Raw genomic sequence first — 288358 nt, 5'->3', positions numbered from 1 at the left:
TAAATTTACTTACTTTGAGTCTGTGACTCATAAACATCTTGCTAGAGCTTTTCAGGATGAAGGGAAACAGGTTTGATTCTGCTTAATTAAAAGTAACCAGAACTTGCACGGGAATAAGATAGTCCCAAGTTACTAAATCAAACAGGCATTACAATACTAGCAAAAGAGAAAAAAAAAAGTTATTTTGTCAAGGAAACAGCTAAATTAGCAATAAAAATAGACAAAAATTTACGAACAGGCTTTGTTAAATAGAAAGGATTTCTTTTTAAATTATGGATGCATCACTTTCCAGCAACTTTTCCAAAAGCATTTAAGTAACTTGGGAGCTTAAGATCATTACATGTTTTTGGGAAGCTTCTTATTCTAAATCAGATTTCATAAAAATCTGTGAATGTTTCAAGGTATGGACAGACAGATGTCCAAATTGGTCTCTTTTTTGCATTCCTTGCTTGTAGCTTCTCCCTCTGTTAGCTGCCTTTTTTGCACTCACTTTTTTTAGAAATTAAAAAAAGTGAAAAAAGCAGTACTCATACAGCCTGGTTCAAAGCTCTGGTGGGTAGCAGGGAAATACTTTAGAGATCAGGTGAAATGAATTCAAGATGAGTGAAAATGGTCTTTGGTTCTGCTCTGCTACCTTTTACTGAAGATTCACTGCAGAGACGTGAATCATCTCCATCCACACTGTGCTTTGCTTCTTGCAGGCATTTTTCACAGATCCCTCCTGCTTCTTTTGTCTCCCAGTGTCAGACACGGTGATTTACCCTTGGTCACTGTGGCATTAAGGGTTTACTACCAGTTAGAACAAGTGTGAAGGAAAAGGAACCTGCTGCAAAATAAATAAATAACATAAGGGCAGACGCTTTGTAATAAGGAATAACAATTAGGTAATAAAGGCAGGGAAAAATGGGAAAGCACAGCTTCTGTTCACTTGGCATACAGCAAAGACCAACATTTTTTTTACTTTAGATCAACTAAAATCTCTGCTTAAAGTAAGCAGAGAATAAAATTAGATTCAGGCAACTAGGCTCTTTGTCTTTTTAGAAAGAAATTACCTTCCCAGCCAGAATGAACAATGAAATAGAAATAGGGTAAAAAATATTTCTTTATGAATGCATTAATAATCAAACAGGTGTAATTGTACAAGACACTAATGGAAACCATTGCTCACAGAAGAAGACAAATATCAACATGATAAAATGCTGGTTTTATATGGTATATGAAACTTCAGCTCTCTTCTCGAAGTTATCCCCTCAAAAAATAAATCAAGATCATGTATTGAATATTATAACTGTGATTATATTTAGAAAATTAAAATCACTGTTTTTTAGAGAATTCAAGAAACCTAGGAGTGGTACCGGCAGTCTTAAATTTTATGTCTTCCTTCAGGGTCTGTAAATACATTTTGTTTTATAATAAAAGACATTGCAGAAAAAATTAGGAATATGTAGGAGAAATATGCATATTTTGAAGTTATGTATTTTACCTGAAAAGTTTTGTCTTCTTCATTTATATATAATAGTCCAGAGATGAAATATGTTATTAAATTTTAATGCTAATAGTATGCCAATAAAAGCATGTACCTTTCTATATACACTATAGTACAAAAGAGAATGAAATCACATATAAATATCCCCCTATTTTTCCCCAGTATTTTATACTTATGTTTAAACTCTTAGATGTGTCTCTGAGGTCTTTTAAACTCTCAAAAAAGCCTTCAGCCAAACCCAGACTATACAAGGGCCTGAGCATCGAGTAAAATAAATTTATGCACAATTAAACAAGAAATTTTTATTCAAAAGTAAAAAAAAAAATTAAGAACACAAACATAGCAAATTATTTCTGAGACTTTTTAAAAGAGTGTTGGATAAGGAAATTAAAACTACAGATAATACCATGATCTGTTCCAACAAACATCCTATTAATGGACTTTGTGGCAGTGTTTAAAACATTTTCTGATTTTTCAAAGAAGCATAGAAGTACCAAGAGCCAGTGCTCATTTGTCATTAGTAAGATGGCTGCTATTTTCAGGGCAACTCATTGTGCCTGGGATGGTTTTGGAGAATACTCCACAAAAGATATTCCCCAAACTGTCATTTCAAGTAAAGAAATGTTGGATGTATGAAAGCAGCATTGTTTCCTTGAGCTTTTATCACTCACAGTTTGGACCCAAGGATTTAGCTTATTCTCTCCCTAAATTAGGTGATGTTCTGGGCTGGCACTGGCCCTCTGCCAGGCACCCATGAAAGCCACCCACTCCCCTCTGCAGAGGAGAGAAAATTTAATGAAGAGTTCATGGGTTGAGATAAGGCCCAGGAGAGAGATGGCCAAACACCAAATACTATCACAGGCAAAACAGGATCAACTCAGAGTTATAAAACAAATTTATTACTAACAAAACCAAAGGAGGATAATGACAAGTTAAATAAGTCCTTAAAAACACCTTTCCCCCATCCTTCCAGCTTTACTTCCCCCCTCAGCAGTGCAGGGAGGTGGGAATGGGGACTGTGGTCAGTTCATCACTGGTGGCTTCTCCCACTGCTCAGGGAAAGGAGTCCTTCCCCTGCTGCACTGTGGGGTCCCTCCCACAGGAGACAGATCTCCATGAACTTCTCTTCCCTCTCTCCATGGGTGTCCCATAGGGTCACAGCCTCATCCAGGCATCCACCTGCTCCAGTGTGGGTCTCCTTCATGGGCTGTGGGGGAATATCTGGTGCCTGGAGCACCTCCTGCCCCTCCTTCTGCACTGACTGTGGTGTCTGCAGGGCTGTTCCTCCCACATGTTCTCGCTCAGCTCTTCTCTGGCTGGAATTACACCTGCACAACAACCTTTGTCTTGATTTCCCCTCAACTATGTTATCACAGAGGCATTCTCATTGGCCCAGCCTTGTCCAGCAGCACAGCTGTCTTTGGAGCGATCAGGGATTGGCTCTGCCAGATGCTTTGGAAGCTTCCAGCAACTTCTCACAGAAGCCACCTCTGTGGCTCCCATGCTACCAAAAGCAAGCCACACAAACCCAATACGAGGGAAAGAAATGCCTTTCATTATATAATTCCAAGGGATCTCTGAGAAGAAGTGTTGCCAGTAACTTTCCTTGCTTTTAGACCAATCCTTGGCATAGTCAGGGCACAGGCATGACTCAAGGCACCATCAGCCAGACGGACATTTTTGAGGCAGCCTATCTGTTTCAGAGGATGAGAGACTTCTTCCTTTCTTTTTTTTTTTTTTTTTTTAATCGTCATGGACACAAGCTGCTATATGCAGATGCTCTTATGACTAAAGAACACTCCTGGGACTGTAGTACAACCAGGCCAGAGGTCCCCATACACCACAGCCAAGCCTTTCCTTTGAGACATCCCTTCTGGAGAGATTGTGCTGTTCCTCCCAGTAACTGCTCACTTGTTTTTTCCTGTAGACTACAGGAACTATTGCTGAAGGGCCTATTTCTTGTCCTCAGCAAGCCTCTCCTGTCAAAAAAGCAAGTTGAGTTAATATTCAGGCAATGCAGTCAAACCTCCACTCAACACTCACCACAACTGGCTTAGCAGCAGAGGCAAGAAAGACCCTTTTGCAAGGTTTTATTCCAGCAGAGTAACACAGTAGGTGAAGGAAAACCCGGCTAGAAAGAGGGAGAACCACTTGCAGCAGGCAGCTTATAAAGGGGAAGGGGTGGGGGGCAGAGCTGAGGGCTGGACAGAGGGGCCTGGCCTCCAGGGGAAGGGCGTGGCCGCCAGGGATGCCAATCCACTGAGGAGACAGGAGAAGGAGAAACCTGAGGAAGCTGCGACACAAAAGGTCCATTTGGGAGTCAGTTTTTTCCCCCAGGAGAGCTAACTCTATGGTAAGTGGTTACTGATGTTTCCAGGCATGAGGGCTTGGGGATTGACCAAGAGGAGAGAGTTCATGGGATACTACAGGCTACCACTCCAGGTTCTGCTGTGGAGACGGATCTGAGCCTCTTGTTCAGCCATGGAATATATTGCACTTATTTTAGATAATTTTCAAATTATTTCCTAACAGCAGGAAAAGCAGAGGATGGAGACTGCAACACATGGCACGTGTAAATCCACTTTCGATCCCCAGGACCCCCTTTGCAAATGAGATCTTGTACTTTATAGAGCTTTGTTTTCCCAGTAGTAAACTATTTAAATGGATAACCACATTTAAGCTACTCCTGGGGAAGAGCCAATTTAAGAAAAATCATCCAGGAATTCACTGCAAATGAGATGCTGCCTCTCCAAAGACTCTCTTCCTTGCCATCATGGTGACAGGCTTGGGATCGGCTTCTAACAGAGAATACCAGAAAGTTGGGAACTTGCCCATTAGAACTTAAATTAAGATGGTTGGAACCATACAGGCAAAAAGGGGTCTTCCCCCCAGTTTTCCCCCAGAAAACTCCCTCAAAACAACCTATGTATCTTTCATGGCAAATAAAAAACAGTAACTATGTTATAAATACCAAGCAGGCAAGGTGATTAAAGTGCAATTCTTTAGGGCAGTTAGCTACTGTAAGGGATTCTTACGGATTCTGGATTTCACTTCAGCCACAGAAAGGTGGCTGATGCCCCCAAGCCTGTCAGTATTTCAGAGGCATTTGGACAATGCCCAATGTTTAACTGTCAGTCAGCCCTGATGCCACCAGGCAGTTGGACTGAATGATTTTTGTAGATCCCTTCCAACTGAAATTTCCTACCCTACATCTAGTTTTCTTTTTATAATTTTTATTAGACAGGCTATTGCAATGCTGCTATTATCATTATATATGTGTTTATACCCCAGCTGAAGATGACAGTAAAATGGCTATTGATTCATTATCAGGAATTCTGGGATATTAGCTTCAAGATGTGTTTTGCATCCACAGTTGGATCTATTCACAGATATTCACCAGCACTGAAACTTATAAATCTACTGCACAAAAAAATTAAGTCCAGTGTTCACACAGAATTTTTAAAGGGCACTACTTCATCTGGTCAGGATCAGTATATTTAGCTGCTTGAATTGTTACAGTGTAGAGAAAACTGCTGGTCAACAGAATCAAAAAAAATACTTCCAAGGAGTAAATTGGCATTTTGTCTTGGGAGAACAGATGTAATGCTCATGGAGCAGTACCTAGAAACAATCAGGCTGTACTGATGGACAGAAGAGTTTCTCTCAGTTGTCAAGCACACCCACAATTGCAAAATATGTCTAGCCTGGAACTGATATATAAATATCTCTTAGGAACACACAGAAACCTCTGTGCTACATGATGGGTTCTGTGACCTCAGCTGGGTTGCCCATCCACTCCAGCTTCCTCTTACTCAGTGCACACAGGCATGGATTACCCAAGAAATGAGAGTGCTATGTACTGCAATGGTGAGGTGCCTTAAATTAGCCCAATGGCTTAACTTTCTCTTCTGGTTGTTTTAAATTCAAAAGGCACCCACAATGATCATGTTTATTTTTGATTGATTCAGTACCCATTACTATTGCATTCATCAATTGGAGGCATTTCAAGGGTGCTGAAGTGTATTAATTGAAACAAGTTAAATCAGCAGCCATCTCTGGAATTATTCCTTTTCCCTTTCTTTCTTCAACTAGTTGGTCTTGGTGTCTTTGATTAAATCACCTGAATAGCATTTCATTGGTACTTCTAATTTATGCCACTATTCTGCTAACAGCCATCCATAAATGATCAGGGCTAATTTCCATCTGTGGACATTTGAGAAACACTCCTTTATTCTTTTATTGTTTGCTCTTCAAAGAGTGAAGGTGCTTCTACAATGGTTTGCTAACTCTGGAAGCTTGCCAGCCTTACTACAATTTTCAGCACTGTTCATGTGAAGAGTTGGGTATAGTGCATAAATGTATGCCAAACTGGCTACAGGTCTGTGCAGGAGGTCCACAGAGGTTAAAGAAACTTGTAGGTCAATTGTAAGTAGTTCAAAGAATCCTTCATTTCTGCACTTCTGAGATTTTGCTTACAGCTCCCTTATCTACCAAACTGAAATCCCATTTAGTACAAGCAGAACTTCAAAAAGTAGAGCTCCTATTTGGCTCCTAGAAATAACATCTTTCCTTCTTTGGCAACTACTGACCTGCTGGCCCTAGTGTCAGGAAAAAGTATTAATTATATTGCCATTTTAATCACATCAAGAGAGAGGTCAAATCTTAAATAGCACCATAAACAGCTTTACACAAATCAAAGCCTCCTTCTTTTAGAGCCTGTTAAAAACTTTGAGTAACAAATTCACAAAATCTGTTTTGTTTTATTGTGGTGGGAAATTGGGAATTTTGCTTTTTCCTGCAAGTTATTTTAAAATCAAAAGAACACAATTTACATCGAGAGTAGAGTGCTTGTCTACTGGCATTCTCTGATAGTTAGCTAAGGATTCACCAGGCTGGCCAAAGTCAAGAGCCATCCTTGGAATTTTGAACCTTTTTGAAGTTACCATTTGACTGACCTTTCTTGTCTCCTTAATGTCACACGAGCCAGTGAACTGAAGAGTAAAGTTCAGCTAAATCCAAAACTGTGCTAAGAGCACTACACGCGCACTTCCTTCAATTTGCTTTTCTTCCTGTCGAGCGTGACGAATTAATAAAGTCCTCTGAAGTTTACTAATGCAAAGCACTCAATTGGATTCTCTTCCAAATTCAAATGGCAGTATTCTTCTCTATATCTTGATAACACTTTTAAGAAATTACGAAATTACCACCCTCCTGGTTTCTCTGAAACAAAGGTGAAACCAATTCAGAAATACTCTTCTCAGTTCTCTATGCCAAAGCCATTCAGGCTCTCCTGCCAATCACTGAGAAGAGAGCTTATTTCAAGAGCTCCCACATCACATGTATTATAATCACAGCTTATTCCTTGTCTGATATGGTAATTGCAGGCACAGAACTGCAGATACTGACTGGTGGAAACAACCATTCTATATGTACCAGTCTGGTAGGACTCAAGCCAGCCTGAGTACAGAAACTGCCAGCCTAGTTGTCAGCATCACATTATGCCCAGTAAACCTTGTATTGCTTTTTAGCAATGGTTATATCTTCAGAAGCATCCTTTAGAGGATAAAGCCAATATGATTAAGGCTAGAGAAATTAGATACTCAGCTACTGGTTCATTGGGATGTAACAGCCAGATATTGGACTAAACAACACAAAGCCCTAAAAATTAACTCTCAATCTACAGTACTTTTTGCTGATATTCTTCTGATTCAGACATTTTAGGAGTTCTGCAGTATGAAAACTGGTTTGTTTGTTACTTTTTCCCTTTACAGGCAGACTCACAGAGGTGATACATGGAAAATGTGATCAAACTTACTGACTGTCCCATGGAAATCTGCTCTTTAGACTATTTAGTCCAGGCTGAAGTAGTCACCAAAGCTGCAGAAGGCTTTACTCAAAGCTCATGTTTTTAGAAATGGTCAACACTTAGTACTTCCTTTCATGTTTCTTTCCCTGCAGAAGGCTAAGTCCTAAATGCTACCAGATACACAAGTGTGCTAACCTTTTAATCTTGCAACTCTGCTTTTATTCAAGCTTGTTCAGCTCATGGTCCACCAAGACCCTTAGGTCTCTTGACCAGAGCTGTTCCCCACCCTGTGCTGGAGTTGTTCTTCCTTTCCAGGTACATACAGGCCTTGCTTTTGTCCTGATTGGGCTCCAAAAGGCTCCCATCTATAAGATCAACGAAAGTTCAAAAAAAACCCCAAGTCAGGAACACCAGTACACATTTCCTATATTCCTTGCTTCTGGTTAAGCTCTTGCTAATGGTGCATGCTCTTTCATTTTTCATAATTAATTTAATTTATAAATTATTAATTTGGCTAAATTAAAAAAAAAAAAAACTTTGAAATGAGACTCAAGGACCTATTAGTCAAAAATTGTATTTCAAAACAAAACCATTTCCTTATTTATAAACTTGTCCGCAGCTACAGTGACCTTATGCTAAAATTCCTGCTTAAAGGAGGAAAAGTAAGTATGAGCCAACTACTTGTACACAAAGAAAAGTAATACCAAAAATATTATGGTTCTTATGGGAGATATTTAAATAATTTCATTATAAAGAAAACAAACATTCAGAAACCTTCCCCCTCTATTTCTCAATTTTGTTTCACCGATTTAAACAAGTTAAAACAGTAGACAACCAAATGATCACCAAGAGGTCACATCATAAAATCATGTTTTCACATGTCTGGGGCTTTCATAAAATCATCTGAAGTTTCACTGTTTTATTTCGGCTTCATGCTGCTTTTATCTGTCCATACTTGGGTATTTGGACTTGAAACTGAATTCTTCTATGGTGTTGGAGAAGACAGGGCATGGGGGGATTCGGTCAAGAGCATTGGTCAGATATTTTGTTCCTGTTAAAGAACTTCCATTATACAGGAGTCACAATACAGTATAAATGTCACTACATGAATGTTCTGATTTTTAAGTGAAAGACCCACATGCCACCCTCTCCTGCTCTCAAATTAGTTTAACTCCAACCCATATAAAAATACTCCAAACCAAAAAACCGCACTTATCCATAAAAAAGTAACCATTTTAATGGGAGTTAGTAAAATGTTCCATCTCCAACATTATTTGCTGATATAGCCCCAATACTTCACATATGTTTGCAAATCCTCAGAACGAACAAAAATAGAAACTCACATCTCAGCCTAGGTGGGAATTGTAACCTTTAGTATACTGGATAGAAGAGAAGCAATTATTCTTCCCATTGGAAAGGTGGTATCTGTCACCTTCAGAAGATGTACCCGCTATGTTTTCATAGAGAGAATTCAAGGTTCAGAGTAACAGAAGTCCATATTGTGTTTACGTTTCCCCAGTAACCGAAGTTCTGGGATGGGATCAGACATCTCAAGCACAGGTCATGGAGCAGAGACTTTGTTTCTCTGTCTCCTGCTTGCTGACTCCACCTAACAAGGAGAAACTGTCCAAAGGAAGAACTGTGCAGAAGTTGGTGGATTTAGTAGTATTGTAGTTGACCCAAAAACCACACTGTAGACAATTCAAACTGGATGCTCAGAATCAGTGAACTTCAATGACAACAATTTATCTCTTTATAGAAAGTTAAGAGTACTAACCTCTCTCATGTGAAAAGACATAAATTCTTATTTGAAAGACACATGAAACAACAGTGACAAACACCACTGGAGAGACCCAATGGAATTAATTTGTCTCTCCATAACAAGACTTGGCTAGCCAGCGATAAGTGAGACCTAAGAGCATGAAACAGGAAAAGCTTTCAATAGCAACTTCACACACGTACAGGACTGGGGATGCTCATAGACTGGGTAAAAATGGCCATGCCTGTGTAAATAAAAACCCTTATCAGGATGGACAAACACACAGGAGCCAAGTTAAAACTGTACAGGCAACCTTAATTATGACCTTTCCTGACTTTGAAATTAAAAATGTAGAACTAGATTAAAAGAACATGATGAAGATTGCAATGTCATTTGGCAGTGGTGCCACGAAAAACAGGCACTATGATACAAAGTGAACTTGACCTTAGCAGAAAAGAGAATCATAAGACAACACATTTGGGTCATGTGGGAACTCAGCACATCCCTCCGGATGTCCAGAGTTGCCGAGAACCCCGTCAGGGGGCTTGGAGACCCTGGCATGCTGCCAGAACACCTGGTGGCTTGATTTTGATCCTTCCAGTGAATTGCCAGCTTGGCATGGGGATGTGAAAGCCACACAGGTTTGAATGGTGTAATAACAAGGTGTTCACAGGGTGAAAATGTAGATTTTAGGATTTTTGGTATAAGGGTTATGGGGACAAGATGGAGGAATCAGGGCATGTCTAGTCCTTCTTCTTTCTTCTTCTTGTTCTCCATTTTCTGCCGTGATGTTGCCACTTTGGGATTGGTTTAGAGTAGAAATGCACTGTCTAACATAGGTGATAGGTATTGGGAATTAAAAGTAAATATGATATACATAGTTTGTAGTATATAAAGATGACACTGCCTCAGGGGCGGAGGAGAGCACTTGTGGCTGCTGTGCTGAGTGGACCTCGGCTGGGCAGAAAGAAAATTTTGTAGATAAGAAATAATAAACAACCTGAAGACCGAAAAAGTGAAGAGTCCAGGCTCATTCTTCAGAGCGCGGGCTGCCGCAGAACCATCCCACGCATCTCGGGGCAGAGAACAGACAGCTGACCCAAGAGGGTCACTGTATTTTTTGTAATCATAAATCTAGAGGAAGCAACAGCAAATACCAAAATTTAATAAAAATTGTTAATGATAATAAAGAAACCACCTTGCAAAAACCAGCAACATCTATATATCTGCTTTTTTTGTTAATTATTGATTTCAAACTATGTTTTCATTGCTTATCTATTCCACTTAAATGTTGTGTCTTCTGGTCTCCTAGTTAATCCAGGCTTGTGTCCTGAATTATGTACCTATGTTTCTGGTGAAAGGCAGAGTCAACACACAGATTTTTTTAAAATCTGAATGAAATAAAAATGTACTGTTTGATGCCCCAGATTTATTTCCCAAACCTGACTTAAATTATTCACTAAATTCTACTGCTTATTCACTACAAAATAGTCTTAGTATATGAAAACCCTATACATGTTAGAGAAAACATAAATCTCCCCATGACATTCTGGCCCTGGAAGAGCTAGAAATGGATGGAGGTTGTTTAAACATCCCTAGCCACCCCCAACTCAGCCATCAAGATCACCTGTGAAGGGTCATAACTACACTCTCTCATATTTAAGGCTATCTGAAACAATGGAAAGAAAAAATCTTCCAGTCTAGTTTTGGAAGAATCTGAAGGAGGACATGACCCTGAGCTGATGGCTTCAGGATGATACAGCCATGGCAAGAAGGTCTGAGCAGAAGCTGTCACAATGAAAAGTCTGCAAATAGAAAGCCGGAGACATTCCTCACATTGCAGCAATTGGAGCATAGAAGAAAACATGGAGATTAACAAGGGAGTATCTGAAAAGAGAAGAAAGCACACAAGCAAAGGAGGGTCAGAAAATCAGACTCAGATAGGAAACAATTTGTATTTTTGCAAAGAGGATTGCACAGATAACTGTACATGAGATAAGCCTTAATGAGAACAGGCCAAGGCAATAGTATCATGGCATAATTTCAAATTTATGTAAGAAAATGCTTGAATTTTCAATTCATAACTATTTCCTTGTTCCAGTGTGAATGATATATGTACATGAATATTATGACGGATTGGGAAAACTTATGGACTTCTAGATGGACAAGAGCTTATCTAGGAATATATATAAAAATTAAGGGCATTTTTCTTATCTGGTGCAGCTGTCTGCTACTGCTAGGCCTATAAATAGCTCTAGAGATTAATTTAAATTAGGTCAAAAGCTTGATTTTTAATATTATATTACTCTATAGTGCAATATCATCATAGCAAGAATCCATTCTGAGGAATTATCTGAAGCATACTGACATCATAAGAAATGTTTCCAAAGGATTCACTGATCAAACAGGTATTTTTCTTAGTTTCTGCTGCTAGCATGTCCAGAGAAAAAGTGCAGGACATGTTCAGTATAGCTGTCAGGTAAGAATCCAGTCAAGCTAGAATTTGTCTCAAGATTATACGATTATGGGCAAAACATGCTCTCTGGATGTTCCTGTATCCTCTGAGGAACAGGTTGAAAATATATCTCAAGCTGAACGGCTGACTTTGTAGGGGAATAAATTTTTCAAATTAATTAAACTTTGTATTTTGCTGTTTCCCCTCCTCTGCAAATTAACCAGGAGTCGCTTAAAATTTTTATGTTTTCATTTAAATCACAAATCAGACATATAGTCTGATTCTGAGCAAGTTCAAAAATTCCTTTACTGGGGATTTTTTTCTATTGTCTGAATGGTTAAACCTAGTAGGATAGTTTTACATTTGAAAGAACTCCCCCCTCCCCCAAACTATTTCCACAAATACTTACTTACATGTATTTGACATTTACTGTTTCTATGAAAAATTCTGCCAGCAAAGCTGTGACAAAAGAATGTCCAAAGTAGATGGAGGGACACAAACATGTGTCCCCAAGTAAATATCTGAAAGCATTTTCATGCTGTTCACCCACATTCCCTTATTTGCAAGGGCAGGAGCCATTGTGTCAGCCACTTATGGCAATCAAGAATAATTTGTCACAGATGTCCTGGTAAGTTTTGATACAATATGAAATCAGTCAAGCTTCAAACAGGTCTTGGTCACTGGTTTGTTCTTGGGGACAGGACACTAAGGCAGCCTTTAGAGACCTGCAGTTTTTATTGGCTTCGTATCTCACAAACTAAGTATTTCACCCAGTCTTTTACATCACCTAGCTGTCCTTGCTCATTATCTACCTAGGTGTGTTAACCAGCATTTCTTATGTGAAATAAAAACATGTTATTCTGACACTGCGGTTACTGTCTCCTAGCAACAGAACTTCTTCTTAATAAGGCACTTGTTATTTTCAGGGGTCTATCATGAATACTTTAAATAGCCTTAGTTTTTTGTATAGATTCCCTACCCTGATCAATTATTTTCTTTGTAAGTTTGCTGACCTATGAAAATGTTTTATAATTACTATAATAGCACAATAATGCGATCTTTAAAACACAAATCTCTTTGTAGTAATATTTCATTTCAACACTGCAGTTAAATTGAGTGAAAGAAAGTTATTTCTCACATTACCAGGGATTTCTGTTTAGCTAGTTTTATTCTCATGAGTACAGGTCCTCACAAGCATTTTTGTAAATTATTACAGTAGATCACAAATAAGCATACCCTAAAAAGAGAGGAGAGATTCGTGTTGTACTAGTTCTTTTCAAATAAAAACAGTGATCTTTCTGCCTTTGATCAAGACACAAAAAGTGGATGTTTAAAGGTAAGTGACAGTAGAAAAGAAAGGAAAGCAAAATCTGAGAAAATGATGGGAAAAACCCAACTGAAATTACTTAGACTTGCAATCTGGATATCTGGAGAATTTAAAACAAAATGCTAAGGTAACAGAACACAATATAATTTGTATCTGATGGACTATTTCATTCTTGTAAACTTTTTTTGTTCTTGTCAATCTTATAAAATTATACCTTCCCAGGGTAATTGTTGAATTCATGCAGAAATAAGTGCAATGCAATTTTACTTCTAAAGACAAATCATTCATTTGTGAGAAATGAGTTTGAAAAAACATAATGAAGGTATTCATTACTTCAATAATTTTTAAAATTGGTCAAGGTGATCTAATGTTCATATTTTGGTGACAATGTAGACATCATTGCAATTGCCACCTGCCAAAGACTGGATACACATTTAAAGTTGTGTATTTCACTAATGTACCAAGTTGCAATGTCAGTTTGGTTTATGTTCTCAGGTGGACCTAAGGTACATCAATATGCAGAATGAGTCATCTAGAGAGGAAAAAAGCAGCCAGAAGACACAACTGAGCTCCTGTCCAGCTCCAAATACACTGACCTACCACAAGGTCACGAAAGTTTGCTTGGAAGAGAAGGCTCCAGAGCAGCTGAACAGGCAGGAAATTTCACATTTTTCTTCCTTCCACTACTGAAAAAGATGATAAAGAGGAGTTCTCTGGCAGCAGCTTCCTTTGGTAGCCTCTGACACCTTACTAACCCATGTTCCTCTGATCCTGGAAGACCTCAGGATGTTGGGGGATATCTGGAAAGCTATGTCATAAATGTCCCTTTTTCCTTAAGAACAAGGAATTTGCTAAATGCATAAGGCTAGCTGTGGGTGAGCTAAAATGTCACCAGGGACTTAGAGGGAGGGTTTGAACGAGAAGTACTGAAAAGTCTGCTGTGATAGAATTTCTTGCTTCAGTTGGCCCCATCTTTTTCAAATCTCACCCTCCCAAGTCATCAACTTGACTGGGTAGCCCAAAAGGTTTTCCATTCAATAGAATAACTGGCACAAACACTGTGCTATGTAAGCTAGTCTCATAACAACATAAATCCACTCCACTGAACTTTTTGAAGAACATAAAAAAAAATTGTTCAACAATGTTAGTTGCCTAAGTAACAGGAGACACAAATTGAATATATTCTTATGTAGAGGAAAAAATCCCAAAGTATTTGAAATATAACTGAAACCCAATGGAATGGATTGTAATATTAAGACACTGGAATTCAAGTTTACCAGGGACATGATACATCACTGAGTCTACATCCACCTTTCAGTGATAATGTGGAATTATCACATTTCAGCAATAAAGTGGAATTTAAGAACTACAGCACACAAACCCAAACATGGGATACTGAAGGTCATCCACTCCTTTCAAGCAGCAACTATCACCAGAAAAACAGATAAAATCTTTCTAATGGCTGCCCATGTTGTGGAGGATTGTACAAAAATATTTTATATTGAATAGCATTCTGGTAAACAGTTTACATTTAGATTTTTTAAAAAGCACACAATTTGTTTAGTGAGCATATGCAGCAGCAACAAAGATAGTGCAATACTGAGTTCCACTGACAAAGGAGATAAAAACTGACTTTAAAAGTTAGTGGCTGGTTTGAAAAATAGTTATTATGTTGTGTTTATTTTCTTCAAGCAGCATGTGGTACAGAAAATATAAAGAATACACAAGAACTTGTAAAAGGTAATGTTACAGTCATGATTATGATCATGATATTTAAATAAAATTATTATTGTTATTATTATTATTAAAATTGCTTTGAAAGGACTGATGAAAGCCACAAATATATAAATAATGAGAAAGTAAAGATAATGACAGTAAAATCTACTATTTTAAAGGATACAGGGCTTTCCAAAATGTTGTTATTTATTGATAAATCTCTTAGAAAAATAAGATGATTTGTACATTATTACAAAAACATAAAAATTGATTTCATTGTTAGAAGTCTATAAAAAAGTTTAAAAAAATGGGATGGTGGTGCTGATATGGCTCCTAAGATATCTAAATAGATAATTAAAAAATAGACTATTAAAAAAAAATGATAAAAGATAAAACTATTTCAGTCAACAAGTTCTATGATAACTAGGTCTTCCCGATTGAATCACTAACCTTTTCTAACAGATATGAGTTTAGTAATAACATTTCTGTTGATAAAACACTTAAATTAAAAAAAAAATAAAATTGCTTAGTACTACATGACATCTTGATTTTAAAATCTTACTTTTTAAAATGACAAAATGACAATATACACAAGTACCAACATCTAACATGTACTGAGGGTCTCAAAAACTACTTTACCAGCACATCTGAAATGAAGTGACTGGCAAAACACCAAAGAACTGGACAACTAAACAGTGAGGTTCTTCAAAGATCTTTTTAAGTCTATGTCTCATTAATATTTTTAATCAATGATCTGAGGATATTTTTGATGAATGAGAATAGAAATCTTTGGCAGTTAAGCACATTATTTGACAGAGATTCATGGAGTAGTAAGCAATGAGGGAGCTGCTTACTGCTACAAACAGGCTGAATCACTTCCTTAAGGGGACACAATTCATGGAAATGCTTTAAACAGATCCCAACACACACACACACAAATCCTCTCTACAGAAACAACACAGGTTACAGTTCATGGGCAGGATTTTCTCAGTTCACTCCTTTTACGGAGTGAAGAAGACAGAAAGAATCTGGTTTTACAGGGTGAGGTTTTTTAATTTTAAAAATCAAGCTGCTTGCCAAGGAGATTACATTTAGACAAACAAGGATGAAACTACCCTCAATGACTTAAATCTGAAGGGAGAAGAAGAATAACTTAATAGTCCCTATTCAACAGTGCAGTCTTCTGAGATTCCCATTTTCCCTGAGTCTTGTGATATTCTGGATACCTTTTTTGGGGGGTGAGGGGGGGAAAGGAGGTAAATGGGCATTTTTGTCCTAAAACTTTGGTTACCTATTCCTATGTTTTTGTCAGCCACAGAAGAGCCAGGAGATGCTCAGCTGAGAACACAACTCTGCAGAGACTTTCTGTTCAATGACGCATGCTCCAACCAGCCTGTGCTGAGCCTGAGACAAGTTCAGAATATTTCAAGGTGACTGCACAGGAGCCCACCACCCCCAAAAGGACAGCATCACAACAAGGACAGGATGAGCAATGTGTGCAGGCCCAACAAAAGGCTCAGTTACAGAATCATACAACTGTTTTGGTTTGGAAGGGACATTAAAAACCATACAGGTCTAACCTCCTTGCCATGGGAAGGAATGCTCAATGTCAAAGGTAAAAAAAACCAAAAACCAAAACCCTGCAGTGCACTAGGCCCAGACACCTGAAGTACCAAGTGACTGGGAAACAATATACTTGGAATTTCACTTTACTGTATTGTTTAGTTAATTGCAAAGGCAGAAAATAATCATCTTGTGCATGCTGGCATCAGTACTGCAATTACAAAAACATTTGCAAAACAGAGAGGTTTATGCTGAGAGACTTGAAAACATGGCTTTCTATGTATTTAAAGGAGAAATTCACATTGTAAGTCAGTTTAGAAGGTCCCTAAACTGGGCAAACATAAAAGTAGTAGTATTAACTGCAATAGTATTTGGTAACTTCTGTAAGCTATCAACAGTTTGAAATCTTTAAATGGGTAAGAAATAGACAGAAAGCATACAACATAACTAAGTTCACAAATACAATTATTGGAAGGCATGGCTACAGTATGAGTGGATAGGGCTTAAACATCTAAGCAAGTGCCTGACCAGGCTCATTTATTTACTTTGCACAGCAACACCCGGGTGAACTAACCCTGGTCCAAAAGTGTCAGTGCAGCTCTTCCACTAACAAACCTTCTGTGGCAGAGCTCTGTAGCTCAGGTGCAGAGCCCAATTCCACCCCTCTTTCACTGCCATCCCTGGTACTGTCTCTGACCTTCCCTGGGGTGTCTCTGCACTGCAGGAGATTATTGACTTCATCAAGAGGTGCTGTGACTTGCACTGTTAAGCACTGGCTGTGAAGGAGAAGATGTCGTTCTATTCCCTAACCTAAAGCCTAGACCTGCTTTCCTGTCTTTTTGTGAGTGCTGCAAGAAAAAGCAGAGCTGTGCCACACCCATGTAACTAACATAAGAACAACAGGCAGCAGCTGACAGAACCAGAGGACACAGTCTCAAGCTGCATCAAGGGAGATATAGGTTGGATATTAGGAAAAAGTTTTTTACAGAAAGGGTGATGAAGTACTGGAATGGCCTGCCCAGGGAGGTGGCAGAGTCACCATCCCTGGATGTGTTTAAAAACAGACTGGATGTGGCACTCGGTGCCATGGTTTAGTTGAGGTGTTAGGGCATGGGTTGGACTCCACAATCTTGAAGGTCTCTACCAACCTAGTCATTCTATGAATTCTGAATAAGCCACTGGGAAACAAAATATACACACTGATGGAAGCAGCCATCATTAGCTGCATCTGAAACATTCTTCCTTTTGAATTAAAGACAATATCCAGTTCCATTCCTATGTTTAAGTATTTCTTTATTTGCCTCAAAAAAGCAAACAAAAAATACCCCAATGCTGCAGATCTGAGAAGGTGAAGGCAATGTGGAAAAATCCAGTATTTAGCTCATTAACAAGAACAAAATTTGTCAAATAAGTGTGTTATACTACAAATTTCTCTACTCTGGAGAGTAGAGAATCAGCACAGAAATCAGCAGAGAAATACTCATGTCCTTGAGTCATCAGAAGCTTGCTCCACCAAGAACAGTGGGACCAAGGTTTAATTCAGAATGCCTGTTAATCACATGGACAGAGTAAAATTTATCGCATCTTTCATTTCTCACTTTTTAAGACTTTGGGATTAGTTTTTGGGGAAGACACTCAATTTAGGGGACTGTTACTTAGCAACCATAATCGGTTTTAAAACAAAGCTGTAGCCTGTGCTTTTTTTTCAGCAAGGAAATAATAGATCTCTGTCCTTATGTGCATCTTACCAAATAAATAGCTAAGGAAACACCTAGACTGAACATCAATGGAAGGCTGCAAGCAAGCTGCTGGTCAAAGAGGAATCCTTACATTGTTTGACCCTTTCCTCATTTTTGCAATCATGGCAAAGAAAGTCTCAGTTCTTAAAAAGAACACGAACAAATTTATTTGAAAAAATGTCCTCCAGACACTGGCTGCTGGCTGATACAGAGCAGCTGTGCCCATGGATGTGGGAAATATTATGCTTTTGAAAAAAAATGGGAACAATAGATACCTGGTGGGCTTTGTTCTCTGCAATAAAGATGCAGAAGATAGCAAGAAAAGCCAGAGAATATGTAGTACCTAACTCTCAAAATCAAATATCAGACCAGGACATCTTTCTTTCTCTACCCATCTAAGACTCAAGCAGAGATCCCACAAAACTGCCAAGCATACTGGAGCGAAGCTGGCCCCAGTTGTATACTCTGAAAGATTTTGATGCTCCTAATCATCATACACAACATCCTGAGCTACCCAAAGGCTTCAAGAAAAGGACAAGGCAACAACATATGGCCTAAACAGACTGTTCATGTCTTCTCCTAAACAAGGCACAGCTTCACCTTACACTGACCCTGCAATTACAGACTATGGGGAACAGTTAGGCACATGAAAACAGCACAAGTGGCAGATACAGGGAAAGACTCAGAAATACTGAATGCAGAGAGCCCTCAATAGGTAAGCTGTGAATTCTGGTCGCAGTGTCTGAGACAATCCTGCTCCACTGAGACCACTTGGTATCAGACTCTTAAAATACAGCCTGGAAGCAGAAGAATCCATTACACCACCCCTTCCTTTGCAGATGAAACAATGATAACAGTTCCTCCAGAAATGAGCTTTTAGCAATTTGAGGACATGATTCTGAAAAAAAAAATAACAGCCCTCCCCAAAGTGATAAATTTAAGCAACTGCAAAGTAAGCAAAGTGGGTTAACATCCCAGCTTCCTCCAGCAGCAAGAACAGAATTTGAACAGTTTTTCCAGTGCAATTATTGAGTAGCGAAGGAAAAATTGCAATGCCACCTCAAATAACTCATGTCTATATGACTCAGTTCAGGAATATTAATAAAATCCACACATCCAGAGCCTGAACTGATTAGAGTTTAGGAGATACTGGATTCTGAGCAATAACCTCCCAAATTTACCATAACTATTCTGTACCTAGTGTCATTCATATAGGGCAAAAATAACTTGTCAACTCTTGACAAACCCCTAAATCTTAAAAATATGCTATTTAAAACTGTGAATTTGTTTTGGCTTTCTTAACTAGTCTTGAGCGCAAAAACTTAGGGATTAGAATGTCCTTGTATCACTCCTAGACTAGAAAATGGAGTTGATGTATGATTTCTTTTAAAAGTACAAACATTAACATACATGTATCTGATGTGCAAGAAAAATAAACATAATGATTATTTGCAAATATGCCAAAATCCAAATTGATCTTGTAATTTAGTAGGAAAAAATTATATACACTGACCAAACTACCAATCTACAGGACTACAATTAGCAACAAGTATGACAAGTAATTTGCATTTCTTGCCAGAAAACCAATACCCTTCTTTTACCCTCTCTAAATCAGAACTCACTTTACATCAAGTGCTAGAGCTTAGGAAAGCTAAAATATGTTTTCTTCTGTCTTATCCTTGTGTTTCACTCTGAAGGGGTTATTTCTCCCAGGAACACAGTAACAGCTGCTGGCTCTTTCCTCCATGATTTCACATGACACATTTCTCACTGGAGCTCTCAGCAATTTATTCTTATTGCCTTACTGCTTTAAGGGTTTTTTTTCAACAAGTTCAATGTTATATATATAAAAATTAGATATGAGGAGTGAGGGAAAAATCCCTTTAATTCAACAGATTGCATGAAATGCCTCTGTGACTGAAGGTGCTACAGCCATAGCTGAGTTTTGGGTGCAGGGAGAGCATTTATTTTATTTCATTTTTTTAAAGGTGCAATATATGCTAGACAATGTTTATGTGGAGACTAGTGATTTTAAAACCGCCATTCAGATTCCCACCTCCATCAGACCAGGTCAAGAATCTTGGAGAATTGACCTGAGTGAGGAGGCAGGAAAGAGGCCACCCCACGGGGGAAGGAAAGCCCGTGAGAGAGACTGCTCCACAGCCGCACTGCCATGGCAGAGCACGCTGCTGCCAACAGGGCATCAGCCAGGGGCTGCTCACGTTAGTGTGACTAAAAAACAAGGGGATAAAATACAATCACTGACACAGCACCCTGATTTAACTTTCACAAGTTTCTGACTGTAAAAAACATCGTGTTCACATTTTTACGTTCTAAAATTAACATTGCATCAATTAGTTACTGTTTCAGCTTTGAGGACTCTGAGCTATCACAGCCAAAGACAAGAAAGGAACCCCCAGGAGGCCACTCAACCCTTACTTGTTTATTCAGAACATGAACACTAAATCTCATTGATCTTCTGATCACTACAAATTATTGGTAAGCTCTGCATTAAACCAGGCTGGTGTAAATTGGAGTTGACAGTATTTTCACTGAAAGAAATGCATGAACTATGTGTTTGCCAAAGTGTGACCTCCTGCACAAGGGGTGTAGCACTGCAAGGAGTGAGATTTTTAATCCAGCTACTGCTCTCGTGCAAATTATTTCAATCACATAGTTAACTTTGCCAAATAACATTTTTTCACATTAAACCTGCACTGTGACTTAAAAATTAAATAACCCAAAAGGATATCAGTGCAACATTCCCATCTTCAGATGCAGGTTCACAAGACTCACCTGCATCAGACATTAATGCCCTTCCAGCCAGCCTCCTTGAGTGAGACCATCCTTTACAGACATTCTCACAGTAGCTTGCATACCAGCAGGATAAAAATTTGAAAGAACAAACCCAGAAATTAAATGTGACTGTTAAGACCCGAGAAGAAACCCTATTAACAAAGTGAGTGACAAGAATTTTTATATTACAGGAAGCAAAAAGATTACAGAACATAACTGGCAACTGATTTGGGAAGCTGGCATGATTGCTAGGTTTGCTAACCAACTGTATATGAACATCTTTCTCTGGTTTTGTCATTTTGTTGGGGTTTTTTGTGTACTTGAAGATTACACATATTGTTCCTTAGTCGGGGTGCTGTGTCACCACCTCAATGGTAAAAAATTACTTAAGAAATTCAAGTGAAGAAAGAAAGAAGACAGAAAGAGAGATTTACTTAATCCTTTGAAAGTTTTTTGTTGATATGGACCAAGGGTGACATTCAACATGAGGCAAATTACATGGTTAAAATTATAAATAAGGAAAATTGCCTTGACAAGTAAAGCTTTTATGGAAATGTGGGAACTGGCATACCATGTCTGAAAGGCAGGCATGTGTTGCAGTGTGATGCAATACCCTGTTTCAGCTATCCCAGTTCCTCCCTCAGGTGTGCCAACAACAACTGCTCCCTTCCCCTCCCCTTGCCCCTTGCTAAGTGCTGTCCGTCAATCTTAACATTCCAGCAAGGGCATCGTCTGATTGGCAAAAGTTCAAAAGATGCTTCTCAGCATGGGGACATTGGGCTATCCAGGTGCCACTTATCTCCTGAGACTTCCCCCCTCCTACCTGGTTGGTGGCACACCTACCCCTTCCCTACCCCTCTCCCCGGGCTTAAAAGACACAGAAACCACGCGGTTCTTTGTTCTGTTGGAGTTGTCACAACATTCAGATGTCTGTGTGCTACGAATAAAGCTCTGGATGAAAACCCTCCAGCAGGACCCGACTCCTTTTTCCTTCACCATCGCCCAAGGCCTTTCCACCAGAGGTAAAACTGAGTTCCTGCTTGCCTGGACTTGTCCTAAGTGCCAGCTGCCACATCCAGCCAGCCAAAGGTGTCTCTGGGGTGAAACCACCTCAGCTGCGCCTCTGGTCAAGCAGCAAAGGCCAGACGAGCCCAGGCACGTTCCATCCGGTAATACTGGGACATAACCCCAATAGGGATGTACCTGGGAAGAAACTGAGGACACCTAGATGAGTTCCAATTGTAGAAATTTGCCATTTTTGTACATTACTTTCCTCTTACAACAGCTAATAGGAATGATGTGGTGTATCTACATACAAACACATTCACTTGATTAGTGACATGTTTGTTACATTATCTTACAATCAAAATACTTCATTTGAGTTTGAAAAGCCAGAAGAAATCCCCTTGACAAGCAACCTCAAGATATATCTCCAGATGAAGTGAAGAACTTTGGTTTGTAATTAAGGGATAGAGCCAGTAAGTGCCTTTGGGGCTTGAAAGATTGACACCACAGTCCCAAGTTATTTTAGGCACCCGTGTTACAAAGTAGAATTGGGAACCTCGCTCTGGGCACACCTCCCTCCCTCCTTGAAGGATACCCTGAGCAGAGCCTACCAGTCATCCCAAATGACATCCAGTGGTACTTGTGCAAAAAGTTATTCATCTCTTTGGGCCACAAACAGAGCAGTCAGAAAACAGGGCATGACTCTGCAGGCACAGAGTAGGAGGCAAGGTCTTATCTTCTGGCTCCTGCTGCTTTGGGTTAGAATAAAAATCCACCTGGTTTAATAATCTATTTCCTGCTATGTTCAGTAGGCCATAATTAGAGGAGAATATAAGAAATGGGATGAGAATAAAGTCATCCTTTCTGGTCATATAGTGTTGATTGCCCCAAATTAGAAGGAAAAAGGCTTTCTAAGCCAAAGTTTACAACTGTGACAATTTTAATAGCCAAAGTATTCTTCATAAATTCTTCATTAATTCCATTATTTTCTCAGATCATAATATATGACCAAGTTTCACAATTTCATCAGTGCACAGTAACATTTTTCTAAATTTGGTTCCCTCTCAATTCTTCAAGTGTGAGTAGTGGTGAGTAACCATTTCCTCTCTTTCACAGTTTTTTTGGTAGGACCCTGTTGAGCACAGTAGCAGCTCCTTGACTCTTGATCATCTCTACTACCCTTTTCTAGTTTCTGTAGCATCTCTTTTCAAGCACAGAGACCAAAGCTGAGTCCAGTATTCCAGATATGATACACTGAAGATTTATACCGTGAAATAAAAAGGTTTTCTGTTTTGCTCTTCATTCATAGATGAGTATTTCCTAACATTTGTCTTTTTAAGCTTCTGTCTTTTTAAACTTTTTCTGAGCAGTAAGTTCAGTTCTTGGGGTGAAGGGGAAGACCAAAATTCCCTTTTCTGTACTCTGTCCCACATCTTCCCCCACCTTTATGTTCAGAAAACAGTGCTAGAACAAAAAGAAAACCCCAAAAGGTCAAATACTGTCTTCATCCTCAAATTCAAAAACTCACAACTGAAATAACAGCCCCCACAGGCAGGAAAACAAGTAATTCTGATAATTTCTCTGTGTTGAACTAAGGAGTGATTTATAGTGATAGTCAGATATTACCGGATAGAGCACTTTTCTGTAGTAAAATGAAACTCAACATTTAATTTTTCTGAGAAAAAAAACCCAGGGTGACCCAGCAGCTACTCCATGGCTCATTCAGCAAAAGATCCAAGGACAAGATACAGATTCCATCACATTTCCAGTGACACCAGATCTAAAAACTTCAGAAAAATACCCAGTTTAGATACTTCCCAAACTGATTTTAGAAATAATAGTTTTTTTAAAAACCCTCCTCCCCACTGAAATTTTGCACATCAGTCTTAGTGTTTTGGTTACAAAGACAAGTTTTTAGAAACACCAAGATTACATCAGGCAGCTTGACTGATTCCTTTATGATGCCACAGGGGAAAGTCAAGTCCCAACTAGGCTCACACATCTACAGTCAGGAAGCCATTTGGAGCACAACATCAACAACTTTATTGACTCATTCTGGACAATGCTGCATATAAATATATTCTCCCTTACAGGTCAGTAGATGGCACTCTCTATATTTACTATCTTTGTGTTTTGCACACTTGTCAAAGAAATGCTGCTTCTCCTTAACTGCAGCAGTAGATCATAGGTCCTCAGACAGCTTCCCTTGGAAGGGAGCTCTGTGCTTTACCTACTCCTTAGTGCAGATTTCAGTTTTCCCATGGCAAACTATCTTGTCAAGTTTGTTGATTAGGACCTGTAAACCCATGGAAACATGAATTGCACATATGGCCTGTACTTTATGGTGTTAATGGACAATCCACTCTCCCATATACAGTGTAATGGGCTTCAAAATTGGCCCTTTCTACAGAGGCCAAAAAACGGTTCAGCATTAACAAAGCATCTGCATATGACACCAAAATGAGGGCTATGTTAAAACAGAGCCCTCTTCATTTACCTGGTTGGCTCACTATCCATTTAGAGTCATACTGATTTCATTTAATTGTTTGTCTTTCATATTTGTAAAGCCAGCAGAGCCACGGGAAGGCAGACCTAACGCCTTTTCTGTGCACTTCATGTACCTAAAGATCCTACGAACTGAAACCACTAGATAAAGTTTTATTTACAAAAAGAATAATAAACCAGTTGGAAGTAAAAGCTAACAGTTCCACAAAGCACACTACAATCCAAAAATAGTCCAGAAGAGAAAGTGAATCTAGGGCTGGCTGCTCCCGAGGGCACCTGGGGAAGGCAGGCAGCTCTGGATTCCCTGTGCATCATCTCCCTGCTGTGCAGAGCACTGCTCTCATCTGGTCAGGACTGCAAAGCATCACACCACTGAAGGAGTCTCACATGGGGGCTCTTGGTTTCTATAAAAGCCCACTTCACACAGCAAGCTAAGAGTCATGAATACTGAGCAAGTCTAAACCCTTGTTTATCCTCACAGATCAGATAGGATCAGAAACAAAGACGAGAAGAAAATACACTTTTTTTTTTTTGTTGTGCACTGTTATAGCAAGCGCCACCCCATCAACCCAATGGTATGAACGCATAACACCAACACAGTCCTTTAATACTTCCTTTTTTGAAAATGTTTCTAAAATATAATATATTAAATTTGATAAATACAATTACTACCAGCATTTAATTGATTCTTGATTACAATCAATTATATTTCTGAAACAATCAAGCAACCTACAATTAAAAGTAATTTGTTCATTAGCATGCCCCTACTAGACAATTACACAAATGCATTATTTATGTAATTAGATACAAATACAGTTCATTATTCCACCTTTTATTCTATTGTTGCAAAGCTACACATGTAGAATCTTGCTTTATAGCTCTCCTTGCTTTCTATTGACATGGAGATTGTGCATATTTTATTTACCCAATTTCAACTTAGAAATTGAAACTCAAAAAAGACTCAATCCCTACAAAAACTGTGATTAAAACATTTGTTTGCCATATGGGTGAAAAGTAAAGGTAACAAAATATTTTCTAGGGGAAAACTTCCTATTGAGTTGAAAAAGGCAGCTGTAAATTTTTAGAGGTTTCAGAAATGGAAATTATAATTTCTATGTGCTAAGGCTCTTATATGAGAATTTGAGGGTGAGCATGAAAGAGGAGTTAGTAAAAAATTACTGTGATTAGAGCTGTGTTCAAGACCAAAACCAACTAACAGCACATACTTACTCTATTATGGAATAAAAACTAGTTCAGAATTTGACAGTCATAATCAGGAATTAAGGATCTTATTTTCAGATGCCCTAGTTCTCTATATATTTTACAATTGAAGTTAAGGCAGGCTATGATTGTCCAAGCTTGCTAAGAAAATGTAATAAAATCTACACCAAAACACCACAGCCACATTTGGTCAGACCAAAGCAGAAAGGGCAGATTTGTGAGAACTGGAAGGGGTACCTCTGGCCTTAGAAACAGAGGAAAATAGAAAGGTACACTGGAAGCTCACCATGCAAGGCATGATGGCCTGTCTGCTAACTGATAACAGTACTGCAATAATTCCAGAAAGAAAATAAATGCAAAGACTTATCCCCTGTAGAAGACTTAATTAAAAAAAATCTGCCAGACTCGTTGCCATGGGGGTCTGAAGCAAAGGCTATTAAGACCAAGACCTCCCTTCTGATTCCTCATGTAGGGTGACTGCCACAGAATTTAAATGCCATGATTCCTGAAACAGTGGCCAAATGAAAAACCCAAACAACAAAATTTCTATGCTTAAGCTGCAGCAGCCCTCATTTTTCAACAGCATTACACTTTACATTCACTTATTTCATACAAATGTTTTTAATATTTATCATTACAATGATCATTAATAATTACTTGTCATACACACATTGGCATGAAAGAAAAAAAAAAGAAATATTAGAAGAGTTAGTATCTAATTGTTGCTGGTTTCACTTTTCTTTATGAAAGCTAAAGCTCCCAGGGTTAATGGAGAAAAAGTTGGTTTTTTTTTGGAAAGCTCCCAGGCAAACTCCTTCTCTGATTTTCCATAGCCCTGGTGCATTCTTTAGGAGAGGAACTCACTAAGCTTCCGCTCTGATTTGCTGACAAATGACAGAGCATAGAGATAAGATTTTCAATAATTGCTCATGCTTGCACTCTTTAAAAGTTAGAAACTGGGAATGGCAGGAAATAAGTGATTGTTGCTCCATCCATAGAGACAGTTGAAGATGTAGCAGCCTTGTGGTTACCTCAGATGCCATCACAAATGATTCTTCCTAATTTTAAAGACACACTGATGATGCTAAATCTTCACTCATTCTTTCAAGGCTGGATGAATTACCTAGAACTTTGCTTTTCTGTGTGTTTCTTGTTTTGTTAACAGACCAGTAAACCACAGTCAGAAGCAGACACTTGAAGAAAAAAAGCAGCAGAACACAAGATAAAGAGAATAAATCAATGAGATAAATTAGCATCATGGTTCTTCAGCAGCCTTGGTGCTGAAAGCTATGCCCCTACTTAGTCTGACAGTCAACCATGAAAAGTATCATGGCAAGAGAATCCCACCAGCTGTATTTTTTAATAACAATAACAGATGTCCCCTCAGATCCTATGGAGTGGATAAGCTACTTGAAAACAAATCTTGAAATGAAAAAGAACGGGCCAGCTACAAGCAGCAGGATCTGTCCATATATCACACCTCTATCAGGGACTGCAACTCCAAAGCAACTGAGGTCAGAAAGGCAATCAAGAAAACCCCCAGGCACAACAGAAACTTTCATGGAGAATCAGCTGACTATGTTATAAAGCAATCACTGACCAACTACAAAAACCCCAAACAAATATATTTAAATGATCATACATTCATCCTTGAGCCTTCTGCACTGTATTTGCCTGAAATAGACAGGTGTTGTATCATATGTTTATATGTGTCCAGCTTTTTTGATTGATTCCTCTCCATGCTCTTCCTAAGTTAAAAGCTTGCCTCATTCTTACTTCTCTATGGTTTCTCCATGGTTAGTAAAGCAAAGGAAGAAAACTCTACCTCACTGCAACCTTGATTTAATTCTGATGTTTAGACCGAGCAGGAATTTCTAAGCCTCACTGTGGTTCAGTAACACAGCTCCAATGAAACCAAAATACACTAGCCTAGCCTGCAGTCCAATGCTATTCCTCATTGCATCTGGCCTCACTTACAAAACACTTCAAACTTCATCTGCAAAGAAGCACGGCTGCCTTCAAAGTCATTAAGTCTTAAAAATCAGAGGAAAGTTCTTCCAAGCGTGTTTATTTGATCCAAAACATTAACATGCTGACAGCTGTTGAGCTGCTTCATTTAGCTGTCACAACAGACCATGGAGCACCACAGTGAAATGGACACTTCTGTGTCTGACATCTGCCACTCTTCCATTAACTGCTGCTTCACCACAAACATTTCACCCAATAATTGATTTGGCGAGGTGCATGCAACAGAGTGGGGTTTTTTTATGCATTAAAACATCTGGGGTTTTGCACTGAAAGGTTTTGCTGAAAGCAATAAAGTCCAAATAGAAGATTTTTAAACTGCCAGGTTTTGGCTATGACATGAGAAGGATTCCCACAGAGAGGTAACATGCCTCATCTAGTTAGGAAAGCATACCTTCTGTAACAGAAGTTTAAAAGCTTTGCTAAAAATATTAACACTCTAAGCTTTAATAGAAATGAAAAGTCTTAGGAAAGCTTCATCTTTACAGGGCTGTTCTTAAATCCAAAGTATCTGCAACTCAGTGGGAAATGTAAGTCATATGAAAGCAATTTATAATGTTCCACAGCAGAGGCAGAATAGAGTAGCCTTAATATCCAGGGTAAAAAAATCATCACAGTAGACAACTTTCCAAAATTTAATCCTGGGAAACACAAAGTTCTCAGGGCTTTTAGAAGGGTCTGTAGTGCTTGGGAATCCACAATTCTCAAAAACAGAATGAAAGTCAGGAATTCTCCTACTATCAAAAAACCCAAATGTCTGGGTTTGGAACTGACTGAGGTTAATACAAAAAGCCTCCTTGAACCAAATTTGCCAAAATTGCAAGGTAAGCCATGGAATGCCACTGACATACCCACGAGTAATACCTGTAAACCACAAGACTGCATAGCAAGAAACAGCCTTTGACTTTCACCTGGAGATGACAAAAGAATGATTTTGTGTAGTTTCTCAGCTTTGTAGAAAGCATATTTGCATCCCCAGATGCAACATAGGCTGAAGGAACACATTCAATATATAAGTTCTCTGTTATTCACCATCTGTCTTATGCAATGGACACATATGAAGTATCATTTTTGGCTTTATCCAAATGCCTGCCATTGATCTCCAAAACAACAACCTTCTTTGGAAGAAAACTAAATAGAGAAAACTTGCACTCTGCACATTTATACTTTTTACAGAACTGTCTAAATCCAAAATTAAATTAAAACAATGAAAAGCATTCTTTCACAAGAAAGTAAAACATACTTAGCTGGCAGTGCCTTTGGAGGGCATCCCTCAAACACTGCTCTATGATTCCCCAAGGGTATATAGCACCTGACTAAGCTACGGAATCATATCCTTAGGGAGTTTGCAATCAGCTCAGAGGGTAATTCCAAAATGGGAACTCTGAAGAAGCTGATTTACTGTGGATGAGAAGATAAAAAGATGAGACAATAATTAAGTTTGGGATTGCTGACTTGTACATCCCACACATTACAACTTTTCTGTCTCATTTTAGAGATGTTCTGCATGCCTCTGGACCTAAACAATCTCATCTACCTTTAAAGTCAGATCTGCTCTGGGCAGGTTAAGCTAGATAGTCTCTAGAGCTTCCTTCTGGGGAGTATACAATAGCAGGTACCAAAGACTGAGGCCTCCAAACAGGAAAGTAGTTCTAGTTACAATACTTAAGTCTTATCTAAGTGCTGCTTTGATCTAGAGTCAGGTGCCATTTAAAATAATTTATGAGAAATAGGCACAGCAATACTGGGAGCAATGCATAGAGGCAGGTGGGACTATTCCTTGCTTACTAACAGCTTCCCATTACAGTAAGAATATTTTCATCCCTTTTTAATGGGCTGAGATAATTGCCTAAATTTCCTCTATGAATAAGTACTTTCACAGTGTGTTGTGTTGTATTCTCATAAGTTGGACTGTTCTGTTCCCCCCTGTTTTCTAATGGTTCTGCCCTGGTTCTCCCTCCCCTCCCTGCACTTATCTATTATCCCAACTCCTCCCCATTTCCCATGGTGACCGATGAATCTTTTTGTATCCCTCCCCGGTGTCCCTGCCTGTCACTCTCTGCTCCCACCTTTTTCTCTAGAATCTTCCAGCTGGAGCAGTGGGTGATTGGAGCTGGGGCCCCTCCTTTAAGTTGTCCCCATTGGTGTTTCCCTTATGTCAGTTCTTCGTACCCCGCTCCCCCCTGAATCCCCATTCGCCCGAGGACAGGCTCCTCCCCTGTATCCCTTACCCTTTATAAGTTGTAACAACCACCCCTCGCTCTCTTTGGCTGCTGGTTTCCTCTGGGGCTTGAATAAATCCAGATTTTACCCCATCTGGAGAGTGCCCTTGTTAGTTCCTGCTGGTTGAAGCTTTGACGCGGCCTCATCCTGCACATGGAGGTGCCGCTGCTATAACGCAGGGCATCATCCTTAGGCGCTGCCCCAAAGCGCTGCTATTGGGGTAGCACCCCCGAGCTGCAAGCGGTGCTCGCCAGCTTGCCGGGACGTTTGAGAAGGTCAACCCTTCTCCCTCCTAGCCAGACTGCTTCAACAGGGCAATTCATCAACATCCTGAGGTAAGTGGGATGACTTGCTCTGACCAGCTGGCCCTTCCTCTCTAATGACCACAGAAGGAAGGGAAAACTACTTCAGTCCAGAAGTCTGGCTTCTAAACAGACCAAACTCCATGACAGAAATCCCACAAGTTCCTCACTTGCCAGGGAGGAACCAGTAACTACTCAGTGGAATAAGGGTCTCCATCCCTCTCCTTTACGCAGCTCTGAAGGTGGCAGAGAAACATAAGCCCCACCCAAGAGCTATAATTAGTCATTATTTAGAGATAGAAAGAAGAATCATGGCTGCTGTGGGTTTAACTTGCGAAGTATTAACTGTGAATACATTACAAAGCCAAACTATTCAGAGCTACAACATGCATGTCTTTCTTATCTGCCCTGAAAATAATTTTCAGGGTTAAATTCACCAAAGGGACTAATAGAGGCAACTCCAAGTGCACCTTTAATATCTCCTTGGACTATTAGTTCTTGTTTTACCTAATTTCAGTTTTCCTCAGAAGAGGAGATATGCTAGGTGAATTATGTTTATCAATTCTGTTAGTACTGAACTGTTTTATCTTAACAATTTAATAGAAAACTGAATTCAGAGGCTTAGAATGGACTTCGAAAGTGTTCCTAAGCAAATTACAGGTTGAAGCTTCAGGAGAAAAAAAAATTAGTTTTGTTTCTTAATTTAGTTTTGTTCTTTTAAAAAAACAACAAAGGCAGTGTAGGTGTTGCAGAAATCTCTGCATCTACCAACATAAATGAAGACCCTCTTATTTTGGTGGTGTTACATAATCTGCTTTACTACAGTCATGCTACATGGGTTACTGTCACATAGGGACAGATCTAGCCCCAAGATAAAAGCAGTATGCCGGCTGCCTGATGCTAAAAGGACATTTTTCCTTTCTTAGCCCCTTCCTGCCCACAAGTCCCCAAAGACCCATTTAAATGAAAAAACCCACTATTTCAAGTGCATTCATGAAAACTATTCAACAGTCATCACTGAAATAATTTGAGGTTTATACTGGCACACATCAGAGTAGAAACTCCTCCAGTGTTTTTCAATGATCAGCAGAGCTGGAGTTCTGCATTCACACATTTTAAAAGCTCTTCTTAGAGTGGAGATTTCATCAGCTGCACAGCTCTGCAAGTTGGCATAAGCTCTTGTTACACTGCCATGGGCTAAATTCAAAATTCTAGCTTAGCACTGATGGCAAACTACAATTAGTACTGTTACTACACTGAAAAAAAAAAATCATGAAATCCATCATTTTCATGGCTACATAAAATTTTACCAGGAAAATGTTCAACTTCTCTGACTTCTGTTCACCTCTGCTAATTTCTTTTCAATTTCATATGAACTGCCATATTTTATAAAAGAAAAAGAACAGCCAGAAAAACAAACTTGTGTAAAATTTTACATTGGGACAAAACTTATAATTTCTGATTCCTCTACACATTCATGGAAATATCAAACAAAATATACAGACTGTCATTCCAGACAAAAAATAATGTTCATCTAATTAAATATTTTGTTCTGGACATGACCTAGCATCAGTCATTCAGAGGACAATAGATGAAATCTATACCTTATAAATATATGTTTTAGTTGTTTGTGTCTGGATATAAGAAAAAGAATTTATCCGGTGCAAATGTTCCCAGTATCCTTACAAAAAAGTAGCATACTTCTGACCCATTTCAATATCCTCCTGCAAAATATATTACAATAAATTGAATCACAGCAGTAGAATATTCCATCTTATTTTTCTAAATTTGCTTTAGATTACCTTAAGTACTCTCTAAATTCCTGGTAATTTACCAAATAATATTTATCACAACAGTGAAGCCAAAGCATTTTCAAAAAGAAATGAAATTTATTCTCCAAGATCATACATGAACATATAGAAGATAACAGTCTAATTATACATAATTTTAAGTAAAAGTCTTCTATGTCCTTCCTCATTGATAGAGTCAGATCTTCTTTTCCAAATTCTTCTTGAAAATGCCCACAGGTAGAATTTGGTATACCTCACTATGTGTTTGGTGGAGAAGAAAATGGGATATTCATCAGTTTGCAACTAACACTAACTTATTAATAGCTTCCATAGTGTGATGTGTTTGAGCAACAAATGGAAGCATGCCTAGAGGGGATATAAGGAGAAGTCATTAAATGCTATAATACAGAGGAGCAGACCACTCTAGCCCTCTGTCTGTTCTGTGTTTACCTGCAGCTGTGAGCCATGCTCAGGTAGGAATATCAATATCCTGCCCATAGTTCTAAGCTGAACTTGAAAGAAGAGACATCTACATTTGTGCTCCAGTCAAGGCTGGGAAGGAGATGTTTGATTTGATGATACCTGTTGGTATAAAGCAAGAAGGAGAGCTGAAAAATAAGTCAGAGTTGTATCTGTGATGAGGAGGATGCCAAAGGACACAAAAGTCACTACAAGAAGTCACTTGAACAGCCATACAGAACAGCATCCAGCCATAAAGATTGACCCAACAACTCACAGAGACGAAGCTGGTTGCTACTACTGTGTGAAAGGCAGGCAATGTTACAACCAGAAGCCATGTAAGAGCAAGTACTCTGTCCTACAGAAAGGTGGGACTGAACCATATGGACATATCTGACCTCTCATTCTTGAAATCAGGCATTAATGCCATTCTCAATGCACAGAAAAAAAAAAAAAAAAAAAGTAAAATAGAGTTGACAGCACAAGAGAGAACTAATAACTGAGGACAAAAAAATTCTGCCCATTTCCATGTAAAAGGACAGAAGTGTTGTAAGAGATGAGCCTTGCTAAATAATGACTTCCTCATTGACCTTAAACACAGGAAAGGAGCTCACCAACTAGGTCAGATCACTAAAGAAGAGCATAAAAGAATGGCACAAACAGCTGGAGCACAGGCAAAAGAGGTCAAGACACAGAACATGACTGTAAGAAACAAAGGAACCCTATGATCACAGCTGAGCAGAGATCAGGTCAGGCAAACTTCTGAAGCCAGTCGGCCAATAGCCTGACCTTAAAGTGAGTGCTCCAAAACACCAAAGAACTTGCATTATCTAAACATGAAGTAGAACAGTGTATTTCTTTTTCTCAAGAGGAATGTCTCAGACTGGTCAAATGAGATACATACAAAAAAGCATTGAAAATTAAGTTCCTTTCTCCTTGCCACATCTTTACATTTTTCCTTTTCAGTCTTGTTTGAATCCAGCAGCCACTTTGCCCTTCCTAGGTGTATGAATACTCCAGCCTCCTTCTGACCCCTGTGCCTATCGTCTGCCTGTCTCCTAAGCTTCTCTCTCCTCATTTGACCTGTTTCAAAACCAAGATGCCACAGTCTACCTTCCAGAAACATGTTTCTCCTAAGCATGCTCTTAGGAAAGGACCAAATATCCTTCTCCAGAAATTTCATATAATTCCAAGTTCAAGCAACCACAATAATTATGCAAGCTATTAAACACAAAGTATCTAGGCAGTAAGCTGTGAACAAATAAATCAGGTTCTACAACTAGAAAGACTGCATTAGCCAATGGTTCAGCGAGAATGCAGAGAAGATGCAGAGAGAGCCAGAGAGCTTTTCTTGCATTAGTCTATATGAACAAGATCTATTGGTGTCAAGCTGAATTAACAGCAACAACAGTCAGAGCTCAAATAAAGAACACAGATTATTAATTATATTTTTCAGATTTAATTGGCCTGACAAGTATCAGTGAAGAGATATTAAAAATAGTTGAACTGACATGAGGACTGATAGCAGCTCTGTGATGTGTCATATCTGTGCTTAGAACAGAAGGAAAGAGGAGCTGAGAAACCACAGACAAGTCAAACTGAACCTCAAACTCAAGAACATTTCTGGATAAAGCAATTGTGTGCAGCTATATGATAACACAGATATAAGTGGCAATCAATATGAATTTGTTAAGAATGAACTGACAAAACAATCCAATTTCTTCCTGTGTTGTGGCTAAAAGGCCTTTTTAGAAGAAGAGGAGTGATTGTCATTCATCTTGACTTCCGCAAGTCACAATGAAATCTGAAAACAGAAATTAGATAACTGTACCACAGAGGACCAATGTTTCACTGTCAAATAGAAAGATGCATTGTATGGTGCTTCAGAGGGTCTGTCCAGGGTCTAATCTTTTTTCAGCATTTCTCTTAACAATCTAGATGATAGATAGATAGAAGAAAACATTGCTGACAACAATAGGGATTGCAAGTATGTTGGAGGACTGGTGAAAGATTCAAACAGGTGTTAACAAGCTGAAGAAACAGTGCTTACTCAAGATAAGATAAAAATAAGCTAGTTAGTAATCTGTTACTAACTAAAAGAAGTGGAGGGTGACACCTGGGGGCTATTTCTGATCTCTGAATCACAATAATAACACTGCACAATGATTTTAGATATTTAAGGAAATGAACACACAGGAGATGTTCAACAGAACATCAATAAGAACTATCAGAGGTAGAAAACCTAAGGCACAAAAGAGGAACAAGAAGAAGGAAAGAATCTGTTCTCCATACCAGTGATGGACAGAACAAGTAATAATGGGCTCAAATACCAACCAGAAAGATCCAGCATAGATTTTAGGAAAATCACTCAATTGAAACTAATAATGAAATATTGGAATAGATTGTTAAGGGTAGCTATGGGTTTTCCATCACTGATGATCTACAAAATAGAACTGACAATCTGATTCTGGCTAGGGCACAAGGATGGCTTCTCCAAGTCTCTTTCAAGGCAGATTTCCAAAACAATAAATGGCTATCTCTTTTCTTAAGGACATCCTATCAAATACCTAAATTTCCTTTGTATAAACACAATTTGTCGTACAACAGACACTGATGCAACATTTCTTGCTCTAAATGAGTTTATGGATGTGGTAGTCCCAAATATGAGAAAACATTGGTGGCATCTTTGACAGCAAAAGTAGGGGGAAAAAAACCCACCTTAAAAAATTAACAAACCAGAAGACACATTTTAGTTTTGATCTTTTAGCAGAACTTATCCCCCCTCCATTTTTCCCTTACCAATAATATGTTTTCTAGTAAGGGTTTGGTTCTAACTGCTAATTATGAATCTCCAACATGATTCAAAGTTTCCAGCCATAAAATGGGATCATTATTAGACTTTACCTGAGAATTTTCCCCGATGACCTGTTGCTATAGAAGTCAACCTCCAGAGCAAAACTGGAAGGAAGAAGTATTATATCATTAATCACATCACTAATACAGCTCTAATAAGCTAAGGTTCATAACCTCTGGGTGCTGATAGAATCAGATAAAACTGCTGTGACCAATGTTTTAATCAACTGCAATGTTTGCTGAGGGCCATGGTAGTATAGCTTATAAATATATAGGTGCTTTATTCACTTTACAAGAGAAAACACAAAATAAGAACTGAACAGACTCTATAGAAAAACCGCTAGCTTCAATCCTTGGAATGTTTCAAAGCCAAAAGAATTTGGAGGCAATGATGAGTTGCTCCAGCAAAGCTTCCTTACTTCATTAAAATTGTTGTGAAATAATTCCCAAGTATCAGGATGATACAATACCATTCCTTGTTAAGTTCCAAGACTTCTGTCACATAAATTTGTGGTATATATCCAATTAAATTTGTGGTGTATATCCTGCATATATATATATGTATGTGGAAGTTCAGTACACCATTATGCATTTTGGCACCCATGCTGAGTACATCACAAGCAACCAATACCATGGCAGCTCAAAATAGTGGAAGATAATAATAGAAAGGAAGATGGAAAATTAATTACAGAGAAGACATGACAGGTGAAGTCTCCAGACACAGATTCCAAAAACAATTACACTCAATTATTCACCCACTACCAAAAGCATCTGCTGAAGAGCAGAAGAATCCTAAGGTAAAAGAATTGCTATTGCTTCTAATTGCTCATGTTACTTATAATGTATCAGACTAGAACATGCCCTTTCACAAATACACATTTATTCTTATACTGGTTTTCCCTCCCACAAACGTTCTGAGTAGCAAGCCTCCTTTTGAAAACCATATCATTAGACACCAAAAGTTTTGCCTTAGTTTTGCTGATGACAACTGAATTTTCTCTGGTAATTCTCTATTTTGATTTTAAAAAGAGGACAACTGGATTTTTTTCCCATAGCCTAAGTCACATATAAAATTATTATTATTATAAAATTTCTTGTCAAAGGCAAGGCACTCTCTTATCAAAGTCACAATTATGAAATCGCATATTCAACTTATTTAAATAGAGAAGTGGTTATAACACGCTTTTGGTCACAAAAGGCTTTCCATTCACAGTAATTGTTGGCTTTAGTGAATGTTATGTATTACTGACAATCCCGAAACATATTCAGATAGTTTCACTGTAGGGAGAGTGTCAGGAGGATGGAGCCAGGTGTGGTGTTGAGCCTAGGGCAAGAGACAGAAACTGATGCCCAGGAAGTTTCATCAGAATACAATGAAGAAATTCTTTACTCTGGGTACCTGAGCACTGGAACAGATTGCCCAGAGAGGTTGTGGAGCTCCTCCCTCATTGGAAAAATTCAAGAACTATCTGGTTCCAATCCTATACCATGAGCTCTAGGATGACCTAGCTTGAGCAGGGAGGTTGGACAGATGAACCACTGTGGTCCCTTCCAACGTCACCCATTCTGTGATTAACTTCACCAAATAACCAAACAACTTAAAAACCAAACCAAACCAACCCCCAACCAAACAAACCAAAATCCTTCATACTGCAGATTATCCTTAGACAGGAATCTGGAAATCAGTCTTTGATACAGATGTGTTAGGAATAACATAGACATGTTATAGATTACAGAGTGGCTTATAAACAGTTAATTAATTACCTGCAAACTATTTCTCCTAGTCATTTTTCAGACTAAAATTGACAAATAACTGCTACCAGAAGGGTAATGAAATAATAATATACATTAGAAAAAGTCTAGCTCTTTCCCATAATTATGTAAATCTGGCACGATTGAAAATGGGGGAAAAAAACAACCTGTTGAACTAAAGTGTAAACCAAAAACCACAACAAAGAAGAGGAACAAGTCTACAAATGGTGCTGTATGATGCCCTTTTGATCAAAAGGTGTAGTCCACAGTGTTGAGTAATTCCAAAAATGTAGCTATACAGCATTTACGCATTAACTTTTTTTATTAAGCATGCTTGTTTACAGAACTCAAGATTTTATTTTAAATCCCTATCTCCTACTTGAATCTATTTCTTTTACTTTAATGCTGCTAATTGAAATTCCTAACACTGCACTTAATTGAGGTCTTCTCTGAGCTTCCCTCTCTGGCCAAGGAACAGGTTTCTTTAAGTTGAGTTAGTTTACTGGATTCTAATCACAGGACAGAAGTAGCCTTAGCTCCTCACTCTTTCTATGTCTGGTGAAAAACAGGGCCATGAGGGAAAGCTATTCTTTATCTACACTGGGGTAACAGGAAAGAAGATAGCTCCCAAATTTCCCCATATTTACTCCTGGTTGCATTTAGGGTCAGAAGGAAGAAGCAAACTAAAGATGTCAAGTGATGTAGCTTTAACTCCCAAGCACTCAAGGAGAATTTTATTGGGCTGAATATGCTCTCTCCAGGTCTCACAGCAATATTAAACTAATCTAACAGCAGAAGGAGTCTAACTATTCCACTTATTTTGTATTCAGTCTATGGTCTCTTAATTGTTTCCAATTAATGCACTTCTTTTCCTGGAAACAGATCGTGCTTGCCTGTGCTTGGCACCTATTAACAGTGGCCTCAGCCACTGGAAACACAGTGGCTACATTTCTGTGCATCCATCTGTGGATGCAAGACTTGACTGCATTGAAACCATGCTCAACTTGCCCAAAACTTGCAGTTTCACTCTATCCAATGAAGGAATCTGGCTCATTTTTCCAAAAAATAAAGAATTACCTTCTCTAATTTTCCAAGAGCCTGCTGGAGCTTCTCTCAAAAAGAGGTGGACCTTTTGAGTTTGCTATTCTGGTCTTTAATGTCTAGCCAGGAATTCTTATTTCCACGTGACAGTGACATCTAAGTGCATTTTTCAGATGTTAGTTATTTACACATTCATCATTCCCCTAAAACAGTCATTCCTAATCGGCATATTAAAACTTACCTGTGGAGTAAGCCAAGTAACTTAAACCAACAAAACATCCAAAGAATGTTGGTTCAGTGTTCAAACTACTGTCTGTAACTATACTCAACATCAGAGATGTGATTAGGAGATGTGATATTATACTTATATTGTTTATATCATATTTATGTTGAGTTATAATTTCTTTCCCTTTCTTACCTAGATGCATTTGAATGAGCTTTTGAGTGTATTGTGCTTCTCTGGTTAGTAGAGCAAGTTTGTTTATCAGTTTAGAAGATAACATGAGTGATGCCTGAAAGTGGGTATTAGAGAGACCTGGGATATAAAAAAGTCTCCCTCTCATTTTGTTCATTTTCTCTTGGATAAAATCAGTCTTATTCCAGGCAATGTCTGCTTGGGACTTCTAGAGAAACCTTTACTTTCATGTACGTATATGATTCACTTAGGCTTGTTCTCTTAAATAACACGATTTTTTTTCCAAGCAAAAGATGCCTACATGATTTTAACAACAGATAATGGGTTTATAGAATCACAGAATTATTAAGGCTGGAAGAAGACCTTTAGGATGGCCAAGTTCAGTCTCACAGACCTGTAATTCCCCAGATCCTCCTTCTGTCTTTTTGTAGCTGGGGATCACATTTGCTACCTTCCAGGCACCTGGGACCTGCCCAGCTAGCCAGAGCTGATGATAAATGATGGGAAGTAGCTCAGTGAGCACTTCTGCACCTCCCTCAGTACCCTGGCCTGGATCCCATCCAGCCCCATAGTCTCATGAGTATCAAACTGATGTGGCAGGTCACTGACCATTTCCCCCTACATCATGGGGGCTTCATTCTTCTCCCCAGCGTCTTCTGATGAGTGCTTCAGATACATATCTTCCTATGAAAAGCTGTAGTCTCTAGCAAAATGTACTGCTTGCTAAGAGATCTGACTCCAGTAACCAAGAATTGTGACTAGCAACCAGTGCCTTGCTTTCCTGTTTAACTGATGCTTCAATTAAACAACTCATCTTGGCAACAAGGATTGATTGATGGTGATTTAGAACAGAAGTTAATTTTTTTCATTAATCCCAAGACATTTATAATAATAGTGGTAATAAGAATAATAATGCTGCCTCACCAGTATTCCTGGTTTAACATATCTCAATTGAGTAAGTACTCACTATACAGAAGCCATACAAAATGTCACCTGTAAACCACAAGACCTTTGGCTTCTCCCGCACTGTCAGACATGCCAGGTAGCTTTCACATACACACAGTGCAGCAAGGCTGAAAAATAGATTACAGTGACAGAGTAGCAGAAATCCCCATAGAGAAGCAGAGTGGTCAGAGTAGTTATAAACATGCAATTGCTTTCACTGTAACTGATGGCCAAGACAGGAGAGGTTGGGAAAGAAAAAAGGATAAGTCTCTGTTATCTATCTGAAGACAGTCCTAGCTTCAGTCTTTGCAAAACAAGGAAATGTTATTTTGGTTTGCTTTGCCCAGAACAGCACTTCAGTATATCATTACACCTTCACTAAAGAAACCAAATGAAGCCTGCTTTGACTACTAGCAGCCAGGGAGATCATTCCCAGTTCCTACAGTTTCTAATGTAAATTCAGCCTCCACTCATTTACTACTGAGAATTACCTATTGGCAAACAAGCAAGCAGTGCTCTGAAGCCTGAGTGCTCTTTAAGAGCTGGGGGCTCTGTGCCTCTCAGGAAAGCAGCATGTGCCAACACACCACATGATGTGATGTACCAATGTTATTCTTTCACCATTTCTGGCAAATAAAACAGTTGCACTTTTAACATTAGCAGGAGCCACTTGACACAAACTCAAAACCCAATTGCTCAGTTGATTCCAAACAAACAGCAGCTCCCATTCCACATTCCTACCCAGCAGGAGTTGTCACCTCATAGAGGGGTGAGCTGGAATATTGCATGAGAACGTCTTCCTCCACCTGACACCACATCTCTTCCACAGTGGTTCCATCTTTACCGTGTAACAAGACCACACATATTAACTTTGAGAGGAGTGAAACTTGCAGACAATGAACAGAATATGAAGGACTTATTCCAGTGAGTTTCTGTTTATAATCTTCTATTGAAATGTATGGCTTCTTCCTCATCTGGCCCTAGTTTACAATTAAAACCTCTAGTCATCCTTGGACTGCCACACCTTCTAGGTGGCTCCGGATTCTCCTCAGAATTTTTTCTATACTTTTTACACTCCACCTTCAACATGTGATTATTCATATCCCCAGCAAGATCTCAGAAAGGCAGTTCACTTACATATTTTAGTTTCATACTTCATCTTAGGTATTAAATATTTCTTTGAACACAGTGGTTTTAATTGACCTGGGCTGGCAGTTTAAGTGGGGTAGAGCTTTATTTCCAATGTATGACCAAGGGCTTCTGTATTCCAAAAGATGGTAACATATTCTGTCTTTCCTCTAATAATTATTTTTCTTCTTTTAATTGTTTAGTATATACAAGAATTGTTTAGTACTTAATACTACACTTATTGCATGAGAACTTACCCAGCTGCACAATAATACTGTTACCATAGAATAACTGCTCAGACAATTTCCTATTCCTGAAGTAATGTCATCTCAGGAAAAATATTGAAGAATATGAAAAAACAATGGTAACATTATTTATCTAATCAAAGAAAGAAAGCTTTTATGGCCAAACCATGCAAAAGGGTTTCAACTGATACATGCACATTTTATCACACAGCCTGGATTCCACATCAAACCAACAGTTAAAAATGCATATTTTCTTTAAATATAAAACCACTATCTACAACAAAAGTACTCCCTGCTAATTCTCATGGTCCACAATAACAGACTATTTTGTGCATTTCAAAGAAACAGTAAAACCAATTATAGCCCTGAGACCTGGGAATTATGCAAGGAGAAATCCTAACAAATCAACCCCTTGACATCAGGAATGCATAAAAAAGACATTGTAAGTCCTTATATAAAGGTTGTATTTTTAAAATGGAAAAAAATGCAGAAAAATATAAGACAGATTGTGTTTACATACTGGTATGATACAAATTGACCTGTGTTGTTTTAATAGATCTAGTTTTGAGGTTTGATTTCAACTCTTTCATTCAATTTTGAACATCCTAAATTTTATGTTTTACAGAAAACCTGTGGGGGAAAAAATCAAAATTCTTCTTTCCATTTACTAGAATATTTTAGTTCAGCACAGTATTATGGAAAAACTATGAGAATGATGATATGGAACAGAACTTTGCCACATGCTCTTTTTGCAAAGTAGAGACAATATTGACACAATGTCCAAAAGAAAAAAAAAATCAAGCAGTCCTTTTTAAGTTGAAAACTTCCCTATGCATTGTCTCTAAGCAAATTCACAACTGATGCACAAACCTTTCCTAACAGACCACCAGCTGTTGGCTTGGTATATCCCAGTTTGGCCTGGATGATTTGGGTTTCAATTTCCTTGCTAAGCATTGCAACAATCAAAAATTCATGCCATTAGAATTTCAGGCATGCCAGACTCTTCCTCAGCTGTCATTGAACAACTCATGAAAGAAGCTAACGTGTCCCACGCTAAATGTATTTCCATCCCTAGTGGGATGGAACAGATTGGGAAATGGTGTTCCCTACTATAGACTTGGCTCTGCCTCCACAGGAACTTTCAGATCTGGAGCAGAATCAGCTAGAAAGGGAACAAACTGATACTGCAAATGCAGGGCAGAGAATAACCAGCAAGGAATGAGGTAAACCAGGGATCTGCAGAGTTTCAGCAGTGAGCTGAGTTTTGCCTCCCAGTCCTAAGGTGCTGGTTACTGACAGCTCCTGCTGTGAGGCAAGGACAGGAGAACAAGAGCTAACTGAAAAGAGGACAAAGAACCCTAACATGTCAGGATAAAACCAGAAGCTCTTTCTGCTCTGCTCCCTGCTGGAAGGCCAGTGGCTGTCCTTTGGGTAACATTGGTCTCCCTCCTCTTAGCACTAATGGCCACTCCTCAACTCATTTCTGTTAACAGAGGATATGCAGCAAGTCTGGCAAACATCTGCCCCGGGCTCAGTGTTGTTGCCTCAACACTAGTGCCTAGAGCCAAGCCCTGGCTCAAGGCCACTGGAAGCACTGGAGCTCAGATTTCAGCATGAAAGGATGACACCAAAAGGATTATATCCCTGATAAGTCACCTACAGCCTCTGCAAACTTTTAAAGTTGGAACTGGCAGAGGGGGCCTAACGTGAGCCAGTGTGAATCCTTCATTCCAGCTAGGGTATAATTACATGGTTCTGCTTAACAATGTGACATAGCAGGGGCAATGAAACATCCATTTCACAGTGAGGCCAGAATGACATGGCTACTATGGATGGTTAGGCTACTTAATTTATGTCTCAGAACTCATTTGAATTCATTAAGCATTGTCTACTATATTCAACCTTGCTATAGATAGCTTCTTATAAATTTTATAAGAAATAAACACTTAAGGCATGGGCAATTTGTTTCTTCCTGCAACCAGACTATCTTTTGTGAAATTGTACACTACAGACAAATACTTACAATGTCTAATTTATAGAAAACATGAACACCAAAGACTTCAAACTGTTTCAGAATGGTAGACAGAAGCAAATACATTAGAGGAAGAATAAAAACAAACAAACAAACAGAAAACACTTAAGGTATGGAACAAGGTGCCTTAAACAGTGAAGATTAATGTTTTACAAGAAAACCACTTATCACTTTCTGTGCTTTCTGTATTTGAAAAATAATTAGCCATGGGGTGAAATTTTTAAAGAAGAAAACAAGGCAAACATTTCCTGAATTCTTACAAAGTAAGAAGGTAAATATGTGAAGACTTGACTGGAATGAAATAGAATCCCTCAACTTTGAGTGCATTGTTTCCTGTCCTTTAAAAACAGACTAACCCAGTGTGCACTTCATTAGTATTCTAATTGTCAAGTAGTGCTCAGTGGTTGTCTCAGGCTGTCTGATTAAAAATTAAACAAAATTAATTTTTTTCTATTACCAGATGCACTGAAGGTATTGGGGGGGGGGGGGGGGGGGTAATTTTTTTTCTTTTTTTTTTAATTAAACTCCCTTCCCAACACATAGGATCACATGCTGTCATAGTGGAGCAGTAACTCACTATACTTTGCAAGAGTAGCCCATGAAAACTATTTAATTCTGAATTTCAGTGCAGAGGTGTTATTCTTACAATGCACTGCTGCTGTTCTGTTCAGTTCAGCTGATCTTTGTGTTCTCCAAGGGTGAAAGAAAAACTGATGGGACTGTAACTATAGAACATGGCAAACAGCTCAATGAGCTGCAACTAGCTGTGGTGCACATAACACAGCTTATTTTCATCCCTAAATGGCCACTGTGTTTTGGTAAGGACATTCTTGAGGATGCAATCTTGGCTCCTGAGCAGACTTAGACATTTATAAGTAAGATCTGGACACTAAATGACAAAGTACTCTCTTCCAATTATATACACTTATCTAACAAAAAACTATACCAACAGGTGTTCCCCTTAATCATGAGGGCATTAATAAATATCATCATTAAGTAATTTTTCAATAATCCTAAAAAGGATGACCTAAAAAGTGAATTTCTAGACAGAACCTCAAGACCCTGGCAAAGATTTTCAGGCACATCCAAAGACATCTCTTCAATTTATTCAAATAACTTAAACCATCTTGTGCCTTTGTTTCTTATAATTACAATAGGGATCCTTCTTTCTCTCTTTTAAAGTTAGATACTATGTAAACAAAATTAATTGAGTTGTGTGTACAAACACTGTAGTTGTACAGGATAAAACTGATTCTTTGTTCAGAATACCGAGATTAACAGGACCCAGAGTGTTCCCAAGACACAAGAAAAATATACAGTTATTATTTTAAGCAACAGCCAACTAGAATAACATGCCAATCAGTTTGATCAAGGACAAGAGAGGAGTCATGTTAGACTTGAAGGTTTTTGAAACTTAGACTGACTCATTCTTTCATTCATGTTAAGCATGCTGTCACTGGCATGAACTATAGCATTTATAAAACCATTTTAAAAGACCAGGAAAAGTAGTGAACTTGCTAAAAAGCTGTACTGAACACACTAAGGTTGCATTACAAACACTAAAACCTTCAGAAAAAGTACTGAATGAACCTAGCAAGACAGATTTTCCTTAGTGATCAGGCTCTCTTGTGCTGGGAACAACATACAAAGGCAAATACAGATAATGTGATCAAGTCAGTTCTTTTTTTATTTTGGAACATTGGTGGTTAAAAATTTTTATTGGCCAGAAAACAGAGCTTAAGAATTGCAGAATTCTTCTTGATACAACCCAATTTTTCCTCTCTTTCAGAAATTTTTGAGGGCTGTCAGGTATTGCTATGATATTCAGTGTTCCTGTGGTATTTACATGTGGCTTCTTCAGTGTCTTAAGGACATGCAGGTATGCAGCCACAGACACTAGGACTGGACACAAAATTTTTCAGTAAGGCTCAGCTGAATTCCTCTTTTCCTGTGGAAATGGTGGTCTCACTTGCATGATTACGCATAAATATTAAGGACAAAGACTAGGAAATTAAATTAAATCCCAAATTTGTTCCCTTGCAACAGGGCCATATACATATGAGAAGTAAACATTATTTGCAGTGGTGGACTGGAGCAGGTTAAGAGGAAAACAAGAGAGAGAATTGAAAGAAACAGGGCAACTCATTCAAAATGACTGAGTCTATACAAGTAGACATCAGATAGGGCCATGAAGCTGTATTTTCTTAAAATCAATTTATTATCCTTTTAGAGTTGATCTGAACACTGTCAGACCTTTCGTATTTTATACTTGATTTTCCAAGTCCTTACTCTTTGAACACACAAAGTGTTCAATGCCCAAATGCTTCAACTATAACCCTGTTAATATAGTGTCAAAAGGGATTTTCTTATGGAACTAATAACAGCAATTCACATGGGATATTTAGTGGCACTTAATACAAGTAATCTTACAAAATGTGCTAAGTATGAAAAGCTGTTCTAATGAAAATGTCTTCATGTTTGGAGTCAAACAGGTCTGTGAGTTTTCATGTCCAAATGTAAAATATCTACTATGCCCAAAATTTTGCAGGTTTTAAACTAAAAGGATTCTTTCCTGCAATGAAATAGTCTTGGCACCTTAAAATAAAATTCAGCAGCTTTAAACATCCCCATCACCTACTATGATTTCACATTGTATAATCAACAGCTGAGTTGACTCTTAAACAGAGTCCAAGAATGCCAAAACTTCACCCACCTGTGACTTCATTCCTCAGGCTGTGACTTTGCAAATTCTTTTTTGGGAGGTGAATTAAAGCGAATAGTGCTGGATTTGTAGTAAAGGGCACCTCTCTAACATTACCATTTTTCACCAGAAACACCTACAGCTTCCCATTCCACCTATAAAGGAAACTGCCTACACTGCGGAGGAAGAACCAAGAAATATTGGTCTGCCCTGATGTTAAATCATTATGGCTATGACAGGCATTCCTACACATGATGCATGTGCAGCTGCAAATAAGGTCACTGTGTTTTCTCCTTGGCAGTTAACACTACATGCTGAAAACCTCTGCTTCCATTTTAAATTTACACTAGCTCCACTCCCTTCAAAATTAGACAAAAAATTTGCAAAGTAATTAGATTTCTATGTCTAATTAGAGAAGACTTAATTCACTACTGGTATATTTCACCTTTCTGTCAGCTAGTTTAGCAGTGACTTTCACGTATTCAGAGTTTTCCATACTGCTGAGCTCCAAACTAATTTACAACCTTTGGATATTGTTATGTGCTTTGACAATAAATAACAGAATCCCCAGATTTTGCACTATATTGTAAGGGGAGCTTTACGACAGCCACATTTTCAGATAATAATCAGGGCTGCTGGGCTCAACACAGTCATGGTGTAGGCAAAACCAGCTCCACATCATGTCTGCAGACAGTCCTGTATTTTTAACAGCACACAGGCTTCAACAACCAGGTACAGGTAACATCCTAACCTAAACATTATAATTACTGTAAGAGCACAGAACTGTGGCAGTGTATACATACACACATTTCTGTCACCAGTTAGAGCAGATCAGTGGGGCACTGATAAAAATCAATGGCAATGAGCTTATTTAGAACAGACAGGGGCCTTGTCTTGAAGAACCTACCTTTTTGTCAATTACACAAATTCATTTTAGCAAAGCAGTGCTGCTGTACTTTCTAAAAGAATCTCATTAGGACTGGCTTAGCATTAGCTTGGCTACATTTGGAAAATCAGGATTCAATTCATTTGCTTATTGCAGTAGTATACCCTGGCAAAGACAGGATTCACTAAGAACTGCTGTGGAAAACAGCTTAGTTGAGAGTGTGCTGATGAAAAATATTATTTAAATAATCTCACTACACGACAGCATATCTCATCATGGATGCTGGCCAAGTGCTTCCAATATTTTGTGAGTTAGTGCAGCCAGAGGCAAAAACAAACCCAACAGTCACCAGGAGGATTTGTGGGGCTTCCCCTGGTAGCTTCCCATCCAAGTACGATGCATGCTTTCTGAGATCTGATACCAAATGTGGCAGGGCTGCTGCTAAGAGGGTCACCATGGGATTATTTTAATGTTCACTGAAATGGAAGCAATTTATTACATATTGCAGTAGCATCGCTTCCGTTCAAATTATAAGAGGTTGCAAGCAGCCTTTTAAATCTGCTCTGCCTTTCCCTCCGGTCCCAGCTTACCTTCCAGCTTCTTGGAAGGATGATGCTCTGAGAAGCAGGCTTTGGAGGTTATACTAAGAACAGAGCATTCAGTAAGTACCCTGTTGACCTCCCAGAGCATGCAGGGCAAGAAACATACATCTGCATGCCTAAATTCAGCTTCCCCAATGGCCTAAGAAAGGGATGCATCTGTGGAACAAGTTTTGCACTTACTTGAATATTATCATAAAACATTTACATGATTTAATTAGATTATGTAAATGCTTTACTCCAATTTGAAGCTATGAAAATCATAATGTCATGCTCTAAATTATGCAAATATTGAAAATGCTTTTCACAGCAGCAGAAGCAAAGACACAAGTGAGACAGTCCTGCCACATGCCGTTCTGCTGTTCTCTACTCATGGAAGACCACACAGAATGCATTACTGTAATCTTGACTTTTTCTATTAGAATTTTCTGCACAGGATGTAGTTATTTCGTGCCCTCATTTTATGCTAAGCCCCAAATCCAAATTTGATTTGGAAAATGTTCTGTGGTTTATATCCACATCCTGACTCAGCAGCAGATTTTTCACAATATCCTTCCCCCTCCACTGACACAACATGCACTTCATGGCAAGGAGATCTCAGCAAGGAGATGCAGTAAGAGTTATTCATTGAACCATCTTCCTAAAGTGCTGAGTAGTGGAAAAGGGAAGTAGGTAAAACCTTGGCAAATGTTTTTCTCTTAAGTTAACTTACTTCTGCTGTACTCTTGGATAGAATAGTGCTGCCACAGTACAGCAGCAGTGACTAAGAGATCCAGCACCTCACAGGACATTCTTTAGCCAGAACAGGCCCTTATATGATATATAGAAATAATTTACAACAGGCAGAGATGGTACCAAATTATTTGGAGACAAAGGAACAATCATGTCAGTCAAAAGAACCATCATGAATGAATTGCAGGAATTAAACTGTACACCAGAGTTGGGTAGCTGAATTTTAGCAGGATTTTGTTATTCAAAAAATTGCCTTGTTACTATTTTCCAATACAAACTGAGTGCACCAGCTTCTTCTTCTTCAATACAGCAGTTCACTGTATCTGAAACACTGAAGTCTGATGTTGACTTCGACTGCCCAAACGGACCCTTAAAGCATGGGGTCTCTAGGGTCAATCAGAATACCTCACCTCCAACTCCTACTAGTTCCCCGATATTTGGACACTCCCCTCGCCAAACTGATGATCATGTTTTTGAATTTTAAAAAAATAAAGTTTAAGTTTTTGAAGAATCCTAAAATGTTTAAATTCTAAGGCAAGGGAACTTTGAGAATAACATGTCAGAGAGAGAGAGAGAGAGATATTTCTTCCTGTGGAATTATGGCTTCTTCTCAGCATCCTGTTAAAGGACCTACCCTGCTGCTCTTCAGCCATGGGTGAGCAGAGTAGTTGATGTGTCGGCCAGGTTATTTTGCATGGCCACGTGTGGTTGGTTGGTATATCCATGCCAACACAAACCATCTGGGGTAACACCTATGTCTAGCAGCAGCCTACACTACTGGCTAACCATAGAATAAAGCTGTCCATTTTTATCTTACACAGATTATCACTTAGGAAAGCTGCTCCCTCAGCCGTCTCTGTCACCTCTGATGTGCTGCCTGGCAGTGGTTATGACTTCTGAGAAAGCTGATGGGCTGTTAGAAAGGCAGTGTGAAAGTCTGTGGGGAAAAGCCACGCAAAATAAACATAAAACTGCAGACAAAGGTAGCCCTGTTTTTGGTGGGAAACATTAGCAGCTGAAGAGTTCAATAGGGAAAAGACATCAAAATGCAAAGGTCTAAAATCCTAATGAGACAAACGGAGCTGGAAGATGGCCACTGTACAACTCTGTTCCAAGCAGCAGAGAGGACAATATCTTCTGAGCCAGGAAAATTCACTTCAGGTGTACTCCAGACATGAGACCCAGCCTAATGCTAGACCCAGCAGCCTGTTAGATTTTTGCCTGAGACAGGCACAAGCCACTGCCTTTTCCCACATACCTTGCCCTGCTTGCAGCTCTCAGATTATCATCAATATCTTGTCCATGACAATAACACTTGTCTGCAACACACTTCACCCATTCCCTTGCTCTGCTTGCCCATTCTCTGCTGACCTCAGCCAGTCATCAAAACACTGCTCACCTTCTGGTTTTACAGCACCCTTTATATTCAATACTCTTCCTAGTACAATCCGCCTAAATTGCCATTTTTTTCACTATGCGGGAAACTTACAACAGACAAATACCAAACTAAGGGACAAATTTATTTTTAAAAGTTTCATAGAGCACTTTTCAGGGATGCATGAGTGCTCTCTTTGCTGTAAGGATAAAATTGATGCTCATCACTACTCCAGAAAAAGTGAAAACATTCCATAAAAAGGCAAGTAATTTTTTAAAAACAAGTGGTAAGAACAACACCCTCTCAACTGAATAGTAAAGTGGTTTTCAAACTCTAAGTAGTAAAACTCTCATTGCCCTTTCCAGCAGAAATTATCCCACAATAAATAAATAAACCAGACCTCACTCAGCATCTGTCATGGGCAATACCAGAAGAGCCCTAGGTACTCACTCTTTAGTTCTGACAGGTCTTAAGTTAGGTCATAAGTCTGTCGTACAGGCCTGGTAGCAGAATTAAGTTGCTCTTATTCCAGGTCTTTCCTGTGATAGGAATACTTGAAATGAAACTCCCTATCCAAAACTGCACCCTCCTGTGGTTATCAGACAAAATAAATTGAGCACAGCTGACTGAAATTATTCTGATTCAATTACTTCAACTAACCATATTTATCAGCCTCCTAAACTCATAAATCATAGCAATCTCTGTTGGGAAATTCAAAATTGGTATGGCCCCGCCTGACTCAGAGAAGGCAGTAGGCATCTGACAGCCTTGAGGAGCAGCCTTGTGTGAGTTGATTGAAATTTCCAGCAGTATTAATCTTAATAACCTCAGGTAGCTTCCCCCCACAGCCTATGTCTTTCTGTGCAAGCAGCAAGGGAGGGAGCACTGCAGCAATTACTCCCTAGTTCTCTCCAGCTGACTCTGTTTTCTGATGAATATGAACATGTCAGTCATGCTCAGCCTTCATCCCTTCTCAGCCCTCAACAATGACCAGTCCAAAACCTGCAGAATTTGTAGAACACAGAAATAGAAACCAGAATACCTCTCAATAAAGCAGCATGAAGACTGAAAACCAAAACCTTTTTCCTTTGCTTTACAAGAAGTGCCTGTAAACTGCAATAGAAAAAATGCAAAGCATTTTTCTTAGTCATTCTCAAAATAGATTGAAAATATTCAAATTGTATTAATGCTGGAAATAGATGATTAAAACACAGATCAGAAATATGCATCCATCTAGGAAACTGAGCTCAAGTGACCATCCCTCACAAGTGACAGGATGGTCAGAAGTTGTTGAAGTTCATTGGCGTTTGCTTTGTGATGGATTAAACAGCTTCCATTGTGATGAAGCTTTCATTTGTGCCTTCCCCAGCAGACTTTCCAATATTTATATGCACCAGACTTCTTCCACTTCACCCAAACTGACTTCTAGAAGGGAAAAAAAAAGAAAAAAAAAAAGAAAAAAAAAGGCAGCGTAACATTGAAGCATCTATGGCTCCATCCACCTATCAGCTGCTATTGGCAGACAAGTATCCACCCAAGCCTAACTCTTTCATACTTGAAAATAAATGTGTTATGCAGTTACTCTCATGATGATAAGGACAGATTCTTAAGAAGATGCTTTCCTGTTTGTGCATATCATTATCCTGAGTTGCATAATCCTTTGTTTGGAAGCAGCTTTAGATAGGCAACCTCTCAAAATATTGTATGTGTGTATTAAGACATGGCTGGAAGTCCTTGAGTGCTTTACCCCACAAACTGCATGCTGGAAACCAGTTCATTCCTATTCACAACCTTTGCAAAGTCAAGTTCCAGGCATTCTCCCAACCCACTATTTTCCAGGCAGAGTCAAAACTTGTTCATTACTTGCCTTAGCAGAAACTCTTTCAAATGATGAAAAACTAACACTTGCAGGTTTTTATCCCTTCAAGTGTGTTTGAAGACAAGTTCAATTTACCATTATGTACTATGTTCCACCCATCCTCCTTGGAAAACAAAGTGGTGTAAGGAAAGTCATATAAGCCATTGGGTTAGAATTCTGGCTCTTCTCTGTAACAAAATGCATAATCCCCACTTTGTTGCATGAATGTGATCTCTTAAGTTTTGATATTTGCCAGTATTTTGACTGGTATTTATAAGAAAAACCTCCCCATTAAAAACAAACAAACAAAACATTCATAATTTGGCTAAAATTTCCTCATTTTGAAACACATTTCCTTATCCAACTCTGTGCACTGGTGTTCCACGAAGCTCAAATATCAATACCATTTCTGCTATTTCCCAGTCTTTCTTGTCTTCTCAGGCCTCTGCAAATGTTTAGAAGCTGGCAGTGGCTCAAGTGAGTTTGTCTGCCAAGTCTATTGCCACCCCAGGATTCAGCTTATCTAGACTTGCCATCAGTAAGTATGTGGTATCTTTGGGTTTTCCAAGGTCTTCCACATTCTCCTCGATTCATTCTATTTAGGAGCTTTTCCACAGTCCCTCCTGCCAAAATCCTGAACTTGGCATACCATCAGAATAAATGGACAATTTGTTGAGAAGGTACATTAGAGGGTCTTCCCTGCTCAGCCCAGCTGCCTGGCAGCTGTGCTTTTGTTCCAGGGCAATGGCAACCATTTGCCAGGCATCTTCACACTGGGTGCTTGACTCCTGGATTTAGTAAAAAAAACTCTTTCATCTCCTTCCCCCCAAAGCTATCTTCTGTGCTGGAGCACCAAGACTCCCTTATGAAGTTGGAGCAGCCATAGCACCAAAAACATCAAACAAGTTTTCTCAAGAGTAGCTCAGAATTCCTTTGCTGTAAAGTAAGTTAGTATGGAAAGAAGAGTGGGCCTCAGATACTTAATTAATCACATCTAATATCTTGAGATGTTCTGACTACAACAATCTCTTGAAGTCATAAACAGGGGAATAAAGTGTCTGTCATAAAGAAGTATTTCTGCAGATTTAACTAGTGTGACTCAAGATTAACAGCCACTTGAAATTTTCTTCCTGCCTCTCATGTTACTGGTGGTTTGGGTTAATTACCCCATCTGAAAACTTCACACCAGAAGGGTAAGAATAATAAAAATCCTAAAGCCCTAGAATGTACAGGCTTGAACTAATAACTTACGGATTAATAACCTACATGAACCATCTTCAATACCAGAACTAAGATGCTGCAACATAAATGGCAATTCTCTAATGCTTAAATCAGTTAACATAGGAAGAGTAACATGGTAGAAATTTAAGGAATTTAAATATCATGGCAAAAACAAGCAGATAATATCACTGGATTTTTTTAATCCTTACCCCTGTATCCTTTTCTTCACTTACTGCCAATTTCTTTCATCTTTCCTATTTCTCTTTTCCAAGTGACCCAAATTTCCCTGATCTTGTCCTTTTCAATTCACTTTTCATTCTGTATTTGTCAGTCTTGCTTTTTACTTTTTCTTCTCCTGTGTCTTTTACTCCAGATCTGTTCATGTCATTTTCTTCTCGCTTTGCAAGATTCTCACTGACCAAAGTGGCAGGTGGAATGAGCAGAAGCAATGTGCAAATTGTTCAGGGATCTATCCATGGCTTCACACTTTGCAGCTCCCTTTATGGGAAGGCCAGGCTTCGTGGAAATCTGATTTGCAGTTTTCTCTCACTCACTTCACATGCTATTCCAGAAATCATAGGCTTTCTGCAGCTTCAGAACAGCATTCATATCTAAGGCATCACAAGCCAATTTTTACACTTCCTTCATATCCTCTAGAAAAAGAAAAAAATATCCTGGACATTCTCTGTGAAGCCAAATGGAAGCTCTGTAGCACTACAAACTTATTATCCAAATGCTGATCTTAATGATGGTTACCTATTTTCACTGCTCCAGTTAAATCAAAGGCATATAAGACAACACCATGTGGTGTCTTGCTGTGTCAGACTAGTCAGACACTGCTGAAGTCCATCTTGCGTCACCTGCAGAATTTCAGTTTCAAATACTGCCTGAGGTATCAGGCTGAAAGATTAAGAAATTCTGAATGCAGAGGCCAATCCAGAATTAATGCTTTCTGTTCCCTGTTGGAAAATTCTGTCTTCTGGAAGCTTAATTCTTTACAAAGCACTGTTTTAAACTAATTTAAATGTTGTACATAATCCAGATCATATGGCTTCTTCTTTCCACTCAATTTCAAGGTACAGGCTAAGCACTATGGGCCTAGAGCAAACACCCAGAGTAACTAAACTATCCAATATATGTTCTTCATTCATTCTGATGTTGACAAGCTGCTCATTAACTTCATCAGCTTCAGGATAGATCAAGCTAATGTAGCACTAACACCACAGGAAAAGTCCAGATCAGTACTGAGTACTGTGGTTTGGTGGTGGGTTGGGTTTTTTTCTTAATATTAAATTAGCACCATTTTAGTTCAAGTTAAACAGATTGTTATTTCAAGCTTCTCATTAAATGGCCAAGATTCGTATTGACTTTGATCAGTTTCACTTAGATCATGCTCAAAACCTTTATAAAATATTATAAATTCATTTCTTCTTCAATAATGCACTTTCTGTGGAGTAAAAATACCACATATCAAGCAGTTGTGTAACTCCATACCAGAAACATATTAATATAGAATTGTGAAAAGAAAAAGATTTTCAGCACCAAACCTAGAAAGAAACAAAGTTTTAGACAGCAAGACTGACACTTTTAAGGAATACCCTAACTCGCTTTTTCAAAATCAAGACCTACTGAAGTTTCTTACCGGGACACAATCTGCAAAGAAAGAAAAATAATTTAAGAGGTGTTTGAAAACAGAGTAATTTTGTGCTTACCAATGATGCTGTATGACTGCATAAACAGAATTCTCTGAGACACTGAAAGCAACCCAGAGCTATGAGCTCAGTCAGACCATGATCTGAACTTCCAAAGCAGTGATGGGCTCCTTGCTGTACAGAAATCTTCTTGATTTTGCCATTATTGCCAAGGAGTATTTTGCAACAATATTGTTTCCAAAACACAATACTAGGATTCTGTAAGAAATTCACCTGAGACATGAGAGTTTTCTGAAATCCCCTATAACACAACTCACAATAAAAGTAAATATACCGAAACAAACATGCAAAGAAACACACAGGAGCAATGTGCTGTCTTAGCTCTAGACACAAAACTTTAAAGACTAAGTTATTATTTTTAATTTCCATTTTTGACCTTTTCTGGTAAATAGCAGATGTCCAGGAAGTTAATTTAAGACTGGACAACCACATAGGGATTCTCTGCCAGTACTCTCTGTAGTGTCCACCAACTGATGGTTCAAAAGGATTTTGCTAAGCCAGGGATGCTGACATTACACTTAGCAACCTTTATTGGCTTCATCTTTCCAGTACTGTTTCATTTACTTCCAAGTCATGTAAACTTTAACATTAATGATATTTTTTTCTTTGTGCAAGTATTTTATTTTTTTTTTTTTCTGGGGGAAAGAGTTGTTAAAGGCAAGTGCCATAGCTCACCTTCATGCCTGTGAAGACCACTTTATTTCATATGCTTTGAGCCACCATACATTCAATAACCTCTAGTTCTGGTATCAGGAGAGACAGTGAACAATCACTCCCTATTCATCCTCTCCCTCTGCCACTTTTGATTTTATGGACTTTTATCATTCTGTCTCAACCATCTGCCTTTCAGTCTATTTAGTTATTCTCATACAGGTGTTGCATGCTATTCTTCATTCCTGTCACTCCATCTAAAATCCTTCCATTTTACTACATTGGGCTGAAGATGGAAAAAACCACAGCTACACACAGTATGCACATACACCAAAGATTTATGAATATAAATTATTTGGGAGGATTAACAATGTGTTATTTTCTTTACTTGCTTGCTAGTAATTCCCAACATTTTATTTAAATTAAAATTTTGACCTCTATTAAGCTGATGTTTTAAAGACCTAAAAAACCCCCAAGATTGGTAATCCACAGTACATAAAATAACTTTTTTCTCCCATATTAGTTACTTAACATTTCCTGCACCGAATTTCATCTACCATTTTATCATCCATGAGTTAAGGCCATTTCATAATTCTTTGGCCATCCTTACTGCTCCGAACAGTCAAACTTCGCCATATTTTTCTACAGCCCTTTTTCCAAAAGGTCATGAGCACACTGTGAAGCACATGCCTAAGCACAGATCCTTGTGGACTTCCCTGGTAATTAATTTTTTGCCACAAAATGTGATGATTTATTTCTGCTTCCTATTTCCTTTTAATCAGTTGTTTCACCATCCTAGAACCCTTCCTTTCATCCTACAGCAGCTTGCTTGCTCCAACAGCCTGGGATGAAACCTTGTCAAAAGCCTTCCTTTTCAGAAGGTCACTTCCATATTGCTGCCAGTGCTGTACACATAGCCCAGATCCTGCTTTACAGACAGCTGAAAATGATTAAAAATTGACCCTTCCTACTCTCCTGATTCTACTGTAATGCATTTTCATTCAAATTGGACCTGCTAGACCCTTCCTTCCAGTGTTCATCCACTCTCTTCTTCCCTACTGAGTGATACACACATTTAACAAGACTAAAACAAAAGATTTCTTCATATTATTTGTTTACAGAGCTTTCCAGTTCATATAAGCTTACAGTATTAAAGGGAATACAGCCACATACAAATTAGCCTGAAATCTATCCTGCATTTATTACATGTTAAAAATCAAAGTCAAATCCCACACGATGTTAGGCAATTTCCCCATCACCTTCACACTGCCACCCATACACACTGCCAGACAAAGTTTCATTAGACCTTTATTGCTTATGTGAAGAAAGCTTTAAGGAGTTCTGCTGTATACCAAAGATATACTGCAGAGGTTTTTTCATTTTTTTTTCCAGAGGGGTGGGTGGGGAGGGTGGCACACAGGCAGGACAGACACGATACCCAACAAGATTTTGTGTCTGATGAAAAGCTCCACATAAAAAGCAGCAGCCCAGCCAAGGATTTTGATGTTCAGACAACTGAAGTACTATTGATTTGGAAATGTAGCTCTTCTTACAATATACAGGTGAATAGCTCATGCCTAATTACAGATTGAAATGATTTGAAATAGCACAAGTTTAAAATATAAATGCAGAAAATCAGATAATCAGAATTTCCAATGAAGCATTCATTCTGGAGCAGATAGGTAACATCATTAACACAAATACAAACAATAGTACAGATGATTTAATTGGATTACTTCACTCCTATGAATTTTTCCAAATAAGCTCCTTAAGAAAGCCAGAAATGGAATTCAACTGTCCTCTTTTCTGGATGTTTTGGCCTATAGCAGTCAGTCATGCTCTCCAAACGTGATCTCACTGAAGCAGCTGTGTGGACACAACAAATCACATTTGGACACTTCGATCCAAGAGTGGGTAAGGACAAGCAGAGGTGAGCAGCACGCTGTCCCTCACCACTAACACCAACAGTTGCCATAGCGACAGGAGGGATCACTGGAAGAGTTTGGTATTGATCTTTCCATCACATGTTCATTGCCATTTCTTCAGAGTAGTCTTACACAATGCTACTACAACCAACACTGTCACACATACCCAAGTTCTGATGCTAAAGGGAAATAATAGTGTTGAAAAGGCAGCAGGGAATAATTAATATTACAGTTAGCCTGGGTACACAAAGAGCAAGCAGCAAATCTTCATCTTAGTGCAAGCTCTGCCAGGGGAAGACAGGATGTCAATATGTACAGGAATGTTTCACCATGCCTTCCACCTACGCTTGAAATTTCCTCCCTATTCTCCTACAGTGCAGCATCTGCCTGTTCTCAGCATTTGTAACAACATAGCAGCCAATGTCTAGGTCACCTATAGCAAAAAGTAGGATACAGTAAAGGATATTTTGTGCTTAGCTGCAAGCCTTTTACATTATGCCAGCATACTGGAGATTGGCACAGATCCAGTAGGGTAAGAAAGTCTAAGTAGACAAATATTAAAAGAGATTTTTCAGGTCAACAGTAGCATAGCTCCAGAGTCCCTCACAGCATAACTTACCCTATAAATATGGGATAACACGTTATGTGAGTATATCAGAGATTTTGGTAAAGACTAATATTGTTTCCAGTAACAATACATATCTGAGAATTGCAGAACAATACATATCTGAGAACTGAGAATTAGTTCACAATTTGCAGGATTTGACTTTGTTGCTACTACCAAAAGGCTCAAATGAAAAATATATTTCAAAGGTTTCACTTTCACAAAAAACATTCCTTCTGAAGACATGCAAAAATGGGAGAAAAAGTGTTTAAAGTATTAGATGGTATTAAGAAAGCCTTTTAAGACCACTTCCAACTGTATTTATAGCCAGAACAATTAGTGGAACATGGCCCTAGCTAAAAGCAGAAGGCTGCATGTACAAGAAATGTAGAATATTATTCTTGAAAACAAGTAGATCCATGCTTCTGCTACATGAACCCTACAGTGTCCCAGTTTTGTATCAGCATAATAACATTTCTGTAATACCTCATATTTGCATAAAGCTGATGTAATAAAGCAATAGTATGGAATGTACCCATTATCAGCAGAAACTTTAGAGTTCACAAAGTGATTAACCCCTCAATCATCTAGGTAGCACAGCCTTCAGAAAATGCATCATAGTTTCTCAAGGCAAATATAAAAGACAAAATTACAAGTCTACATCAGTAGAGATATTCCTAACAAAATTGTAACTTTAATACTTAAAAAAAACCAGATCCTGAAAAAACCCTTTAACAATACCTACCAGTTGTGTACATCAAGTTAACAGCTCCAGAATAACTCAAACAAATTATAACAGTATATGATATTTAAGGGCTCTTGGAACCCTGTTAATAACCAGTCTCCCATCATAACTTAAAGATGCAAACAGCCACGGGTCTGCTGAGGACCATTCCACTGCATATACGCTATCTTCATGTTCTTCATAGGTAGCTATTACACTGTCCTGAAGGGGCTCTTTAATCCTAAAATGGAAAACAAACACCAAAAAAATTGGTAAGGATTTGTGGACACACTTGATTTCAAAGGCCATATTAAGTGTCACTAACATCAAGATACATAAAACCCCATTTAAAGTATAAGAATGCAGTAATAGGTTCTAAGGGAATATTTTATACCTTACATTTACATGTACTTATGTTTTACATGACAGCAAAGTCAAGTCAGTGCAAAAGACCCCATTTACAGGGACAAAGTAACTCTTACTCTAAACTTCAGTGCATTTCCTGTTTCTCAGAACCTACACTAAGCATCTCTCACGCTCTAAAGCAAGGTAAGCTACATGGCATGATCTAAATGCACAACTTTGCAAACACATCTTTTCTCTCATCATGTTACATCCCATCTTCTCCCCCTTCATTGTTAAATGAATTCTTAAAATAATACACAGTCTTAGAGATACGTAGATGGGTAAGAAGTTGCAGTCCCTAAACATCCCATGCTCTCCAGAATTATGGAAGTGGATGGAACCACCGCTCTGATTTTTATCTCCCATTGCTAGAGTTACATCAGCACCAGATTCTCATCCACTATTGTATACCCCACCTCTCACTGCAGCAGTAAAGCTCCTGGTCACCTACACCATAGGAGAGACACAGAGTGCCTTCTACATTGTAAATATTCAAGAGATTTAAGAAACTCTCTGAAGTCCAAATCAAGTACTCAAGAGTCATTGATTGTACTCTGCTAACTGAGCACAGCCCCTCCTGCCTCCATTCCCAAGGCCAGTCTCTCCTCTCAAAGCACCACTACAGCACATTATTCTGTAGCTACAGGGTAGGGGAGTTTTCAGAGGATGACCTTAGAGCTCCTTTCAGCCACAGAGAATTGTCTCTGTCTGAAAAGAATCAGTCAGCCCTTCAGAGGCAGCTCTCTGCCTCCTAGAAACAGCCTTGCAGTACAGCTGCAACCCTCCTCATGGAAAGCAAAGCCAAAGAGCCTTGTGAATATCACTCAATCATTTAAACAGATGCTGCTACTACAGAAATGAAGTGTTGTTATTGGCTGCCTGTGCCCTTTCCTGCTGCTCTCTGAAAGCATGCAGTTCTGCAATCATAAAGCCTGGATGGAGCACAGTAGGATCTTCTGCAGGGTATTGCTGCCCCACCTAGCCAGCTGAGAATCTAACACTGCAATTAAAATTCAATTGAGTTTAATGAAGAAACCAAAAGCAGACTCATACTGTAGAATAGCTTCAGATATGTATTTTCAAGGATTTTTACCATTTACTTGTGCTACATTAAAGGTCAACTAACCAAAAAAGGTCACAGCACAACTAACGCCCAGTCCCTGGTTAACTGCAGTTAATTGTTTTGCAGTTCTCCTGAATATGAACTTTGATACAAAGCTACTAACAGCAGAGAGCTGACGAACACATACAGACACTTCATCTCCTGCAACGTGTTTTTCTAACTTCCTGCTAACTGACATGCCTGGTTAAGTGAAAGTTGGTCATGTCCCCAGACAGCAATGTGCTTCGTGCAGTGCTCACCCACTTACCCACAACTCCATTATTCTGAAGGTTTCAGCTGTCTCTCTGGATGAGCAGGGGAGTAATGCACACTGCACATGGCTGTCAGGGGACACGACCGACTTTCAGCTAACCAGGAATCGCAGTTAACCCAAGGCTGGATAAACAAGGACAAATAAGCTTCTAGATTACACTATTTTCTGTATGCACACAGTTGTTTCAGTGTTTCATTTAAATAATACAGCTCATCTAAATTAATTTACAGGAGTCATAAGGGGAATGAGTGTTCAGGAAACAAGCCTGTAGATGAATTTGTGTTTGGCATTTCCATTTATAAGTACAGTTTTTAACTGGGTTTTATTATTGTCTATACACTGAATTTCCTCTTTGGTATAAAAGCAAATTTTGTGCCTTCCCAGAAAAAGAAAGCATACTATTCCAATGTGGTTCTTCAGGCCAATGGCACAGCCTTGAAACAGTTATTGAGAATCAGACAATCCTTATAGAAGTGATCACTTGGTGTAAAAGAGCTAGATACTGTACAAGACAACCAGGATGGAAAAAAATCATCTCAAACCAACATGTGTCTCAGGCACAATACAGAAGATCCAAAAGAAATTGTCCATGAGCATCCTTTACAATCACGATGAATGAAAATAGATTAGCTTTTCAATTATGCAATGGGTAATGAGCCCAGAAGGATTCTGCTAGTGGAATAAAAAGCAGAATTCATTTCATGTATGTGAAAGACTGTTCTAAAAGATTTAAAAAAAACAAACCCAAAAACAATATAAGGAGCTGACTTGTTTGTGATGAGTTTTTTTTCCTCACAACAGGAATCTCTTAGAGGCAGACTTTCTTACCTGATGCTAAGAGATTTCTGAGAAAATACCTCAGATTTCTCTAATTTTGGCTATGTTTGCTTTTCTTTGTAATCCAAGAATAGGCTGAGGACACTATTTTTGTATCTATATTAATCTAGGTACTTAGAATTGTTCTGTTCCTGAGTCACACAACAATTTATGCACCCCAAATAAAATTTTACACATCTTTTACACATATTTATTTAATAAAGAATCATCTTAGATTAACAAGAAGAATAGCTGTGCAAAACCAGATATGAAATAAACTTTCTTCTATGCTACTTTAATATAGGTATAATTCACATGGTTGCCAGAACACAGAGGTATCTGTTTTTGCTTAAAAGCTGCAGGCTATAAAAACAGCTGTATGTAGCTGTATATATAGCATGCATGTGTGTACAGAACAGCTATGTATACATGGACAGCCACACTATATAGCTAGTCCAGTGTGCCACAGATGTAGGTGCTTGGCCTACTGATCCCATGATCGAGAGATGGTGCTGTGCAAGGCCAGCAGTTGGACTCAATGAGCCTTGTGGGTCCCTTCCAACTCAGCTCATTCTGTGATTCTGTGACTGTATTTGATAGCATACTTGGTAATCCCTTGTTACACCTGGCAAACTTAGTAAGCTATTTTCTTCCTTGCCCCAGATCTTCCTGACTCTTAAAATGTTTCTTTAGTTTCTTACTTTCCTATCTGTTTTGAAGATTTTATTCTGACCAGACTAAAATAGCTTTTCTTCTATATGTTCTTGCACTGCATCAACTGACAAAAAAATGCACCACATTCCCTTTGCCACCAAGAAATCGTAGTATGAGATGTGCAGTCTCTACCTACATCATGCATAAATTTCAGACATGTGCCACACAGAGCTGAAAATGGACTGTGTTTTCTCTGTAGTCTTATTCAAACAGCATGACCCCAACCAGCTTCTATGAAAGGAGAGAAGCTTTTATTTTACTAGATAACTTTGAGGTTAATTGTGTTACAGATTCAAGAAAGAAGCTTGTTCAGCCTTGGATAATTGTTTTCATGTAGAAAGCTGTTATTTCCAATTACTTCTCATGGTAACAACCACTTAAGTTTGCAGTGCTTGCAATTCTGTTTTGTCACCACAGTGTTCAATAAAATATGGTTTTCAGTCAGCAAAAATCATTAATTCCTTATCACAGTCAAAATTAAATCCTCTTTAATCTAAAAACCACTATGAAATGGAAAGGAATCAATAGAGCAGCAGCATATGCTGCAGCATCCAAAAATGAATCCTGAAAAGCATAGCACTGGATTCTAGTTTAAGCCCATGGATGCACTTTCCTTTTGACTTCAAGAGAAAATTGTTTCTGGTAAGATTAGACAACACACTACCTGCCTTTTAAAAAGCCTGAGTTCAAGTATACTTATTCTTGAACACATTTTTAATAGATAATAATTGGCCATTCATACTATTCCAAACATCATAATTTTTTTTTATTCAAAAAAAGAGCTTTCTGAATTGCTTCCCCAGTAAAACAGGAAAAGCATATTTTTATGTAACAGGTTTCATAATGTCCTAATATGAAAAATAAGTTAAGGAAGGTATACTTGCTGATGAGGGTTAAAGAAAGAAATACTACAGGAAAACCAGAAGCTTTTAAAGAAAAGAGTCCTGGAACTGAAAAGTGCTGCTGCACTACATTTTGCTCAGCTTCTTACACACCCAACAAAGTAGTCCTGAATCCTGGCATTCCCCAAAAGAGAAACTATTTAACCTGTTTTAATTAATTAGGTCTCTTGGTTGATTCCATAGCATAATCCTGTGGCTTCAGGTTTCTCCAAGACATTAATATCAAAAGCAAAATAGCATCAAATTTAACACTGCTGACAGCTGTGTGAAAATATCCTGAAAGCCTGCCTCAGCACGTTTGGCAAATACTTTTCAAAAGATCAACGCTGACAAATCTCTCTCCTGGAGTCACAGATGCACATACAAAGGTGCTACGTTAGATTGCACAGCTCATATGTAATATTGTGAAACCACATTATTTATTCAAAAATCTCTAAACTCCATTTCTATCATGAAAAGTGGATATCACCAACTTCTTTAGATAGAATTTTGAAGAAAGTCTCTTTCTACAGAGAGGGTGACCACCACCATTTTCTCTCTGGTCCATTCCAATAGCTGAAGATGTTCCCACACATAACATCCCATTAAAAACTTCATGATCTCCAGTGAGATACTCTGTACAGGAAGAACTAATCTTTTACATCTCTCAGCATTAAATATAAAATATTGAGAAGTGCTTTGTTAGATCTTTTGTTTGTATTTAAGGACATTATGGCTAACATCTATGACAAAAAAGATGGAAACATAAGCCTTCAGGAAAAACACTAAAACTGTATTTTCTGCTACAATCTTCAAAGGATAACAAAGATTATCATTATTTTAGAACATATCATCAAAAAATGTAACATAAGTGAGAAGGCAGCATCCTGACCTTAGTAATCAGTTCTGCCAGTGAAAACAGCAAACATCTTAAAGCCTGTAAATCCCATAGAAAACTAAAGGAACTGGTAGCTTAAACTGCAAAATTAAAGTTTTAGGATGGCTTCCTTTACAGGACTGATATATAAACTCAAAATGTTATTGACTATATAAATATTTTCATTGTTATGGAGGATACAGAATAAGTTTTTTCTCTTTAAGAGTAAGTCCTCCATTACCAGTTGAGCCTTGTCACAAAGTTCTGGCTACAGAACTCATGAAGAACAAAAACACTGCTCTAGACACAGCATGTACCTTGCTGCTGGTGCTCCTATGACTCCAAATATTCTTCTCATGCTGTGTATCACCAGCATACCAAACAGAGACCTACACAGTGTATAATTTAAACCTATAAGGCAAACAAACATATTGGAGTAACTGAAGAAAAGGAATCCTGATTGGCAAGTAAAGATGGTCACACTAAACTACAAGAACCTAGTAGCTTTCTTTTATTGTTAGAAAGAGCAATGTAGAGTTTAAATGACTATCAGAATAATTTAATACAGTAACATACAGACTCACTCACTAACATCAGGATTTTGGATGACCAAAGACTAAAGGAAGGATATAAGACAATCACTACCTCCATTAGGAGGAAGACAGTTCCCAATGCTCTCCTAGTATCTAACAGGGAGCTGACAGTAACCTTCAGGAGATTTAGGACTCAAGCTAGCTCAGTGTTGCAGGGAGAAAGTTCTTGCAACAACAGAGTGCAAAGCCACTAAAGGAGGTCAACGAGAAGCCTGACAAGCAATTGCATCCACAGATGTGGAATGATTCCATGTTTTGAAAGTTTTGTTCAAACTTAGGCATTGAAAATCACTCCTCATGTTCTTATCCAGGCATTTGGGGATGAAACCTAAATGAACCCAAGTTGTACTCACCCTCATCTGTGCTATTTTCATTTATTTTGTACACTTTTTTCTACCTTTGGATCAAGGTGCTAGAAACTGAACTAGTACAGCACTTCATTCTCAGTTGTGGGGTTTTTCCCCCCATATTTGAACTGCGCTTTAAATAATCCAGACTGGGGACTTGACCAGAATATAGCATAGCTGTCCTTTGGCCACATGCCTGTAGCTCTTCTCTGTGGACAACTCCAGCCTCTTCTTAGACTACCTATTTTCAACAGTGGTTTTGTGCTTCCCATGCAGAGAGCACTGAAGCCTTTCTTAATTCAGTGAAAGAAAACAAATACAGTTGACAAATTTCACAAAAACCATGCAAGCACAGCTGGCACGTTTTAGAATAAACAAAAACACAGTTAGTGAGAGCAGATAAGAATATGGCTGATAGCAAAGGAAAAGCATACATGGAAGAATCAGAAGTCCCCAAAGATTATTCAGAAGGCAGTAAATGTCCCTGAACTGCAAATAGTCAGGGGCTAGCAACATATCCAGGGGAAGTACATCTCCTTTTCCTTTTTCTATTATTTTTCCTCCTGACTACTATGAGACACATGATACATGCTAGGAAGACCTTTGACATGACACAGGGAAGCTGCCTGCTCTTACCTTTTTTGACTGATGAGAGAAACAACAGCAGCAGTTAAACAGTAGGGAAAAGACAGACTTGACTTAGAGTCTGATCTAAACCAGCAGTTAAGAGGAACCAGTAGTCACTTGATTTCAGCAAGAGATAGATCTTCATGCAACAATCCTAGTTATATTACTCATTCAAGCATGTTCTGGTCTTTAAGATGGGAGCAGACAGGCCCAAGATGTCAACAGACAAACACTGAAGGAAGAACACACTAAGAAGAAATTCTTATGAAGAATCTTCATAAGACAATTCAAACTATCTTTTAGTTTGTCTACTCATTATGAAATGAACTTGAATTCTTTTCTTTTGAAAAAATTTCTCTCCAAATAATTATTTTCAGTTGGGAACCTTAAAACCAGGCAACTACAGCAGTAAATCTGGCAAGAATTATTGAGTGGGTAGACTCATGCATAGCTCTACATGGTTGAACAAGGAAGGGTTAAAGTGACGTACTATTCGTTTTTGTCTCCAACCAAGAAATAAAGTACAAATAAGGAAATTTACTCTAAAAGATATCAAGAATTAACATGGCTTAAAGATCTCAAGAAACAGTTCTAACTGTGCAATGTTTTCAAAATATGGGGACTTTACTAAGTAGAAAAAACAATAAACCTTTGAAAATAAAACTGACACATACTTATCATTTTTATATGTATTCCAAGGACGATTTTCACAAGTGATTCTGTTCAGGAAAATAAAATGCAGAAAGAGTCTTTTTCTTTCTTTCCACTTGATATTTTAACTTTCCGAGAGAGATACAGTACTCAGTCTGAGGGGGACTGGCTAGAGACATAAGTTGTACAAATACAGGCTCTTCCTGGTGTATTTCAAGATACACCTGAAAAAGACATTCTAATTATCAGTATTTGTATGCTGTTTAACAACATATCAGATGTTCTCCAAAACAGGATAAATGAACCTTGTGAGACTATAACACTTTCCAGAAAGTCTAGAATATACCTAAGCAAAAAAATAAAAAAAAACAAAAAACAAAAAACAAAAAAACCCCAAAAACCAAAGAAAAAAAAACCACAAAAAAAAAGCCAAAACAAAAACAAAAACAGAAAACACCAAAACAAATACACCCCTCCCTCAGTAAACCATGGAGTGAAAACCTGTATTTTACAAAAGACAGTACCCATGGAATGGTGTAACAGACTCTTCACAGAGGTCTCCAGGAGGGTATCAGAGCTGAAATATTTGGCACTAGTGGTTGACTAACAAGAAGTATTCCCAACAGCTGTTACGCCCTACTTCATTTGTGCACTCAGAACTAAACAGACATATATTTGGCAACAGTTCAAGGCTGCAGCAGCTTGCAAACATCCTTCTGACTCAACTCATAACAAGGGGGCAGAAGAGGGAGCCTAAAACAAGACTTTCACAGTACCAAGCAAAGGTTACAAAAGCTAATGTGCTTTCCCATGTTTTATAAAAAACAGGTGAGCAGTTGAAAAGCACATATTTAAAAAGCAAATGCAGAATTGATACTCTTGTAGCCTCCAGGAACAGGCAAGGACTCTACATCATTACTATACAAGTCCTTCATGATGTGGTTTACATCCACCCCACAGCCATGGGAAAAGATGCATTATATTTGTTGTATTGCACTGGATGATCTTGGATTAAAAAATTCATATTCTAGAACACTGACTCATGTTTTAATGAGGCAACCTATACAGTCTAAAATCCACAGAAGTTCAGCATTCCATACTGCACAATGTCTGTCAGAATGCTATTTACTTGTGATATTTTTAATGCATTCCCACCACATTAAAAAAATGTGGTCTCTTTCTCATTTCCATTAATGCTATTTGTTTTCCATCCAGAACAGAATAAATTGCAATCTCCAGCCAAAGGTAAGGAACCAAAAGATGTCCCTGACCATGGCAGGGGAGTTGAAACTAGGTGATCTTTAAGATCCCTTCCAACACAAACCATTCTTTGATTTTATATTTAAAACACTGTAACTTGGTTACATTCTAGAAAGAAAGTATATACTGCTGATGTGAGCAAATTTTTAGGTATTTAATTTGATACTCCTTGATTTTTCAGGCACTTACAATACACGGAGAAAATCTTCTAATGAAATGTGGTACATTTAAAATAAACCTTTTCTATATATGGAGTAACTTTCTTACTTAGTATTAAAATATAATCGTTCCCAGGTCCATAGTTTAAATGAAGTCAAAACACCAAAACTATTTGGAGTAAAACTGCATATGTATTAATAAAATTAAGGTTCAAGAGCAACCGTAAAAATGCAACTAGAGAAGTAACCTAAACTTTAAGAAATTTAGCTGAAACATCTACCAAACACAGCTGAATAACTAGGGGACCTTTTTTGTAATTTCCTTATCACATCTGACTATTCTTTATGTTAAAAGATCATTCAGGAGTTAATCTGCCTGTGTCATTGCAGACAGCTTAGTAGAGCTGTCCAGAAGAGGGCAATGGAGCTGGTGAAGGGTCTAATGAGTAAATCATATGAGGAGGGGTTGAGGGAGCTGGGGTTGCTTAGTCTGCAGGAGGCTCAGGGGTGACCTTACTGCCCTCTACAACTGCCTAACAGGATATTGTAGCCAGCTGGGGGTCAGTCTCTTCTTCCATGCAACAAGTGACAGGAGAGGACACAGCCTCGAGCTATACCAGGTGAGGTTTAGGTTGCACATTTAGAGAAATTTCTTCGCAGAAAGGGTGATTAGAAATTGGAATGGGCTGCCCAGAGAGGCAGTGGAATCACCATCCCTGGGGGTGTTTGAGTAAAGACTGAGGGTGGCAGTCATTGCCAGGGTCTACTTGACACAATAATGTTCAGTCAGAGGCTGGACTCTGATCTCAGAGGTCTTTTCCAATCTAATTCATTCTATAATTCTGTGATTCACTTTGTAGGAAGGAGGAGTTTGCTGAAGATCACCATGAAAGCTAGTCACAAAATTAGCCTCGACCCAACCTCAATCTACAGAACTTCCTATATGCACATAGATACAGTTAATTTACTAAAACCCCTAAATCCCTAAATTACTAAATCCCTACAAAATTCACAAGGAAAATATTTGATTCCATACAAACCAAATGGATGGGTTTACCACATTTGCCAATACCATGCACTATTCTCTACCAAGAGTGTTGAAACCAAGCTTCTGGTTTGCTTGATCTAGGTCTGATGAGTTACTGGTTCCAGAGCAGTCAGAGATATTAAGAGCAAAATTAAAAAAAAATAATAATGTGTTTATACTTCATTTCTTCTGCCTATGCAGAAGCTCATCATTAGACTGGTAACATTTCCCAAAGGTCCTAACACATACACAGAAAATACAAAAGCATATTTTCAAATTGCAACTTAACCCAGATTATTCTACATGCTTGACTTGAAACAGAGGTCCCTTAAAGTGAATCTTTTCACCAACCCAGTGGACTTTAGGACTGATCCCCAGCATCACCATTCCCTTCCTACCAGTGAATGTGGAGTGACCATGCCAATCAGATTTAAAGAGTGTATTCCACTCAAGACTGAATAAAGAACAAAGTGGGAATTCTAACTACTTACCTGAAAGGCCTGTACACAAAAATCCTAGTCAGCAAAAAAAAATAGCATGTAAACTATTACAATGAAACAACAAATTATAAGCATCTACATAAAAGTCAGGAAACTTCATACTTCTCTTCTTGATGCTGGTCCTCCTGGTCACTGAGTTCATCATCATCTACCATATGGCCAAAAGGTTCAGAAGAAATTGATACCATATTAGACAGGATAACTCTGCTATCACTGCTTCCTGTAAGGATCAGCTGATCATGAGAATGATTGTATCTGACATTCCAGACCCTAAAAAAGTTAAAATCAGACAGAATGAGAGACTATTCATAGTAGGTAGTGCATCACTGTTAAGCAATTTTTTTAAGAGCAGCACTAAAAATTCATCTTTTCAATGTTTTAAATATGCATACAAGTAACATGCCTCATTCCAAAGACCATTTTTCTTGCCATCTTCATTAGACTTTTAAGCTTCCATGTCACCTCTTTTCTATGAGGCATCTTTAAAATTCAACAATTAAAAAAAAAAAAGAAAACAAAACAAAACCAAATCACACCATTCAATGGTATCATTCCTTGAGGGTACATGCCAATTCATTGTTGAGTAAGCCAGATAAGTACTTAAGTCCTGAATACAAAAATTTCCCTAAAGCAAAATATGTATTAAAAATAGCCTTTTAAACAAAAAACTCACAACATTCTTACAGTGAAGTTTAAAATAGATCCTAAAACAAATGCAGGACTATATTTCTCTTCAATTTTTACATTTTACATATCAAGTTAATACCAAATGTCTTATGATTGTTGTTTTATTCTTTTTCTTTGAATATACTGAAGAAAAAAAGTATAAATAATGTTTCTGTTAATTCCCATCTTCATTTCCCTTGAAGTAGCTTTAAGGACTGGATCTATTTTGCAAGAATAACTCTAACCCAAATTTTATAAAATATGAATAATTCATCTTTTCTTAAGCACTGAAATTATCAGGCAAGATTCTCTCCTTACTCCAGCCACAGGCCAGTGCAGTAGATACTGGCTCTAAATGTTATTTCAGAGAATAAAATTATTCACTTGCATATTCTGACTTAAGGACTGTGAATACATAAAAAAAGTTGAGCTGCATTACTGAACATTTCAACCATGTGACAACAGAAGGATGGATGGCAGCTGCTTTATTACTGCACATCAGGTGCAGCCCATCAGGCTCCATTTGGGAAGGCACACCTGTGTCCCAGCTGAGCCCCACGGGCCAAGTTCTGTGCTGTGCTTCTCAAAGGTGTACCCATCTCCCAACAATACTAACAACAGTTCCTTGCCAATTAGACTAATGTTGTCTAAACTCCTAATTTACAATTGCACAAGGAACACTGACATGCTGAAACTTTTCCTCTGTGCAAAAAAATGATTATGCACAATTGCACAAACATAGTTAAGTTTGCATTGCTCCTAAACGATAAAATAATTAGCTGAATAAATGATATAAGCCATCCACCCACAAAACAGCATGCAGATAATTTGTTCTACCAGTGGGAATGCTCCTCTAGTGTCTTCACTGGTTCTGTGACATTTCTTGTGTCCCAGAATTTCACCTTGCAGTCATCTCCACAGCTAGCCAGGTAGTACTGTTTATTGGGATTGAAGTCCAGGTCTCGTACCAGCTGCCCGTGTGCATTTTCTATACAATATATCTGCCTGTAAAACATTAAAAAAATTAAATGGTCTATAAAAGCTGACTGCACTCCACCTACAGAAATCTGTTTCCCTGGAAACTTGCATAATCCCCTGAGCACCCACAGACCTAGAGTTCCCATTGCTATTGCAGAGTTTAGGGAATTCCCAGTTGTTAACAACAGTGACTTGTATAGATTTCTCAGCTTGCTTTGACTCTTAGTTCCTTCCATGTTTGTTTCTATTAGGATCATCTGAAGTTAAAAGGAAATAGTAGTTCCAGATGATTCTATCACAGCTCTGTAACAAATTTATAAATGTCTGCTACTAAACCACAACAGTTTCAGGTAAGAACTTCTTCACCCCTAAGTAGTTATACTAATTCCCTATTTATGACATCTACTTCAGTAGGAAAAGCTGAGATGCAAAGGCTGCAACAGATATAATAACAGCTTTTTATTACTGCTCTGTACTGAATTTACCTTCTTGAACTCTTGCATTTATCACTAATTTACCTGTGGCCCTTAAACTACCCAGCCAGACACAACCTCATCCATCTGGATCACTTTAGAAAACATCTGTAGTACTGCTAACAACCTAGCATATCTATTCAAAACATCATGTGCCATCAGTTTGTATCCCTACCTTGCCTCTTAAACTTGTGGGTTGTCTGATTTTTCCTGTTTCCACAATGGTATGACCAGTTTTCTCCAGGCCACCAATATATCATCTAAAGTTCTGCTTAGACTTGACCATCTCCTACAATCTTCACTGGAACTTTTCAACACTTGATGAGCTTTTTGTTTTTCTTTAAATGAAAAATGTTTCACTTCAGTAAACATATTGACCAAAACTTCCTATTTCTTGTGAAAACTACATATACTTATGGTCTTCTGTCATGATCAGATAGTCTCTTGCTGTTAATACCTAACTATGAATACAAAGCAAAATTGCCCCAGAAGGAGAGATTGAAAGTTATCAGGCCTGTACTAAGCCCTGTCTTGACAGTTCTGGCTGTCACCAGTGAAATTACAAAGATATCTAGCATCAACACTCTCCTTAGAGTTTGAGAGGCTAAGGATATCATTCAGGTATACTTTCTACTAAGTATTCTAGGAGTGGAATTCAAGCTTCCACTTAGTTTTTTAGAATATGTATATGGCAAAAATACTAAGTCTCAAGCATGCTTGCTGTGGTGAAACACATCTTTCCTTCTTCACTGCACTGTGACGGTGTTCACAGGGGTTCTTCAATAAGGAAAGAGATGAGGATTTGACTCCATGTTTCAGAAGGCTTGATTTATTATTTTATGATATATATTATATTAAAACTATACTAAAAGAATAGAAGAAAGGATTTCATCAGAAGGCTAGCTAAGAATAGAGCAGGAAAGAATGATAACAAAGGCTTGTGACTCAGACTCTCTGTCCAAGCCAGCTGACTGTGATTGGCCATTCATTAGAAACAACCAAGATGGGCCAAATCAAAGATCCACCTGTTGCATTCCACAGCAGCAGACAGCCATTGTTTACATTTTGTTCTTGAGGCCTCTCAGCTTCTCAGGAGGAAAAATCCTAAGGAAAGGATTTTTCATAAAAGATGTCTGTGACATCACTGCACCTTTCACTTTTTTCTTGCATTGCTTAGACCTGTGTGTAAGGGCTTAAAAATACTGTCCATTGTATATTCAGGACTATTCACCATGAAAGACTTTATCCCAACTTAACTATTATTCTGACCATTTGATCCATTTCCTCCCCAAATATGAGTATTCTTTTCATCACTTTTCACCCTACCTACAGCAATAATACATACACAAATTTCCCACTTGCATTATAAGATTAATGCCAGACCACGTGAACATTTTCTCCAGCTATTGGCTCATATTATTCTTCTTACATATTATTTAGAATTTAGACTTGGAGTCTGAATTTTCCTGATAAAGTTCTCTCTCTAAATCCAATCAGCCTAGTGTCTGTCTTCTCTGCTTCACAAGCTCTTCTCTGATTAAGACTGCTTCTTAGTCTGGTCTAGGACTCTTCCTGACAATCATTTTTTTTTCCTCTCCCCTTCTTTGTTTGCCATGTCCAAAAGAATGTGCTTCCTCTATCTTGCAGCTATCATAACCACACTCTACAGGAGCAGCTACTCTAGCAGCCTCTAGTATTTCTCTTCACTTTGCTGGTAGGACAGTTTTCTGCCCTTGATTCCTCCCTCCTCCTTCTTTTTATGCTTCTTATACTGCTACAGTTTATACTGCCCTGGCTTTAAACTCCTACTTCTAGCCCAACTAATCATTACAAAATATTCACATAATAGACATATTACAGCCTAAATGAAGATGAGACTTACTATTGTACATACTTTTGAGTATATTGCAAACAGCTCTTTGGCATAGCCTAGTTATCAAACTGGTTTAAGGACAAATCAGTTTTTAGGACTTTTTTATTCTGAGCTTTACTTAAAGTAAATACAATAGTGGTATTTCCTTCTGTTAACCAAGCTACACCTTTCACTGAGGATCCAGACTACAATATCCAGATAATCTAGCTTTCATAGAAGTTACTCAGAGAATTCCTTTAATGCAAGATAGAGATGCTTCTTCTAATGAGACAGAGCATGAAGCAGACTTTACAATATTTAATATTCTTTCTTCAAAACACAGGCTTTGGTTAAAGATCTGCATGCTAAATGCTAGAAATAGGACTACAAAAAAAAAGCAAATTAATAAAACCCCTTCTCCTTTGTCCTCTCTTTCCACTCTTGTCTTTATAAGGCATCTTAATAAATCTAAGTATACACATTACACAAAATTTTTATGTAATTTTAGATTTTTATATTTAATTCTACAAGGCAAAGAACATGATTTTCAAACACTTCACAGGAAGTGACTTTTAATTATTGTATTTTTAACTTTCCTTCATTAAATAAATCTTTTCAGCAAAACCACAAAGACTAGCAAATAAGGGATTTATTGCTGCAACTCTGAGCTGGCAGGAACCACTGAACTAAATTTAAAGTCATCGCCCTTTAAAGCAACAAAAGTTATTACAAGACATCAGTCTTCTCAGTTTCCTGATAAATTACTATGTGCTAAGGGGATAAAGTGTACTTTTAAAAAAGCTTGAAGAGGCTTTAGTAGTCATGGCAACAGATGTGCACAACATCACTCATTTGCTTATCAAAATCACAACTAAGAAGGGGGGGGAAATGCCTTATTAGGTATATTCAAAGCTTTTATTTGGTTATGATTTTGATTGATTCAGTGATTTCTTACAACCAGTATGCTACAATCATTAGTCTAGTATAGAACACTTTGTTAAAATCAGAAGTGAAGAGTGAACTTGTGAATTGCCTTCAAAGATTAAAGTCACCTTTAAATGCTATGAATATAGTTCATAGCATAGTCAGGACTGTTGTTGAAGCATTTTCAGGTTGAATTACAAAACAGCTTCATTCAGGTAATTCCTATGTATTGAACAAATCCTTGTGAGACTAGTACATGGTTCAATAAAACTCAATATACAAGTTAGAATTGAAGCTGAGGGGGAGTACCAGAGAAAAATCTTTGTTAAATTGTAACTATATCAGCTATGCAAGCCTTTCTATTCCTTTTATAAGCTATAGGATTGCCACTTATCATTTCAAACAAAAAACTTATGCTAGTGGCAATGCAAAAATCTCCCTCCAAAGGAGACTGCTTTTCTAGAGAACAGGACTGCAAGCTGTCCTTACCTCATGCTCCGTGTGTCCCAGCCTCGGACAGCGGTATCGTTGGCCGTGGCAATCTGGGTACAATTGTGGTGTGGACTCCATCTGCCCGAAGTAAATTTTAATTGTCCTTTCCCTTCCAAGGCTGTGGAACTAGACAGCTAAAATAATGAAACAAAGCTGGCAATGTTTCTAAATGTAACACTAAAATGAAATTAGTTGCAATGAAGACAAAGCTGTTCAACAGCCTATTGCTCCAAGTGCAACAGACTACCAAATCTGAAGATTGAAGGAAAAAAAAAGTAAAGAAACAACAAATAAAAGCTAGAGCTAATTTTCTATCACTATTTTTTTAAAAGGCTTATGCAGTGTAACATATGCCAAATTATTACAAGTACTGTACTCTTCTATAAACTTAAAAAGTTTCAGATCATTGTTGAAACAGTAGAGAGACAATATGGGCACACTGCACAGATTTGTAGCTGTCACATACACACACAGACACACGTGCATTTAGCTTCATTAACAGTCTTACAAGATTTTTTTCCATGTCAAAATGCCAAATTTTATCTGTAGTAACAGAATTATGGTGTCAAAGACTCTTTTTGATAAATGTAGCAGCTTTTAAAAATAAAGAAGCCAAGGCCCAGGTGCCCATGTCACCACATACATGCTTGTGAAAATAACAGTAGATACTAGATTACAAATGTACAATCTGTGAGATAAAAAGGTTTCAGTTCCAAAACCAGGCCTGCACATCCTAGAGCAGGCAGCTCTGCATCTCCACAGTTAATGAAAAGAAGGTCCAAAGTAATCAACTTTCTCTTGGAAGTTGTATAGCAAGTTATCCCCCAATTTCATGTGAACATGGGGGAAATCAAAGCTGCCTACACTGCAAATTACTTTTACTTCTGAACACTTACTGAAACTGTTTAATAGCTAAAGAGGAACATCAAAATATTTGCATTTAATCAGATATAAAATTTACACAAATTTCAAGCAGCTACACAAACAGCAGACTTATTTGGTCATCTTTTACACAACTTTCATATTTCAAAATGTTTCATTATGAGGTATTTCACAAAAGCAGATTACGGCACGGGATCCTGTTGGATCCTAATGCAACATAAATATTCTATTTAATGGTAGATTTCTTGGCACAAATATTATGCTTTGATGGATGAAAAAGACTAAAACATACAAAATGTTTACATAAACTTTAACTGATATCAACAGAAAAATATGCTGCCAATACTAAATGGCCTACATCTATTTGTATATTGTATAAATGTTCATGTATGCATTTTGCTAAATTTTATTACTACAACTCCACCAAGAATATCATATTTCTTTAGCATTATGATTAAAAATCAAGGAATTACAATACTAGATTTTTTTTTTAAAGAACATGGAATTCCCAGCATACAAGATCATATACTGCTCATGTGTTAATGAATAACATTAACACTTTGGCCATACCTACTCCTCTAGAACAAATACTGTCTGAAAACCTTTCTACAACTCACATATTATTAATAGAAAGAAAAAGCGCTGCATAGAACACTGGACACTGGATAATAAAATTCATTTTTATTTTTTGACACATACTAGATTCCAGGCTCAACAGAATATTCATAGCTTGTGTAGGTCATTTAAAAAACTAAATAAGTTTCTTTAGAAAGCAGACTTGGCCATTCAAAGCTTAGATTGGGGGGAGGGAAGCCAATGTTATCACTGACAGTAAGACAGAACCAACAAAGGGAGTATATTTCCTCTGGTATTTAAAAATCTGCTCTTGAGATGGAAAGCATCATAATAGTCAAAACATGACTCAGGGCAGAGGGTCTTTGTCAGCAGTAGACTATACTTTCTCCAGCATTCGAGACATATATATAGACACACACACACACATACACAAACATATATATATATATATATATATATATATATAATGTGTCTTCTCATTTTAACTTTTATAATGTAAGCTACTATAAAAAGATCAAATGGGTTGAGGCCAGCACACACATACTGTGATATTTCTTAATAACATATGAAGAAAATCACCTACATGCTAGATAGGCCAATTCATCCTTGCCTTCATAAGCAATTAATAAGTAAATTGAATGACATCTTTCCTTATACATATGTCCAATTATATATAATATACAGACAAGTTCTTAACTGACTCGGCCTTCTTTCCATGTCATCTATGAACCTGAAAGCAACTGCAAGGATTTAAAGGACAATTTGGAGATAAAGAAGAAAAATTTTCATACATAAAAAGGAATTCTTATGTAATAGAAGGAAGTATACGGGTTTCCTTCCTAGACATCCAAGAAATAAAGGAAACAAAATTGGTAGCTCAGAATCACAAATGCAGGTTCAAAAACACCTTAGTTGTAATTTTAATTCATACTGAATATATGGACAGGTAAGTAAGTGCACTTTTTACCTTGAAATCTTTCCTCCACTTCTTTAAATGCAGAAAAGCTAACTACAAAAGGGAAGGAAAACATGACCTACCTGTATTTTAAACATTATTCTTGCATGAAGGTTAAGATCTGTGCTGCCCAAGGGATAAAGACATGCAGGTGTAAGGGCCTCACAGGATACTTTAGGTAAACAATTCATGGTATTATTTTATAAACACAAAATGGGAGTTACATTAAGGAAAAAGGAAAGGAATAGAGTACAACTCAATGTCTACTTTTAGACAACAAAATTATGAATTACTCTTGCAATGCACAAGGATCACACTGATTTCAGAAAAAAAGTCTAGAGAAAATGAAATCTTGAACAGCGTAAAATGGTTACTGTGGTATGGACGGATTTTACATTATTTCTAAATGCTTAGCTGGAACAATGCCTAAATCTGGTGACACAAGAAGAAAAATAGAAGGGCAGCATGATATTATACTGCACTTGCAAGACAGCAACACTTTGAGGTAAGAAAAAATCTTCTAAAAAAATTAAACAATGTAACATGATCAGAATAGAACTGCTTATGTTATTCTCAGTGAAGGAAAGGGTTTTACAAAAATAAAGTACCAAAATACGAAAAAAATCTCTCCTAGGATATCCTAGATCATGGACTGATTTCTGTGCATTCAAATCAAAGTATCAATGACTCCAACTTATTTTTGTCAAAATATGAAGGACTGAGGTTGATTTTCCTGCTTCAAAATTTGATTACAGAAGGTCTGACTTGAAAAGAGGAAAGGACAGGCACTATCCGTCAAAAAAACCCAAAACCCAACATATATTAAGTGTTAAAGGGTACACAAATTATCTAGGAAAACCACAAGCAGCATGGAGACCAACTGTTCATGCTCTCTTCCAAGAAAAGAGCTATGTGACCAAGAACAGAACAGGAAAGTACTTAGAAGAAAGATATATTCAGGGCTACACTAAGTAGACAAACCCAAGCAGACTATTTTGAGATTGACATTAAAAGGTATGAATGTTTTTCTGACTTGTTATTGACAGAACCAGAAAAGTTGATGAGGATGGTAAATTGAGTTCAACTCTGCCAACTGCAGGAAACCATGCCATGGAGTCCTTTCATAACTGTTTTTGACTCCTGAACCATCTTAAAACTATTTACCTTTTCAAATAGCCTCATCAGATTGGCAGCTCAGAGCTATTCTCAGAATAGCTAAGTAACAGAATTCACATATTTTTAAGTGCTGAGTTTTTGCATTACAGTAAGAAAATATTTTTATTCCTAAAACATAAGTTTTCTGCTTTATACTACAAAAATTAAACTAAATAACCAGTTCATCCTCTGAACTGTATTGCTATTCCTATATGCTGATGATGCATTCCAAGCTCTGCCAGCAATAATTTTCATTATTTCACTCCTACTTCTATTCTATCGTTAAGGTGACCATTAAATAAAATTGATTCCAACCCTATGAGCTGGTTCCTATTCTCATTCTGATCAGTAATTTCCCTTTTATGTTTCTTCTGACAGTTTTCTGCCCTCCTATAGTTAATCTATGTTTATTTTAGTTGCAGTAATAATGGGGTACTAAAAAATTCTCCACTGAATTCCACAAGGTATTTCCTGCCTTGAGAAATAGCAGCTATCTTGCCAAGAAAGCATCTCATGCTTATTCCTAACGTTCTCTCTATTTGGATACATCGCTTTTAACCAGATAACCTGTGAAATCTTCCCCAAAATATATTCTGCCTTGCCTGGAATGCCACTGCTTGATATCATCTGTTGTTCTGAACCAAGACCACATGAATGCTGCTAAATAATCCACAAGAAATCTAAAAGGAATATAATTATAATAGTTTGGATTAGAATGATCAAAGCCACACCTCTATTTGTCCCCTTTGTGAAAGCATATGAAAACCAGAAAAATATCTAGATTTTAATATCTCTATTTCATTCTGTTGCACTCATCTGCCATGCCAAACATACTGCATTTATTTGAGGAAGAGTTCTAGCAATTTGTTGACATCTGACCTCAAATCTGTATACAGAAATATTAACTGTCTTCTTCTCAGCAGATTCTATCCACACCTTGTGCATTGTCTGGGCTTCTCTTGGGTCCAGCTAATGATTATAAATGGCAAAGAATAGCTAATTTAATTGCAAAAGGTAATGATGCAGTAAGCATAAGATTAGTTTCACCCCAGAAGGTAATGTCCTCAAAACAATAATAAAGGGAGTGATCAAAAGGACAGGAGAAGCTTGTCTTAATGTAAATACAGGCAAATGGAACACTGTAAGGTGGAAACACGTTAGCAAAAAAAAACACTGAAAGAAAATAAAAAACAAAACCCCAAACCAAAACGAACCCAAACCAACCCACTGAACTGTACAGTAAATTACAGTTAGCAAATGTTTCTTATCCCAAGCTGACTAGATAATTCAGAGAATGAACACACCAATAATTTTATTACCAAGAAGCTCTGAATCTATTGGGAACTGTACAATTCTTCAGGCTAATTTTAATGAAACAATGTGACTTGTAAATCACAGGCAGATACAGAAAAGGAACTAAATAAGACTCTGAAGTTTTGATCACTGTAAAGAAGCAGAAATTTTGGCCGATACAAAATTTTAAAGACACACATATTTTCAGGTTTTCATTTATATTATACCCGAATTTTAGACAAGCTTTCATAAACATCAAAGTTCCATAAAGAGTAGCATTTGGTTTACCTCTTGCCCTTAAAATGGCCTATAATATGTACTTATGCTAAAAAGGGAAGCAATTGAAAGGTGTTGTAAAAACAGGAAGACCAGTGATGCACCAGTGTAATGAATACCCCCTTGCCTCTATTGCCTGATACAGATACAGTGGAACTGATCTTACTTTTAGTTAACAATGATGCTATTATTAAACTTGAACACTATCATGTGTTTTTTACAAAAAGAGAAAACAATTCCAAAACACTGACATTTCTATTATTTTAATCCTAGGCTCTTGATTTAAGTTTTAGTCACAGCATTTTTTACTTATAACAACACATGTACACACACAGAAGTACACTGTTCTAAGTCTATAGCAACATATATATTTTGTAATGATGTTCTCCCCTTAGCAATCCCTGCAGAATATTTAAGTTGACTAGTGTTGAGGAAAACATTCAGTAGAGGTAGCTTGGTGTGCAGCTGCAGTGCCAGCTGCAGACTGAGCTCTGGATGGTGGAGGGAAATGAGGCAAGGGGCTGGGAAGAAGCGCTGACCATTTGCACAACAAAAGGCACAGGGACCTGTGTCACCAGTCAGTTGACTGGACACTCAGAGACACAGCAGGAGCAGAGGATGGAGAAGAAAGACCCCAGATTTTGCTGCATAAACTGGAGGGTATAAAACCTCAGGATTTTCTTTATTCAGGGTCCCTCATGAGAGGCACCAGCCCAGACTGTTGTTTTGCTGTAGCACTGTGATTAAATGACTTAAGGGACGGAGAGGACTGAGAGACTGCTTGGGACCTGGGATGTGTGAGAGTGGGGCATGCAGGGAGTCCTGCAGGGCCCCGTAGCCCACTGGAGGTGCCCAAAGTCTCTGCTCATGGGAGTGTGACTGCCAGAGTGACTCCTGGATGGTCAGACAGGGACATTTCCCCAACACCAGCTACATCCCACTTAGTCACTGCCTGCTTGTTAGGCATGTTAGGTGATAAGACAGCAGGTGGCTAAGAGATCCCAAAAATGGACAACCTTTCATCTTAATGAACAGTAAAGACAACTTTTCTTGTAATTTACATAACCTCCGTGTAACTGCATATAAAGGAAATGTTGTGGGTTTTTTGGCTTTTTGTTGCCTTTTTTTAAAATTTGCCTTAACATGCCTCTTTTTTAATATGGCAAGACCTGATTTCTTGGCTTTAGGCTGTTCTACATCTGTTTTCCAGGCAAAAAAAAGCTCTTATTATTAATATCTCAATGAAGTCTCACTTTACATTCTGATCAAAAAATTAAAATACAAATCATGTGATTTTTAGAATTATGATATATTATGCATGCAACAATCCCTTATAAACAGGATATTCACAAAAAGAAATCACTGTTTCACCAGCAGCTCATTAGCCTACAAACACTCCTTGTCCATGGTGAAAATCAAGTGGAAAATATATTTACTACTTACCTCTACTAATGCTATCTGTTTTATCATCTACTTACTACTACTAATGCTATCTGTTTTATAATCAACCTGTTCACACAGATTTCTCTCACATTCTAAATACTACAGCAGCAAAAATTGGGGTAGAGTGTTGATTTATGGAGGAGGGTTTTACTCTTTTTTTTTAAAGAGAAAGCCAACTGTGTAACAAAATATTGCTTGTTTTTCTTTATTGCTCTTTGTAACTGTCAGCCCTATATATTTTTTGCAAATATAAAATTGCTGCAAAAAAAAGTTATTATTTTTCAGCCATATATACAAGTACACAGGAAGTTGATTTCTTAGTAAGGAGGTAATCTTTGAATATTTGAGAAATGCACCACAGTCACTTCTAGTCCTGAAAAAGCCTATGATACTGGACTTCAGCTTGTCTTAATTTTCATTACTAGAAAGTCTTGCACAAGCCTCTTAAAGAGATGCTTATGCTTTCCTCAGTCTTGTTCAGCTGGACTCCAGCTAGCTCAGGAATCTACAGATATGTGTAAGATAAATTTGTTGCAGACCAAAATTCAACATTCAAAAATTGCAAGAATTCCAGTCATCTCAGAAGTGACTAACTGGGCTCAAGATTTTGATGCATTGAGATATGTTTTCTGATAATCAAGTTTCAGTGAACTTTCTCTATCAGACTTCACTTTAACAGCAGTGTATGACTTGGTATTGAAGTAAGTATCATCTAAGAACAACTCAAAACTGCTGGAGCAGAAGACTGATTATGCTAGACAGTTATTCTCAGGTAAAATTTTAATCACAAATAATTCTTGTTTACAGTGCAATCACATGAGATACTAGATTAGATGGAAATACAGAGGATCAGTCAAATTCAATATCAAGCCTCCTGAGGGCCTGACTGTAAAATCTGAACAACATTCTTAACTTCTGCAAACAAAGGTTTTTAACAAAGATTTTGAAGTGCTCTAATCTGAAGATGTCAGTCAAGGGTTGATACATCTACTTTATTAGGTGAAGTGGTTTCTTTGATACAGAATTTCACATTTGCTTGTATTAGTTTCCTTTCATAAAAATATAAACATATAATGTCACAACTTAAATCCCCTTAATTCCTTTATCACGTTGCCTTCTAGAGGTCTTTTGTGTCATCAACATTTGATGTAGTACAAGAATATTTTACAAGTACCAATTAAAAAATACTCTAATAAGTAATGCTACTTGAAATACTGAAAGGATCTGTAAGCTGATTGCTGCTTTGAGGATAAAAATACTGATTCCCCAAATCATGCTGAAATTACAAAATTTGATAGCATCTATTCCTCTCCAAAATTACACAGATCATAATTCTAGCAATGGAAGGAAAAGAAAATGGAAATCATAGTTATCTGCACAAATATTTGTGTGATAGAGTAGGGGTTTAGTTTTGATAAAAGAATAGTATAAGGAAGACACAATATACAAAATTCTAGTAAATAATTCCCAAGCAATATAAAATGAGGAATAAAAACTCCATAAAATTTGGCATTCGTGACAATATTTCCACAGAGAAACTGATGATACACCAGAGAGCAGCCTAGAGGAAATCATAGACTCATAGAATGGTTTGGGTTTAAAGGGGCCTTAAAGATCATTTAATGCCACTCCCCTGCCATGGGAGGGAGGTTAGGATTAAGAAAAAATCTGAGAGTGTTATGAGAAAGTGGTCGAACACTGAAAATATTCATTAACATTCAAAAGAATTTCAGCAAGTGAGGACAGAACTGCACAAGGAGTGAAAGTAGGAGAAAGGGAAAATGCTAAGTTGCCTAGCAGTCTCAGAGACATGAGGACCCACAGCATGGAAGCAGTACCAACCCCAAAGTTTTTCAGTATTGCAGAAAGGTTTGTGTCTTATGCAGACATTAGGAAAGAAATACTAACTAATGCAGGTGTAATGCAGGAGATACAGACAGACAGCTCAGTCTGTATCAGGAGATACAGACTGACAGACAAGCTCCTGGAGGTAAGCTGTCAGAAACTCTCAACATCAATTTGATAAAAACAAATACTAATTTGAAGCCTTGGAAAGCAACATAACTATTGAAGTTGCAGGTGAGAAAAACCCCTCAAGTTTCTCATCTAGAGAAGGAACCCAAAGGGCTTAATTATAAACACAAAGTATTAAACTATATTATATTACGTTGTCATCTATTTGCATGCAGTCAGGTCGTATAAACAGGGAAGAGTTTATGGACACAGTGTATTGACTAAGTTGAAAAAACTGATTCTGCAGCATCCAGGAAAAGAATTAACCCTGACCTAAGGAGTTAAAGGTGACAACAGATCAATTGAATAGCAATGTCCTTGGCATAACAAGTTTCCATTTATAAGCACAGATGGAATCATTTGAAGTTTTCTATATACATTCTATCATATGGCATAATCAGACAAAAATCTATGCCAATGACACTTATTATATATGTTCCTGAATAAGACATTTTTAACAATAAGTGAAATAATATGAATAAACTGTATATTACTAAATTAAACTAACATTGAAAATTCAAAGCAGTACATAGCAAATAGAGAAACTTATGCTTATACAATCAAGAGTTGTAAATTAAATAAAGGGCTGCATGGTATTAACCAATGTGAGTTATTGCACCTACACCATTATCTGAATTCAGCAACCTTTGGCTTGACTGATCGTTAATTTTTCCACTTCTAGACATTCACCAAATCAGCACTGCTTTATTCTAGATTTCTCACTATAAAAGCAGAAGGACAGTAAGGGGAACTCTAGAACAAAGAAAACATTTACCCGCTATCAACAGGTACTAAAATACTACTCTTAAACACTCTTGAATAAGACAGTGGTAGAATATTCATTTCCCCCACCTCCCTTATAAGCAATGAGATACTTCTGAATGAATAGTTAAAAGATTAGCAAATTCTAGGCTAAGGAATGCTGTTGTTTGGACTATATTAAAGTATAGCATGTTTTGTTAAAAAAAAAATTCTTACCACAGCTTTGGCTGAACTTTCCTGCAAATCCCACAATAATATGTTGTTATCAGCCAGTGAAATAATCTTTTTACCATCTCCCATTGGCTCCCACATAACACTGCAAAACAGAAACAGAAAAACAACTCAATGTTAAAATCCATCCGAATTTGAACTAGAAGGCCATTTTAATTCTGTGGATCTAATCTATACCTAAATATGTTAAACCATATTCCTTCTGGTTTCCTTTAGATTAAATCCATCAGATATTTTAAGTCCAAAATCTGCCATTAACTAGCAACTTGTAGCAGTCATTCTGCATACACAGAAATACAACCAGAGACCTTGATGTACACTAATTTTAGAAGGCTTTAGTTTGAAACCTCAGAGTTGTTCATATGGATTGTTATGCATCCTTTTTGAAGGTGCACCAAAAATCATAAGCCTTAGTTCTGATGCAACTTCTTCCAACTCTTCAGTTGTCATCATGACTTAATCAGCATATACTTTTAACCTGTGATTCACTTCATGCTATACAGGAAGGAATGAAAGAAATCAGTCCTCCTCTCTTATTCTGTCTATGAAAAGCAGCATATTTAAGCCAGTCAGGATGGGCAGCTCCACTAACTAACTAGGCACTCTAACCCTAATAAATTTGCTGGAGGTAACAGTAGGATTGAAAGAATACTTGTCATTTTATGAGAATAGGCTTCTATTTTTGTAATTTTCTAACACTTTTGCAACCAAGCTTTGCAGCCTCCTAATAATTTTAGACCAACAATATACCTGAGGGTAGAGATCATAACTTTAGTATCAACAGGTTAACGGAGAAACTTCTTTCCATTTTAAGACTGAACCCTCAGCTATCTAAAAGCATTTGATATGCTGTTTTCATCTTTTGAGCCTAGTTGAAGACTGACTGCTTGAAGTTTCTCAGAAGTTCATGACTAGACCCAAGCTTTTTAGTTTGTTTTGCTTTTTGCGTGAATCAATTCAGTAACTGGATGGTTGGAGACTGAAATGTTATAATTTATGGCTTAAACATCTCCATGAAAGACTTTTGCCTATTACAGCAAAACTGTATAAAAGCTGCAGAGAAAACCACCCAAACCCTGAATGGAGCCTTGGGCTGCATGTTGATGGAGATAAAGTGACTCAGGCCTGGGCTGTGGAAGAAGAACACATTCCCAGAGGGATCAAGCTGGAGACCACAGCCCAGGGCTGTCAGCTGCCAGGCTTGCACAGACCCTCACACCAAAGGGTGGGGGGAGAGAGCCTTTGGGTGTGTGCTGAAGAAACCTCTGGTGAGAGGCAGTGACCGCCCATCCTCCCTGTGCAGAGCTCAGCTGTAGGGCCCCTTCCCCCCAGGAAAGGTGATGGGGGTCTCATGGTCCCCCAAAACCCTCCCAAACACTGCACTAGAGCAGAAACTGAGTGGCAACTTCACGGTTGCTCTTTAAATAATCTATAAACAGAAGACAAGTAATTATATATGTTGTATTTTACCCTGTTTTGTTATCATCTAACTCAGGATGCTCCAATAAAGCTTGCAGCTAGTAGTTTTTAGTATAAAAAAATAAAATTAAATCCTAAAGAGAACATTACCTTAGCAAAAAATAAGAGTATTTAAAATATTCCCTCAAATGCACACATGAAAGGAACCCACTATCTTCTCCCATGCTGCAAAGATAGTTAACACTTTTATCACCAAACATACTGAACTTTTACAAATGAACAATTCAAAGTCCTCCATTATAGACTAAGGAAGAAAAAAAGCAACATGCAAACACTTTCATTGATATGAACTGCAGTTATGCCACAATGTTGGACAAAGCAAGCATTAACTACTGCTTAACTACAATTACAGAAGTGACAACCGCTTATTTCCATAAATAGAAAAATTTTGCTGGACTGAAAACTCTCATGCACTGAAAAATGGAAAATACACCCTTGCATTTGGTAACTCAGCAGACCATCCTGCAGCTTCCATGCAGCCCACCAGAAAAAATCACATATTAAGAACTCAAATATTGTGCCTGCTTTGCATTACAATGATTCCAATTTAAAGATTACTCTTGCTTATCAGATAATCAGGGCATTAATTCTAGGAGACAGGAGATCAGACCAAATACAACCTGGAGCCCACGATCTCGTTCCCTACCCAAGTGGCTCTACAAAACAGCCACATTTCTGAATGAAATCAGTTCTGGCTATTTTACAGTGCATTGAAGTCTGCTGCAGGGAACACAAGTTACACTTCATCTCAAAATTCTCAAACATTGAGATCTAATTCAGAGTCCAACTGAAGATGTGGTGAAACGAGAACCACAGCTTCCTAAAAAAAACTAGAAGGTAAGGTGAACATTTTAGCTAAAAAGCTGCTGATCAGTGAGAATTAAGAAATGAAGGGTTATTTTGGACAAGAATCCCAAAGACAGCTAGGCTTTATTTTGACTCTTGCATTATTATTTTATTTAGAAAAATTAAACTGCTTTACAAATAAAAAAGCATCCTGACGAGGAGGTGCCACAGAAAAATCACTTATTTCTAAAATTTTTTTTATTAAATTATCATATATATGGCACACTATCCATAGAGCAGCTGCTGCCATAGACACCATTTCTATTCTGTTGCTTGAACAGGGCTTAAAAAACTTGCAAAGTGAATATTATGGATGTTTGACACATCAGGAAAGAAACATATAACTGGCTTGTCTGTAGATCAAGTAAAGTGGTCAGCCTAGGAAAAACATTTTTGTAGTACCAGCCTCTGTCAGGAAAACACACAGGTAAAACTCTTGCCCAGCCTTCTGGAGGCCTCAGGATGACTATATTTTTTTCCACATACTAAGGCAAAAATTAAGGGCTGAAACAAACTTATTTGCAAAAACAATCTATGCAGACTTACCTTAAAGAAAAAACATATCCTACTTTTGAGAGGGATACTTTGAGTGTTTTCATAAGGGATTTTTCAAAGATGGAAATATGGATACAGCACATCCTTACTAATTTATACTGTTTGTAACAAACTGCATGGTTGGCCAGGGGAATAATATCCAACAAAGCAGGATATTCCTCTGAGTATATTTCTCCAGTGATTTAAAACACAAGCCTAAGATGATCTAGGTTGCCTAGATCTGCATTGATAGTTGAAGACAATCACCACTCCTTCTGATCAGAAGAACAGAATGCTAAAGTTTTACACAGACCTAGCACAGATGTACCCTCTAACACCTCTAATCCAGCAACTCTTAATTCCGGGGGGATTTGAGGTGAAGAGACTGCAAGAAGCAGCTGGGACTGTAAATGATGTGGTCTCCCTAATTTACCTCTCCATCACCATTGCTAGAGCCTGAACACTGGGATGGATGGACAGTGGGAGGCTGCAGGGCACCCCTTCAGGTCTCACAGACATTTTACCAAATAGACACACTTGATCACAAATGTACAAGGGTCAATTCTTTCATCCAACAGGCATCCAAAAGACATTTCAAAACCCTGAATTTTTAACTACTATGTAAGCAAGTGTCAGTAGCAACATTGCTACATCTATAGTCATCCCAGAATATTGTGCTGGAAAGAATTCTACCCTAAGGGATAAATATTCTAAATAATAAATTCTTAATGGGGCTTTGGAGAGCAAACTGGAGTCTGATACCAAGAAAACAGGGGCACCTGTTCAGTTAGTTCCTCATGAACATTTAAATTTTTCCTGCATAACTGATTTGTTCACAGTTCTGCAACACTGTTTTTCTTTAACATTTCCCACTAACATTTTAAGCAATTCAGTAAGACTGAACATAAAACTATTAGAATAAATAGAATAGTAGTAGAATAAAGAGAAGTATCTATTTCACCTGCAAAATCAGCTGAGGCAGACTTCAACCCTCACTTTTTTAGTGGTATGAAGAGCTTAAGTGACATTTCAAAGAGGAAGAAGACCCCTTTTAAAAACAGCTAAATTTCCTTTCAGTGGGGAAAAATCCCAACTAATTTAGCAGTAAAACTGGGCAATATGGTAAGAGCAGAAACTAAACTATGTTCAAGTTGGGATGGAGAAGTAAAATAGTACTCTATAACCCCCTTTTTTTTAACTTGCAGAGTAACACAATTTGTGCACTATTTTCTGCATCACGATTTATGAATCCAAACTAAACAAAAACAGCTGCAAAGACGTCATAAAAACTAATTTTCATTCAAGCATATGGAATCTATTTAACTTATTAGAAGTTATAAGTTAACTGAATGCATATAGTAAGTTCAAAAAATGACCAAATAACTACTTTTCCCTTTAGTATTTGCTTCAGTGTCAGATTTTAGCTTAACTAAGTTTCCCTCTTCTTTACATGAGTAGAGTCAAATTCTGATTAAAAGCTAACATAATAAACAGGGCATATAATACAAAGTTCTATTGTTTCAGTATCCAATTAATGAATCACATTTATTCCCTAGAAAAAGTGATTACATTGAAGAGCCTAAAGTTTTAAAATTGCACAATACTAAGCACTCAAAATTTCCACAAACATTCAAGGGAATGAAAATGAGAAAATGAGTGTTCTAAATTACTCTTCTGGACTGAGACATATTTTAGAGGATGACAAAAGTAGAAAAGGAAAGAGAAAATGCAAGAAAGACAACTAATGGTTGAACACTGAACACTTGTATTTAAATATAATAAATTATTTTATTTACAATACAGAAGAATCAAAGATTCAAGAGAGCAAAATCCTGGAAAGAATTCAGGATCACACAGAATTATAAAGAGAGCAGAGACAAATACAGTTTAAATTTTACCAGTTTAGAAGGGATCAAAATATAGAGGCCATTATCAGTACTGATAAGCAGCTGTTAAGATAGATTCCCAGTGAAACTTGTCATGTAGCAAGTCAGGCCAAAAAAATTGTCTCTATACTTACTGTAATATCAGAAGTGGCTGATGGAATATGTGGAATGAACCAAGTGTGGAATAATTATTCTTAAATGCTGCCAATTTCAGATATATAATTTTCTGAAATTCTGTTCATCATGTGAAGATACAATTAATATCTACTGGGCAGCTGTTACAACCCCTCCTCCTCACCCAACAAAATAAGAGTTCAGTTTATACACCAGAATATGCAACTGACAGTCCTGACATTCTCAAAGAAACCTCTATACAAATGTCAGAGGGAGCTCTGTCCTCACAATTATATTTCAGGTAGTGGGACATACGAAGTGTTAAAATAAGATTAAAAAACTTATGATTGCATTTATTACGTCTTTGCTATAAAACATATCTAACAGCTACTGTACCACATATTCAAGACCATATGATCCTTCTAAAATTATTGTTACTTTTGGGTTTATATTCATTAGGTTTGGACTGTTAAATTATTTTAGACTTTCTTTATTTTTGAATGAAACCCTAAGGTAGAACTTTTACACATATATCCTGAAGCCTACAGAGGGGTTCTAGAGAAGAAGTAACATCACCAACATCATGACAGGAAAAGAGAAGTGATACCCGAATAACTCATGCAAGTGTTAGAGCTATTAAAAACACCATTCTCGCTTTTGAGTTTCATATTCTCTCACTTCTTGGCTTTTCTGCTTGAAAATGTTTTGGGATGGCTTGATTTTGTGGGCTTTTGGGTTTTTTAAAATAAAGTGAAAGGCGAAAAAAGTAAGTAAAACACTACTGGATTTCAGTCATCTGTCTTCAGGGCATCAATTATGAATGAGCCTAACTTTGATCAGGTGACTGTGTGCATTAATGGAATGAACATGATGAAGCAATAAAATGTTATGTATGACATTTCTACTCAAGTTGAAAGGACTATAAGAGTGAATTTTGTACTTCTGTAAAAAGCCAACCTTAATGAGGCTGATTTGTACTGTGGATGGCCAAGGAAGAGATGGTACTTCTCTGTACTTATTTGGAGACCTTCAATGAAATGCCAAATAAAATCTAAGTATTTAAACTCTGTGGGAACAGCTCATTTATAATAGCTTTCTCCTTTGTGAATTCAAAGTTCTAATTTAATATTTTAGTGATAAACATCCTGGAGTTCTTGAAACATCTGTGACTCTAAAGAATTTGTAATTTCTCTTCCTCTCTACAGTCTCTTAGATATGGTAATATTTGCATGTTCATATCTAGGATTGATTGAGTGGAATACACAAAAAAAAAAAAAAAAAACAAACAACCTGAGCTAGTAGAGCAGCCTAATGAAGTAATCTATCATTATTACTAACATATTCATCCCTTTCAAACAAATTTTTAGCAGCTCTTGTTTTCTACATAGAACATGAATTCCTCACTCCTCACCTTTCAGGCTTCTCAGAATTGAGTCTCCACTTATATTGCCTCTGTAACCTCCATTAATTTTCCTCCCCTTAAGTTGTATTTCACTGTTCATCTAACACTTTTCCCCTTATTTATTTTCATTTTATTCCACATTTACTCCATAGCTCACAATCCAACTTACTTCACTTGTTCCCCTCTCTTTTGAAGTACATAGCTTAGTACTGAACAGGATTTGCCCTATTTTATATCTGCCACCTTTGGAAAGCAAAAAGTAAGATGCTAAGCATTGAGAGGCAAGCCTGCCTCCAGCAGAATCAAGAGAAACTCCCTGCTGTGTTATGAATTCAAGATCTCACAGATTATACTTTCTCTTATGGTCTGTAGTATCTTCTTTCTCCAAGGACTATCCTGTCAAGTCTACTACCAAAAGAGTCTGCAGCAAAACTGAGAGAGAAGTAGAACAGGAGGCTACTATTCTAAATACTAAAATACAAGTCTTCAGGGGTTTACCTGACAAGAATTCTGGGGATTCCTCCAAGCTGCACTCAGAGGAATAATCAAAATCTCATTAACTGCTGTCCCACTTCCTTGGCCTCTCCTATGCAGACAGAACTGCTTCTTGTAAGATATCCAGTGGCAAGTTCCTTTAGTTGAATCTTACAACATTGCAGAGACCAACATGCTTACTGTTATATGGGTTTAACTCTGTATGAATACATACACTTATCTACAAAAGGAATTTATTGAAGAGACTTTTTTTTCTTTTTAAACACACGAATTTCTGTGTGTATCTGGGGTTTTCCACACTGAAAGTAATTCATCCAGGATTTTTGCACTTGAAATCCTTCCATTTTGGCTTACATGAGGAACAGCAGGCAGAGGATGAAAAAATCTTAGGCTAGAATCAAACAGAACAATTAACAGGCCTATTTGTTGGCCTAATTTAAGCATCTGTTTAATTTTCTGAACTCTCTTTATGCCATACAAGAGTTTGAATAAAAATGCTGATGAGTCCCAAATTCAAAGCTTGGAGTCAGTAAACAATCTCAGATACTAAAAATGAAAGGTTATGCTTAATTTTTAAACACAGTAACTCATGCAATCCAGATAAAATGGAACTGTAGAAAACAAATTTCTTTTTCACTTGACTGTAATGTTTTGGATATTAGATTTTTGCCAAAGGTTTTGTCAAGACTAGAAAATTATTTCAATAGATCTTGAGTGGGAAGGGCACAGTGTTCAGTAACACAACAGCAAAGTTTAAGATTTTAGTCACAATTGATTGAAAACCCTCTTTTGGTCTTGCTTCACAAAAGAGAACTGGTATTAAGTATGTCTCCGCTGGTTTTTAGTAAGAAATTTCAGAGAAATTGGAGCACAGAATTCCATAAAGGAGATGAGAAAGGTAAGAAAGTGCAGAATGAGTTCTTAACATCAGTACAGAGTTGAACAAACCCAATTCCTGACACACCAGACCCAGAAAAAAATCCACCCCTTGTGTTTCTTAGTGCATGATACTAGAAACAAAAATCTGTGAGGTAAATTTCAGCTACCAGGCTCACCTTGAAAAAAGCATGATAAGGAAGGAAGCAGAGCATGAGAAAAACTACAAGCGAATAAAGCCCTGAGGAGGGTGGTAGATGCTAGAATACATAACCAGTTGCATGTTCAAGAAAGTTTTGCTTTTTTTCCCGATTTACAATGAAAACTCAATTACTTATGACCTGCAACCAGATCCATAAATCTAATGAAGCATCTGTGCACTGGATACCAAGACACACAAAAAATATCTTGCTACAAGCTGCTATCTGGAGCCACTGTCACAAAGGTCGACACCAACATTACATGCTCTGTCTCTAAACTGTACTGGCAACTCTGCCCACTCTTCCAGGCCCAGCATAGAAAGATATTATAGAAGCCCAGTTTTTTATGTAATCTTTTTTAGCATGCATTCTGACTAATAATAGTCAAAATTAACTTAAAAAATGAAGCCTGTATCAAATCATTCATGGCTGTGTTCGCACTGCTCCAGCATGCTGTGGTATGGTCACATTAAGCTCGGATCCAGCATTCAGCCTCTGGTTTTCCAGGCAAAACACAAGGGTATGTGTGCTCTAATGGCAAGGCAAATGACAGATCCTTCTTACTGCAAGTATATGGTGTAAGACCACCACTGATCTCATAGTGGTTGTGTACACCAGAACACTGGTCTTACATTGTGCTTTGAAAAGTGTTTATACTTTGCATTGACAAAAATGGCTTTTCTGATTCCTATTTGGTTCCAGCAGCAACCAAACCCTTACTGTCTAAGGGCTTCATGTTTTTCTAAACACTTAAGTAGTGTAATACAAAGAATACAAATTGTATTACAATTTGTAATACAAATACCTTGCTATTTGCAGCCAACACACCACTCAGTGGGGTGTGGCCTTTATGTGACACATTTAGCACAAAAGGCCTAATTTACTCATTTTTGAGTTGTGTCCAATATGCGCGAGACGGGAATAGAAAAATCTGCGCTAAAGCAAGATCCTCTAACTCAGCTGTGCTTTCCTGAGATGATGTGAGGAGTACTAATGCCAAGTATTCTCTTTAAACCTTTTATCTCTCTGTAACACTAAACATTTTCAAATCTCCATGCATATATATACACATGCACACAGGTAAAGGGCATTAAATAGCAGTAGATATTTGTAAGCACTAAGTACTGAACAAAATCAGAGAGCAGATGACTGAAAACTGCTCATGAGCATGTTATCAGCTGTTATTAGAGCAAAAAACAAATTCTGGGCATTCATATAATTCACATCCTGACAAAAAGCAGTGATACGCCTCCTATTCCTCCTTTAGTGATCCGGCTACCATACAAAGTTCTGGCATTCCAGCATCAGATAGAAACTGATTATGGAAAATTAAAAGACAAAAAGCACAAAGCCTAAAAGATTAAAACAAACTACAAAACCTTTCCAATTTAGTAGGGAATGTTAATTATCAGAAAGTGTCCACAATTAAAAGTGAAATTAAATAATAAAATAATTACAAGGAGGAGTACTCATATTAAAATATGTAGCAAAGAATTAAAGGATGCTACTATGAAGAAATTTAACACTCAGAAAACCTGTATCTTAGAAAAAAAATCATCTATAAATTTTGAATGCACTTATATGCCCTATCTTCTCAAGACCTGCCTAATAAATAGCATCTTGAATTTACCCTTTTTCTTTGGTTAAAATTTAACCTGCAAGGCTCAAACTAGACATCTGTGGCTAGAAATGAATGCTTAAAACTTATTATATGTCCTGCATCTGGTCAGGAAGCAGTGGGAACATGTCATATACCCACATCCATAAAGCACCAAACTTGCAATAACATCATGGACAAATTTAACTTCCTCTTAAATAACAGAAAGGGGAACAAACTTCTGTAATAACCTCTTGCTGTATTGTAGCTCTCCTTGTCTTGACTTATACAACAGATAAAGAGTAGTTACACAGGCATCATGTAACATAATGAATTCTTATCCTTATGAAACAATAAATTACTCACACTAAATCAGTCGAGTGAAGACTAAAAAAGAAAAACTTACATGCAACATCAAATTTATATTCCAAAAGATTCAAATTCCAAGTATTATACCTTTGTGCAACAAAGGCTTTAGATGGGGGCAGGTGGGGAAAAACACATTCAAGCAGTACACAGGCTGTTACTCCATATGTGTTTGCAGGACTTTAATATATGTTTTAATCTATGAAACATCTGGGACTAAAAATCCAATTTATACCTTTTTTTAAAGATGGAATACTTTTAAGGTGTATAGCATAGTTTCTTCAATATAAATCTGCACAAAACTAACAGCATGGGTCTATCCTTTAGGCTTTTTCTAGAAGTATAAAATATGCAGAATCCTACCAGGCCATATTGCCATGGGCTGTGTTGTCAAGGTGACAGAGTAGCTCCAGGGTTTGAGTGTTGCTTGATGAATCATCAGGGGATTCATGACTGCCTGATTCCAATTCCTTCGGCATCCTCCAAACAGCAGCACATGTCATGACTTTAGTGTCTGAAGCTAAGCAACAGAGAATAATGTCAACAGATCATTGTATGGGAGATGCATTTTGTACACACTGCACCAACATTTACACAAATCTATAAGCAATGCACATCTGCTGTTTGAAATATTTAAAAATCTTATACCAAGATGAATTAAAAGAATGCAGAATGTGGCTACAGAGGCAGACCTCAAGTTAGCAGACAAGGTGCTGCAGAACTCATAATTAGCATGTATTTGACATATGTCTTCCTGAACAAAAGCAAAATTAGGTGCTTATGAAAACTCTTTGGGACGCATGTTTTCCAAGTTTCATTTCCCATACTGATGTTAATGAATATGACAAGTTACATTGCTTGATTCCTTAACAGTAAAGATACAGACATCATTTAAACACTTCTAACAGCTATCTATCTCCAGTTTAATCCAGAGCATTATCTCATATCCTTTACTACCAGCAACTGTTTATTGCAAAATTAGGTTTCCCAAGTAAGTATATGCCTCTAATCCCAGCAAATAAAAATGGCTTCCAAAAGAAACACTGAACTTTCATGCATATAGCAAAGTATTACACTGTATGAAGAACAAGGCAACTGTAGATTGAGGAGAAAATACCATATGATCTGTGCACATATGGCAGTGCCCATCACCCAATATAGCAATTTGTAGCCGTGCAGAATGGGAGGAGACCAGAGCAGCAGTGCATATGTTCACACTGCTCCAGCCACCGGTCCAGGGTTCAGTGAGGATGAACGGGTGCATGCGATCCACTCCAGTGGGAACAAAGGAACCAGCCACGGCCACGGTGAGCAAAAGCAGGGGGAGCAACTGCTGGCTGCAGGATGAGCTACATGAGGAGTCCAGAGGATAAGCAGCAAGAAATGATACATCTTCTCTTCTGAGGTCATTTTACAGGCCTCTATCTCCAAGTACATTTTAGCTGATTTTAGTCAAGAGCGTCTGATTACAGAGCCGTGAGCAAACGCGACCAACTTCATCAGTGGAAAGGAAAGTGGCAGCAGCTGCATGTAACGAGAGTGTTTTCAAGAGGAAGCAAGGACACTGAAAAGGCCTTCTCAGGCTAAAATGATACTAACAGAGGAAAAAAACATGTATTATAAAGGTCACCAATCTAGATATTCTATATGGAAAAAGAGGCAGCCAAACAACACAGAATAGGACAAAAAGTAACTGATACATAGTAAGTCCTGAATACAAGAATGAAGAAATGTTTAAAATGCAGTCATATGAAATTAAAAAAAAAAAGGTTGTTATGTGAAACCTGGAGGGAAAAAAAGGCCATTTCTGCAACAGGAAACAGGGATAGGAGGAAGACTTTATATGAATTCAAAACACACAATCACTGGATATTTGATAGATTGTGCTGAGCACGAATTGTGTGTATGATGCACATAACTGCTCTACAGTTATTTGGATATACAAGTTGAATACAGTAAAAGGAGACCATACATCTAAAGATGATAGAAAATCCCTTATTTATTAACACTTAATTGAACTTTTTCTAATTGTAGAGCATGCTAACTAAACAGCTATTTCTGAATCATTCCAGGCAAATTGTTTACTCTAGATCCACATGCCACTGAGGAAGAGAAGAAAGCAGCAGTGGATGGCACACACAGCGTGCTATGTACACCACGCAAGTAATAAATAACTTAAAGTCCAATATAGCTAAAGAAGGGGAGACTTATCAAACGTTTCACTTCAATGTGACAGACCAGTAATGAACAGTTTCTGGTAGATTATAACTACAAAAAGGTCTGTACCATGCATATAAAGCATTAGCTTTTCCACTATTATCAAGATCATGGCAGAGAATCACAAAAGCAAGTCATGGAAAACAAACTACATGCTCCTCAAGCCATCTTTCCTCTCCAGCACAGCACTGCAAGTCTTAAGAGAACTTTAAAACGTCACGAAGAAACTTAATATTTAGGAAACAGATTAAAAAAAAAATAGTCTGCACAAAAACCACTTTTCAATACACTGATAGGTTCTATCTTCCCCGAGAATTACCTAATAGATATTATCTTTTTCTTTTTAGTTGAAATTTAACCTACAAGGTTTCAACTAGTAATCAGTGGTGAGCCCAATTCTTAAAATTTATGGTACAATCTAGGACATAATTAAAAATTATGAACTAACTGTCACTTCTGAAGTAGTTTGGGGAGGAGGGGTGTAGTTTGGGTTTGCTTGGTTTGGAGGTTTGGTGGGTTTTTTAATGTTTTGGGGGGTGGTTTTTTGTTGCTGCATTTTAGAAGATAGCTAACAAATAGAAATTTTTATGCAGCCAGATTTTTAAAAAGGATAGAGACTGATTTTAAGTATTGTTCACTTTTGATAAATTTAAAATTACTTCTACTAGAACATATGTAAATATAATGAGATTATGAAGGCCATCTTACACAGCAGGTGTCTGAATACAGAAACCAAAAGGGCCCTTTCCATGGGCCCCTTCCTTTTCTCATGTGTGACATGTACAGCAATATCCAACATTGATGCTTCATTATCCTGGTTCAGTTTCAATTCGGATTTCTCATTTCATTTACAAAAATCTGCTGTTATTCCACTTTTCTTAAAATTCTCTGATAATTGTGAAGCTGCCCGTAAAACTTGCATGATCACCTCCTACACCATATCTTTTCTGAAAAGTTACAACAGACCACATTCTTATGGTTTCAACTTCTCCTGCTAGTAGATGGCTAGGTGGTCCCAAAATTATTTCAAACTGTGGTTGGTAAAACATGGAGCAAATGCATTAACATTTCAATGCCCTGCATCTGTTCAAGAAGCAGTGAGAACACGTCATATACACACACCCATAAAGCACCAAACTTGCAAATATACAATGGACAAATTTAGCTTTCTTCTGAATACCAGAAAAGAAAAGGAAACAAATCCCTGTAATAAACTCTGTAGTACTGAGCTCTCTTTGTTGTAAGCAAGAGAAATGAGTAATTACACAGGCACCATATAATATGAATTCTCATCCTTAACAAACAATAAATTACTTCCACGTAGGCCAAATCAGTTGAGGGAAGACTGAAAATCAAAGACTGAAGGGCAACATCAAATTTATATTCCATAGAAAGACTGAAATTACAAGTATTGCTGCTTTGTGGAGTAAAGGTTTTAGATGGAGGAAGGTGGGGAAAAACATTCTCAAGACATCTTTCCTCTAACCACAGCACCACAATCTTAAAGACAGCCTTGAAATGGTATTTTAGCTGGAGTATTAGCTCCTTGCACAATCAGATTTCCAGACTGGAAACCCTAAAACAACTAAACAAGCATCATTTTGAAGACTGAAGGAGGCCAAAGCATGAGTGTATATGTATGTGTGTATATATATAGAGAGAGAGAGAGAAAAATCCCCCAGAAACTTGAGGTGATCCAGTCTCCTTTAACACTTTGGTGGTTTGAAAACTGAAGTACAAGTTGGTGCAGAATTTCGTGCACTTCCATGCCTGTTTTGCTTTACTGTGACTAGTGTGAAGGATAAATTAAATTGCACATCAGAAAGGGATAACACTAAAAGCCAACAAGCACAAAACTTTGACACTCAGCACAGACATTATCCTCTGTTTTCAGCTGGGTTTGATGATGATCAGGGAAAGTGATACACCACTTTCCAGCTGCTGAATGTCCGTCTATCTTGAACAACTGTATGGGCATTGCAAATATTCTAATTTTAAACTTTGGAGAAATTCTGGAATTAGATGCATGGCTGAAATCTGTAGAACAAAGACCTTATTCAGAGCACTACTAACTTCTCCTTGGAAAGTTCTGACACTTCGTTAATTCCCAGATGTGTGAAACCAAAATGGAATTTCCAGAGCCATCCAGACAATTTTAGATATGGCTAGCCTTAAGGAAGGCTTAATTTACTTTTATATAACGAACATTTTAAAATATACCATTTTCTCTCTTGTAAAAGAGAGGGCAAATCTAAGTGCTGAGTGAAAGTGTCACTTTTCTGATAGATGGAGTTTTTTCTGGGTCACAATTCCTCTTAATAGAATAACCACTAGCTACAAACCTACAAACACAAAATCCACGAACACAAACAGGAATTCTCACTATATTGAAATCTAAGTCCCACAACAAGCTCCCCATGGCCACATGAAAAGCTCACTAACAGTATACAGTAATTGTGGCATTACCCATATAGCCTTATTTCCCAAGTGATCATATGAAAATTTAAAAATCCAGTGTTACTAGGTAATTTCACTACCACCTCTGTAGTGCCACTGCTTATCTAGAATGCCTAAAGGCAAAAAGAAACTCCAGGTTTTCCCATCCTTTACTTTCTTCACATCACATTACTGCACATATACATACAAAATGACAATGTTTTTATCTACCTGCTCTCACATTATCTCTTTAAAATGCTAAAAGACAAGTATGAAACTAATATCTAAATGGAAATACCTGTTATTCTGTAAAAGAAAGACAAACAAGGTAAAAACACGGTGTCTCTATGTCGTGCATCTATGCCTTCCTTTAGTTGAAAACCATTTTTTGCATCCCTGCTTCACATTGAAACAAGAATTTTTATTTATGCCACAGCACCAATGCAGAAGAGAACAGATAAGGTTGTGTTGAAGTTTTATCACTGAGTATATTAAGAAAAATGTTACAAGGTTTACTAAGCACTACTGAACTTTCATAGAGAGTAAGTCAAAGGTTTGAAGAAGGATGTCCCACTGTATTCCTCACGCATTGTTCACATTAAATGATCCAGAAATGAGACAATGAACTATTGAATCTTTGTCATATTTATTCATTCTCATTCAAGAGGGGGAAATATTTGTTCCTTCTCATCCCTTATCAAATTCATCACACATCTTCAGTATATCTTTTGCTAGGTACAGCTAAGGATGGAGCTAAATGTACTTGTTCCAGCTGCAACAACCCTCTGTTATGCGCCATTTCCCCAAGTCCACCAATATTATCTCCTGGACAGAGGATAATATCTGCTAGAGTGACTGCAAATAGTTTCATCTACCTAGTTCTGTTGAAATGATCCAGGCTTACAAACAAGCAAGCCAGAATTTAAGGAATAAACAAGTAATCCCATACTTTGGCAGCACTGAATTAGGAAGCAACTACACATTAAACTGGTAGCAATAGGGGTACAGTAATCAAATGTAAAAAATAAACTTTGCTGAGTTCAAACTTTGTTGAGTTCAGCCAAAGCCTAAGAGATAATCATGGCTCTAGAACATGAGGCCATCCTTGGTGCCTACTTTACAAGTTGAGCAAGTGAGAAAACCCGCTACATGAAGAGTGCAATTTGCAAAGGGTCACAACGTGGTCAGTTAATACCATTTTTCCCTGCAGCACCAAAAGGACTTCTCAATGAGGACTATTTCCATGACAATTTTTAGCTTTATACTACTAGCTGGTTCCAACACAGAAAAAAAGCAAAAGCTGTAGATTGGTGGGACATCCCATTTATCTTCATCCCAACACTGTTCCCCTTGGAGAACTGCTCCAATTTAAATTAAGAGTGAGACATAAGCCTGGGGAAAAAATATCTGCCTGAAATTTAAAAATAACAAGATGTTACTGTCCAGAGTTCAAAAAGAAACACTGTAAGGTTAACTACAGGTAGCTGTTACTCCTTGATAAAGTTCCTTCACACACAACAAATCAATTCATGGCACTGCTGCTGCTGCTGCTGAACACGGTGGCCAGCAGACATCCCTTAAAAACTACACAATTGTTTCTGTACAAGATGCAAAAATAAACATCTGTGGATATAAGAACACTGCTGATTCCAGATGCAATACAGTTGTTCAGGACACTGAAAGTCATTCCTGCTGTTGTAGAAAACTACAATTTTTTAATGAACTGGTAGTTTTTAAAGCTAGAAGGGATGGCCTGTGTACTTCACATCGCTCTTGATTTCGCATCAGAATTCCTACAGTTGAAGACATGCAGAATGAAAGAAGTGAGCTTTGTCACATTTCCAGACTTAGACAGACAAATTTAAAATTTCAAGTAATTCAGAATTCTTATAAAGATTCTTCAGAAAATGCCACAGACTGCAAAACTACAAAGAATGCAACTGAACATCAGATACAATAAAATCTGTTTATACAGTCTTCTTAATTTATTCTCTTTAATAAATAACAGTTTTTAAAAGGACTTAACATGCAACCTCAGTAAACACACTAAGTAAACACACTAAGAAACCAACTTAGTGTGATATCTGGACCACTGATGCAGTACATCAGAAAAGCCAAACAAGAAATACACAGTCTAATTTGTCCCCAGGGCAAACCAAAAAAATCCTCAACAGAACAAAACACAAAAACCTTACCTGAACATACTTTAGAGAGACTTTCATCAAATGTTACTAAAATAAATACAAAATACAAAACATTCAAATAATATATGGAATATAAAAACCAAATCCTCAATGGAAGTGCGGATACTAATCAATATTCTGCAGTTTCAGCAAATGAGGACGGAGTGCATTCAGAAACACACCAAATCTGTTCTCCTTCCTGTTTCAGGTGTGGACAGATGCATATTTAGGACTTGCTAAAAGTCAGTATTATTGTTCACCATGTTCACTCCCTAGAGCTGCTTCTGCAAAAGGGAAGCTATCTTTGGAAGTAAATACAGATATTAGAAAAAGATAAAGAAGAAACTTATTTTAAGAGGAGTAATTAAAAATAATCTTTATTATTTCACAACAAAGTTTAAAACAGTATTTTAAGAAGTTAGCATCCCTCTTAAGCAAAGTGTTAAGTGGATATTACTATAATTTAAAAGAAGTACAAGAAAAGAGTTCAATGGACATTTACAAACACTACCACCTGCCCCTCCCACCCCTCCACTCTTATCCAACATATTCAAGTGGATCTTAATCCCAATTATACAGGTCCACACTGGACAATGTTACAGTTCACTATTGCTCAGTCATCCACCTTTCATGCTTCTGGCATCACTTGCTGAATAAAGCCCACCATGCTGCTCAGTCCTGACCTGTCAGAAGCTTCCAGCAAACCATATATAGGTTCTTCATAGCCATATCATTTCACATACCACTTTAATCTTCATGGTCAAACATTCTTTATGGTCTTTGTTAATGAAAAACATGATCTATCACCCTTGATTGCTCTTCCTTCTCCCGAAATTCAAGCCAATTACTGCTAGCCTCCCCGTCTCTTTTTGAATAATTCTAAAAGATATTTTATATGTACATCGGTAATTTAATATTTTAAAGTTAATTCTTGATCACCAATAGCTATACACACCTGACTGAACTATCTACAGGAACAATGTTTTCATATTACTTTTTGCTGTCACTCTACTTCATTCGCCTGTGTTTAACCTTGAAACCTGAATGACAGTGCTTCCTACATCACTGCCTGCAGACATTCACACTAATGCTGGAGGAGCTGAAGTACCAGTGCCTGACTGGGTTTGCTTTTTGATCAGCTCAGGTGGTGCAAAGCCAGCTGTCTGCAGTGATTCTGTTGCCCAGGGAACAACAACTGAAGTGTGTACTTCCTAAATCTGCACAGGAGGCCCTTCTGCAGCATTGCCACAGCAGCTCGTGCTGTGCAAGGCTGAAGTGGTGAAGCTGCTATAGCTACAGCCCAGCTGGTGCCCATTAGTGCTCTCAGTATGACAGGAACAAGCAGCTAGTGCTCAGAACCCTCCTCCCTTCCACTGACAAACAGTTAGCACTCTTCCTTATCAATCAATGTGAACGTGCTTCTTCAAGTTTAATAGAATTAAGAAATAAAAACAAAATTACTCAGGTATGCATATTTTGTTTTAGAAAAATTATATGCCTTTCAGCATTTTTAATCAATTATTAAAAAAACCCCTGTATTCTGTTTATTCAACATCATGTCCTTCACAAGCAAAAAAAGATGGAAAATAGACCATTTGTTTTCTGGGTTAATAACTTCATCTTTTGTTCTAAAAGCCGGTGTAGTCCTTGATTTTACTTTTTTTTCTGAAATACAGAGGGTGAGATATATGTAGGAATAATGAGCCACAAGGAGTTTAATTTTTCTTTCCATAATTTAAATGCACTTTTTAGCTACCAAAAACCAGACACTGATTTTCAAAAAAACCCACCAAACAAAACAAAAACAAAACAAACCCACAAAACATGGAAGCACAGCAGCTCACTCTTTATCCTAACAGTAATATATGTTTGCATTGTATATACAGATGCTCAAGGAAGTTTTAAAAACCTCACCTGCTGCACACTAACGCAGCTAGAACGATCTAAGAGTGTGCAAAGACACGGGGTATGACATGGAGAGACAGGTAAACCCATCATTTTCTATGGAAGAACAGGAGACAGTGTGCAGAAAGCAGGCAGCCAAACTGGAAAAGGCATAAATTGCACTTTTTAATAGTCTGATACTTCTTATGCTATCCCAAGGTGATTTGAGATAATGTTTCAGCACAGTTCTTTTTTGCTGATATACTCTGCAGACATACACCTGTTTGAGGGAGGTCAAAATTTACTGATTGCACTTTGGGAACTGCCATACAGGGACAGCCCAAGCAAAGAACTGCAGTCATTGCTATACCAGTGAGCTGAACTCTGGTCTTCAGGCAGAATTTGGGTGCAATAATGTAAAAGCTGCAAAAACAGTGAGAACCACACAAGCAAAAAGGCATTGGCTAGCCATAGAAAATAATTTGTGAGATTTAACTCTGTGCTGAGGAAAGCTGCACAGTACACCAATAAAACTTAATGAGGGATATTTACATGTTGGCTTCTATCATCAGAAAGGGGAGCAGAGCTGAACAGCGCTGTCCACGTTGCTACTTTTACACACACAACAGTTGTCTCATGGAGGTACCATGGCAGCTGTCAGTGAGATAAGGTGAAATGAAACCAATACACTTAAATTCCACTTGATATTTCATAAAGTATTAAAAACTGCACTCTTTAACAAGTTGATGGGAAGATCAATCATCCCCCTGCTGAATTGGGACCTTTATAGACAGTGACATATTCAAGAGTACATCTATATAACCTCAAGCATTACCATTTTACTCCTTGGGAGTTCCAAAGACAAATATAACTTTTGCAGCAAGTCTGCCTCAAGCAGGACAAATGCCACTCCATCCAATATCAGCAGTTTGCATGGCTGCCTCAAGCTTGAGGAACCAAGTTCTAACCACTAGCTCAATTGGAAAAGGTAGGTTCACCACCCCTTACATCAGCCTTCCATGGTCTCCACTTGGTACTTCCCCTCAACAGAACTCCAGATGTGTGCCCACAACCAGCAGACACAAAATTTCTCCCAGCAATAACTTGGGATTCAAAGCTTAGATCTTGGAATCATAATCTGCTTGTATCTTTACATTAACCAGACAGTTTGGGAATCTAGCTCACACATCAAGGAAAAGTACTTAATGGAAGAAAATAATTACAAACAACTACTAGCTAGATACATTATTTTGAGATACACTCAGTTTTCTGTTCATTAGGACAGTTACAAGTGCTACAATAAGAAAGGTATTCTTACTAATACAAGAGTAAGTTGTGGTTGGGATTTTTCTTAGTTCAAGGTATCAACAACTAGCACATCCAAAAAGTTTAAATAAAAAGACTAAATATTTCCCTACTCTAGTCAGTAGTTTTCTCAACTTGGGGCATTCAAACAATACCTCATGTTGTTAGTTGGCTGCTAATAACTATGCAGTTCTCATTTGTTTACACCTTAGAAACACTCACAGGAGAGAAACCCCATGGCATTTTTTTATTGAACTCAAGTGGAGAAAGATATATGGCTCCTGCCTAAAAGGTTTATAATCTAAGAAAAGTAATTATGAAAACATAACCAAATAGAAACAAACCCAGAAATACCTTGGTGGTCAAATCTTCAGCTCAGGGATGGGATACAATTCCTTTGACCAAGTACCTCTTGTGTTTATGTCAAATGCAGTCTTACTGGTGTGTACAATCTCGCTGGGATTAGAGGTATGGAACTTTAGGAGGGATGGATCAGGAAGGTGAGAGGGGAGAATCACCCTTTATAAACATCAGGAACTAGAGTGCACGGAGCTCCCAGCTCAAATGAGAGATTATGGTTTAGGATTAGAAGGTACCAAAGTGGCAAAACGCAGTTGGCGTCTGCTAGAAGGATGAAACAAAGGATAACACCATCTTCTGACAATGAGAAGGAGTTTCCTTTGTCCTTGTGTAGGACTTTAATAAGCTCAGTGTCTAGCAGACAGGTCTTTGCTATCCTCAGGATTAAGGGATCCCAGGCTGCCAAGACCAGTGGAAAAGTCAAGTTCAGGAATATTTAAAGAACTTGGATCCTAGTAATGCATCCACAAGAACTGAGGAATGGCCAATATATTTATGAGGCCAGTTTCAATTAACTCTGAAAGGTCATGGTGCTGGAGAGAGGTTCCTAAGGACTTTGAGAAAGTAAATGGCATTCCTATATTTAAAATGAGCAAGAAGGATCTACACTAGTCAGTCTCTCCTTAGTCCCCAGGAAGGTGACAGACCAAGAGAATCTGAAAAACATTTCTAAACATGAGGTGACTGGGACTACTCAGTACAGATTTATGAAGGACATGTCAGACCTCATGTCTGACAAATATGATTGCATTCTGCAGCGAAAATTAAATTAAAAACAGGCTTGGTAAAAATGGGGAAAGCAGTTGATGTTATTTACCTTTAACAAGTCTTTGGCCCACAACATCCTCACAGACAAACTAAAGGATGGGAAGGCTGGGTTCAAAACTGGTTGAACTGTAATTCTCAAAGCGTTGTGGTCAGTGGCATAAAAGTCATCTGGAGCCAGTCACTACTGGTATGTCTCTGGAGCTGGCAGTGTGGCCAGCACTGTTCAGCATCATCATTAATAACCTCAGGGAATATCAGAGGGACAGAAACAGGCTGGAAAAACAAACCAACAGGTACCTCAAAGTTCAACAATGCTCTGCAGAAAGGGCCCTGAAGGTCATGGTGACAGCAATTTGAGCATAAGGAACAGTGGAGAAGTGCTGTTAGTCTACTAGATGGCATGTGCACCCACAGTGGATATCATAAAACTGTGCTGAGCTGCAAAATAGTCTTCACAATATCAAAAAAGACAAAAATATTAACCCCAAATTCTCATACCTCCTGTAGCTGTCACTCAAATTGCTGCAGTAGCAGAAATGTCCTAAGTTTTATGTCTAATGGTCAGAAACATTGATGCTTGCTTGATGACACACACATAAAAAACCTACCCCATACAAACAAAAGAATTAAGGCTGTGAACTATCACCTAGAATCAGGAGAAAAATCTCAAACCAAAATAGTTCTCAAAACATTTTAACATGGCTTCATAAGAGGATATGAAGATAATAGAATATGCTACAGAATTTACATCATAATATAACTACAATAACTCAAGATTTGCTACTTTATAAAAAATGTATCATTTTTATAACTATTTCAGATATTGCTAGCACTTGAATTGTGATGTTGGTAAGTCAGCAAGAGGGGGAAAAAAAGATTAAATAAGAAAAAATCTTTATCACTCTCTTAAGGGTATGAAGCAAGAGATACTCCCTTGGCCTCTCCAGTTTTCCAAGAAGGATGGGATAATGGAAAATGAAAGCAGGCTATCTTTTCATGGTAGAAAGAGCATCTCAAAACATGGAATGCAAAAAAACTGAGGTTACAAAATGTCTTAACATTTACTGGAAGGAACTTGCAGAGTATATTTGGCTTCACTTGCATTATTTGGGAATAACTGTGAAATCTAATACAAAACTAGTCTAATACAGAGAAAAGCAAGCCTTTAACTTTCACTTATGCAACAAAATCATTGCACAAGGATACCTAAACACAAACTCTAGGAATTTACATGTTTCTACAAAATGTTATTTACTGTAACAATAGCATTTACTGGAGATGGGAAAAGAACACATTCTCTTGCAGTCTTCTATATTAGTTAATATCAATATTTGAAAATAAGTTTTAAAACTATTTTGAATTAGAGACAAAAAAACACTTCTTTTGTTCTAAGTGAAAAAATAATTTAAAAAGGGGAAGAGAATTAAACCTTCTAAAAGTGAAAGAGAGAGCAGTCTGATCATTCAAGAGATTATCCCTCAATGACAGCACTAATTCAGAAGCATTTTATCCATTTTCTGCATTTAAAGCATTGTTTTCAATATCATGACCACTCTGTTATACTTGAATTTCTGTCATTTTCTCTCCTCCCTCTTCTGACACTCATTTTCTTTTGCTTCATACAAAAAATGTTGCAATTATCCTGATAATCGCTGTCAAATAAAGATGAGATCCTAAATCAAGGGATAACAAGGATCTGTGCTTCAAGTTAATTATATTATACATGGCCCATGGTCCCCCAGCTCTTACACTTTTCACTGTGCATCTGCTCTTGCACACTGGCTGAGACACTACTGAGCTACCTAGAGCATGTGAGGCTTACATGCAGGTGAGGTTATAGCACAGACTACGAAACGACAGCTACGTAACCTCTCATCTGGACAAAACTCAGTGTACATCTATGCACAGAGGCCTTCAAATTTGAACAGAATTAACATGGAACAGTTTCTCAAGCTGTTCATCACTTGTGGAGCTTTTTTCATCACGTGGATCAGACAGGAAACCATTTCATTTAAAAGCTTACTGCAAACTACTTGTAAAGAAACACTCAAATTACATATAGCAGCTAGAATTCCTAGGAAAAAAAACATTAAAAGAACATTAGGAACGCCAAGGACATTTATTTCTTCATTCAAACTATGGGAATAAATCTTCTGTACATCCTACCACTACTGCTGAGAAGAGGAAATATTTAAAGACACATTCCACTTCTGTGCCCATTTTAATGGCTCTAACGTATCCCATGGCTGTATCAATGATTTCCCCACACAGAGTGCTTTCATTACAGCAAGGCAAAAGTGTCACCTGCTGTCTTCAATACTAAGCAGATGAAGCATCACCAGCAGCATTATTTCCAGTATCCTTGCTGATAAATTTTCTCTGCAGAATTTTTTTTTTTAATACATGAGTTCACTGTGTGTAAGTGTAATGCACCAGACAGCCATAACTCATTGTAGATTTATTGTTTTGAAATAATGGATTTTAAAGGCAAACTATTTTCAACAAAATTAAATACCAGTTTTGTGTTTGTAAGCTCTGAATCCAGAAATGCAAGCTATTTGTATGAAGTTTTCATAACCACTGCACCAGGGCACCTATCTTGTTTGAAAAAATCCAAGTGAAAACCAGGATGTGTGCACACAGATGTCTGCCTGCATGAGGAAATTTGCAGGTAACAGCTTTGTCCAGTCACACTTCCTTTTGCCCTCTGGTGGCCTTGTATGTCCCTACATGAAACAGAAGTGCAGATCCTATTTTTGTAGGAGTTTAAAAATACATTTGAACTGGGACAATAAATGTGTTTCCACATGTGTTTCCATAGATTTGAATAAGAATTTGAATTCTTAGGAGAAGCAGGGGCAAGCACAAATACAAAAGATGACAGCAACATAGAAACTTACTAATTATGCTTTTAAATTTAGATTAGATAAAGAGTCTGCTTTTAAATTTAGTTTTACCTCTTCCTAGTGAAAGGAATTAATCTAGCTTTATCTCATTTAAAACAAAGATATATCTGAAAGGCTGAAGTTAAAACCAGAGGAAGCATTCCACTGTGAGCTCCTGAAACAGCATTATTAGTGTAATAGTGTCAACTACCTCGTCTTGCAGACCTGACAGTTTCAGGTAATTTCATGCAATGGAAAGGGTGAGAATAGGAGGACTCAAAAGATGAGCTTCTCTGTTTACAAAAGTTAGTTAATGCACGTAGAGAAAAACAGTTCAAGCCATCCCAACAGGATGCTGTACTCTAAAGTGGTAGTTACAGTTCAGGAAAAAGCTCTTTATATCAAGACTGACAGTCTTCTGGGCCTTGTGTGCAGCAGTAGATGAGGAAGTCAGCAAACCATCAGCATCCTTACAAAGGGCACTGAGAATAAAAGAGAAGTGATTGTTTCACAGCCCCATGAAAACCTGATAAGCCTTTCTATGAACTCAGAAATCACCAAGGTGGCAAACAACTCCAGCTCATGATCTGATTTGGTACCTGAAAGCAGATAGAAAAGAAGTGCCTTCTTCAGAAGAAAGAACTAGTATGAATTGAGACAATTATCATCGCTAGAAACTTAATTTTTCCTCAATGAATGCGTGCACCTAATACCCAGTAATTAAACATTCTCTTCAAATTGAGCAGCATGAAGGTTTCACTTAAATTCATCAAGATTCTTTAAGAAGAACCTCCACAACAGCTACTAATCCTTATCACAACAAAACCACCCCATAGCACCAGACACTGTAAAAATGCTACACCAAAAAGGATAACTGTTTCAAAATATCCTCTTCTCTAGAAGGCTGAAATTATCTCTAAAACAGTTACTCAATTTTGTGGAATAAGCCACACAACAGGATCAGTGTATTATTGAGATCAGCAGAACAGAAATTCTTGACCAGATCTTCATACCGTAATTTATTTCATATACACCTTTATCACATCTTTCATCTAATTTCTGAAGTACTTGCATGTTTCTCTTCAATACATTCTCCAAAACAGTCTCTGTATTTTATAGAAGTCTGCAGTGGAGAACTATGACAGGTATTTATTTTTTTGACAACTTGCTTAAAATAATGTCAGGTACAGGTCTCCAGCCCTGAGGCCAGAAAGCACAATCAAATGAAATTTTTTGGAGGCTAAGTTAAAAGAAGGAGGCTACACTCCAACTACTCATTAATTTCTTGGACTACATCTGGGCATCATTGTCTGTAACTTGGCCCACACCAAAACTGCTCAGGGAGCACCCTCACAGTTTAACAGTAGGCTCTACTGCAAGTCAGTCCCTAGGTCAATACCATGGCCCTGTTCCAAGTTATTAGAATACATATATTACCTTACAGTAGTCTAATATCCTGAGATTATTTATTTTACTCTACAGGTTACAATTTCCAGCAAAAAATTTCATTATAACAATATTACTGTAAAAAAACAACCAAGCAAATAAAAAAAAAACCCAAAAACCAAACCAACAAACATGCAGCTGATTGATACCAAAACCTGATTATTCACCATTAAAACTTGCACAGCCAGCAGGTTCTATCCCTCACAAACTAGCAGGTAAGGCTTGTTTTCTTAAATTGTTTTCAGTGCTGATACAGCTCACACACACACTTTTCACATCAGCTTCCACCCTACCTGACATCATTAGAGTAAATCATTCCAAACATCAGACTTTAATGCTGTTATTTTTATCACCTATACTGTGACATACTAATTTTCAGGTTTTCAATTCATGTTTTCAACATAAAAGTACTCTTGTGGTCGTGAAAATACCCTTGCAACCCAATTTACAATTGCATAAACAATCAGCATAACCATTCTGTTCAGTTTGCTGGCACAGTTTAAAACAGCTGAAAGAGAAGCTGAAGCCTCTAGACCATTGTTTGTCTTACAGCAACAAAATTAAAAGTTAGATCCAACAGTATGGATCTAACATCTTGGCAAATTATTTCATCAATCCTTTCAGTAAATGCCACAGAAAGGAAGAAAAACAGGAAAATAGCAGAAGTTGCCACAGATAAAGAAGAAACAAAATGCAAAACAAGAAATGCTAATCAAAAACCAAAACATGCAGACATTTAACCACAACAATAGTTTTTTGTATGGACAGACAATCTCTGCTAACACCTAAGGGTGTTATCTCTAACATTTCTCAAGCCTCCCAACTGACTGACTGCCCAAAAGCTATTTTACCATGTCACACTTCTTTGTGTTTTCACATATCCCTTAGTTGTTTTGGGGATCTCCTTATTTCTCCAACTCTACCATTGCCTCAATTTCCTCACTTTGTCTTTCAGCAAGCATTTCCCCTATTAGAGCTGTGAGAGCAACAGTACAATTGTCTACAATTATGTTGTGAGACATGGTCCTTCACTCTTGCCCCTCCAAGCACATCTTTCTCCTGCACCCAGGGTAGCTGCATGCAATCACATCCCAAAAATTCACCTCTGCAATGATGGAGACCACTACCCAGGTCCAACTGGAGATTCAGCAGGCAAACTGTTTTCCACCTACACAGAGCTTTCATTCTGGATCATTTTTCTATTTCCTCCCCTTCATCTCCCCATCATGTCATGCAAACCCACCAGCAGTTTGCCTTAACCCTTGACTTCCCAAACAATTTTACCATTGCTAAGTTTCTGTAGAACGTGTAACAGAACACAGTAACTGCCCAAGTAGCTGGCCATTATGCAGTATCAAAATCCAAACAAACCACTAGTTTCTTTGCTGACATGCTAAATAGATTCATCTGCATCTCAGAGCAATGCACAAATCTAGCTTATACGATATAATGAAAGCTATATTCAGATTTTGCAAATAATGCTGTATAAGCTATAATTATATTTATAAAACATTATTTTAGAATGACAGCTTTCCCAAAATTCATCACCATGATCATTCATTTCAACCTCTTTACTTAGTATTCTGGTCCACAGAGACCAGATCCAAGACTCGCTCGAGAAGGAGCTATCCATTGCTGGCAAACTGGCAAATGGCTGTAGAACTCTTTAAACAGCTTACAGAAAAATCTCCCTGAATTCCCCATTCCTTTAATGATGTAGCTGCAGTTTACTTTAAAGGTCCACAGGAAATAGTCTGCCTCCATTTTAACAATATCCCAAAACAGCAGGTGAGGGACAGGGAGGGATGTATAAACAAGGCAACAGATTAAAAATAAGTTCTGTATTAAACAAAGCAAATTCAAGGCATGACTCCCCCAGCTCCCAAAGCCACATAAAACCTGCACCCACCACTGCACATCTACCTAAATTGGAAATTCTTCAAACACCTCATAACAGTGTATGATAAGCTGGAATGAAAAAAAGGGCATCATCAATATATTTCAAAGTATTACCCAACATCATATTAATCATTGTATCAGCGCAGGGATCCAAATTTTTTTGGCTATTTCTAGAGCTGAGGCTTCCATCACCTACTTTACATACAAAAATTATTAAATACACCCTAGCCCATTGACTGTTGGTATTTCTTGTTGCCTCAGAACATTATTAAAAGTCCATGAAATGGCTTCTGAATTCTCCTCTTATAGCCTGAAACTTGAGCAGTATCTGTATACAGATAATTTTCCAATGGAGTCTAGCACTTTGTCAGGTCTCCACTGTTCTAGTTTCCAAGATACTCCCCTTTAGTGTAAATTACAGGGTTTTGTCATTTCACTTTTTCACAATGAAAGAATTATCCTCGAGTAGGCTAGGATGCTCTTCTGAATAATGAAGCAAGCTCCTTTCAAACTTGCAGTAGGAACACACATGTGAAATGATTTTCCCCTTAGCAGTTGAAGACAGTGCTTGGTTAGTTACCAACTTCTTGAAGACTAATTTATCTTCATTTTTAAACTTATTAAATTTAGTGTACCATCATTCTCCTTGGTTCATATCATTATTTGAAGGGTACATTCTTGACCCTCAAACCCACCCCATAATTCTTCTTTTCTGATATTTAAGTGTGGATTTCTACTAAGAAATGCTATGATCTCCTTAATTACTTTGTCACCTTTCTTATTCACTTTTTAGAAGTTCCACTTCTGTCCAACTTTAATTTAATAAAAGTAATAAAAAAGAGAATAGTCAACTGACTACAACTAGCCAGAACAGTAAAAAATAAGAAAGGTGTAAAGTTCCTAGAATTGTTCTGACAGAGATTTTCCACTAAATGCAGCATCCTCCATTTTAATTCTGGGCTATTGTAAAGCAAATTATATGATTTCTGCTTTGCTGAACATAACTTTAGGATATTAATAAGTATCATAGGCAAATAAGTACATGTAAATTTTCAGAGATTAGGCATTAAACAAATTACAATGCAACTGTAGCACTCTATCTTATAGTCACTTTTATTATCATCATCCAAAACACATCCCTAAATTGCATTGTTCTCTCAAGAATCCAACCTTTTAGTTTTTTTAAGACCTAATCTGTCTCATACTGAACTTTAACAATCTAATTTAACTTCTAAAGCTAGAAGACTACCAAACTAATTTCTCCCCTTGATTTTTACCTACTTTAAAGCTGTCAGTAACAATCTTATCCTCTTCAAGAGGAAAAAAAAACCCAAACCCGTTTAAATTCAGTTGATTTGCTGTAGTAGAAGAGAAAAATGATGCATCAACATGTCACAAAACTAATAGTGTTTGAGTTCTTCTGGATACGTCAGATATTAATTTTACAAAGCCTTCTTCCCCTGCCCCTGAGATATTCAGACGATAATCCTTCTTTTCTCCTCTTATACTTCGCTTCTTTCACATATTTATGCACTTTCTCTCTTCACCTAGGGAATCTGGGATAAAATATAACATTCCTAATTCTCACAACATCAATTAGCTGCCAAACACGTTTGCAAAAAGAGGAGCTACTTCTCAGTGTCTCCTGAAGACACATCCTGTCTCTCAGCAATGTCAGTTTACACCAGGATGGTCTTAATACATTTCTAGCACAAAATATTGGTGAGTGAGTTAAAAATGTGTAGCACAGGCAACTGCTGTGCCATCAGCATAGCAAATTCCTGATCTTTTCTGGGGGTTGGACAAGATTATACATAACTAGCAATCCTAACACTTGAGAATAAAATCATCTTCCTATAATATCAGTCATAACAGTATAAAAGATCAGTGAAGGGGGGAACCACTACAAATGAGGCAGGAACTGAGTCTAATAAGTTCTCCCTTTGTAATTATGTGATTACGTCAGTATTTTTGAAGTGTGTGCATGAGGAGGGGCATGAGGAGAGACACAGTTCCACAATTTTTTCTTTACATTAAGACAAAATGTCCTAGAAAATGGAATTTCTGGTTAATATCCAAAGACACAATTGTTCCAATGCTACTGGAACAATTATGTTAATGTCATAATCGAGTTAATGTCATAGTTATGTTATTGCCATAATTGAGAATGCATCATTAATAAAGCCTCGTATGTTTACAATGTCAAAATTAGACAAAGTTGTAAATACTGATGCTAACAAAAAAAGGCTGTTTCCTTCATTTTGTCTTTAGAGTCAGGAAGGTATTTTCCTTTTTAAAACCTAGTTATACATTGATACTCTAGTAAAATATCTTGAACAAAGAATACAGAGCACCCTTTCATTTAACCTTACTGACTGTTTAGAGAATATAGTTCCCAAATTACATATTCAGCAAGGATTTAAATTTTCCTGCGACTTCTTGTGAACAAGAAGATGAGCCATCTTAGTTTTACTTTTTAGGGGGACATTCTTTTCTTGAAATCATAGAATTTAAAGATATGCAGATCAATGTCAGTAAATATTCTGATGGACTTCATGTAAAAAGGCAGTAAAGCCAAAAATATGAGTAGAGAGTCTGCATCCAGTCATGGAAATGTGCTATACTTGGCACTTTTGACATATTTTGCTGAGAGTTTCTAAAAGCAAAAGTTCATGTCAAAACAATGACTGAATTGTGGTTGCTGCAAGTTTAGTCATTTAGGGGTAAAAAATCTGATTTTATTAAAAGTAAGCACTTAAAGAAAATAATCTCGTGGACAACAAGCAAATTATTTTTTATTGACATAGAAGCATAGCTATTATGACTCATAAGTACATGACTTTGTTCTTCATTAGGTGTAATAAATAATAAATACATTCTAAGTTCTACCTCTTTATGCCTCTTTCACTTACAAGTAAATGACAAGTAAAAGTATTTCACATATCTATGAAGGCAGGAGAAAAAAAAAAAAAAATCATGCTCCCAGAGAGCAACAAGGGTAGAGTGTTCTGAATGAGGTTTCCTACCCAGATGTTTCGGGAGAAAACAACCCATACACATTTACATATCCACACACATGGGAAAAACCTTCAGATCTAAGCATGATGATGTGGGATTTCATAGAAGTAGTTAAAATACTGTCTTTGGAATTAAAAAAACCCAACAAAACCAAATCAAATGTAGGAACTTCCCCATATAAGAGGATTTTTTGAGTTTTGATTAAGACTTCTGGTATATCAATTCAAGGCATCTCTCAACCAGAGTAGTAAAAACAACCAAAGTAGTAAAAGCATCATTACACCATCACTCTTCTCAAAGACACAGAGTTGGCTCAAACTTTCTGTTTGAACCTTGACCCCAGAGACAGCCCATTGTTACCAGCTGAATGCACACACCCATTTCCCATGCAGAATTCTGAGCACTCAGAAGAAATTATCAAAAAAGCTTTGCATGTTGCATGATTTTGCTAAGTTTTATTCCCCCATGAAAAAAGAGAAGCAAACCAGCACCTCATGTGTATTTCAAAACATAGAGCAAGATTGCTGGTGTCATCTGTGACTTTCAGGCAGTAGTATTAACTATCAAGTAGTCAAGTAAAAAATAAACAAGATTCTCAATATCTCAATAACGTAACAGGGAGGATAACAACTGGATACCGTGGAAAGATTTTCACTGCATTTGAAAAAAGAAATTTATATTCCCCAAATTTCCTATATAAAAGGCAAATTCCTCTTAACAAAAATCAAAGATCAGGAAGGACAGCCCTTCTATTTGCACCTACAACATCTTTTTTTAATACATCAGTTACGATAACTCTGCAAATATGCAAGAGTAAAAGAAAACTCAGTATCTTTCCCAATACAGAAGAGGAAATTTCACCCTGTTCCATTAGCTCATCCAGTGAGCTAGGAAATGGAAAATGTATGTAATTCCACTTCTCTTCAATGCCACATTTTATCACTTCTTTAAGCAACTTCAAAAAACAGCTATTAATAATGGACACATCTCACATTTCTTCAATCTCCCAGTTTCAACAATGTTTAAGTCTTGACAGAAGTGCTGGGCCCAAAGACAAAAGATGGGCACAATACCTACAGCTGTTCCTGAAAGCATCATCTCTTTTGACTTAGAGTTCAATGAGAAAATAAGTTGAGTCTTTTTAAAACAACAAAGAAATGCAATACATTAAGAGTTGTAAAGGTTTCGATTGCTTAATTTGGTTGCATTACTACTTGAAATAAGTTGTCTGCTGAACTCAGTATGCCTTATTACAGAACCCCACACTGTGTGCTCTCAGTTCTATACATTGCTATTTAGAGTCAGTAAACACCATTTGAGAATTGTTTTCTGCAGAAAGTTAATGGATGATAATTCTAAAGTAAGATGCATGAAGAATAAACAATAGAGCTTAATATTAAGAAATCAGATAAACTAAATCTAGAACACAAATAATCTGGAATAGAAAACATTCATGTGATTTATTAGGTCCAATAAAGGAAATTGGAAATTTCACAGAAAGGCTCTCAATCAAAATGCCCACAATCATTTCAATGGAAAAATTTACTTATCTACTATCATTGGTTTTAAAAATCACCTAAGATTTGTGAAAGAAATTAAAATTTTAGCAGTTTTCTTTCAATCCAAAAGAATTAGGAGAACTAGGCAATTCTGGAATCCTCTCCCTAATATAATCAGAAGGCTGAACAGCAGGAACACACATCTCTACAGCTGTTCACCGATGTACAAAGCCTGAAACTAGCTCCGTAATTGTTGTACTCTTGGACTGCGTTTCCATGAAAGAACAGATGAATATTGACTAGATGAAATAATATTTATTTCAACTGATACCTCAGATTTCTTGTCAGAAAGAAAAATCAGCCCCTTCCCTGAATGATGCAAGTGGATTTCTTAAGCCTCACGACACAAAGTCTTTGTACCTGCCTAACTCAGGAATTGCACAGAGACCCTTAATCTCAACAGCTGTGCACTTATGGTAAGGTTAGACAAGGAACATTCCTACTGAGGAAATATTTAGATGAGAAGCTGTAGCCCTCTGCAGGCATACCTCCATTACAAATATGAAAAATAACATTATATACAAACTTCATCTGCAGTTTTAAGTAAAGCTTGATGCCAGCACATTTTGAAAGACATTTACTTGCACTTTCAAAAGCAAACATCAATAAAAATTATGTTTAAAGTAACAGGAATATATTTTATTTGCCATGCTTTGCATTCATCAGCCAAACATAAGGTTCATTTTGCTGCTTTTCTTAACATGAATGCAGAAGTTGACTTCTAACCAAGATAATCTGAGGATATGACACAAATGAGGTATAATTAAGTGCTGCAGATTTTTTTAGAAATGCTTGTGTTGATAATTCCAACTGAAAGTGTCTACATCTAGCTAGAGGTTTGAACTTGACACATTCAAAAATACCAAAGCACTTGTACAACTTGGGCATATTTAAAAAGGACTTACTTTTATTGTAGCAGGTCGCAAGTACACCTTTGTCAGCAGGACTTGTACTAATGTGCCAAATTTCACCCACTTGATGAAGAAGAACATTTTTGTTTATAATGTTATTTTCATCATCAAAATCTATGATGTGAATCTGCAAATACAATAAAATAGAACATTAGGGTTTCAAATGCATTCCTGTGGGTCTTAATTATACACAACGACTACACAGAACAATTTAATGAGATTTTTATAACCAATATCTACTTTAATTGTTATACTAACAATTTACTATATCATTGATTTCATGCAGGATTAACTTTTCTAGGAAAACACAAGCAATTTCCCTGTTTGAGGAAATACCATGCTTATTCTCAATTTTCAACTTAAAGCTTGAAGGTGATTTTTCGTTTTATAGCTAATAGTAAATAAGCCATGTATTAGAATTCAACACTTCTTACAGGAATAAACAAAAATAACAACATTACAATCCTTAGTCTAAATGTCTGCACCAATTCTGTATCAAAATCATCTAATTCAAATCATCTACAAAGAAAGAAAGAGAGAGAGGGAAAGGACTCTACTTGAAGCAAGTACTTTACACTCAGTTAGAACTTTGACAGTTCACTTTAGCAGTCACATATTACTACCAAGATACAAATCTACTTGTTTCATACTATATGGAAACAAAGTACTGAAAGATGAAGAAAAACAATAATATTTAAATATATTGATAACATTTTTAAAAGACAGAAGTAAGTTTGCTTTTTATTATTTTCATTTTTGTTTGTAGCAGGTTTCTTTGCTATGTTTTTTCTTTTTTTTATAGGTCTGTCATTTTTCCATCCCTTTCATTAGTCAGCTGTTTTTCTATAGTTGCTGCAGAAATACAAGGAATTTAGGAAGATTTTAGCCTGGCATAATGTAAAGAAGGAACTTTAGTTATGGTACTAATTCCCCTAAGCTCAACAGTGGACAAATAAATTTTAGAAGACTCACAAATTTTGAAGAACTGTATCCTCATTAAAAATTAATTTTCAAAGTTGGGTGAACAATGAAGAGGAAAAAAACCCCAAGAGTTATCCTATCATCATGACTGAATCAAGTTAACTAAATTAACTACTGAATCACTGCAAAAAGCTATACAGAAGATTTTCTTAAAATACAGAAGCTGCAATATAGGTCTCAACTTCATCTTAATACTATTATTTTTAAGGGGGTGAGTTTACACATTACCTTTTATTTTACTGCCCAAACAGTCATCAGAAACTCCTCCTTCAAATATAATCCTGCACCACACCACCTATATTACTCTTTAATTTTGTCATCCCAGCCATAGAACTGCCTCTGCAGTTGAGACTTCATTTGCAGCCTTGAATCTAGAAACCTATTCAAGAATCAGAACACCTTCCATCTACCCTATCAACTGCATATCCATCTTAGAGTGACAAAAAAGATCAGTTTAACCTCAGACCTTGTTTTTATTTGGAGTCTCCTTTGGCAGCTTAGGCCAAGTTTCTCACCCAAGAAAGTCAACTATAAATGTAAACCCTATATGCTACAGCCACACCCATCTCTCCCCACACTAACCCAGGTTGAAAGTCACTCAGCACATATGGGAGTGCTCTTCACCCCACCTGAAGCCCTTTGAAGGCACAGATCACCAACCTCTCTCTGCTATTATGTTTCCGATTCAGCTGACAACATGGACAGCTCTGAACTAGTGGAACACACATGTGAGATTCACATTCTCTGAACTTGAGAGAAACAGTGAGAGAAGCAGAGAAGAGAATGACCAAAACAATCCTTATCTTATTTGCTGCACTTGTGTTTGTGCACAAGTGGAATGCATTATAGAAGATTGTTTACCTGAAGGGAATTGGTATTCGGATTCTGGTGTGAGTATTTTGTTTTCTTGACCAATCTCTGCAAGCTGTGTCCTGACGGCCAGTCAGGAGACAGTCATGAGATTTTGTTGAGTTCTTGTTCAGTTTTAGTTTAGATGTAGTGTCATGTAGTGTAATATAGTACAGAATAATACAGTATAGTAAAGTAATTAATTAGCCTTCTGATATCATGGAGTCCTGCTCATCATTCTTCCTGCCTGTCGGGCAAAATTTTACAATGCACACAGGTAGCTCATGAAAGGCCCAGACTGAGATTTCTGGGAAATGCGAAGTTTAATTCTTATGCAGCAGTATTGTTTACATTTTGTGAGTTGAAAAATTACATCTTTCACAGCTATGCCAGCCAATCAACACTACCTACCAGCGTAAGTTTATCAGCAGATCAGAAAGAACTGCAAAAATTCCCCCAATGGTTTTTTGCTAAGAATCTTTCTATTGATTTGAATACATGATATATGGAATAGTCACTTCACTAAATACTAAGGACACAGAAATTTCATAGAAAGTATTTGAATACCTAATACTGTACACCATTAAACCATGTCCTCAAGTGCCATATTCACACTTTTTTGAGCTCTTCCAGGGATGATGACTCTACCACTTCCCTGGGCATTCTTTTCCAATACTTTATAACCCTTTCCATGAAAACATTTTTCTTAATATCCAGCTTAAACTTCTCCTGGTGTAACTTAAAGGTTATTTCCTCTCACCTGTCCCATCTCCTGCCTGGGAGAAGAGACTGACCCCCACCTGGCACAACCTCCTTTCAGGTAGCTGTAGACAGTGATAAGACACCGCCACCCCTCCCCAGCCTCCTTTTCTGCAGATTGAACAACCCTGGCTCCCTCAGCTGCTCCTCATAACAGCTGTAACTCCATGCCCATCACCATCTCCATCACCCTTTGGACACACTCCAGCACCTCAAAGCCTTCATTGCAGCGAGGAGCCCAGAACTGAACACAAGGTTTGAGGTGCAGACTACAGCAGAAGCAATGCGCAGTATAAATCATAAAAATAATTATTTTAAGTTCTAAGACACAAGACTGAAAATAACTTGAAGAGTTCTGAGAATGAGATGAGGAAAGAATAAATTACATACTTGGATATTTCCAATGCATACAATAAACACAAAGTTCAGCAACAATGAAAGTATTGAGGACAAATGTTCCAAAAGTACACAGTGCTACTCCTTAAATCATTTGCAGCATGTTATGAGGACCAAATGCCAAGTCCTATACACTACTAATATGTCAAATACCTAACCTAATGTAAAATCTTATAAGAACTTTCCTTTCCTTTGACATACTAGTATTAATAGGAAAATATTTTCACCTAAAATATATTCTATGAATACCTAAAATTGCTTTATACAGCAATATACCTCAATGAGGCAAAAGTTATCATGCCAGCTGTAAAATTACTGCTCTTTCATTTGCACTATACCTGCCCATGACCAGAAGGGAAGAAATAATCTGCACATGATAAAACCTCTCGCTGTGCAGGACTTAGTAAAGTATTAAGTGTTGCAAGAAAAGCTCATAAGTTCGGTCAGGTAACTAAAAAAGTTTTTAAGCAAATGTAGAGAACCTAGTGCTGAATTAAGTTATAATGAGCTGAGCCTAGGGCACTTCTTGGGGATTGAGGAACCAGCTGAGAAGAAATGATGGCCTGAGGCACAGCTAAAGGCCAATAACCTCCAAACATTTGTGAATACACTAGAAATTGTCCTCCATTTCTATTGTTAATATTATTCACTGGAGAAAGAAAAGCATATTCAAAGTTGAAACATATGCAAACATTTCCAAAATACACAGCATATACCAAATAAACTTATCAAAATCAGAAAACCTAAATTATTAAAGATCTGTTGGCTATCAACTGGTGAGAACCACTCTTCTACATCAATTTTGTATCAGGATTTAATTAGTTGAGCAAGGTGTAAAACTATCACAGAAGTAACAGTTAAAAAACCCCCACATTATACCAAATACTTGAAGAGCAAGAGACAGGACGATCAAAATTGTAATTGTGTGCATTGAATTTTTAATTTTAACTAAGTGAGTCTGCCACGTCTTTTGTTACTCTTTGCCCAAGTATTACTTGAAATGGAAATAAACTGAATACTCCATCCCCCTTATCCTTGGAATAACTTTTCTTGAGTCTCATCCAGTGCTATCATTGAGTAATGAACTCAAAACCTCACTGGGAACTGACAGCTGACATGTCCCAAAGCTGTGCTTCCAAGTGATTTTGTGCAGGCCATTACAGGCCATTTTCAAAGAGTTGGTCACTCCATTCAGTGCCAGGGACTTCTGTGGTGGGTGTCAGCCTTGGCTAACAGACTCCCACCCAGACACCTGCTCTCCCCAGGAAAGACAGGGGGAGAAACCAGGAAGAATAGGAATGAGATTGTTTATGTGCCAATGAGATTGTCTGTGCCAAGCTACAGACAGAGAGGTCACTAACTAACTAATTTTCTGGGCAAAACAGACTTGACTTGGGTGAACGAATTAGTTCATTGGCAGTTAAACAAGTACCTTCTCTCCCCCACTTTCCAGGCTGAACTTCAACCAGACTCCTCTGATCCTTTCAAGTGGGGCAGGGGGATGTGGGGCAGTGGTGGCAATGGGTGTTTTCTCTCTGATGCTCTCTGCATCTCACTCTGTTCCTCTGCTTCAGCACAGGGCCTTCATGGGAAAATGATTCACCTGTGTCCTGAAGTGGATTCACTGGAACCAGCTGTGTCTGGCACAGGCAACCCCTGGCCTCTTCTCAGACGCCACTCCTGCAGCTCTCCTGCCACCCAAGCCTTGCCACCTGCACTCAGTACTGCCTTCTAACCCTTTCAGCCTCAAGAACTTGTTTCAGTACGTTTCTACTGAAATTCAGTCACAAAAATTAAATTTGCTGTAAAATTACCACTCGTACACTTAACCTCAGAAGAAACAGCCCAATAGAAACTAAGACATGAAAGTAACTCAAATTTTAATTTGAATTGTTTGAATGATCAGAAAGGACACAGCTGATTTCCAATAATGAATATTGAAAAATCACGTTTATGAAGCATCATGTTCAGTACACTGAACTGTGCATGTACAAAGAGTCCCATTAAAAGCAATTAAGGCCTAAAGAATTTTGTTTTACTTTGCATCTCTTCAGGGATTTAAAGATAGTTCCAGAGCATCTATAGATTCAAATTAACAAAAATATGGCAGTTTCTTTAGTAAACTAATCTGATTTGATCATACAATTTAGAAGAGGGATATGATATTCAGAAAATGCACACAGCTTTCATTCACCTCCATTTCCTACCAATATCTTTACAGTCTACCTACAAAAGTCTTCAACTTGACTATCAATGCTCATACTCAACAGGGGGGAGAAAGGAAAAAGGATGATATCAGAACAATGTTACAAAAAGTGGTAAAAATTACAACTGATATTTGACAGAAAAATTACCTGATTATCATATCTAAGAGACTGCGTTCCAACCAAAAATCTTATTGCATCTGTTTCTGCTGTCTGAGGTGTTAAAGCTCGTGCCTAGGGAAGAAGAAAGCCATTAGAAAAGTACAATTAATAAAATCAATTAATTTCAGCAAAAAATTTGAAACATATACCCATTGTCATTACGTTCTTTCAAATGGCAGACTTTCTTGCCCTTTATGCCCATTTTGCTTAATACATTTTTTGTGCAATTTCTCGTACTTGTGAGGATTGAGGAACACAGGTGCTAAATACATGACCTGATCTTCATTATAACAGGGATAACATTAAATGCAGCGTCTCTCCCAAACTAATTTTCCTTTATCATCTGAAAAAACTCCATAGAACAGTGGACAATTTTTAACTATTGTTAAAAAACAATACGATATCCAAGGAAGAAGCTGTTTTTACAAGAGTTTACACACCACTCAGGTTGAACATGCCAATGTAAAAATTAATTTTTTTCTCACCATTAACCACCATGTTTAGAAGCAAATTAAAAACCAAGCCACCTCTTTTCTGCTGAAGCCCATTAGAGATAAGATGGGAGATGTAATTTGATGATGGGAGAAAGATGAATGATGGGAGAAGTAATTTGTTATCTATCTTTAAAACTTTTATCATAATGTTATTTCTTTGTTGTATTATGTTAATGGCATTGCTAGAGTCTCTGCCTTGCTTCTTCAACTTATACCAACGACAGTCTTGAAAGAAGCAAAACAAAGCAGTTAAGGGCCATGGGAGACACTGATAGTTCAAGCACAGCTTGAACTAAAACCAAAATCACTAGTTTGCACTAGTCAGTAGCAGAGACTCTTAGACAAATTTGAGTAAATGGCAGGTAAACTAATACTCAAAGGCATTTTTATCAACTATATATTGTGAGGAATATCTGCTATTTCTCCATGCAAGATACCCGTAATAATATTGTTCAATATGAGTTTTTTTTAATCTAAAAATAAATCTCTACGATTCACATCCTATTTGGCACAAAATAGCTCCGATCTCTCCAGACACTAAGGCAAATATTTCAAGCAAATACTGATGAAGGATTCAGGTAACTGCTGAATGGCCCTTCTTACTGCCATCCTGTCATGCAGCTTGTTACCTTCAGACTCAGAAACACTTCAATATCATTCTATTTGAAACTTGTTTTCAAATTGATATTAAAAAGATGCCTAAAAGCTTGGAAGGGAATATCTGGAATATATTAGATCCCAATATCCAAATGTAGAGCAATTTAATTCTAGAAAAGCAACTTAAAGATATTTGACTTTTCTTAGATAAAGCAAAGCCATGCAAGGCATTGTCCAGCAGTAGCAATAGGGAAAAAACTAATTTTTAGGAATAATCTCTGGACTTGTACAGAGCAGATATTTCTTTCCTGGTATCTGAAATGTCTAAATTAAACAGTGTAATATTTTGTGTAAGACAGAGCAAAAAAGTTTAAAAATGCAATAAGATTATAAGTAACAAGCTATTAGCCCATACCTACATTTATAATATCTATATAGTGGGGAAAAAAAAAAGAACTAGAGAATATAATGAGTAGTTTGTGTTCCAAATACTCAAAATGCAGATCAAAGATCAGTGTGAATCCATACCAATTTGCTTTACTTTCTTATTTATGTAGCACTCATCTACAACAAGCCCAGAGTGTTCCTGATTGATAGACACAACTTAAGTCCACCAAGGCGATTGCAGAAAAGCTTTTGTATTTAACAGAATTTACATTTGCAGATCTTTGCAAACATTTCATTTAAAAGATCTGCTTTGAATTATTTTGAAAAAAACACTAGAAATGAGCCAACAGCTATGTATCTCAAGTCAAAGAAGCTTCTGTTGTTTCTATACATCAAAGAGAAGTAGAGACCTCTAGGACCTTTAATGAAATAAAGAAATAAAAGAAGTTTCCAGCCCTTTCAAAGCTTTTCAAGTAGGTCTGGTGAAGCTGCTTTCAAAAATGCATAAAGTTGGAGACAAACTTTATGCCCAAAATCAACTTATGTAAATACAGAGTAACATTTATGTCATTAGCTTCTCTAGCTTTTCCTTAAAATAATTTTTCATTTTGCAGAAAGAAAAAAAAAAGGGCATGAGAAAAAATATTTAGACACATTTTACAAGAAGAAACACTATTGTTTATTCCCTGACAAAAAAAACCCAGCAACATCCATACATAGGATACAAAATTCAAACTTGCCAAGCCTTCATAAATTAGGAAGTCTGATTCATAATATCAATATCAGCACAATTGACTTTCACTTGTCTCCTGCACAAAGATATGTGTAATTTTGTCTACTCTGAGAGAAAAAGAAGTTCTTTCAACAAATGAAGACACCAAGTAATCTTTGTAATGAACAATACAGCTGAATCCAGAGTGCTGTCAAGATCAAGCAAAGTGCCTTAACTTTGTCATCTTGTCAGAGCAGGTTGCAAATAGAACCTTTCATAAAGCATCCTACCTTGACTGCAGCTCATAGATCGACAAACAATAATTTCCACTGGTTTGGATTAATCAATATTCATTTTACTACATTTTTTGCTTATTTTCTAAGTCTTTGTGCACCCACAGAACACAGAATATAAGCCCAAAAAGAGTTTACTACCGAGCTTATGTGGAAAGGGACTTTTCACAAGGGCACATAGAGATAGGACAAGGGAGAATGGCCTTAAGCTGAAGGAAGGCAGGTTTAGATGGGATATTAAAAAAATTAATTCTTTACTGTGAGAGTGGTAAGGCACTGAAGAGGTTGCCTAGAGAGGTTGTGGACTCCCCATCCCTGGACTTCAAGACCCAGGTGGATGGAGCACTGAATAACCTGGTCTAGTGGAAGGTGTCCTTGCTCATGGCAGGGAGGGATTGGAAATGGAGGATCTTTAAGGTCTGTTCCAACCCAAACCATTTTAGGATTCTACCCAAGGTATTAGCCTATTACTTACTAAAAAAACTAGCACAAAGCTTGGAAAATAACCAGAATACACATCTGAGAGACACAAGCAGCTAGTTAACAAGTAATCCTTACAACACGCTCTCAACATCCCACCTAACTGACAGTGTTAGACAATGCAACAATCTGTGCAATTACATAATTTCCTTTTTAAAGAAGGCCTAACTGTAGGAAAAAAAATATTTGCAAGAAAAGTTTAAAACATTGCAAACCACTAAGAACTTTTTGGCTGCATGTCTAGATTTCATATTTATCAACAGCCCTATGAGGAAGCATGCATAGTTCAAAACAAGCAGTTTTACAAAACAGGACAACTGAACTGCAAATCCACTACAGTAAATGCACATGCAAAGGACATTTAGAACACAAGCATGACAGAAAGTAGGATCAAGATAAAGCAAAAGAAAAAACAATCATTGTAGAAGAATGCAGGTAAAACTAACTGGAGACTGGGCATCATGTCTATGCCTACACTATGCTCAGTGTGATGCCGGGCAAAGATCACCTTCTACCTTGCCCTTGATAATTTAGGCCACCTGCAGAAAAATAAAAACCTTGGATAAAAAGAAATAGAGTCTATTGTACTTGACAAGAACAAGAGATGATCCCGAAGAACACAATGGCAAACCTCAAAAGGGTGAAGAAGGTTGGTTTAAACTAAGAGCATTATGGAACTGCAATGCATGGATTCTCTACACTTGGTTAATAATTTCTTCTGAAAAACTTTCACTCCTCAACATCTTTTGAAATACCAGCCAAATGCACAAAGTTGTGGTGTGGGTTTTTTTTTGTTTGTTTTGATAATTTGACTGTTACTATTTAGGGCATTAATAAACAAACAAAAAAGTATTTGCTCAACACATGTTGTTGTGCTGATGCATTGCACTGGTTTGGTATTAACAAACAAGAAAACAAACAGACCCCAACATTTGAATATTTGTATTATATTTAATACAAACAAAAAATATTCTTCAAACCAGGCATAATTTGAAATTCATACAATCAATCTGTACTAACAAACCATGAACTTACAATGCAAAATGTAAGGATACAGTATTGGCTTGAAATCCCTAAATCTGAATTTAAAGTTATTTGACCATCTGCTTATGCTGAAAACCAGGACTAGTGTACTGCTACTTGGGGTGAGGAGCTGGATTTGCTGATGCCTCATTCTGGAGGCAGAATACAAGTTCCCTGCTCCCCTAGACAAGCTCCAGGCTGCTAATGTCATGAATGTTATTTTTGCCTTCTGGCACAATTTCAATTTCCAAGAAGTAGACTTTGATTTTTACTTCGGTAAGACAGCCTTGTTTCTCCCACCACAGTAGGAGACTCTCTCAGTGACTCTAATAAGCTGCAGTGACTATCAGTGAAAAGGTTGGCAGCACACATGCCCAGGTGACCTTCAATGCTCTCAGACAGCTGTTTTCCCCAAGTCTTTCACAGCACAAGAATTCCCACCACCAATGTATTTAGTGCATTGACCCTATCACAAAGATTGACAGATTCTGTAAACCCTCACAGCAACGAATGCAATCTGCACACAGACCTGCATAGCACAACCATCCTCAGAAAAACTCATTCATTTCTCATGAAGGTAACAATCATCCTGTAAAAATTCCTTCAAGTTCACCTGCCTGTATCTTTATATTGTCATTATTCTGTACCACACCTAACACTAGGAAGAGCCTACTAATTGCTTAAGGGTCCTAAAAAATACTTTCCAACTGTTTCACTTCATGCATTATGAAGATCTTTGGGGGATTAGTTAAGAGAGCTTTGCCATTTATCTACCTTTGTTCCTCTAGTAACACTTTAAACCACAAAGGCTTTAAATATACAGGATTGGCACTCATGAGGCAAGTAGTCTTAGAGAAGAAAGAGAACTGACACAAAAGCTAGGAATTTAGTAAGACATTATTAGGCAGTTTCTTAAACTGATTCAATTTTCAAAGTAAATCTTCCAAAGACGTTGCTAAAGCTGGACCAAAATTATTAAGCACATTCTGCTTAGGCTGCTCTCTCTGAACCCACAGGAGACCCCAAAGCTTCCCCCAGGGAAGTGAACACCACTGCCAATAGGAGCTATAGGCTCTGCACTCCCACACAGGAACAGAGCCAAGCCTGAAAGCCAGCACAGCTTTCCCTGGGCAGCTCACAAGCAACACACATTTTCCAGGGAAGAACCCTTTTACCACTTCTAGTAAATCTACACCTGGCTTTTACTCCATCACAGGTAAGTCAGCTGAGCTATTCTCAAAACATACTGATGACAATAGGTGTACACACATTGGTCACAGGTCTTCCACAATCTGTTTCAGTTGGTATTTTGCTTTAAGTTTCTTACTCTAAGAAAACACATTTGGCTTTAGGGAAATTAAGTTTCACCTTATTCTTGCAAGCAGGCAAGTCCTAAAAAATCAAGTGTCTGTTCAGATTCATAAAACCTGTTAAAAACCTACAGACAACACAAAATGGACCAAGTATCACTTACTCAAGAAGCACAATGACCACAAGGCAGAACACTAACACTATCAAAGCATCAGCACACTTCTTTCAATCCTGCTTCAGCCAGACCCTAGCTCAGGGTGGTGCTGGAGCTGCCCATGGGCAGTATGGCCCTGTGCTCAGCCAGGCAGTTTTCTGTGGTCCTTGCCTCCTGCAACATGCAGTAGGAGTCTCCAGCATGCTGAAATTCAGCTCAGTGTTGTGGTATCCCCAAACCCATTAAATGTGCCAAAGACACGCTCCAAAATGACCACTTTCTGGCATAACTCATGTTCCTCTTCCCTCATCTCATGATGCTGGCTGGCTTCTGCATGCTTTTAAACAAGCAAGATGTAGGCTTGAGCCAAATGCCTATCCCAGAAAGCACCTCTCCCCACTGCTCATTTCCAGGGCTATAAATGTTATCCAGTCAACCTTAGAGTAAGGCAAACACGATATTTTGAGATGTTCAGTGGTGCTTTCATATCTGCTCAAAACATCACTGTTTAAAACCTCAAGAAAAACATGGGGGAAAATTGTGACTCCCTGAAAATGAAAGCCAATTCAACATGGGGCAGACATACCATGTATTTCAGGTTAGAGAATATAGCCCAAAAAGAGGTCAGATTAGAGAATATAGCCGAAAAAGAGCCCAGGTCAACTCTACACAGAACAAGAACAACATAATTTCTGCTTACAAAATACAGCTCTCAGCAATATTCCTGGAACCTCACTCATCAATTGAGGATATTGATTCTTTCTACCAATATTCCTTTCAGAAGAACCACATTGGTATTGAAATGTTCTGCAGCTGCTGCTGTTGCTTTGTATTCACCATCATGAGGCACAGTCCCATCACTCAGTACCTTAATTCAAGCAGTATCTCACATTTTCATTCACCACCCACTATAATCTTCTCATTTTCACTGCAGTCGGACAAGCAGAATAACCATGGTGAGATTGTCTTTTTAAAAGTCACCAAAAGTGTCACTCACACATAATTTTCATGTCTGTACAATGTTCATATCACTTACTGACACACCCAAGAGATTAAAAAAGAGAAAATTTATTTGTTCATTATTCTAAGTTACCTTATATATGCCAATACATCAGAACACATTCTGTACATGGAAATGAACAAAAACCATGGAGAATTAATTTTAAGTTAGTTGGTGGATAGTGCGTAGGAGGAATCACCTTTATGTTCCTATAAACATGGCTACATTAGATCACATGAAAAGCACATTTACACAACTACACTTTCTCCATCAGTGGCCAAAGAAGGACTTCTACTGACTGCTGGAGCCCAAAAATGAGATGCAAAGCAAAAATTTTTAAAACTTTTGCTGAAGAGATGCTTTCAGACAAAAAGGAGTAATTGTGATGATACAGCTAACCACTATTATCTAGCAACACAGAAGAAAAGATGTTTGAAAAAAAATAATCATCTTTCTTATTAGACCTTGAGATGGAAGTTGGAAAAACCAGATCAGTTTTAGGTTTAAGTTTTTATATTGGTGTCTCCATTTTCAAAAAGCACAAAGATGCGATTTGTTTTAAAGAAACACTGGGAGTTAATGGAGATCAGCAACACAGCCTTCATCTCTACACTCCCTGACTTATGCATAAATATCTCTCCTTACCCTCTCCCTAAGTGATCTGTATTAACAGTAATTTCCTTTTATTACAACCACTTTATTCATCCTTTTGCTTTATCCTCCTGCCAGACAACTCCAACAAGTTACATACTTCACAGGAGAGAAGTGTGTAGCAGATATATAGTATGGCAGGGGGCAGGATACACAGGTCCATGGAGGTCCCAGACAGCACACACTAGCTTGCCTAAATTTCTGGAAGATGGATTATATATGACTTACTAGAAATGAACTATGAACGTTATTAAGTACAGGATATATATTCTCATCTGCAAAAAAGTTTTCAGTATAAGTTTCCTTAATTTTTAAGTACAAGTTACAGCCATCTCAAGCCAATCACAAAATACGGTCATACAAAAGAGCACACTATCAGACTTCATCAGATTTCAGTAGATTCAACATTTAGTGCAGGTGAACATTACATAGGAGCTCCTATACAAGAGGAAAACCAAACAAATACAAAATTTGCTAATGAAATCTATTGGTATGGTCAGGACTACAGAGCACACTACTCGGCACGCAGGACATTTGTTACAAAGAACCTTTGTACATTACTTTTCACGAACACTTTAGCAAAGGTGCCAAAAGCAAAAAAAAAACTCCACATGAAGATATTTCTATTGCTACAACTACTGGAGAATTAATTGCTTTGTTAGGAGGTGCTGGTTTTCTTCTGCAGGCATTAGTGCTATAATGGCTAGTGATGATGAGCCAGCCGCAACACATCACAGCTGAGTAAAGCCCTTAGGCAGAGGAGGAATGAATTAGGGTCCCTCTCACTCTGCTTTCCCAGAACTTACAGAAACCTCATTAAACCCAACACCTGTGCTCCTCCAAGAAGAGGATCAATAAGTTTCTGAGTTAGACAGTTCCACTTCTTTACAGCCATAAAATACTGATGTGATGGACAGATTTCTCACATGGGACAAATGCACATACACGGACCTCACAGGGAGATCCCACAAAGTTCACGCAGATTTATGGTAGGGTGCAACCAACTAAAATTCCTAACTCACTGGAAACAGTTTCATGCTCTCTCCTCAGAAAAGCAATTTTTTAATTTTTTTTTTCTGACAAGGCAGAATTAAGGATTTCTTTGACAGTACTCTGGTAGTACTCCAGCGCCAGACAAAGCCTTTTCCAGAGCGGAGCCGGGAGCGGTGCCCGGGGAGGAGTCCCCCGGGCAGGAGACCCCCGGGCACGGCGGGCAGATGGAGCCCGGCGGGCCCCGCTCCCGCCCTGCAAACAGCGCCCTTCGGGGCGGGGAACGACTCCCGGCCGCTGACCGGGCGCCCTTAAACGCCCGAACGCGGTTGCAAAAAGCCACCACAACCCGGCGGTACCCGCGGTGCCCCAGTCCCGGCTCGGGGGAGAAGGGAGGACGCCGGTCTCCCCTGGGCGGGCTCTCCTCTGCCCCACTACACACACCCAACCCCGCGGCCAGCACCTTTTCGAAGAGAGGACCGGCACCTGCCGACCTTCCCTTGGCCTCCACTCTCGCTCACCTGGAACTCCAGCCCGTAAATCACCGGCGCGTCGTCCTCCATCGCGACCCCCCCAGCCCAGCCAGGCAGCCGCCGTCGCGTCCGATGCTTTTTGACCCTCGGCGCGGCCCGTCGTTGGCCGCTTCCGGGAGCTGCGCGCGCGCAGCCCCGCCCGGCCCGGCCCGAGCGCAGGCGCAGTGCGGGAGGAGCAGCGCCGGACGCGGCGTAGGCAGCGCGGAGGTGACGGGACGGGACGGGACGGGATGGGAGGGGAGAGAACGGAGCGGGACGGAGCGGAGCGATCGCGCGACCTGAGGGTCATTCGGGTGGGCGGGTGCTCACTGGAGCTGTGCCTGGAGGGGGCCGTGGGGGAGGCCGGGCCCACCCCCACCGCGGGGTGTCCGGGCCGGCGCTGCCCCCGCCGGGCGCTGCCCCCGCCGGGCGCTGCCCCCGCCGAGAGCTGCCCCCGCCGAGAGCTGCCCCCGCCGAGAGCTGCCCCCGCCGAGAGCTGCCCCTGCCCAGCGCTGCCCCGGCTGAGCCCGGCCGTGCTCGGCAGCTGCACTGCTGACAGCCGGGAGCCCGCGCTGCGCTTTGCTGAAACCGGACCTAGCGGGTCCTTACGACCAGGAAAGCAAATGTTGAGTCGCTAGAATGGCTTGTCCGGGGATGCTGGGGAGGTCCCACACCTGGAGGAGTTTAAGGGCAGGTTGGATGGGGCTCTGAGCAATCTGGTGCAGTGGAAGGTGTCCCTGCCCATGGTGGGGGGTTTGGAATCAGATGATCTTGTAAGGTCTCCTTCCAAACCAAACCATTCTCTGATACCATTCTATGATACTGTTTCATGTGTGTTTAGTGGGAGGCATTTGGTTTTCAATCTCAATAGTTTTACGACCTGTAGAAAAGATAAAGAGAAAATATTTTCAGAATTGATTCTGTGATTAGACATTTAATGAAAAATGTCAAAGGGAAGATGTGAAATAGTGAAATCATTATTTTTTAAAGGAAGAATTTTACTATGGTATATTTACTAAAATACTTTGGTATTTTACTTTTGTATGGTACTTAAGAGTTTTGCTATGGCACCTGAGCAATATACAAACAATAAAACTAATTCTTGTTTTGGTGGGGGCTTCTCCTTTTTCAGTTACTATGGAGAATAATGAAAGCAATGCTAAGGATGCAAAGAGCGCCTCAGGTGAAGATGACAGCAGAGACATAGTTCAGCAGAAAACTCAGGAAGAAATTCTCTTTCATGAGGAAACCATTGACCTTGGTGGAGATGAATTTGAGTCTGAAGGGAATGAAACTGTATCAGAGGACTCAAATAATTTTGTAGATAAACTTAATGAGCAAATGATGGAGAGCGTCATTATTTCAGATTCCCCAAACAATAGTGAAGATGACACAGGTGAACTTGGTTGTCTTCAGGAGATAGTAGACCAAATAGAAGCTAAAGATAATCAAAAAACACAGACAGAAGTGGATAAAGAAGAGTTTTTAAGTAATGAGAGTGAAACTGAGCATGAAGAAACTCCTAAAGACATTTCTGAGATTGGAACAGATGATCAGGCATCTTTAAAGGAAGACTCGATTCAGGAAGCAGTGAAGGAGGAACCAAAGCTGGGAAACAATGTTCCTGTTGAAACAAAACCAAATAATGTTGATGAAAGCACATCTGAGGACCAGATGTTGTCACCCAGTACTACCAAACCATCGTCTGAGGCTGAGCCCATTCCTGTGTGCACCATCTTCAGCCAGGCAAACAATGCTAGCTCCCAGCCACAGTTGTTCCTACCTGATGGTTTTGAGCCTCAGATGGTGAAATCTCCCAGTTTTAGTAGTATCATAGAGACTCCCGTGAAGTATAATCCACAGGTGGTTCAGCCAAGTCCCAGTCTAAGCAAGTTCTTTGGTGACACTGTTAACACCAATACTTTAGCTTCCGATTTTTTTGATTCATTCACGACATCCAATTTTATTTCTGTTAGTAATCCCAATGCAAGCTCTTCAGTTCCAGAACAAATGTCCTCTATTTCTAATGGTGGAGATGGTTCTTCATCTAACCCTGCTTTCCCTGTGCAAAATGGGAGACCTGAAACAGGTGGTCCCCCATCATCTCTAGAAATAAGTCAATCCCCCAAGCCATTCTCACAAATCCAAGCTGTGTTTGCTGGGAGTGATGACCCATTTGCCACAGCCTTAAATATGAGTGAACTAGATAGAAGAAATGATGCTTGGATTCCTAGTGAGGAGACAAGAAATGTTCTCATTTCAGTTGCCACACAACAATACAGCACTGTGTTCATAGACAAGGAGAATCTCACCATGCCTGGATTGAAATTCGATAATATCCAGGTAAGAGTCTATTACTGTGTCTTCCTCTGTGATTATATTTTAGAAATACTGTAGATCTGTCCAATAATCTGTATATCATAGTACTTCATATTGTTGCTGATGGTCACCTTGTGTGTATTACTTCAACCCTAATTAGAAAATGCAGTGTCACTGCTGCCTTGTAGGAGGAGGCTAAGACCAGATCTCGTTTATTCACAGTGACATTTGTTTGCTGCATTGAAAACCAGTGTTGACAGCTTCCATAGAAGCCAAAGCTGTTTGTATTTTTAAGTACTTTATTTCTGGTCCTCTGAGTTAGTAAGATAATAGTCACATTTGGAATATATACACACCCTCTAAGCTGTGCTACAGTCTAAGCAGACAGCTTTGTTTGTGGAATTCCCTGTTGTGATTGAGTGGGAAATTATTTCACTCGTGTTCACAGAGGTCTCAATAATGTTAACATTGCCTGAAATGGCATCATTTCTATCTTCCCCAAGTGATGGAAAGGTATAACCTCTAAGAAAGATTGAGTACTGCAGCAAGCTGCTGGCAAGGGATAACCCCAAAATTAAAAGACTAGAGGAGATCACAAAGCAAACAACATAGTAGTGAAAAGTAATTTTTGTCGTCTATCAATTTCTAACAGGTGAGAAGGCATAAAGCATTTTTTTTCAGAATTAGGGAAATTTTACTTACATGTATTCTCATGTAAGTACAGAATTTCTCATGAAGTAGTTTTATCCTGGCTGCTCAGCCAGGCTTACTATCATGATGTTTTGGTTTTTTTCTTGAAACAGGCTAATCCTACTCTTTGATATCTATGCCTCTGGATAATAGAATTGTTGTGTAGATAGATGGTGTTGAGAGTTTGGATGCTTTAATCCTTAATTATGCATAACAAAGACCATCAGTCAATAGTCAAATACAAGCAGAGAGCAGTCTGCACTAACTTCCCAATCTGCAGGAGCTATCAGAAGAGTTTCTGGAGTGAATCAGGTCCAGACTTCTAGAGGAATTGTCTGAAAAATCTTGGGTTTCTGTCACAAGCTATAAATACCATGCCACACTGCTGCTGCTTCTTGGGTTTGCTTTATCTTAAAACATTAGTTTGTTATCACAGAGCCAAATAATTAGCATGAAAGAAAACACTATAACAGGAAGCTATTCCTCCTCCAGTTGTACCCAAAATATCCCTTAGACCTTGATGAGTTATTCCAGTGTGTACACTTTCTCTCCTGACAGCTAATCAGTTAGACAGATGGAGTGATCCCTTCTGCAGTCTCCAAGGATGATGGTCTCCTTTTTGCAAGCTTCCTTTTTTACAATAGTTCTCTTTTACCTTCCTCAGTCAGGGATTAAAGGCTTGTTTCTGCTGATGAGCCCCTAAATCTGGGCATGTGCAAATATGCAGATCTACCATTTAGTACATAATTGAAGGGAAGATGTTTGACAATGTCCATGTAATGTAAAGACCTGATGTAAAATCATCAATGGCATTAAAGGAAATCCTGATGTTTTCTTCATTGTCTATAATTTATAAGAGTTTCATAGACATGTCCACAGGGAAAAGCTCTGAAGTGCTTATGTTTAGAAAACTTTCCTCACTTTCAGTTACTGCTTTTCAGTGGCCTGAGTTCATGCCTTGACTAATTTGACATTCCCTGGTTTGGTATCATTGTTCCATAGTATTGCAAATTGTGTATTTAACTTTGTAATTGTAGAGTGCTTGAAATGTCAACTGAAACATTGTGGGAGGTATAGTTTCAATGTTAAAGTAGCTTCCCACAAGGGTCATTACAGCTTTGGTATGAATAGTTTGCTAATGCTGAATGTTGATGCAAGATGTTAAACCAAGCTACCTGTAGTGGACAGGTAAGTTGGTTGAAAAATGCGTTTGCAGTGAGTGAATTCTAAGTGTGCTTCAGGGAAGGACTGAAATTTCACATTATATGTATTGACAAGCTTGGGACTTTATTTTTTGCCCTGCTTGCTCAGGAAGTATATTGTAAGACAAGTCTTATGTCAATAAATCACACCAAGAAAAATACTGAATTACTTATTTCAGCTACATGCTACTTTTTGACAATCATTTAAAAAACATTGTGACAATCATTTAAAAAACATTTTACCACATTGGGTTGTGGTAAAGATGGTAAAGGTTATCTGTAGCAGCAATGTCCAAGTGTCAGAACAAATCTGAGTACTGCTTTTTATGTTCTTTCCATTATGCCTTTTTTTCATGAGTTGCTCTCTTCTGTCATTGTCCTTTGTTTCATTACATTCATTTTTACTGTTTCCTACACCAAAGGACTGTTGGATCCAAAGTACTGTTGGGGGGGATTTAAAAAATCTTCTGTATTTATGTAATTTTGCACATGCTGTCTTTTCTTAATTCTTTGGACTCTTCTGTCAGGCAGATCTGTTGTTTATTCATAGGGTAAGTGACATCATTAGAGGTAAAAAATTTCCATGTAGTGAAACAGTAGTTCTCATTTCTTAAGAAGCTAGACAGAAAACACAAATATACTTCCCAGCACTGTCCATGGAGAAAGTTGAAACACTTAATGTCAATTGTGTTTTTCATTGCTAAACGCTGTTGTTATTATATGCAGTTCACTCTCTTTTTAGGCAAACAGCTATTGAGCTCAGATAGCCCAGTTTCTCTGACTGATGCCTGCAGCTAGTTCTTTTGAAATTTATAACACTTGTTGAAGGGTTGCTGTTTACTTTGGCTTATGATCTCTCAAAGTTTATTTTCTGTGGATATTTAAGGCTAACTTACCGTGTGCATGTTTATTTTTGATCAATAGATTGTACCTTTCAATGTTAACGTACATTACAAAAACCTGTAAAACTTTCTGGTTTTTAGAAGATCTTTGAGGAATATTTAGTAAGATCTGTGAATGAAAATAGTATAAAAAGGAAATAAATCTGAATGTGTCAATGCTGACTGAAACCTATACATAGAAGAAAATATAGCAAATTATGTGGAGTACATGTAGAAGTTTTCATTCCAATGCTGTATATACACATGCAGTTATATTTATTACACATGTAACATACTGGAAAATTTGTATTTCTCTAGAGGAAAGAACTCTTTTGCTCAGTTTTAATTCTACATTTTATTTTGCTGAAATAATGTTTTAAATAGTCTTGTTATCTGCTTTCTTTTTCTGTTGCATGAACACCAAGGGAGATGCAGTAAAAGACCTAATGCTTCGCTTCTTGGGGGAGCAGGCTGCAGTGAAGAGACAAGTTTTAAATGCCAACTCAGTAGAGCAGTCATTTGTAGGCTTAAAACAGCTAATTGTAAGTAACAATCATCATATAATATATATTTAATATTGTGTTTCTCTCAAGATAAGTGGGAGCTACCGACTGAGGAAAAACTGGGGGAAAAAACTGTGTTAGTCTATTCCTGACCCTTCAGTAGTACTAACCAAACTACAATAGTCTTTAATGGGAATGACACTGGGGTTTAACTATTTGGGTTGAAATCACATAGTAAACATTTTTTTTATGTGCATAAGTTACAAAAAATTATTTTAAGTGACTGTGAGTTTTTATGTAATACAAATGGTTGCGAAACAGATTTTAATAATGTTTTTGTTTACATGTGTATGTACTTACATTTTCACCTTTGTGTTTTACAAAAAGACATAGAAATTGTAAATGGCAAGCCAAACTGGTATGATAATTTCAACTACCTGGTTTTTTACTTCAGTGCAGAAAACTAAAGCAAATTACTTCCAGAGGAAAGCTTAACCTAATCCTTTCATTAACATAAATATTTCTGTTCTGAAAACAGTTGTGTCTAGCAGCCTTGTAACCCTTGCCTTGTTCCTTTAACCATTGTCTTCCTGTGCAGAATTCGTTACTATTACATACATGACTGAGCCTTCTTTAATCTGATGACGTAACAAGATGTTTTGGATTTACTTTATTTTTGAAAAAATGGATTAAAAATTGCTGAGGAAAAGTAGTGAAAAATTATCAGGACATGCTGTATTTAGTATTTAACATCCTTTAATTTAATCGTGCGACTTTACATGTAAAGCTCCAAAAGAGATTATTTTTTTTGTCATGTTAGGAATAGTCTAGGAGATCTCAACAAGCACTGTTAAAGGAATTCAGAGGAAATTTTAGAAACTAAACATGAAAAGACAGATTGTGATCTCCACCTTAGACACGTTTTTCTGTCTATCTCAATGTTTTGCTTGACTTGAGAGAGGAAAAAATTCTTATGCAAAAGTCTTGTACCCATCAGTGTCTTAAGTAGCAAAAAGCTTTTTTTCCCACACTTACTGTGCATCTTCCAGAAGAGAATTTTTGATGTGTGGGAAATACTTTCCTATTTAGCCTGGTAGTGGTGTCTGTGCAAGATGTTCTTCTATGGTGCAGACCATCTTGTACCTTAAATTACAATGCTGGTGCTGCTGATACTGTTTTTGCTTTGAGCCTGCTCTTAAGCATCAGAAGAGTTGTGTTAAAGCTTTTAGGCCCAAGGCCGTGAAGCTAGGAGGCAGTCTGCAGCTGTAGGATATTTTGTTACTTACGGTATTTATGGTTACTTACGTTACTTACAGGTTTTTTTTTTAAAAAAAACCTTGCCATATTTAGAATGGTGGGGTTTTTTATAAAATAGAAACCATTCGGGTAGAAGTTAGAATGTTCTTTGGTTTTCAAGGCTTTCAGTCATTAGCTGTTAGTTGGTTTTGAGTATGCAAAATAACTTTCTCAGTTTCATTTGTAGAACTCCTTTCTTTTTATGATGAGAATTAGTTGGTCTTTTTTTGCTCCCTTGCAAACATTGCATTTCTTCTTAAAGTCTACATGTGGGAAATTTATTTCTGATTGACTAGAGTCTTGAAAGTTAAAGGGATTTCAGACTTTAAAACATTAAAATCCTATGCTAGATGATATTAACTAAAAAGATAATGCTTTTTACCTACATAATAGGCCAGAATGACTTATAACAACTACTCTGTTACTACTCACTTTGTTTATGAGAGAATTTGTGACCTAAAATGTTCAGCAAAGAAATCTTTTAATGCAAAGGACAACTTACAGACAATATTTATCTTAAGATCTAGTTAAAAACTAGTGAATATTTGGAATATTGCTGTGCAGTTTCCATACAGTTAAGATTTTTCCTTAGCTGTTAATTTGGTATCCTTCTGTACCACACATGAACATGAGATTTCTTGTTACTCAGTTCAATCCCTTGCAGCAACTTAGAAGAGTGTATTTTGAATGCATTTGCAGTGCAGAAGAGAAATGCTTAGAATTAGGATAAATTTCACCTTCAGACTGATATCTGTTATTTAGGTGTTTACATGTGAGTTGTTGTCTGAACTCACAGTCAATAGAGACCTAGTAGTACAGTCCCTGATTCACAAGCTAAATTTAGATGGGTTTCCATCTCAAAGTCCCAACAATTATCACATGCTCTAGGAAGACACCAGTGACAGCTGAAACCAGAAGTGAATGTTTAGTCCTGTTATGAAGAAATTTGTTAGGATAAAATTCTCAGATGATCTTGGGCAAACTCCATTGTGTTATGGGGACAAAAAAAAAAAAAAAAAAAAAGGAAAAAATAAAAACAGTATTCTAAGCCTGTCTACTTCAGAGGAAACTGCTTCATTAGTGTCTAGTTATTTTTTTAATGCTGTGTGGATGGAAAAATATGCTCACCAGTATACCAAATTTTCAAACCATGGGTTTTCAGATGCAATTCTGAAGCTTTTCTATTCTACCATATGATTAATTCTGTTAGCTTATTTGGCTGTTTTAATAAATACAAATATACTGCTTCTACTTTCAAAGGCTATATCAGAAGTTCATTCCTTTGGTTGTTAATCAAAGGCATTCCAATCAGTCCTCCTTCAAAATCTTTCTTCTAATCAAAGCTAAAGTTGTTTACAATCATTTAAGTGTTTTGGTCTTATGTTGCTTTTTAAGTAATTTTTTTTTCCTTAATATTTGCTTCTTCTTCCCTGCTACTTTGTATGAGCAGACAGCCATGGCACTTCCACTTCTCAGATTTTCTTTTTAAAGGAAAAAATAACCCTTCTCTAATCATCTTGTCCTGGATGCCTTCATAATCCTCTTTGGAGCTCTTCTCAGACTCTCTCCCAGTTGAAGCTAACATCTTTTTGTTATCATTGCTCAGAACTCAGCACAGTACATTGTAAATGACACCACTTGCCTTGTGTTTTACCTTTTCTATTGTTCTGATACTGTAAATCATCTGGTCCCTGTTTAGTGATGTGTTCCTTACATATTGACAGTACCACCTCCTAGGTTACATCTACAAATGAAGATACCACCTCTTTTCACCAGGGCTACAGAGGAATACCTTATATTGGACTGTTTCCAGTGTGCATTCTCGAGTAGTACCTTCTCACATTCCTGTAAAAATTCCAGTAAAAAACATTTAAGTAAAAGCCCTTCTGTGGGTATGATGCAGTCAGTGCTTGCAGCAAAGAAAGTTGGAGACTGATGTCCTTTGGGGAGGATCATAATGCAGTCTGCAAAAGCTTCCTCAAGTACAACTAATGGTCCAAAAACAAAATTTATCAAGAAGTTGATAAGCTGAACTTCCAAAGGTGCACTTTTCTGATGAGATCACCAACAGTAGCATCATGTCTAAGAAGAATAATTTTTCACCAGGAACTGAACTCAAGCTGTTAGACTTGGTTAACAAAATTATTCAGCATCAATTTGATCAATTAAATTATTTGAATGAGATTTTTGCCAGTAAGCCAAAGATGGTTTATTGAACAACTGTTCTTTCACATTTTCAGTTTCTTCTCTGGGATGGGCAGCAGTGAATTGGAAATGCTCTACTGATAGCAAAACAATATGGAGGTGGTGTAGGTGAATTAGTTTTACAACATTAGGGCTTTAAAGAGATAAGGGGCTGCTGAAGCAGTTCTATACTATAATTCTATAATAATTTGTGAATAGAGTTATATATCTGTACTGGATAAGTTTTTATGTGTTTTAACTGAAAACAAAATCTGGGTTTTCAATTTCTAAAAAGTTTTAGCATCTGGCATAGGAATATGCATTTACTCTAGAGCAAATAAATGTAAGCAAGATCTTCTCATCACAATGTTGCTTTGTTTTACAGCAGCAAAAACAAGGTGTAAGCTGCAATTATGTTCTTGTTATTCCATATTTTAGACTGGTTTTTTACCCTCATTTGAACAAATAGTACAGTCTTGCTTACCAGAGGCCTTTCTGATGTTTTCAGTTGTAAGGTGTCTACAGACAGAGAAAAAAGCAGTCTTTCAGAGTTGTCATACTTAGAAAAAGTATCTTGTGTATCTTGCAGTGGCTGTATCTTGCCATTGTAAATAAGTAATGTTTCCTCTAAATATGGAATATTTACCCTCAAGCTGCTAGACCAAAAAAGGGTTACTAGCTACATTTTCTTAACTGATGTGTAGATGCTCTACCAATGTAATTTACAGAGGAGAAGCATGTCATAGCTAGTGGAGGAGGACATTTTAATCACTTTAATGGTGTTACAATGTCGAGTTAATGACTCCCTTTGAGTCTATTTTATAAAAGTCATATATTGTTACTTTTGCACATGAGTAATGTTGTGCTTTTGCATATATTTTTAAATATAACAAACCTGGATACAGTGGTATAACATACATATTCACTTTAATAAGTTATAAATTATCCTTAAAATAGGGGAGGGGATTGTTCTTTTGTTTCTAAATCAGTGAGCAATTTCCTACATTTTTATAGCTGATTTGAGAGAAGGTGGTAGAGGTACAAACTGTAAATGTGTGCTTTTGGGAAGAGGTTGCATTTCTGTACTAAGGAGCAGCTATTTATTGGATAAAATTTCAGTGGTTTTCCTGAGAGACTGAATGATGTTATAAATTGTCTTTGTGTATCAGAGGAGTTCCCTTTTCATCACTGAACACATTTTCTGTAGATTTCCAGTCTGCGTGCCTCTCTTTGCTTCACAGAAGAGTTACATTTGAAATCTGTTTTACTATGCAGTTTCCCTGTCTGTATGTAAACCTCCCCCAGGATTTCTGGGGTTTTTTGAAGAACAGAGAAGTTCTGCAAGGACTGATGCAGTGTCTGTTGGGTGGCTGATCTGCTTGGCCTAGCTTTGATGTATGTACAGCAGTTGGTACTGAAATGGTTTGGATTTTTAATTTTTGGTTAGATATTTATATATATAATACGGATTATATATCTAATATATTATATATATATAATATATTATATATATAATAATATATATATAAAATATATATATATAATACAGATTTTTTTTTTAATCCTTTCACTAGTTAAACATCTAGTCTAATAGTGTTTAAAAAGTACAGAAATCATGCTGGCTGGTGGCTTTCATTAGAAGAACAGCAGCTCCATACTTTTGAGGGGAGTGGAAAGATGATACTAAGATTGTGTGGAGAGTAGTTCTCTTCTTTCAGGCTGCTGCTGTGTTAGTGAACTATTTAGCAATAATATTTGGCTGATGGTATTATTTTTTCTTAGAGAAATTAGTGCTTTCACACAATTACAGCTGGACAACCATATCCTGATCATCACATAACAATTATTTTTGTCTTTGAGAATGTTCTTCAGTATTTTTTATGCTGTATCTGAAGCTGTAGTGTCTGTATTTGCTTTGGGTCTCTACTTAAAACTTACAAAATTTAGATGTAAGGAACCTGGATTTTAAGAACTGTGCAGTTGTAGACCATAGGAAGCACAAAAGTGACCTGTAAAGTTTTGAGGGATATTTGAAACAGATAAAGATTTCTGGTGGACTGGCAACTCTTAAGCCTGGTACAATTTGCCTAAGACAATAATTTGTCCAGTTAATGTCAAAATAGAGTTGTACTGCCAGCAGTCTTCTATTAAGCTTCCAGAGAGAATTATGCTTCATGACCAGCAGCCAGCTCTCATTTTGAAATAATTTCAAATATTCATCTTCAAGCAAAGACTGTTTTCACAATAATTGTCAGACTTGCTTCTCTTGGCTGTCTTGTTCGATAAAGTATTTTTTTGTCCATGCCTGAAATAGAATTTAAAAGATTGTAGCAACTGAGTTGGTCATAAGTGATATTTTTTGATCCTAACTCTCATTTGGGAAGACAAGTTGAGCAGTTCTAGTTTAGCAGTTTTTTAGTTTTTGTGTTTGCTCCTGTTCTAAGGATAATAAGAATTGTAGTTTGTCTCTCCAGAAGAGGAATGAATTTCAGGTAATCTATGCCAGTATCTTTCAGCTTTTCTAAGCTGATACAGGTAGATGTTGAAGGATATAATAATGCATTATCAATTCCTGCTCTTCCATAAGAAAGTAGATGGCTCAGAGTGTGCCATGCTGTTTCATGGTCTTGCTGTCAGCCAACTTTCACATTTCCAATGAAACTCAACTTTATCTGGCATCTGACAATGCAGAGAGGAGATGAGGTGGTTAGTGTGTGGTGATCTCTGTAGGGGCCTGTTTGCAGCCTGTGTGGCTGCAAAATGGAGGCCAGAAAATAAGAAAACTTTTCAGTTGTTGCTGCTGGTTTTTCAGTGTGACTGTTTGCTGTATTTCTAAAACAGTGGAGAGAAAATAATAAAATACTAGTTCAAGATTAGTATCTGGACTTTGCAAGCACCAATAAAAATGAATTTTATTCCTTCACATTTCATCAGACAGCATGATTATTTTATATTACAGTTATATTTTTTATGTATTAAGAAACTATTTGAAAAAAAATACTACTTTCAGGAATAGCATATATTTACTTTACAATGACCTGCTGGATACATGTCTCTTTAAAAACTCCTCTGTATAATAGAAAAGTATAATAGTTAAAACCTGTGAAGCATTAATCTATGTTTTAAGTTTTTGGTTTGTTGCATCAGACTATACAAGGCAGAAACATTGGGATATTTCTGTTGAAAAACTGATTAACAGTGTGAGACTACAGTTCGATTTGTCTAACTAGGAATGTCTTTGTTCTATGATTAAAAAAAAATTAAGAGTATTTTGAAATTAGTAATTCAGTGGAAATTCAAATGTTTGTGTTTTGTAGGTGTAACAGTTGTTATTGTTCTGAAATTACAATTTTTGCATTGTATTCTTCCTTGTTCTTTGTTTTTGATTAATAGGAATTTTGTATCCTGGACAATACTAAAAGTTTTTCTGCATGAAGTGAACTGTACTAGGGGTTATAATCTGAGATACTGAAGTCAGTGAGATGAGAATGGGCATTGAATGCTTTATGACTGTAGAGTACCTTCAATATTATTGATAATGCCTGGCTGGTAATTTTTTCTCCTTTTTTAGGAGAAAACAAAGTTGGGAATATTATAGTATATTCATTTATATAATCAAAGATGATATAGCTTTAAGTTTAGAATTCCATATGGTATTGTATATTCTTTTGTTTTAGTGACCTGGTGATGTTAATACTTGATTTCCCTTTTTGCCTAATTAGACATGCAGCTTTGACAAATGACATTCTGCTTCTCACCAGCCAGCTCTCCTGACCTTGTCATTATTACTGATGGGTACATGTTGCTGCTGCAGGCAAAATCAGCAGTTGTGCATTTTAGGGACTTGATGATTTTGCTACGTATTCTTTTCTTCTTCCCAGAGCAGTAAAAACTGGAGGGCAGCAGTTGACTTGTGTGGGCGGCTTCTAACTGCACATGGTCAAGGCTATAAAAAAAGTGGACTGCCTGCTAGCCATACAACAGATTCTTTACAGGTATGTTTAAATATGCTCTTGTCACTTTTTTATCAACAATATTCATAGTGGCATTTTTTTTTAACAGGATCAAACTCCTTTTCCCAATTGTAACATAGAAACTGAGGTTATTTAAGTATTTTAGCAAGACATTTTTTCTGTTTGCTTATGTAAAGTAGGCCTTCATTTAAAACAAACTTACTTTTTTAAGGAAAATCCAATCTTGATTCTATGTTTTTAAAGGTTTTTACACTAGTAAAATGGAATATGTTTTGTTGTTTTGAAAGACTCATTCCTCTAAAGTTCACGGAACTATCTAGATTGTGAACTTTGTAGTAAGATTCTACATGTTAGAAATGTGTTCATGTGTTCATTTATTAATCCCAATTAATAGAATATTGCAAGTGATTCAGATGTTACCAGATGAGAACTCATGTTTTTGACCCTGGTGATTTTAAAGCTCATGGTTTTTCACCAAAAGATTTTAAGGATACCGTAAAGTTGGAAAAGCAGTTAAAATACCAGATTCATAATTGGTACATACTAACTCATTTCAAAGAGAGATTTTCCAGTTTTGAGGCAGACTAGTTTTTAAACTTCATCTTCAAAATCTTGAATAAACCTTGTTTATCTCTACAAACGATTAAACATCGGTCCTCTGAGCTTTGTTTTAATGATTTGATGAAAAGTACTGTGTAAAAGAGCAGGTAAGTATAAATCCTGATTCTTTTCAGTAACAGAGAAACTCTTTACTCAGCTTTTATCAGAAAAAATTGAAAAGTTGAAATTGTATTGGATGTGGCTTTTGATAGAAGCTAATAACAGACTTTGTCTTTCCCTTTTTTTATATGTATCAATTTTTAGCTGTGGTTTGTGAGACTAGCACTTCTGGTAAAACTGGATCTGTTCCAAAATGCAGAAATGGAATTTGAACCATTTGGAAATTTGGACCAGCCTGATCTTTATTATGAATACTACCCCAACGTATACCCTGGACGTAAAGGTAAAAGACTTGATTTATGAAATGCTTTTCTTTTATTCCCTTTTTAACAGTCATTATAAAATACTGGTTGGATTCAGGTGGTGTTTAAAGCTAAAGCATTGGAGAGCTATGGATTATGTTGGTTTTGGTTTGGTTTTTTTCCCCAGAAGAACATGATTGATTAGTACATTAAAGTATTGCTCATACTGTTAGCGTTCAGAAACACATAATCACAAAATTGATTATATGTAGGTGATTTTATTGAAGAACTCTGGGTGTCAGGGGCTACCAACCCAAATCTGACTCTGCCATGGGTTCGGGATGAACGTGTTTTTATATTCTGTTTAATTTTATATTTTTTATATATTTATATATTTTTATATTTTATATTCTGTTTAATTTATATTCTGTATAATTTTCATGTTAATTATTAAACTTATATTGTTCTATTGTATACATAGATTTCAGCCAAGCATGGCTCCTCGTGGCCCCCCTTAAATTTCTAACATAGTTTCTCATGATTCTTCTTATGATTATGCAATGATTATATTTAATTACTAAACAATCATCACATCTAACAATTATATCATTTATCACACTGCTTATGCAGGTGCAATGATCTGGCAAAACACACAGCCTAACATTTTCAGAGTCTATCTTTAACATTTTCCAGGGCCCCACTATCATTAGTGGGGGTAGTGATAAGAAGTAACAACAGGTAGAGCAATATAGGTAGGCAGTGTATTTCATGATGCTGCTAGAGAGGAATGTTTTAACAAGTAAATATAATGTTTTAGTTCTATGATACTGAAATTAAATACTACCAAACTCAAATAGTTCATTTTACTCAAAACCAGGATTGAAAGATGATGAGAGAGTTTGTGGAAACAGACTCTATAAGATTTTTTCTCTTCAGTTCATCCAGGTAGTATCACTATGCTATTTTTAATACTTATACACCCATATGCTACTGCAGGTGTTATTTCCTGGTTTATAGGATTAAAGGAAAAAAAACTATATTTGGAAGTAATTTAATAATTCTCCTTAATTGAAACGTGATTAAATATAGTATTATTTGCTAAATAATTGAAAATAAGTAAAAATCAGAGATTTACTGTGTATCTCATTATTGAAGAAAACAAAAACAACACCAGCTTCAATTCTTTTTAAGCAGTTTGTCTCATGTTACAAATGCACTACTTCCCACTGCTCCAAAGAGCCCACAGGTTAGCCACATAGTTCCACTACTCAGGATATTCTAGCTCTCCAGAAGTCTGGGTTTGAAAAATTGCTATTTTTAAGAGCAATTTTACTCTTGTTCAGGCTATTTTGAAACTTTATTTTCTATATATGTGTTATTTAGAAAAGAATAACTCTCTGATGCAAGTACGCTCTTGAGTGTTCTTAATGTTCTTTGGCTTTTGTATTTGAACCACAGTGTGTAATAAGACATTTGTAAGAAGCAGTTTTTACAGACAGTGCCACTCTGAAATATTACAGTCCATTTTACATGAGATAGCCTTGATGGGGTAACCTAGAAAGAAAGAAGATTTTGAGGTTTCTGAGGAAGGGAAGTTGGCGTCAGACAGTTCACAATTTTTTGCAGATTATTTTGTACAGTGATGCAAAAGATCAGTTGCAGCCCAGCAAGGCCAGTGGGGACTGCCTAGAACAGCTCCCTCTGATGTTATTCATGGTCCTTCAGGTAATCACAGGCAATCCACTGGGAAGGAATTGTGTCAGCTGGAAGAGTGAAAAAGGTCCTGGTCATAAGGTTGGATGGCTTTTTGGATCTGATGTTCTTAGGGCAGCTGCACACACAATAGCAATAGTTGTCTTCCACAGCTTGTATGTATGTCTCCACATCTTCTTCAATATTAAAAATAAGCTATTTTGTCTAAGAAAAATCCTTGCAGATCATGTCAATATTTGAGGTACTTGAGTGCTCATGCCACAGATGATGCAGGGAGCAGCAGTTCTGGACAGTTTGGCCAGGTGTTGAAATCACCTGTCCTGTGATTGAGCTTTGGATCCTGGACTAGTCACTCAACTACTGGGGTTGTTTCATTCAAGTTATGAGGATATTGATGGTAAAAAGAGGTGAGCTTAAGGAAGATAGTCTATTTCATAATTATATGCCTCAGTTAATTTTTAACAGCTGAACATATCAACTGGGACCATAATCTCATCATTTGTGAGGAAAGTAGGATCAGGGTTGGATGGAGCTGACCTGCTAGTTGTAGATATCTCATATGCATCCAATTCCTTACCTAGTTTTGAGGAGAGAGAAATAGCATTTTCAGAGATGTAGGAGAACACAAGCAGTTGTTTTTTGTCTAGCCTTAAACTATGCTGTGCTGGATTATGGATAAAGAAATTTAGTATACATGCATTGTTAACCAGCTAATTTAAATAATAAAATACAGATAAATCATTCCTATATTTTGGTTAAAATATATTAGTATGAATACACAATCCACTGCTATTCGGCAATTTTGTGTATCATTTTGTGGTGTAATAAGCCTAAAAGAAAGGGCTTAATTTCAGCATTTTAATTTTGATTCATGGTATATAAATGGAGTAAGCACTTAAAAGTCAATTTAAGAAGTGAGAGTATAGATATAAATAATGTTCTCATTAATTGTAATGCAGATAATACTTTCTGTACTCAAAATATTCATAATAAAAAATAGTACATTAGGAAGTTTTCTGGGTTTTGTGCATGAAGTAGGGGAAGTTTGAAATTTAAAGCAGTGAGAGTAGCCCTTCATCCATTAATCTCTGAGAAATCTATCTCAAAGAATTTAAGTTACAAGTAACTGTACAAAAAGTGAAAGATGCTTTTCCATTGATTTAACTTAACATGGCCAACATAGTCATCTTAATTTCCCTCTGAAACTCACCTAAAGCTGTTTCCCTTTCAGCAGCATTGCTAATCTCCATTTCTTCCTCATATTTTGTATGGCATTGGCAGCCATGATGTGTATTGATCCCAATATTGTTATCTTTGTCATGGCTGTAAGATCTAGTCCTTCTGGAATCTTCCTTTCCTGGTTTCTATGGGCATTTTGTTCAGTCATCTGCATTGCCTGTGGGAGTGCAACCTCTCGGGACATTGATTCTGCTGGGATCCTTGTGTTGGCCAGTGGGGTTGGTTAAGGCACTCATAGATCATTGCTGATTGATAAGGAGCAAAGAACAGACTGTTCCCATTTTCTAGTAAAGTCTTAAAAATCCTTAGTTATAGATTTGGTTCTTTAAAATTCATCTGCATAAAGAAGCTAAATAGTCATATTTTTACATATGTTTTTCTTTCATAATAGGTAGGTCTTTGGGTCAGATCTGGAACCCTGTTTCAGATTGCTTCCTGCATATCTTCATTGTTCTGTGTGGGATATGTAAGGCTGAATTTTTGTCATCATACTCATGACAGATGGATTTCAGGAATTTTTTTTAACGGTTTTACCTTTATATTTACACAGTCTGACCCACTTCTATTCATTACCATTTTTTGTCTGTGTTCCTTGTGATATATAATAAACTCTCATATTATAACTTGCCTAACCTGAGACAGCATTTCCATTGGTAATGCCTATGTGTTTCTGAACCTGTGAGAGCCAACAATTAAAATGGAACATTAAAATGCTATTTCATTTTTTATGAGGTAATTTGGTCTTATTTCTGGTTAATAGAGCAGTAGGTTCCAGAAAAGTTAATGCTAACAAAATCAGTCTTCTAAAGCTACAAAACTTGTGAATAATTTATTTTGTATTGCAAAGGGGGGAAAAAATAAGCTATGCATAAGTAAAAATTTAACTTCTGACCAGAAGCTTATGTAACATGGGGTGGGGTTTCTTTCCCTTTACCCTTTTCATTTTCTTTCTGATCATGCAGCATCATCTGTATTCTTCTAAATGAAATCAGTCTTCTATTCTCTGGTGGGAAGGGCCTAAATTAGCAACATGGCATTAAATATCTAGTTGTATGTGTTCTAGAAACTTACTTCATAGTGTATTCCTTCCCTTGACCTCTTGGTATTTCAATATCAACACAAGTTTTCAAAAGGGTGGCAGTGTTGTGACTAGGGATACTCTAGTGTGTCCTGTGATAGGATGGCACTTCTGGGTGGATAGTGATTGTTTAAAAAAATAACATAAATTTTATATATATATATTTTTTTTTTTCTCTATATATAAAATAGTTTGAGTCTAGATACCACAACTGCTTTGGCATTTTTCACTATTGCTACTTTTATGACATTACTAATACCCATTGTATTTAGAATTTTTATCAGAAATACATTAAAAAATTGATAGAAAAAATTTGTGTGTAATTTAATTTTTAATGTGTCCTTAGTTACTCAAGCAGTGATCTTAATTTGTTTCTTTTATTCAGTTTTGAAATTCCAGTCATTCTAAAGGAATCATGTCATACATGGTCTAGAACTGTCACACCAACCCATGTTGTTAACAAGTTTTCAGTGCTGATGCGTAAGGTGAACTGTAATAATTGTTACTACATTTTGTAAGCTTATAAAATAGCAAAAATTGTGGTGAGAAACTTGTTTTATGTCTACAGAGATACTGTGTTAGCTATGAAAACACTTATCCACTTAGTATTAAACACAGTATTTCTCTAATGCCCACAAAAGACATTTTACAGGAATCTGGACTGTGTATAGTTGCAAGGTCTGCCTGAAGCTTGGTCCTGTTTGTGAATGTCAGCCTGTGCCATAAATAAGGACAGACTTGGATTGGGAAAATGATCTCCTTTATGTGATGTCTCTACAGTGGCATTTGGCCATTTTGAGTTTACTGTCTTCCTTTTTCTCTTCTACTTGTCCATGCCAGTAGGAGGCAGGCTGGCTGAATCTTCCTTTTTATTAATTTATGGGGTCTGATGATGCTATAAATCATCCTTTTTTGCACCTTCCTCAGATTTGGTAAGTGGGATAACTGTGGCAGAATGTAAAGTGGTGTGGGGAAAAAAGACTAATAATAATAAAAGGATTAATAATAAAAGATTGTGGTAGGTCAAGAAACAAAAGGAAATAATCAATTTTAAAATAAAGATAAGAGAAGAAATGCACTGGCTAAGAAATTATGTCTTAGAGAATGCTCCTCATTGTTAATAAATTTTGCAGAAAGCAGAAAAAGAATACTCCACCATATTGTTACATGTAGTACTGGTTTTTTCTCATGTGTTACCACAAATACTGCCTTAAGTTAGCACTCCCATGTCAGACTGATTGAGTCTTGGCAGTTGTTCAGGAGAGTTATTCATTCAAGCTCATGTTGGCAGTAAAAATATTAAAATCTCTAGTGGAACTGGTTACCCGTTATTTTGTTTTCATGATTGTGTGCCTCTCCACTGCCTCTTTAAATTCACTGTTGTGTTGCTTCAGAGCTACTGTCTACCTGTAAAATCAGCTAATACAGCTTGAATAAATACCACTCAAATGTTGTGGTTCCAGTTAGTTGTTCAGGCTACTCAGACATGGAAATAGAATTTTTTCTGAAATAAAACAGATATTTTATTTAAGAAATGTATGTATAATCTAATGGGGTAGAATACTGCTAAAATACTTAATTCTGCATTCTCCTTTCCCAAAGCTACATAGTCTCATTGAAAACAGTATCAGCTTTACACAGGATTTCTTAATACTATGAGCAAATAACTAATTTCTAAATTCTGCCTTATTACAGTTATCAGTAGGTAAGATTTAGGGTGATCTCTTTGCTGCAGGGCAATTTTTGTAGTTTTCCTGCATTGTTTCTGTTATGTTTTCCTTTCTTCAATGCAAGTAACTCCAAATTACTGAGGAAGTATTTTTGAAACTTTTTAAAACCAGATCATGATTCAGAGTTTCTGTTCTTAGGTCATGTGCAGTTAAATTGTAAAGTATATGCAAGCATGTAATTTCAGATAAAATTTTCAAAACATTTTCTTTAAATGGTTACAAACATTTAGTCTCCTATCTCATCTTCAGTCTCTCTGGATTGATGGTAATAAAAAAACCCTTGGAAATTAGTCTGTTGAACTGGGATTTTTAAGTGTACTTTTAATTTCTAGTCAGTGAAACTAGGATTTGAAGTTCACTACATTATCCCTCTTAAAAATCCTATAAATTTTGGTAGAATTATGTTTGTGCATATAAAGGCAAGCATATACATCTCTCTGTATATGTGAGTGTAAAGCAAAAGATTTTTCAGAGGCTCGATACAGTGAAGGAATGAATGTTTCTTTTGTTTTGGTTTGGGTTTTTTTACTGTTACAAAATCCCACTTCATCCTTTCAGTAATTGATAATCTGCTCTTCTGTTGCTTTTGGGCATTTAAGATTTGTTGAACAAGCTGTAGAAGGCAGATCAGAAAGCATTTCTGGTTACTTGTTTGCAGCAAGAAAATTCAAGGATAAAATTGGCATTGGTCATTGGCATATTCTTCTCTGCTCCAAGAGGGCTGCAGATCAGGGCTGCAGTTCGAATTTGATTGACATGAGGTGATGTTTGTGTTTTGACAGTTATGAAAATGTGCAGCTGTTCATAAAGAAATAGAAATTGAAATCTGTGGTCTTAAAAAATTCTACCTGATCTTGCTCTTTATTCCATCTGTTCCCATGCTTTCAGTGTATCCATTTTCCTTTCAGCAGATCTTTTTTTACTTTTGCCTTTTGTATGATGATAATACATATATATATATATATATATATATATATATATATATATATATATATACACACATATGAATGAGATTAATTCATGTGAAAGGGACAGTCAAACATCACATTCTTTGGAAGAAAAATCTCCAGTGTATTTAAAAGTAATTGCTAAGAAAATTGTCTTAAAATTAAACCATTTCCATTATGTATTTTTATATATTATTATGAAGCCCCTAAAGAGGAGCAACAGAGGTCAACTGTAAAATATCAAGCTAGAATAAGACCTGCTTAAATTAAAAATAAAATTTTGATATATAGCAGTAATTGTAGGGTATTGCCTTCTGTGGAAATTATCTAAGCTTAGCTGGCATAGTTTTACTGTGTAAGGACATTACTGTAGAAATTGGAAGTATGAAGTAGAGAGCAAAATCCATTCTCCTATGCTCTTAACTAAACATTTTAATTGCAGGATATGCTAATTGTTTTAAATACTTCCTTGACATGTTGCCCTGCTAAATGCAGTACTGAATGAAATGTAATAAAGTATATGGGTTTGGTTCTGAGTAGCTTTGCAAAAGGCATTCTATGATAAATTCAGTGTTTATATAATTTTTTTTGTCCCTAGTGGGTTGCCACAGGAATAGATATGTATGCCTGCTCATAATAGAAACCTGTTATAAAGAAATATGTCTTTCCCTGAATGCTTTAAGTGGCCTAAAAGTGAGTAGGTGAAACTTTTCTGACAAGATAATGTAACCCTTAGTCTAACCAGCACCTGTATTATTTCTGTTACAGCTGAGTGTTAGTGCAGTCAATTTTACTTTTTTTTTCCCCCCCAGTATAAGTGTGTTCACTGAGGGAAGTGTAGTTATTTTCCTCCCTGCTAATCTCTTTTTTCATTAAATTTTCTGCTCCAAACTCTACAACTTGCCTTTCAGACCTTCATAATACTATTATTATTGATCTATTTGAGTCATCAGCAGACATCATTTACTTCTTCCCAATTTTCTTGTAAACCAGATAATGTAAAATTAAAATCACAGTATTTTCTGAAAATCTCTTTTACCTTTTTTAAGTCTCACCTCTTGTCAGCCCTAATATAGCTGTTAATCAGTTACAGTATTACATTGGTGAACAGATCTCTTTTCTATTTTCTATTACTGCCATGTATTTCTTTTGGAGAAGTGTATGTAAATTGTATTAGCACCTTAAACAAGTAGCTCTCATTGACAACTTTACCAAATCTAAGTAAATTTATGGCCTTTTTTAAACTAGAAAATCAGTGTTTTACTGTAGGAACTGAATTAGATACATTTTTCCATACCTCATATAATTTAACTAAAAAGTTTACTTGTAGACAGGGACATATCTGGGAAAATGCACTTAACCAAAAATCTCAAGAGTTTATAAGCAGTATATTTAAGGTCTTTATTTGGATTGAGTGGCTTGAATAAGTGCTGCAGGTTTTTTATGAGCAATTTGCTCATCTGATTTGACCTGGAATTACACAATACTGTTTACATGGGCTGGTAAAAAAGCCTTATCAGTGGTAAAAGGACGTTTCTTTTCTCCTTTCCCCAGCTGTCACATTTGTATGAGAACACGTGTACAGTTTTGTCCTTTCTGCAAAAAAAAAGAAAAATACTGCTATTCAGAAGGATTACAAGGGCTCTGAGGAAGAGGGCAGAAAGAGCTAGTGTTTCTGATATTTTAAATAAACTTAGTTGCTTACTTAATAAGCAATAAGTAACAGACATTGATTAGATGGATTTGCTGGATGTTTACAGTAAAATTTCTTCTGTTTATGTCATGAGTTTGAAAAAGAAAGAGAAGAAACAGATGCTAAAGTTTTAGGTGCTCCTGTGAGAAATTGTAATACAAATTCTGGTTTGAAAATTCTTTACAGTAACTAGCCTTGCAGCCTGAGCCAGCTTTCTCCTGGTTTTGTTTGAGAGATCTGTCACCACACTTGATGTACTACTGAAGATCTCACTAAAATGTTTTTTGGTCACAAGCTATGAAGGAAATACTAAGCAGTTGAGAAATAATGCATCCATACAGTACATTTTGAAGTAATACAGTTCTGAATGCGTGTTACAACTGAGGATTTAGTTGTAATAGAAAATAAATCAGATTCTTATGGAGTTTAAGTTGACCTGGAGTTGCATTCATCATTCTGACATCCTCTGACACCACTTCTGATGATGTACATTGGTCGTGGGTTGTTCTTTCCTTTCACAGGGATTGTGATAGAGTGGTTTCATTCAGCAATACACAAGATCAATACTTTACTAAATACAGAATTCCAAAAAACTGTATCACAAAACATTATGTAAATGTTATTACAAATTGCTCATGTGAGATGTTTCATCTGTACTCCATTAAATACCTGTCTATTTGTGTGTTGACTAATTCAAAGAAAACTAATTCAAGTTTTCTGTATGAGTGTTTATTGAATTGACCTTTTGTTGCATTTTACAAGAGGATTTAAACATACAAACTTGTTCAGAACTAACAGTGCTGCAACACAGTCAGTAACCAAATGTTGCTAAACCTTCAGTTTTTTTCAATTTTTTACAAAATTTTCTCCCCCTTTTTTACCTTTGCCTCAGAAATCCCATTGAGTGCAGCAGAAGGTGCATAATTGGTAAATTAATACTACCTTCTCCAAAAGAGCAGTACTAAACTAGCAGGTTTTAGGTACTGCTTTTTCTAACAGGATTCTGTTGGATTGTTGGAGTTATTAGAACTTGGTCATCGGAGAGGTAATAGAGATAGAACCAGCTGGAGTTCAGATTTGCTTCCATAAGTTTGCAGTGCAGTTTGCAACATGTCTGCAAAGCAATTTTTCTCTGGTATTTTGGCACAGAATTTACTCTTAAATTATTTTCCACTTTCTTTGTTGTTGTTCACTGCCTACCTACACTGACTGTATCTTCTGTCATGCTAAGCACTATTCAGAATGCATGCATAAAATATTTCACATCTTTTGTGACTGGTTGAATCAACTTCTACGTGTCTGTTAATAGAACTTCAAAGGTGGTTTTATTTGCTTAATGTGTTTTCCACATATGATGATGCATGAAACTTGTGTGCGTCCGTTACAGGAGCTCAGCAGTCGGGGAAGCCATCGGGAATAGTTAGCATCAGCCAAGAGAATTTATGTAGACATAAGTGGCTTACTGTGAAGGTCATAATTAGTGAGTCTTGTGATTAAAATTTTGTCAACCTTTAAAAAAGTCTAGAGGCAGTGACTCATTTTGTATAGCATTTACCTCTGTGACATACAAGCCTGTTAAGAACAGGTGCAAAAATCTATTTAGAAAGCTCCTGAGTCCTGTTTTTGAGAAAAGATGAGGCAAGAGGTAACTTGAGAGAGAAATCCCCTTAGAATATATGTATAGCAAATGTACATATTAAAATATTAGAAATGTGGTGATGCCTTGGAATGGTTACCTGAAACAGAGGCTAGACAAAATTAAGAGAATAAAAGGGGGTGTTTTATTGAAGACCTTCAATAGGTACACCTTGGGCAGTCAGAAGCCTCTGAGGGGCTACACCCCAGATGGACGATGGTCATGAGTTTTTCATACCAAGTTTGGTCCATTTCCATTATCAGGGGTTAATCCTCCAATTACAGTTTTAGGTAATGATGTAATTTACTCCAAGTTTGCCCCCCCCCCAATTCACTATTTACATCTCCTGGTGCCTGAGACAATAAGTTGTCCTTCTTGAGTTTCAGGCTTAGAGAGGAATTGTTTTGTCTGAATAAAATGGGAGAACAGTAGCTGACAGGCTATGGAGTTTTATACACTAAAGCAGTACAGGATCTGAAAAATATAAAACCTAAATCGTAAGGCAGTGGTGGCATGGTATTTTGCAAGGCCTATATCCCCATTATGCCAGCTCTGATTTGGTTTCACTAGTGGTCTTTAGTTTATGTTTGGTATTGTTGTCTGTGTATGAGGATTATGCAGTTACCTGAAAGCAAGATGTTGCACACATTTGGGTTCAGGTAAACTCCTGAAACTGCCTGTGAAGTCAGCCTGGATGTCCATAAATGTAGACAATGAGGTCTTTGCTACTACTACTACTAATTATTATTATTTTTTTTATTATTCTCCTCAAATATTTCTTAAAATTCCCTATTCTTTGATGTTTTAAATGAACCAGAAGTTACACAAAAATATGCCTAGAGGTTTTGCATGCCCTGGTTATATCTCTTTCACAGGCATACTTTGAAGGCCAGTAATTTCATCTTATTTCTTCTACATTGGTTGTAAAATATACATAATTATTAAATGCTAGTGGTAATGTAGCTGCAACTACACTTCATTTTTTTAATCCTTCATTTTAATTAGTTTGAAGAAATTTTAAATGAAACATTATACTTCCCAGTACAACTTGGTTTTGAAAATTTGAGTTTGGTGCACCTTCTTCTTGCCTTCTTGATTATGGTTTACTTGTGTTCAAGATATTTTAAACATGTCACATGATATAGCTGAAAAGAAGTTTCCTGTTTTCTCGTCTTTCACAGTTTTCATCAGTAGAAGAAAAAGATATGAAGGCAAAATGGACTTTTTGATATAAGCACTAGTGAGACATACCTTTTTTAACATAGGCAAATCACAAACTGATCATTATAGCAAACACACTTAACAAAATCAGTTGTGTTTCTAGGTTCCATGGTTCCTTTCTCCATGCGGATTTTGCATGCTGAACTTCCTCAGTACCTAGGAAATCCTCAGGAGTCACTTGACAGACTGCACAGTATGAAGATCATCTGCACCAAGGTAACAGCATCTCTAGGCACTAACATCTCGTAATGTTTAAGAAATAAATTTTACTGTCCTTATAAAGAACATTGTTTCAATTATGACATTTTTTACTCCATCTTGATGAAAATAAGAAGTGTGCTATTAAAAGTAATGAAGTGCCTCTTGCATTTTAAGAGAGATCCTTCTCTTCTCTGTGGTAGCTCTGGCTCAGTTGAGTAGAGCAGAGGACAACATTTGTGCTTTTGCCAGACAAGATGTGGAGCACAGTAAGCAGATGTGTTTAAGGGCGAGTAGGAGAGATTTCTGTCCTTCACTCAGCTGTGTCCAGCTTGCTGACAACAGTTGTTAATGACCTTGATCCTTCAGAAATAGTCCAAATAACTGGTTTTAGAAACAACAGTCATTTAGGAATATAAATACAACCTACTGAGTTCGGTTGGAGGTTTTGTTTTGTTTTGTCTTGTCAAATGCTATAACAAAAAATTATGGCCTAAATTATAACATGGGATTTGTCAGTGCTGAAATTGGAGTCATGGTGTTGTGAGCACTAACTTTATCCACTAAAACCAGCAACCATGAAGCATAAATATTTGCCCTTAAATGTTTTTCTTCACAGAACTCTTTCCCAAGTAGTCTAATGCACCAGTGACCATGAATTTTACAATGTGGTAAACTGTAGAAGATATGCAACATTATTGCTTTATCTATGACACTTGAAAGTTCAAAACTGTACATAAGATAAACACATGTGATTACTTTTCATTTTCAGTATTCCGTAAAAGTTTCCTATATTTGCTCTTTAAAATAACTTGGATAAGGGTAGTGGAAGGATTTGATAATTGCCAATTGTGTAGCTGTAATGGCATTAAGTGTATGAAATCAACTTTCTTCTAACAGAGTAATATGTAGGAGAATCAAATGTTTACTGTAAAAAGCCCAGTTCTTCTTATTTTGAGGAGAAAGCTTGAATGGTTTAGGTAATAAGAAGTGAAAGTGGCATTTTTTGTAAAGTTGGAAAGAATTGATTTGGAAACTTGAGAAATAGATCTAATTTGGCCAAGAAGTGGTACTTCTTAGCATTTGAAGACTGCCGTTACCTCTCATCTAATATCAATGTCCAGCTATTCTCTCCAGCCCTCTTCTTCATAAACAGTCCTCAATTTGAAGTAATTCTGTTCTTCTAGGAAATGCCATACCACCTCTATTGCAGGATTTTATTTCAATAACATTTGCCTGCCCCAGTCTGCAGCAGATCAGCTGTTTCACATCTTGGGTTTATGCAATCTGGTATCAAGTGCTACACTGTCTGCCCTCAGTCATGAAGGTGCCACTAGGTTCCAAAACTAAACTGGTTTCTAAGTTCCTGAATCTTGTAACAAAGAGTAAAAACTGAATGTGAACAGGGGAGTGACTACTGAGCAGGGCATCCATCAGCTATCTGGCAGACTAGATCTGGCCATATCTCAGTTACAGTGTGATCAGCCATGATTCTCTGCAGGTTAAAGATTGGTCATCAGTAGAGGAATGAAATAAAAGGAAATTAACTTTGTCCCCACACACACACTCCTTTACAAGAACTTGAAGTCATCTACAGCCTTGAGGTGGATCTGCCTCTGATGTTTCTGTACAAGTGCATATCCTTAGAGCATATCCAGTGTACCAAGGAAGCTTTTAAACTACAGTACAGCATTTTGTTTGAACATGAACTAGGCTGATTATTTGTTTAAATAAGGGAAATGGAATATGGTGGAGAAGGTGAAATAGAAATAGAGTTACAAATTAATATATACATATTTCCCTGCCCACTAAGTTCTTGAAGAACGTGTCTCTTTGCTCATATTCTCAGTCTATCAATTGCTAATGATCTGTGTCACTGCAAATTCTGTTATCCCTTGTAGCCTTGGAGAAAGCTGCTTCAAAGCTGGCTCTACATCTTCCACAAGCTCTTTTGAGGAGTCTCTCGTTCTCTGCACTTGGTGTTGGTTCAGAGATTGTCACCTCTTTGCCTTCCTGTGTCTGAGTTTGCAAGGTTTCCCCTGTGTTAGTGTGTTCAATTGCAGCAAGAAAGACAACAATACCCCTTTGGTCCTGACAGCTTCCTCTGAGGCAGGATATGGTACCCAGGACAAGCTATTGTCTGTGCTGATGGATGCTTCTTTTTAAAGTACAGTAGACAGATAACTTCTAACAAATAAAACATCCTTCTTGGAAATATTTCTGATCAGTTATTCTAGATACCTCATTCCAGATTACTTCATTTGTTTGCATTCATTTAAATACCGTAGTTTTTGGAGCAATTCAAGGACAACTGTAGAAAGAAGAGTGTGAAAAAGGACAGCTTGTAAAGATAACTCTGTTTTTAAAGACAGTTGTGAATTGGTGGCAGTTTAACCATTTGAAGTCAGGGCTGGCTGATAAAGAGCATTGTTTTTATATATTCTGATTTTTGTACAGAAAAAATCAGAACTGTTTTGTTGTTTGTCTAATAATCTCAATCTCAACTGGAATGTTCAAGAATATGGTTCTAATACTTACAAAACCCCATGGCATAACCAAGAAAATAACATAAAGGATGTACACTCATTAGTCTTAATATTTGTATGTGACACTTGGGAACCATTTGGGTTATAACAGAATTAATTGGGGAGCTTTCAACCAAAAGCCTCTAGTGTTTTACCTTCCTATTTTAAAAAGTGGAAAAATAATCTTTGGTCATCCATATTTACAGAAGGGCATACGAATCATCATTATGTAAATGAGATGATCTTGGAGTCATAAAAGCTAGAAGAAAGAAAAGACCTATTAGCTCACCTAGTCTGTCTCTCTGCAATGCAAAGTTGTTTTGTAGTTTTTAATGAGCCAGCCTATGGTACTGAGGCCACATCCCCTGGGAGGTTATTCCAGGCTAATGGTAGTGCATTCTGATCATAAGAAAATTCTGTTCTTTCTATTTCATTTCTCTTTCTTAATGAAAGGGTGACGCTTTTTTCCTATCCAATACTTGATTTTAATCTGCTAAATTCTTTATTGCTTTTTGTTGTATATATTCTACAGACACCTGTCAACTTTAGATTAACCATTCAATTTAAAGATGGAATGGGATTTATTTTGGTTACGTGGTCTTTATAGCCTTCATCTACTTACATATCTTTGGTACCTGAAGCAGGATTGGAGGTTGGGTGGAAAAATGTTATTTTAATTTTTCCTGAATATATGTTTCCATATATATTTTTCCTGCAATAATGTTTTAGCTTTTCCAGTATTCCTACAAGTGTCTAATCAAGATCTGCTTAGATATTTTGCATCTTCTTCTATATGAACAACATTTGGGAAAGAAATGATCTGTAGTGCCAAATGGGTGTTATAGGCTGGGAGAGGAGTCCAGTGAAATTGTTGCAGTCTCTGTGTTATTGCTGGTCTTCCCAATATGAACTGCCTCAATGAGTTGTTACACCAATAAGTCTGCCTTGAAATAAATGGTCTTTGAACAGCCAGGCAATAATAGTAACAATAGTAACTTAAATCACAAAACAATTTGTTCTTTTCAAGTGTTCATTTGAAAACATAGGCATCATCAATTTAGTGCTAATAGTGCTGAAGACATGCTAAAAATGTATAGCTGGAGACCAAAATGTGAAAAGGACAACTCTCAGGCTAAATGTAAACTCTTCTTGTCTGTAAGTACCTATGCTTCCCTAGATGCTTGAGAGAGAGCTGGAAATTTACACATTTCATAGCATGTTTCACTTTTAAACCCTAATCCCTCAACTGCTAGAGCAGTTGGGCTCTTCTGCCAGGTGAGTGGAGCAGTGGCAAGTGGGTTAACACTCTTGCTTCCTAAAAAGGCCTCTGCAAGTGTTACCTCAGCAAAACTTGTCAGAAATACTTTGTGCCATTTGCCCATCAGCCACAACTTCTGTAGTTCTACCACTCTCCTTCATGAGTAGTTATGTTCCTCCCTGGCCCTTTCATACACACTCTTCCATATCTCCTGGCCTTTTGTTTTACTCCCAAATTGGTGAACTTTTCAGTCTCTTTGAACTTCTCAGTCTCTTAGGTTTGATTACTATAAGCTTCTAGTGGCTAAGGTGACGTAAGTTTTCTGGTTTTCATATGTTACTTCAGTCTAGAGGGTATTTGTCTTGACACCCTGTTTTTAAGTTCATAGAAACAATGATGACCCTGTACCAGTCTGAGTACCCAAAAAGCCTCAGTTCCAGAAGCACCAAAAAGGCTGAATGGTGGTATGCATGTATTAGCAATTCTGGCATACGGGCAATAATAGACGGGGAGTGAAACAGAAGACTTGGTGAAGTAATACTAGCCAGTGAAACTAATTAGTGTGCATAACAACAAGGGTTCAAAACAAGAAAATCACAGGTCATATGTAAAACTGATTAATTAAATGGTAGAAGTGTTCAATCATATTTTTCTTCATAGTAGGAACATGGGTGGTTAGAGTTATGTCATGTGATATTGCTAGAATAAACAGTTTGCCACCTAAATATTTCATACTGATTAAATGCAATAATTTACACTGAGAAGCTGTCAGAATCATTAATGTTACTATTAAACAATTGTTGGAAAATGGGGAAATACACAAATACTGGAAAATTGCAGGTGATGTTTTTGTGCTTAGGGGCAAAAGAGAGCTAAACCTAGGGAATAAAACTATTAGCCTCAAATTATCACCAAGCTCTGTTTTAATGATGTTGAGCTTCAGGTCACAGCTAGATATCGCCAAGTAATGTCACAGAATGGTTAATGTAATACTCTAATTGTATGCTAATAACTAATTCTTCCTTTTTTTATTATGTTAGTGAGACTGTTTTCAGAGAAATCCATTGTCTTTTTAAACAAGACAGCATGTTGCCTTGATGAAGGCCCCTCATTGTATTTATACCATTTAAAGAGTAGGAACGTCGGGCCTTACTGAACCTGAGAAGAAATCACTAGATATTTTGTAGGGGAAAAGATCAGGGTTTTTAGGCCACAGAAAGTATATTATAAAGTGGTTTGGATTTGTGGGAGAGACAAATGTGGGGTTTTTTCTGACAAGGTGTCTTATTACGCACTAGGCTTTTAACACTGAAAGATGGCACTTTGGTTTCTAAGTGATTTCTAGGTGGCTGCACTGCTTTTGAAAGTGGGGCTGAGAGTCAGTCTTGCAGGCATGCCACTGCCAGCTCATAAATTGCCACCTGTCAGCTAAGCTGCAGTATCTACTGGTGTATGCTCATAGCCTCTCAAAATCTGAGGTAAGGCAGCTCAGTCTAGCCCTCTGAGCAAAGTTTACAGTAAACCATATTACCTTGGATTTGTCATGGCCTAACAATTCTTACCAGGAAAATTAGCCTGCCTCAGCTGGCAGGTGGTAAATGTTCTATATTCATTGTATGTCTCTCCTTGCTCTTAAGTTCTTTGTAGCTGAATTTATGAACTTAACTTCAAAACTTCACTCTAGTCTGTGAAACGGGCTTAGTATCTCATAGGGCAATTTCTTCCAGCTTAGTATTTCTAAAATTGGTGGTATGAAATGACTTTCTGGAGGTACAGATTATCTTGATTGGCTGTAGAAAACACCAACACACTTTCCAAGGCCAGATTAATTCTACCAGTCTTCTTTTTTGAGGACTTCCTCTGTTGATTTGAAGTGTACTTTGTTGGTTTAGGAAAAGACAGTTACTTCTTATACTGCCAGAAGCTGAAAGCTCTTTATTTGGAAGTGTGCTCAGTCCCCAGAAGAGGCAGTGCCTTCTGTTTCCTTCATTGGGTAACCACGGTGGCTGATGAAACAGCAAGTGGTGGTTTTTTGAAGGAAATCTCAGGCATTACTCTACAACCAAAGTTATACATCTGTAAAAAGAAAAATGGGGTCATCTCTGGGAATTGGAAAATGAATTTGGAGAATTGTAATGGAATTAGAAAAAGGAAAGTTGACTTGTGTTTCAAATGGAGCCTTGCGTGCATACTTTAAAAGTGCTTCAGACACAAGCTTCATTAAGTATACGTTTCCATTCTTCCAATAAAACAACAAATGTTTCATTCAACAATTTACATGATTTAAAATCTACAATAAATTTTAAAAAGCAATAATCCCCAAAGTTTGAGAAGGAAATTGTAGTAAGACCTAAGAGTAATACTTCATTAAAGACAAGACCATGAAACTAAAGAAACTAAAACCCATGCTTAGGGAGAAGTCAGGAGGCTGTGGCCTTCTCTGAAAAAAATCAGTTTTGACTTTCACAGTGGACATTTCATTTAATGTTCATTCTCTCGTGGAGCATATTTCCTGTTTTACTTAAGAAAATGTGTATGACCCCAGAGTGTGCTGACATTTAATGTTCTGTAAGTATTTGAGCTCTAACATTCTTCTACAGTATGAGGACTTTCTTACTTTGTGCAATTGATCTAGCTATGGTAATAAGCAGTAATTTTGAACTGTACCTAGGTGAAGCATTCCTGCATGAATTGGTTTACACAAAGACTGTCCATTGTAGATAATTTGCATTAAATATATAGTGCTGTTTAAACTCATGTTGCTACTTTAAAAAAATTACTACAGATACTAGAAAATTTGGAACAAGGCTTAGCTGAAGATGGAAGTATGACTAACATTACACAGGAGAACAGACAAGGTAGGTATTAAACATTTTTTTCACAGACAGTGTGTTTTTATTGCTTGCCTAAGTGTGCCAGAAGTTTTCACAAGACTGCCCCAGACTGGTTAAAACTCTAGTTTTCTAATCTTATGGCCTACTCAGCCCCTGAAATGATACACTTTGTACTACTTTTTGCTGGAATTAATTTCACAGTTTTGCCCTTGATCAAACTTGTGCAATAAATCAATTCTTTTTCTTACTTAGGAGAAACAACATGGCTGTTATCCTTTAGTGATGAATATATAAGTGTGTTGCTGTTGCAGCTAGATAGGTGTTTCATCTTAAACCTTGGCTGACTGACTGCTCTCAAACCTCATGTCTGCCATCCACTCAGTTTTTTCAGACTGAGCTACCACCATACAGTGGCTACTCTGGCTTAGGGTGCTGCTGCACAGATGGCTGAGTCTCACTGTAGCTGCCTGGTACTTAGACTCCTGAAATATCTAAGGTACTCTTTAGAATAATATTTAGATTATATAGAGCTATGTCATCATTTTCATGGTTGTATATCCAATTATGTTTTCTCCTGTTCTTAGTGATGTTGCTTCAATAGTATAGGGCAAATTACTGCACAAAGAAGGGTGTCCAGGACAAGCTTTTTTTTTTTACAGAATTTATACTTATGAGGTCACTTGAGTATACTTGAAAATTAGACAAGAGGAGACATTTTAGGCATTGCTATGGATTGTATGGACCCTTGTGATGCCTAGCAAGTTCAAAATGCACACACCAAGAAAACAAAAAACTTTCACCTTTAGCTAACAGTCTAAGAAATGTTACCAAGTTCTTTCTAAGAGACCATTCACACAGAGCCCATGGAAAGCATAAGTCTAGCTCTGAGATAGAAGAGGCTGGAAAGAGTTAATAGCAGAAAAAAATGATAAATAATTCCTTAAACTGTCTGTATGGAAGGGTGCAGACCTGTTTGAACTCTTTATCTACCTGCTCTTCAATTTGACTGGATGTGAAAGTTGCTTTAATATGTCACCATACCTGACTTGATTCACCTTGTGAATGCATCCTAAAAACATGAACACATGTGAGCAGCATATATCATAAAGATATTTGCACATATAGTCAAAAGAATACATTTACAACTCTTCTCAAAAGGTTTAGGAAAAATGGAAATAATCTTACATTGAAGTTAGACACAGCACTTCATGAGTTTCTGTTCTTTTTTCTTGTATTCTTTTTGCCTCTGTTCTCCTACTTACTTCTCCCTGTTAGCATTTTCTGCCAGAATTTTCATCCTTATCTGCACATCTTTTGTTTTTTACAACTTTAAAACAGGATCCCTTAAAGGTGTTGATCCCCCTTTGAGGTACAAGGACTTTTTCCAAGCTGAATCATAATCCTGTGTCCTGCAGTCTGCTTCACTCATGGCTCCTTGCTTTTCCTCTCTGCTTCAGAGCTCACATGGGCTCAGGAGGAGACATAGTTAGAAAAGCAGCAGCTAGTAGTTATCAAGGGACATGGCTGCAGAAAATTTGGAGCGATCTTTACTTGTCTACTGTGCAGCTGCCTCTAGGTTTAAGACTGCCAAAAAGCCCAGGGGACATTTGCAGAGGCTGTTGACTGCTGTTGTCTGTGGAGGTCAGCCAGGTCTGCTCCCTCTCTGTTTCATCTCTGCATTTGGAGCTCCAGGAGGCTGATAATGGGTTTGCTTTTTTTCATTTGAGACTTGCTGAAGCAAACCTTATTAACTTTATGTGAAGACAGCCCTAATTCATTATGGGGATTATGCTTAGCATGTAATTTCCATGCTGCTGATGTAAGAAGGTGCAACACCAATCAACTTAAGATGTGCATCTCTAGCCTCAAACAGAGCACCTCATTTGCCAGATTTTCAGCAGGCAGAGATTTAGCATTGCACCACTTGCCTGGTAACACATTCTGTAAGATGCCAATTTTGTCACTTCACAGTGCCTATTGAAATGAATGGCAGTGTGGAGTACAGAGCCCTTGATGAAAAACAGGAAAAGCAAATGCTTAGAGTAGAAGCATGGCTGCATGGACCTGCAAAGAGTGTTTCAGGCATCTCAGTAAAACACAGTGATCTGCTGTTGGGTTTTGGTTTTGTTTACTGCTTTGCAGGTTTTTTTTTAACCGCTTTTCTCAGTGCTTAGAAGCCTCATCACACAGAGCTACAGAATTTCCAGATCAGGTTCCTGTTCAGTTTATAGCACAGGCTGAAGACATCTGGTTCCTCTACTTTGCAGTCCTTTTTTGAGAACTGTAGCTGGTGCTATCTGATTGTTAATATGAAATCTGGATGTCTTATGGTGTAGGAATCAACATCTAGTTTGTTGTCACCTAAGTCCTACAAAACTGAATGTGGTGACCAAACTATGAAAACATGCAAAAAAAAAGAGATATTTACTTTAGTGAAATAATGAAGGGCAGTTATTTAATTATGTTAGGATTTTACAGATTCCCCTAAGGAAAGGAAAAAAGGGAATGTGTCATTAAGTATTTATTCATGGTTTGCAGTATCGTCTCCATTAGTAGCACGCGGGATGCGTGGTCCCAGGGGAATTTCTAAAACAAAAGCTGGGGGAAATGAATGATTGTAAGGTACAGTGGATGAAACACTGGGTTCAGTCTTGGACCCTACATTATAACCCTCTTTTTGACAAAGATAATTTGCAAATATTCATGGATTGGATTTTTTTTATTGTTGAAGAGGATGGAAGGATTTTTCCTTTTTAGGAAAGGTGATAGGCATTTCACCAAGCTCTTCTTATTTGTAATGATTTCTTTGTGTGCTGAAAGAATTATCTGTGTAATCTGCCATGCTTTCATCAGTGACTACATTAATGATACAAATGAGTGGTCTCAGTTATCACAATTTTATTGAAATAGCCTCTTCTCCCTTCCCCCCACTCTCTTTCAAATCATTATAGTGACCTTGACAGCTGATTGACTGAGATACATGTATTTTTCAAATGTGCTAAATGAATAGTCCTAATGTTTATTTTTGAGGATTAGAGAAATATTTCTAGCATTGATCTATGGTACTGTAACACAAGAGAAAATAAGGGTCTGTGTGAACTGCTCTCTTACAACATCAGGAATCTGTCTGCAAAGCAAAAGGAAGAAATCTGCTGCAGCTTTTAATGCCTGCAAGCTCCAGGAGAATAGGGAAAGCAGACAAGCTTGGCAGATTTTTTTCAGCATATCTTTCAGCCAGAGGCAAGCACAAACAGTCCCAGACTCAGACATTTCTCACTCTGCATGTTTTGGCTCTTAAATGATATTCTAGCTATGTTTGATTTTTTAATTTATCACATTTAATGCTGTCGATAACATGTTTTTAAACTGTTGCTCATTATCGCTTGAATCCTTTTATGCACCTTTTGTTCTGATGTTGGAAAATGTGTGGCTTATTTTGGTGTTTAATATTTGGCCTGAGCTGAGAGCTGAGTGACTGTCTATTGCTCTGCATTGTTGCCTTGTGTATGGTACCCAGAGCTGCTTGAGTAATTCCCTTGGAGAGATGCAGAATTCTCTGATGCTGCAGCAGGGCTGAGGATTAAAAATTCTAGGCTAAACCCCAGTGGTGTTAACGAGGGGGACCTTTCAAAATCGTAATTCATAGGACCAATAATTGATGGCAAGAAAGAACCTCTAATTTATTTGTGCAAATTCACAAGCTGCTCTTATTTTGCAGCCTCTGTTCAGCTGTGGAGGTCACGTCTGGGCCGGGTGATATACTCCATGGCAAACTGTCTGCTAATGATGAAGGTACGTGGGTGGCAGAACTGCAGAGGTACCGTATATTCCAGAATAGAATGTCAGAGAAAATGCCAGTGAATTACTGGTGCAGAGATAAGGGAAGACTACCTGACAGTACATTAAGGTTTTGCTTAGTGAAGAATTAATTAGGCTTAATAATGTCTTATTTAATAGATAGCTATTTGCAGTAATGTTCTTTGGGAACATATCTGTACGTATTTCTCCCCAAATCATCCTAGAGAACATGCAATAACAATACAGAATTTGCATTTTTAAATTGAATTTTTCAAACACTTAACTAAATGCTCTAATTAAAAGCAATTATGTGCTCTGCCTTTTTCAAACTGTGCACTAGGAATGTTGCTCTGTTTGTGAGGTTTAATAACACTGTAGCTTTTGTATCTGATAGAGATCCGAAACATCTGAATACATCCTCCCTTGTCAACTGATCTCAGTTGTAATATGTCTTCTTTCAAGTTCAAATCCTCACTAGTGGGTAGGGGTGGAAGAGAAAGCAATAAAAGCAAAAGTGACTAGCTGTCACTGCTGGGGTTTTCTGCCTTGAGTCCTCCTTACATTTTTTAACCAATTGTATTCCGTTTGGTGCAACACTCTTAGCTTCTCCTTGTATTCTGGAAGCAGAAATAAAACGATTCTGCTGATCCTGTTGTGGTCAGGAAAACAGGGGTGTCACCATTCTTGCAGCAAACTGCTGTTACTCTGAGCCTGGCTGTGCTCTACAAATCAATTAGCAGCAGCAGCAGCCTTGGAGCAGGGATGTCAGCAGTGGAATCCTCACAGGCCAAGATTTGCACTCTTTGCTCCCTGCTCTTCGATTACCCAAGGTCATGCCAGACCTGATCATCTGATGTTTACTGGGCTACTTCCCAAACAAAGCTCCATTCTTAATATTACAATACCTCAAAAAAGTATGGTTTCTTTTTTTTTTTTTTTTTTAATATAAGAGCCATAATATACAGCTTTACTTGAAATGGAATATTCTTGTTGTGGGAATTAGGGGAAACACACATTTATTTTCATGATTATGTTGTAATAAGAACATTTCTGTCTTGCATAGGAATAATTGTTCATTAAAACAATTTGTCTTTTGAAGTAGGTACATGACATAGGCTCATTTTTTAAATCATTCTCCTTTTCAGTAAACAAGTGAAGAAAAGCATGAGCTGCTATCCCAAACAAAGTAGAATATATAAATAAAAAATACCGGTTTATATATTTTCAAGAACTTGACTTTACTTTTTGCAGTGAATTCTTTTTTAAATCATGTGTTTTTCATGTGTACACACAAATCTACATGCACACACAGTTCTCACCTTCCTCTGGTTTGACCTTGTTAGTGCTATTTTCTTTGAGTAACAAATACATTTGTGAATACCAATTATCATCTTTTTGGAAATTATATGTCACAAATATGGCAGCTCAGATACTTCTTAAGACCAGTTGTATTTAGGGCCTATCTCACAGCTGTTGAATTAGAAATTTATGGTTCACAATAACTTCCAAATTACCCACAATTGCATGTTAATGCAGAATTACTTCCATATGAAATTTGCATTTCAGTGAATTGGCTATAGAGTACCTGTGAGTCTTTCAGTTTTCAGGTATATCCCCAGACCCTTCTAATATGCAGCAGTCCTGTAGTCATCTTCTCCACCTTCCAGAGTATTCAGCATGAATCTATTCAGATCAGTTTTAAAAACACTTTTGTAAGTTCTCCCATTAACAGTTGTATTCATTTAACACTGTTCCACCCTTTTTTGCTGTTGTATCATATACTTTAAAAACTGCATTTGTTTTTATTCGAGTGTTTCAAGTGTGTGTAATTTAAGAAAAAACGATTTCATTCTCCAAGTCAGCACCATCTATTGCCATCTAGTGACCATTTACAATATTGCAGCACTGTGCTTGATCCCCGGGTACTGTTAGGTGATGGAATACCTTGGGCAAGTAGTTAATGATTATGATTATAATAATAATTTATTAAAGTAAAACTGTGTGACTTAGGTATGAAAAAAAAAAACCAAACATATTATCTTACTTTTACTGACATCTTTCTTTTGCCAAAAAAACTACAGTAGTATTTAACAGGGAACAATCTTGTCAGGATTGACACTTGAAAATTAAAAAAAAATCCACTTTGATTAGATGTTGGCCCTGTAACTATTTAAATCTAAATTTGTTATCCTCAATTCTTAATTAGGGTTATTTCATGTCATATCTTTTCTGCATTACTTACGTGAATCAAAGAATTCTGTTTATGTAGTATAATGATTTTTTCCTTTTTAAATATGTCTCATTTGTTTCATAGTTAAACATCTCCTTAAATTTTGAGATGGAGGGTTATCTTATTTTGGGGTAGAGAGTGAAGGCCAAGTGGTTCACCCAGACACAGGAAATGAGACATGTCTCCTACACCCTGGGAATATCTTTCCTAGGTACTGAGCTCTGCCTGCTGTGTCCCTTTATCCATGTGACCAGTGACAGTTTGGTCGTAGTTCAAGGCTGTCTTTCTTTCCTGTTCATCTCCCTTTCTTTGTATAACCTTTCCTAACTGGGTTCTGCCTTCTTTCTGTGCACCACTGTTGGACTTAACCAAATGACAAAGAAATGGTGGATCCCAGTTGTATCAACTGATATCAAACAGCATTCCTGTTTCCTGTGAATAAGGGGAAACTTCAGGAAAGATGTGGAAATACAGCAGGAAGAGAAGGGGAGGCCATATAGCCTCTCACTGTTGACTTCCATTTACAAGAACTGTGGGCTTATGTCACTGTGAAAGCATGTGCTGAATATAGCAGCATGAGGGGAATATTAATTTAACATTGAGCTGATGATGTGCATTGTTTCATTTCAAAAGTCTATCTGCAAAATGCTTGTCACTTTACTAAATCACCATGGAAGTGTCTTGAAAACTTTTTAAGTTCTTTTCATCTGAGGTAAAATCGCTTTTGACATTATCTTACCAGACTTTGCTCTCTCTAAGGAATAAACACTTAAGTATTTTCCATATATATTATAATTGCACTCTGATTAAAGGCACATTTTGTGCTTTTTAGTTTTCTTCAGTGTTGTGTTAGCTTTTGTAGAACTTGCCCTTCATAAAACAAAAGCATTAAAATTGATTTTAATCTGAGTATAATACAATTAAAATGGTACCAAGAAGGAGGTAACAGCTTGTGCTAGTGACACAAGGGAATGATGCCTGAGGACATTGGTTCCTGTATGATTTAAAGGAGGATGACTGTCTTTTGCCCAAGTGCTGCAGTACAGCTCTCTGGATTCATAGCACTGTGAATCTCTGCTTTCATAACCCTTCCACAACTGCACTAGGGAGAGGAAGGATAAGTTATCCCTGTCCTCTCTCCACAAAACAAAGTATTTATGAATCCTTATAACTAAGATTTTTAGTCTAAGGTTTCTTGAACTTATTCTCAGCTTTCTACACATCAGGGTCATTTATTCTTATTTCTAATTAAGTACTTAAAGGTGGTGATGAGGGAAATATGAGAATGTGTAATGCATAGCCATGAAGGGAAGTACAGTTATACTGTGATGCATTAGAAAAAACATACTCCAGCAAGTAGGTCCAGTGGCTTTCTAGAACTATTTTATACTATTTACTATTATTATATACTATCATATTTTATAATAATGTAATAATATGTTATTATATACTATTAACTATTATTATACTATTTACTAGTATATACTAGTATATACTAAATATACTATTTACTAGTAATGCTAGCCCCAAATTTCCATAATAAAAGAGGTATTGAGTTATAAAACAATAGGCCAAATCTCATTCATATCCTAAATAGTGTAACTTCAAACCTTCTTTTGGGATTTTTTTACAAAGATGGGGAAAACTTGAAGGTTCTTAATCTTTTTAAATTAAAGATCATGACAATATGTCAGCCCCATCTCTAAGTCTTAAGATCACAAGCTGTAGTCATTGGGGTTTTTACTGGCAATACTTAATATGTTTTACTCCTCACAACCACACCTTGTATCAGTCAAGATTTCACTTTATCATTCCATCAGACAATCTTTGTTGTGTTATGTCACATTAGCAAAACTGTGAATGGGAACAGTCTTTAGTAAGTGAGACCAAATATCATCTATTTTACAATGTGCTTTATCAGAAGGAACTGTCAGATAAGAAGCCTCTATAACTCACCACAGAATAGTATTATTCTGTATCACATGTAGGATATTCAAGAAATCTCCCAATGCTTTCATCATAGTGTGGGGAGAATCATAAATGCATATTAAACTCACTGAGGGATCCACAGGTGACCACAGAATGAGGTTGTATTTAGAAGTGAGCCTAGATATGATGATGTTTCAAAGTTTCATCCTGAAGCCATCCTTGTTTGTGCCTTTGGACATACATAATTTAGTCTCTTGTCATCTCCTGGAAGAAATGGGTCCTATTCCTGTGACAGACACTGCAAGGCATGGGGTGGGTGAGCACAGATGTAATGTGCTGTGCTGTGGTATGGGAAGAGGGGGCAGTGACCACCAACAGAATGCACAGACTCTTAAGGTTCACCTCTAGTCTCACATTTCAGGAGCTGCCAGTGTTTATGTACTTGTAATGCATATGATGTTGGAGATAAGGATGAGGAGTGCAGCAAAGGAGGGTTTCTTTGCCTGTCTAGGCCAAATCCATGAAGCCCCTGCAGCATGGGCCTCTAAGACTTGGCTGCTGGTTCCTACCAAGGCTGGCTGCTGTGTACACAAGGGAGCCTGTGCTGCTGTGATGGTGCAAACACTGCCCACTCATGCAGCTTCTTGTGGCTGAGGCTTTTCTGCAGTCAGTTCATGCTGAGCTGTAAACTAACCTGGCAGGAGCACTTTTCTATCAACTTGCTGCATGGTACAGGTGAAGGGAGGGAAAATGTCTTGTTTCCCTTATGCAGTAAAAAACCCAGCAATTTGGGTGGAGGAAGGGAAAATGTCCTGTTCCCCTTGGTAGTAGTGCTAGTTTGTCATCTGAAGATGTGCAGGAATTGCAGTTTCTGTCATGTGATGTTTGTCACAAGAGCGTGTGCACAGGCACTTCACAAAGCTTTGGAATATAGTTTGTTAAACCATGTAAATTATACATGTTAAACCATGTAAATTATATTTGGAACATGAGACACTTCTCAGGTATGTATACCCCCAGTCACACTGAAGGTGCTTGACTTTCATCCTAAATCATAATCTAAGATATAGAGTAAATGTTCAGAGTTTTAGTTTGTGGCTATTAGCTACAAAAAGAATATGATCGTCTTAAAAGAAAAAAAAAGATCCCCTATGTATGCAGTTCCAGTATGTATAACTGAGAAAAGACCAATGTAGTCAGTCACTAATGCCTACAGTGCTTGATAGGAATTCTGTCCCACTGACAAGTTGCAAATACTTTAATTCTGCTGGAATATGTCTTTACAAAAAGGTGACTCAAAGGCTGAAGTATTCTGAGGTTAAATACCTGATTGTATGCTTTCCATCCTTAGGACTATGTGCTGGCTGTAGATGCTTACCACTCTGTCATCAAATATTACCCACAGCAAGAGCCTCAGTTGCTGAGTGGAATTGGAAGGATTTTCCTTCAGGTATGCATTTTATTCTAAATTTGCTAGGTAATACTGCTGTTGATAGCTACGAGAATAATCATTGCATTTAAAACTATTGCTGTTTTTGTAGGGCACATGTCAAATTGTAGAGGCAGTGCTCAAAACAAAAACCCTTCTACCATGTCATATTAGATGCAATTAGGAAATATGAAGCACCTATAGTATTAAAAGTGCATTAGCAAACAAAGAACATGTTGTAGAAAATTATGCTAGTATTTTATTCAAAAAGTGACATTCTGTTTTCCCTAAAGCTAAGGGTAAAACTCCCATTGACATCAGTGAGACAGAATTTCACTAAAAATCTCATGTCTCACTGCCTCAGACTGCATGCAACTCTCAGTCCCACTATATAACTGCCATCTTCATCTAGAAAAAAATCAAGTGTCCTTCTTCTGTACAAATCATATCCCTAAGAAACAGGGGAGGGCACCTTAAAAGAAAAAAACTGTATACAGAAAAGTATAATAAAAGTCTATGTACCTGTAGTGAATGGCAAATAAAAATAGATGTCCTTTTGTTTTTCATAAAATGATGCATCTAAATAGCTATCTGATTTTTTTAATTTTTAGCATCTCCTGAGTTCTTTGCCATTCTTTCATATTTCTGATACTGATAATTCAAACTTTTCCTCTTTTATCTACTTACTCTTATTATTAATGAGAACTCTAATTTTGGATTTTCAGGTATTTACAAATGATCTTATTTGTGACATTCCTGTAATAAAAATTATATTGAAATTGAGTAATTTTCTCTTAATAGATAATTATTAACATTGCTTGCCTGAAATCATAGAATGTCATTCAAATTCAATTATGGATTTTCACTTCTCAGCAGGAGCATGGCTTCACAATGTGTTAGACATGTCTGTCTTTAAAAGTCTCTAGTTTAAAGTGGATCTCCATCACTGTGGAGCAATTTTATGATATTGGCTGTATGCATTAATTACTGCCTAAGTAGGGAACATAATAATTATGTGCATTAAAGAATGGTACTGTAAATATGCAAAATCTAAAGGAAATACAAGTTGTTAATAGTTCTGGTCTTTCTGTGAAAATGACTGGGTATGTTACTGGCACTTTCTTTCTGACAAGAGTGTCTACCCTGATGTCACACCCAAAGTCTGTTTGTCATTCCATTTGCTCTGGAAAAATTTTCACTCCCATGAGGAAAGCATCTCCTAACTTACAGAATGATTTGAAATCCCTGACCTCCACAGTGCTGTGACCACTCAGGCCTCCCGTTCTGAGGGGTTTTACTGTCACATCTGGACACAGCGAAAGGGGTTATGAGGAGTCCTTGATATTTTCATGTGACCTAGATAGAAGTTAAAAAGAATGGTCTCTAAATGCAAATATTTTCATTTCTTCTAGCACCTTAAGGAGATAAGGTTTTATTGCTTGGCTTATTGTCTTTTCCTATCACAAAATTTTCAGCTCTCTTTGGGGGGTACTAGTGCAACAGATGCGAGATTTTGATATATTAAGAGAAATAGGCAGTGTCCAATTAATCAAAACCAAGCCATTTGAATGAAAGAAAGATAAATGTGTTGCAGTCCTGGGCATCATCATTTTGGTAAGATCACTCTGTGGTAAGTGTGCACTGTTGACAAGGCACTCGCTGGAAAAAAAAATAAAATGTCTTGCAGGTAAAATAGAAAAGCAGTTTTCTCATATTCAAATGTCACAACTTCTCAAAAACAAGTAGCAATTCCTAAATAACCTCAGACTCTGCTGCTGACTGTGAACATTTACCAAGAGAGGTGTAAGGCAGCCAGATTCCAGTTGCTTATGAGTCACATACACTGTTTGACAGTAGACATCACACACATAAAACAAAGCAATAAAGTGGAATAAAATGTAATTCAGGAGTTTAGCAGAAAAAAGTTGCAACCTTTTTAAACGTGTAAAACTTTATTTCTTTTATTTTGATTTATTTTTTCTTAATTAAATTGAGCTAACTAGTCTAAGGTATCATGCCCTCTTTATCTTCACATGTAAGTGGAACATGAGGTTCAGATCTGATGTACAACCTTTGGCTGTTGGCTTAAAAAGTGGGAAATGAGAATTATAGAAATGAAGAATGGAGGAAAAGACAGAGTTTATCGCAAAGAAATTTTCATAAACACTGCAATTCTCTCAGCAGTCACCTGACCTGCAAAACAGAAACAATGAATGAATTAGAGAAACAGTGAATATATTTTAGTCTCTAGGATTATATTGTGTAGCTCTCACTGGCTGACCTATCCAAAATTTCCATTTGAATAAGTACATTAAGAAAAAAAAAATTAAAGATGCCTGACCTTACCCTCTGCAATAAATTGCTGCAAAACTGAGTCAAAAGCAATAAAAAAATTCTAGAAGAAAACTAATCTTGATTTCCCTTGATTTCCAGACAAACAGCAAAGTTAAGCACATAGTATATAGGAGGCTCTTTGTTAGGGAATATGATTATTTGAGGTTAACAGTAGAATCTTCATTTTTATTTGATGTGCTAATTATTATTAAATACTGCAGTCATACTTTCTGAATTAAATAAGTGATAAAATTATAAATAAGTGAATAAGTGATAAAGACCACTTAAATTGGTTAAATTACTTTAATGACTAATTAAAACTAGTTATTTCTTTTAAATGATCTTTCCTACCAAGATTTTTTAAAAAGTAAACTGTTTCCCCTCTGTGGGAAAAATGAGATTTAAGGGTTCAGCATGTTTGCTGAGAAGATACGAGATGCTGCTAAGAAATCAGAACTATTCATGATCACAAATAATGTGTAATTAGTATCAAAGCATACTAGATTTGGACTCATCAAGCCTCCCAAGAGAGCAAACTGGTAACTTGCTTTAGAATTGATTGTTCTCATGGTTAAGGGATTCCCAGGCTAAAAGTACTCAAGGACAGATTCATTTACACTTTGCCAGCATTATCCTCTTGTTAAATGTAATTATTTTCTTGGTGATTTACATTTTAGTGAGATTTATAGAGAGAAGTTGTATCCTTTATCATTACAAGTGAACGTGTGGTATTTTTGGATGAATAATATTTGCTTTGAGTCCAGTTACATAACATCTGGGATAAATGCATCTGTTTCATTAGAAAAGACTATTAATGGGTATTCCAGAAATGCTTGGTAGATGGACAGCAATTGACACTACATCTTTGACTGCATTGTTCAATTGGATCATCTCCTAAACGTAAAGAAGAATAATTTCCTTATCTTGACATGGAATAAGTCTTGTAGTTAGAGGTGAAGCAGTATCTGTATTAGTGGTGTTAGTAGTGGGTACTGCCTCTGGGATATTCCCATAAGGAAATTGGGAAGAAATGTAGATGAAGCCTTCAGATGGATGGATGTTTGCTGTCTCTGAAAAGTGCAGTTGGAAAGTCATTTGCTGATGACTGGAAGGACTTGCTAGATGATCTTTTCCACAAGGATCTCTTGAGGGTTTGTAGTGTTTGTATTTTTTGGTTAGGTAGTGATTGTACAATGAAATGTGAAGCATGCTTGTAAAATGTACAGATGATGCCAAGCTGGGAGTGGTACAAACACTATGAAGGGCAGGATCAGAATGCAAAATAATCTTGACAAGTTGAGAAGCTGAAATGTTAAATTGGCTGTGATTCAAACAGCAAAGGCAAAATGCTACCAAAGACTGGGAGTAATATACAAATACAAAATGAGAAGCAACAACAAGCCTATTTCCTGTAGAAAGGAAATAGGCTGAGAGTAAGAAGACTACACAAGGGTAAACAAATCGGACTTCCAGATACTTAGCATAAAAGCAAAATTTATATTCACATGTGACACAAAGTGATTCCTCTTCTCACTGCTGGTGAGAGATCAGTTGGATTATGGAGACTTCTTATGTGGGCACTCAGGGAGGATGTGAAGTAACAGGAGAGAGTTCAGAGAATCCAGAAAGCATTATCTATGAGAAAAGGGTAAACACTGCTTTGCCTGAAAATTGCTTTTCATTCTAGAAGGGGATAAAAAAAAAATCAAGTATGCAAAAGACTGTAAAAAAAGAGGAGTCATACATTTTTCCCTACCACTATGGGCAGGACAAAAAGCTGAGGTAAAAAGTGCAATAAGATAGGAGGTATTTTCTAATGCTAGGGCAATTTAAGAATTCTGGATTAAGTTTCCTAGTTCTTACTCAGGTTTGTAATATCCACCATCTGAGAGCATTAAGGAGACTTCAGCACATTTGTCACAAACATTTTTCATAGTGTTCTTAAAAAAATGGGTGGTCTCTTGAGGGCCCCCTTGAATCTCCCCACCTGAGGACTGCCTGGTTTCTATGGCTTTATGCTTCTGAACTAGTTTAATTTTACTCCTTTTGATGATTTATTTTACCCAGTAGTAAGTTTTTGTCTTCTTCCATCTCTCCAGCCTGAAAAACATGCTGGTAACTTATTTTCCAAATAAGTGGCCTGCTTCAAGTATTTTTTTCATCTCAAAGAGCAATGTATGTGACACACCTTTAGGTGAAATACCCCTTCCTTTTTAGAAATCCCCTCCCCCATTCCACCCCCTATCAGATCTGTACTTCTTTATACCAGTTTTCAAATCTCTCATTCCTTCATCCTGCTCAACTCACTCTTTGGTGTTTTTTTAATCTGCAAATGGTCCATCTTGCCAATATCCTCAGTGGTCCATTGTACTGGAGTTGTTTTCTGACATGGTGTGATGCACTGAAGATGTCCTGTGGCCCCTGGCTATGACCCAGAGGCTGTGGGTTAACCAGGTGTGGGTCCTGTGCTAACTACGCAGCCACTGGTGTCTGTCTTCCCTTCCTGTGGACTAACATCCTGTTTCATTGGAAGTAACTCTGACCTTTTCTCATTTTCAGCTACTGTTTTGAGCTGTGGAGTTAGTTACAGCACCAGAGCTAGATGAGGATATGGGGCCTCCCTGCCCTACAGTCCTCAAGTGCTCCACAGCCCCAGCTGAAAAACCGCTGTGGGCAAACTGGACATGCTTTTTGGGTGCTTTTCATGACCTTAACGTGGCTCTTCAAATACATTGCTTGGTAACAGGTGTTAGCACATCATCTTGGTGTAAAGAGCTTGATAATGGACTTCGATATGTTGCATATTTTTTATGTCCTTATGAGATATAATCAGGGTGTAGCTCTTTTCTTCTTATTGTGGTAACTCACTTATGATTTTTTTTGTCTAGATTGGAGACATAAAAACTGCAGAAAAATATTTTCAAGATGTTGAGAAAGTGACTCACAAATTGGATGGACTACAGAGCCAAATTATGGTTTTAATGAACAGGTAGGTAATTTAATAGCTAAATAAAATTTCTTAAAATGTAGTTCTAAAAGTATGCAAGGTGATAATTAAATTACCCTTGAGACAATCCTGTTCTCTTTCTCTCTTTTATGGGACTTCATCTGTCATAGGTAAGACTGAATGGCACACAGACTCAGGAGATCTCTATAACTTGGTACAGTCGTATCATCCTGCATTGAAACTGCGATCTTTCAGTTGATTTTACAAAGCTTTTTTTCATTCTTTCAGGCACTGCATATTTTCACCGTGTTTTTTCAATATACATTTGCATAAATACCTTTTAGGAGAGGAGAAGTTATTTTGGGCAGTTATCCTACAATCAAATCTGCCAGGAAAGTGCCACCCGGTAGCTTCAAAAGATGCTTGAATACACTGTAGTAAATCGAGCTGTGTGATGGGGGACTCACTTTGCAATGGTTAGCACATTGGCTTTATATATTTAGAGGATACTATTCAAAAGCACCCTGAAAATTATATGGCTGATTTCATGAAGAGAAATAATTCTGGGAAGAGAGTATCTGCATTTAAATTAATAAAACACAATGGAGACTGTTGCTCTCGTAGGCAAAAAATACAGCTGAGCGATCCAAGTTGTCATTCCATTTGTCTGTAAATCAGTGTCTCCTTCACACTGTAAAGAACAAATGTCAGAAACTCTCACATCTGTAACAGGAAAAATAAAAAATGGTGTCCATTCTTTTTAAAATGTATTATTACCTTGGGTTTATGAGTAGAACTCATTTATATGTCACTTACTTTCTAGAGCATTTCTCCGCCTCGGTCAGAATAATTTTGCAGAAGCTCATCGATTTTTCACAGAAATTTTAAGGATTGACTCATCAAATGCTGTGGTAAATCTTCAAATTGCTACATATATAATGAACACCTAAATTATTCTCATAATACTTCATGCATGGATTAAATTAGTGCCCAGAGTATGCTCAGGGCTTTACAGAAAAATGGGATGTGGCATGTGTGCCAAAAGGTTTTCAGTATACATAAGGGTAAGATGGAAAATGGGATGGGAAATTAAGAACCAGTCTGTATGAAGGGCGTGAATACTTAATCATGCATGTAGAAATTCCAAGACACTCTTCTTTTACGGGATCTTTGCAAAAGCACTTTTTTTGGCACTCACTGTTTTTAGCATAGACTTGCATGTCAGGAAAAGAAACGGCAGCTGCCAACATGTATAAAATTAACTTGATTTCACACAACATTGAAAGGATATTGTAATTTTAAACATGACATTTTTCACATGTTGCATATCGGAGCCCTGGGTTCTTGTCACAAGCTGAGATCAAAGAGCTCCTTATTTACCTTTGGGTTTCCTACACCTGGCAGTTTTCAGTGCATGGTCATGTAAATGTTCCTGAGAAGTCAGACAGCTTACCCCCAGTAATCTGCTCCAAGGCCATCTACAGACTGAAGGGACTGAGTTTAAGAAACACATGAATTGCATTATTTTGCAGTCTGTAAAATAGCGTATTATAAATCACACAAGATCAGTAAGGTTTTCTGAATGGACAGAAAAATATTTTTTTCTGAAAGGCCATGTTCTTCCTTTATCTTCAGCTTTAGAAAATATGAAAGTTTCTGCTGCCAAACATGTTATAACATGTTTTCACTTTGTACTGTTGGAATCTTTCAGTATCTCATAAAACCCATTTTGTGTGTTAAGGACAATGGAACCTGACTTGATCGTTCATATATATTTAGACTGCCCTATCTGTTGGATTTATGTGAAGTCAGCTGTAGATGCCTTTGTGATAAGAAAGTATCTTCCTGTTGCTTATGTGGATATGTAAGCCAGAGAGAGAGAAAAACACTAATGAAGTAATTAAAAAAAAAAAATCTATGAAAATGCATGTAGAGGCTCATGTGGTTTCTGAAATCTGTTTCTCTTGGCTTTCAGACTAATGTCCTATACTATTTATATTTCATTTTAAACTATCTTTTAGAGTTTCAGTTCTTAGACATCAGCAGGTCCTACTGGCAGAGGGTAAATTTGAGAATTAAAAGAAAAGGATAGCATTGTATAATTGATTATGTATTTTAGTTTTGCACACACATGCAGAATAGTAATTCTTAGCATACAGTAAATATCTTGTAACAGCAGATGGTAGACTTCTTTTCCTTCTCTCTCATCACTTGCAAATACATTATATATATATATGTATTTATAAACACACAATTTGTTTACAATATGTTTTTCCCTAGGCCAACAACAATGCTGCTGTTTGTCTTCTGTACCTGGGGAAACTGAAGGATTCCCTCCGGCAGTTGGAAGGAATGGTTCAGCAGGACCCTCAACACTACCTGCACGAGAGTGTCCTCTTCAACCTGACTACCATGTATGAACTGGAGTCCTCTCGCAGTATGCAGAAGAAGCAGGCACTTTTAGAGGCTGTGGCTGTCAAAGAGGGTGATAGCTTTAATACTCAGTGTCTCAAGTTGGGATAGATCAGTTCCAGCTATGTTTTTCCAGCAAGGCTGATTTTTTAAATTGTATATACTCTCGCTAATGTGTAAATGTGAAATAAAATCTATTCAATTATGAATATTCAGTGGCATTACTACAGAACTTATCATCTCTAATAGGCCTGTCATTGCAAAGAGTTTTGTGCTGACTTAGAGCCAGCTTCATCCCTTTCATCCCTACAGGTCTGTTTCTGTCCAGTTACTCCTCATTACAGTGCACTACAATATACATGTGTGTATATATATAATTATATATATATATATAATCAACTACTCAGATTCTTTTATGAGAAAAACTGAATTTAACCTTATTTTGTCTTGATAATTTTTCAGTAGTCAATGAGTAGCCAGTGAGCTTATTTCATCAGCTAGGAGTTATTGACAGAATATCAGTATGTGTGTTATGGAAAGGAAATTCTGAACACACCTCTCTTCATTTTGTCCCCATCAGACTCCTGAAAATTACACCTTTGTGTGTCTGTGGCTGTCAGAGGAGGCTGTTTGATAACCACCATTCAGAGTCACAGCGTGGCTAAGGTTGGGAGGAGCTGCTGGAGGCCATCTGGTCCAAGTCCCAGTAGCACAGGGACACGTCCAGGAGTGTGTGAGGGAGTCCAACAATCCTGCACAGAATCTGTTTCCCACAGAATGAGGGACTAGACTAAATGGTCTCCCTGTACTTCCTTGGTTTTGTGTAACTGTTAAATCTTTCAGATTAAAACATATGGATTCTGCAAAGCTGCTCCACTCCGGCATTCTGCTGGGTAGAGAAAGGAGCACTGCCAGGTGGAGTGGAAACACAATGGATTTCAGTTCAGTTCCTCTCCTCTCCCATTATAAAGTGAAAACACTGAGCATGAAATATTTCCCAGGGAAAATGATGCAGAGCCTGAGGCAGAGATATCTAAATGTTAGGCCACACAGAGTGGAAGCAAATGGGGTTCAGGACACAAGGCAGTTACTAGTGATGCAACAGTATCAGCATATACTGATTTTGGCATCCCTCAGAACACAGATTTTTTGAATCACAGTACCACTGTGATACCAGTGTATTTCACATCTCTGCCCACATTTCTCCCTTCAGCTGTATCATAAAGATTCAATGCAGATACTCCCACTCATACTGAACACAATATATGCATCTGTTCATAGGGGGGTTTTATTGTTCTGAGATTTAATGCTTAGCAATTGGACTAGTTTCTTGTCACAAATCACTGCCATGGGACAATTCCATAAGTGTGTTAGGTTTTTTAATACCATATCCATCAATTAATTCTCACTCCCTGTAAATACCCCCACCTGTATTTTTAAGTAACCAATAACTCATTTTTATGCTTGTCCATCTGGAGATACTGTACAGGGGCCAAACAGTTGTCCTCAAAAGTCAGGTTGTTTGAAAACTTCTACAGTCTAGACATGTAGCCATAAGGATGCTGCAAATTTGCTGGTCACCTGAAAAGATATAAGCCTACAGCTTATGCAGAAACAGAAATTGCTCCATTTTTACAGTGTATTTCTGTTTGACAGGCCATACTTGTACCCGAAACAACAGCTAGTTGTTACTAATCAACTGAAAAAAAATGAAAGCAGTTGGTATTTCTGTTTCTGACTTGGCCTCTAGGTTGAACAGCTGGATCTGAATTAAACTTGTGCAGCACCTGGGTAGACTTGTCCTGAGGTACCACTACTAAACTCAAAAATTAAATATTCAGCACCACCTGCTTTAGCTGGGCTTAAACACCATTTGCATAACTTTAGTGAGTATTAAAATAGTAAATTAAAAGTAGTTATATTGCATTATTCTTTATGAGGTTTTACAGTTGTTTTAATTTCTGCTAGGATTTTAGACAAGGCTTAACAGTAATTGGACAGATTCTCAGTTTACACTGATAAGTGATTGAAATCACTGTTGTTTTCATTTTGTTACAGCTGTTAATCTGATCAGGTGTGTTACTCCCTGTACTCATTTTTTTATTCTAGTAGTATATTTTCCCCAGCATAGGTTCCTTTTCTTGGGCATGGGGTTTCTTTGGAGATAAAAAGAACTCCTGCTATGTGACAGCCTTGTTCTCAAAGATGCTGACAGCACTGAACAATTTACCAGGACATGTAGAGGTAGGACAAGGGGCAACAGTTATAAACTAAAAGAGGGTAGGTTTAGCTTGGACATGAGGAAAATATTATTCTTCTTGGTGTGGCACTGGAATAGTTTGCCCAGAGAGGCTCCCCATCCTTGGATGCATTCAAGACAAAGGCTGGATGGGTTTTAAGCAGTCTGTTCTAGGGGAAGGTGTCTGTGCCCTTGGAGAGGGTTGAACTAGATAAGCTTCAAAGGTCCTTTTCAACCCAAGCTATTACATTTTTTACAGTAATATGTAAAATAATGTAAAAGAGATTCACATACATTTAGGTGAAGGGTCATATTGCATTGCTGTACTGTTGTCTTGCTTTCAGAAAGTGTCATTTGTCTGTTCCAATGCTAAGTGAAAGTAGCATGATCCGTCATCCTCCAGCATGCTGGAGCCACTTGCCTCTTTACAACTGAAGTAAAAAGCTTCCTTTTTGGTTCCATAGTGCCTGACACTGCACATGTAAATGACAGTCTGTATTCTGATTGGCAGAGAATAAAAGGTTACTATCCTAGTCAGAGTCCAATAACCATTATAAAAGAAACACTCTGAAAACAAAATCCCGTTTTCCAAATTTCTCTACATTTTAATTCATGTGTACTACTACATAAGTCTCACTTCAGCATGTTTGCTGTGTTGTTATTAGTCGAAGCTTTTGCTCAGATAAAAATGCCATTAGAGGAGACTTGGACTGGGTGACCTCTAAGCTCAGCCAGCCATTAAACAAGTGACATCCTGGTAGACTTGCAGAATAATTAAAATTTAAATGAAGAGGCATATTATCACTGCTGGATGTATGCAAATTATTAACTGTTTATGAAATGCAGGTAAGACTCAATGTCACTTTATGGTTTGGATGTAACATACATACAAGTGTTTGACTTCCCTAAATTCTGCCCATTACACATCTGAATGCTCTATATGTTGTTAGAACATTAAAGCTAAGGACAAACTTTGTCCTCAAAACATTAATTACACCAGGCAATCCTGTTAAATTCAATGAATTCAGCTGAATTTAATGAGGGTTCCTGGTGTAAATGAGGGCAGAGCTCAGTTCTAAAACACAGCATGCATATGTCATCTGGCTAAGTGAGAAAAGCTGTGGAAAGCAGAGCCTGAATGCCCTGATTGTTGTATTCAAATCTTAAAGCTTAATGTGCCTTAACAGAAGTTTTGCATTTAAATTCCCACTTTTATTAAAAGAGGAGAAGAGATGTACTTCAGACATCCAGATAATTGCATTATGCACAGAGACTCTGATCCTCAAAAGAACTTGAGCATCTCTCTGGCATTTCTAATACCTAACTGCAGTTCAGGTGATAATGGCATCCCCTCACCAGCTGGTCACTGATGTTTTCCTGGTGCCTCAGTTTTCAGACTGGACAGATTAGGTGTTCCCCAAAGGCAGACATGTGCAGACATGCCTGAAACTCCACAATGGACTTCAGCCAGTGTACTGGAAAGGATGGTCATTCCTTCACCCACCTATCCTTCATGTCAGCAGGAGCGCTCGGCACAATCTAGATGAGCTCACTGACCTGGTGGAAGAACTCACCCAGCCAGCTAACACCCTCTCCAGCTAACACATCTTCATCCTGAGGCTGTCAACACAAGGATGTGCTGGGAATTACCACGCTGCCTGGGTAGGCTGTTGGCTTTTCTGCACTATAGGCCTAATAAGAGGTACACAGACGGCTCCTCTGTGAAGCCTTTGCTGCAGGTGTTTTGCAAATCCAGTCAGAGTGGGGGATAAGCAGGGTATGATCTTTATGCACAGCTAAGTTTGTCTCTCTCATTTGTATGTCAGCTGATGTGCTTAATCAACCACATGTGCTGGAGCTGTCTGAAAGAGGAGTGCAGGATGTGTGGTACTGCCATCAGCAGCTGCAGTGAGAACATTCCCTCACTGCTTCAACTTGAAACCAAACAATACTGGCAAAATGGGACTGAAGCAGCAAATATAGATGTAAATGTCTTTCAGACAGGCAGAACCGCAGCAGGCAGGGTCAACTTCTCTGAGGTTGCTGAGGTAGCAACCTATAATGCTTCTGTCATGAGCAGAGGCCATGGAAATAAAGGATGTAAAGTGAGTTTATCCAGTAGCTCCCACCTATCAGAGTTCAAAGAAAGATGCCATCCACTTCTTCCATCTTGCTTTCTACCAACTTAATTAAACATTGAGGAAGGCATTATCTTACCAGTGAGGTACCTTACAATGCAGGAACCTGCACAGAGTTTCTGGCATTTGAACAGCAGTTCTGTAGTGCTGGATGCAAACAAGCCCCACCAGCACTAGCCTTCAGGATATGGTAGCAGAAAGATGCTTTCCCACTTAGTTCTCCCAGCCAGTCTGGGGATTACAAATTTAGAGATTCTGATCTGCAAGAGGTGTGAGAGATGGTCACAAGCCTGCTCTTAGGAAGAGAAAGGTGTGGATGGGGAGGAGGACCTAGGTGCTTCCTTTCCGATCTGTTCTGGATCGACACATAGATTTTCTGTCCTAGATTTGGGCAGTCATCTGCAGACGTTTGTTATGTATGAGAGTCATTAAAATGAATCCACCCAAAAGGCAGCAATAATGGCTTATAATTTTCCCACAAAGAGGGGAAAAAATTGGATGTCACTTTTTTGAGGCAAGGATGGAAGGGGGGAGAAGGTTCCTCTTTGGCTTTGAAAAACTGTCAAGACTGTCAGTACTAAATTGAAAAAACTGAAGTTAAGAGATGCAGAACTAGAGCTGTTAATTAGAAGAAAAAAAAACCCACAACAATCTCCTCCCCCCCCCCCCCCCCCCCCCCAAAAAAAAAAAAGGATGTGTGAGCAAGTACATCAAATTCTGGGACACACTCCAGTGGCAGGCAGCAGGACTGAGCCCCACCCAAGGCTGGGGCAGCAGCCTGTGCAAAACCTGGCCACCACTTTGTTTTGTTACAGCATCACCAAGGACAGCTCACCTCCTTCCCATGAACAGCAGGTCAGCTTTAAGTTGCCTGAATCATTTGGGAAAAAAAAAATAAGCCTGAGGGCAGACCCAAATCAAATTCTCCCAGCTCAAATGCCTGTGATCACAGGGGAAACCAGAGCCCAGAGCTCAGCTTGGCTGCTCTGGGCTGTGTCTGTGACCAAAGGCAATCACAGAGCATACCCAGCCCAATTTTCTACCAGCTAATATTGACAGGCACAACAGTTTTTAATTGGTACTCTAAGAAGCAGCATAGAGAATTAAACAAAATTAATGCAGGTATCCCAGAGAGAACTGCAGCAGGGGAGGGCAGAATTAAAAGAGATTCACAGTCCTTCAACTGTTGAATCTTTCCCCAAGCATTTTGGTTTTGTGAAATTTTTCTTCTTTGCCTTATCTGGGTACTTATACAGTTAATAAATAATGAGAGCTAGTGACTCAGTTGCACAAAAATAGGTTTTTCAAACTGCAGGCACAGCAGAGTATTACCTTTTTGCAACCACACAAAATGTTTTGGGAATCAAGCTGTAAAATCACAATGAGTGCAGTAAATCAGATGAAATCTGCCTCTTTGAGCCAGGAATATTTAAATTGTAACACCAATCCATGCCCCCAATGAGTTGATGTTTATTTGGCTTCAGGAAATAGAAGACAACTGTCAGTGACCCTATTCTCAGACTTCCTCCCCTATTTGGGGGGGACAGAAGGAATCTGAGAAATTTCTATCATTTTCCCAGGGAAGACTCCCAAACAAATGATGTCATTTTCAAGCACAGAACAAGTCAGGTCTACAGCTTGGCCAAATATCTAAATCCACAATTTGGCTACAAAGAAATATTCTTCAAAGCAGTGCTCAGCTTGCATCTCAGCCTTATGTGTGCTGGTGTTTGCCGGCTGACATTAAATGACTGCCTTTGTCAGGAAACTGTCCCTTCTCCTAAGTTCCTAGCTCAAGTGAAGTCCTGGAACCAGAAACCTGGCAGGAGGTGCCTGTTTGCCAGCAGGACCCGGTGCTCAGAGTACATGAAGATTGATCCTTGTCAAGTTCAGCAGCCAGGACAGGCAGCCACCAGCTCCCACAGCTGCAGGCAGCAGCAGCACAGCCCCTGCCCTCAGGCAGCCCAGGGCGAGACACTCACCACCTGCAGCACTTCCCCTCACCTATTTTTAGACTCCCCCAGGTGAATGTTACTATTTAACTACCAACTGGCTGTGAAATGTCTTTTCATTAAAAAAATCCAGCCACAGACACTTGCTCCAGGACATATAACAAGGGAGCATAGACACCAGTTTGCCCACGTAAATTATTAAAAATCCTACTGTCCATCCACAGTTTGCACTGAGTCCCCTTCAGTAAAGCTCTCTCAAGATGTTCATGAGAATATGAGGTATATGCCACTTTGGGAAAGTTTGGATTAAAGCAGAAAATAATACATAAGTACCAAAAAAGCTATCTTTAAACATCTCAATTCAGTACCATTGATCCTATTTTTTTAAACTCTAATCCTGGAGGAGCTGAAATATTTCCCGTGCCTGGGTTAATGCTGCCAATATGATGTTGCTGAAACTACTTCCATGAATTTTCATACTACAACAATATACCAAGGTCTTCCACTGGCTGTGGTAAAACAGAACCATGTTTTTGGACCAAAAATCAATTTAACTTTGCAGTTTTTGGGGGGGAGGGGGGGAGTGGTGGGTAGGGGTGGGCAGAAGCAAGAAAGAAATAAACCCAAAAACCACAATGAAAATAAACTGCATTTTTCATCTGAAGGAATGGCATATTGTCCTTCCCATCTCTCTGCTTTCTGGAATGTTTTCTATTAACATTTTTTTTCTGCCCAGCTGTTTCCTCCCACTGTAATTTCCCACATAACCTCTTTGCAGGTGTGGAATCTTTATTCCAGCCCCAAATTGCTTTTTTCCCGGCTGACAAAAACCACTTTCAGAGTGCAAAGCTTTCACCCTTTCAAAGACACCTATAGCAGTAAAGGGCATGGACTCCAAAGTGTTGACAGTCAGACCCCCACAGCCCCTGCCACCTCTCAGCAGCAGAATGCATTGTGCTATGAAAATGATGAACGATCTTCAGTGGGGCCATCGTGTGTTATTTTGACAGCCAGGAGATGGGAGCTCTACTGGGTGTATATATTCCTCCAGAGAGGCAACAAAACAAGGTGGTTCAGTCCTGCTCCCCAGGTCACATCCTACATCAGCGAGCTGCTGAAAGCAATTGCTGCGGGCAGCTGCTTTACTGTCCATCCCTCACCACTGCTCCCGACTGTAAATCTCTCATGAGGAGGATGCATGACCTGCTCTCTCTTCCTGGTCACTCCCCCAGCCTGTAGGGGCTGCCTGCTCTGCAAGTGGGGGCTCCTGAGGGCCTGTGCTGCTGCCCCACCTCTCCTTTTGCAGAGAGAGATCAAAACAGAAAGGCCCATGGGAGGAATGAACAGTCTCACCTTGGCTTCTGATTAAAAAAAAGGAAACAAAAGCTTAGAAGGGGGATGAATTCGATAGGATACCAGGGACTGCTACCAGCACCAGGAGACAGCAATCGTTTTACTTTACATTCAGAAACCCAATTTTCTGTGGCATATAAATCAAAGGAATAAAATCTGCTGCAGGCAATAACTGTCATTTATTCCTGTAGCTGTACCTTGAAAAATCCCCAAAGTTTGTTCTGGGAGCAGGAAGCCCCAGTGTGCTGTACAAGAGGACATTCAAGACCTCCCTTCAGACAAGTGGAACACAAATCCCTGAGCCAATAAGGCACATGTCACAGCACAGCTTCCCCCATGTGTGTCTGACTATAGCTAAACTTCCTATTTGCTCCTAACACTGATGTTTAGACAGGCTTATGGACCACAGCACAAAAGCCAGTCCTGGCTGCATGGAGAGCTGGATGAGTTTCAGTTTTGCAAGCGTGGGTTTGCCTGCACCCCTCCCATAAACTGAGCCCACACTGGCAGACTGAAGGGTCACCTGTGTCCCCACATCTCATCCAGCTTGCAACCCAAACCCTAGGAAACACGACCTTTTTCTTCATCCTTTCCAACCTTTAAGTTTAGTACAATTTCACTTCAAAATTGCAACTTCACTTTCAGAAACATTGGAATAAAACACCCAGAAACGGTTAACAGTAATGCTGCTACAAAGTGAGAAAAACACTGTTACCTACTAAAGAAGGGCTGTGTACACACACATAGGAAAGAACAGTGGGAAAGTTCAATTATCCATCATCTGCTACATTAGGAAAACCCAGGTAGGGCCATTTCAACCTCCTTCTAGAGTTGTTTATTAAGGGGACTGCAAGGCAGGAGCATGTATTATATCTGGCTGAAATCAGCACACAGGCTGCAGTCAGCTCATCATCCACTGAGAGCTGGAGCAAGCAGTACATCTACCCAGCTGACATAATTCATCATTGAGAAGAGTAAAATGCTCCAGTGCCCACTGCTGGGGAGCTCCATGTCCTGTGGAAGCACAAGGCATTTACTGAAAACCAGCCTAGTGTGCCTAAGCCTACTCTTCTCCCTCTCACAGCTCAAGAAACTGAGGCACAGTGAGTGATTTGTCCCATGTTACAGAACAAATCAATGCCAGCACAAGGAATAAAAGCTGATTAATAATTACAGTAACACAGTTGTTCAATGGGTCCTAAATGTCAGCACAAAGAATTAAAAAAACAACAAACCAATAAAAAATCAACATACCTAGATCAAAGTAATTTTATTAATAACTCACAAGAACAAATTTGCTACATTTTACTGAGAAAACCACAGTTTTATGTACCAGGGCAGAACGTGGAAAGCTGCATACTAAAATGCCGATTATGCAAATTTATCTTATGAACATTTTTAGACAAGAATGAAGGAGAGTTTCTTTTCTTTAATTAAAACCAGAATCCTACGTAGTTCATTAGCATGGATTCTGAGCAAAATGAATATTAATGTAGCCCACCTCTCACAATTCTACCTGCCAGAAATACCAAGGAAAAAAAAAGGTTAGAAAATGGATTCCTGAGCAACTGTAAATGCGACTAATGTCACTGCAAGGCTGCTGGCATCTTTGAAAGGTCACAGAGATCAGGAAAACCTTTTTGAGCAGAAAAAGGCAAATAATACTGCCACCTTCAAAAAGGCACAAAAGAACATTTGGGGAACTGCAGGCTGCTCAGCCCTGCTTCAGTCCCCAGGAATGTTACAGAATATGCCATTATGGAAGGTGTTCCAGGCACAAGAAATACCAGGATGAGGAGGTGATGAGGAGCAACCAGTCAATGCCAAGTCGCCAAGGGCACATTCTGATTGATGCCAACTCCCAGGAGCTCTGCAGCAAAGGGGACACCACAGGTGCCATTCCCTTTGACTCCAGCAAGGCTTTCACTAGTGTGTCCCACAGCAGCCTTGCAGCCTGACTGAGGATACAAACTACTGGGTGGATAAAGAACTTGGGTCCACTGGGCTCAAAACAGTCTGTGGTTCAAACTAAACTATCAGGTGGTCACAAGTGACATCCCTCAGTCACCAGAACTGGGGCAAAACATGTTGAACATCTTACTTAGCAGAAGGGAGCCCAGCCAAGGGCACTGGTCTGTGCAGCCTGGAGAGGAGAAGGCTCAGAGGAGACTGAACTACAGTTTCCTACTAGAGCAGGGACTTTAAAGAAGGCAGAGCCAGACTCTCCCCAGACATGCAGTGAAAGGGCAATAGAAAACAACTCCAAACTGCAACCAGGGAGTTGGCCATGAAGAACAAATTCTTGGCCATGGGAGCAGCTAAGTGCTGGAGCCAGCACCCAGACAGCCTGTGTGACCTCCATCACCAGAGGTTTCCAAACATCTTGAGCAACATGGTGTAGATTTAAAACTGGTATAGTAATTCACAGGGTTGGACTAAATGACCTCCAAATGGCCTTTCAATCTAAATTTTTCTATGATTCTGTGATTCCAATTTCCTATGTAAATGCAAGTTTAATCAGTGAAAAGCAGCAAGGCACATTTATTCTGATGGGGCTTCGGGATGTTCCCCCTATCAGGTCTCAGACACCATTTTGTGCTTCTTCAGCCAAAAACTTCATGTACTGTTTCCGGGCAGGAAAATCGTCAGCCGGCCTGTTGTACGCAGTCCAGACGGGCTCTCCAACAAACAGCCTCATTGCCTTCACGTAATTCTGCCACAGAACAAGAAGGGACAAGTCATTTAAGAGCTCCTTTTCAAGGGATCTTCATTCCAAAGTTAAGGTCTCACTTGCACTTCTGCAGAAATTTTTGAAATTATTTCATGATGGACTGAAAGCTTCACACATTCCAGAAAATTATAGCATTATACTGCTGTTCCTGCTCCCAGTGCCTGCAGTGGCAGACTGTAGTCCCTATGCAGTGATACATTGTGTCATGATCAGTACCTCCAGCTCAGGCAGAATCAATACTTCTCCCCGTTTCAAAGAAACCAAAACCATCCTGTGTTATGTAAACCTTTTGCACTGGATCCACAATACTCAGCAGTGCAGCATTTAAATCCTATTTGCTTAGTTAAACCTTTTGGGGAATACCAGAAGCATCACAGTCACAGCCATAAAAACTGAGTGGGAAGTGCATAAGCTACCCAAAAAATAAAGCTTACAGGAAGTGAAAAGTCTCCAGATTCCAAAAGGAAAAGCAACAGCCAGCTAACACCAGCTAACACCAGCTAACCAAAAATATGCCTGGTGCAAGGTACAACTGTGGCAGCAGAAAATGGGATTTCACATCCTGCAGAAGTGCTCCAACCATGGGGTGATGGGGAACTCTCCTGCCTACTATGCAGAAGTACTATTTAGACCCTATCTACTCTGTAAAACACAAACGGATGACTATTTTACACCCAGGTTCAGCAATGGTAAGAATAAAGTTAGGTACCAAAAGAACTTAGCTGCAAAATGCCAGGGTCTAGAAGCACCTTAAGATTTTACTTTGAAGTCAGCACTTCTGGACGAAAGCTCCTGAAGTGAACAAACACTTAAGACTTCTTAGGAACTCAACCATAACCCCTGACAGTTTGTTTATGTAGAGAAAAAGCCTGAGAATAGTAAATGTAGTTTATTCGCTGTGGATCTCAAGAAGCAGATGGGAAAAGTTGGTTTTTTCACTAAAGCAGCATCTCCCTTTTTCACATGTATGAACACTGCTCTCTGGACAGCTGATTCAAAACAAAACCATTCCCTTCACCAGAAATGCAACTTCACCACACAGGAGACAACACGTTTCCCCATTTTGCAGGGGTAATGCTGAGGTTAAAAACACCTCTGTAAGAGCCCACAAGAAGAGAAACACAGACCAAGACTGTAAGTGCATATCTCACACTCCCACTGGCAAAAATATCTTTCCAAATGAGGCCACCACCTGTGAAGCCAGCACCCAGCTTAGCATACAGTAGTTGCAAGTAGTGGCTCTAGACCCTTAAATCCTTCTTTCCCCAAAGGTCAATTTCACATTTGTGGAAAATGTCACTGCTGGACACAGACATTGTTCTTCTATCCCCACAAAAAGACACAACAAGGCAATACAGAATGATCCATCCACACCTTCTCCACCTCAACAGACAGCCGGGACAACTGTGGGAGGGACAGCCCAAGGCTTGATATGCCACAGATATCACGTGGCAATGAGTTACAGTCACAGCTGAGGAGGAGAGGCTGAATTTGTGACCTGGAGATGAAAGGTTCAGATGCTGTGAATTATTTATTCTTTTTCATCCTCCTCCTTCATATTTAATATGTTTTGCTAATGAACTTCAAGTCTCAGGGCATGTAGTTACTAATGTGATATACATTCACATGGATTTGTCATCAAAATTTATGGTAATCTACAACAACATACGTTCTCATCCAGTGTAAATCGGTGATATATGCCAGCAGGGAGGGTTATCATGTCTCCTTTTTCCATGGAAATCCGAATCCATTTGTCATCCTTGTCTCGAACATCAAAATAGCCAGATCCCTCCAGGATGTAGCGAATTTCATCATCGAGGTGTAAATGTTCTTCATAAAATGTTTTTATCTAGGAATAGCAAATATTTTGGAAAACTACTGAACATAGGAAAGCTGCAAAGAAAACTGGCAGAAACAGAGAGAAGCTGAGAAAGGCTTTCAAAGGGTAACTGTGTTTTAACTAACAGAGGAGACCAACATGGGTAAGATGGCCAAGCCAGCCAGCCAGCCAGCCTCTGTCTCCAGACACATCTAAGCAGGCTTCTACATTCCCTTTGGAGGGCAGGAACTCACTCCTCTGACAAGAAACAGCAGCTCTAGCTGTACATAACCATTCTCTGAATAACAGTGATGCTTACACTTATTTGAAAAAGAGACGGGTAAAACGTCACACTGCAGGATTTGGTCCTTGCACTAGTTCAGTTCGATCATTTTGTGCTTTTTCCCCCCCCAACATGCAGCACCAAACAGATACAATTATCCCCTCTCTTTTACACTTATGTAGAGCTGAATTAGCTGCACAGGGTACTACTACTGTCTGTGAAAATGCAGTCACTGCCAAACACGGCCCCTCTACAGCAATCTGATGAAACAGTGTGTCATGCCTGCCCACACACAGTGAGACCCAGCTCCAGGCTCTCTTGTCCAAGACACTGGCAGCAACATTCTCTTTTTTATGGAATGCTGAATTCTTTGTACATGCACAGAATACAAAGCACATTTTAAAAGTTCAATTAATGGAGGCCTGGGAGGTTTAGTGCACAGTGAGCAGAGCAATGCCAGGTACCATCACCACCTGCTCAGGTTTGGATGATATTTGGCCATACACTTCTGCAGATGTCCTTGAGCCAGAAGTGATCCAGCACAGCAGGATGAGCAGAAGTCCCTACGTCTTGTAAAGAATGACCCATCTTTCTGTCAGATAGAGCCTACCTAATGAGTTACTACCTAATTCACCTTCTCACCAAAGCAAAACTACTAGAACACAATGGGCTTAAAACAAACTGGTAAATTTAATGAAAATATTAAAGTGTCATTGGGTTGCTGTCCTCAAGACAGAGCAGCAAGCCAGCAGCACCTGGAGGCTGGGATGAGAAAGCTCCTTTTAGGAGGCTCACCTGAACAGTGTTGAGCTGCTATGAAATTGTCAAGGTACGAGTTCCCCAAGGTAAAAAATGTTCTTGTACAAGGAACAATTCCATGGGGTTAATACTCACTTAAAAAAGATACATTATGCAAGCAGCCATTAGGATGTAAAAGCCTTCAAAGCCCAGGCCCAGCTGGCAGCCACTTGCCTTCATCCCAGAGAGGCTCTCTGAGGACAGGTCAGCATTGGCAGAACTCTCCTGGTAGGAATCTTAGTTTTGAAATGACAATGATGGAAATGATCCTCAAAACCTTTGAAGGCAATGTACAGAAGCAAAAGACCTCTACTATCTTTAAAACGATATCAAAGGCTCTTTTTTAATGTTCAGGACTTCGGTACAGGATGTATTTTAGACGTGGAAGCCTCATCCCCGTGTCCCGCTGGGCTGTGCAGGTGTCACACGCTGGCCGGCGCGGAAACCCGCACTGAGAGCCAAGTTTCGCGTACCTTTTCCTCATAATTTGGAAGCTTGTCTTTATGTATGGTCACTATATCCATCCAAGAATAATTTTCTGCTCTCCGAATCTCTTTCAAGCACGGATCAGTCTCATAGTTATCAGCATCCAACTAAAAAAACAGGCACAGGAGAAAAAAAAAATAAAAAAAGGCGTTCAGACGCCATTGCTGAAGGCGGATCTCAGGCACTCGTGGGAATCCCGAGGTGCCGGCAGTGCCGGGGCGGCTCGGCCGCTGCAGGGGGAGCAGCCACAAGGGCACAGGGTGCCTGCACCCGGCCCCGCCCGGCCCCGCTGCCTCCTCCCTGCAGGCAGCCCGGCCTGGCCAGGCCAGGCGCTCCCCGCACGGCTCAGCCCGACCCGCGGCTCCCCGCCGTACCCTGCGGTACCAACCCCGCAGTGTCACCCCTGCCGTACCCGGCGGTACCAACCCCTGCCATACCCTGCGGTACACCACGCCGAGGCGGCGCAGCTGCTCCAGGCTGACGGCGCGGTTGGGCCGCTGCCGGTGCGGCGTCCGCTGGTCCTCCTGGGACTCGTCCACGTACCAGGCCTCCACCATCCCGCCGCCACAGTGTGCGCGGGGCCGGGCCGCCAGCGCGTCCCGCCCCGGCGGGGCTCCAGGCCCGGCAGCGAGCGGGACGGGCCCGCCCCGCGGCCTGGGGCAGAGCGGTACAGGGGCGCCACGGGCCGCTCCAAACACACTGAGCACGGGGCGGTGCGGAGCTTTCGTTTGAGGGAACAGCTCCAGGCTGAGAGCCGAGAGTCCCCGAGAGACAGGCCGGGGCTCAGGGCTCCTCACCCGCACCAGCCCCCGGGGTAACCCGGGTGAACGGCCATGGTGTTTGCATCGTGTCGGCCCCCGCTGTAAATACTCTGACGGAACTTACTGGTACGGCTCAGGCTTAAAGGCCGGCATTGCAACCCCACAATATGGAAAAAAAAGAAATTAGGTAAAAAATAAAGAAAGTTGTAAGACATGCTTGCACAGATAACTTGTGTTGTCTCCATCCGTGAAGATAGATGCTCAGCATCCTCCCTGAGCTGGAGTGAACAAGACACCCTGGGGTGTGTCCCCTCCAGCCTCCACACTTCTGCATCTACCTGATCCTGTAGGGCAAATAAACCAAGAGCCAGCTAAGCACAATATAAGAATGGCCAGACAACTGAAACAATCCCTCCTTAGAATTTTTCTTCATAAAGAGAGTTTCTTACTTACCAAGGTGTCTCAACCACTACTATTCCAATTCTCATAAAAAGGTACCAGATCCCTTTAATGTATAGTATTTATGTTTAAGCACTACTGGTTATCAAACAGATACTCTATAGCAGCTGTGCTAAGGCACATGGAGGACAAGTAGGCATTTTGGGACAGCCAGCACAATATCATGGCTGCTAAATCCCAATATTGTCCTAAAGTTGCAGTTCTCTGAAAAGATGCCATCCTCTGCAGGCCCTCAAGCCCCTGTTAACTCCTTTTGAGAAGTACTATTTTTTTCCATCATTTAATCGGCCTTAATCTTGTAACCTTCCTCTTGCCTTTCTTCTGTCCTGAATTTCCAGAAGAATAACCATTCATATGAAATTGATATAAAACTCTGTCCTATTAGATTTTCTATTATAATCTACCCATTAGATTCAGGTAATCAAGTGGCCTAAATTCAGTATTACACAGTTATGATTTACCCACCACAATCTTGCAGGTTTTCCAAAGCTCCTGCTGAAAAAAAACCAAACAACCCCACAAAAAACAAAACCCAAAACAAAACCGATTTCCATACAATAAACAGGATTTACTTGTTTAACATAATATGTAAGATAGGCAAGTTATTAGATACCTGATCAGGGTGATGGGTCTTTTCTTTGCAGCCAAACTTCTAGTAAATAGGTAATTGTGTGCATACATACAAAGAAGCAGAGGGGGCCCAAGCAGTGCCCTCTTTTACCCCTAGATGAGCTTCAATGTGCAGTTTTGAATGAGAGAAAAAAATAAAAATCCTCACTGACCTATTAACTACAGTTAATAGGTAGACAGTTTCTTCCTCCTCCTACAACCATGTGACTAAATATGTAAAACTCTCACATTTTGCCTCAGGAAAGATATTATAATGCATGAGAGCTATTAAGTAACAAACTTCTGCAGCTCTAACCATCTGTATAGAAATTAACAAATCCAAAAACATTTCAGTAACTCCTAGCTTAAACCCTACTATTCAGTGGTGCAAAGGTACCATACAGAAAAGTTGACACAGATAGCACAACAAATCTGTTTGCTTTTCCTGTACTCTTGCATAGAAAATAAACCCATTTTGATTACTGGTAATTACTCTCCAATTCAAGTGCACATTAGCCATTCCATTAATCTCATAATTGACTTGACAAAATGAAGTCAAACCCTTTAGAGCTGGACAGTATGGAGAAGCTTATCTTCTAGTCCCATTTCAGATGAAATGTCCATTTCTACCTTTGGGATAACACTGAAGAGAAACTAACAATGCTAACAAGAACCAGCATAAAAAAAACTTACTTAATGAAAACAGAAAGCCAGAGACGAAGAGCTTGGACATGATTCAGGTAGAGAGAACAGTAAAAATTCATTGTTCAAGTTTTCTTGTAATCTGGCTTTTTCTTAGTTCATGCTAGCCTGCAAAACAACATGATAAAAGAAAGCTACTGGTGCTGTAGCTGACACTGTGAGGCACACACAGGTCTCAGTGTTACAGGCCCATCTTAGAGCAGTTATTGCCAGTACCAGAATGCCAGAGCAGACAAATGGACATCTCTGTTAGGTGGTGACCTCCTACCAAATCAACCAACCCCAAAGTCTGCTCCAGATTTTGGGCTGCAATAAATACCTCTGCACAAAACAAAAACAAAAACAAAAACAAGTTTATTTAATTAAGAGGAAAATACAGAACACTTTGATTTCAAATTACTTCTTCAGAAGTCTGTCTGTAAGGTGAGTTCATAAGTACACAAGACAGCTAAAAGCACTGACCACAGCCTTTCCAATAGATGAAGAAAAAACAAATACTCAGTATCATCAACTAAATATTGTCTCAATCGTAAAACAAATGCAACAGAAGAAAATGTGGGGTTTTCCTTCCCAGAAGTTGGTTTATATTTAGTGCTTCAGGCCAGAAAGAAGTACAGCTCAAAGTTCAATTCCAAAACAATTTCAGCAGTTCAAGTTGTTACTGTCATGTTAGGCCCTTTTCTCCCAGTGCAACAGTCTCTAGTCCCAGGCCATCAGCACTGTGGTTTACAAGCTCCTTCTCTTGCTAGTCTATCAGCTTCTTCATTTCCTTGGAAGCCAGCATGACCAGGAATATGCATCTGTCAGAACAAAATATATCAGTTTAGACATGGAAGAAACCAGGAATAAAGTAGATACATGAAATTTGATAAAGCAATGCTCTGTCACTGATAGTACAGGAGCACCTCCTCAGAGGTCCACACCTAATATTTAGCCCTTAGGTTTTCTTCCCAGAGATTTTCATTGTCTCTCTTCCTCTAGGGAAACTCTTGTCAAACTGTGGATATCATCTTTATGGGAATTAATTAAAAACATAAGGACCAGCTAACCTATCCTTTAAGAAATACAGACAACTGCTCCAATTCAAAATTTCCACCTTTCTGCATTCAGTGGTTAAACTGAGTTGATCTTTCCCCAAAAGCCAAAGTCCTCTATTCCACTTAAGGCCTTGGTACTTACAGCACTCACTTAGGATACATATAAAGGATATCAAAAGATCCTCTCAATTTTCAGATGTGTTAATTGTCTATCCATTAATCAGGAACTGAAAAAAACTTTATACCCTAAGCCCATCCTTGTCAGAAGCAAGGGTGGAGTAGGAAGGTGAGGAAGAAAATCAAGCTTGCTATTTGACAAGATCAGAGAGGGAATAAGCATGAAGTGGGTGTGAAGTGACATTAGATTTACATGGCAAGGTTTTGGTACCACGTGGGGAGCTGTAGGTGTGGATTCTGTGAAAAGACATGAGCAGTGCCCCTACGTGAGAGAGAGCCAGATCCAGACAGCTCCGAAAGGGACCCAAAGTTTAACACAGTTAAGCCCACCAGCAAAGCTGATGGCTCTTCTGTGAAAACATGTTTCAGAAAGGGTAAAAATGCAGCACAACAGCCAGAGAAAAGAGTGAGAATGTGTGAAAGGAACAGCTCTGCAGACACCAAGGTCAGTGCTGAAGGAGGAGGTGCTCCAGGCAGCTGAGCAGAGATTCCCCTGCAGCCTGTGGTGCAGACCATGGTCAGTCAGCCTGTCCCCCTTACAGCCCAGGAGGGCCACGGTGGAGCAGAGATGAGCCTGCAGCCCATGGAGGACTCTGCAAGCATACACTCCTCCTGAAACAAAATTTGTCCAACCTTTTCTAAGAGATTCAATTTTAAGAATTGTTCATAAAGGAGTATCTTTTAATTATGTAAAATATTCCCAAGAACAGCTGAACTTACTTAGTCTTTAAATTTTTATGCTTTCTCCTCAATAGAATATAGGAGTAGCTATAGAAAATCTAACCAGCCTGTAAGTTGCAGCCACCAACTCTGTAACACAGAGCAACATGAATACCTGCAATAAATTCCCATCAAAAAATTGTACATTAAATATCTACATGATCCTGTTTTCTACAGAGTAAAGACAGAAGCTGAGTAAACATGCCATTACAGGTCCAAAGTCAACTGTACACACATTTTCTCAAATCAGTGGCCTTATATCATAATTAGGCTAAAATTTAAGAGGCAAAGGAATATATTTCCCTGAAGTGTTAAGCACTGATATTAGAGGTTACAGAAAAATACATTCTACCAGAAATATCTGTATAGAAGTTGTTTTACTTCTTTACCAGAGAGCAAAACAATTTTAAAGACCTTCTCGTACTAAATTTCCTTAGAAGAAATGCAGTTAAGGCACAGAAAACTAGAGCTGGTTTATTTGGGGTTACACACACTTAGTTTTCCCAGTTTAAAGACACTCATGTAATTCAGTTACTCCAACAAAGCAGCATCCTAAATAGTTCTGAAAAGCAAATACAGAAATTCAGCTATGACACAAAAACCAGTTATATTCTAAGGTTAGATTTCCAGGAACAGAAATTGCATCTACTAACACCACTAACAAACTAAAAATAATTATTGCAGGCATTTTCTAAGCAGTAATAAGAGATAGGAAACAAATACAAATATTCATTTAAATAATTGAAATACTGGTTCCAAGAATCTAGGTTATGTTGCTAATTTGCTTTAAATACAACAAGCAGCTTCTCTGTATTTGCAGTTTTACTTAAGAAAGTACAATACTATGCTCTACAAAAGTCTTAGTTATGATCACACTTTTAAATTTCTACCAGAACATTTTTAAAATGTCATTAAGAATAAGAAACAAGGAACTTACCCACTGAATTTCTATGTCTTTTACTAGACTATCGAGTCTTTGAAAATCTTCTTTGTTTATTACACTTCCTCCTGAACTTGTTCTCCAGCCATTTGTTTTCCAGTTGTCAACCCAGCTCGTAATACCTGTGCAGAGGGGGTATCACCATAAGAGTGCTGTTAAAGAAGTCAGCAAGGATCAAGATGGAGCCAACAGCCTTTTAACAAGACATTACCTCTGTACAAAGTCTCAGGCAAAAACACTGGAGACAAAAGATAATTTTTGTTTGCTTCTCTGATGCTGTCTTTCAGGATTGTATTTTTTCATTATTACCTGAATTACCCAACCATTAAATTAAATACCTGTTTTTCCAAACAGATATTTAATTTAAAGACTACAATCTTGTATATGCACTGTACACAAAGTATCAAATAAACTTCAATAAACTGAAGCTAAGGATTTGCTTGATGATACAGTAAACAAAGCCTACTGCTCACCAGAGAATTTTCTATATTACTCCTTAAGTAAGGATTTTTCATTTTTTTTTTAATATCTGTGCTGGTGTGGACAATTTAAGACATCCTTACTACTTTCATGACCTGAATCAAACAAGAAATCTCCAGTCTTGAACACAAAACCTCCTAAAAACCAAACTACATCCACTTGTACTTAACTACAAGCCTCCTTCTTTGGCATTTTTAAATAATAATTCCTAGACACATCTACAAATACCTTTGCTTAAACAAGAATGGCATTTGCACTTCAGTGACCCAAAATGCAAAATGAAACTACCAGCAAAACCAAAGAGATTAAGACAAAAAGAACAACATTTAATTTTCAACCATAAGCTGTGCTAAGTTTTTGTTTAATGTTATTTCAAAAAAACCCCACAAAATCAAATCTCCCAAGTGATCTGGAAACAAACAAACATGTACTGCCTTTGTAAACTGAATAAAAAACAAACAAAGAAAACCCCATAACCAACCAACCAAAAATAAAAAACTTAGGCAGTTCCAGATTTTCACAGGAATAAAATCTGAAGATCTTGAGGAAAGAGGAAGAAGTTTTTTTTCTGAAATTAAGTCTTATTGGCTTCTTCATATGGTACTTATAGAGAATAAAATTAGGTTTTCCAGGTCTTTTAATCTGAGCACATATCTCTGGCTACTCTTCCAGGGTAGCCTAAAAGCTTGGAAGCAAGAGAACTTGAATGTACTTCACAGATGTGTGTGTGTGTGTGTGTGTGTGTGTGTGTGTTAAAAGCAGCCTCTCCAATACATGCCAAACAACAAAAACCCTACAGGTTACCACACCAACTTCCAAGTAATTTCCTGAGTACAGCCTTAACAGCCTATCCATGAACAACTTTTTTTCTAGATTTTGTCACACTGAACACCTCAGGACACAAATCCTGGTGTTACTTCTGTCAGCATTTTCTATAACAGACGCTTCAACTCTACTTCCATTTTGTGCAGTTAGCAGGCAATGTCTGATACTCTGAAGTTTTCCCCCAAGCAGCCATAAGTTATGCACTGTCTTCCTTACATTCATCTCTCCAGGAATGTTCTGTGGGTCTTATGTAATGGAAAAACATCCAGTGTCTTTAAAGATCAGGAAAATTAAAATCATTAACTTACCATTAATAGTAAACTTGCTATCAGTGTAGATTATTAACTTCTTGATGTTTTGACTCTTGGCTTGCTCTATTGCTTTGCAGGCTGCCTTAAGAACATTTCAAAACAACAACAGTTCAGAAAGGATTTTGGCCGCATGGAATTAAGATACCAACAAAGTACCTGATGCTAACACAGAATGACATGTATTAATGTAACCTCTTCACCAGTGGTTATCAACATGTTTTAGTGTAGAGGATCCCAAAATTGTGTATTACAGATGATTTTGATTTTTTATGATTCAGGCAAAGAGGCAGGCACTTAAGTTTCAAAAGCAAACAAAACCTCGTAATATTCTGATGTTCAACTCGGTGCTGAAGAAGTAGCTCTCTGACCCATTTTCTAACTATCAAAACCTCTATCAACACCAAGGCATTTTCTCCAAAACTTTGAGGAAGTACTCATATCAGTTCCAACAGTCTGGATGCCGTAACAAGTTGGGTTTTTTTTTTTTTTAGTGCTCTGAAATATTACAGGCAGAAGTGGCTGGGTGTCAATGTAGAACTGAAAAGTGACAAATCAGTGACAAATCTGACCACTGGCACACCAACACCACCTCTAAAATGAACTTTGAAGTTTTTAAACAGATCAATTGCCTATTTCAGTTCATCTCCAAACATGGAGTGTGGGATAGCAGAAATACCATAATTAAGAGGAAATGAAAAGAGAAGACTAAATCTGCTGTTGTCAACAGAAGTTAGTCAGGACCCTAGAATTGGTTTTTACATTTATCTAAGGATTATGATACTCTGATCCTGCCATCATAAGAAGCTGACTCTCAACCAATACTCAGCAGTCCTCACTCTAAGGTCTGAAACATACACATTAAAAATGCAAGAGAATCTATACAGAGTTGAGAGTGAGACTTTTCTAATGTAAGGCTGTTTAAATAGCTGTGCTTGGTGGCACTTGGAAATTCTCAAGGTGAATTACCTAGTTCAAAGCCAATAAAGACCAATAAAACTTGAAGATAACTATTTTTTGAAGTCATAACTCTGAATATTTTGCATACTTCTCTTAGAGCTCCATACTGGTTTCTGGAAACCAGAGCTAAAATAGTTCTGAAAGTGCAGCTGCAGGCTAACATGGAGAAGCATTTCAGGATATTTGCTACTTACATGGATTTCTGCTCTTTGATTAGTCTGCCGTCCAGGAAGTCTTTCACTGGTATTTCTGTGTCCAAAGAACAAATAGTAGATTAGTTATTCCAAGTATTCAGAATGGTGTATAATTAAAGACATTAAAGACAAGAATATTATTTCCAGTTGATTTTTCCCAGAGAGGCTGCTTTCTCTGTTCCCCTCAATATCTCCTGACTCAGTCTCGTAACACTGTCATTATGAGTCTCAACAACAGAGCTTCATATTTAAAAGGGGGCTGGTATTGTAAATCATATAAAAACCAAACAGAATACATTAATTAAAAAAAAAAACCCATTGAGCTACTTACAAAGGGTGGCCTGGTCCCCAGTAGACACCTATTCCAGCACGTGCCCTGTTACGTCCATTACTAGAGCAACAACCATCTGTATAAACAACTGCAAAGTCACCTACAAAAAAATTACCAAAATCAGCACCTCCTCAAAAACACTGACTATTTAGGATAGAAGAAATGTTTGCCAGTATACTAAGCCCCAAAACTTCCCTCCCCAGAGAGCCCTTCCAAAAGGTAACTGCAGAAGCCATGTGAATTAGCACTGCAGATCACCACAGCCACACTGCAGCTTGACACCCTCACTGCAGTCAAACCAATCAGCATCAAGAAGAACTTCTGCCCCAAGTCCCATACTTTTCACTACAGTTCAAGTCTTCTTCAAAACTTCAAAGCTACATCAAATCTTTAGCCCAGACACATAAAATCACACCTATAACACTATGATTAAGCTATATATTTATACCAGTTAAAACCAATCAAAATTACACTGAAAGACAATGTGAACAAACAGATCATGGTTCGTGTTTTCATTTCAAAAAGAACTAACGGGCCTAATGCTGCCATATACAAACCTCCCTATAAGTTTTCTAATAGTTACACTTGTTTGTCACAGAGAATAAACAAATGAAAATAATTAAAGGAATGATCAAAGACCTCACCCATATATGAAAACTTATCTTCACTGACTGTTGGCATTGAGCACACTGAGTGTACTTCATCATGTTTCACACGCTTTGCAATCTGCTCTTCATTTATAGACTGTTCATATGGCCTTTTACATGTACTGCAACACATGGTATTTAATTCTGGTTTCTCTCTCTGACTACCATTTTCTTGTGTTACAGCTGGAGGAACAAATGCTTCTGCCAAACAAAAAAAAAAAAGCAGAAGTTAGGAAGTTCAGCAGAATAAAATTTTATTTTATTTGAAATGACTGCTTCTAAAGACAACAGTTGTTCTTATTAGCAGTGTTAGCCCGTTATATGACACCCCACCCCCCCAAACTACTACCGAGAAGAAATAAAATACTCCAGTCATTCATCCTAAATCAAACCGAAGAGGAAACAGACATGCAATGGCCCTTACACCTTAACATGTACACAGAGCAAGCAACGCTCTCCAAACACCCACAGAAACACTTTCACTGCGCTGGCACATCCATCCCCGTGTCCGGAGGCCATGGCAAGGGCGCTGAGCAGGGGCCGGTGCCCGCGTTCCGGCAGCAGCCGCAGCGCCGGCTCAGCCGCCGTGCCTGCCCCGAGCCCCCGGCGGGACCCCCGCCCCCCTCCCCTCCTCCCTGCCGGCGGCGGGACGCGCTACCTGCCGGCTCGGGCTGCTGCTGCGGCTGCTGCTGCGGCCCCGGCAGGCCGGCGCGCACGAAGGCCCAGGCGTCCTTCTCGGTGGAGAACTTCTTGAAGCTGGCGGAGGGGAACTTGTTCACCTGCTCCTGGCACTCCGCCCTGCAACAGAGCGGGCAGCGGTGAGGCCAGGCCGGGCCGGGCGGGCTCCCCGCTCCACCGCGGCCCTTGCTCCTCGCTCACCAGGTGCGGTAGACGCCGGTCCGCCGGCCCTTGCGCACGGCGTAGAACATGGAGCCGGCCCTGGGCACCAAGCAGGAGTGGCTGAGCACGGCCACGAGCCAGCGCAGCATCGCACGGCGCCGCCGCCATCCGCGCCCACCCCGGCACCGCTGCGCCTGCGCGGCTGCCGCGCTCACGGCAGCGCCGGGGCCTCCTACGGGCCGCCAGAGAGGCCAAAGTACAAGAAAATCCCACAGCGCAGGATTTTGTACGGATTGGCTTTTTTGTTTGGTTGGTTTTGTTCCCTCTCCCCGCCAATAATGGTGTTTTTAAAACCTAAATCAGCTGTTGTTTGGGGCATGAGGTCACAGCGGCTTTGCACAAGCCACCTCGTTCTGGAAGCCCCATTTCTAAAAGGCAAAGGAGACCTCTCAGGTGCGCTGACATGTTCAGCACGTCCGAGAGGCTGGAACTGAACAAGGTTGTTAAATTGGTTCTCATCCTGCTGCCCATGCTCCTGGTGCGTGTGATCCAGCTGAGCCCTGTGGCGAGGTGGCCTCTGGATTGAGGAGAAACACCTTCACAGAATCGCAGGGTCCTTAGGGTTGGGAGGGACCCCTGGACATCATCTGCCATGGCAGGGTCAGCTGGTGCAGGTGGCACAGGAGCACGTCCTGGTTTTGAATGGCTCTGGAGAGGGAAACTCCACGACCTTCCCAGGCAGCGCCCACTCTCAGTGTAAAAAACTTCATTGTGTTGATGTGAAACTTCTCATGTTTTAGTTTATGGCCACTACTCCTCATCCTGTTGCTGAACACCACCAAAAAGAGTCTGGCACCATCCTCTTAACACCTGGACTGTCATGTACTGGGAGACCAAAGCTGGGAGCTGGGTGTGTGCCAAATTCAGTACCTCAGCTTCTGACAAGATCAGAGTAGCAAAGATGGGGGCACTGCTGTGGCCATCTCCAGAACCAGCCTAAGGTATCCAAGCTGCTGTTGTACTTCTCTCATAGCTCTAGTACAGATCCCTGTGACAAAGCTGACCACATGGTGCCAGAGCTGTAGAGTGCTGTGTCCAGATCTACAAGGGCGGCCCAGTAAAATGCCAAGAATGTGAAACATTGGCATTAATTTTGCCTTGTTGCAAAACCAACAAATGGGCTGAACATTACACATAATTACTATGTGTATTAATTGGATAACATTTCTCTTAAAAAAACCCCAAACCTGAAGAGTTTAGGTATTTGACAGGCCTTGGTAGAACTGAGAAACAACTTGGTCAGGGTTGTATGAAAATATAATTACTGCATTTTCTGTACTTCTTCCAACATATTCATGAGACTTCATATTCTCATAGCATCCTATTGCTGTTGGGATACTTTTGTTACATGTCTGACTAATTTATTCTTTCCACTTCTTCATCATGCCCATTCTGAGACTGAATGAAATAAGAACCTTCTTAATTGCATTACTTAGTAGTGACAACTTCTTTTAAAGACCACAGGTCCACAGTGGTTCTTAAAAACCTGTCAGATATTTTGAGTACCAGGCATTATTGGGTACCAGGCACATTAATCACTCTACATCCTTCTCCTAACATAAATTCAGTGTCCAAGAGGAAACATCTATCTATACCTTTTTTTCTTGTTGCTCTTATGCAGCATCCTGGTCTGTTTAACACTCACAATGTGGAGATTAGAAGCTGCAGATAGTCTCATCTTTATTCATTAATGCTCTGAACAGTCATGTTTTGATCCACCCACACATCACCTGCTCTTTCTCCCTCTCATGAGTAGCTTCTCGGTATAAACTGAGTGCATACTGCTGGACTGAGGAGACGATTCCATGTTATTTTTCTTTTTGGTACTCTTCAATCAGGTCCTGATCACTGTTGTTTAGCCAAACCAAATCTCTATAAATACTAATCCTGGCCATCAGTATGAGCTGAACAGTTTTTCCCATTCATTGGATTAATACTAGGAAAGAAGAGTGACTTGGGACAAAAGTGAGCACTGAACAATCAGTTTTCTGGCTATCATGAATTTAGTGGAAAGTCCACAAATGTTAGAAAACATGATGGGCTGCATTTTGCAGATGCTAAGGTTGTTTAGTCTAGGATGCTGGTGTCTTTGTCAGTTTTTTGTTTACAAGGGTTTATTACTCCATTATTGCATTTTGTAAAGTAAGAGACTACACACAGCATTACATGGTAATAGCAATTGTGTTTGTACAAGCTTAAGCTGGCTGCTCTTGGAGTAATCCAGGGAATCCAAGCACAGAACCAGTGCTCTGAACCCCATTCCTGGGCCTAACATCCCTGGACAGGTAAGTTGCACACCTGCCTCCAAGTGGGACTTACCCTTGAACAAGAAATCTAAATCAGCCAACAGGGAAATATCAAGATGGGGATTTTTTGTTGAGGCATGGTTTTAGCTCCACTTCAGATAGATATATAGCCAGGCACTTGTACATGAATCAACATGCAAGTCACTTCTTTCGAAATTAAAAAGTACAGCTTGTTCTATTTATCAGTGTGCAAGTGTTATTTGTTAGATAATAACACAGTATATAATAGTGCTTCCACTGATGACAGAGTATGTTGACCCCAGAACACTCATCTTGAGTTAGTAGTACCTGAACACAGCTGAAGACTCATGCATTATTTCTGGTCTAGTAACAGTCTGGTAACTGTGATCACTGGGACACTGTCTTAGCGGAAGCAACTGAGAGGTCACGTTTACAGAGGCAAACAAAAACCAAAGCCAGGCTGCCCTGTGCTGGCAGGCGATTGCCCACACTCCCGGGACGCCAGCACGCTCCCTGGCATGGTTTGGCCGTGGCTCTCAGCACAGCGCCTCGCTGCAGGCCGGGGTTGACTGTGCCAGCACTGCTCCGTCACGTCTCTTCCGCCCTGAAAGGGTGAACTCCCACAGCACTAAATTAACGTGGAATGGTGTAACGGAGAGGGCAAGGAAAAACACCATCTACTCTCCCACTGCTGTTCGAGCGGTGGCTGCTGCCGTCCTGCGCAGTCCTAGCGGGAGGGAGGGAGGGAGAAGAAGAGGGAAGGAGGGAGAGAGGGAGCTCGGCGGCGCGGGCAGAGCCGCGCTTTCTCCGCGGGCTGCGCAGACCGAGCGTACCGCGGTGCCAAGGCCGACATTCTGGCGGCTCTTCGCAGGAGCGGCATTTCGACACCACAGGCCGAAAGTTCTGCTGCGGGAGGTGTGACGGGGGCGGCCCACGGCGAAGGCTCGGCGTAACAGCGAGGGACAGAGTCGAGCAGAGGAGGCTCTCCCTGCCCCTCCCTCGGTCCCTGCCTCTCCCTCACTCCCTGCCGCAAGAAGCGCTAAAGCCTGAGGCGGGACGGGAGGGCACCGTGCTCCACGGTACTGCGCATGTGCCAGCCCGCGCCCCCCCGCGCCAAGACCCTAAATGTCCGCTCGGGCTTCACCGCCTCAGATTCGCGGTGTGCTCGCAGCGCCCGCCCTGCCCTTCTTCCGGCTCTGGCTTCACTCGGGTGGGCGGGGCCAGCGCTTTCCCGGGCCGCGATCTGTGCTGCTCTCGCGAGAGCTCCCCCTTTTCCTGGCCGGCGCGGAGCGAGGTGGGTGCCTGGGCCAGGGCCGCCGTTCCCCCGCCGGGGCCGTCGCGATACGCGGCCGGGAGTGGAGCGGAGCTTCCCGCGGCACCATGGCGTCGGGATGCGCCCGATTACCGCCAGCCCGGGGCCCGATGGCCGCCGGGGCGCCCGGGGCCGGGGGTGGCCAGCCGGCGGGGTTTCCCTCCTCCCTCGGCCGGCGGCGCCCTGCGGGAGGAGGGGCCGGGGCCGGGAGCAGGCCGGGGAGTGCCGCTCGCCCGTGGAGCCGCTCGTGGGGCTCTGTGCGTGGTGGGGCCGCTTCCCCGGGCTGCCGGGGCCTTGCAGCGGGCCCCGAGGTGGGCAGGCCCCGCGCTCCTTGGGACCCTTTTCCTGTGGCCTGGTAGTCACCCCTGGTGCGGCGTGCTGGGGCTGGCCCGGCCCGTGGGGCGGCCTCTGGCTTAGTTCTGGAGCGTGTGGCTGCGCAGGCGGATTGGGGAGTCCTGGCTGTGTTTGGAACAGGTGACACGTGCTTGGTGACAGCCAAAGTGTTCTTTTGCGTTGCAGAAAGGCCATGTTCAGCTCTAGCGCCAAGATTGTGAAGCCTAATGGCGAAAAGCCAGATGAATTCGAGTCTGGTATATCCCAGGTACGTGGCTTTTCCTTGTTGTCTTCGGTAACTCACTTCAAGTTACGGACATAGTTGTCCAGACCCTAAACTTTGAGGTTAATCCTACCAACGTGTTTTCTTTCCTAGTTTTACTTGGGAACTGAGTCCTCCTCTGTTTCCATTCGTTAAACTTGTTGGATGTTAGTGTGTCTTACAGGAAGTTAAGTCTTCGATACTGGCTGTGGTTAAAAGTCTATACCTGCTTTTTGGCACTGTGGACACACTTTGGTCTCAGGTGTTCTCATGAACTGAGGAGTATGTAATGGATTATTCCACAACTTCACTTTTGTAGGCTCTGCTGGAGTTGGAAATGAACTCCGACTTAAAGGCTCAGCTGCGGGAGTTGAACATCACAGCAGCTAAGGTAGGCTGGACATTCTCCACTAAGAGCTGGGTGGTGACTTGTTCTGTGTATGTTTAATTTTTGTGCATATTAATGTACTAGGTGAATGGTGACTTAAGCCCTTGTGGCCTGTGATAGTTTTGTTATGTGCTGTTGTAGCTTATCTTCTGGTATTTGCTGCTAGTGTGTAGGATTCTGTAATAGTGTTTTTCTTAGGAACTAGTTTGAAAAGTCACTGTAAAAGCCCAAATAGCAATTTAGTATGTTAAATAAAAGCGTTGACAACGATGATTCTACTTTATGTCTCTGCAGGCTGGGTTTGGGGTGTGAAACTGGCTTTTTGCATGTAGATACTGGCTGGAAAAGTAGGTGTTACAGAAACTTAAAAACATAAACTGCAATACTCTTCATAAAAAACAAAATTGTCTGAATCTCTTATGTGCAGTTAGTAGGTGGATTGAGGCAATAGACTGACTTGGTAGTGTAGCTTAGCCTCCTTGTACATTTCCAGTTTTAGATCATGCAGGCAGCTGAAACATCAAGAAAGAAAAAGAAGAAAGCAATTAGTGGAAAAGGAGAAAGAAAGTTAGTGTTAGAATTTGTCAGCGTGGGAGACTGGATGGCAGCAATGAAGCAGGTCACTGCAATCAGAAACTTAATTGGGCTGCCTTTGGTTTTTGCCCAGGCTTACCTGTACAGACACAGGAGCCTGACTGCTTAGAGGTAAGTTAAAAAGAATCTGGGAATGCAGAAAGCAGCATGTATCATGTATGAGCTGAATGGCCTTCAGAAGAAACCACATCTCTGGAAGTACAGCAATGCCACCTGTCCTTAGTGAAATGCTTTTAGAAAAGTCTTTGTTGTTTACTTAGCTGCTTGATTTTATTTGTGAGAAATCTTCCATGGGCATCTGAGTTGGCTCATATCAGAAGGTAGCTGGTGAAGAGCAATCCATCCTTCCATTCTGTTGGAGAATGAGGATGTGTCTGCAGCCAGTTTCATGGGAGAAGTGCCTTGTAAGCCTATGCAGACTTTGGGTTTCAACTACTGGAGAGACAAACCAGGGGAGAAGTAACCTGTCCTAGTGTGTTGTAATCCTGTTGGTATTTGGAGGGGTGATAAATATTTTGATTGAATAGGGATGCAGTCGTAGGCAAGTGGCCGACAAGTGATTTCCATGAAGCAGTAGATTAAGAGATTTGTTCCCCTAAACTTTGTCTGGAGTCTGCATTAGAGGCAACTAATTTTTGAAACTTTGTATTAGCACAAATGCAGGAGGGATAGTAAGCATTCAGTATAGTTGCAGTTCTAGCACCTGAGTCTTGCCTTTCAGAAGGAATGGGATTTGCTGTTCAGAGGATGTGATTCTGAAAGGGGTGGTGGGATTTATTGCCCAGTCACTCCTCCACAGTGAAACAAGTACTCTGATAAAAGTTTTTCTGTCAATGCTTTGTCTGTACAGCATTAAGGCAGGTACTGCTCTCTGATGCACTCCCTGCCCCACGGAGTCAGAAGCAAGACTATCAATACCTGTGCTCAGGATTCATGGTCAAACCAACCATTACTTTTCAACCCCCAGCTAATGCTTACTTTGTACTTTTATTTCAGGAAATTGAAGTAGGTGGTGGCAGAAAAGCCATCATTATCTTTGTACCAGTTCCTCAGCTGAAGTCCTTCCAGAAGATTCAGGTGCGGCTAGTTCGGGAGCTGGAGAAGAAATTTAGTGGAAAACATGTGGTGTTCATTGCTCAGGTAAAAAACCCCTTAGAATCACAAAAATGTTGACTTGAAGGTGTATCTGGAGGTGATCTAGTCCAGGCTCCCACATGTGTCAGTGTTGAATTGCCCATTCAAGGTAACAGTGATAGTAATTCATTGTACCAGCAGGAAATGTAATGAGTGTCTGGTGGATGTTAGCTAAAATGTTTTCAGCTGGCAGCAGTGGAAACTTGGTGAGATGTAAAGTTGTTTCATGGAGGATATAACCTTCTGGTCACTCTTACTTCTTCAGAAGTTTGACACACAAATATGGGAGCAAATATTAATAGGAACTTTGCTACACTTGGACAATCTAGGCACTTAAAATTTAAGTTACTAGGAAAGGAGGGAAAAAAACTTGTGCAAGTTCTAAATATATGGCAGGACCTAAGGTGAAAAGGTGTTGGAGGGATCTCTGGGCAGTACTTAAGTCCTTAAGGGTTGGACAAACTAGGGACCTGTCTGCAGAGTGGAAAATTGGTTAAAATGAAGCTAGCTGAAAATTCTTAATGCAATTCTTAGAGCCAGAGCACCTTACCCTGAGTGTTTATATGACCAAGAGGATTTATTTTAATGAAGTGCCTCTGGTTCACTTCACCTAAAGGTTCTTGACCCAGAGGGTGGTTGGGCACTGGAACAGGTTCCCCTAGGAAATGGTCACAGCACAAAGTGCTGTGAGGTGTTTCTGCAATACTTTCTGGCATATGGTGTGACTTGGGATGTTCTGTGCAGGGCCAGCAGCTGGACTCGATGGTCCTTGTCGGTGTCTTCCAACTCAGCATATTCAGTGATTTTTTTAGATTCTGTGATTCTGTAATCCCTTGAGAATTCCTTATCAATTTAGTAATCTATTTTAGAAGGGAACATGTGATTTTGAGTATGACATGACCCAATTTGGGTAATGGTAGCCCCATCATGAATACAGTTATGGAGAAGCTGTGATGTAATGGTAGAAAATACTGCAGGTGGCTAAAACTGCATCTAGAACATTGTAAAATGTCTACACTTGCAGTAGGAAAATAGAAAATAAGTTTTACTGACCTAATATTTAGATCCTAATTTTGGAACAGGTAATATTTACGCTGGGATTTGATCTGGACTGTGCAATAGATTTTACTGTTAAAACTAGCATTTCAATCTCAGATGTTACCTAGCTGTCTGTGGAACTCAGCTCACTACTCTGGTTTGCACCAGAGGCTCAGTCTGACAGAAGTTTAAAATTCCATGGGATTTCTGTTCCCAAAGAAGTGTGTTCACAGTGCTCATGAGACACAGTAAAATACTGTGGTTGTATTCCTGGAGAGAGGAGATGAAGTACAAGTCTTCTATTTCAGTGCCCTGAATACAGGAGTAGTAATTGAGAAATACAGCAGTACAGCACTGCCCCTTCTGCAGACAACTCTAGTTCTCTAGTTTCTAATGACGATGTAACTTTCAGCATACTTAAGTCTACCTTTTTGGCTTTTCATGCATTGGTTTCTAGTGTGAGGGGAAAAGGTGCATATTTCTGAGTTCATTGTAACCACCAGATACTGAGCAATGCCTTTTTTGTTCTTCTCTTGCCTTAACAGAGAAGGATTCTGCCCAAGCCAACAAGAAAAAGCCGCACAAAAAACAAGCAAAAGCGTCCGAGAAGGTTGGTAAATGACACTGATGCGGTATGACAGCCTTCTTTTGTACTCGGTAGTTTAGTCAAGAAATGGTTAGTTGAGTTTTTGAGAAGTCATTCAAGTGATTGGCTGGTCTTGTCCTTTCTCCTACTTCTTGAAATACTGCTTTGTATCTGTCATTTGACTGCTAAAGTGTTCAGTAGAAAGGTCACCTTTGGGCACTGTGTTGCATTTCTTAGCACTCAATTTGTATTTCCAGCTACAGCTGTAGCAAATTTTTAGTTGTCAGTGCTAGCTTAAGGAACCCAACCTGCTGTCTCTGTTACCACAGTGTGCTGACAAGAACTATTTTCTTTCAAGTTGTAGGAAGAGCCTCTTCCACATCACATGTTAGACTGTGTGCAGAAGTCAAGGCTGGCACACTGAAGGGGATGCAATGAGGGAGAGAGTGGCTGAGGAGGGGTGTAGGTACGAGTACTAGTCCCTCTGGATATGAATTCGATAGCAATAGTATAGTCATTTGTGTTAAATGGCCTCCCTGCTCTCATCTAGTCACTGGATTGCTAGACATGCAACACTGCTACGTCTCTGTGGATGTCAGTGCCTCATCTGTATGTTGCTATATCATTATGTAAGTCCGTGTCTTAAAAGTTTGTCCTCCTTATGACATGTGGCATGTCTTGTAGCTTCTCCCTGCCCCCCCCAGTATTATACCTGTGTCATGTGTTACTGTTTTTGCAGTCTTCAGGCATGGATTTTAAAAGTACAGTTTCACAATATTCATCTAGCTGCAGTCCTGCCTTTGGAAGACTCTGCCTGTGTTCTTTTGAAACTAGCACTGCACGGTGGTTAGAGAAGTTAGCATTTGTGTCTGAGTAGCACACTGCCACTTTCTGCATGAGGAAAGGCCAGCGTGCAGGACTGCCCCTGTCTCAGCCTGAGATGAGATCAGGCTGCTGTGTTGTTGTGGATGTCTGTCTCCCTTTGCTATGCCAGTGTGGGCAGGTCTGAAGTGCTGCCGTAGACACACGGCAGTGTTAGTTACTAGTGATACTGCCCTGAAACTCTGGATCAGGATGCTGCAGACTTAGTAATCCATCTAGACTCACGTAAAATAACCTGGGCCACCTTTTCTTGTATTGGCTCACTTCTGGACAGTTCAGGAACACACATGTAGATTTCAAACAGTCTTCTAAGTATGGACTCAATTGGCCAGCTAGTCTTTTTCTGTATTACATTGGTCTTCTAAGCTTCTTGGATTTAGGCAGATGAAGAAATCAAGTGTTTCCAAAACTGAGTCACCCATGAATGTACTCTGCAGCTGAGGATACTTATCCGCTTAAACTTTTCCAGTCAGTGTCTCTGGCAGAGTGGTAGATGGAGCACTTTGGTTTTGATTTAAATATTTATTAAATGTGTAGAAATAGAAGTATGTTTTAGGGCTCTTGCCGCAAATCAGTGTGTGATCTAGAAGGTCAGAAACCTGGCTACTTTTTCTTGTGCAGTCATTAAGTTTCTGCACTCTGTAGCATTTATCTTTTCTTTTTGCATGCCCTCTGATAGTGCTGTATTGTCACACTGTGGCATTAAAGAAAGAAAACGCCTCTGAATTTTCAGCCAAAGCATGCTATGGAAGATTTAAATCTTGTCAAACTGGAAATTTTCCAAGAGGATGTGTTTTAATGCTATAAATGTGGCATTTCAGCCGTACACTTACTGCAGTGCACGATGCTATTCTTGAGGACCTGGTCTTCCCCAGTGAAATCGTGGGCAAGAGAATCCGCGTGAAACTGGACGGCAGCAGGCTTATAAAAGTCCATCTGGACAAAGCACAACAGAACAATGTTGAACACAAGGTAAATAAAAAAACTCACTTTCTCATGCAGGTGGGGATGGCATTCTGACATCCCCGAGAGACTGCTTAGGGATACAGGAAAAGACTTGCCTTTTGGTGTGTGGAGATGCTTTGGTTTGTGTTTGGAGTAAGGTGCTGAAATAGAGGCAAGACAGTTTTGAACTAAAGCTCTAGTTCAACTTGTTGAAGCCCCTGGATTATAAGGTAGCTATATTGGTTCCCTCATGGGACCAGACAGTGTTTTACTGGGTTTTTTTGTATGAATAGGGGTTGTTTGGGTTGGTTGGTTGGTTTATGTTTTTGTTGTTTTTCAAGTGAAGCATTTAATTTTGACCTTAAACAGATGTGCTCAGTAAAGCCTGCACTTCACTTGTTTTTTTTCTGAAATGGGAGGCTTGTGTTTGGGCCTGCTCAGCTTTTAGGGTCTCACATTGTTGAAAATCAGAGAGAGCCCAAATACTCTAGAGGAAATGTATCTTTTGTGTAAATCTCAGCTACCTTAATCTAGAAGAAAATAATTGGCCTCAGAGTGAAGATAGACTGGCAAATAGTATAGTACCTTAAGTATGTTAACTTAGAGTTACTTGTTTACACAGCATGTATAAGCAAGATTTATTTGTCTTCACAGGTGGAAACATTTTCTGGTGTGTACAAGAAGCTCACAGGCAAAGATGTGGTGTTTGAATTTCCAGAATTCCAGCTGTAAAATGCAAAAAATGGCTGAATAAACAACTATTCATATAACAGAGTAATTTAATTTAAATTTTGAATTCCATAAACACAGATGAGGATTAACTGGTTCATGGGACTTCTCCGCTGTCTGGAGAGTGATACCTGTGAATCAAAGTATTAACTCCCCAGCTACCATTTTAATGGTAGCCTTCTTAGGTTTTTCTTGGCACTGTTGCAACACAACTGGACAAAAACAGTCCAGGGCCTGCAAAAAGAATTCATACTGAAGAACCTAAGCATTCCAAATCTCAACTGGGGAAAATATGGAGAATTACTGTAGAGCAGTGGAACTCCTGAGTTTCGCACACAAGATATCAGTTGGAGACCTACATGTTCCTGACCCTGGAAGAAGTCAACTAGCAGGTGGTGTGTGACTTAAGAAATGGGTAGAAATGACATCTGCACAAGGGGTTTGAATTCTTAGGAAATAGGTTGGGGGAGGTATAGGTTGATTTTTGAGGTAACTCAACTTGCTCTAAATGGCAACATTCCTCACCAGTTCTTACCTAAAAGCAGGCTCTGTAGCTTCTCACCTTTCAGACTGGGTGGAAGGAATGGGAAGGAATTTTTACTTCTGAGTGCTTGACTGTATCACTGGACAAAAACTATGGATTTTTTAGGCATTGATCTTGCTTTCAGAAATATTTTTTTATATTATGTTTTAACATGGTTCTGTACATGCTCAGTGATACAGGGAGAGACGGGGAAGAACTTAGATGCATCAGCATCCGAAGGCTGATAGTGTCTCAGAAACACTACACTTTTGACTTCAGTATCTGTGTTAAAGAACCCTTTACACAAGCTCAGGGTGGTGTTGGGCATTTAAAGTTCTGAGCTAATTACATTAATTTAGTACCTGATTTTGCTAAATGTAGTATTTGGAGTAAGTGTTTATTTTATCACAGTAGAAGACAACTAATTTTGGAATCAGTCTGATACGTGGAGAGCTAAGTTGGGAATAAGTTGTGTGACAGGAGCACTTAGTAACTTGCATTTTTCTACCTGAGAGTAGATGGAGGACAAGTACCACTCACTGAGGGTCTTTGTACCTTTACTTCCCTTTTCCATTTATAGTGGTTTTGACTGCTTCCCATTTGACACCTCTTTAGCTATGGAGAGCTAAAAGGTTAAAACAAGTTCTGCATTGTTTTTGCATTGAGAAAATGAATACTTTAAAATTTAAGCATGACTTAGTAGGGCAGGACAGATAGCCCTGTGCTGTTACTGTTGGTGCCAGGAATGCAAAGAGAAGGAAAACGTGCCCTGTTGCAATTAGTAGTTAATTTCCTGTTACTTGCTGACAAGGCTTGAGTATTTGCACAAAAAGCAGGCTGTATCTTTGAAGAAGTTTGTTTACCTTAAGGCCTTTTCCTGTCTCCTTTCCAAACTTCTGTCTCTGGAGTATAACTTAATTCCTTATTTATTCCTTGACTACTTATTGTTCATCTTGAATGATTCAGCAGAAGTGAGTGCATCAGCTTCCCTTAGAATTAGATGAGAGGAGTTGGCAGGTATATAATAACCCCAAATTCTGTCTGTTTGTGTGGACAATAATTGTAAAAGATCTTACAGTAGAGGACCCATAACTTTTGAATTCAAGTTTTCATTGCAAAAATGGGTATTACTCAGATTGGAAGTGCCACCTTGTCTAGTCCCCCAAAAATACAGTCTTGAGTCAGACACATTACTAAGTTTTCCTCTAAAACAGTCACAGATGGCAGCCTGTGGAAGTAGACCTTGGCTGGTGTGGGCTGAAGAAGCAGCTTGGGGAGTATTTGGAGACTTACCAGATGTTAACTACCTTTAGTTAAAGGCTGGTGAGTCTGCTGGGGCTGTGTAACCTCTGCAAGGAGAGGTGATCCTCAGCAGGCTTTGCTAGACAGCATTTCCTGCTTTATAGGGAAATGTAACTCAGGTTTCATCTCTTCATAGTAATAAAAATGTCAGTTGAGTTTCTTTTGAAGCACTGGGAGGGGGTGAGCGGGGGAGGATAAATCCAGTAAACTGAACAGAAAGATTGCAAACGTTCCCAGGCATTGCCAGCTGGCTATAGATTTTTCTTGGCTCTTGTTGCAAGCCCTCTTGAACTATATGATATGCAAAGGCTCATGATGGCCCCATAAGCAAATTCTTTGAGGGAAAGGATAACACTGTCAAAGCTCTATGGCTTTTACATCAATTAAACTACAAGGAGAGGTGAATTTTTGTGGCATAAAAATACAAGGCTGTGTGCTTGCAAAAGACTTTAGTCTTAGTTTACCTCTATTTACAGACTCCCTCGTGTGTTTGTGTCAGTGATACAGTCAGACAACTCCCTCTGTCCCTTGACAAGCATACTAAGTGCATGCCTGCAATCTGGAAAGTCAGTTTGATGCCATCTGGTCAAGTGCTAATGAGGCTGCTGGAATGCTGGTGTCAAATGTTACCTTAACCTAAGCAAACTCCATGTGAGATGATGCTAGACTTTTCCTATACCTTTCACATGCTGGCACAGTTGAACTCTGAACATGCGATTGGTCACGAGTTCTATCAGCTGCTCTGGGTGAAAGAGTGGTGGGGCATTATGTACCAAGACTGCGGCAATAATATGTGGGTGCTGCCAATGTGCAAAGACAGCCATATACTGAAGTTCTTTCCTGTAGTAGCTCCAAATGAGAAGCAAGGGCTTTACATCTGTTAATTGCTCATGAGACATTCACCTGATCTTAAAGCTTCACTTATTTATTTCATATGAATCCTTTCACAATGTCTTCAAATATTTTTGCCTATGAGGAGGTCTGATCCCTGGTGATTTTTCTTCAGAAAGGTATACAGATGTGTCACAATTGTAGTGTAACAGAACTTGCCTGAAGTTTTGGGTGGTAAGTGCTTGACCTATCTTTTATTAATAGGGTAACTTGGTATATGATAACATCATATCTGAGTAGCCCCTCTTGAGTGTAAATGGGAACAGCTGGTGAGTTTCAGTGTATGATCTCATGCCAAGCAGCATTCAAAGGTAATCCCATCACTTCTGCATTGTGGACTGAAATAATTAATTTCCTATTCCTTTGTTTTTCCTGAATTTTCTAAGTGATAGGCCTGAGTTTGATTCGCAATTACATCTGAAGGTCAGAGCAATGCTGAAAAGCTACACCTTCTCCAGTTTGTGGGATGTGCTATCTAGGCCACTGGACGTTTATCAGAATGACAGAAAAAAAGATGGCGATTACAGAAAGTTATGAAGGCTCATAAAATGAAGGTTGGTGGAGAGGCTTAGGGAGTGTGAGTTTGCCTGTCTCCAGTAGGGGCTGACTGCAGCACTGATCAGTGTGAATAATTCACTGCTCTTTAACAAAGTGCCTTTACCCTGCCCCTTGCTGCCTGCCTTAAGGGTGCTCCTGTGAAAACTCTGCTGACATGAACATCTATGTACTAGTGCTCTGTTCCCTACAGAGATGCAAGTAGAGGATCTTATTTATATATTACCATCAAGAGGAGAAAGTTTGTTAAGTTTATGAGTTCATGTCTCTTCTACCTTCCAGTTACTCTTTCTTATTTTCAGGAATATCATTCTTAAGTTTAGTGTCATGCAGTTGCTACTTGGTGTTGTTAAATGATTAGTAGATAACACTTCTAATTATTGCCTATTGAGTTAACATGTGTGGCTCAGTTGTGATCTGCCCCTGGAGCAGCAAAAATAGAATTAAATCCAAGCACTGAGGAGATTATTCTAGTTTTAGAGATGACTGACAGAAAGAGCACAATTCCTGCAGTAAATGCTGCTTAAAAATTTTTATGCAAAAAAAAAATAGTTCAACATTGCTAATAAAGTAGAAGGCCAGGTTTTACACAGTTACAAATAAAATTAATAATGTGTTGGTGTGGCCACACTGATCTTTGCCACCTTACTTCTCATGTACTGCACAGAAGAGGTGGGAAGGAGAGCTTTGCTCTCTGCCCACAGAGATGCTGGGGCAGTGCTGACGAGATATTCAGATGGCAGATGGATATCTTCACAGGGACAGATCTACAGGCTGTGTTTTACCAGGACTGTCTTAACACTTAATAAAGTTGTTTCCTATTTTCTTGGCTAAACAGATACTGTTCTGTGAAGCAAAGGGAATAGTACACATCATTGTGCTGCCCTGAGAGCAGAGGAGGGGTTGCACTTGGCATGCTTGTGTGCATGTCTGTACCGTGGAGGAGTCCTGTATCTGCTCTATCTCCTTGCCACTTTTTGGAGTTTCTTGGGGGTGTCCTGGGAGGCCTAATAAGGGCTTCTTACTGAGTCAGCTCTTACTTTCAATAACTAGAACAGCATTTGTGATGCCTGCAATAAACGGAGCTCCTGCAACTGATCTCAGATACTGATTTTTTTAAAGAGTTTGGGTATTTGAAATTTTAATCCTTTGGAAAAATCTGATTGGGAAATACTGATACCATTGGATGCTTTGCTAAACCAAAAGGAAAATCGGAGCCTTGTCATCATCTCTTAAGATTTTTTAATAACCATTGTGTTTTAAATAGGTGTTGTGTTTAATCCTCTTACAGATACAAAGATAATGCAAACTGACAATGCAAAGTGTAGAAAAATTTTCCTGGATGCTCCTAAAATGTATTAGCGTATTTTTTCCTGTTTTCTAAGAACTTTTTATTGTCCTTTTACAACCAGTTGGATTTTATCTGCATGGTTTTGATTTGGTTTGAATCCAAGAATTCCATTTGTAGTTGTATCAATGTGGTATTTACCCTGAATTTAGAGGTTGAAGAAAAATTGTGTAGTGGATCAAGCTGAAGTAGCTGGCCCAACTGGTGTCTTGCTGTATAGAAACATAAAATGGTTTGGGTTTCAAGGGACCTTAAGGATAATCTACTCTAGCCCTCCCTGCTGGCTAGCACCTTCCTCTAGAATAAGATTGTTTAAAGCCCCATCCAACCTGGCCTTGAGCATCTCCAGGCATGGGGCATCCACAGCTTCTCTGGGAAGCCTGTTCCAGTGTCTGACCAGTCTCACAGTAAAGAATTCATAGTATCTAATATAAACCTGCCCTCTATCAGTTTGAAGCCTTTCTGCCTTGTCCTTGTAAAAAGTTCCTCTCTCAAGGGCTATATGTCCTCGTAAAAAATCCTCTCCAGCTTTCTTTTAGCCCTACACCCCTTTAGGTAATGGAAGGTGCTCTAAGGTCTCTCGGGAGCCTTCTCTAGGCTGAAGAAGCCTGACCCTTTCAGCCTGTATTCATTAGAAAGGTTCTCCAGCCCAGCTCTGATCATGTTCATTAGCCCTCCTCTGGACTCATTCCAAAAGGTCCACATTTTTCTTATGTTGGGGGTCTCAGAGCTGGATGCAGCAGAGCAGGTAGGCGCTCATGAGAGAGGAGTAGAGGGACAGAGCCACTTCCCTCAACCTGCTGGCAATGCTACTTTTGATGCAGGCCAGGATGTGGTTGGATTTCTGGGCTGCAAGGGCACTTGGCTGGCTCACACTAAGCTGCTCATCAGCCACCAAGTTCTTCTCAGGGCTGTTCTTGGTCCATTCTCTGCCCAGTCTGTATTTATGCTTGGGATTGCCTGCCCCAACCCAAGTGCACTTGGTGTTGTTGAACTTCATGAGGTTTGCACAAGCCCATCTCTTGAGCCTGTCAAAAGAGTCTCCTGTTTCCTTGCAGAGAGGACTCACATTTTCCTTAGTATTCCTTTAAACACTGATGTACCTGAAGAAGCTTTCCTTGTTGCCTTTGATGTCCCTGGCCAGATTTAATTCTCTCAGGGCAGGTTAGCTTTCCTAACACGTTCCCTTGTTGCTCAGACATCTCTACCCCTCCCAGGCTACCCATTCTTTCTTCCACCCACTTCAGGCTTCCTTTCTGTGTTTCAGTCTGTCCAGGAGCTCCTTTGTTCCTCTGTACTGCTGTACTGTGGTCTCTGGAGGCTGTCCCTCTCTCTCCAGCAAGGGTGGCTCAAACACTTGGGTATCCCAGACAGGCATGTTAATATAATAGAGAACTTAATAACCAGCAGCTATTCTGACCTGGTGATGACCTAAGCTGCTCCCACATGGTCCATGCATCAGTACCCCAGTTTGTGCATATTAGCCTGATTTAGATGATGCACCAATATGGCTGCACAGTTTCCAGTTGGATTTTGGGGTGGGAAAAGGTTACTTAAGCCCTTCTGTATGGGGACTATGCCTTTCTCTCTCATGTGAAAGAAAACCATGTGCTTGTTTATTCTCCCTTTTCTAGAGAAAGCTCTTTCACTGCATTTATAGTGTTTGCCCTTTCCTTTTGAACACTGGTCATTTATGTTTGTTTTCTTTTCTGCTTCCCCAGTGTTGAGTCCTACCTTTTCTACCAGCTTTCCCTGAATGTCTCTGTTTCTCCATTGAATTCTGTTTCTGGCCTCAAAGTTACTTTCCTGTGTTTACAGGGAGAGTAGATATGTATGTAAATGGAGTTGTCTTTGCCATGGTAATATGATCTTCAAAGGCTTGGACTACAGTCACTTTGCTGCATTCTTTACATAAAATGTTTGTCTTGGCAAGTTTCTGCCAACAGAGTGCTGCAAGGGCCCAGTCCTGCTAATTACCTTCTGCTCTCACTGAACTGATGGGGCCTGTGTGCATAGAAAATGAACTTTAAAATTAGAGTTGCATGGTCCTTAGACAGTTATGTTCATGTTCTACCATTTTGCCCTTTCTTTACTGAGGTAATCTATTGAGGAAGAGATCATTGGCTCTTAACTTTTCGTGACCATTTGGTGTGTGTGAAAATACCGGAGTTCATAGCAGTGGAGGAGGGTAGCTAGGTTCCAGTCCAACATGGAAACCTCTATGTAGGTAGTCCACAGGGAGTCCTAAGTTTGAGGCATCGCTACCTCTTTTTGTACCTGTTTTTCTCTTTGCCATTAAAGCTGATCAGTGTGTCCTCTGGGCTAACAAAACAGGAGCTGTCATGGGCAAGAAGGCTGCACACTCCAGGCTTAGGGAGAGGTTTGCTGGGAGAGAGGATATGTAATGTCAAGAGCAAAGCAGAAAGAGAGTACATCAGTACTCTCATCAGTGTCATCAGCTTGTACTGCAAGCCCCACCACAGCACAAAATTCTCAGTGGAGTGGATCTACACCTCAAAAGAGATCTGAAAAGTGATAAAGAAGTGAACACACAGATGATTCTATTGCAGCTTTCTCTAGCCCCTCAGTCTAAAACCTTTTCTGTGTTCTGATACTTCCCATGTGGAAAATGGAAAGGAACCTCCTGCTACTGCCCTTAGCTCCTGCCCTAGTTTTCAAGGTCACATATTGGGGTTATCCAAGCTCCCAGCCCACTGGGTGCTTGCTTAGAGCATGACCCCTCAAATGTTACTACCTGGAAGAACTGGGAGGAGGGAACAGTGGCATGAGATGGATGGAGACAGATGATTCACAGGATTTTTTTTGTAGCTATCAGTCTTACAAATACAGCAGCTTTTCATCAGAGGGTATTAATTGATATAGTCACAAGTGGTACTCTCTATTGCCCTGGAAATGGAGAGTGAAGCCATTTATATCTGTTGAAGTATAAACTGCTGTAACTGAGGGGATTGTTCTCAAAATTCCACTTTCCAGAATCAGCTGGCCCCAGTTTTTTGCTGCTTGAATGTATATGGAGTACTGTGATTTATCCAGGCCTCAAACTAGTCTAGCTGTTTAAGGTAAAAACCAGGTTTGTACAACTATTTAGAAGCTGGAGTGAAATAGCACTAAAGTTGTATCAAAGGTGTTTAAAAAAACCCACAAAATATTGTGAAGATGCCTGCCATGTGGATAATTTAGCATTTACATTGTTGTGGGGTGTTCAGACACGGCTCTGAAACAGTTGCCTGTTTTAATAAAGTCAAGAATGGTGCAGCCAATTGCAAGCATAGAGAGAATTTCAGCAAGGGGAGAGTGTGTTAATTATCCACACAAGATGATCACATTCAGTGCTGCATTTCATGTGTTTTCATATCCACTGAAGCAAAGCGAGCGAAGTGTTGTGCTGGGGCAATGTGCATGCATGGCTTAGAGCTGAATAGATGTAAATGGTTAAAAAGGGGTTCTCTGCTAGAGAGGAGGAGGGGAAAGTAAATGTGCATTCCCAAAAAAGTACATTCCCAAAATAAAAAGCTTACATCATGGACCTCTTCAGTTTTCCCACACTTCTTCCCTAATTATTGTCCTGCAGGACAGCTGATCTTTTTCAAACAGGAAGCTGTTTACAGATAACACTTGCAACTGTTTTGTCTGATTTGTTGAACTGTCGAAAAGAAAAAGACAACCTCTTTTCAAATTAAAAACTGTCAGACTTCTGTAAACAGCAGCAATGAGGTTCATCTGTGCAGTGTCCCTGCAGGCACAGAGCGTTGTGCAGTTCTCATTCTCTCAGCAGCCATAAGGTAAGAGACTTTTATGCTTTTACTCTGTAAAAACATGTAGAAGAAAAAGTCTGGATACTTGTTAGGGAGCTGCTTTTTATATGGCAAAATATGATTGGCAATCCCCAAATAGAAGGGGAAGGTAAAGGAAAAAAGAGCTTGCTTGAGTCTATTGGATAACATTGGACTTTTCTATTGAGAACCACCCATGTGGGTTAGATCACTGAATGCCAGTTTAGTTTAGGGGTGGGGGTTGTATTTAAAATGGACAAATGGCATTGGAAGAGCTTGCTTTCCTTTTAGCAGGAAAGGACAAAACAGTACATGAATTTTAACTTCTCCTACAATTGAAACTTATTTTACTCCATTTTTGAGTTGTAATTCCTGGTAACAGACACAGGCAGTTGTCTTGTTTTCCACTTTGAAAAGTGATCTTTTAATACAACTGCAAAGCAGAGAATGAAGACTGGCATTGCAGAAGTAAAGGTCCAGTAAGGGCTGGAATTACATCACTGATTAATTAAGAGCAATCTTGGTGGAAACCAAATTATGTACGGAGTAGTACCATGCAGAAATGCTTTGTGAGATATAAGGGTATATAATGATACAAAATCTTGGTCCAAGTGAGCAGGAATGAGTGAGAGTAAGTCATACTTTAGTAAGCAGCCAGGCACATGCCTGCTTTTCAGTCATGAGCTATGAAAACTAGGATTCATAATGGACTTGCAAGTTTCCATTCTGACCTCTGTGCATACATATGTGTAAATTTTGGAGGAGGATTGTTTTCCAGCAAAATCAGATCGCTGTGGAGAATACCTAATTTTACTTGTCATACAGTGAAACAGAGCGTCTGGACTGGAAATGTTATGCCTTTGTGGATTAGTGTAAAACCAATACACTTTGATTCTTGGATATTGAAATATTTTTAAAATGTTACAAATGTAAAAACTACTTCCCTATGTTTTCCTCTCTGTAGCTGAGATCTTTGTATTTAATATGTATGTGATTGTTTACATGGTCATGAACATTTAAGGCATTATAGTAATCAGAAAATATAAAACAAACACTGATTTAAAGTTGACACTTTTAAAATAATACAATCCCTAAAATTTTAGTATGTTACTGATGCAGCATAGATAAGGTGTGCCAGTGTTGTAGACAAGAAGTAAGACTTACAAGGTGAGTATTCACTTTAAAAATGTTTTTACTCTCTTTCATAAAATTCTTAGATGTATCTGTTAAAATTAAATTGTTGTTTTAGTTAATACATGAAAGATAATGTGTAAGTTAAATTCATAGTCAGAATAGCAGTTGAAACATGACATCGTTCTACAGTCAACAGAGAAGGGCAGCACAAATCTATGCAATTTCTAATTGTATGCTACATTCAAGACTATTTTTTTCGGATTATTTTGAGTGATTTTACACTGTTTCCACAGCTCTTTTTAGTCATCTCTAGGGCTGTCCAAAAATTCTTGAACGAGAATCCTTTTGAAGTAGGAAGACTTTTGGCAGAGTAGCTTTTTAAAGAGAAGTGTCAGTTTTCTGGGATAGTTCAGTTCTTTTGTCAAATTATTTTGGCTGAAAACCAGGCGAGTTTAGCCAAAAATATTCTCATGGTGTCTCTTGGGAAGTGTAGTTTGTGCTTTGCACTGCATTTCACTACTGGCTGGACCTCACAGCTGAACCACACTTCCTGTAAGGCTGTGTGGTCAGGGTCTCACTATTTTAATTTCCCTTGATGAAAGGAGTGTTAGGGTGTATTTTGGAAAAGTTAGTCTTGTGAAAGAGGCACAGGCTGGGCTCATAAGGCATCAGCTGGTTGATAACTAGTTGGCAGATTCTTAAAATCCGATTGCTTCCTTCTGGTTTGCACGAGCCACAGGCCATCCTGGTTTTCAGCCATGAGAGTAGGACCCTTCAAGAGAGTGTCAACAGAAGGTTTAAAGCCTTTTGTTGTTTTTGGCCATGCAAACACCTGTACAATGGAGAAAATATTTAATAACATTTCTAAGGCTTTGTTAATGCTTCTGCCAACTTTTGTACTGAAAGTGTTCTATTTTATATATTTGGAACTGAAAAATGCAAGGGAGTATGGCTGGATGATCAGATTTTTTAAGAACTGTTAAGAGGAAAACAACTTACTAGAAACCTGAAGCTTTAGAAAGAGGTGGTTTTGAAAATCCAGCAAGGTGTCATCTCACCCATGTAAGTGGCTCTTCGAAAAATCTAGTCCTGGGTCTTTTGCCTTGTATAAGATTTTTGTGGTCAAGAAAAGAACAGAAGTTGGTCCTCTTAAGCACTTCATCAGTGCACCAGTTTTCCATAGGATCCTAGGGTCCTTAGCTTCTGTGACTCTTTGCATGCTGCCCCCTCAAAAATTTATCAGAAGATTGTTTAGGAGGTCCATGGGGTGTCCTAGAGGCCAGGACAGAGCAGTATGAAATGGTGAGGGGTTTTAGGGTTTACATTGGTTTTCTTCTGCACTGAATCATAGAATGGTTTGGGTTGGAAGGGACTTTTAAAGATCTAGTCCAATAGCACGTGAATGGCTGTGCAATATGGAGTGAGTGCAAGAGAGCTAAGGGCTGAAGAAAGTGACTCACAACAGTCAGACAAGTGTGTGATGGCCACAGCAGCCATCTGAAAATTGCTTCTGAGAGGTGTTCCATGATTCTCTGCTGCATGTGGATCAATTCACCATCTTTAGTGCCAAATGCTGCTGGAACTAGAATTCTGGAAGGTGCAAGCTTACCTTGAATTTGTGTGTTGAGTTGTCCTTTAAGCATGGAGATTTTGAAAAATGACTCAGAGAAAAATGTTTTGTACAGTTCTCTTTGAGAACTAGACTGCTGCTACCCATATCACATAATATTATAATTATGTCATATAATAACCTGCTGTCTGGGACCACTTACCCAGGAAGTAGGAGGTCTAAATGCAGCTCATTGCACTGCTCCAGACCTCCACCTCCCAAGGAAAGGTGCCCTTGTAACTAACCAACATAGTAATTTGGTGTGCTTGGAGGAGACTGAATGATTTTGGACGTGTTTCCTTGATGGAAATGTGCTAGGTGGGAGAAGAGTGTCTTGTTATTCTTCTCAGGCAAGATGTTGACCATCTCTGGTCTGTGCAGTAAGAAAAGCTTAGACCCCCCATTTTCCCAGTAAAACCACAGGAACCTCCTACCTCTTAAGGTGGCTGGATTGTTAGCAGATGGTTTTGGATGCTTGCTTTGAACCTGGGATGAGGCCACAGAGAGAGATTCGGAGGTAGTGTTGCCAGTGTTGAACTTAAGCAGCTCTCACTTGGAGGTTTAGGAGTGAAAAACGGGAAAAGGATGAAGAGTGGAAAGAGAAACTGCTTCAGCTTTGGCTGCTTTTTTGAATAAGAACTTTGAAGAATGAAGCTGTATCCATAAATGTACTTAAGTTCCTGTTACCTGTTGTTGGTCTTAGGTATGGCTCTCTCTGTGATTATTTTCTTTTTGTCCTGTTTCCTAGTTGCAGAATAAGCATAAATAACAGCAACCTTCAGACAGTAATATAAGATTTTCTGTTTAATTTGAGTGGTTTTCAGACTTAGTTGTGGACCACTGCAAAATCTCCTGTGATGGTGCTGATGATTTTAGCAAATACTGAAACTTGCTGACAGGTATCCATTTATTCATCTTTAGTGGGCTCTTGAGAAATGGTCTATGGGCCTCCAAGAGACCACGGATGAGATGTTGAATGCCAGGGTCAGTCTGGTCTTTGGAAGGACAAAATTATAAAAGTGATTTTATAATTTTAATTTTACTTATATAGAGAACTTTTTGTTATCAACAGAGAAAGTTTTGTAAGAGATCTAATTTTTGAGAATTAAAACAAAGAGCTTTAAAAAATTTGATATGAAAGAACCAGCATTGTTAGGTGGCACAGTAATAATAGCCAATGAATTAAAAACACCAGACAAGAATCTAATGAAGACCTCGCACAGGAAACAGAAAAAAACCAAATAGCCTTATTAAATAGGAAAAGAAAAATGTGTATCAATGAGCTTTGTCAGAATGGTGTTAATAAGAAAACAGGTCTCTAATGGGTCACTGGAGTGGAGCTATGTTCAAGAAATGTTAAGGAAACAGATACTGAGAACATGTGGAAGAGCAAGAGAAGGCCTGATGGTGCATGCAGAGGAGACTCCAGAGTGCTGGATCTGCCAGCAGCACCTACAGGTGCACTTGCAGTGTTTCTCTCTAGCTGTGCAATGAACTTGCAGTCTAAGGCTAATGTAGAGACTAAATGAGATGATGATGATGTAGTGAGAGCCATGCTGTGCTGAAAAAACTCTTTATTGGAGGTTATCTTCCTTTGTTGTTTAGTATCTTCGTGAACTGGGTTTGTTCAGCCAGAAGAGAAGGTTTTGGTGTGACCTAATTGCAGCCTTCCAGTACCTGAAGGGAACTTACAAGAAAGATAGAGAGGGACTTGTTACAAAGGCCTCTAGTGACAGGACAGGGGGAAAGGGCTTCAAAAATTAGATAGTAGATAATTAGATAGTAGAAAAATATTCTTTACTGTGAGGCCCTGGAACTGGCTGCCCAGAGAAGTTGTGGATGCCCCATCCCTGGAAGTATTCAAGGCCAGGTTGGAGCTCTGAGCAACCTGGTCTATGGGAGGGTGCCTGCCCATGGCAAAGAGGTTGGAACCAGATGACCTTTAAGCTCTCTTCCAACCCAGGCCATGATATGATAGAGGATATGTCATTTTATGTAATTGTGAAGTGTCAAAAACTCTCAATTGTCATTCTCTACTTTTATGACTGTTGTACAAAACCTATAGAGGGGCTTGGTGGGTAAATGGCCTCCAGCCATGGCCAGCCCACTACGTCTGACAGACTGTCTCCTAAGCAACTCTGTATTTAAACACACATTTGCCTAATTACACTAAATGTACAAGTGATTGCATCACACTGTTCCTTGATTCTAGGGAAGATGACATTAAACAGTGCAGCTTCAGTGACTGAGTACATGGACTTTCTGTTATGTAGAGAACTGATGCCTCTGTATCTTTTTGGCAGCACTGAGTAACTGTGGCAAGTCTTGGTTTTGTTTTCATTGTTCCTTTTCTTAAGTCAACTGGTGGATGTTGGGATTTCAGGTCAGTTTACTCATTACACCACTGAAGCCTTTTATTTTACTGGTAACTGCACAATCAGAACAGTAGCATTAGTTTTTGCTCCTGTAAGTGCCCTATAAATTCTGAGCAGACAAACGTGGAGGTTTAAGTTCTCATTGCTTAGCTGTTCTGCAGCTTCTTAATTGGAGCACAGCTGCCCTCTGGTCATGTTCTAGCTGTGTGAAAGGTACATCTGGTGCTATTGTTAGAGAATTTGCTGAGTACCAAAGCAGTGGAAATGCCAGTAGTTATCACTTACTTAACACAGCTTGTTATATTATTCCCTAGAAATGTACATTATTAAAATACAGAAATCTCTCAGGGCAGTTGGTTAGATGGAAGGACTTCAATGAAAAAATTTCTAAGAGGGTTGTCATCCTCAAGAATCTTTTGGTAGCAGAAGCATCGCGATATACATTTAAGGGAAATAACACCTTTATATGGATTCAGATAAACACCCTTGCTTGCAAATTCTGTTCTTCACATTCTATCTGTTTACATCTGAATTAAAAGATGTATCTGAATTAATATTTCAGATTTACAAAATGAGATGACATTGTCAAAAGCATCTCAAACTGCATGCAATCCATTGTACTCCTCAAATTTTAAAAATATTTGTCAACCGGTGCATTGTACATGACAAAGTATTTTGAGTGCATGTGTTGTGGCATGTGTAAGACCTGCTCTGGGAGGTTTTGCCACTGAAAGATATTTCCACTAGGTTCCTTTTGGCAGTAGCTTTTACTCTGGATCATGGCTATTGCCAATGATACAGACTGATTAATGAAAGTCTGCTGTGGCATATTAGTGTAAGAATACTTTGACTTCTGAGAACTTTGTTAATGTCTAGAACTGAGTGCCTTTTTGTGTGCTTCAACTAAGTTACATCAGACACATAGAAACCTGTTTATTTTCCCATTGCATTTTGCTTATACAACCATTTCTGTGTACCAACCATATATTTTCTATTAATGTGGGCAGCTGTTTTGATAAGTTCCCCTTTCTTTTGCCTCTTTCCCTAATCTGTATTTGGAAAGGTGTGTGAGAGCTCTAAGAATAAAAGGACATTGGGTAGTACTATTGCTATCAAGATCACCTGTCACTTGTCCAATGAAGATATAGAATCATAGAATGGCCTGGATTGGAAGGGACCTTTACAATCATCTGGTTCCAACCCCCCTGCCATGGACAGGGACATCTTCCACTAGACCAGGTTGCTCAAAGCCTCATCCAGTCTGGCCTTGAACACTTCCAGGGACGGGAACTTCCTTGGGCAGCCTTCCCACTCTCACAGTAAAGAATATCTTCCCAGTATCTAATCTAAAGCTACTTTAAATTTCACTGTAGTCCTGTCACTATATGCTCTTGTAAAAAGTCTTTCCACATCTTTCTTTTAGACTCCCTTTAGGTACTGGAAGGCTGTAATTAGGTGACTCCAGGAATCCCAGTATCTCAGCCTTTCCTTGTAGGAGAGGTGCTCCATCCCTCTGGTCATCTTGGTAGCCTCCTCTGGACTCACTCCAACAGGTCCATGTCCTTCCTGTGCTGGGGACCCCAGAGCTGGATGCAGCCCTGCAGGTGGGGTCTCAGCAGAGCAGAGCAGAGGGGCAGAATCCCCTCCCCACGCTGCCTCTGATGCAGCCCAGGGCACGTTTGGCTCTCCAGGCTGTGAGGGCACATGGCTGGGTCATGTCCAGCCTCTCACCCCCTCACACCCCCAAATCCTTCTCAGCAGGGCTGCTCTGGGTCTGCTCATTCCCAGCCTGTGTTGATATCGGGGATTGCCCCAACCCAGGTGCAGCACCTTGCACTTGGTCTTGTTAAACTGCGTGAAATTCCATGGGCCACTTCTCCAGCTTGTCCAGGCCCCTCTGGATGGCATCCTGTCCTTCAGGAGTGTCACTGCACCACAGCTGGGTGTCATCTGCAAATCTGCTGAGGGTGCACTCAATCCCTTCATCCATGTTACTAATGATGATATTAATTACATTGATTCCAATACAGAGCCCTGAGGGACATGACTTATCACTGATGTCCATCAGGACACTGAGCTGTTGGCCACCACCCTCAAGATGTGATTGTCCAACCACTTTCTTGTCCATCGAACACTCCATCCATTAAATCCATATCTCTCCAATTTAGAGAGAAGATGTTGTGGGACACCGTGTCAAAGGCTTTACAGAAGAGAAAGACAGAAAGAGATGATTTCCAAACACCTCAAGAAAGAAATGACATCTGTAGCCCTTCCCTTGTCCACTGATGTAGTCACGTGTAGAATCACACAGGATCACATGTAGAGTGTTAGTTGGTCTCTCAGCCTGAAAGTAAAAACAACCTTTTGTTGAAATAGCATTGACAGTGCCCCAGTTCGAATGCAAGATTTTGATCATCTTGCCACAGTGTTTTGTTATATTGAGGATATCACTCCAAGAAATATGTCCTTGTCATTTGAGGATAACACTCTTGGATTCTTTCCATAACTCTTGGTGGCTTGCGTGCTATTACAAAATGCCTGATGTTGTTGTATTTCCTATGTTCTGTATCTTTTGCTAGTTATTATTTTCCATTGCAGCCTAGTATTTTGCCATATCTTTCCTTCGTTTAAAATGTTCCCACTCTCATTATGTGCTGGGATCTTTTTTGGTTTTGGGTGGGGTTTTTTTTGTGGGTTTTCTTGTAGGTTTTTTGTTTGTTTTGTTGTTGTTGCTTGTGTGATTGTTTTTGTTTGTTGTTTTGGTTTGGTTTTGTGGTTTTGTAGTTTGTTTATTTGTTTGTTTTTCCTGATAATTTAGTCCCTTGAATTCTTTCACTTATGTATCTTCCTGTTTTCTGTATGCTGCTGGCATGCAATGGCACAGTTTTGTAACACACTGAAGGCCATCTCAGCTGCTGCCAAGGGCATTCCTTTCCTTGGCTGGCATAATTTTTCACAGGAATTATGGCCATTTTATCCTTGCCAGGAATGAAGGAATTAAATCAACTGAAAAACAACTTTACAAGCAGAGGAATATCTTACTGCTGGAATAGCAGCCTGTGCTAGCTGGGGTCAGCTGGATGGTGACAGTACAGAGAAGGGGAGTGGGCTACAGAGAAGGGCTAATGTGTGACTGCAGCAGGAAGCCAGGCTGCTGTTAACCCTCCTGTAAACTGACTTAGCTAATTAGCAGTGATGGGACACCTCTGACCTAACTAACTTTACATACCTGCAAGGCTGAACTAGTGATAGTCAGCAATGAACAGGTACCTCCAGAGTCAGTTATTGGTTGTTCTGTATTGGGATGAAATGAATCCCTGTGCCAAGGTGCCTTTCTCTGACTTGGCTACACAGTGTTCAGAATAATTTTCTCAGACTGACCACCTAAGCCAGAACAGTTAAATCCCCTCCAAGGGTCTGTTTAAAACTAACCTCTGCTGGCTTGAGGTCTGGACCTAAGCAGAGTTATCCTGATAAACGGGCATCTGCTAATGGCAGCTGTGCTCTGTCTTGTGGTTCACTTTTTGAGGTGTCATATTGAAGCATTGGGAAGAACTGGGAAGCAGTTCAAGTGGCTTCCCTTTATTCTTAGAACCTCCTTTAATTGTAGTTGTCACTTATCTAATGTGTGAGAAAAGGGGCTCAAAAGCTGTTTCAGCTCTTGTTTTTTTTCCTCATGAGGAGTAGGTTATTGTGACAACCAAAATCAAACCTTTTTCCTGTCCCCTCACCCTCTGGGATGGTGCCATTGCTCCTCTGTCCTTTCTCTGGTCAGATCTCTAATTTTTCCCTTTTGCTCTATGTCCACAAGTAGTCTATATCCTATGATTTGTCTCTTGTTTTTGTTCTTCCTTTAATCTCATAACCTGCTTTTCTTAGATTTTGTCTTTTCTCTGGATATTTCTGACCTGTCCCTGTGTTTATACATGATTCAATTGTGGGACATAGAAACAGAAATCAGAAAACTCATTTTACCCAGTTTAGTCTAGTGTCCTACCGCTAGGCTTGAGCTGGCTTTGTCATCAGGCTTTTTCTCTGCTTCCTCTCATTCTTTAATGTAGCATGCTTGAGTGTAGTCTAATTTCACTTGTTGTGTCCACCCAATGTTAGCAATTACTCTCTTGGGGAACTGGAGCTGTGTGTTTCAGTCCTTTTAAGTTAAGGATCTTCCATAGTTGTTACTTCACACCCTTTGGATCAATACTTGAATGGCACTTCTGTTGTGCAAAAGGCAGGTGCCACTGCTGCCATGGCTGGGATGATTGGATGGGGCCTTGATAGACTTTTCTGTCTCTCCTCTACACCTCCCAGAATGGAACTGCAGAACTGGGACAACCCCCTCCCAGGGTGAGTTTGCCTTTTGAGCCTGTCCAGTGCCCTCAAGAAGACAATGGTCAGGCCCACTTAGGAAAACTTCCAAACACCTCAAGAGTGAGAATGTGTTGCAAAGTGTAAGTGGGAATAATATTGCACAGATATCCCAACTTCTGCAGCTAGTCCTAAGCCTCTGTGGATAGGAAGGGCTGAAAAGCAATGCCTTAAAATGTCATAAATAAAATTACAAATGCATATGTTCATATGATATATTTATTCATGTACAGAAATGTTCCATACAGCATTCTCCACATCATTCACTGATTCTTGGTGAATCTTTGGCTTTTTATTTCCTACAGATAACTGTGTGGGGATAGTATGAAGTTTTCATGTAACTGCTTTATAGAAGAACTGATAGTTAAATTAGAACCCTGTACACTAATTTGTTTGCTTGTTTGTTTGTGGTTGAGAATACAAAAAATTTGATCTGACATATAACAGTGATGGCACCCAAAATCACAAGCTGAAGGCAGAAGAGATCTTGTAATGTAGTCAAGACTTTGACTGAAACATTGCATGAGAAATTCTGTTTAGTATTTCTAGTTGTCTCTGACCACCAATTTACATAAAAACAAAAATATCCTTGAGTGTTATTTTCTACAAAAAATCCATAGATTGTCTAAAATCCATAGAGAACTACTGTGAAAAATTTGGCACTCGGGTCCCATCTCCCTCGAGTTAAAAGTTTTGAAAACTTGCTCCTTTCTGGCACTACTTTATCTCACTCTTGCTGAAGCCTCGTTTTTACACTTTCAGTACAGATGACAGTAAGTTAATTCTAATGTCAACTTATTGACTTCAGCAGAACAACATCAGGATGAAATTTGTCCCAGTTTTTAAAAACATTCTTCTTGATGAAAAATGAGACCACTCTATCTACATATGATAAGGGCATCTATGTTGACAAACTAATGATACCTTACACCTCACAAACATTGTGTGAGGAAATGGCTCTATTGTGCCAGTATTAAGTGTACTTTGGGGAGCAACCAAGGACTTAGTATCAGTTTGCTTTTTAGGTAATGCTTGCTTCCCATCAGCTTAGACTCACTCTTTTGTCCTCTACAGCAAATCTCGCTGTTCTTTAGCGTCATCAGGAGCTGAAATGTGTTATGTCTCTGCTTTATGCTACTCCATGCTCCATAGATTTCACAGAGGCTTGGTAACCACGGCAGTTATGGTCCTCATTTTTGCAATTCTACAGTATTAATATTTAGGGATTTTTTTCATTCTTTCAAGTCCATTGCTTTAACCTTTAAATCAACACGTAGGATTTAACTTGAGAGCATTGCAATGTTAGGATAATGATCACCCAATGTTTAAGCAGCTTTGTAATTGATTCTGATTTTTATAGTCCAGCTAAATGGCAAACGTTTGATTACCAAGGTAATGTGCAAGGGAACTGAGAGGACAAATGAGAAATGAGAAAATGAGAAAATGCTTAGATAAAGCAAAAGCCTAGCTACACAAAACATCTGTAGGTTAGGAAGATTAATAAGGCTGTAATGAAGAAAGATGAGGTCAGTGACACAGGTTTCATCTCCAATGTGAAAGGCTTCTTCCCCAGGGAATGATCCACATCCCTTGGGCCAAGGGGTGAAACACAGCTTGTGTCAACAGTGCTGGAGGCTTGTCCCTTCTGCTCCTCCCCGCTTCCCCCAGAAACCTGTCCTTGCCCTGAGGTGGGCACTGGAGGTAGCCCTGGGACTTAATTTATTTTTGAGTCTTTTATCTGTTCAAGATGTTTGAAATAGCATGGGGACTGTGTTACAGTCTGCTATTTTCTGGGCGTGATTTTGTGGGCATGTGTTGCTTTTCCTAGAATTCAGCTTTGGGCCTGCAGGTGGCTTGAAGGTACGTGAGCTGCCAGAGAGTTCTGCCAGGGAGGTGTTGAGATGTGGATGACAAGGACTTGAAAAGTCAGGGAGTGAAAACTGTTGAAAGTTATTGCTGCGTCTGTAGTGCTGACTCAAACCAGCTTGGGAAAGTCACTCACCAAATGTGGCTGTGGTTCTGCAGATTTCTGTGTCTGTACCAGAAGTATACTCAATTCAGAATATAGATAATTCAGCTCAGATACTTGAGAATGAAGTATAGTTTTTAAAATAACAGCAAAAAAAATCATAATGTGAAAACTACGCAGTGAAATAAAATCAGCTCAAAGATGAGTCCTATAGGATTATACAGAAGATTAGAGTTACTCTGTAGCTATTGGCTGGCTGAGCATTAATGCCAGCAAGCATCACTTGTCTTCTGCATTTTTCATCCATTAAGTTTCATCTTGGCGGATCATCTGTGTTGTTTCTTCTAAGTCCAAAATAATGGCATAGAATTAGCCACTGGCACTTTTGGAGCCACTGGTAGAGATACAGGGACTTCATGCATGAGGCATTAGCTGGCTCAAGTGATCTCCAAGCTTTCCATCCCCCCAGAGTTGGAGGGAAGTGTGGGAACTCAGTGAGTGCCAGCTGGCCTGGCTGGTCCTGCAGGGTTTTGAGCGAGCCTGTGGGGCCTTTGGGATTCTCCAATGACCTCTCAAGGACTTGTCATTTGAAGCTTGGCTTGAGAAACCTCTTCGCTTTTGGTGACTGAGGCAGATTTCCTGAAGCTGAGAGATCTCAAAAGTTGTTTTGAAATTATTGTGCTGGTTGCATTGATATGTTTTCATTTCTGATGGAAAATGAGGCACTTTATTATTTTTTATTTTTTTAAGTAAATACCGCCTTGTTCTTCTCCTATTTTTTTCCAATACTTTCAGCTTTCACTGATTTAATGGCCACTGTAAATGGCCATAAATTTGACTTTTGACCCCTGCATAGGCAGTGAGAAAATATTCATACTTTTACAAGTGCTGAACCATGTCTAGGTTTCTCTCTGGCATTGATTTTACCAATGCTGAAGATACTTCAAATACCAGGGCCAAAACAGTGTTTGAAAAAACAGGCTGGTCCTCCTTTATCTGAGGACCAGTTTCAGTGGGATTTAGTTTTCTTAAATGACTTTATGCATCTAGGTCTGAAAGGGCTTGAAAGTAGGTCAGAAAGACAAAAAATTTTCTAGGATTTTAAAGTGAAAATGTCTGCTGTAGCACATACCCGGAGATCAAACTGATTTTTCAATCAGAGAAAAAAATTTTAGCTGCAGAAGGTTTCTTTTGAAAGAAGGGAGAGATGGAGAAAGTGATATACAAAGTGCTTTTGTCTTGATTTCTACTATTAATGTGTCTCTTTACTGCAACCACAGATTCTAGAGAGTTTTTAATATGCAACCTCCTCAGACCTTCCTCCTGTTAGTGGCTCTTCTCAGACCAAGGTAATTTCCCCGAATATTCTTATGGATCTGGGTGTTGTTACCTGAATGACACTAAAGAAGCTTCTTTTTCTAGAACAAGTCCATTTCCTCTGTAAGCTGAGCTAATATGTGGTCAGTGGGGTTGTATCCCCTCTGTCTCTGAGACATGTAAGCCCAGTAGCAGACAGCAGGGAATGTGCTGAAGCTTTGTTGGAGATTTTGTTTTCCTCAGAAAATCCATCATGTGTGGCTGTTGAGCAGAGCCAAGAAGCAGCCTTGACAGTTCTCTGCTGCTCCATGTCTGTTTCATCTCTGAGCTGTGCAGGAGTTTGCAAAGGCAGATTAATATTTAACATACCTGGAGCCTTTGATCTTTCAGTTGGAGTCTGGATACATCTGAATCCTCATAAAATGCAGACAGAGGAGATGATGTTGCCTTTTATTCAGTAATGCAGAGACAGGAGCACCACTGTAATTTCAATTTCTTCCATCTCAGGCCATTTCATTCCACTCTCCAATTTGTCCATCAAGAATCCTTATCACCAGTCTGCCAGGTGCTCATGCTGAAATGGCCTAATTTCCAGGCTTTCAGCTGGGTATCTGAACCACTTGGCTTGAAAGCCTCTTTGTCTGATCTTCTGAATCCTGAAGTGCTTCTACAACATAAAAAAGTGGGATATTCTGCCTAGGATGTCCTGCAGGCTGGTGACCAGGTGTTCTCCTGGAAAAGGATTGTTTTGTCTAACTACCTTGTGAAGTGAACTTGCTAACACTTAATAGGAAGTTCAGAGTTGCACAGTAAGGCAGCACAAAATCTGAAAAATATGAAAGCTAAAACTTAAGGCATCATCCAGGCTGAACAGCTCCAACTCTCTCAGTCTTTGTAGGAGAGGTGGTCCAACCCTCTGATCATCTTTGTGTCCCTCCTGTGGACACATTCTAACAGATCCATGCACAGCTTTGTGGTGTACCTTCTCCTCTAGCTCCTGTTCCTCATCCTTGAGTGGCAAAAGTCAATTTTGCCCTGTACTCCTGAGAAGCCTCAAGTGATAATTGCTGCAATTGTGACAAAACTTACCATGGCCTAAATATTTGAGCAGCAGTCCCACACTCTCCTCGGTATTCCTTCTGGTTGGCAAAGCTTGTCTATGAAGTAGCTTATGCCTTACCCATTATAGGACTGTATGGCAGGTTGTGGAAAACCTCAGATAGTCCCTGTTCCTCCCTTGCCCCATGGGAAAATTACCCAACATTATCCAGGATTACCTTTTCCCTAGGGTTTCCTGGCCTACTGTAGCCCATCAGACTATGACTGTATTGAGATCTCTTGACCCAACAGCTCTTCCAAGCTCAAAGCACAGATAACCATCTTTTAAGGTGTGGTCCTCCAGCTGCAGGTCTCTCTCCTTTGGAAAGAAACCTGGGTAAAGATTTGGGTCAAAATGGACTCAAAGCATATACAAGTCTTTGCACCAGATCTGGATGATCAGTAAGAACTGATTGTGTATTGTGGCAACCCCCTGTCCCTCAATTGCATGTAGCAACAGATGGTGTAGCAAGGGGGTTGTGAGACACACAGAAACCTGGCCTGTAACTCATGCAATGCCCTCCACACATGAAGTAGGAGACAAAGTCTGCTCCCATCAGATTCCCTTGTTATAGTCTCCTAGGGGATAATGGAAGTAATTCAGAGGGACAATTTATTCCCCCAACTCCAAAATCATCTACTTGGCCTTGCTGCTATGACATCCTTTATGCCAGTTAATACCTTAAGGCCATCCCAAAAATAACAGTTCTGCTCTCCTAGGTCCCCAACATATTGAGGCACACAGACCCACATACTGGTCCCACACCTGTGCCTAATCCTATCTGGGTTATTTTTGAAGGGATTCAGGGAGTGGAAATTAATATAGCCCAATCTTCTTGCTCCAGATGTAAAATGCATATACCCTTATGGTGGCTATAAAAGATGATAAAAAACCTGTTATGACTTTCAGCTTATTTGTGTGTTACTGAGCTCTGGTTAAGGACCGACATGAAAAATATATCAGAAATACATAAATAACATTTTTGTCAAAGTGTTTTTACAGGCCTCCTAAATACTGTTTTTTACAGTCCTTTCACACAAACTCCATTTCTGTTTGGTTGTTTTCTGGGACATCTTTTCACAGTCTAATTTCAGGCAAGCCATTTCACTTGTCAGCTTTGACTAGGATATGTTTCAAAGGTGATTCTCTTCAGGAGTTATTGAAGACTCTGATTCAACTTTATTGAGTGATACAGTGAAATATTACTGCCTTCCACCCTCAATGACTTATATGAGGGCTATTGTATCAGACAATTTGCCTGGGCACAATTCCAGTGCTCAGGTAGATGGGAAGTGAATTTTTAGGCCTTTCAGTTGGTTCATCTGTTACTGAATTACTTCTTTAGAGCAGTATCCACTCTAAGTGGCAACTTAGTACTGACAACTTTCAGGGCAAGGCCAGGTGGCCAAGAAGGCCAATGATGTCCTGCGCTTTATCAGCAGTAGAGTGGCCAGCAGGACCAGGGCAGTGATTTCCCCCTGTACTTGGCACTGGTGAGTTTACACCTCAAATCCTGTGTTCAGATCTGGGTCCCTCACTACAAGAAGGACATGGAGGTCCTGGAGTATGTCCAGACATGGGCAACAGAGCTGGTGAAGCATCTGGAGCACAAGTCCTGTGAGGAATGGGGTTTAGCCTGGAGAAAAGGAGATGCAGGGGAGACCTTATTGCTCTTTAGAATTACTTGAGAGGAGGTTGTAGCCAGGGTGGAGATGGTCTTTTTTTCCTGGGTTATAAGAAATATGGACAAGGGGAAATGGCCTCAATTTGTGCAAGAGGGAGTTTAGATTGTATATTAGGAAAAAATTACTTCATGGAAAGGGTTGTCAAGCACTGGAATAGGCTGCCCAGGGAAGTGGTTGAGTCACCATCCCTGGACATATTTCAAAGACATGTAGATGTGGCACTTGGGGACATAGCTTAGTGACAGACTTGGCAGCCCTGGGTTAATGGTTGGCTGATGATCTTAGAGGTCTTTTCCATCCTAAGCAATTCTGTGATTCTAAGCCTACATGCTGCATTATCTCCTTTCACCTTTCCAGATAGCTGCCTCCAATCATGCACAGAAATCCTCCAATCACCTCCAGAAATCATGCACATAGAATTGCCTATTATTGGCATTGTTTAATCTCCTTCTTGTTTAATTAAATTTCTCCTGGGCTTTATTCCATACAGTCTAACAGCAAAAAACCTGCTAAATGTGCTGCTGCCTGTTTCATGTGTGTCTGAGGAACATATAACCTGCTTGGAGAAGCTGCACATGTGCTTCTCATGCTGTGTGGTTATGGCACACAAATATATATTGTGTTTGTAGTGGGATGTAGTTGTAGAAACTGTTGAAAGCCTTTGGAATTCTTATAACTGTTTATTCATTCTTTTGTTTAGGAGTCAGTGACCTGTAAGTGCTCATTATGAAGAGAGATCTGGTTTTCTTGGTGACTCTAATTAGCCTTGCCTTCCTGTCACTGCTAAGATCTGGATATCCTCAACACATTGCAGAGGAGTCCTGCTCTGTTCAGATTCTTGTTCCAGGCCTCAAAGGTAATGTGAAAGCCTACTCATTATTCCAATATTAATATTTTTGTTCTAGCAGGCTCAGTTGCATAACTGACAGTTTTAACAGAGACAAAGAAGGTACCTCTCAGTTGTCCTCTTATTTGGCCCTGTTTGTAGCCTCCTTAAAAATGAAGTTTTAAGGTCCATAAGGTAAAGTTAAATGGTTCAGAGAATGCATGCCAGTTTCCCAGATTTTCTCATGATCACTAGTGCTTGTTACTCTTATTCATTGACTGGTTGCTCTGTGTTTTTATACTGAGCAGTGCTACCCAAAAATTGTAACATCAAGCCCTACTTTATATCTGGAAAGGTTTTCATTTCCATTTTGCAATGTAATAGGAATTATTTTGTGTTTTCTTGTCTTATGTTTGTCTTCTTTGGATTTTTTAAGAGCTCAAATACCTCTTAGAAGAAAGCAAACATTAGTTAGGTCTTTGGCATTTCTATAGTTTTTTAAAAAGGCAACATTTTTACAGAATATGCCCCCAAACGCCTGCCCAAAGAAGGTGGTGTAATAAATTATTGATCTTTTCATAGGAAAAAAAATATATCTTGCATAAGAAATCAGCCACTGGGAAGAATTAGCATTTTAAAGCAGCAGCATCCATTATGGTTGTTGAAATCCCAGCTCTGTTTAGTCAATAACAATAATTCCCCTTGAGAAGGCTATGACATTTCTGTTGAAATATAACACTTTTGAACATGGGGAAATACTTTTTAACTAAGGACAAAAACCCCCATGAAAACGATTAGTTTATCATCAACAATAAAATAAAAAATAAAGCATTGTGTAAGAACCACACAAGAAACCTTTCAGTTTTTCTTGTAATTATGCCTTGTAGTGTCACAAAACCCACCCAACCAGAACTGCTGCCATTAATCTTATCTGTACCAATCTGGGCTTTCCTGAGTTGCCTGAGGGCCACAGGATGGACTGCAGGCATTGCCTGTTGTGGTTAACTGATTGGGAAGGGTGAGGCTCAGTTCTGTTCTGCAGCTAAATTGTTCACACAGCTAAATTGTGAGCCCAGCTTGGCCAGGGGTTTGGCTGAGGGGTAAACTGCCCTCTCCAGGCATTGCCCAAATTGTCTGCAGCTGCCCTCTGCTTGGGGCAAGAGACCTGGCCTACAGGGATGTGGGCTGTGCTTGGCCAATTTGCTTTAAGAATATATTTATTTCTTAATATTTATTATCGTTTTGTCTATTATTTTTATTGTTGTTATTGTTATTATTGCTATTAATGCAGCTTTGGATGCCTGAACTCAGCCAAAAGCTGTTCTTTACTATTTACTTCAATAAGTGGCTTTTGATCTTAATCTTCTGCATCTAACATGTTCTAACATGTTGTCTTAATAGTCTCAATGATGTTCTAACAAGAATATCTTCTGCAGATGTTCTTGTTAGAGAGAACAAGACTATATCCAGGCCTTCTGAGGTTTAACTAAGGCTTGAGTAAAGTTGTTTAATTTGTTTGATATATTTACTATGTAAAAGTGACTTACAGAGGAGAACACCACCAAGTTAAATATATGTTGTCCAAATTTGCATGAAAGATCAGTCAAAGGGTCAGATTTCACAGCCCTAAGCTTTGAAAATATTTTTCATATCAGAGAATTTGACAGGATGAGTTTTGTGACTTCTTTGCATTGATTTTCTTATTTTTGTAATCAGTCAAAATTAGCATCTATGATCACCATTGTAATGCAACAACAATAACAATAACAATAACAATAATAATAATAATAATAATAATAATAATAATATTGTTGTTGTTGTTGTTGTGCAACAAATGTTTTTAAAGTGTGTAAACTGTGCAGGACCCTTTGGCAGATGACAATTCTGAGCCTGGAAACCAGAGAGAGGCCTGAAAGCCACTGTGTGTTAATGATTTCACTCAGGTTCATAAGATGTAAGCCTTGCAAAATTGAGAGAGATTGATGTACAAATTCAGTGAAGCACAAAATGACCTGATACAGACCTAGTTAACGTGAAATCCCTAAAAAGCTTTCAATGTTCCAAATATGCTGTCAGGGGGACTGGCTCAGAGAGGTGGTGATGAGATACTGCTGTTCCCCACTGGCATAACTCCAACCCATTTCACTGGCCAAGGCTTCCTTTAAACTGAGCACATGTGTGGCCTCGTGCCCAAATTCAGCTGCCATGGATCAGGATTTGCTCACTGCAGCTTTTAGGTCTGCACCATCTCCTCCTCCTTCCCTGGGCTGCCAGCAACATCTCCAGTGGTGGAGAAATAGATTTCCACTGCTGCTGGGCATGGCTCTGTCAGAATCTGGGAAAAACAGATGCAGGGAAAAATGCAAGAAATTAGGGAGACCATGGGATATGTGAATGGCAGAGGATAGACACTTAAGAGGTGGTGGAAAAAGTGGAGCCCAAACGGGGTGATGAAGGAGAAAGTCATCAGGGAAAAGTACACAGAAGCAGGGGAGCATAAAGGAGCAATTTTAGAAGAACAGAAGGAAATAATAGGGGAAAAACAGAGGAAGAAGAGCTTAAGAATCAGAGTGGAGAGACTGGAAACTAAATAAATGTAAAATGACACAAAATCAATTAAGATCCCACAGAGTAAAAGAGAAAATCAGAAGGGGCATGAGATGAGAATGGAGGTGGAAATGGATGAAGAAGAAGGCTACTAAAGACACCAAGAATTGTAAAAGCACAAATGAGATTAAAGTTGGCAGTTTAGGTCTTAGGGGTAGGTTTTGGTGGTTTGTGGTTTGGTGGTTTTTCTGTTTGGTTGATTTTTTGGAGTTTCTTTTTTTGTTTGTTTTGGTTTTGAGGTTTTTGTATGTTTGGGGTGCTTTTGTTTGGTTTGATTTTTTGGTGGATTTTCTTGCTTTGCTTGTTTTTGTAGTCATTTTGGTGGGGTTTTTTTAGGGGGACAGATTTTGTTAGGTTGGTTATTTTTTTAACTCAAGAGTATAAAGGAGTAAGATGAAGAGTGTAAGGGGAAAAACCATGGCTTTGAGAATACAGACAGCAGACTGAACCATGTTTTAGAAAGCCAGAAACATTAATAATAGGAAAAGTGTGCTGTGTCTGAAAAAGCAATGGATGATGAAGCCTCTCTACACAGCTCCCTCATATTCTTCCTAAAGTCCAGTTTCTTTTGATAGGCACATGAAATTAAAGTTACTACTATTGTGGAGAAAAAAAATAACACAGAACAGTCCTTCAAAACTTAAATTCTCAGCTTGCCATCTTGTTTTGTCTCCCTTCTAGAGTCCAAATCAGGAGTTGTCTTAACAGTCTCAAGGTTGTTCAATACATAAAAAAGTTAATGCTATGTTAAAAAACCCAATTTTTTTACACTCACACTTGATGCATCTACTCACATGGGGAATATGATGCTTAATAGCTCACATAGTTTGGCAAGGCTAAGTTTCTTTTAAGAGTATGGGGCATCTCAGCACTGTGGAGCACTACTGACATCTCACCCTGTCTCAGCTGTACAGACAGTGCTGCAGTGTGCTGACAAGGAAAGTACTGTTTCCTGCAGTGGGGTTGGAGCAAATATCCAGGGAGGGATGCAAGAAGTGCAAGTGCTAAGGGACTGTGGCTAGTGGATGAGGCCACAACAGATCAGTCAGGTAGGGACCATAATGCACAGATCCCAGCCTCCTGCTCTGGAGGGACTTGGTTGTAGATCAAGGGACTGGAGACCAGAAAGGAGGCACAGGGGTCTCTTTCTTTATTTCATGAATCAAGAAGTTAAACATTATTGGTTTTTGGTGAAAAATTAAATTGATTATCTTGACAGAAAACTGTTTTGTTGCCCATGACACCTGCACAGGCTTTACTTCCTCAATTTGCACAATGCTCAGGGTACAACCAGCAAGAATAGGGACTTACACAAGGCAAAGCTGTGCTGTACCACTGATCAGTCCCTCTTGGCCAAGGTCCTGCTCTTTAAAACAGCTGATAAGAAAAAAATGTCAACTGGTCCGTAGCTGGGCCTGTAATGGAGCAATCTCCTCCTGGAGAAAGTTTTTAAAACACCCACACTAAGGAATGCAGTGTCATCGTATTATAAGAATAAATGCAGGCAAGTGTAATGGCCTGAAGCAAGAGTGATCTATTTTATTGATCCCTAATGCACAGCTTTCACTCTGAAGAACGTGTAAAGCAATAGGCTGTAATAGCCTGCTCTCAGCCTCCAGAGAGCAAGGGAAAGTCATTGTCAGGATTTATCTGTGGGAAGCAAAGAACTCATAGCCAGCCCTGAGGGGTGAAAGGCAATCATACAAAGCCTATTGGTTACTTGATAATAAAAATGTGACGTTCCCAAATGTGCCAAATTATAGCCTGTTTCATACTAACAATATTATTCACTGGGGCTTATGTGAAGTTTGTCCTCATTAAGGTCAGAGAATGGCCTATTTTTGCATGTCTGAAGGCAGGGAAGATGGTCTGGAGCAGCCTGAAGAATGAAAATATAACAGATGGAGGGCTGAGTTCAGCTCACAGCCACCTAGGTCTACAATAGAGAGATTTGGAAAGAGAGCTGGAGGCTGCATATTTGAAATGTGCCATGGTGTGACATGTTTTTACATGTCGTCTCTGTGACTACTCTCTGAACCACAGCTGCCAGCTCTGTCAGAGAGCTGGGCTTGTGGGCTGCATGAAAACCACTGACTTTCCTGCTGTGGTGCTCCCATCAGCTTTCTGGAGAGCAGCTAATGCCCACTCTCTTCCATAGAAAAACAGTGTTGGGATATCATATGTGCTGTGCTAACTCTGGGTTTTACATACCAACACTTTATTTTCTGTGGAAGCCATAGAACTTTCTTCTCCTTTCTCATACAAGTCTTGTTTTGTCAAGGTGGCTGTATAAATAATTCTTTAACCTTCTGTTTGTCAGAGATTTTAATTTCATGTCAATGGCAGAGTACAGTGGTAGTGTAGCTGTAGTGGGCAAAACAAGCTAAGCATCCCCAAATTTTTAATGAAAGGCACTAGGGAGGCTAACACTTTTTACAGAAAGTGATGTTTAAATATGCTGAATATAATGATGTACCACAAGCTATGTGCATGTAAATACACTACATAGTGGTTCATACTTCAGAGATTAAAAAGCACAGTATATAACTGGGTATATGAAGTAGGGACTTAATGTTTTCATGCTTAAAACTGGCCCTCTAATGATGGATGTAGCAGTGCCTTCTTATAGGCCTCAAAAATGGCATTTTTTTTCTTTTAATTTGAGGTCATAGTTAAGCCATTTTCACTTGAGACTTAAGGACGTCCTTAGCAGAGGCTTGGAAAGAGTTTGGTGAACACAGAAGTTTATGTGCTAAGTTGGGGACTGATTCTGAAGCTTCTGCTTCAGTGAATTGTGCTGTTGGCTTTTTGAAGGTCAATGATATAAGTAACATCCACAAAACTAGACCTGTTGTATGAGACTTCAGTAATGTATTGACAGGGTTTTCCAGTGTCTGCATCAATTGAAGAAAAATCTGTTTTCTGTCAGTCAAGTAAAGCTGTTAAATCAGATCACATCTGCTTCTATTTTTTTCACTGGAGAGAATGGCATTCTTGTCACGGCTGCTAACAGAAAATAGTCCTGGTTTAATATGATTCTTCTTTTTATTTACTTTTGTATCAACAGGGGAGGCTGGAGAAAAGGGGGAGAAAGGTGCCCCAGGTCGTCCAGGCAGAGTTGGACCTCCAGGAGAAAAAGGTAACTTTGATAAAGAAGATATTTTGGAAGTCATTCCTGAGAAAATGCTGCTTTTTCTTGTGAGATGATGAGGATGGGGGTCCTTGCTTCCTTAACTGGGTGACCTTGCCATTCTTCCTTGGCCATTTCTGTTTTGTGCTGTTGTGGTTTAACCCCAGCCAACAGCTCAGCCCCACATGACCACTCAGTCACATCCCCTGGTTTGGATGGGGGAGAGAATCAGAAGGGTAAAAGTGAGAAAACCTATGGGTTGGGATAAAGACACTTTAATAGGGAAAGCAAAGGCCATATGCACACAAGCATAACAAGGAATGAATTCAGTGCTTCCCAAGGGCAGGCAGGTGTTCAGCCATCCCCAGGAGAGCAGGGCCCCATCACACATAATGTGCCTTGGGAAAACAAACACCATCACTCCAAATGTCCCCCTGTTCCTTCTTCTTCCCCCAGCTTTACACACTGAGCACAATGCCAAACCTTAGGGAATTTCCCTTGGGTCAGCTGTCCTGGCTGTGTCCCCTCCCAGCTTCTTGTGCACTCCCAGCTCCTCACTGGTGGGGTGGGGTGATGAGCAGAAAATGCCTTAACCCTGTGCAAGCACTGTTCAGCAATAATGAATGTTTCTGTGTTATCAACATTGCTTTGGTCATACATCCCAAATATAGCACCCTCAGAGCTACAATGATAAAAATTAACTTAATTTAATTTAGCCAAAACCAGTAAAATTATATGCATTTCTCTGTAGACTAAGTATTATCTTCTGGTTAAAAAGATGTATTTTGGAAATTAAAAAAAAAAAAATCTCAATTTTTTAAAAAGGTCTCTGTGAAGAAAGGCATCATAATGTCTCCTTCATAATTTGTTTTCTGCAAATGAAAACCTCATATTAGATCAGAGGGGAAAAATTCACAAGGCTCAATTTTTTTGTTTCTTTTTTTCTTGTGAATTTGAACACTCACAACATCTTAATTAAAACCATTGAGGGAAGGCAGTAAGCCATAATAGGCAAAGATGAACACGAGTGTTCCCACATTTTTTGGATATGGGGAAATGGTGATAAATTTGTTTGCATTGTAGTTCAAAGATATTTTGAGCTCTTGAGAAGAATGGTGCTCAACAGTATTCAGTTATGCAGCTGAGAGAAACATAGCACTCTGTCTTGCAGAAAATTCTGGTTTTTCCTCCTGAAGCAAGGAGGAAATTTGACCTTCATAAGTTTTCCAGGAGGTTTGTGTTCTGAAATGTTCAAATTAGCAGGAGTCAAATCCTTTGATTTCAATATTGAAATTAAAGATTGACATTCCTGTCATTAGAAGGTTGGAGTTAGTTTTACTGAAGTGAGTTTACAATCTTTCTTTCAAAGCAACTGTAAAGATAATTTATACTTCCTTGTGATGATGCATGATCCATTATGTTGTTCCTTTAGGCATTTACAGAAGTCTGATACTGATTACCCTGGGATCAAACCCCATAGCTAGAGCTCTTCCTCCTACAATACATTGAAAAAATTTTAACTTCCATGAGGCGTGTGTGTGTTCAGTCAATGTATTTCCCTTATGTAGATTTACTTTCAAGGATGACTCTTAGAAAAAAAATATTGGAAACTAAAATTTTGGCTCTTGTAAGGCAATACCGACTGAAGTGTAGATGACAGAATATTTTAGGCTAAACGGTTGTCAAGAACTCATCTAGTCCAATCTCCTGCTTTAAACAGGGCAGACTTCAATATCAGAGCAGATTTCTCAGGTCCTTGTCCAGTAGACTTTTGAAAATCTCCAAGGATGGAGATTCCACATAAATTTTAATCAGACTGTTTCACTGGTGTCATTGTGAAAGACCTGTTGTAGTTTGTAATCAAGGGCATATTTCCCTTTCTCTGTGTGTCTCTGAGAAGAAAGGCTGCATCTTCTCTAGAAACTGCTTGTAAGTAGTGGAAGACTGCAATTAATTCCCCCCCTTACCTTTCTGTATTCCAAACTAAATAAAACCATCTTCCTCAGCTGGACTTCAGTTTGCTTCTCATGTATGAGGGCCCAAAAGTCTCTGGGCCCTCTAAGGCAAAGGAGTTTTTTATCCAGCCATGGGCCAGACTTCATCAAACTGTCTCAGGTGAGGAACTTAGGGTCTTGCTGAACCCATGATATTCCTGCCAATGCATTTCTGTAGCTTGTCCAGTTCCTCCTGACTGGCAGGGCTGCCCTCCAATGCATCAACCATTCCTGCCAGCATGGAGCATCTTCTACTTCTTCCTCCCTTTCAGCAGTGAAGGACTCCCTAGCAGTTGCTGGTTAGACTTTGGTAGCTATGCAGCAGCACCAGCTAGCCCTCTCAGCACCCCTGAATGCCTTGTGGGCAGGACCATGGGCCCATGTACATCCAGGGGAAGCAGTCCCTCACTCAATTGTCAGCTGCCACGAGTAGCTTGTCCTCCCCAGATCTTTGCTACCAAATGTGCAGAACTGGGAGGCCAGAGAGCAGCCCTTGCCAGCAGAAACAAAGGCAAAAAAGCCCTAAGTGCCTCAGCCTTCTCTGTGTCCTTTGGCATGAGATTGTCTTGACAACTTCTTCAGAACCCCTCTCATCACGCTGTCCTGCATGTTTCTATATCTTGGCATGTTGTCATGTCACTTCAAAATGCTTTGTCTCTCTGAGATGTGGAAGTACTCTTTTTCAGTCAGGGCAATCATGATGTGGCATTTCATTTATTTATTTTCTACTGTAAAATTGCTTTTGTTTCAAAAATAGTTCTCATAAGGTAGCTTGATTAATGCTAATAACAGTGGTAATTTTCTAGTTTTTCTTACCTGCAAAAGTCCAAAATTCTGATGAGGCTGAAAGAAGAAACACTGAAGTGGAAACACAGTACGAGAAAACATAAATGAAACAGGAAAGAGATTAAAGAAAATTGAGTACTAATGCATGCTGTATCAGTATTTTTCCAGGTAGTACTTTCATCTAAACAGGCAAAAATTCTTACTGCTTCTGTAGCAACATATTTTTCTGCTTTCCTTTTTTGCATACAGAAATTTCTACAAACAAGCTCTTGTTTAAAGTATGTCCTAATTAACTAGTAATTTCATTAATGCTGTACATTTTGTAGATATTTGTCTTAATCAACTCCTTCCCACAAATGCTTTGTCAAAGAAAATAACACAGATACCTTAAAAACAATTTGGATTATATGGCACCACTTTTCATCATGATACTACATCCAGTACACTTTGAATGTCACAGTGTTGACTGGATAAGCAAACAGACTTCACAGATGTAACTTCTGGTCTATGGAAAGGACACAGAAGAATATCCAACTTTGACCTGGAAAAACCTTTCAGTCTCCTGACCTTTTAGTCTCTGGTTAATCTCCACAGATTGTGTGTAATGTGCAGACCTGTAGCTGAGTTCATGCATAAATACTTTTCTAGACTCTCAAGCTGCACGAGACTGAGTACATTCTCTTCCAACAGACCAAGGATTTTCCTGTTTCTAATCCAGAAGATGGAATATTCAGACAAAAATAAAATATAACAATATGTTTGGCAAAAATAATCGTTCCTTCATTTTGCATTTGCCCCTAAAACCACCCACAGACAGCAGCTCTGCTTCTATGCAGTAGTCTGTTGAATTTGAGTCAGTGTGTAAGCATGTGTTCAACCCCTTGTATTTATCTTGGAGCCTGATAATTTTGTCTTGGTCTAATATTTGGCTCCTTCTGTTGATGCAAGCTGGTAAATTCCATTTTCTTTTTCTCCTCTTTGAGTAAGTGATCGTTTACATGAGGGAGAAACTGTAATCCTTCTGCCACATTTGTAGAGTTCTCTACTCTTGGTCTTTACACCATGAAAATCACACCAATCTTTTTTCTTTTATTTTTTTTCTTTCCTCTTTCTTTGTTTCATTTTTCTAGCAAGTTCATCTAGGAAAATGTACTTAGTTTCTTTGAACTTCATGGATGTATAATAACCATAAAATAGCTTACAAAAGAAACTATCTTCTTATGGAATATTTGACCTGAACAGCTCAAGATTTTGGTAACTCAGAAAAATTAAAAATTAGAACTTTCTGGTGCTTACCTGAAATTAATTTTGTTCTGACTGTACTGATGCTTCAGGGTGACATCAGAGATACTGATGTCTTTGGGTGCTGATTAAGGTTAAATTCCACTTACTTTCCTCATTGCTTTTAATTAATTGTATAGGTCAATTATGATGCATGGCATGTCAGCAGAATATAAAACTGTGTTGGCCTTATGTAAAGCATGGGGCACAGGGTCGAGTACAATGGCTGTTTCAGGTTAAAGCAGTGTAAGTTTTGGGCTGTGAAGTTCACAGAATTAACTTTCCCACTGGCATTGATGGCTGTACTACGCTCTCCCATGTTAGGAGTAAACTCAGTTATTTAACTGAGTCCTGGTGCAGTCTGTGAGGCCATAACTTCCATGTTTTCAAATTCCACACAGGCAGTTCTGTAACAGTACCATTCTGTGAATATTCCCAGAGTGCCTTACAGCAATCAAAGTAAGGAGGGCAAAGTGGATTTACACTTGGAATGGAACATTAAAGGAACAGAACATTAAAATTATGTTCTTGAAGATATTTCAATTGTCTTAGAGCCATAACCATTTAAAATGTATACTATTTTAGTATTTTAATTTCAGCCTTTATACATTGTACTTAATTTATATTCAACTATAATGGTATGTGATACAGTCTCACATACTGTTCTTGGGCTTGGAACTCAATTGTCTCTACCTTTGCAGTGTTAACACAGTGATTTTGACTTTTGCCAGCTAACACTTTCCCAGGTGTATTTTGGGAGCTAACACAATGAGCAGCTTGCAAGATTATCTTGGCTTGAAGAGTAAGACAATTTAGTATCATGAGGTGTCCCATTCTTGACTACCTGGTTCCCACTGCCAGGGAATAATCCCAGGCATTTAGTTTACTAATACAGCCACAGCCTCTTAAGTAGAAGAGAAGACTCATTAATTTAACTGGATTGGAGCCAGAGTGCTCAGTCATTTGTATAATCAAATTCTAAAAAGAGGTAATAATATCTTAATTTATATTTTATTATTATTGATTGCTCATTAATATGTAATCAATCAATCCTTTGCATTTCTGAGTCAATTTCTACATGAATTTATTGCTCGCTGAGGAGTGCTGCAGGCAGTATTCCATATAAAAGTCCTGACATTGACAGCTGTGAATTCACAAAGTGGGTATCTGGTTCAAAACTGTCTTTCAGTTCCACCTGAACTCAATAGGATTTTGAGAAAATACTGCTAAACTGAGTGGGCAAAAAGGTGGCAGATGGGCTTCAATGTAAATAAATATATTGCCTGGGGAAATTAGGGATGCATGATTTAATCCATACTTAAATGATGCCAAAACCCCTAACTGTCACTTAAAACTCAAGGACTGCTCTGAAGTCATTAGCAAGAGTCCCAAGGCCAACAGAACACTGCCCATCATCACAGAAGGATGACAAAAGGACAAAGGACAAAACAGGAAGCTTCTTTTGCAGCTGATCTTGTTCTGTACAAAAGCCTGACATGCACTGTCTCAAGAATGTTCTTCTGGCCTTTGTCTCTCAAAAAGGACTTGAGAGGTAAGAGATGGGCACCAAAAATGTGAAAAAGAGGAGCTGCCTCTTAAGGAGAAACTGGACAGACTGAGACTCTTGTATCTGTACAGAGTAGTCTGAGGAGGTTATAATCAAGATTACAGAATCACCAGATCCCATTGTGCCTGAACTAGGAGGCCCTCTCTGAAGCTGCTGGGGACAGATCCAGCAATTTCACCTGCAGATAGTGGCTGTGGTTGTGGGATCTTCCTGAACTGCAGCTTCTGCTGCCATCACAGGAAAAAAGTTTTGGGCTAGAGGGACCACTGGTTTGAAGAAGCTTGGTAATATGTTGTTAACATAATTCTAGTGAGATAATGTTTCATGAGGGTGCTTATTTGTCTTTGCTTGCCTCCAAATAGAAACTCCTCCATTCAGGAATGTACTGTACTATTTTCACTTTGGCTTTGAATGTACTTTTAAATCCTTTAAAGATTGCTGCTGCCACTCTAGATTGGATTTTTTTCTCACTAGCTTTAGTTTCCTTTGCAAATTTTCTTACTATTCTGATTATGATACCTGTCTAACATGAGTGGGACAGATCCCTACTCAGAGGTGTTTATTTTTTCATTGCCTACAGTGGGAGTTTAGATAAATATCTTAGACTAAAACCCCGAACTTTAGGGTGGCTAATGCTGGATGACATTGATTTGCCCCAGCTATATAAAATGCCTCCTGTGCTTATGCACTGTTCATTCATATAAGAATATCTGTTTAACATTGTTGGTGACACAGATGGTGGGATCGAGTGCACCCTCAGCAGGTTTGCCAACACCACCAAGCTGTGTGGCACAGTCAACATGCTGGAGGGAAGGAATGCCACCCAGAGGGACCTGGACAGGCTTGAGGTGGGCCTGTGAAGTTCAACAAGACCAAGTGCAAGTTCCTGCATCTGGGTTGGGGCAATCTCAAGCACAGTCTGGGCAGAGAATGGATTGAGAGGAGTCTGGAGGTGAAGAATTCGGGGGTGTTGGTTTAAGAGAAGCTCAACATGAGCTGGCCATGTGCCCTTGCAGCGCAGAAATCCAACCACATCCTGGGTTGCATCAACAGCAGCATGGGCAGCAGGTTGAGGGAAGTAATTCTCCTGCTCTACCCTACTCTCATGAGAGCCCTGCCTATGGGACCCCCAACATAAAATGGACATGGACCTGCTGGAGCAAGTCCAGAGGATAGCCACAAAGATGATCAGAGGTGGATGGGACACCTCTGCCTTGAAGACAGGCTGAGAGAGTTTGTCTTATTCAACATGCAGAAGAGAAGGCTCCAGGGAGACCTTAGAGCCTCTTCCAGTAAAGGGGATCTACAAGAAAGCTGGAAAGGGCATGTAATAATAGGACAAAGAAGAATTGCTTTAAATTGAAAGTGGGCAAGTTTAGGTTAGATATAAGGAAGAAATTATTTACTGTGAGGATGGTGAGACCTTGGAAGAAGTTTCCCAGAGAAGCTATGGATTCTCCATCCTTCAAAGGGTGTTCAAGAGCATGTTGGATGGGGCCCTGAGTAACCTGATCTTGTGGAGGGTGTCCCTGCCCATGGAAGGGGGTTGGTACTAGATGATCTTAAAGGTTGCTTCCAACTCAGCTCATTTCATGATTCTATGATAAGATATAACTTCTTGTAGCCACCTACCAAGAGTAAGTTCCTCAGTAATTGGTGGTTCCTTCACCAATCGCTGACCTTCATTAGTGTGGATAACTTATATATTTCAGTTCTGTAGCCTGTTGAAATATTTGGAATTTTCTGATTTCCAGTTGCCAATAGTTTTTTAAAAATGAAGTGTCCTAAATGCAGATTACTTTAAAAATATAATTCTCATTCAAGTCAGGCAATCTATTTGCATTGGGAATGCTGACTGCTGCAAGACTATTGAGGTGTACTGGGGGAAAGACTTTTTAATCTTCATCTATATATTATGTTCTCTTCCAAAGTATCCTCTGCAGATTGCTGTTAAAGATGGCACTAGATTCAAGAGGCCTTTGGTGTGGTTTGGTACACTTCTACTTTCCTTGTTAGGTAGGTGTCTGTGATGTCCTCTATGTCAAATCATGGATTTGATTTGTCTTAAAATCCTTAAGTTTGGAAAGAAAACTACTGCTCTCTTCTTTTTAACATGATTCAATTAAATTTGTCTGTGACATGGTGAATTTGCATTTCTGCTAGATTTGTCTTTTTGATGCCTTTTTATTTTTGAGGTAGTTTTATACCTTCTTGTCTCTTCCAAATAATCCTGATGAGATTGCCCATATTCTGTGACCCCCATTTATAGTATGGCACAGAGTGCAACCCCTCATTTTTTCACTTGTTTTGCAGCCCACCATTCATCTCTGGAATTTTATTTCTTCACTTGTTTGTGGGCCTGAAAAAGCCACCAAGAAGATAATTTAGAATTTCTTTCTCTTCAGTTCCTTCCCAAATCCTTTAAATCTTCTATAATTGGCTCCAATGTATGCCACCTTCATCTGAGACATGTCAGATGACTTTCTTCAATTCTTTATTCACTCTTTGTGTTTGATTTCCTATTTCTGGTCTATGGAGACTTAATTTCTTTTATTGTCCCCATTTCTTTCCAGCTATCACTTCCCAATTTCGTTAAGACTCCTCAGACTGCATTTTTGACAACCATAGGGCTACTAAAAAGGGCTTTACAAAAGGTATTAAAACTTCTGAAACCCTCAAGGCAGATGTGTTTCTCTTGAAAATTTGTGATTTATTCTTCAGAAGAAGCAGAATAAGCAAGCCCCTGGAGTGGAAGCAGGGGTTAGTCACTGTAAGAGAAACCCAAATGTGAACAATTCTTTTAATGAGGAAAGGAGATTTAATGTATGTCTTCATTGCTCGAGATAACACACCTTCCTTTTACTTCTGAGCAGAGCACATGGGTTTTACTGGCTGTGACTGAGTAGCAGTTCATTTTCTAGGCAATTTCTACAAGAAAGAAAGCGAAATAATTTTATATATTTTATTTTATTTACAGATTAGATCAATGAGTTTATTTAATTTCAGGTGTAACAGCCTGAAAAGAGAAAGAATTCAAACATCTGATAATCTTTAATGTGGTAATCCCAATTCAATAATATGCAAAGCAAGAGACATCATTTTCAGAGCAACTTGATAAACTGATTACAAGCTGGTACTTCCAGTAGGAATAGATAAGAGAAATATATTTTTGTTTTCTGGTGAAAGCCTGTGTCCAGTAGTGTCTGAATTTGATACTTGTTAGAAACAAAGGGAAATGACTGATTGCAGGACTTGCCAATAATAAATCAGACCAACAAACCACACACATTTAGCTTCTCTCAGTTCAGAGGAAATGGTTTCTTTCTGGCTCATGCCATCAAGGGACAAGGGTTGCTTGAGACTTCGTGGAGTAATAGGTATAACATCTCTTAGCCCAGCAGTGACCAGTTTATATTCTGAAACTTGTTATTGATTTCACCTTAAGTTAATGGTAATGACAAAATGGGTAATAAAATTACCCAGCTTTCAAAAATACATATGTCTGTCCAGACGCAGTAGCAACAGGGGGCAGCAGACCTTCAGTTGTCATGGATCCACAGCTGAGGCTGAGCTGTGACAGTTTGCACGAGTCCAGTTGCTGGATCCCTCTGGTGGATTTTCCTGCTAGCTTGTCTCATTGTTTCCTTGCACCTGTGTAGTAGACCAGAGCACAGCAGACGTTGCTTTCAGCAAAGAAGCAGTCTTTTCAACAGGCTTTGAAAACCACTTCATAAATATTTCCTAAAGCAGTTTTGGGCTTAGATTTCTGCAGGATGGGAGCTTCAGCAGGCATTCATCCCTGCAGTCCCTCCATACCCGCTCTCCTCTAACAGTGTGGTACAGAGGGAAACCTACCTCATATGACAGTATTTATATTGTATAAATTAGTCATTAAGCCCAAAGCCAGCCCTCAGTTACAGCAGAATCACTGTCTGAGATGAAATGTCAGTTGTGCTTGGATGCTTTAGGTCTTCTCAACTCCATGATAGTTTTAATCTGCTGATCCATGTTTGAATGCAACAATCCTCTGTATTTTCAACATAAATCTGTCATGATCCGCTGAAAGAAGTTTGGAAAAGCTTTTCCAGTGGTTTTCAAACAAGAACTGTTGACAATTACACCTTCATGCCTTGTTAATGTCAATTGTTTAGCAAAGATAAAATCACTGTCTAGGTTGCTGTATGTGAATTCTTCACAAGGATTGAGCTAGACCTCTGGAGTTCAATGAATATTTGGGGTATAGAATTTGTTCATTTTAAAAACTGATATTGCAAACATAGTAGAATCTGAATTAATCAGACTACATTGCTACCTTGTGCCTTTCATCCTTCTGTTATGTATAGGAGAAATGGGGGACAAAGGACAGAAAGGCAGCATAGGACGTCATGGAAAAATTGGTCCTATTGGTTCAAAAGGTAGGTTTAATTATGTTTCTCCATTTGTGGTTCAGGTGAAAAATGTGTGATCATTTATGTTTGAGAAAAGTTTAGCCATTGAAAAATGGCTAACAACTCTCACAGTTTACCTTAGTAGGAATTTTCTCACACTGTAGTCAGCCAGGTCACTGAGATTTCTCAACCAGTTACCTTTGCAGTGACATCAGCATATTTAGTCTTAAAGTACTGTGAGTATCCTGGTTTGAGGATAAATAAAGAACTTTGCACTGTCACGCAAGTGTGGACAGTTAAAGAAGATGGGAAGATGTGCTGTACTTTGGTAAACTTTTAAGAGTTAGAAGATGTCTTTTCTTATGTTGACTACTCCATAGGCTTCCTATGTGATACTGGTTAAGTCATTTGGACTAGCGTTTACCTAATAATCTAGATCATGATTCAAAATTTAGGGAAATCCAGCCTTTTTCCCTCTACAGCATCTGAATTTACTGGTTCTGTGAAGTTTATGAATGTCAAGAAGTGAATATTGGTGCATATTATTTGGGTTCGAGTTTCATAGCTATGGCTGGCCTTTATTGTGGAATGACTGGGACAGAAAAATCTTTATTTTTGCTTGGGCATATTTCTACTTTCCACGTTTGAATTTTACTAGTGAAAAAATAGATAAATGCTAAATGAACTAGTGACAGAAAAGGCAGCATTAACATTATGTTATTTTTCATGTCTTCAGGTGAAAAAGGAGATAATGGTGACATAGGACCACCAGGTCCTAATGGTGACCCAGGTAATCCATAACACACCTTGTTTATGTGAAAGACATCACAAAAATACATCTTTACATACTGGGAGAAATAATGAATTATTTTTTTCATTGGAACTGTAATATTTCACTGTGATATTTTCAAATTGTTTAAAATAATTGAAGTTGCAGCAGTTGCTGGACTTGTAGTGTATATGCTAAAACAGTATCTCATACTTTCTCTGAGGAGTAATCTCTCCAGAAGCCTGATGGAAACTGAAGTCAGACTGTCTGTATCAGTCATCACCAGGGCAATGGGACGTCTCTGCATATCTCTCTTTGTCTTCCAGTTAACACAAAGGAGCAGGTTGGATGCTCCTGCTCATTCATGGATTATAGTTATAGGAGCAGGAGATTGTCAAGAATACAAATCACAGAATGGGTCAGGTTGGAATGGACCTCATTGGGTCAGCTGGTCCAACCTCTGCTCAAGCAGGGTAATCCCAGAGGACATGGCTTGGGATTGTGTCCAGACAGTTCTTGAATATCCGCAGGAATGGAGACTCCACAACCCCTCTGGACAATCTGTTCCAGTGCTCAGTTACCCACACAGTAAAGAAGTTCTTCCTCATGTTCAGGAGGAACTTCCTGTGCAATGTACAGTTTCTGCCCATTGCCTCCTGTCCTATTGCTTGGCACCACCAAGCAGAGCCTGGCTCAGTCTTCCTCACTCTCTCTTCAGATTCTTATATGGAGGTGCATGGATCTTCCAGAGGTGTAAAATGTTCTAGGAAAACAGCCTAGCATAAGTGCAAGCCTTGCAAGAGTGGCAGGTTTGGATTGGACTGAATTCATCCCTTCCTGGCAGAGTGCATTGGGGATGCACAGATTAGATTTCTCATGAGAACATAATTTGTCACTGTAATTCTTGAGCCAGCATGCTGTGCACTGGGCCAGCGTGCACAGTTTTGCAGGGCAGGTACCCTGTGCTTAGACTGACTTACAAAACTGAGCAGAGTAACTGGGTAGCCCAATGCAGATTTTTATAATTACATACAGAACTGCAAACTGTAATAAATGCCAACAGTAATTGATCCTCATTTTGAGATTTGTGGCCAGAGATGAAACAATTATTCTTTTAGTATTCACATTCAGATTATCTTTGTCAAACCTATACCCTAATTTGGGTTAATAGACTATTATCTAGTGTCTAATTTTATGGTCAGAAGCATTGTAAATTCTGTACTTTCAAAAACACAGACCTTCATTTTGCAGGTAATTATGTGCAATATGTGCTGGAATTTTGGATCTGCTGGGATATATTCCTTGTAAAGAACTTGCAAACAATGTTTTTGCTGTGAAAGAAATCATTGAGAAAACTAAGGAAATAATTTTACTGAAAATGGGAATTTTTGGAAAATGTTTTAAGTTAAAAAAGGTTGTGCGTGTTTTGCAGAGAATATCTATCTGTGTTTAGGTTAGTGCTAATTATTCAGGATGGAAGATTCGGAGGAAGTGAACTGATCTGTTCTGCACAGGCCCAGGCACCCCTGAGAATCATATAATGGTGCAGGGTAGTGAAGGCTCTAATTTTCTGTCTGTCACTTGCAAGACAGCTTTCTCCAGAGCTGCCATGCTGGGTCTTTTCATAAAGATGTTGAGATAATTGTTGAAATTAGGTAGCTTTTGATTTTATATCATTTCACAGGCATTTTATATCATTTCACAGGCATCCCTTGTGAGTGCAGTCAGCTAAGGAAGGCTATTGGTGAAATGGATATTCAAGTAGCCCAGCTGACGACAGAACTAAAATTCATAAAAAATGGTAGGTTAATTTTATATAACTACTTTCTTTTTGCCCCATTTTATCGGTGTAATCGCTCGTAAAGAGTGCCACCGTTCCACCTCTGATTTGTGAAGCTATTTTGGGGTGTGCAGTGACTTGGTTTATAGAAATGCGAGTGCTCACTTTTCAGCACTGCCCTCCCCCGCAGCTGTCGCCGGCGTGCGCGAGACCGACAATAAGATCTACCTGCTGGTCAAGGAGGAGAAGAGGTACAAGGAAGCCCAGCTGTACTGCCACGGACGAGGAGGGACGCTGAGCATGCCCAAGGATGAGACTGCCAACAACCTGATTGCCTCGTACATCAACCAAGCTGGGCTCACCAGGGTCTTCATTGGGATTAACGACCTGGAGAAGGAGGGGAATTTCGTCTACTCCGACCGGTCACCCATGCAGACCTTCAACAAATGGCGCAGCGGGGAGCCCAACAACGCCTACGACGAGGAGGACTGTGTGGAGATGGTGGCCTCTGGGGGCTGGAATGATGTTGCCTGTCACATTACCATGTATTTCGTGTGCGAATTTGACAAAGAAAATGTCTAAGCTGCTCTGCTCTTTCTCTGTTTTAAGAAAAATGTTTAAGACGGTGGTACAAGTTGCTCCATGTTTATAGAGTACAAGTGAAGTTTTGCAAGTATGTGGTGTCGGAGTTGTACAGCTGTAAATACAGTTTAGGTATTTCAAATATCAGAATTTACCCTTCAGAAGGGAAGAGCAGTAATAAGGAATAGCTTGGTTGGCTTTTTTATATATAGGAAAATATATGTGTTTAGATAAAAATGTACTTTGGGGCTAAATTTTGCCCTTACAACAGTTAACAACTGTGATTGCATGACTGTAAGGGAAGGCAGAATATGGCCTCTAGTTGTTAGAATGGTAAGAATTAGATTCCTGATATTCTTTTATCTTAGTAAAATTTGTAGTTATAAAACCTAATAACTTGTAGTGCTACAGGGATGTTTTGGCAACAAAACGTATTTTGTATACTCCAGTTAATAAGTACAAATATTACTGTTGTTTTTTTGAATGTTACAATGTTTGTTGGTGGTTTTTTTTTTTTTAAACTGGCCAAAGCAAACCAAAAGTCAGGATTCCTACCAATTTTGTAATGTTTCTTCATTAAACTGTTCACAGATGTATGACCAAAAAGCATTTAAGTCATTTAAGTAAACTGAATTTTAGTGCTGTGGGAGGAAAAAGTCTAGTGAAAGGTGTCCCTGCCCATGGCAGAGGGTTGGAACTAAATAACCTTTAAGGTCTCTTCAAACCCAAACTATTCTATGATTCCATAATTCTATGTTATGAAAATTCTTATAATTTAGTACTAAGAGGATTTCCATCCAGATGGTGTTTTGGGGTTGGCTAAATATGAAAGTAACAATTTGATTTTCTTCATTCCTCAGTTGAAAATGATTCAGTGCATGAAGTATTTCAGGCCCTAAATAATTTCCTAAAGTAAATGTTTCACATTTCTTTAAGATAATCTTGGTGCATCTTGTTACAAAACAAGCAAAAATACCAGCCCTCCACAATTTAAGGCAGACTTCATATATATGCAATATGCTCATGAAAACACATCAGGGATCAATTCCTTTTAGTAAGAAAACAGCTAACATGTTTACCCAGATTGTTAAAACAATCCCCTGAAAAGCAGAAAAGTTTTCAAAATTTTCCTGTGTATATAGCAGTAATAAATAACTTTGCACAAATAATTTATGTACCAAATTTACAATTGCATGTGATGGAAAAAGAGATGTATATTAAAAAAAAAAACAACCAGCATAATTTCACAAAATAATTGATGAATTACTTTAAATCTTCCCAGGAGCCAGTTGCATGCCACCTCATCTCAGTGTTAGGCATAGGAAAAACAAAAAAAATTGCAAAATCTCTAACACTGCTTCTTTAGGAATACCTTGCCCAGTGTTTTAAGATAATTCTTAAGGATAAGTGATCCTTGCTTAACATTCTGGTCAAAATGCATATGTGATCATTATGGCAGATTGGTGTATAGGGTATCCACAGTGGATATGGCATGTGGTCCCTGCGATTTCATTACAGCAAGGAAACCAACTCATAAACTCTGCTGTGCTGCAGCATGTAAACAATCAATGGCCATACAATGCTGTTCATATCCACGGACACTGACATTATTTGATTTATATACCTAAGAGAAGAAACTGTTTTGTTTGATATATTTACTCTGTAAATCTCACTCCTTTATATATATATATATATATATATATATATATGTTTGCTATTAATTTTGAAGATCACTAGCAGTACTATAGTATCCTATAGTATTTGATTATCAGCCCAGCTCCAGGGAAATCACTCAAAATGAATGGGTCCTTTGATTGCTTTATTTTCTTTTAATAAAGATAGGTATGATACCTGTGTGTTAGTCATTCTTCCAACTGCATATTGAAATCTATTAAATAATGTGAATCTCTTTCTACAGTAATATTCAAAGACTCTATAGAATTTGCAGGGAGCTAACAATTCCAGTAGAGCAATTTGTTTAGAGTAGTGCTTTGAATATCATGATTGTTTCCCGCCTGCTGTAGAAATCCTCAGGAACCGTTTAAATCTCCAACATACTTATGTCAAATAATTTTTGCTATATTAAAACAGTCCAAACCTGAGATACAGTTATTTGAAGCTCCCTCATTATGTGTGCTGTTTTTCACCTAGGTTTTGAAAGTTTCTGTTGTATTGTTCAGTTTCCTCAGAAAGATGAAAAGAGGCCTTTTATGGAGATAGGAAGCTTTTTGAGATGCCAAATGCTCCTATTTTAGCTGAAGTCACATCAGGTTTTAAAGATTTCCTAGATATGTGTAGCATTTAAAGAGTCTCAATTTCTACTAAAATTTAGGATAAAAAGTAAAAGCAACGGAAAAACATTTATTTTTTCCTAGTTTTCATGTTCTTCAGGATATTTTTTTTGCAGTGCTTGATATGTGAATGTCATGGTTAGACACTGGCACAATGTCAGTGCCTCCATGAGAATACTTTGTCCCTGGTTTCTGCTGTGAGATGTGACCAAGAATAAGCAAAGCAGGCTCCCACTTAGGAAAAAAAAAATTAACTAAACTACAAGGGAAAGGGAAAAAAAAAGAAACACACAAGGAAAATGAAAACTTCACAAATACATCTCCTCCTCCTCCCCACCAAATTCCCAATACAATACATCCCCCAAATCATTGACTCTCAGTCCAGCACCACCCTTCAGAATACTCAATCCTCAGTTCATCAAGAGGAGAAGGAGTCCTTCTTGTGCCAATGGTGACCTCTTCCTTTCATGTCCAGCGCTCTCACCACTGAACACGGACCAGAGCTGCTTCTAGGGTCGACTTTTAAGGATGCTTCGTCCCACTCCAAAAAGGCACAGTCTCAACTTTGGGACATCTGTCCCCCCCCATATTTTTCACCCCCTGGGGCCGAGGGGTACCCACACCGAACCCTCTTGGTCCTGAGGCATTGCCTCCCCCTAGAATGCAGTCCCTGTATCACAAGGAAACATGGCTCTGTCCATGGCTACACAAAAAGAGTCCAGCATAAGCTACTCCATCATCTCTTCCACCTGAGTTCTTCTCTATTTCTCTCATGGCCCATTTCCTCTTATCTCATCTCTACCTCTCTCCTCATTCAGCTCCAGGGGGATTAGCATTTGTAAGGTTTCCATCATCCAAGGAAAGGGTTAAAAATCTGCGGCTCTGTCTGTCCGGAACTCCCACGGCTGCCCAGCCGGGCACCTTCTCACTGCCCCCCCTTCTCCTTCTCGGCCGGCCACTATTAAATTTCAAGGTGGCACAAGCACAGGCTCAGGCTCACTCTCTGTCTCTCCTGGGCGGGGTGGGGGGTGGCTGCCCGATGCCTCTCAGTGCTCCTCCTCTACCCTTCCATCCTGCAGGGGCCTCTCAGCGCTCCTCCTCCACCCTTCCATCCTGCAGGGGCCTTCCCCTCCCTTCTGTCCAGGCCCGGCCTACCTCACCCGGCCCCATGGCTGCCCCTGGGCCTACCTCACCCGGCCGCATGGCTGCCCCTGGGCCTACCTCATCCGGCCCCATGGCTGCCCCTGGGCCTACCTCACCCGGCCCCATGGCTGCCCCTGGGCCTACCTCACCCGGCCCCATGGCTGCCCCTGCCCCGCCCAGCCCGCAGCCGGGCAGGGGAGCTCTGAGCCTTTCCCTGACCGGAACCCAAGAGAGCCTCCCAGGGGAGAGCCCTGCTCTAACCCCGTGTGCTCAGAGGCCAATGTCCCAATGTCCCAATGGCCACATTAGGTGCCAATATTAAAATCTGAGCATCCATTGGCCTGATCACAGCATCCCAGAAAACATATTTCCTGTCAAACCACCACAGTGAGGTAGAAACTACATTATTCTCATTGTCAGATACCTGTATGCTGGCCGCAGCAGCTTTTATTTCACCATTTGGGCAAAGGGCTAGTGTGTTAGGTCTGTAGCTGTCCTGCAAGGGGCAACAACAGCACATCTGATACTTAGCCCTTTGAGGAACTGGGTGGGAAATGATGGAGGCATTGGAAATGAATGAGCCCTTCATAATTTCTTTCACCCTCTAGTTGCTGATGCCTGTAGGTAGACCCTTGCTGGAGGCAGAAATCAATGTTGCATGTAGTGCTCAGCCTGCATGAATCCTGCTGACATGCTTGGTAAGGTTTCCATTATTCTCCCTGGAATTTGGTACTATTGTTTTTTTAAAAAATAAAATGAGTGATAAGTTAATTTTACTTGGGGTGTTTTCCATGTGCATTAAAACCTGCAACTGTAATATAATTACTCATTTTGTGTAGCTCTGCAGAAGCCTTTGGAACATGTCTGTCTGGCAAGCACAAGTGTTTCTCAGACTATTCTTATATGCTCTATTTTTGATAGATAATATTTCCTCATAAATATATCCCCATAGCCCTTTTTTATTTTATTCTTGAATAAAGGGCATTCTACGGCATTTTAAAAAGGCAATAAGAGCAGTATTTTTTTTTTTTAATATAGTCACCCATTCAGGTTTTTAAATGACTTCTTCCCATAGAATGTGGACTGCATTCAGCTGTACTCTGCACCTTTGGCTGCCAGGGCTGCGTGTTGCAGTATTGATGGCAGGGCAGGCGTGCACCGCCCTTCTGGGAGGGGGCTTGGTGAAGATAAAGCATTTAACTGGCTGAGTCCAAGGGGACACCTTGGGAGAGCACTGGATCATGTCTGATCCTGATCACGCTCCAGATCTGCCACTCCACAACCTCACTGCTTGGTGGAAAATGTTGCGCCCACTTGCCTTGTTATTCTGCTCAGCTCCTGGCTCACCATCCCTCGTGAACCAGCTGCTCCTCACTGTGCTGACAGCTGACATGATTATCCCTACAAATATGGGTTTGTTACAGGTTTGTTAGCAGCAGAACTTCTCCCTGACTGTGAGTTTTAAACGTTCTTATATCACAGAGAAGAACTGTAAAAAAATTAATATTCATATGTGGGGTATAGAGCATCCTTATTCATGTACATAAAATGGAGTGCTTCATTTTTCATAAGCTCATGAAATGCCAGTTCAAATATGCTTTGCAAAATAGCATGAACTGCTATTGGACCTTTTTTTGTTACAATTCTTGATGAAAAGTGAAAGAAGATGATATTAAAATAATTTTAATTGTAAAATATGATGAAGTTTCACAATGGAGGAAGACTTTTGAAGTAGACATTTTTAAAGATGTTTACTTTCAGAATTTTTCAGAATTGAATTTCCAAGTTCTAAAGCTTTATTTTGACCCATAAAGGGATTTGATTTTTATAATATTGTTAATATATTTTACACCATGTCAGTAACAGTGATCTTTATAATGTTTGATATATTTTACATTATTCTTTAGGTGTTGATTTCCAATGGGAACAAGTTATTTTTTTAAGACTTATGTTTGACATGCTGAAAGACTGTGACAGTGGAATTGTTTTTCCTCCTGGGCCTGCAATGACACTGTAAATGCCTTGAGTACAAAACAATAGATAGTTCAACCTCTATTACATAGAAGACATTCTTACTGATTATGAAAAGTATTCATTTAAGTATTATGCCATATAGTTAGTAGGTTATGCACTATTCCAGAAGTCCAAACCAATAAGTAAATAAGATAAATGCAAGCCTTTTGAAACCTGCACATCTTACAAATATACTTTAATCCTGAAATAAAACTTGTCAAAATAACCAAAGTAATGCAGAAATTCAGGGTTTCCCATACATCCAGATCTAGTTTCTGTGGGAAGTTCAGTGACTTGTGATGATCATGACTGAATCAAATCCTTGAGCACAGAATTAGCCCACAATGTAATGATGTGTGACTTTACCCTTTGCACTTTCTGAGCTGCATCCCCTTAGCCTTTGTTGGTCCAAGGGCCAATGTCTTTTCACTGGAGATTCTGGTTTTCAGTTTTTGGCTTGAATCTGGTGTCAGCAGGTTCATCGCTCTACATGTGTGCCACAGATTACACACCCAAAATCCCAGAAGAGATGGGATTTTCTCCACTGTGGGGACCTGGAAGTGCTTGTAAAACTGACTGTGATGGGGAAGGTTTTGTGCAAAATTGGAGCTGGCCACTCACCCCTCATTTGGGATGCGTATTCCTGGCCAGGGAGAATCAGTCCAGCCTACAAAGAGAAAAAAATGACCTTGTTATTGTGGGTAAAAGAAGAAAACCAGAGTTTTAAGATTTACCTAAGGAAAAAAAGAAACCAGAGTTTTAAGATTTACCTAGGGAAAAAATTGTGCAGTGAAGGGTTTTGACTATTTACTTACAGAGTAGCTGTGAGAAAGAGCAGTTTAGTTTTAATTTGACTGTAATAGGAGAGTGCAAACTATGTGAGATGGGAGAGAAAGGGTTTGTGGAGAGGACACAGTTGTGTGCTCAAGGTGTTTTTCCGGATGAGAGTCTCCTCCTAGCCCAGAGCTTTTCTATTGGATGAGGCGGGAATCCTCTCAAGAGGGAGAGCACAAAATGGAAAAGGTGGAAGGAGCAGTGAGAGGATGTGCATAACTGGCAGTGAGTGGGATGCCCGTGAGGCGGAATGTAAATGTTACCTGCAGCCATTCCCCTGCTTCCTGCTAGGGAAATGTAATTATCTTGCCCTTTCCATCAAAATGTCTCACTATAGCTCTGGGTGGGTAACTCACAAAAAGAGTGAGGTGATCAATTTAGCATTATCTCTGTGCCTAAATAAAGCCCAGTTTGGGTCTAAGGACAAATAATAGCATCCACCACACTCTGGGTATATTAATGCATGAAATCACAGGGGATATAATTAAGCACTGCTATTCAAAGGCTAGCTATGTAGTATTGATGAGCTTCTGGATATTCATTACATATAAAAGTGTGAGTGCTGCCAGGAATTCAGCAACAGAAGGTCTGGTGTGCAGCTGAACAATGCAGGTGTTACCATACTATCATCTAGTGGCAGTAAGAGTAAAAATGAAGGAGCTGAGTGGTATTTTGCTTCTGCTTGCATCAGTTCCCGTGTTGTAATCACTGATGTTGTATTGAACAACTGACTTCTGAGCTCTGAAGTCTTTAAGACTTTAGTCAGCTTTCTTTTTCTTTTTTTTCCCCTTTGTGAAAGATTATTTTGAATTATTGCAAAGAGACGTGCACTGATTTTAAATCCAATTCTCAGGTGGGAGTTTTGACTAAGTGAGAAGCATGCCCAAATGAGCTCAATTATCATGCCTTGGAGTGAAGAAAAAGAAAACAAGTCAAGCTGTGCTCTGCAGGACAGCATCTAAATTGCAGGTGCAGATCTTCACCTGGCATCAGTCAACTCCAGTGAAGCCAAATTGATTTATACCTGCTGAGGATTTGAGACAGTATTGTCATCAATTCTAGATCTATGCTTATTTTGGAAAGAAAGAGATAGAAGTATTTTTATATTTATAATTTATTCTGATATAACATTCTTTAAATGTTATTCAGAGTCTGAATAACACTGAAACGGGTGCATCTCCCATGAAGATTTCTGGGCAATAATCAGTTATGAGACAAATATTGAATGTAAAAAAATTGAGGCAGGTCTATGATGCAGAACTTTATCCTTGCAAGTACACAAGGAGTATGATGTAGAACACAAAAGAAGCAGTAAAATCATTCAACACAAAGAATAAGTCCTCTATAATTTTATATTCTTCTGTGAAAAAAACCCTTTGCTTTTTGCCACGTTCAACGTTTATCCATAGGAGAAGACAGGGTGCCATCTAGTGAAGAAAAGATTTGTTGCATATCTAAAGAACCACAAATCCAGCTTTGTTTCTGCTTTATTCTTTAGTATGAAACGAATGATGTGGTCATCCTGCAAGAGGGAAAGTGTCCAATATGTTAAGTCCAATGTGTTTGTAAAACAAAGAAATAAAAGGAGGTATAAAAATGCAAAATACTAATTTCCTTATTACAAAATGCCCTGTACATATACATATTAGCTTGTTTTACTTAGTCCAACTCCCTGCTTCTTCCCCAGCATTATAACCCTTCTGTTCTACATAAATAAATCTAATATGTGACATATTAGGTGAAGTTCACTACCTTTTCCAAATATCCCCAGCTGAATTAGCAGAAGACTTACAGTTGGCCTTGATTCATGGAATTCCTTTTCTGTCCTGATTTTTGTCTACAGCTTCTGAAAGTGAAAGATAGAATGCTGTATCCCTTAAACTTGCATTGCAAAAGTATAAATGCATTTCAGCTGGTGTGATGACCTCTCAAGAAAACATTCTTTGAGACTACTGTCCTGGTTTACACAGTACCCCCAGTTTCCTTCTTAAAGCTTACCTTCCTTTTGCATCTGGTCAGACCCAAAATGAAGTTAATTGTGTGTGTTGATGATATGTTCCATACTGTAGTTTCTTGGGAATTGATTTTCCTGTGCAGTTGTTTTGAATCATAAGCAACTTAAATTCAAAGAATTCTTTGAAAGTATGTTTTAAATTGTTAACAAAGGCAAATTTCCTTTCAGTCTTGACATTTTTTTGCTTTAGCATAAATAGAATATCCACAAATCTAACCCATGAGACAAATCTGCTTTATGATTTTAAGTTAAACCCAAGTGGCTGGTTTCTAGCAGATGAGAAGTCAGTGGCCACTGACCTTTAAGCTCAGGTGAAGCAGGGCCTGAGTTTGCTGACCCCAGGCTGTACTGTGGCATGTCCCCTATCAGCTGACACCTGAGACACCTGGTCTGGGGCTTTGTGGGCCAGTTTTGCACTGGCCCAAATCTCTGGGTTTAGTGCCACTTGCAGATCCTTATCAAGAAGTGCCTGCCTCAGGTGCTGGCTGCTCCTTTGATCAGCTGTGTTAAACTGCTGTTTGAAGAACACAGCTAATGTGATTGTATGGTATATTTCCTTAAAATAACTTTTGAACCTTTTAACCATTGTCAACCAGGTGTAACATAAAGTCTCTGGGATTTGCAGTTTTTATGTAAAAATGTGAATGGGTAGTAAACAAAGATTTTCCTCTTTCAGGAGATGGCTGCAGTGGGAACTCACCTGTTGTTTAACATCAGAGAGCCATCTTGGAAACAGAATATACAAAATCCCAACCACAGGAAAGATTTAGTGAAAAATTGTCCTTTCTAGGCACTGAAAGACTTGAACTAATATTGATGGATACTATAGGAAACCAGCCTTTCTGCTGGATGCCCACCAGACAACTCACCTGCTCTGTGATGTCCAGTTGATGTTATGCTGGCTGCAGGGACAAGGGACCATTAGATCACCTCTCACCCTAGAAGAGAACATTTTCCATCCATGCCGTTTTGAGTCAGCTTTGCTGTGATTTGAGTGTAAATGATATTTGATCATGTTTTTATTTACTCCCACACTGATCCTGTGCCTTTCCCTCCATTGTTGAGATCACTAACCAGGGATAAAGAAGGAATTTTCAAAACCACTCAGCATTGTCCTGGCTCTCCTGGGAGCAAGAAAGGGAAAGACAGAGCTGGGCAGTAGAGTCCTGTGCATCCCACTTTTTCTGCTGGACGGGTTCTGCATGCTTTATTTTTGCATGTATGCAATATATAATGCCTTTTTCCAATGGTTGTATTTTGCTTCCCTTACTCTTTACTTGTTCATGTGGAGATGGGATATAGGAAATAAAAAAGGCCTTTTCTGCTGTTTAGATAAGTAATGTATGACTGGAGACTACATATAAGTATGTTCACAGATATCCATTTTTAGTAGTGAGCAGGCAGGGAAGAACCATTTGTCATAAGATTACAGAGGGGAATATTTAAACCTGTGATGAAATTTTTAAAGGTCTTAAGAAGTGTGATAATGGTTATGCAGACTAGGTTTATTGCTAGGTATGTAGTTAAAATGAGAAGAAATAAAAAAATCCCACAGTGGAAATCAATATTAACTAAGGTATTGTGTGTGAAATTAGTCTTGAAAATAAGAAAGTGGTATTACATGTTAAAAAGGATTAAAGAGAAACAATCATGGAGCATAATTAACTGGGCTGCTCCTTACTGTTAAGGGTTTTGGTGAGCCTGTTTTACCTCTAATTGCCCTGAAGTGTTTTTTTTTTAAAGTGTCTTCAAACTAGGTACTGTTTTTGGCTTGTTCTTACAGGTTGGTCTGCATGATCTCTATCCCTGCTTCATTACCAATCTTGTGATGGAGGATGCTCACCTGCTGTGACAGTGTGGAGGGTTTATTGTACTGGGAGCAGCACTGCAGGGGCAGCCTGACTTGGTAGTTTGCTTAAATTGGTCAAATTTTGCATCCCTTGGGGAGAGGCCAGTGGATAAATTTGCTGAATGTCTTGGATGTCCTAGGGTGCCCAGGGCACTAGGCACCTCTGCATGAGGCAGCTGAACTGAGTCCATCATGATGATCAGTTCAGCCTTTTGGGTTTGCCAGAACCCTTGGCTGAGATCTGGTGGTTGGGAGTTGTCTCCTGCAGTTTTAAACATCAGCACTGTCGATATTCATCAGAGCTAGTCACACTGTCTCTCTAGTCTGTGGGGAGAAAGAAGTGCATTCAGGATATGATTCATCTGCCTTATTTTAGATGTCTAAATCTGGATAAGAATGTTCCTTGTTCTGACTCCTCATTTCTTTCATTTGCCCCGAGGTGAGGTCAAGGTGACAAGCTAAAATGCAGGCTTTTCTGACTGACCAGGTGAATCCCACCCATCAAATCTCATCAGCCTCCATCACAAAATCCCCATTATGTGGAGCTGCCACTCAAATGTTTCTTTTGCTGACCAGTGGTGCTTGTCATGTAAGGTTATGAGGAGAGGTTGTGAAAGGTTTTGAAGGAGGTGTGACATCCACGAGAAGAGCATGACCTGCGACAGGTGACTTTTTGTCACACGGTGGATCCAGATGCCTCTTCTATCATGAAGCTCAGTGTGGTGCCGACTCATGAGTCACACTCAGGAAAAAAAATCAATGCTCTGCCTGCAGAAAATAACTCTCCTTTCTTTCTCTCTCAAACTGGCAGCTATGATCACTGTGTGAGAGGCAAGCTGAATTTGTTCTTCTCTTTCTTGCTTGAAAGAGAGAGACAATAACAATTGCCTGGCATTGTTTCTTTCTTCCCTGCAAACTGTGATGTTTGCCTTTCCTTATCTGTGCTGCAAAGCAATAAATAGCACCTCCAGGAAAGACAATGGACACCAGAAAGAAGAAACCACAGGCACAGACATGGCAGAGACCATTTCAGTGACTTCCATGCACAGATGTTCTCACGTGACTTGTTTCAGTAGCAAAAACACAACAGGGAAGGATGGTGTGTGTGCTCCATAGCCCAGATGGGAACTTACCATATTGAATGTTTTAAAAAGGTTACTGATTTCCTGCTTGTAAATGTACAGTCAAACAATTGTTTCTGATCTGGGGAACAGTATTTGAATCTCCTGCACCATACACTGTGTGTGGTATCTCTGCCCACACCCAAGTGTGTGTTGGGGTGAAATGCCTTTGTGGAGTGTGAGACATCCTGTGGTCCCGTCAGTGCTGGTCAGCAGAGAGGGCCTGCAAATCCAGCAGCATCACTGGGGTGCACAACTGTACTATAACCACTGAGAGGACAAATGTCTGGCTTTGCATAATGAAAATGCTTTGCTGAGGTGCTGGTATTATATGGACAATATATTTCTTTTTAATTTGACAGAATAAGCTTTTGTATGCTGTGATGACATAGGAAAGGCTGAAAGATTCACTCTCCCAAGGTTAATTGCAATCAGATCTTTGATGCAATTAATTTTAACAGGGGAAGAGAATCACAGGTCAGAAGAGAGAAAGGGCAGGTTAAAAAATATTTGGATGAATTAGAAATGTTCCAGTCAGCAGGGTCAGGTGAAATCTGGTTGAAGGTTGCCAAAGCAGTTGCTGAACTATTAGTGATTGTCTTCAGATGCTTGTGGAGGACCAAGAGGTCTCACAGCCCTAGGGAAACTTCCTCCTTTATTTAGAGAAAAAGAAATACAAAGTAACTCACCAGACAAATAAACTGGATTACCAGAGCAAATGTCTAAAAAATAAGTGAAAGCACCAAGAGGATCATAAAGTGGTGGAAATAATAATTGTGGATTTTTCAAGAACAAATCATGTTGAATCCTCCTTTATATATTTGGCTTCTTTGCTGATCTGGTAGATGTAGAACAACAGTAAGATGTTGTATTCTTGATGCTTGCATGTCAAATGGGGTATAGCTTTGATTCATTGCTACAAAGTGAGTGCACTGCTTAAAAAATCCTGCTAAGAAACACTATCAGTGCTTTGGGGTAAAAATGAGAAGACGTTTGAAGTTAGAGTTCTCTGAGGTTTATCCTGAACACAATTCTACTCAGTATTCATGTTGCTGTTTTCAATGACATAATGAAAGAGTAAGGAAGACTTCAAGAACTGTGGGAGACAGTATCATGTTTTAAATTGATTTTTACTGTATGGAAAATTGCCAGGTATCAACGAATGAAATGCAATAATGGAAATATACATAAGAAAAAATGACAAGACGCCCCAGAATATGTGAAAGATGAAAGAGACTTGGAGGTTTAGGGTTAAGGTCAGTGCTAAATTGCAAAAGATTAAAAGATTCTTTTGTTTATCAAGATATTTCAGTCTGGGATATACTCATAAAGGACATGGAAGGGAGTTAATTTCTTTTTCATTGTATAATTGGGGTCTCAGCTGGAATAATGGACTCACTTCTGAGCAGTGGATACAGACAAAGTGTAGGGAATCCAAAGGTGAGACAATAAAACTGATGACCAGCTGACAAATACGACCTGTGAAATAAGCTCCATTTGATCTAGAGAAGACTGAGAAGACTTAAGGAAGTGTATGATGCAAGTGTGTCATGATGAAGAGTCTTTATAATGATGATAACTGATTATTTACAATGTCTGCTCACAATGTGACATGATAAGTTAATTGTGATGCCAACAGGATTTGATTAAGATACCAGAAAAAAATCTAACAAAAGGACACAAGCTCTAAAACAGATTTTACAGCGAATCAGTGCTATGTATTATTGTTATTATTACTATCATACTTCTGTGTTCTTCATGAAAATATTGCCCCATTGTTTGCAAAAAATTCTTCTTGCCTTATTTTAAAGACAAGATAAGCTGAATCTGGTTCCTTCCAGGCCCATGTGTCCAGTGCCATGATGCTATGGCTTCTTTTACTGGCAGAGTTTACTGTGACAGTACTTGATAATGAGTGCAAAGCAGAACTGTGCAAAAAAGGATATTGTGCCTTCCCAGTCAGTTGTATCCTGATCTGGCTGCCTTCCTGTGCCTGCCTAGCATCAAGGATGCACAATTGTGTTGATTTCCAGTAGCTGTGAGGAATTTGCTGATTTTCCTATCCCAACCCCTTGCAGTTCTCATTTGTAGCTCAGGCTCCTTTGGGCCAGCTTAGCACCAAGGGCAAATCAAGCAATAGGAGGCTGAGCTCCTGTGGCTGATGTTGTGCTCTGCTCCTGGTGTGGTGCAGCACAGGCCAAAGGCAGCCAGGAGAATGTGCCCCACATGAAATCCTGCTATAATCATGTTAGGCTAACTTCTGCAATGCTGAGATATAAATAGCCATATGTCTTTACACTGCAAAAAGAATTTCACCAACACACATACAATATCACTCCAAAAAAAGGAAATATAAAGTTAATTTTTGGCATTTTGGAGTCAAATATAAGTCCAGGGATTGTTTGCTTCTCAGAGGTGCAGCTTTGCTTTGGGATCTCCATAATATTTTCTAGACTTTGATCTCCCAACAGACAGTCTCTGGCACATACTAGAGTGGCAACAGGCATAAAGTAATTATTATTTTAAGGTTTCTAAGTAATATTTTTGAGACGCTCAATTGCATTTCATAGAAATATAAGGGTAGTTCTATTGGAATTAGTTGTTCAACTTAAAGATTTGTTTTCTAAAGTAATGCCAAAGAACTCTTGTAAATGTTTCAAGTAGAGCTTCACAACATTTGCTTTTGCTGAGGATGATTCCAACTAGCTTTATCTGATAGCTTTTGGTACTTGTTTGGGAAGAGCTCATGAAAAGTGGGTCCTTTCCATACTTTGGGTGCTTCCCACAAATCCTGAGACCTCTACTGTAACTCATCCCTCGTCCTGCTCTATTCAGATGTTGCTTCCCTGTTCCATGACTGTATGACCCTATCACTTCTTCTCCCTCTGCCACTGCCCTGCTCCTTTTCCCACACTGCCCTATGTCCTCCTGCTCAGGAGGCAAGTGATGGATGGCATCAATTGCTGGACTCAGCCAAAGGAAGAGTCAGAGTTAATACAGAGTATGTTTCTCTTAGAAGGCTTCCATAGGCTTCCCAATCTCTGCATGGATTGCCCTGTGCTCATCACTTTAGTTTATGTTCACCAAAATGCTGTTCTGGCAACCGATGATAAAAACATTGAAAGTAAATTACTAAGTCTCTGATTGAAAAAATATCAAAGCATTTCCCTAAATCTATTGTTTGCATGTCTGATGCAGACAATGTCCTGCACCAGCACAACAACCTTTCCTAGAATAAACCTGGGCTATCCTAAAGTCTAAGCTATGCAGGCCATGGATTGAGATCCCCTCTTGCCCTGTGGTTCTGAAACAGTCCTTCCTATCTGGTCAAGTGGGAATCTGGGAATCGCCCTTACTAGCAAAAATTATGATTGTGCTATGTATTTTTATAATATGGCTCTGCAATAAAAACATATTTATTTGTCAGCCTTACATACTTGAAGGAAATATGATTTTTAAAAACTTAAATTCTGCAATTCTTTGTCACCTCGTACATGCCTCTCATGTTTTTCAGTAGCGTGCATTGTAAAACATGTAAAGGAATATCTTGAGTAGATGTTTAAGTGCTTTTTAAAATTAACAACTAATTCCACTCATATCAGTTTTCTTGGCTGCTGAAAGGGCAGAGAAAAAGTTGCAGACATGCAAAACAAGTGACCTTTTATAGTTTGATCTTCACAAAGCAGAAAAACTCAGTATTTATCTGACTTCCTATATGTAAAAGAAGACACAAACAAAAAGTAAACTTTTGTTTCTCGGTGAAGATCAAAAAGTGTTTTGTAGCCTGTAAAAGCTTCTCAACATCCCTGTAAATTAGGTAATAGTCTAATTTTCCATGTGGGAGAAACTAAGGCACAAAGAAATAATCAGATTTATTAACCATATCATTGCAATCCTGTGGTAAAAATCAGAATAAAGTCTGAAAATCTTCAGCATCATCTTTTTCTTTAATTAAAGCTGTTTCCTAAAATAAGAGGTTCTCAGCAATTTTAGTAGATATACGGGTTGAAATTTTGCTAATATAACTCATTGAATTTTATATTGAATATTTTAAAGCTTGGAAATTAGGTTCTCGTCTTCTGAGGATGGGCACGAATAGCCTTCAGAAGAGCTCATAAAAAGAGTTAATTTTTGTTTGGCAAAACACTCTCTTCCCTGTACTTTACTATATAGTAGCATAATTCCCTTTTTAATGTGCCTTTGAAGTAAATGGAATTATGTACTATAAGAGAGAGATTTTTAATGAAAAGATGAAAAAATATCTGGCTGAATTCCTTTGTATATCAAATCCCATGCTTATACCCATGAAAGAAGAGAGACTTTATTCTTTAAAATTATTTGTAATTAAAAGATTGGTTTTATGGTGCATTACTGAATCATTAAAAATCCAGAGGAGGGGAAATCAAACTAGCTGGTAGAGAAGTGGCAGGTGGCTGCTATTATTGGCAGATGTGTATCTCGGAGCTGAAACCTTTGCAAATGTCATGTGAAATAAGTGAATTTATTAGAAGTAGGAATTGCACACACAGAAGCTGATGACCCTGAAAAATATGCAGACAGCTGTGGGACTGCAGGCTAGAAACTACCCTTCCTGTCTGTATTCAAAACCTGTGAAAACGCTGTAATAGATTTAGCTACCGCAATTTCAAAAGCTGCTTCCCCTGCCTGCCCTGTTTTTACAGCAGAGCTTCCTCTTCTGCTCAGAAGAGGAATATGGAACAGGTTGGGCCCACCCCTGGCCACACCTTGCATATGGACACAGTTCCCTCTTCATGGTGGATGGGGTTAAAACACTGAAGGGGGGTGTCTGAGGCAAAATACGAATCCAGTTCTTACAGCTGGGATAATGACAGCAGTTTCTGTCAGAAAGTGAGGAGGAGCTTGGCTAGTGATGTCCTTACCAGCAGGGGATGAGCAGACCCCTGCTCCTGCAGTGGCCCCATTTCATCAGGCTGCTTTGGCAGTGATGGTGTGCCTGTGCTGCACTGCCCTGGACTGCAGGGGAGGTCTGACTGACTTCTGGAGGTCACCTGGCCCAAGCTCCTGCTCAAAGCATGGCCAGCTTCGCAGTGGCATGAGTGCTGGCACATATTAGCATTTAATCTGTAAACTAATTTAATGGAGCTTTTCTTTTTCATGTGATCTTCAGGACTAGTTCACTTTTGAAGAGTAGGAGTACAGGACACAAAAAGGTGATTTTTTTAAAGTGAGAAGTGAGTGATCATAAATGAAAGATGCTGTGTAGGTGCTTTTGTTTGTTTGTTTTACTTACAAGTTTTCAAAAACTATTATATTTCCGTTTTCTTTTTTTTTTCCTTGAGAAACATTTTTTACTTCAGGTGAGATTTTTGCTCCATCAAAATAGCTATTAAAGGTATAGTAGACTGATGCTCAGTTTGTCCAAGAGTAGAGAGTTTGCATATTATTACAAAAAAAAAGTAGGATGGGTGAGACAAGAAGTAATCATGATGTGCATAAAGATGTAGTTGACATGTCTAGCGTTGTGTTGGTATTACACAGAAATTGTCCACTCTACAATTAACGTTAGGATTTTTTACTCATGTTCTTTTACCTCTCATATTTGTTATTCTCAGCTTTCCAGGTGAGGTGGGTTGAACTTTGCATATTCTCTATAAGCAGAGGTCAGATAAGATGCCAACCCCTCCTGAAGATTATGGGTGGTCCTGGAGCTCCACTGCAAGCTTGAAACCTCTGCTTGTTATTCAGTAAGGCAAGAAACAAAAGCTCCCCAAAGAAAATCCAACTATTAAGGATGAATGATTCCAGAGGGTGAATCAATAAGTATAGTAGAGGAAATGTATTGTACTTGAATATCTGTACTTGAATATCTGTATATAGGCTTTGCCCTGGGAGGTCCCGGTTGTCCTTGATGGGCTGCAGCTGCAATGTCCTTAATTGGGCCGCAGCTGTGACCAATGAAGATAACTGGGACAACAACAATATGGCACTTTAGAGATCGATAGCAACAGTATGGGACTCCAGAAATAGAACAACAACAATTGGTGATCCCGACATGATAGTTAGCAGAAGATGAGACAGCCAAGAGCTGCGGTGATATTTGGTAGAAGATGTGGCAGCCAAGAGCTGTGGCAGCCAAGAGCTGCAAAAGAACGTAGCCTTTGGGTCAAGGAGCTGTGAAAGAGTATGGCCTTTGAGCAAGGAGCTATGTGTGTTGTACATGGCCTTTGAGTCATGAAGAAATGTATGTATTGTACTTAAAGTATTGTATGTAAAACCTAGTTCTGTAAGTAAAAGAAAAGGGGGAAATATAGTAGAGGAAATGTATTGTACTTGAATATCTGTATAGAGGCTTTGCCCCGGGAGGTCCCAGTTGTCCTTGATGGGCTGCAGCTGTGATGTCCTTAATTGGGCTGCAGCTGTGACCAATGAAGATAATTAAGATAAAAGGGGGCGGGTTAGCCAGTATGGGAGAGCCTTGGAGGAGCCCTGAATGGAGAAAGAACAAGATGCAGAAGATGGAGTCTGTGCTGTGAAGATGTGCAGCTGTAAGAATACACTGAGGAGGTATGGACTTTAGAAATCTGATAACAACAATATGGGACTCTAGAAATAGAACAACAACAATTGGTGACCCCAATGTGATAGTTAGCAGAAGATGAGACAGCCAAGAGCTGTGGTGTTTTTTGGTAGAAGATGAGACAGCCAAGAGCTGTGAAAGAACATAGCCTTTGAGTCAAGGAGCTGTGAAAGAGTATGGCCTTTGAGCAAGGAGCTATGTGTGTTGTACATGGCCTTTGAGTCATGGGGAAATGTGTGTGTATTGTACTTAAAGTATTGTATGTAAAACCTGGTTCTGTAAGTAAAAGAAAAGGGGGAATAGAGTAGAGGAAATGTATTGTACTTGAATATCTGTATATAGGCTTTGCCCCAGGAGGTCCTGGTTGTCCTTAATTGGGCTGCAGCTGTGACCAATGAAGATAACTGGGATAAAAGGGGGCGGGTTAGCCAGTCAGAGAGAGCCTTGGAGGAGCCCTGAACTGAGAGATAACAACATGCAGAAGAAGGAGTCAGTTCTGTGAAGATCTGCAGCCATAAGAACACGCCAAGGGGGTATGGACTTCAGAAATCTGACAACAACAGTATGGGACTCTAGAAATAGAACCACAACAAATAAGATACAAAAATGATGACCAATGTGACAATAAAGATTTTGAAATTGTAGATGGAGTGAAAATTTATGAGCTTTAAACTTGCATTCCTCAACTGCTCACTTTGACTATGAAATGAAGCAGAATGTGGTGAGCAAACTTCAGTAGAGGATGTGCGAATTATCTGAACAATATTTGTGTTCTTGCTCCAACATCCCCTTTTATTTTTGATAGTGACAATGTTTCAGTGGCATTCTTATTCTTTGGACAAGCAAAACAGGTAAGTATATTTTGGAATGTTGCCAAACCTTTGAGAATTGCAAGGCTATAAAATGAGAGAAACAATGAAATTTCACAATTACCAAGATCAAAACTAACCTCCAGTTGGCCAGAGGACTGGCAGGCCCTTGCAAAACCCATTTTTTTTTCCAGTTTAAAACCAAATCCAACACAAGGACAAAATTTCAGGAGCACAACAATTATTATGAGAAATAATTTATAGAAGACAAAAAAAGGTAAAATTAAAATGAGTTTTTGTCTATCTTGTGAAAGAGCCTCTGTGAAGCAGTATTGCCAGTAAGGTGAAGGGCTGAGAAAGGAACCTACTGGGAATGTCTGCACAGCTGAGTTATGGAGGAACTCGCTACCCCTGTAGCTCAGAGAGCTTGGGAAGCTGCTGAGGTAGGATGTTTGGTGGTGTCTGTGGCATGTGGAGCCAGTTGGCTGCAGAGTAGGGCAGTAGCTCCAGAGAGTTCTTTTTGCTGTATTATCTTGATTTCCAGCTGTCCAGGGAATTGCTAAACCTTATGAGCTCCTTTGTGAGCCTGGATGGTGGCTGAGAACTCTGCCAACCAGACCGCTTATAAAAACCCCACAGAGCTCAAGAGATTTAGCAGCCAGGAGCTGGCTGGAAAAAGGACTTTAGCAGCCAAGCATCCAGGAGATGGGCAGTGGGCAGAGAGACCACAAATGAATAGATTTTCCTCAAGGGTTGCAACTGAATTGGCATATCCCTTCAGAATGCTTTGATCCTGTCAAATACATTATTTTCTGGTGTCTGGGGGGAAATTTCTGAAAAGTTCCAAATCTAAAAGAAATACCAAGTAAAAATCTTCACATATATGTTATTTTTCACATAATGCAATGATAAAGAAATATAGGCAGAAATTTTTTTTTGGTCCACTGAAAATGCAGCCCTTCATCTTTTATACACTCTCCTGTTCAACCAGTGGGTAAAATTAATCTGCGTTGGGCTGTGAAGAGTTTTATGTATATCTGATACTTGTTGTGGTGGCACAAGTCTGTTCTAAAATCGTCCTTAAAGCCAGGAAATACTATTTTTTTTCCTGCTTTGCACTAAAATATATTAACTTTGAAAATTTTCCTGAGGTTGACAGTGGCCACAGTGGTTACCTGAAAATGCAGGTGCATTCAGACTGAAGGTCTGCAACTGAACAATTTAATTACTCAAATTTACATTTTGGTGTGAATGTTCAAAACAATCATTTTAATAAAATAAACTAGTCCAAAAGTCCAGATAAAAGCAACCAAATCTTCAACTGCTTTCCTGTACACAGATCAGGATTGCCATGAAGACATTTCCCCTTTTTTTTTTAATGTTTACTATGAATACTTAATCTGTTTTAAACCACACATATCTGCATTTTAAGACAGTCACATACTTTTGTCTCAAGAATTTTTCAATTAAACTTTTCCTTTCACCTCTCAAGGTGAAGAAAGTTTGCCCATTCCCCTTTTCCTTAGTCTAGTGGTTTTCTGGAATGCTATCCCTAACAATAAATAAATCTAATATAAATATTTTCAGAAAATTTTGATTACATACAAATTCTTTAAAAGAAAATTGGGATATATTATGGGGTTTTTGAATACTTTGCAGACATAATTTGATTTTTGTTTCACAACCTGCATTTCTCAATGTTGCCCAACTTTCATGTGCTAAAAATATTACTACCCTTTAAGTTTAGAGACTGTGCATATCTCTTTATCTTAGTTACAAACAAAAGAAAGCACATATTCTCTATCTTTTTCCATTAACAGGTATGATTAACCCATTACCCAGCTGAGAGTACCTGGCATTATCTGTCCTTGTGAGTTAAACCTTTCTCTGCTGGAAACTGTGTTCCTCTTTTACCAATTCAACAGCCTGTTTGAAGCAACAAAAAAAAATTAGTTTTGAAACAAGGTAAAAGAGCAATTTCTGAAAAGTTGCTAGACTTCATAGAGAAAGAGCTATTGGATCATTACATTGTGTAGTTAAGGCCACAGAAATGTTATTTTGGAGGAATTGGATTTTAGAGTTCATAGTTGGTGTAAGTAATTCCTTAAAATCTCATGTTTGGATAAAAGTAGTGTTGCAATAGCTATGTCTTATCAAGGACAAAATGGCAGTGGGAATTAAGAGAGAAGAATGAGCAGCTGATTTCATTGCTTTTTAACACATATGTTTTACGCAGCATTTTCCATTAATAAGTGTTTTGAAGATCACATCTCTTGGCTATAGGAAGCAAAATCCTTCATATAGGATATAAGGCCAGCAATCAGCAGCCATACAGAGAACCATTTTCCTTACAGGATTCCTGAGCTACATCCGTAAGAACAAATGTACCACCCTCAGAATAAAATTGTGGAGTTAGTGCAGGGCAAATCTGCCTCTGTGCCTCTTTGTCTTCTGATGGCTGAGATGTAACAGTTTGAACACAGCCTGGCCCATGCAGGTGTAGGGTACCACTGTGGTTTTCCTTCAACACCTTTTCCCACAGCTACCTCTGAGATCTTCATCTTGCCTGGCAGATCTACTCCAGCTTCACTGCCAGGGGATCTTTTGTGCCTGGGTATCAGTGATAGAGGGAGGGGATGACTGAGCTGGAGCAGAAGCCATTTTATTGAGAATACAAAGAGTTTATACAGGGTTTACTTGTATGACACTGATATATAGGATTCTATTTTTGGTAAAGTTTCCCATTGGCTATACATTATGACATCAGTTACTTGGTAATCATTAAAAGGTTTCACAACACATCTCTTGGTCACTCCCACACCAGGGATCAGTTATGTGTCTGTCTCTCCCGTGGTATCTGCTCAATCAGGCCCAAGATATCAGGCTGCTTTATCAGTTCCATTGTACTCCCTGTCTTATCTCCCATACCTGGCAAAAGGACCTTAATTGTTAAGAAGATATAAAACCAAAGAACTCAGGTGCTTTGAAAGAATTAGCTAAGATTTTTTTTTTCCATTGGAGCAAATACCTCAGACAGACCTTCATACACAATGTTCCTATGTACTTTTCTGTTTGACCATTCAGATGAAATGCAGTATCCCTCGTTAGTTGTGTGATAACTATGGAATGCAAGTTCCTTATTGTGTTTACACTATTTTGAATCAGCATCCCCTTAAAAAATGATGCTCACTTATTTTGCTGTAAAATGCAATGCAACATATGACATTGTGTTTTCCAAACTTGCATTTTAAATAGCACCCAGCTATTTAAATAAAACTAAGGTATATTGTGAATTGTTTATTATGTGGAGATTAAAAAAAACACTGAAGAGTTAGCCATTTTATACATTATAAAAATTAATCCTGAATAATGCTGGTTTGTTATCTAGCTTGATTTGTTCTATGTGTGTATATAGCAGTGTGAATTCTGACATGAAGTATGATTCCTGTAGTTTGTTTTTTTACACACATAAGAATATTTATACAAAAATACTAAATTCAGATTATGTAACTATGTAACAAAACCAATATAATATTAAAGTAGTAAATTGGCCCTCTTGTATAACATATTTCTGCTCAAAATACTTTGTGTGACAGGTATGTGCCAGAATATTTATTTTGTCCAGAGGAATAAGACAGAAACAAGGTGGTATAGAGACAGTGAACAAGAAGTCTGTAGAAAATACAATATTTGAGTCCACATCTTCAGAACCAGGTTAGCATTAGAACTTTTATTCCTTCCCAATAATGGCAGATATTTAGTATCTCATGCCAGAAATGACCTGGTTTTCATAGCTGTTCTTCTGTTCCTTTCTGCTGCATGCTACTGTTTGTGTCTGTGATGCAGTGTATAATACTATCTATTTAATTATATTCTTCTTCACTGATTATAAAATAAGAATAACATTTTTGTTTGTGTAAGGACAAACTTTGTAAGTCACTGTTTGCTTTACTAATCCAAATGACACGTTTTTAGATATTGTCTTTCATGTAAAGACTTTTGGTCCTTGGAACCCTTTTCTGTTCTGGCTGTCATATTGGAGTAAAATTGTTGAGGAAATCTAGATAAAATAAGAAGCTCATCACGAGTGACATTCTAAACTTGTGATGAAAGGGCAGGGAAAGGCATCTCCACACAATCCCCAGCTGAACTCCTTGGATCTTCACTGTCTCTGCTGCTCCAGGAAGCTGGCTGCCCTCCTCAGCACTCCATAGGCACTTCAGCATCTGCTAGGGAAAAAGCTGTGAAACAGAAACACAGAATAGCAGAAAGGAATGACTCATGCAGAGAAACAAAAGCCTCATGTTTCAGGGATGTCTTATCAACTTTAAAAGCTTATTTTCTGATCACTGCAAAGTGCTCTGTAACATCCACCCCAGAACCTGGTGCTATTCAGGAAATTTGACATGTTCAACAATTAACCCCAGCAGGTTTTAGGATTCCCACCATCTTTGTGGAGACCCACAAAGGTAGGTCTGTGTGCAGAGCACACATGCAAGCTATCCAACATGTCCAACTCCTTGAGGCTGAGCAGGAGGGATGGGCAGCAGGAGGCAGGAGGGCACTGCCTGGCTCCTGACTGCCTCAGCTGAACCTCGAGGGTTCTGGGGCTGTCTGGTCCCCAGCCTGGGCTTGCTGGGGTCATAAGGGGCCATCAGGGTTTGGGATGAGGGGTGGGGGGAAACCTTCATGAAGCCTGCCAGGGACTGCTCTTCTGAGGCCTTTGTCCTGGACCAGTTAAGCTGTCTCTGTGGATGGACAGCCCTGGTCTGGGGGTTTATGAAGTGCCTTGGTATTGCCAGGCAATATTGTTCATTTGTCATTATGAATTAGTGTGGACCAAATGAAATCTGCTTGAAAGTGCAAAAAGGAAAGGCAAGAGGAGGAGGAATGGAAATACTCTTCCCTACCATGTGTTACACTGGAAAGGCAAATTGCCTGCTTGAGAAGACACCTAAGTTTCATTCAGCCAAGTTTCTCCTCTGGAAAAGAGTGACAATCAAAGGGGTTTTTTCTTTCTTTAATACGGTAATTAATCTGTCACCCTGCAAAGCTTTTCAGAGCTGATCTTAGAACTGTCTGCTCTCATGTGGGGTGCTGTAACAGAGTCCAGCTGTTCCTGCTCTGAGGAGGCAACAACAGGGCTGTCAGTAGCAGCAAGAAAAAACTGTGGTTTTTTTCACCAGTGAGAGTAATGGTGCTCAGAGCAGGCAGTGAATTCTAGCAAGAGCTTTTAGGATTTTTATCCTGAAATTCTGTGCAAATAATGAATAATCTTCCCAAATGTACTGACGACTCTGTTAGGTCTCTGTTTTGTCAAGCAAGTCAAAACAGTAAGATTTATTCAGTTTTACTGTTGCTCTGAAGAACTTCAGAGTACAGCAGAAATAGTCAAGAGACTCATAATCTTCAAGCACGCTTTGCTGCTACTGAGTTAGGGAAACTGGAGCAGGAGCAACAAAAACATCCAGTGGCCTTTTCTCCTTTTTTTTTTTTTTTTTTGAGCAGTGATAGACCTAATGGACTGCTGCAAAACAGAATTCAGTAATTTGAATTCACATTCTGAATAACCAATAAGCCACATTTGTATGCAATCAATCACTTCCCTGTGAAATTAAGGAATTCTTTTTGTTCATGAACAAGATTAGCTAGCTGGCAGATCTCAACTTGAGTAAAATTAGTTTAACTAGTTTAGATATCCAGCATGAGCTGCTGCTTCGCTCAATGGAAGATTGCACAGAAATTTTGGTCAGATTTCATTGAAAAAGAAGTCTGGCATATATATAAAATGGTGCTTGTCTTCTGTTATACACATAATATCTCCTTGGATCACCCTCTTCAGACAGCAAAACCTTTTCCAAAAACCATATTTTAATTGACCATTTACAGAAATCTCTTCTGGAACCGAATAAATCTGGCCACAAAACTCCCACTCTGTATACTTACATATACTCATAAATACAATGTATCAGAGTAGACATCAAGAAAATGACTGTAGACTAGAACTTAAACCACCCTGATTGAGTACAAGTGTGTTAGTCATTGTGCTGCTGTGTTGGGGCTGGTGGTGCTGTCAGTAGCTGCAGCCATGAGGAGATGCACAGCAGTCTGCCGGGAGAGTTCAGGCTCAGCGCTGGCAGAGGGCATTCTCTCTCCTGTCTTAGTAAATTAGTGTGTGCAGCTGTGTTTTGTACTGTTACACGTGGCTTGTATCTCTTGTTGGCTATCTGCAGGCAATTCATGGCAGAGTGGGATTTCTGAGCAGCCCTCTGGAAGTGGCTTAAAGCCTCAAATCTGTGGAGGCCTGTGCCTGATGGGATTTAGACTCTGTGGTGGTCACAATGTGTTACCTTTAGTTTCTAGTTCTGGTAAATTGAAGTGATGCTACCCATGTCCTTTTTTCTTTTTTCCCCCCTCAATCCTTAGATAATGATTTCAAAGTGAGGCCAAAGTATTTTTAGATTGTCTATTTAATTTGAATACAAATGAACATACTTTATCTACTATGTCTTCTTTTTCCTCTACAGTTACATTGAAATAGGAATTAAAAAGCCTGAGGGGAAAAAGAAAGAAATTATAGTAAGTGTTTAATTATGAATACTGCCTGTTTAAATTACTATGAAAAAATACCCATTCATTACTTTATGCTTGTATAATTTATGTTTAACTGTTAATGTATGCTATTTCAGGGAAGACTATGATATGATAATAATATCAATTTACCTGAGATTTGTTATGTAAAATTTTGGATACAAAGATAATGTTACTCTGTCCTAACTTTCCCTTGTCCTTACTGTGCAACTATTTAAACATCAGTTGACTGGCAATAAATATTTTCAGGAATTAAGAGTAATTATTACTCTCTTACATTCTTTGCTGTAGAGTATAAAAATAGAATGATTTCAAAGTGTGTAAACTATAGATAACATTTAGTGATTAATCACAGCATCATGACATTGTTGAGATTGGAGGCGACCTCTGGGGGTCATCCAGACCAAACCCCTACTGACTGAGGGGACAACTGAAGCAGGTTGCTCAGTGCCCTGTCTATTTAGGTTCTAAATGTATCCAATGGATGGAGACTGCGATCTGTCTGGGCAACCAGCCAATGTTTGACCACCCACACTGAAAAAAAAGAGTTGTTCTTTCTTATCTGATCTTGTAGGGTTTTCATCCCAGCTGAAACTGATGCAAGATAAGTAAGATTTGCTCATTTTTTGGCCTATGTGGAGTCAGAGCCTGACCAAATCACATAGGTGTTAAGTTAGCTTATTTGAACTGCTACAGAGGATAAGAAACATTCAAAATTAGAATGTAAGTACTACAAGTCATAAGCCTAAATCTCTATGACTTCATCACACAGAATAATAGCCTATTTTTCTAACTGTTTTACAAACAGTTAAGTGCTAGTTATGTGTAATTCATCTAGTATGGATTACAGGGAGATTTTATGACAGTATTGATACAGATAATACAATGTTAAACTATATATCCTTTTGTAGTCATGTTTGGCAGTTTGACCTAGCACATGTACACTTGCATTGTGACACCTCTGCTGTATTGCTCATTATAATAGCTTGTTACAGACAGGGACATAACAGACAATATGGAACACTGGTACTACTGAAGCCCCATTTATATCCTACAAATATAACCAAAGTGGTTCACGTGGGAATTTAAGCAAACCAAATGATGGATTATTTTAAGACTGTGGGGAGCCCTGAGTCCTGTGTGCACATGCAGAGTAAATCTGTTTCATACATCATGGAATTAACTAGGTTGGAAAAGACCTTTGAGGTCATCAAGGCCAACCTATGTACAATGACTCTAATCTTTGTTTCTTCTGTTTTCTCCCTCTAAAGAGAAAGCAGAGTCCAAATGACTGGATATGGATATTCCCATCTCACTGAAGATATGATTTTGAGTCCAGTGTTGCCTCACTCAATGTGATTTAGATTGCACCACATACAGAGCTCCTTTGGGCAGGCTTAGCCAGTCAGAGGTTGCCATTGTCATTCTGAACAGGATCTTCTCATTCCCCCATATGGCACTGAAGGCAAACAGGATTGAATTCATAACTGTTAAAAGGGAAAGGCCTTTGATAAATTTCTACATTTTGAATTATTACTGGATTTTGACTCAAAATAGAGACTTAAAGTAGTTATTTTCTTCCTCTGTCATTGCTTTGATAAAAAAGATATAGTGAAAATGAACTGGGATAAACTGCTGACTTTACTGAAACTGTGCCATTCTTATTGAGAATAAACAAACAAACAATCAAATAAATAAAGTTAACCTTAAAGTTAATAAATGAAGTCAATCCCACCCAATTTCTTTTATAAATAAGAAATATAAATCTTGGAATTTATGTTATTGCTTTGATACCTACTTGGTAGAAAGTACTAAACTACACATTTGTAAAATGCCATAATATCTCCTATTTAAATTAACATTTTTAATTACTGTGAATAAAAAAACAACAGTAAGATTATATTCTCACACCTGAATTATAAAAGCTATTTTAATGAAACAAACATTTGGGTCTAATTTGAACAGTAGCATTTCCCTGTATACAGCTTGTGATGTACCTTATAAGACTGCTTTGTGAATAGGGAGGATTTACAAAATATCAGTTTGGAAGTATATCACAATATATTTTATTATTTTCTCTCTATTGAGTTGTATTTAGAGCCAAATTCTGTTTGTTCATGGAAACAGACTGAAAGACAGGAAGACCAGATCTAGGTGTTTATGGAGTGGATGACTGAAGTACCTGAGAACACCTCAGTTCTCAGGCTGAGGTGGTCACTCTTGTCTGTATGTCATGATGCAACCTTGGAGTTCATTATCTCCCCTCCTTCTACTTTCTCTTCTATTGAAATGGTACATGGACATGGTCAGAAAGAGACCTCTAGGCAATAGCAATAATCCACAGTGCCACAGTCTGTCTGTCTCTGGCTGCGTTTTTATCAGTACATGAATCTGTCTCCTAGAATGTGTTGGGTTACCAGAACTCAATTATCTGTAGTGGGACATGCTTTTGGCTTGTACCAGCTCATACCCCAATTCCCATCCTAGACATTAGGATGGACCAAACACCATTCTCAATAGGCATGAACTTCACTTTGAAGACACACTAAGCTAAATATGATGGGTTAGATGTTGATGCTATGTGATTTTGGGACTGGGGAATAGGTATTGTCACTGTTTCATTCAGTAGTGTAAATGTAGCAAGTTGTGTGTCGCTATTTTGAGGGACCAGGATTTTGTCATAAATTGTCTTGTAGTATTTTTCCACTTTAAGAACTTTGTTGTATTCCAAAAATATCCTTTAAAACTAGAAAAACAGTAGCTATAATGGAAATTAAAGGACTAAAATGTAAACCTAAATTACACCATTGCCAACCACTTAACATATACTCCACCTAGAATTGTAACAGCATCAGTGTGCACCTTCATATTGCATGGAACAGGGCCAAGGCATGGTCCTAAGGACTGGCAAGGGGTAGGATGAAATCTCCAATCTGTTAGTGCAGTCCCTGGCACACTTTAGGTGAATGCCCTTTGGCACCCTTTCAAACAAAGTCCTTGTTTTGAGCTTCACAGTTCCAGTAAGGACAATTGAGTATCCCCTGATGAGTGTTTAGGCATGGATATGAACACAGAGTACTGTGCTTTGTGGCATCCTGTCCCTGGTTGTTTGTATAGATACTCTAGTGAGGTTGAATCCAAGCTAAAGACAATGTGGGTGTTGAAAGAGAGAACATAGATTTTAATGGCCTACAAATTCCTTGCCTTATACATTTGCTGATAGAATCCCACCAGTATAGAACTGTGTCTCATTATTCATTATTCACATTTTTCCCCATGTAACACTTGCAGCTTTTGCATCTAAGCACAGATTTTTTGCTGGAGAGGATTTATGCTTTCCTACCCTTGCTATTACACTAGCAGCTTATCTTTGTTTCTACTGGGCCCTCATCAATAAACACACATTTATTTGAATGAACAGATTGAAGTTGCATAGAGGTTTACAATCACTGCAGTATCGTTAATGATACCAGGGTTTTATATAGTATAAATTAAAGCAAAATGGTGCCTGCAATGTCTTTTTAGTAGGTGAGGAAAGTAGGTTTTAGAGTTACTTGACTATCACTATAAATATTTAACAGCTTTTTTTTCTCCAGTTTGAACTCCTGTGTGGGAAATCCTTTTTAATTCCAAACCTCAATTTTTCACTTCTTGGCTTAGCAGATAGTGGAAAAGCTGTGGTGGCAGCTTATTTTCTCAGGGGAGAGAGTGAATCAGGCCACTTGACAGTGAGTTCTCTGGTTGATTAAATTGTGTCAGCTACTTCCAAACAGAAAAGTCTTTTGGACAAACGGTGAAAGAATATGACACAGGTTTTTGAGGATAGAAGACATGTAACAGTGAAAGCCTTGGAATTCCTCAAGTATGACAGATTTTCCAAAATACTGACAAGTAACATATTGCATTGAACAAAGATAGTATTTGACAATGGGACTAGTGTTTATATTTAAGGAATGCTTCTGAGAAGAAAATTTTTTAAACATCTTGCATCAGCTAATGATGTATGATTTATTTTTCTGCAGATTAAATCAATAATTCACAGTACTTTCTGTGGGCCTTCCAGATGGCAATTTATCTGTAATAAGTCACATAATATCAAGTAAATATGTTATAAATCAGACTGTTTTCTTGGTTTTAAGTTTTCTACTCTAACATATACAAACTTCCAAATGTCTAGGTCCAGTACAGACTAAATGTTTGTTGTGAAACTCTGGTTAACCAGGTGGGATTTGGAATGGTCAATTTCTTGATTCAGACACCATGAATTAAAGTTAAATTAGTATGGTATGAGAGTAGGTTTAATTTTTCCAAAGTATTCTTAAGGAAGGAAATAAGTTGAGAGTGTTGATATACTGCAATGCATAGTTATATTATGTTAGTGAAATTTAAAGAAAAACCATTATATAATATTTAGGAAACTTCTAGAATACAATGTTTAAGCATCATAGATAACATGAAAGGACCTTTAATCTAAGGGTTATTTAGAAAAAAATCTCATAATCACAAAGCACCAGAGAGTTTTCTAAATCAGCAGTGTTACAAATAGACAGTTTGAGAAATTAATTCTGTGAACTGCTAATGAAACCAAATTTCCTGTAATTTTCTGATATTATGTAATGGTTTTATATATTATAACATTATTCTAATAATAAAACAGAAAAATAATTCATATTTATCTTCCACATGTCTTTTGTCACCCTGCCTGGGTGTACAAAGGGGCTTATTATGACTATGGCCCTTAACAGCAGGCCTCTTACTCAAGTAATGCATATAAAATTCAAGCAAAGCCACCTTCTTTGCAGTTGTGATGCTTCCCATGCAGAAAGACAGTAACAGTTCAACTGTGCAAGGAGGAGAGAGTTTGGAAGAAGAAAAGATTGTTTTCCAATCCTTCATGTTAAGACTTATTTAATGGAGAAAATATTGTATAAAGTGATGAGCATTCAAAATTATATAACCAGGGAAAGGACTATTAGTAGAAGTTTATAAAAGTTGCTTATCTAATATCTAATTTGATTTCAACTTAGATCCTAGTAATTCAAGCCATTGTTGTGACAATTGTGTACATTTAGGTAGCTCTAGCAAGTTACAAATACAGAGACATCAAAAATCTCTACAGATTTTGCAGTGTTATTCTATAATTAATGTGGTTTTCATGACCTCTTCTATTATCTCCACCTAAAAACTTGTCTATTAAGTGAAGGAACACCAAATATGTTCTCATCATTAACTGAAAAACAATGGACTTGGACTCTGAAAACTGTAGCATTTATTCTATCCTTGAAGACAATGCTGATGGAGTGTATTCTCTCTGCAGATGGGTACCTTGATAACTCCCAAAATTTGTATGATCTTATCTGAAACTCTATTGATGAGATAGCTGAAATAATCATGATAAATTCTATGGAAAGGTTTGTGCACTAAGGCAAGTAATGTCTAAATCACATGCAGAAATAAATACAAAGCCAAGGTAACGCTCTGCATGCAGATGTGATGTAGGAAATTTTGCCATAAGGCTAACATTGAAAGATTTAACATTTCTGTAATCAAGCAATCACATATGATTCCAATGTTAAAATCGAGAGCCAATTAAAAAAGGATAAACTGAAGAATATGTCTGACATGTGATGTGAATTGCTTCTTCAAGGAAAGGAAGTGTATAATTATTAAATTGAATTATTCTTGACCATTGTATATCTACCACTGGCAAATTAAACAACAGAATTTGAAGATAAATGAAATAATTTAGGTCTTTTAGTTAATTCCTGCAGCTGCCATGCCTTACACTATGCAGTACACTTTCCTGGTTACTCTGGATTTATATATTTCTGGGAATGTTGTTTCTACATCAACCCTCAGACCATCCTGCAGGTTTGAACTTTTGCGTTAATTTTAAGTTCTTTTTGAAGCATTCTTAAACTTGAATAACAACAGTTGTGTCAAGTTTCATGATGTATTTGAGGAAAAAAACTGCTAATAATGAAGTCTCTCTCTTTGCTGCCAAACTGACTGCATTTCATGTCCACGATCCCCAGGGTTTGCTTGACTTCAGTTCCACTAGATGGCCCCAAACCTCTTCTAAATGCAGCTTTATTGCTTCAAGATGTTTTAATGTGGCATGCAGACATAAATATTTGCTCTTGGCTGGAACTTGACACACCGTGGTAGGAGTGCTAGGACTTGCCCCAGGCAGCTTTATTTATTTATTGAAAAAAAGAAAAAAAAAAAAAAAAGGAAAAAAAAAGAACACATGTTCCTGGAAAGCGTTTTACTTGACATAGTATTTACCTACACAGAAAGTTATATTTTGCAATTTGCAAGATAAATAGATCATTAAAATACATCTTCTTGGTCTTAGAACAACAAAGTACATTATAATATTCCATATTATAAAAAAGAAAAGGAGGGAAGAGACCTTCTCAGTATAAAGCATTTAGATCCCAATGGTACATATAGAAAATTGGTAAATTATGAATCACTTTTTATGACATCTAAATAGAGTTAGATTCCTTATGTTACACAGAAGATGCTTCAGCTTTCTTTTTGTCTATGATATACATAGATAATTTATTTG

At 38.7% G+C, this 288358-nt stretch overlaps 6 protein-coding genes across 12 annotated transcripts; 3 read left to right on the top strand and 3 right to left on the bottom strand.

Moving 5' to 3' along the window:
• Positions 1 to 55499: 55499 nt before the first annotated feature.
• Positions 55500 to 129541, bottom strand: EIPR1 (EARP complex and GARP complex interacting protein 1). Its single transcript, XM_071441410.1, has 9 exons — positions 129410 to 129541; positions 120785 to 120868; positions 115440 to 115572; positions 92938 to 93094; positions 82765 to 82864; positions 73191 to 73327; positions 69312 to 69479; positions 67911 to 68078; positions 55500 to 57817 (listed from the first exon to the last, which is right to left on the bottom strand). Exons 1-9 carry the CDS (start codon positions 129449 to 129451, stop codon positions 57643 to 57645), a joined length of 1164 nt encoding a protein of 387 aa, XP_071297511.1. The 5' UTR covers positions 129452 to 129541; the 3' UTR covers positions 55500 to 57642.
• On the top strand, positions 129542 to 178771 carry TRAPPC12 (trafficking protein particle complex subunit 12). 3 transcript variants are annotated; one of them, XM_071441383.1, is made up of 12 exons: positions 129542 to 129628; positions 130533 to 131743; positions 134918 to 135034; positions 142357 to 142470; positions 143314 to 143452; positions 154772 to 154884; positions 161435 to 161507; positions 165202 to 165275; positions 170792 to 170890; positions 176092 to 176192; positions 176974 to 177061; positions 178431 to 178771. In XM_071441383.1, the coding sequence occupies exons 2-12, from the start codon at positions 130538 to 130540 to the stop codon at positions 178671 to 178673; spliced, it is 2367 nt and encodes a 788-aa protein (XP_071297484.1). In that variant the 5' UTR covers positions 129542 to 129628; positions 130533 to 130537; the 3' UTR covers positions 178674 to 178771. The 3 variants fall into 3 exon arrangements, with proteins under 3 accessions (XP_071297484.1, XP_071297492.1, XP_071297499.1); XM_071441391.1 differs by having other exon boundaries at positions 129606 to 129714; XM_071441398.1 differs by lacking the exon at positions 129542 to 129628 and adding an exon at positions 129857 to 130025.
• An 8728-nt stretch (positions 178772 to 187499) lies between these two features.
• On the bottom strand, positions 187500 to 193125 carry ADI1 (acireductone dioxygenase 1). Its single transcript, XM_071441370.1, has 4 exons — positions 192799 to 193125; positions 192349 to 192468; positions 190645 to 190824; positions 187500 to 188957 (listed from the first exon to the last, which is right to left on the bottom strand). Exons 1-4 carry the CDS (start codon positions 192916 to 192918, stop codon positions 188826 to 188828), a joined length of 552 nt encoding a protein of 183 aa, XP_071297471.1. The 5' UTR covers positions 192919 to 193125; the 3' UTR covers positions 187500 to 188825.
• Positions 193126 to 195226: 2101 nt separating this feature from the next.
• On the bottom strand, positions 195227 to 202554 carry RNASEH1 (ribonuclease H1). The gene is made up of 8 exons (XM_071441354.1): positions 202391 to 202554; positions 202170 to 202309; positions 201509 to 201712; positions 200865 to 200964; positions 200534 to 200588; positions 199380 to 199464; positions 197764 to 197888; positions 195227 to 195692 (listed from the first exon to the last, which is right to left on the bottom strand). Exons 1-8 carry the CDS (start codon positions 202498 to 202500, stop codon positions 195606 to 195608), a joined length of 906 nt encoding a protein of 301 aa, XP_071297455.1. The 5' UTR covers positions 202501 to 202554; the 3' UTR covers positions 195227 to 195605.
• A 3347-nt stretch (positions 202555 to 205901) lies between these two features.
• On the top strand, positions 205902 to 212922 carry RPS7 (ribosomal protein S7). Its single transcript, XM_071441340.1, has 7 exons — positions 205902 to 205972; positions 206510 to 206591; positions 206905 to 206976; positions 208564 to 208707; positions 210285 to 210349; positions 212029 to 212179; positions 212807 to 212922. The coding sequence occupies exons 2-7, from the start codon at positions 206517 to 206519 to the stop codon at positions 212882 to 212884; spliced, it is 585 nt and encodes a 194-aa protein (XP_071297441.1). The 5' UTR covers positions 205902 to 205972; positions 206510 to 206516; the 3' UTR covers positions 212885 to 212922.
• Positions 212923 to 212932: 10 nt separating this feature from the next.
• Positions 212933 to 257766, top strand: COLEC11 (collectin subfamily member 11). Of its 5 annotated transcripts, none has more exons than XM_071441320.1 (7): positions 212933 to 213276; positions 237551 to 237706; positions 243351 to 243422; positions 253385 to 253456; positions 254166 to 254219; positions 255904 to 255999; positions 256151 to 257766. In XM_071441320.1, exons 2-7 carry the CDS (start codon positions 237577 to 237579, stop codon positions 256558 to 256560), a joined length of 834 nt encoding a protein of 277 aa, XP_071297421.1. In that variant the 5' UTR covers positions 212933 to 213276; positions 237551 to 237576; the 3' UTR covers positions 256561 to 257766. The 5 variants fall into 5 exon arrangements, with proteins under 5 accessions (XP_071297421.1, XP_071297417.1, XP_071297409.1 ...); XM_071441316.1 differs by having other exon boundaries at positions 212934 to 213273; XM_071441308.1 differs by having other exon boundaries at positions 212934 to 216151.
• Positions 257767 to 288358: the final 30592 nt, after the last annotated feature.

Source organism: Agelaius tricolor, unplaced genomic scaffold (genome assembly GCF_023055355.1).
Source record: "Agelaius tricolor isolate 1412-34295 unplaced genomic scaffold, bAgeTri1.0.p SCAF_1, whole genome shotgun sequence".
In the NCBI taxonomy this organism is placed as follows: Eukaryota; Metazoa; Chordata; class Aves; order Passeriformes; family Icteridae; genus Agelaius; species Agelaius tricolor.
Note: the sequence above shows the minus strand (reverse complement) of the source record. Positions and strands in the feature narration are given on the sequence as shown.

Excerpts from the sequence above, each read along its gene's own strand:
- TRAPPC12 (XM_071441383.1), top strand. The coding sequence starts at position 130,538 with ATGGAGAATAATGAAAGCAATGCTAAGGATGCAAAGAGCGCCTCAGGT. Across the intron at positions 135,035-142,356 it reads TAGGCTTAAAACAGCTAATT|AGCAGTAAAAACTGGAGGGC; the intron begins GTAAGTAACAAT and ends TCTTCTTCCCAG. Across the intron at positions 161,508-165,201 it reads TACACAGGAGAACAGACAAG|CCTCTGTTCAGCTGTGGAGG; the intron begins GTAGGTATTAAA and ends CTTATTTTGCAG.
- ADI1 (XM_071441370.1), bottom strand. The coding sequence starts at position 192,918 with ATGGTGGAGGCCTGGTACGTGGACGAGTCCCAGGAGGACCAGCGGACG. Across the intron at positions 192,469-192,798 it reads TCGGCGTGGTGTACCGCAGG|TTGGATGCTGATAACTATGA; the intron begins GTATGGCAGGGG and ends CTGTTTTTTTAG. Across the intron at positions 190,825-192,348 it reads TTCCAAATTATGAGGAAAAG|ATAAAAACATTTTATGAAGA; the intron begins GTACGCGAAACT and ends TGCTATTCCTAG.
- EIPR1 (XM_071441410.1), bottom strand. The coding sequence starts at position 129,451 with ATGGAGGACGACGCGCCGGTGATTTACGGGCTGGAGTTCCAG. Across the intron at positions 69,480-73,190 it reads TGGGACACACGGAGCATGAG|GCAGATATATTGTATAGAAA; the intron begins GTAAGGACAGCT and ends AATGTTTTACAG. Across the intron at positions 68,079-69,311 it reads CTAGAGGAGCATTCCCACTG|GGTCTGGAATGTCAGATACA; the intron begins GTAGAACAAATT and ends TAACTTTTTTAG.
- COLEC11 (XM_071441320.1), top strand. The coding sequence starts at position 237,577 with ATGAAGAGAGATCTGGTTTTCTTGGTGACTCTAATTAGCCTTGCCTTC. Across the intron at positions 237,707-243,350 it reads TCTTGTTCCAGGCCTCAAAG|GGGAGGCTGGAGAAAAGGGG; the intron begins GTAATGTGAAAG and ends TTGTATCAACAG. Across the intron at positions 254,220-255,903 it reads AGGTCCTAATGGTGACCCAG|GCATCCCTTGTGAGTGCAGT; the intron begins GTAATCCATAAC and ends ATCATTTCACAG.
- RPS7 (XM_071441340.1), top strand. The coding sequence starts at position 206,517 with ATGTTCAGCTCTAGCGCCAAGATTGTGAAGCCTAATGGCGAAAAGCCA. Across the intron at positions 208,708-210,284 it reads ATGTGGTGTTCATTGCTCAG|AGAAGGATTCTGCCCAAGCC; the intron begins GTAAAAAACCCC and ends TTGCCTTAACAG. Across the intron at positions 210,350-212,028 it reads AAGCAAAAGCGTCCGAGAAG|CCGTACACTTACTGCAGTGC; the intron begins GTTGGTAAATGA and ends GTGGCATTTCAG.
- RNASEH1 (XM_071441354.1), bottom strand. The coding sequence starts at position 202,500 with ATGCTGCGCTGGCTCGTGGCCGTGCTCAGCCACTCCTGCTTGGTGCCC. Across the intron at positions 202,310-202,390 it reads ACCGGCGTCTACCGCACCTG|GGCGGAGTGCCAGGAGCAGG; the intron begins GTGAGCGAGGAG and ends GCTCTGTTGCAG. Across the intron at positions 201,713-202,169 it reads GCAGCAGCCCGAGCCGGCAG|AAGCATTTGTTCCTCCAGCT; the intron begins GTAGCGCGTCCC and ends TTTGTTTGGCAG.